Raw genomic sequence first — 214,179 nt, 5'->3', positions numbered from 1 at the left:
AAATCCCAGGATTCCATAGCATTGAACCATAGCAGTTTAAGTGATCTCAAACCACATTAATTATACAGTACAGAATATAATAAATAATAATAAAACTTTATATCTATACTGCTCTTATCTTCCCAAGGAGACTCAGGGCAGTTAAGCACTCAAGGAGGAAGCAAAGCTGGATTGCTGCTATAAGACTTTGTAAAATAAGTTTTATTTTGTCAGAGGCTTTATTAATAAGCACGTCTGTATTGCATTCCTAGATGATGAGTTATTTTGGGGAACTTTTAATGATGAAAATATCATCTCTACTGATCATGTTTGACACATCAGATTGCATTGACCTGTGAAATTGCTACCAATTTGCTCTTTTAATGGTGATGTGTATCTCTCTTTACCTATCTCTTTTGAACCATCATCGTAAATGTCACCTGCATAGCACCTTGGCTCAAAGGCAACTGGAGACAAGCCAAAATGCCATCATGCATTTGGCTTAATTTTTAAATATTGGCAGTGACTGCATGAAGGTACATTGCATGTCATTTTATTCACAGTGGCTATGACACAGCTTCTACAGACATTCTTTCATGAAAAAAATATATCAAGGTTTCCTTCTCTTTTAGAAACTACTGTAGCTTTATATGGATCAAGATAAATGATGACATTGTGCAAGACTAGTAGGATAGTAGAATCTCTGCATGGTGAAAAGGCTGCTTATTTTATTTATTAGTTTTAGGCAAAACATTTTTGCATGAAATCCAAATGTTAGTTTCGCTTAGAGTAAATTTGCTGAGTCAATAGGAATTATATATGTGCTGACTAACCAGAATTTCCATTGCTTTTGTGAGTTGGATTTCATTAGGATTAAAAACTGGATTAGCATTTGTATAGTTCACAAATTAATTTTTATAATCCTACAAGGACCTCTAGTGGACAAAATCCAAACAGCAGTATTTGGAGCTGTGCTCTGACATTAGCTGTGAGGTTAGCACTGCAAGGGCACTAAAACTTAGAAGAGAAAAATAATGCTTCTTTTTATTATGTTGCAGATTCTGAAATAGAAGAATACACACTTTATTTGTTAAGGTTTGTCCCCTTTCTAAAAATTGCAGAACATGCACCTTTTCTACTGTGGAACTCAATACTCCATAACAATTCATAGATTTAAAAAAAAAAAAGGAAAACACAGGGCCAAAAAACCTCAGAATGTGATTAAGATGATTATTAGTGAGGAAAAATGAACAAGCTCTTCATCCCTTCTAAATATGAACTGACAATTGTAATGAACCATTTGTTCACAGTAAATTTATAACTTATTTATTGGGTTATTGTGAGTTTCCCAGGCTGTATGGCCATGTTCCAGAAGCAATCTCTCCTGATGTTTCAATTTATTTATTGTTTTGAACTTAAAAGTTCTCCCACTTTCCCCCATCTGCTGAAAATTGAGTTAAAGATGCAAAAGACATTTGTATTCACTTAGCAGGGTGGAGAGGAGGGATAAGATCTTGTCCTTCCCAGAAGGTTCAAGCAAAAGAAATTGTTGAACCCTCATGTAAATTGTCTATTCTGCCCCATTAATATATTTTTTTTTCTATCCAGGCCACACAATTATCTATCCACCCATCATCAGTTTATCACTTCATTTATATCAGGCATGGGCAAACTTCAGCCCTCCAGGTGTTTTGGACTTCAACTCACACAATTCCTAAACATGCAAGGAAAATAGTCCAGAATTAAGACTTGACATTAGGTTATATTCAAAAGGCTATTTAAGGGGAAATCAAGAGACTCTTCATTAGCAATCTCTTCATCATTATAAATAAGAAGAAATACAAGGAAATAAGAACCTTTTATTTAACATTGGCAATATGCTTTGATTAATGGAATATTCTTGGTGTCATGGGCAGCTTGGAAAGCATGGCTGAAGAGATGCTGGTGGAAAGTTCAACAGCAGAGCTAGAGCCCAGCAGCTCCCTCAGTCGGCTGTTAGGAATTGTGGGAGTTGAAGTCCAACACATCTGGAGTGCCAAAGTTTTCCCATGCCTGCTTTATGTTCTTCCATTCTCCTGGTTGGGGGATGGTTTACAAAAGGGAGACAATTATAATAAAAGTAGAACTAGCCAAAACATATCATACAGTATTGAGCTAACAACGGAATTAAAACCATTTAAAATATTAACTGAAAACCAAGACAGTACGGTACTACAAACATTCCTTTTCTTTACTTTCTAAAGGCTTTCTGGAATAGAAAGGTTCAAATTTGCTGTTGGAAAGACAGCAAAGAAAGAGGCATCCTAATTTCCCTAGAGAGGAAGTTTCAAAGTGTGGGAACAACTACAGAAAAGGTGCTTTCCTATGTTTCCATAGTTCACTTGAACTATGCCCAGAAACAGACTGTCAGCCAGTGGAGTTATTGCAATGTGGGAGTTGTGTCCTCCCTATAACCGGCACCTGTTAACAATCTGGCTGTAGTTATTTCCAAAAACACTTCAAAGGCTGCCCCACATACAGTTCACGATAGTAATCCAATTGGGATGTAACAGAGCCAAGTTTAACATCTGAAGGAATGGATATAGCTGGTGCACTACTTTACCTGTGCAAATGCACTCCTGCCTACTGCAAGAACCTGAACATCCAGGTTTGGAACTGAATCAAGAAATAGACCCAATTTGTGAACCTGTGAATCACAGAATTAAAAGAGACCACAAGGACCATCCAGTCCAGTCCACACAACCAAAACTCTCCTGGCAGACGGCCATCTAGCCTCTGTTTAAAAACCTCCACAAAAGGATTCCCTATCCCCTGATCTGTCTTATTACTGATCAGGAGCACCTTTGTCTTGTCTGGACTGAGTTTCAAATTTTTCTCCCTCATGTCAGTCATCATTGTTGGCAAGCACCAATTTACAACAAGGGCAATTTCCTTGGATTGAGGTGGAAAGGAGAGATAGTTATTACCAGCATTCTGTACTTCACATGGATGTTTGCCACAGTATTTGCAACTGTTTCTTATGTTTTCAGTCATTGCCTATTCCATGATGCATGCTCTGTTTTGTGTGCATTTTGTCTGGATGCGTATGGAAACTGACCTCAAAGCTAAGTTTTCCAATCTTTCCTTTTTTCCTAATCATGCATGCATGGTGTCACATTTTAAATATGATGGTTCTTCCATGTTTTTTTCCCATCTGCATCCCATTACCTGTGCCTCTGACGTGGTCATGTGGGCATGTTTGAGAGAGTGATTTGCTGTTGGCAGGATTTTGCTGACTGTAGGATTCCTCAATTTTTTCTCCTTTCACTCCACTTCCAGTGCCTCCTGGGGAAGAACTGTAGATCCTGAAGTCCTGACCTGCTTTGAGTTATATCTTTTATATTTTTCCATTATTTTAGACAGAATTTGCACAATTTTGCTGATTCAATGTACCGATTAAAAAATCCTGACTCACTATGTTAGTGTGTCTTTCTACTGATATAACTACTCAGTTGAAAACCCCAAACTTTGTGTTATTTCTCTCACTTTACAGCCCTTCATTGATGCTTTCTTCTAATGTATGAAAAAAGGCAGGGTTTTTGTCCACAATAAAAACCATTGACCATCTTGCTTTGTTCTGAATGCCTCAGCCCAAATCTCCCAGGACATACATTTGCAAAACAAAACTGTCCACCAGGATATTATTCACTCTTTCCTATATGGCTTTCAAGCTATAAAGCTGTGATCAGGGACCTTTGGTACTGCAGAAGTGTGATCCTTCAAAATCCTGTGAGGACGCCTTTTTGAGACTTCAAAACTCTATAGCTGTGCAAAATTTGAAAATAATACTAATAAAAAGGGGGGAAGTCAGGGGGAGTGACATGGTGGGGGAGAGGAGAGAGAGAATGGATTGAGAGGAGCAAACCAGTATGCCGTGTGGTGGGTCAAAGTGCAATATTTCTAAAAGGTATGGGGAGGGTATGACAGGCCTCCTGCATATGTCCTGTATACAATCAGAAGTCATAAACTATGTTTTGCATACAGAACTACTGTTTCCTGTCTTGAGTGTGATTAGGTCCATGATCTCAAACCTGTTCACAGCTTTTTCCAATGGCTTCATGTAAGATAGCATGGGAAATAAAACAGAGCCCTATGGGGCTATACAGGTCAAGAGAAAAGAAGTCAAACAGAAATCTCTCAGCATCATTTTCTAGATTTGCCCCTCCAGGAAGGAATGGAGCCACTGAAGAACAGTGCCTCAAAGTCCTATCCCCAAGAGGCCACTCTGAAGAATACTATGATAGATGTTATTGAATGCTAGTGAAAGGTCCAAATGACTGGTGGTCCATGGACCACCAGTCATCCCCAAGAACTAAAATATGGTCTGTGGCATCACCGTTACTACACCGTTGCAACGAGAGCAACTGGTCTCATTAAACCCTCTTATAGTGCCAAGGCAATGGGGATGTCGGGAGGGGAGAGGCTGACTACCCACAAAAGGCACCACAACATGCCTCCTGACTGCTGCTTCTTCTCCTCTTCCTCGTCCCTCCTCCGTAGCGGGGCCATTTCATGTGGCACCTGGAAGCGGGGGTGCCTTGGTTTTTAGGCCTGTTTTTGGGGTTATTTGGGGTGCTGATTCAGAAAAATTGGATAGACCACATCAGCTCTAGATTATTAAATATGATTTTCTGTAGGTAGCAGATGGAGACTACTGGATGACATATGTTCTGTATCCGAATCTAGAGCTGATGTGGTTTATACAATGCATTTTTCTGAATCAGCACCCCAAATAACCAAAGTTAATCTAAAATTGCCCAAAAACTTTTAACCCTTTTGGTACTTAGGTCCCTGGTCAAAGTGGTCCCTGGTCAAAAAAAAGTATGGGAACCACTGGTCCAGCAGAACCAACAGGACTACACAGGTTCCTAGCAAAGGTAATATCATGTGGTGACCAAAGCTTATTCTGTCCTTTAACCAGGCCTTAAGCCAAACTGAAATGGATTTTGACAATCAGTGGGAAGCCACCACATACTCCAGCACCATGCCCCACGAAGTATTGGAGACTAGCAAATAATTATCCATTATCTGATGTTGTTTGGTTACTGAGTTTTCATCTGTGAGATGCTGGAGGATTTGGCATTTCAGTCTTGGGAACAGTGATTCTTTTTCTAATGTGCCAGGGATGGTATCCTATTTATACCTAGGATTACAACTTTCTAGAAACTTGCTGCAGACTGGCAGGCTAATGGCCCACCCGCCAGCACTTTTCTATACAGTACCACACAAACTGCACTATTCGGAAACATTTAAATTGCCACACACACTGTGGTGTAATTGTAGAAATTCTATACAGTTCTCCTCAGGGAAAAAACTCCAAAGAATTACCTGGATAATAGTAATGGGGTTGCAGTCCACTTATTTCAAGGTAAATGTTCATTATGTTCTGTCATCTATATTGGAAAGGACTTCTCCAAAAATAAAATCCGAAAAAAGGAAGGGAGGAGGAGAAAGAGAAGGAAGCCCAACTTTTATGAAATAATGCTTATTTGCCATTTTTTAAAAACAAGCTTTTTCATTAGAATGATATTGTTATTCTTATATGATTATATTAATATGAAATATTTAATGTTCTTTTGCTGAATTTTGTCTTTGCAATCTTAATGTAACAGTTGTTCTAGTTTGCCTGTAATCTGTGCAGTTGGCTCAGAGTAGTGGCACTATAGCCCTTTAAAAAAAGGAGGAGAAAAAGAGAGGAAGGAAGGGGGAGCTAGAGCGTTTGCTGCATTGAACTACGGTATTTTAGATGGGCTCAGACTGCAGCAGTGATCACGCATGGCTGTTCAGAAACAGCTGATCTTACAAAAGGCACACACGCCCCTCAAGTTGCAGATGTGACCAAATCCAAACAGCCAATGGAAGAAGTGATATGACACTCTGGCCAGTACGTGGACACTCTTTTTAGAGAGTCAGATACAGGGACTGGCCCGTGCTGGTGCAGACTATTCATCTGCTGATGTAAGTACTAGTTTGATCCAATCTGCTCAGTCTCACAGTTGCAAGGGTGAGATTGTTTTGCTTTCATTGTCCTTAATGCACATGAAATTACTGATTAATTTCAGCAGGTTAGCTATAATATCTGTACATCTGGTCCTGTCCTCCCCCTAAAATGTGTGGTTCTTTTGGAGATTGATTTTTAAAGTAGAGCTTTCTATTATTTGTATTGCATTCTGAAGTTGTTACAAATGCGTGAACAAGCTTTTCTGTGGGAGTGTGACTTAACCATTAGTGCACTGGTCCTGTGTGGGCTTTTAAGTGCAGTAGGCATCTTTAGCAGATTGATTACTTGAGCATGGATTTCATGAAGCAGCCTTTGTTTGAAACAACCAAGCATTGACATCACCAGCTACTAAACCTATTCATTACACAGCTGGAGGTAACAGCGGACACTCCTGTTTTCAGTATCAAGTTTTTTTTTTTAAATGTACAGACATTGGGAATGATTAATCCTTATCCTTGCAGATTTTCTTAAGACCTCACAAAGCAGATGTCAAGTGTGACAGATATAGCAAAAGGTCCTGAGGTTTCGTGTCTTTGTAAAACAATGATTTTAGAATTTTTCTCACATGAGAACATTATACAGCATATTTTGGCAGCTGTTTTTCAGTTAATGCCTTCTCTCTGCCTGGAGATAGGCATGACATGTGTGTATTATTATAACAGGTGAAAAAGGATAGTCTTTCAGATGCATATGGAGAGAGTTGCTCAGTAATGAACATTTTAATTGCTGCTGACCTGCTTGGTCTCATCCTGTACTATGTCAAATTGATTGCTGTCAGTCCATCTCTATTCTGTAGGCAATAAATCAGAGAGCAGCATCTCTCGTTTCTCTGCAAGACTTTGTTTTTAAAGTAATCTCATTTAATCCTGGAGCCCCACTGAAAATGACTAGTACTAACGCAAGAGAGAGCAAGCTGAGGTTACTCCAATACAACCTTATTTGACATATGTCCTGAAATTTGTCTGCATAAAATAAAATTGAGAAGGGTCTGATGTTGTGCTAGGAAAAAAGGGCTAATGCTTTTTTTGTGATACAAGAGCCAGGATAAATTTAATTTCTACATCTCCAAAGAGCACTGCTAGACGTCAGATTCTTGCTAGTTATTTATTGTTTGAATGTGCTATAATGCAAGTTTCTTCAAGGACATTGAGTGAACAATATCTGCAGAGGAAATTTGATTCCAGAGAAACATGATTGGTTACAGGCTGAGTTTCTATAAAGATTTTTCCCCCTCCTGGTGTGTGTGAATGCATCACTGCCTAACTCTAGCCCAAAGCACAGTAAAATTACTTTTTTGAGCTTTTGACTTTGCAAATTGGACAGCCAGGAGAGCTACTGCTCTTTAAGTCCATTCTTAATGAGGAATCCAAAATGGTGTTGTGGCAATGTGTTTGGTCTTTTATCAGGGAGACCTGGGTTCAAATTTCTACCCAACCATAAAACTTACTGGGTTGCCTTAAGTCAGTCACTTTGTCTCAACACTGACTGTTGTGAGAATAAAGGCCTCATCACACTAGAGCTTGGATCCACTTTAAATTCACTTTAGGGAGGGGGCTTTAAACAGCTCAGCCAGACAGGTCCTGGGCCTCACCACACGTTAAACCCCAGAATTCTGCAGGAGGCAGAAACCAGGTTTAAAGCGGGTTCATGCTCTAGTGTGATAAGGCAGTAAGCATTGTATTGTTATGTGCTTTGAAGTCAACTTTGACTTAATGGCAACGCCCTTGTAAGGATTGCTTGGAAGATTGATTTGATATTGCCTTTCTCTTGGGTCCAAGGTCACCCACTAAGTTTTCATGGCAGAGCAGAGATTTGAACGCTCTCTCCCAGAGTACTGGTCCAACACTCAAACCACTGTTATGCTAGTTTCAATGGATCTATTCTCCAGTCTTTAATCCCAGAGGTTTCAGAGCAACTGAAATACTAAAATGATATTAAATGCAATTTAAAAGCTGCAGTTACTTAATCTTCGATAATAAAACATACAAAAATAGAAAAATCAGAAGTCTGCAATAAATAGTTTTTGTACATCTTCTCTTTGAAAAAATACTGTATTACAGTAAAAAGGTCCAAGTATGACATGATACGAAAGTATAATTAAATATATTCTATATATAGAAGAAAGAATGTTGGGAGCTTTTGTTCAGTTTGAAGACTATATATAAAATCTGAAAAAATGGGATGGGTGGAGATTACAAACCTTTTTATAGAATACCAGAAACCCATCATAGTTTGCAGTAGACAAGCTGTCTTTATCGCAATAAATCTATTTGTTTTGTTTTTTAAATACTCTCCTTTCTGTTTCTTATAACTGACAATATATCTGCCATGCCCAAAGTTTAGAAAAAGGTAAATAAGCACAACACAGGTGAGGAGTAGCAAAGTGTTGTGCAAAATAAAAAATGTATCTTATCTTGAAAACAATCAAACAGAAGAGAGAAAGTAGTCAAAAGAGGGGGGATCCAAAATATTAGGACAGTATCTTTATCAGACTAAGCCAGAAGTCACAATTCTGCACAAGTATTGCAATTCTCTAGAACGTTTCATCAGAATCAAGAAAAAAGAAAGCAAAAACGGTTAGGCAGGAAAAATTATGGCTGAAGTTGATACCTGAAGTGTGTAAATCTTCATTTAGTCATAATGTGAGGGACTGTCAGGAGCTTCCACACTGTTTCTCCACATTACAACTACCACAAACGGGAGAGCTACCACCAAATAGTCACTATATCTGTGGCCCAGATTTCAGTATGCTCTTGGTTGAACGTATTATCCAGAGGACTGGGATGACATAAAGTAACAAAAGAAAGACATGAGTAGAATGGGAAAAGGCGACATGGGGAACTTAAGATGTGACAGACCCATAGAAGGAGACACTGGGGCTTCAAGGACCACTATTGGTTAGTTCTGGATCTCAGCAAGAAAGGTCTTCATCCTGCCTGCTCCACTTCCCTGCCATGGTTTAACCCTGAAAAACATGCCTCTCTCCAGGTTCAGGTAAGATGGAATCTGATCATGAAAAGTGTTATTGAATCATGGATGGTGATATTAAAACACAGAGAATGTCTTGGTGCATCCCAAGTCAAGAAGAGCTCAGGCCACGTGAAATAGGCTATGCTTGATAAAACAATTAAATGACACTAAAGCAAATGCTCCTGTGAGTCTGCCATTCTTGAAAGATGGAAACATGTGGGTATGATATGCTTCTTTCCTCTCCCAGTCAGTGCAACCTGCAGCCTAAACATGTAATGTGGAAGGAACTGCAAGGTTCATCCAAGTCAGTGGTTCTCAACCTGGGGTCCCCAGATGTTTTTTTGGCCTTCAACTCTCAAAAACCCTAATAACTTGTAAACTGGCTGGGATTTCTGGGAGTTGTAGGCCAAAAACATCTGGAACCACTGTTCTAAGTGCTGTGATAGTGCCCAGTTGTGATGCATGGAACTGAAGAAGAATGGCTCCCCATTTTTGAAAGTCTAAAATCCAGCTTTTCACTGTGAGGTCCAAGGAGTCAAAAGCAATAGGAATCATAGAATAGTAGAGTTGGAAGAGACCTCATGGGTCATCCAGTCCAACCCCCTGCTAAGAAGCAGGAAATCGCATTCAAAGCACCCCCGACAGATGGCCATCCAGCCTCTGCTTAAAAGCTTCCAATGAAGGAGTCTCCACCACAGTCCGGGGGAGAGAGTTCCACTGCCGAACAGCCCTCACAGTGAGGAAGTTCTTCCTGATGTTCAGGTGGAATCTCCTTTCCTGTAGTTTGAAGCCATTGTTCCGCGTCCTAGTCTCCAGGGCAGAAAAAAACAAGCTTGTTCCCTCCTCCCTATGACTTCCCCTCACGTATTTGTACATGGCTATCATGTCTCCTCTCAGCCTTCTCTTCTGCAGGCTAAACATGCCCAGTTCTTTAAGCCTCTCCTCATAGGGCTTGTTCTCCAGACCTTTGATCATTTTAGTTGCCCTCCTCTGGACACATTCCAACTTGTCAACATCTCCCTTCAACTGCGGTGCCCAGAATTGGACACAGTATTTCAGGTGTGGTCTGACCAAAGCAGAATAGAGGGGTAGTATGACTTCCCTGGATCTAGACTCTATACCCCTATTGATGCAGGCCAAAATCCCGTTGGCTTTTTTAGCTGCCGCATCACATTGTTGGCTCATGTTTAACTTGTTGTCCATAGGACTCCAAGATCTTTTTCACACGTACTGCTGTCCAGCCAGGTGTCCTCCATTCTATATCTTTGCATTCCATTTTTTCTGCCGAAGTGAAGTATCTTGCATTTGTCCCTGTTGAACTTCATTTTGTTTGTTTCGGCCCATCTCTCTAGTCTATCAAGATCATTTTGAATTCTGCTCCTGTCTTCTTGAGTGTTAGCTTTCCCTCCCAGTTTGGTGTCATCTGCAAACTTGATGATTGTGCCTTCTAATCCTTCTTCTAAGTCGTTAATAAAGATATTGAACAGAACCGGGCCCAGGACGGAACCCTGTGGCACTCCACTCGTGACTTCTTTCCAAGATGAAGAAGTTTGGTGAGCACCCTTTGGGTTCGTTCGCTTAGCCAATTACAGATCCACTTAACCATAGTTTTGTCTAGCCCACATTTTACTAGTTTGTCTGCCAGAAGGTCGTGGGGGACTTTGCCGAAGGCCTTACTGAAATCCAGGTATGCTACATCCACAGAGTTCCCTGTATCGACCCAACTCATAACTCTATCGAAAAAAAGAGTTCAGATTAGTCTGGCATGACTTGTTTTTGGTAAATCCGTGTTGACTATTAGCAATGACTGCATTTGTTTCTAAATGTTCGCAGACCACTTCCTTAATGATCTTTTCCAGAATCTTGCCTGGTATCGACGTGAGGCTGGCCGGACGGTAATTGTTTGGGTCTTTTTTCCCTTCTTGAAGATAGGGACCACATTTGCCCTCCTCCAATCTTCTGGGACTTCTCCCGTTTTCCAAGAACTCTCGAAGATAATTGCCAGTGGTTCGGAAATAACCTCAGCTAGTTCCTTCAATACTCTTGGATGTAGCTGATCTGGCCCTGGGGACTTGAATTCGTTTAGAGCGGCCAGGTGTTCCTGGACAACTTGTTTCCCTATTTTGGATTGGATTTCCCCTAATCATTTATCCATTTCATTTTCCTGAGTTTGAAGACGGCTTTCTTTTTGTGAGAAGACTGAGGCAAAGAAGGCATTAAGTAGTTCTAGAACATAAAACTGATCTGATGTAATCTAAATCTCAAATTTCATGAAATTGTTTTTATTTGAGGAATAAGAGCCAGCATGATGTAGTGGTTTGAGCATTGGACTATGCTTCTAGAAACCAAGGCTTGAACACGTGATTAGCCATCATAACAGCCACTGGGTGACCTTGGGGAATTCTTCTGGAATGCTTCTGGAACATGGCCATACAGCCCAGAAAACACACAACAACCCGGTGATTCCAGCCATGAAAGCCTTCAACAGCACATCCATGGAAGGAGCTACTCCGCCTCAGCCTGCTGAACAAGTGCAAGTTCAGTTTCTCTGAGAAGGCTGAGGAAGAGTTAAAGTGTGCCAGATTTCACAGACCTGCAAAAAGAGATTTCTCAGCTGTGCAGGTCATTGAGATTAGCTGAGAAGAGAGCCAGCAACAGGTAACACCTGTGAATTTAAGACTTGAAATGAAGACTGGTACCTGGTTGCTGGCTACAATGTCAGTTCTAGAAGTTACATCCCTGGACTCTTCATTCCTGGTGTTTCCTTTACCTTGGACTTACCTTAGACCAGAGCCTATGGACTCTGATTCAACCTTGTACTCTGAACATTCAGGCTCACAATCCTGGAACGGACATTTGGATTCTATCTTGTGTCATTCTATTAAAGTTTGCATCTCTGTTGGACTATTGGCTTGATGTTGGATTGTTAATGTATGCTTTGTTGGTATTTGGGGGTAGAGACTTTGACAGTTTGGAAGAAGACGCTATGAGAAAAGTCATTATATATCAGAGTACTGTTCTATAGGAACTATTCTGTTGCTTTTAATGTCTATTTTAGTTCCTGTCCTTGGAAAAAGCAATACTCTGTCTCAGCTAAAAGGTTCTAGTCTACAAGTAACCCCGGAAAATGCTATTTTTTTCTTAATTGCCATAACATGCACATTGTCATTTCAGTTGCTGTCGTTAAATTTGATTTCTGCTGCATTAACTAGCTATGAAAAATTAATGCTGCTGACTGCTTTGGACTTCATGATGCATTTACGTTCATATGCCAGGTCAGCATGAAGTATGTATATACCCAATGGCATCGTTAGGAGAGTGTGGGAGGTGCAAACCACTCTGACAGCATCAAAATAACTGGCCATAACTTATTCCTGCAGTTTTGATGTAGCAGAAAGGCACTTTTTATAATCAATATCATCACTATACCTACAAGGCTAAACATCTATGCTGATGTATACACACACACACACACACATATATAACCATCTAACACACATGAGTTCTGGTCAGATCTGTCATTGTTACTCAATTACAATAATGTGTTGAATTACATGGTTTTGTCTGCATGTGCTACAACCACATGCTGTTGTTTTCATTGCTGCTGTCTTTTCATAGTTGCTGCTTTACAAGTAATGATTTATTAATAAAATTAGTACAAAAGCATTACTAAGGGTTCTGTGTGGTCTGGTACAGGTGGTACATGGAGGTGATACCACAAGTTACCACTCTGAGTAATACCAACCATAGTGATGTCACTGTATATATTTACAGAGTCAAAACATCCTTTCATTGTGAAATGTGCTGAGTGATGGTTACCTACCTAGCAAATACTTCTGAGACTGTGTCAGTTTAAACAATTAGATCTTTTCTCCACTAACCCCATGTCCCACTAAAGATCAGGCAAAGAAGACCTCTGCATCATCTAACAGAACTGCTATACTACTTCAACTGTAATGTTGCCTTTTGTGCTTCAGTTTTGATGAGTATAATTATCATTTGCTTTATTGTTTTTTCACATACAGGTATGTGTGTGTGTGGGGGGGGGGAGGGGGGTTGAGTTTTGGACTGCTATCCAGCACCTCCACACATACATTTTTTCTGCTCCTCATCTCTATAGGGCTGTTTCTTTGGAAGCTTATTGACACTTTTTCCCACCCAACATGTCTTGATTTTTAATCCCTCCACGCCTTGACGTAATTATGCTGGTATGGCATTTCTTCAATATATTCCAAAAATGAGCTGTTGCTGTTTCAGTAAAGTGCCAAAGATTTAAAAATCAAACCAAACCAAAGAATCAAGGAGATCATGGTAACCTTCAGGGAAGACTTCACCCATGTTGCACCCAGTCCTTCCTTCTACCTCCCTCTTGGAGGTGAAAGGAAGATGGGGGTAGACCTTGGGTAGTTATGTGCCTGAACACAACCATCTTATTCACAAATTAAGATGTTGGCAAAAGGGATTATTCACAAATTCAGAGAACTGGGCTGATTATTTTTATGGTGAAAACTCTGGCATTACACCAGGAAGAAATGGAACAGCACCAGTTGCCACTGTCATACAAAAGGCTAATAAACCTCTACTCCACTATAAAAACCATGGGTATAAAGGTCCCCAGTAGTGTCAAGTTATCTTTCACTAGTTCTCTCTCTCCAGAAGCTGGAATGATAGCCTTGAGTTTATGTATGTGCATGAATAGTAGTAGTAGTAGTAGTAGTAATAATAATAATAATAATAATAATAATAATAATAATAATAATCTTTATTTATATACCGCCCTATCTCCCGGATAAGACTCAGGGCGGTTTACAGTCATAAAAGCAAACACAAACATTACATAGTAGTGTCTGTTGGCACTAAAAAGTGGAGAGTGATGCACTGAAAACCTTGGGAAGAAGCAGCTGGAATGTGCCTCACTAATAACAAGGAACTAGAGGACATGGGAGGCATTGGCCCAATTGCATTGGCCTAATTCCAAAGCTACAGTAGCAGCCACCTGCTCACCTAAAATTAGCGCTGGAGGGTCTTTCAGACCACTGAAACAGATTCTAAGGACACAAAAGGGAGCCTTATACAGGAAAATTGAGAATTTGCTATTCTGTCAGCAGGGGGAAAAAATCACACTGAATTGTGGCTTTTCTTTGCCCAGAATGGCAACTGGAGACAATGAAGTGTTTGAGGACAAATTTCTGTCTAAGCTACCTTGACTGTATTGCTTTATTCAGGCTGATTTTTTCCAGATGTGTGAACTACAACTCTCATTATTCCCAAGCTAGGAATCAGAATGGGATTTACTATGGTGCTAAAGCATTTGTAACCACCTAACGCGATTCTGGCAAAGGTTTCAAAAAGAAGAAAAAGAAATGGATGTGCAGCCATGTATGCATTCATGCATGTGGGTGTTTGAGGAACTCGGTGTCGCAAACGGGAGTTTTGATCCATCACAATTTCCCACTCCTGGACTAAAATCCCAGAATGAGTATGGGCTCATTACATGCCCATTTTTAGGATGTGATCAGAAACCCAGAAAGCTACACGTTTGCTAGCATTGGTATGTACCAATGGTGAAGGAGGTGAAGAAATGGTGGTTGTGTTTAGGGTCTTCGTAATAGTTTCCACTTATTGTGACCCTGCCATAGTTTTCTTGGAAAGATGTATTAAGACATAGTTTACCACTGTCTCCCTCTTAGTCTGAAATAGTACACTTTGCCCAAGGTAATCCAGTGAATTTCAACATATCCTCTTGTCCAGCACACAAAGTACTACTACCACACTGACTCATGAAGAATTGGCACAATACTGAATATATCCAAACTAGCCGGATTTTGAAAGCTCAGACATTCTCAAGGTGTTGCCAATGTTATATTGCATTTTGTCCATTTCTACTGTGAAATTACCTTCCCCATTTCGGCCCATTCTGCACTTTGCCTGGGTTCAATGAATTAGTCTCCTGTGTTAATATTGTGTGTTTTATGTTGATTTTAACGATTGTTTTTACTGTAATTGATGTTTTTATTGGATAATTGTTTTATTACTGTGTTTTGATATTTGATTGTTTTATCGGACAAGGCCCCATGTAAGCCGCCCCGAGTCCCTTCGGGGAGATGGGGCGGGGTATAAAAATAAAGTTGTTGTTGTTGTTATTGTTATTATTATTATTGGGCCTGGTTCGTATTTGATGAAACCACCAGGGAAGACCAAAGATCTCCAGCTAGGAATCTGGTCTAAAGTTTTCCACCAGTGTCAGCTGATATAATGGGCCAGATAAACCAATATCTAAATTCATATAAGACAGCTGCCTAAGTAATTGTATTGCATGCTTAATGCTATAATATAGTCTCATGCCAGCCTGCCCCGCTGAAGCCACAAAATACGTGTTTTCTGGAGGAAAAATATCCCCCCTGGTGAGGATTTAAATACTATATTGTGTTGCTTTCCTTGTTGCTAACCCACAAACTATATACACATATGTACAAGTTTGCTTTCTAGTACAAAATGACAGCTTCAAATGAAATCATTGTCTAGACTACTCACCAGCACTCTGCGACTCTGTACAGAACTTTTCTACATGGGATGGGTAGCTTCACTCAAAGAGACATATTATTTGCTTTGAATTACCTGTTTTAAATGTGAGTGTCTCACAATCAGCCCCATGAAAAATCCTGAGCTAGATTCCATTCAATGTGAAAAATTGTGAAAGTATTAAAAAAGGGTTTTAATAGGATGAAATATGGTTAGTTTAATGTCATTACAGCAGAAATAATATATTTTGAATAAAATTATTAATTATGTGTTCATTATACTTTGTAAAAATGGATGTGGTTACTAATGACCAACAAAACGGATCTCATTTTTCTACAAGAATCTATATTGTGCAGGGATGGAAAGGACATTTGAAAAATGATCAAAAATATATTTCTCAAGTGAAGAGGCTCCCAAACTGTTAAGAATTATCACAGTTTATGATTCATTCAGAACAAAATTTGTACCTTTTTGTGCTGGATACAATATTTTCTGTGTAGAAATGGCATTCTCATTGCAGAAATAATATAATATAAAAATAGAGAGTCAGCATGGTGTAGTGATTCGAACATTTAACTATGTCTCTAGAGACTAAGGTCTGAACCCCTGCTTTGTCATGGAAACCCACTGATTAACCTTGGGCAAGTCACACATTCTCAGCCTCGGAGAGAGGCAAAGACACCCCCCTGAGCAAATCTTGCCAAGAAAACCATGTGATAGAATCTCCTTAGGTTGCCATAAATTAGAAATTATTCAAAGGGATACAGCAACTACAATGTAGAAAATGTTTTCTAATTTTTTTTTAAAAAAATGAAAATTTGGCAGAGAATAAGTTCTCATTTTCTGGGTAGAAAGCAGTAATTTCTGCACATAAAATAATAATAATAGTAATAATAATAATAAATAATAATATACACTACCTCCCCATGAATTTTGCACAGAAAGAGACCCAAAACACAAAAAGATTTCAGAAAATGTACAATTTTCAAAGAGTTCCTAGCAATAAAAAAGTTGTTAAAATTAATCATTGCTCTTTTTGAGAACAAAATCAGCAAAAAATTAAATCCCTAATCTTGTAGATCAGAGTAATCAAATTTACTTATATCCTTGGTAGATTTTTACATGCCTCAGCACAAATCTTTGAAAGGCCTTACAATTAATTTAATAAACCAGTAACAACATAAATGAAGTATGCAATCAATGAATGAAAACTGCAGGATTAGCAACCTTTACCAGATGATAAGTCAAAAAGACAATTGACGTTAGGGATACCTGGACAGATAATGTGTTTTCCTGAATCTGAAAGGATATTCACCAGTATGTTAAATCAGTATTTTTGGGAAAGGACATTCCAAAGGCAAAGTGACATGAATGAGAGATATTTCAGATCATGGAAGGGGAACTTGGATTAGTTTCTTCAAAGGTGGCTATTAAGATGGAGAAAGACAGAAGGCATTCAAAAAACTAAGTCCCTATCCTCATGGCCGGAACTTCCCCAAACTTTTGAGTTTGAGCTCTGTTTCCAACTTGCACCTAGAAGTCTAGTAACGACTGAATTTTATCTTTGATTATATCATATCCACAATATGACTTTTGAAAATAAAAATACTTGGAGAGGTGAGCACCTATTGTACATCCAGAAACTCCACCCAAATTCAGTTGTTGTCATTAATACCATCTGTTACACATCCAGCCTGCTATTCTTGAGAAAGTGTATAAGAAAAACAAGAAGCAAATGCAACAATCTCATGGTAGGGTGGTTTCTTATGAAAAATGTTTCTCAACTGTGCACCAAAGTTAATAACAATAATTTTCATTCTTCTGCAATACTCCTAGAGAATGAGATACAGTTTCAGTGTGGTATCAATTTCAGAGGGTACATGGCATTGGAACATCAAAAGGAGAGAGGCACTCAGCTAAATTTGGTGGCTAAATATGAACACACTCCCATCACGTGTTTAGTGAATGCCATACCTCTTATGTCGGCAAATGGTACACAGCTGAGAATCTGCTGGGCCCCATACGGCTAAGGATTATCTGTGATTTATTAACAATGAATATTTGAGCAGCTTTAGTCTCCTGAGTATTGAGGTACTTCCTTTAGAAGCAAATACATTACTCCAGTTTTGCAGTCACACAAATTCTAAACTATTATGTGATTTTGTGTCTTCACCGCTGTTTGAATGAAGTTTGCAAAAGTTCTCTTTTTTGGATTGCAGTTCTTACAATCTGCAGTTGCTTCTGGACTCTGGGAGTTGTAATCCAAGCAAGGAACCTTTTCCAATATCTAAATGTTTAAAATAATTTATATTATAAAATATTTTATCAGACAATTGAAAACACCCTCAGAGTTGTACACAAAGGAGCAAGTGCAGTAAATGGAAAATATGTGTATGTGCCCCCAAGTTGCCTGTTGATTTCTGGTTATACCATGGATTTCATAGTTTTCTTAGGCAGGGAACATTCAAAAGTAATTTTGCCGGTTCCTTCTTCTGAAATATAGCCCACAGCATCTGGTATTCATTGGCAATCCCCCATCCAAGTACTAGTCAGAGCTGACTCTGCTTAGCTTCCAGGATCAGACAGATCTTTATAGTATTTTGAAAGACGATGAGGTTTGTTTAAATTGCAAGAGACTGGCTTGGGAGAAATAGAGGAAATAAGGTTTACTGAAGGAATTTATTCTGAAAATAGAGAATACCCAAAATAATACACAAGCTACAGTTTTGTGAATTGGAACTGACAGGAAGGAAATGAAATAAGAGTTTGGCTCAGATCCAACATTGTGTTTATGTAATGTAAATCGCATGTAGTTCTGTTAGTTTTGCTATACCACTCTTCTGTTGAACACTAACACTGTACAACCAGCTGATTGTGTATCTACCAGTGTGCCTGCCTATTATCCCACTGTGCAATGGGAGAAGCATAAACTGAATAAATTGCTCCATCGAAGTATCTGAAAAATGCATATATACTGTCCCAGAATGCGGATCTTCCTGGGCAGAATCCTGTTAGTCCCAACTACAAAAGATTTATTGGATCAACTATGAATCAACAGCTGAGTCAAAATGTAAATGAATCTAAAGAGTCAATGGCTGTACGATAAGGATTTAGGATCATGTGAAATAGTTACAATTGTTAAATTCCAGTTATGTAATGAACTAACTAACTAAGTCCAGACATGACTGGACTTAACGTCAGGGGAAACCTTTACCTTTACCTAATGAACTAAACACAGCCATTGCACAATGGCCAAAAAAGGTGAAACTGCATGTATAAAGGAGCTTGCCAGTATAGGATATCAACAATTATTTGCTATCAGTTCACATGACTGTGAACAAAGAGTGAAAAACTCAGACCACCTTTGCTGTCTTACACTACTGCCCCACTTAGGCATTCCTTATACTCTGTGCCACTGCACTTCTATTAAGATAAAATATTTTCCTTTCAACAGTAAATGCATTATAACCTGGCTCAACAAAGTCTGGACAACAGTTTGTTAGAAAAACAAAGTAGCAGAAGAAGTTACATGACCTTAATATTAAAGGTGCCATGAAACTCTGTTGTTCTGCTTCAACAGACTGACACGGCTGCCCTTTTGAACTTTGTTATACAGCATTTTCCCTTTTACTATCAATGGAAGCTTTCTTGGGAATCAATTGCTGGAAACCATCCCACTTTGGAATCTTAATACAGTTTTTATTCCAAACCAAAGCCTAGAGAACAGATGGCATACTTCTTTTTTTCTGTGGAGGGAAAGCTTCAGTCCCATGGCTAAACCTCTCTAGCCTATTTGTGCCTCTTGTTTTTAACCATAGGTCTTTCTTGATTGCTTATATTTGTTTAAAAGAATTCTTCTGTAAATTGTTCCAAACAAATATAGTAATCATCTTCAGCATAATGCTAATTTTTAATCTTCTCACTATTGGGTTATCTCCCTTTGATGCACACAGTAATGAGAGATGGGTTTTCGGTGGGACTAAAACTTGCTAAAAGCTGGTTGGCTGGTGGCCAGGTTATTATGAGAGAGACATTGAGAGGTGATTCACCAATCCATGAATGAATGGTATACTCATTACTGCTGGCAACAATGTCAGTCTGATGTTACTTTGCTCTGACCCAGGGGCTCTGGCAATATTTTTAATGAGCAGTGTCGTTTCATCCAAAGTCCCATAATATGGACAAGTTCCTAGACTATTAATGTCCAAGATAACTCTCTTTTAAACTTTTTAAAGCATAAAGACCTAAGTCTAATGTTTGCGACAGATGAAATAGATTCACTGAAATCAATGGGACTTACATAAGCCTCCCCAATAGTATTTTGAGGGTAGTGTGGAGCTTACCAATTTTTTAAACACAACTTTCTCCAGGCTAAGGGTCTTCCAAATAGTTCAGTTAATCTTTAGTACTCCTGGGCAAGGTGAATTACATTTATCTATTTATTATTGTGTCAGAACTGCATTGGGAATATATTTGTAATGTATAAAAATCACAAACAAAGTAGGTGAAGTACATGTTAAAATTTTGTAGGAGCTTGGCATGGAATTCCCATTCTCCTCTTCCTTCCTAAATCTTTAGGCAGGTTAAGTTGAGAGATAAAGTTTCTCCCTGGGAATTTTAGATACATTTCAAGAACAAGGCAGATATGGCTGACTTGAGGTCCATTTAGTACCTTCCTGTTATCTCTCCAAAGGCTTCCAACTAAGAGAAAAAGTGAAAGAGACAGAAAGAGAAATATAAATGATAAACCATAAAATGTTAGAAATGAGGTGCTTTAAAGGTGGAAATGAATTCACTGAATAGTAGTTTGGACGATAAAAGAACATGGCTTGTCTGTTGTACACTGTTGCTAACCACATCTTAAGGTTTATTTGTATCAAATATGCTGTAATTTTTTTTTAATTGGGTCAAATTTTTGATGGGAAACATGCAGTCTGCTGAGTGCCATTAGATTACAATTTCCAGCAGCTCCTGTCAGCAGCTCAATAGTGAGAGTGAGGAATGTTAGGAATGACAGTCTAACAATATCTGGAGTTTTCAGGCTAGATTCATTAATTAGGACCAACTTAAGCAGATCTATTAACTCAATGGCAACACTTAAGTTAAGTCTAAATTATTTAATGGATCTACTCAAGGTTGTACCGATAATTGAATTTAGCCCATTTTCTGCTCTTTTGATCATTATTGAATTTTAAACTACTTTGTGTGCATCTTGCAATGGATTACTATATGCCAAAAATCAGTATGTAGAATGTATGCATGTATACATGGTAATAATGAAATATCATTATAGTTAGAATTCATAATAATATATCAGGTTTTGGTTGTCTCTAGGCTATTATAGAAGAAATGTCTGAAATTAATGTTTAACAAGTGTTTATAATACACATATATTTTAATGCAAGGAGGTTAAACAGATTACATTTCCCATCATTGAGTCATATCCAACTGAAATCACTGCATCATGTTGGTAGTTGCCACAAAAGTCAGTGGGATGTACTTCTATGTAAGCAAAATTAGATCAGGCTGGAAGTCTTTACATTTTCATATATATTCTCTCTTGAAAATTATTTTATCTCAAGAATGTTCCATTGGATCGCAGAATTTCAGAAAGTGCACTGGAGGCTATCAAATAGAAGGATGTGACAATAAGTAAATAGAAACCTGACTTTAGCGGAATATAGATGTATTTCTACAGCAAGCAGATAGTCTCTCTGGAAATGACTTCAAAAGAAGAAAAGGAAAGTGCTTAACTCTTTTCTCGCTAGGCTTCCTGGGCTTTTGAGCATGACAACCATACAGAGGAATGTATACTTAGTAACATGACTCATAACAGTCAGGAACTGCAGCTCTGTCTTCAGAGGAAATGACTTTTCCATACCCTTCAGTGTAGTTTCCCCCTGTATTCATGTCAGTCTCTTGCTCATTTTCTTTTTCACTTTTTAGGAGCCCAGATGTGATGATACGACATGGCCAGTCCCAGATTCAAGGATGAAAGTAAAGAAGCTCAAGTTCACTCACTGCATTTTGTATCCCAGGAAATAACCACTTCTACATTCCCACTTGTTTTCCATGAGGAGCATTTTTTAAAAACAAGAAAATTATGCAATTTTTCCTTGAAGTTGTGGTACTAGCTGCTAATAGGCTCACTCTGTTTAATCTGAATCCAACAAAACCAAGCCCTTGAAGAGCTGCCTGAAGGAAAAAGATTTAATGGAAAGAAGATAAGGAGGAGTGAGAAATATGGTATTCTTTTGGAGATAAGGGATCAAGAAATGAGTGAACCATCCAAAGTGGTCAGTAAGAGCAGCTTCCTTTTTTAAGATGAGAAGCTGATGAATATTTTCAGAAACTGCCCCCTTTTCCATTTTGGGTACCCAGAAGGAAGAAATCATGGACACAGAAAGGATAAAGACTGGAACCAATAGCCTCAGGTAAATTAGTTAACCAATATAAATTATCAAGATAAAAGTAGACTCATGTAAGTGATCTAATTTTGCTTGTTTTCTCCAGCTTTTAGTGGAAAAGATATGAAAAGCAGAAATGTTGGTTTTACATCACATCAAACTACTGTATTATTGGGTATAGAACTTGGAAAATTTCATCTATAGACCACAAGTCTCACATTTTCCCCACTGAGAGATGGGAGAATTCAGAGACATCTGAAATGCCACAGTTGCATTCCCTTGTATATTTGCCAGTCTTATGTTTTATATTGACTTTTGCTGGTTATGATTTCCTTGTTTGTTTTGCTTGCCAAAATTATATGTTAAAAATGTGTGGAAAGCCTTGGCTGCATAACACATTGGGCGCATAAATGATGAGAGGGAAATAATACCATCTGTGGCTATGCTTTACTGACTCAGTATAGTATTTATTTATTGTGTCAGAAGCAAATTGAGAATATATTTATAATGTATAAAAAACACAAAGTTAAAAAACTTGGCATTATACTAGATGACCCGAAGCTGGCCACTTTGAGTGCCTCAGGTGTCGCTGTAAGAAGGTCCTCCATTGTGCATGTGGTAGGACTCAGACTGCATTGTAAGTAGTCTGTGGTTTGCTCTTCTCCACACTTCTATGTCGTGGACTCCACATTATGGCCCCATTTCTCAAGATTGGCTCTGCATCTTATGGTACCAGAGTCGGTCTGTTCAGCACCTTTCATTTCATCCAGTCTTCTGTGTGCCCAGGAGGGAGTTTCTCATTGGTATCAGCTACTGATGAGTAGTACTATAGTACAATCTATGTGTTCTCTCTCTCTCTCTCTCTCCCCCCCCCCCCCCCCCAATATATATATACTATCTGTGCCCGGCCACGCGTTGCTGTGGCTTATGGGAATCATTTGTTGGCCAAGTAGAATAGCAATTAATAGCCTTGCAGCCTCAAAAGCTTGGCCATTTTCTACTTATGGGAATTTTTGTTTGGTGAGCTGGAATACAATGGAATAGGCTTGCTGCTTGGAAGCCTGGGTACTTGCATTCTAGGGGAATGGTTTTTTGGCCTGCTAGAACTGCAATGAATAGCCTCGCTGCTTCAAAGCCTGGCTGCTTCCTAACTAGTGGAATCTTTAGTTGGCCAGCTTCAATAGTAGAGAGTAGTACCACTGCTTCGAAGCCTGGCCGCCATCTACCAAGGCTAATCCTTTGTTGGTCTGGTTGAATTGCACTGAATAGCCTTGCAGCTTCAATGCCTGGCTGTGTTATGCCTAGGGGAATCCGTGTTTGGCGAGCTGCAGTAGCACCCTCAATCAAAGAGCCACTTTGAAGCTTGGCTACTTCCTTTGTAGGGGAATCAATGTTTGGCCAGCTGAATAGTCTTGTAGCTTAAAAGCCTGGTCGCTTTCTACATAGGGCATCCTTGCCAGGCCAGGCTGAATGGGACGGAGTAGCCTCGTGGCTTCAAAGCCTGGGGGTTATCTACCTAGGGGAAATCTTGGTTGACCAAGATGAACAGCAGTGAATAGCATTGTGGAATCCTTGGTTGGCCAGGTTGAATAGCAATTAATAGTCTCGGTGCTGCAGGTATGAATGGTGCAATTAGCCACCTTGATTAGCATTTAATGGCCTTGCACCTTCAAAGCCTGGCTGCTTCCTGCCTGGGGGAATCGTTTGTTGGGAGGTGTTAGCTGGCACTAATTGTTTCCTTTCTGGAATTCCCCTATTTTCAGAGTGTCGCTCTTTATTTACCATGCTGATTTTAGAGATTATATTGTTCTGTATTATTATACCACAGTAATTATTATATATTATATGTATAATCTTATATTATCTGCTTAGAACTGGATTATATGAGGCCCCTTCTACACAGCTGTATAAAATCCACACTGAACTGGATTATATGGCAGTGTGGACTCAAGATAATCCAGTTCAAAGCAGATACTGTGGATTTTGTGCCTTGGTATTCTGGGTTATAAAGCTGTGTGGAAGGGCCTTGAGTCTACACTGCTATATAATCCAGTTCAAATCAGATAATCTGTATTTTATAGGCAGTGTGGAAGAGGCCTAACTGAACTCTGGCTGTCCCCCGGTGCCATTGTGGCCAAGGGGGTTGCTAGGAGATGAGGTGGGCAGAGCCTAAAGGGGGCAGGACCTACCCGTCTGACCGGCAACCAGGGTTGAAAAAGGCTCTTCCTCGTCCTCTAATTTTGACTTTTTGGTGTGATTTAGTTCAGTGGTTTTGTTGTTTACTCCATGGGAAAAACGCACATTACATTTTAATATCTATAGATATATATACTGTATATGTATATATATACATACACACATGTGTGTGTGTGTATGTATGTGTGTGTATATATATATATATATATATATATATATATATATATATAGAGAGAGAGAGAGAGAGAGAGAGAGAGAGAGAGAGAGAGAGAGAGAGGGAGAGAGAGAGAGAGTGAGTATAATACTATCTATAAAGAAAGGTTTCCCTGCTCCTTCCTTTGAAGTGAAGAATGGCAAATGACTGAGTATATCCAAAATAGATTATTTCATAAGAAAAAATAGACAGCGTGCACTGATACAACATACTTTGAACATCGTACATATGCATCAGGCCTAGCCAACTATCCCTAACTACTACCACCAATTTAATCCCAACATGGACTGGGATATTTTCAAGGATGGAATGAAACAATACACATAGACTTCCAGTCAAAACAGCATGCATTGAAGCAAAGGCAAATAAACCAGAATAGAACCTCCCTAAGCAGATGATTCCTATCTATAGGTGCCTCTACACAGTGGAATTAATGCAGTTTGGCACCACTTTAACAGCTCAATGCTATCGATTTTCCTTCTTAGCCAGTGGGTGACCTTGCACGAATCATCTTTCCTTAGCATTAGAAGACAAATGGAAACTCCCTCTGAACAAATTCTGCCCAGAAAAGTTCATGATAAGTTTACCTTAAGATCACCTCAAGCCAGAAGTCCCTTGAAGGCACACAACAAGAACAACAACGATGTGCCCTAAAGTTGTCTCCAATGTCTGGTAAATCCATTGTAGGGATTTCTGGGCATTATTAATCCAGATGAGATTTGTCATTGCCTTCCTCTATGGTTGAGAAAGCATGACTTTCCCAATGAGCAGGGCTTTGAACCCTGGCCTTTCAGGGTTCTAGTCCAATATTCAAATCACTACAGCACAGCCCAGCCCAGCCCATCAAACTATTTTTGAGGGTTTATCCTGAAATGTCAGCAGATATGACAAAAGGCCAGGCTTTGCCTACAGAAAATATGCTTCCAGGAAGGTTGGCTGACCAGTTTATTCAGAAAGAGAGTAACCCAGGAGTACTGCCAGGCCAGGCCACCTGTCTTGTCTCTACTCAGTTGTACAGTTGCTTTTCCCTATATGTGGGTTTTGCTTTCTCAAGTAATCATGGCTTGAAAATATTCAGGGGAAAAATCCAAAAAGCAAATCTTCATTTTTGCCATGCATCAAGCCCTAGTGAATGTGTAGGCATACCTTGCTTTTGGCTTGGTCAGTCCTCTTCCTTGAATAATTTTTTCTGAGTGGGTTTTTAGCCAGGTCAAAAGAAGGGAGAGAGACATAATTTAAAATTATTATCTTTTTTCTGGATAATGCAACAGTATCCACAGACTCTGCATCTATGGATTCAACCACACAGCTTGAAAATTTGGGGGGACGGACACCCAAAACAAGCCTTTGATATTCTCCCAGGTTAAAAAAAACTGTGTGTTTTCATTCACGATTTCCCTAACTCCCATAAAAGTGAAGAGTCTACGGTATTTGTAAATATTAATTTCTATGGTTTCTTAACTTGTGAAACTGGAGGATTGTGTTAAAGTTTTGATTGTTGGTGTACCAAGTACATATTGCACTGAAGTTCCATAGTCCTTTGATGATTCAATGTAGTCTTGGGAGACCGCCAGTTTGGTTAAAATCGTGTTCTTGAAACCCATTTTTCTCCCCATGTGGGGGAGAAAAATATCAGTGGGGAGAGGCTGTTCATAGAACTGGAATACTACATTAAGAAATCAATAAGGAAGAAGAATGTGCTCATATTTTGTTCCTCAACAATACAAACTGTTTGTCCTTTGTCATGTGTTTTGTATTCTTAACCTCCCACCCCAGTCCCATAAGCGGAAGAGAAAGAAATGAGACAATCAGAATTCCATTACACTCTCTAAGTCAGAAATTTATAACTAGCAAAATGTGATAATAGGTTTCGACAGCTGTGCACATACTGCACCACTGCAGAAAAGTGAACGATAGGATGCTTCAGAACTGAGATATCGTTTTGGAAATGGAACCAACACCTGATTCGAAATATCATATAGCCCTATACTGATCACCCTTAAAGCATGTAAGCTACTGACAAAGTGTTTGAGAATGGAATGCTAGTTATGACTTCTTACTTTTATTTGGAGAACTCAGGGTGTCATTTCAAAATCTGCTGAAAGTTCCTAAAACTACAGGGATTGTACCTCACTGGTAGAGGTACATGATTTTCACGTAGACGGCTCAGGTTCAGTTCTGGACATTCATAGCTAACTGGGTCAGGTAGTAAAGGATTGAAAAGATCTCTTACTGCAACTCGTCTGGCCATCCACCCTCGTATTTTTTCTAACAAACAGTCAGATCAACTGTAAAATAACTTCTCAAGCAAAATAAATTGCTGCAAGATCCCTTTGCATGCTGATCCTCCAGGCTAACACAATGACGTATTTGAATTCTAGGGTAGTCTAGTGATGAGCATACATTCAGCAAGAATAATTTATTTACCAATGGATCTGAAGTATCTTAATCCCATTCTTCAGACAAAGATGGGTGGTTTATATAATCTCAATAAAAAACAAAGCAGGTCTTAACTACATGCTCACATTAAAAAAGCAAAGGAAAAGATGATAATGATGGAAAATTCAGACATTAATTTTTAAACTTGTAAAATTCTTAACAACTGAATGGACAGGAGCCTGATGGAGAAGAGTCTCTCAGAAGCCCTTACAGAATGGTGCCCTACTTCCTCTCATTTGATGGGTTGCAATATGATGGAAAAATTGCTGTCACGTGGGTTTCTATTCTGAGTACATAATGATCTATAAAATGAGAAAGTATTGATGCCATAATGATCACCGTAAAGTTTCTAAAAGACATACAGCAGGAATGCAGTCCTTTGGGGGGGGGGGGGGGTCTACCACTAACCTCTCCCAGAAGTCCTGTTCTTCCCAACTTTTGGGTTGAGGGCTGAACAATATTCACTTCCCGTAATCCCATCAGAAATGTGCAAATCCTTTTGTGGAGCTATGGTATGCTGTTCTGGGGAACTTCCTACCCTGAAACAAACTCTTGATCAAATAGCCAGAGAGGTGACCAAGATGGCTGCCATGAAAGCACAGCTGTGGCCTACCTGAAAGTCCAAGGGAGCCAAAATTCAGCAGCATGGCCCTGTAGGCTTCGCATTGTACCTACTCCTGGTATGTACAAATACTCATCAAACAGACCATTGTAGCATAAAGCAGCAGCAGTATTGGCAAAGAATGTGTGTGTGAACAAAACATGCCATGTTATTTGAACTAAAAATATTTGGCACATTTGTTTGTGCCTATTGATAGATGTTGTTGTTGTGTCTTATAGTCATTTCTGAGTTATGACAACCCTAAGGGAAATTTACCATGAGTATTTTTAACAAGATTTATTCAGAGGGTGATTGCCTTCATCTGAGCCTGAGAGACCATGACTTGCCCAAGGTCATTCAATGGGCTCTCCATGCTTCAGCAGGCTTTCCATGCCCAGAGGGCTCCCATACCCAAACCTTTGTCTCCCAGTGTGTTAGTGCAACATTCAAACCGTTACACCATACTGGTTTCACTTTCAGGAAATGAGCTCCCCTTAGATTTAAATCTATCTCTACATATGATATGTACATGTTATTTATAATTCAAACATTAAACAAAGGCTAGATTAACATTAAACAGCACCGCCGGAAGGAGCAGAGAACGATGAAACACTGGATGAATGCGCATAGAGCGCGGAAGTTGGAGTTTGAAAGTCACGGGGTTAAGTTGCGCCACCACTGGGTAGGGCCCAATGAAACGGGCATCTAATTTCCGGCAAGGGCGATGGGAGGGCAAAAAGCGAGTGGACAGAAGAACCCGGTCTCCTACCTTGATTTCGGGGCCCGGCTGGCGATGTTTGTCAGCGTGGCGTTTATAGTCCTCCTTGGCTTGGTCCAGTTGCTGGAGCAAAAGTTGTTGCACCGCTGTGAGTTCCTGCAGCCAGTCCTCTGCTGCGGGAACTTCTGAGGTTTCAATGACAGGAGGAAAGAAACGTGGATGGAAGCCGTAGTTTGCAAAGAATGGGGTTTCTTTAGTAGAAGCCTGGACCCCATTGTTGTAGGCAAACTCTGACAGCGGTAACAGGGAAACCCAATTGTCCTGCTGGTAGTTCACATAACAGCGAAGGTATTGTTCCAAAGTGGCATTGGTGCGCTCAGTTTGCCCATCCGTTTGGGGATGGTGAGCCGAAGATAAACGAGAGTCTATGCCCAATAGTTTTTGTAGTGCTTTCCAGAAACGAGAGGTGAATTGGGACCCACGGTCTGTGACCAAACTCTTGGGCAATCCATGTAATCTGAAAACATGTTGAAGGAATAGATCTGCAGTCTCTTTGGCCGTGGGAAGGCCATCACAGGGAATGAAATGGGCTAACTTGGTAAAAAGGTCCACCACCACTAGGATCGTGGTGAATCCACAGGAAGGTGGTAGATCAGTGATAAAATCCGCAGAGATTATTTCCCATGGGTGGGATGGGGTAGGGAGGGGATGTAGAAGCCCTGAGGGTCTTTCCCTTCTTGTCTTGGAGCGCTGGCATACTGGGCAGGTGTTGACATATTTCTCCACATCCTTGCGGATCTTGGGCCACCAGAAGTCTCTTAGGATCAAATGCATGGTTTTGAATAGTCCGAAATGCCCTGCTGGCTTGCAGTCATGACACAGACGGAGTGCTTTTTCCCTGCCCGGTCCTGGGGGGATGTAAACATGATTTCTATAGCAAAGTAGCCCATCCTTGAGCGAAAAGGGAAAACGTAGCCCTTGGCGAAGTTGGTCTTGTGCCCAAGCATCTGCTTGCTGACTAGCCCTGATTTCCTGAGCACAAAGGGGCCCTGGAGTAGAGGGAGTTGATTCAATCGGAGTGGATTTGGTGTTTCCCACTGTGAGCGTGGCAAAGTTCTCGGGTTGTAGCAGCTGGGACTCAGAGGTCTCCTTGCGCCCTGCAGCGTATTCCGGTTTCCGTGACAGGGCATCTGCTTGCTTGGTCTGGGCTGGGGTTACATAATGAATTTGGAAGTTAAAACGTTCAAAGAATAAAGCCCAGCGTTGTTGCCTCTGATTTAGCTTGCGGGCAGTTCTTAGATGCTCTAGATTCCGATGATCAGTATGTACTTCAATGGGAAACTTGGCCCCTTCTAACCAATGTCTCCAAGTTTCAAAGGCTGCCTTTATGGCCAAAAGTTCCTTTTCCCAAATAGTATAATTTCTCTCTGGTGCGGTCAATTGACGGGAATAAAAGGCACAAGGATGGAGATGATCTCCCACTGGTTGTAGGAGTACAGCCCCAATCGCCACATCGGAGGCGTCCGCCTGCACGACGAAAGGGGTTTCAGGGTCTGGATGCTGAAGGATTGGCTGGGACGTGAATAATTTCTTTAGTTGCCGGAACCCTTTCTCTGCTTGATCTGTCCAGCGGAAAGGCTGTTTCCCACGGATGCAGCTGGTGATTGGGTCAGACCAGTGGGCAAAGTCTGGAATGAACTTGCGGTAGTAGTTCGCGAACCCCAAGAATCGTTGCACCTCTTTCTTGTTGGTTGGCGCCCGCCATTCCAATACTGCTGTGACCTTTGCCGGGTCCATGGTGAGCCCTAGTGGCGAGACACGATATCCCAGGAAATCTACCTCTTGCAGATCAAAAGCGCATTTTTCCAACTTGGCATAAAGTCCGTGGTCCCGCAATCGTTGTAACACCATTCTGACGTGATTCTCATGTTCTGATTGTGATCTAGAAAACACCAAAAAATCGTCCAGGTAGATAATCAGGAACCGATCTAGATAATCCTGAAAGATATCGTTGACAAAATGCTGGAACGTTGCGGGAGCTCCACATAAACCGAAATTCATAACCAGGGTTTCGAATAAACCGAATTTTGTCTGGAAGGCAGTCTTCCACTCGTCCCCTTCCCTGATGCGAACTAGATTATAAGCTCCTCGAAGATCCAGTTTGGTGTAAACTTTAGCCCCTCGAAGCCGGTCTAAGAGGTCTGAGATCAAAGGCAGGGGATACCGGTTTCGTTTAGTGATATTGTTCAATGCTCTATAGTCCACCACCAAGCGTAGGTCCCCTGACTTCTTTTTCACAAACATCACTGGGGAAGCGGCTGGGGATTGAGAGGGTCTGATAAACCCCTTGCGGAGGTTTGTCTCTAAGAACTCCCTGAGAGCTTCTTGCTCTGGTTCAGTCAGGGAGTAGAGGTGTCCTCGCGGAATCGGGGCCCCCTCCACCAAGTCAATGGCACAGTCATAAGGTCTATGTGGGGGTAGTCTCTCGGCTTCTTTTTCATTGAATACATCCCAAAATTCCGAGTACTTCTTGGGCAAGGTGATGATGGGTTCAGCATCTGTGGCATGGCATACCTTGGCTACAAGGCAATGGTTTTGGCAATATTTTGAAGCAAACTGCAGTTCTCTGTTGGACCAGGAGATGCTTGGGTCGTGGAGTGTCAGCCATGGAATTCCCAAAATCACAGGGAAGTGGGGAACCTCGGTAACAAAGAAGGAAATCTCTTCCATGTGTTCCCTTATCCACATTCTGGTGGGTTCCGACCACTGGCTTACTGGACCTGTCTTGAGGGGGCGGCCATCGATGGCTTGCACCACACGGGCGTTCTTGAAGTCGTGATATTGTAATCCCAGAGAGTCGGCATACTCTCTGTCAATGAAGTTGTTTGTGGCTCCTGAGTCTATCATGGCATGGACCATGACGGGTCCTTTTTTTACTGACCACAAGGTGACCACTAGAAGAAATAGGACCCCGGTTGGCGGCTCTTGAGTGGGTTTTTTGACCGGGTTGGCGAGCCTCTCTACGCCCGGTCGCTGGCTTCCCCCGCCGGCTGTGCGCCAGCCGCCTCAGACGTCTTCGTCTCCGTGGAGGACGCCGCCGCCAGACGAGCGGCGGGCTTCCCTTTGGCTGGACACTCTCTGGCAAAGTGGCCCCCGTTTCCGCAGTACCAGCAGAGATTTAGGCGTTGGCGACGGGCCTTCTCGGCGGCATCTAATCTGGGGCGCACATTGCCCAACTGCATCGGCACCTCCTCGCTTCCTCTGGGGTATGGGGCTGGTGGCGGGGGTCTCCACACTGGGCGCGGCTGGACGCCGGTGGGAGCGGGAGGTCTCGCTCCGGTCCTACCGCTCTGGCCTCGGATCCATTGTCTTCTGTTGGCAATCATGACTTCAGCTCGTAAACATTGATCAATGAGTGCTTCAAGAGAGTGTGGAGGATCCACCTTGGAGATTTCCTCCAGCATCTCGATGTTGAGACCCTCCCGAAATTGTCCTCTGAGGGCTATATCGTTCCATCCGGTGTTATGGGCCAACACTCGGAACTCGGCTATGTACTGGGACATGGGTCTGTCCCCTTGGGAGAGGCGCCGGAGTTTGTGGCTGGCTGCCTCCAAATTGTCCTCAATCCCCCAAGTCGCCTTAATGTGACCCAAGAATTGTTGCGCTGATCTTAGATGTGGGGAGTCTTGGTCGAACAGTGCCGTCGCCCAGTTGGCCGCTGGCCCGTCTAGGAGACTGTAGATCCACGCCACCTTGATGTCTTCTTGGGGAAACTCGGCATTACGGGCCTCTAGATAAGCCTGGCATTGGCGACGGAAAACATGAACCTTAGAAGCTTCTCCAGTAAACTTGGTTGGCAGCGCCAGGGCCGGGAGACGGATTCCGCGTTCCTTCAATCCCCTTATTTCTCCCTCCTGCGCATTGAGCTTATCACAGATGCGGTCCACTTCATCCTTGTCGATGGTGTAACTGAGTGGTTGGGCCCCCGGTCCGGCTCCGGTAGACATTCTGGCCTAGGTTAATTGGTGCTTAGGGTGGCGGAGTCAAACTGTCACGACCCAGGCTGCAGAGCACCAATAACCATACACAGAGGCCAGATTCTATCTAATATCTTTATTAAGGAAATATATAAAGTTAATAAAAACAAGTATAGGAAATAGTCCAGAAGTAGACCTTTCAGGAAAGGTCAAAATTAGTCCAAAAAAGCAATGTCCAATATGAAATATTAAGGTCCAAAGTTGTAATCCAATAACCGAAACTCTCACTTGCCAAGCAAGTGAGGGGAGATGACAAGGTCCTTTAGTCCATGAACTTGAGCAAGGCTAGGAAATAACTTGATTCTTGGCACACAAAGCTTGATTCAAGGCAACAAGGAAACGAGGAGCAAGAACAAGATCCGTGGTAATTACTTGGCGAGGTCCTGGAAACAAGACAAGATCCGGGGAGAAAACAAGGCTGAGAACGAAGGCTTGGAACAGGAACAAAGGCTTGAAAGCAGGAGTAGCTGTCCACACACGCTGCTCCGGTAGCTGACGAATTGACTCCGCAAGATCCCTCCGTGGGCAAAACACCTAAATAGGGTCTAGTTTTCCCGCCAAAGAGCAGTTCTCTGGAGAACCAGAAACGAAAGCTATTCTCTGAGTCCAGATGCATGACTCCTTAAAGTTTCCCATGGAAAGCAGGCTTAATCAGCTGAATGCTTAGCAGCTATCCTAGCACTCCTGCGAGACACCTGTTGAACTCCCCTCTGTTGTTTACAAAAATCATGGCGAGAAAACAGGGGAGATTTTGGCTCGGGGCTTGTTTGACAGACTTCTGGAAGACAAATCTCTTGCAGGTGCAAAGGCTGAATTTCTGGCTGGGATAGTTCCTTTTCTGGCTGAAATGGTGGAAAACCCAAGTTTTCCTCTTCATCATTCACAACAGTACTAGGAACGGGACTACATGGCCCATGAGTCATCACACCGGCCACCTTGGAGGTGTCTACGGACAATGCCGGCTCTTTGGTTTAGAAATGGAAATGAGCCCCAACCCCCAGAGTCAGACACAACTAGACTTAAAGTCAGGGGAAAACCTTTACTTTAGATGGCCATCTGTTGGGGGAGTTTTGTGTGAATGGCAGGTGGTCTCTTCCAACTTTATGATTCTATATCTAGTTCTCTTGTGAGAGTACAAATATTTTGACAGGTGTCATCTTGCTGCTATTGTTGCTTACGGACAGCTCATCACTATCCCCAGGAGCTTTATTACTAAGCCTGTACTGCTGCTGCCAGGGCTTATGCAGCAAGAAGGCTCATGAGTCATGAAGCTGACTTGCTACAAACAATAGAATGAGTCCAAGTGCATGCATGCACTGGCTGTGTCCCCCCACTCCTAGTTTTTCCTGTGTTGACATTGCACAAGTACAAACACCCATACAAACACAGAGGCAGTGGAGAATAGGTTCATAAGTTTTAAAGCCACCTCACATAATACAATCAGACTTCATCTTCTTCCAGCATTGCTTACCCTGAGATTTAGCTCTCTCTCTCTGTAGATACAAGGAAGCACAATTCTGAGGCCTACATTCAATTGTTATTCCCATCCACAGGAGACCTACTGAATCAATAAGAATGTATGTGAGTGTGAACCTACCAAGTTCACATGATTTCAAGCAGCCTCCTCTAGTTGGGATTGAGGGATTTATCACACGAGGCAGGCAAACTGAAGTGGTTCAGTGACACTGTGAGCATCCCACCATGGGGCTGACTTCCCCCTCCCTGGTGATTCTCCTGTTTTTAGCTATTAATAGGGAAACCCGTTGAGTAGCTCCCAGTCTGTGATATTCCTATTACCAACCTTGGTATGATTGATTCCTCCCCCCCCCCATCCTCTATCCCTTCTCTTCCTAAAATGGCTGTTTTCATTTTATTTTATACATATATTTGCATTTTAATGCTAAAATTGTGCAACCATGGTGTTACTGGAACTAGTCATGCAGGAAACCAGGGTTATCAGAATGTGTGGAAGTATAATCATGGTGACATGGAATGGTGAATTAGCGCAATTGCGCTATTGGAGAGGTGCAAAATTTAAGCTGCTCAAATCCAATACATCTCCATTATCTATAGATATAGAAGAGAAGATTGGTATGATGAGCTCCTGACATATCTAATTGAGGACAAACATGCTAACTATAGACCAGGCAAACTTCAGTTGCTGGAAAAGCAAAACATAGGTTTTATATCCTGCATATGGGGTTCCTACAGGCAATTTCTTGGCTACTGTGTGAACCAAATGCTAGATTAGATAGGCCTTCAGTCTGATCCACTGTCTCTTTTTATGTTCTCTAAATCTAGGGGCTACAACAATCTTTGTTGCTTGACAGGATATTAACCAGCCTGTATGTAATTGTAAGAAATGTTCTCTGTAATGTAAAACTTTCCACTCCTATGACATTAAAAATCCATTAGGATACACCAAAAATATATGCATTACTTACTGTAGTACAAAAAGTTCTATAATAGCAGTGGATTGTCTCATGGTTAAATGTGGTTGCTGAGTCACTGGCATTTTCCTGCCAGCACTGCAGAATCTTAGCAGCTGCAATTGTAGGTCTCTTACTGCAGTAGATGTTGTCTTGCATTACTAAGCCCTAAATATTTGTTCAGACTGCTCACATTTATTCAACCCTGCCCTGTTTATTGGTAGGTATGTTCAGCAACATTTAAAATGAGTCTGTTACACACAGTTGTCTTCGAGTACATGCAAAAAGCCCTAGTCATTCAGCATCAAAGTTATTACTAACTTCAACAAAAGGTCATTGGTCTTTTGATTTTAGGATAAAAACCACAAAATTGCAGAGTACTCAGTTCCTGCAATTCTTGGTGATAATTCAAGATCATGATTCAGATGGGTTTTTCCAGAACAGTGGCCAAACAGATTTTAATTCAAACCATGTCTTAAGGAAGCAACTCTCCAAATGATTATTTGATTGAAAGACATTGTTATTTTTAAAGGGGTTTTTAAAGAAACCTCTACAAAATTCATGGCATTTCCAATAAATTGAAAGACGACTTGAAAGCACTTATTATCATTATCGTTATTATTATGATGTTTATTGATATCTCGCTTTTTCTCTCCATACAGAGACTCAAAGCGGCTCACAACTAAAAGCACTGCACTACAACTGAAAATATACAAATGTGCAAGTATTACAACAGTATTAAACATTAGAACCATATAAAATCACAGCAGCCCCTTATGATCTTAAAAACCTTATTCTTTAAAAGCCTGCCTGAATAAAAACGTTTCAACCTGCTACTGGAAGGACAAGCTTGTTTTTAAATCAGAATAGAGATTCAAATGCAAGGAAAAGGGATTCCAGCTAAATAAACATTTGGAAGAACTTCCTGACCAGTAAGAGCTACTTAACAGTGGAACAGACTGTCTGGGGCCCTTTCCACACAGCTGAATAAAATCTGCTTTGAACTAGGATATATACAGTGTGAACTCCGATAATCCAGTTGAAAGCAGATATTGTGGGATTTTCTGCTTTGATATTCTGAGTTATATGACTGTGTGGAAAGGCCTGGCCCTGGGAGTGTGGTGTGGTGGAAGCACATTCTTAGGAGGCTTTTAAACAGAGGCTGGATGGCCATCTGTTGGGGGTGCTTTGACTGGGCTTTTCCTGCATGGAAGAAAGGGGCTTGAGCTTAAAATAACATTAAGTGATGTGGAAGGAGAAATCTTGGTGGGAGCTATTTATGTAGAAAGAGATTTCTCTCCGTATGTTCTAGTTGTGCAAAATTACCACTGTAAAGCAGGAGCCGTGGTGGCACAATAGGTTAAACCTGTGCTGGCTGGACTACTGACTTGAAGGCTAGGTTGCTGACCTGGAGGTTGCTGGTGAGACGGGGTGAGCTCTAGCTTGCGGAACTGACGTGCCACTACTGTGAACACTGACCATATTTATTCTGACAGGTATTCAAGACTCCTGCGGTAACTTCTAATTTAGAAACTGTCCAACTAGGATCCACATCCTGAGCGGTTCAGGACTCAGTCATCACTGGTTGGTCCTTAGTAGTGGCAGGAAATTTGATAAACTGTCACTGGAGTATTTGAAGTGTCAGTCTGTTTGTTGACCCACTGAGAGGGGTACAATCGAGATAGAATGTGGTATATCTGGTGATAATAGGTTGGGATAGGTCCCCATATCTTCGGCTATGGTGTGGTCATAGAAAGCAATAGGGTGGAATTTCCAGAGAATATCATGGAAAGGTTACTGTAGAGCAGTGGTTCCCAACCTGTGGTCTGTGGACCACCAGTGGTCCCCAAAAACTAAAATATGGTCCACGGCATCACCATTACTACACCATTGCAACAAGAGCGACTGGTCTCATGAAACACTCTTATAGTACCGAGGCAATGAGGATGTTGGGAGGGGAGAGGCTGACTACCCACGAAAGGCACAACAAGCCTCCTGACTGCTGCTTCTCCTCCTCCTTCCTTCCCCTGAGCGGAGCTGTTTCATGTGGCGCCTGGAAGCGGGGGTGCCTTGGTGTCTTCGTTTTTAGGCCTATTTCTGGGGTTATTTGGGGTGTTGATTCAGAAAATTGCATTGGATAGATCACATCAGCTCTAGATTATTAAATATTTTTTTCTGTGGGCAAGCAGATGGCGACTACTGGATGGCATATGTTCTGTATCAGAAACTAGAGCTGATGTGGTCTATACAATGCAATTTTCTGAATCAGCACCCCCAAATAATCAAACCGAATCTAAAGCTGATCAAAAACTGATTCGTAACCCTTTTGGTACTAATGTTGGAAAGTGGTCCCTGGTCAAAGTGGTCCTGGGACAAAAAAAAGTTGGGAACCACTGTTGTAGAGCAATCAGAAATAACAAAGTGGCTAGCTAAATTTCCCAATGGAGCCACGTCTCATAATTCACAATTTTGGGGTCTAATTTTTGAAACATTCCTCTGAGTCTTAGAGAGTTTGACTTGGCCAAGGATCCCCAGTGGGTTTCTATGGTGGAGCAGGGATTTGAACCCTGGTCTCCAGTGTTGTAGTCCAGGATTGAAACCACTACAATCCACTGACACTCTCAATTTGTCTGCCTGAAGGTACCAATTTTTCCATTATTAAATTCCCTGTGCTTTTAACAGTTGTACTGACAGGGAAATTCTGGCACACATCTCACATCATGCAACATGAATTTTGGCTGAAAGGCTGTGACCCAGCTATTAAATACTGGGGAGCTCTAAAATTGGTCATCCTTGCAACAGTGTTTCAGATAGTTTCTAAACATTAAGAAAAATAGTAGCAAAAGGTAGCCATTTTTTCAATTAGAAAAACAACCATATTCCAGGATAACTTTACGAGGACCAAGTAAAATACCAAAAAAGTATACAAGCTTTAAAATTTGTATTTGGGTTGTGAGATGCAAAAAAAAAAAAAAAAAGGTATGCGTGGGGAAGTCTGAAAGTAAAACAATTAAATATTTTAATTTTAGGGTAAAGTTTTTCCCTTGAAATTAAGTCTAGTCGTGTACAACTCTGGGGGCTAGTGCTCACCTCCATTTCTAAGCCAAAGAGCCAGCATTGTCCATAGTCATGTGGCTGGCATGACTGCATAGAGCGCCATTACCTTCCCGCCGGAGTGGTATCTATTGATCTACGTACATTTGCTGGGGCTAACAGCAGGAGCTCACCCCGCTCCTCAGATTTGAACTACTGACCTTTTGGTCAGCAAGTTCAGCAGCTCAGTGGTTTAACCCACTGTGCCAACGAGGGCTTATTTTTTTAAGCACACCCAAATTATAATTACAGTAGAGTCTCACTTATCCAACACTCGCTTATCCAACGCATTTTTGTAGTTTTGTTTTCAATATATCATGATATTTTGGTGCTAAATTCATAAATACAGTAATTACTACATAGCATTACTGCGTATTGAACTACCTTTTCTGCCAAATTTGTTGTCTAACATGATGTTTTGGTGCTTCATTTGTAAAATCATAACCTAATTTGATGTTTAATAGGCTTTTCCTTAATGCCTCCTGTCACGACCCAGGCTGCAGAGCACCAATAACCATACACAGAGGCCAGAATCTATCTAATATCTTTATTGAGGAAATATATAAAGTTAAATAAAGCAAGTGTAGGAAATAGTTCAGAAGTAGACCTTTCAGGAAAGGTCAAAATTAGTCCAGAGAAACAATGTCCAATATGAGATATTAAGGTCCAAAGTTGTAATCCAATAACCGAAACACTCACTTTGCCAAGCAAAGTGAGGGGAGAAGACAAGGTCCTTTAGTCCATGAAACTTAGGCAAGGCAAGGAAATAACTTGATTCTTGGATACAAGGCTTAATTCAAGGCAACAAAGAACAAGGAGCAAAAACAGGATCCGTGGTAAATTCGTGGCGAGGTCCGGAAGGCAAGGCTGGGTCCGTGAAGCAAAACAAGGTCCTGGGAAGCAAAGCAAGGCTGGAAACGGGAGCGTAGTCCACACACAACCTACTCCCGAAGTTGACGAATTGACTCCGCAAGATTCCTACGAGGGCAAAACACCTAAGTAGGGTCTCGTTTTCCCGCCAGAGAACAATTCTCTGGGGAACCAGAACCGAAAGCCATTCTCTGAGTCCAGATGCATGACTCCCTAAAGATTCCCATGGGAAGCAGGTTTAATCAACCATTTGTTTGGCCGCGATTCTCAGGCTTCTGCGATTAGCCTGTTGAGCTCCTCTCTGTTGTTGACAATAATCACGGCGAGAAAAAGGGGGAGATTTTGGCTCAGGGCTTGTTTGGGAAACTTCTGGGAGGGAAATCTCCTGCAGGTGCAGGGGCTCCATCTCTGGCTGTGAAAGTTCCAATTCTGGCTGAAACGGTGGGAAACCTAAGTTTTCCTCTTCATCTGTCACAACAGCGCTAGGAACGGGACTACATGGCCCATGAGTCATCACACCTCCTTATTATCCAACATATTCGCTTATCCAACATTCTGCCGGCCCGTTTATGTTGGATAAGTGAGACTCTACTGTACCTTTTAAACCTAGGATTAAAAACCAGACTGTACTGGCCAGTCCAGGGAGCCAAGGTGATATAGTATTTTTATGTGCTGGACTTCTGCATATCCCCATAGCCTTGCCTTCTCGCACTACTGCAATTCCTTTTTTTAAAAAAAAATTAAATTGTCCAGTTTCAGTATCAAAAACAAAACAAACAAAAGGCAAAGATTTATATAAAATAAAAAGGAACCAGCCAATTTACAAGGTGGAAAGAAGGAGAACCCTGTCACCTGACCTCACCTCACTGTTGGCATGCTGGCACAGAGCAGAAGTGAACCATCACACAATGGTAGGTGGCAGGAATATAATGGGATTGAAAGCTATGGACAGGTTTTATGGCTAAGGATAAGAGAATCACCAAATGAGGTGGCTAGTGGGATGTACATAACATTGTTTGATAGGGACCTGCAATGCCATTTTGTCTGGCTCATATGATAAAATTCCAAGTTACTTCAAATGCATCTCCTTCACTTTGTCCTCAATGATCAACCTATAAAAGCTAGTAACATCTTAGATGGGAGTAAGCTCTGCATGAATTTACAGGCAACTTTTCAGTCCATGGCTGCAAAAGATTCTTGCTTTAATCAGGGACTTTGCACAGGAAGTGATAACATTTTTTAGATTGGCACCAGAAATTACTGGCTGAGTTAAGTCGAGAATTTATGGTCACCAACTCATTTAGTCCTCACTAGGTAGGTTTGCCTGAAAGAAGAACCCAAAGCTACATTACATTTAGCAGTTTTGTTAGGTCACCTAACTCCCTTATACTCTTTGAAAGACCATTTATGATTAACTGAAAAATGAGTTGATACTTCTTCTATAAAGAATAATAAAAAATAAAAATAGCTTTACAACTACTTTAATCACTGCCTAATCACTTGTAATCCCATGGCAATTTTTGTGAATGAACTTGTTTGTTATATTCAGTAGTTTGGAAAAAATCTACTTGAAGAGATTTTACCTTCACATTTTACCTTCTTAATTACTCTTCTAGATTCACTTAAAGAGTATACTTTAAAACAATTTTATATTTTTGTGTGAAGGCACTTCATGGTAAAAAAAACCCTACAGTTTGTTTCACTTATTAAACTGGTTTATACATTTTGGCTATAATTGTTGATGAGGAACCTATTCTGATTTGTAATTTAAAATCTTTTAGTTATTTCATAGATAGTTTTAGACTTCAGTTTAGAAACATATTATACAAGCAGTACTACTTTAATATTGTATTCTGTTTGAGATTTTAACCTAACTATTTTATCAGGAACCCTGAAATTATAAGAGCTTCCTTTAATATAGTAATAATCCACTATGGAGTCGCAGACACAAACAAAAAATATCAGTGCAAAATTCTTAACACTATTTCTTTTTGGAAATAATGTAGAGGTGAGAGTTAACAGAAATTAACTCATAAATTATATATGTAAGGAAAAAGTGTTGCTACCTGAAGAGTGATGTTATAGATTTCCTCCAGCCCTCTGCTATCTCTTCCATTATTTTTTTCTGCTTTGCTAAAGACACAAGTTGATTCTATACTGTTGCACACACTGCAATTTCTCTAGTAGAGGTCTGTTAATCTGAAACCATGAATGTTTCCATTGCAAGTATGTTCCATTGAAGACAGTGGGATTTATTTTCTAGATAAACACATACAGATTTATGCAGTAAATTTATATTCTACTACACGTTAACACAATACAGGCTGAGTAATCCTTATCTGAAATGCATGGGACCATAAGTGTTTGGGATTTCAAATATTTTCGGATTTTGGAATATCACATAATAAATATGAGCACCAGTGTTATATATGGGTTTGAACATTGAACTACCAGGCTTTGAAACCACTGGGTGAGCTTGGACAGATCATACATTCTCAACATTCATACAATTCTGGATAAGGGATGCTCAATGTGCACTAAATTCTATCTGGAACTAACTAGGGAAGAAAAAAATCTTTTTTCATAAGAGGTATTGAACAAGAAATCCTGCTTTTTTTGTCTTTCAAGCGTAAGACAAATTGAAACTTTTTCCCAAGAAGAATGGCCTGGTTCCATGTGCGCAGAACATTTTTTATGTACAATATTTGCTTCAATGCAGCAGTCCACTGTGTTGTGTGGCTCCTTTGACTCACAAAACACAGCTAGTCCTCTCCTAAGAGGAATTTGGGAAAGTGTTCACAAAAATTTGTATATTCCTATCCAGAAAGGCCCTGATGAACACATTTCCTATTCAGGAATTATTACAATGAATTGGTATATAAGACGATAATCTCACATACTGATTTTCAAATGGGCAGTCTATTATTCTGTTGTTTCATGCACAAAATTAAAAATATCATGTATACAGTTAGTTTCAGGCTATTTGTGCAAGGTGTCTGTGAAACAGAAGTGAATGTTGCATCGTCAAGACTGCCTCTGAGCATAGGTAGAGTGACTATAGGCAATGTACATAGCCAGACTGCTACTGAGAATAGTAATGGTCTCTGAGAGCTGGCATTTTTTCTGAGCATAGGTATAATGAGCTGGCAGAATTAAAAACACGACTAAAGACCCATCTGTACCGCCAGGCCTACCTAGTCAATTTTAAACCATTAATTTTAAATTTACGTTCTATTTCCGCATTTCAATCTTTGTGACATGTGTTTTAATATATGTGTTTTATTGTATGTATTTTATGTTGATATGTTTCGGCTGATATGTTGCACCCTGACTCGAATTGTGAGGTGAGTAGCAATTATTATTAGGCAGAGTGCCTCTGAGCATAGGAAGAGGGTTCATAGCAAGACTGTTACTGAGAATACCTGAGCAGAAGTAGTGCGCATAGGCAGAGTGCCTCTGAGCATAGGCAGAGTGAACATAAGCAGAGTGGACATGGCCAGACGGTTTCTGAGCATAGGCAGAGTGCCTCTGAGCACAGGCAGAGTGACCACAGGCAGAGTGTGCACAGCCAAGCTGTTTCTGAGAACAGCAATGGCCTCTGAGCATAGGCAGAGTGACCACAAGCAGAGTGGACATGGCCAAATGGTTTCTGAGCACAGGCAGAGTGCTTCTGAACCCAGACAGTGTGACCATAGGAAGGGTGTGCATTGCCAGACTGAGAACAGCAATGGTCTCTGAGAATAGGCAGAGTGACCCTAATCATAGCGGACATGGCCAGACTGTTTCTGAGAAGAGCAATGGTCTCTGCACAGAGTGACAATAAGCAGAGTGGACATGGCCAGATTGTTTCTGAGCATAGGCAGAGTGACTACAAGCAGAGTGGACATGGCCAAACTGTTTCTGAGCACAGGCAGAGTGACCATAGGAAGGGTGTGCATTGCCAGACTGAGAACAGGCAATGGTCTCTGAGCATAGGCAGAGTGACCCTAATCAGCGTGGACATGGCCAGACTGTTTCTGAGAATGGCAATGGTATCTGAGCATAGGCAGAGTGACCATAAGCAGCAGGGACATGGACAGACTGTTTCTGAGCACAGGCAGGGTGGGCACAGCTGTCTTTCAAAATACTCAAATATACGAAATCACCTTTTGATCCCAAGCCTTTCTGAGGCAACTCCCTGCAGCTTGGGAGGGCTGACTGGCAGCTTCCTTCAGGTCTTGAGGCACAGATGTGATGATGAGGACGATGTTAATGAGACCGCTAGAAAGTCATGTCGCTGTGTTCCTGGGAGGCCCAGCCCTCAGGCAGGAGGACCGCCTGGCCTGGCCTTCTCGCTTCTCTGGCGCTTTTGCCGCAGTCCGGAAAACACACGCCCCTCTCTCTCCTCTGCCGCCGCTGGAGCCGCGCTTCGAAGGGCCTTCCCCTTCCCTTCGCTTCCTCGGCCTCAGGCCGGAGCCCGCCCCCTTCTCTCCCTCTGCTCCTCCTCCCTCATGTGCGGAGCCGGCGGCGGCGTTTCGGTGGCGACCTGGCGGGCGCCTAACGGTCTCCATTTATTGAAAGGCCCTCAGAGGGAACAAGAAGCTGGGCCCGAGGCCTTCTCGGTCAGAAGAGGCATGTGAGTACGAGGCTGCTGTATAAACCTCACCCTCGTTTCCAACACTTTGAGAGGAAACCCAGCGCTGCTTATGGCGTTCCTTTCCACGCGGGTAGAAAGCGAGCTGTTGAATGGGCTGTTCTTTGAAGGGGAGTTTCTTTTCCTGTGGCGCCTTGATACATCTCTCTTAGGGCACCAGGGAGAGGCATCTGGGAGCCATAAAGAGGCGGGGAAGGTGAGGTGGTGCATCCCTCTCCCAGAGAGAGCATCTTCACTGCCCACGCAATGCGCTTCATCAGCCTCTGGCAGTCCATAGCAGTATTTGTAAAGCTTTGAGGTTTGTTTTTACGCCTTCCCTCAGTGTTGTGTGTCTGTGGGCGCCTAGCACAACAGTGCTGGTATAGTTGTGAGATTTGTTGTTGCTCCTTCCCTCTCTTTGTCTGTGAACTCTAGCCCAATAATACCCTGTTTCCCTGAAAATAAGACATCCCCAGAAAATAAGACCTAGTAGAGGTTTTTCTGAATTGCTAAATATAAGGCCTCCCCTGAAAGTAAGACCTAGTAAAATTTTTGTTTGGAAGCATGCAGGATCGGTAAATGTACATACCATAGATTGTTGTACATGGAAATAAAGGTAGTAACAAGAAATAATAATAATATAATAATAACTTTATTCTTGTATCCCACCTCCATCTCCCAGGAGGGACTCAGGGCAGCTTACACAGGGACAAGCCCAACAATAACATAAATATACATACAAACAGAAAATTAAAACACTAATTAAAAAACAGTATAGCAGTAAAATATAATATAGAAATTCTTGAAATGATTCACAGTTTGGTTATGCTGGTTTGTGATGACAACTACTGTACAGTAGATAATAAATTTTCATTTTTTAAAAATTCAACCATAAATGTGAATTCTTCTTTGTGGAAAAACAAGACAGCCCCTGAAAATAAGACCTAGCGCATCTTTGGGAGCAAAAATTAATATAAGACACTGTCTTATTTTTGGGGAAACAGGGTACTTGCATCAATGTGCTCTCAAAGGAAGGCTTTCATGGCCGGAATCATTGGGTGGTTGTGTATTTTCCGGGCCATGAAAGCCTTCGAGAACACATCTATGGCAGGCATCCTCAGAGGCAAGGTGATTAATTACAATATTCACACTGGCCTCCAACAGATAAGAGTTCTTTCTCCCACCCTGGACCTTCCACAAATAAACTTCCCTTGCTTAGTTTTCCAAAATAGCTCACAACCTCTGAGGATGTCTGGGTGAAACGTCAGGAGAGAATGCCTCTAGAATATGGCCATACAGCCTGCAAAATGCACAACAACCCAATACTTGTATAGTTTTGAGATTTGTTATTCTTCCTTTCACCTATGGCTGGATCTACACTGCCATATATAATGCAGTTTCAGGCCCCTTCCACACAGCTGTATACAATTCACATTGAACTGGCTTATATGACAGTGTGGACTCAGGTAATCTAGCTCAAAGCAGATATTGTGAATTATCTCCCATTATCTGGGTTATATGGCTATGTGGATGGGCCCTCAGAATGCAGATTAGCTGCATATGGTAGTGTGGACTCATATAATCCAGTTCAATGCCCTTAATGCGCATTCTGAAACTGCATTACAACAGTCTCCAAATTACGAACAAGATAGGTTCTGTAGGTTCGTTCTTAAGTCAAATGTGTAACTAAGGGCCCTTCCACACAGCCATATAACCCAGAATATATTCTGTATCCCAGAATATCAAGGCAGAAAATCCCACATTTTCTGAGTGTGAACTCAGATAACCCAGATCAAAGCAGATATTGTGCAAATTTCTGCTGTGATATTCTGGGATATGCAGCTGTGTGGAAGGGCCCTATGTTAGAACAGGTACATTTTAAAATATAACTCCATAAATATTCTTCAATCATAAACAACCAGTCTTTACCCACAGTTATGATTGTGTTTTGTACATTTTATTTTTATTTTGTGATAATATATGTGCAGATTATTGTGTGGACAATTATATGTGTAGGCGATTGTAATTTCATGTTTTTATTGTTTTCAGTTCTATGTATTGTTTATTTTATGTGCAGCACTTCGGCGTGCTTGTAAGCCGTCCCGAGTTCCTTCGGGGAGAAGTGGTGGGGTACAAATAAAGATTATTATTATTATTATTATTATTATTATTATTATTATTATTATTATTGTATTTGAGGGTGGGTCAAAAGGTTTTGCCTCCTGTGTCAAAAATGTTATGAATAAACATATAACAGCAGCAGTTGCAGATCATAGCCTGAACTATCCTCTACACAAAACTACTGTTCAACATAGTCACCATTAATATGTACACATTTGCACCAACGTTTAACCCAGGCATCAAAAACATTTTGGAAAAATATAGGGTCTTGCCTCGCGACCATGATTTTAAAGCTGTTTTAATGTCATTCAAGTCATTGAATCTGAAACCATGTAGATTGTCTTTTTGGACCTCTGAAAATAACCTGTGTGATTTCAGATTCAGTGACTTGGCTCAGTGACACACACACATCCACACTTTGGATTGCATAGGAAGGGTTAAAACCTGTGTGGTGTTTGTTTTTCTGTCTGTGCCCCTGTTCAGACGTTTTCACCTCACTTTTCGCCCCTGTAATAATTGGATTTTGAAAAAAATCGCTTGTTGTGGAAACAAGGATTGGTGATAAAGCTTCAATGAAGACACCTTTTTCCCATGATAACTCTTCCAGGAGTGAATTTCCCTTCTGAGGGATAGATTTCTCTCACTTCCTGTGGTCTCATTCCCGTTCTTAACTATGAATTGTTTGTAAATCTGATGTTTGTTAACTCAGGGACCGTAGTAGATCCAGTCTGTGTGTGTATGTGAACTCTATCCAGCCCAATAATAATTGTATAGTTTAGATATTTGTAATTGCTCCTTCCCTCTTTGTGGGTATGTAGACCATCACAATACAAAATGTATAATTTTGTGATTTAATATTGCTCCTCCTCTTTGTGTGCGTAGGCTCTACCAAAATGATAATTGCAGAGCTTTGAGATACTGCTTCTTCCCTCTGCGTTTATAATGAGGGCTGTACCACAACTAGTATAGTTCTGTTATTTGTTTTTGCTTCTCCTCTTGCTGTGTGTATGTGGCTCTAGCAGAATTATAAATATGTTGTTGTGTAATTTGTTATTTCTTCTTCCCTCTGTGCACGCACATATATTTTGGATTGTCGGCCTTTGACGACCTATTGTTTTTGCTTATTTTATTGTACACTTGATGGCACTATATAAATCATAAATAACAACAACAGTATATGTATACATATAAAGAGTGTTTAGGAGAGAGTGTATATATACAGTGGTCTCACTTATCCAAGCTAAACGGGCCGGCAAAAGCTTGGATAAGCGAATATCTTGGATAATAAGGACGGATTAAGGAAAAGCCTATTAAACATCAATTTAAGATATGATTTTACAAATTAAACACCAAAACATTATGTTTTACAACAAATTTGACACAAAAAGCAGTTCAATACGCAGTAATGTTATGCTGTAATTACTGTATTTACGATATATCACGATATATTGAAAACACTGACTACAAAAATTGCTTGGATAATCCAGAACCTTGGATAAGCGAGGCTTGGATAAGTGAGACTCTGCTGTATATACTTTCCAGTTACTTGTCCTAGTTATGGTGACCCCATGAATTTTGTAATTTTCTTAGGCAAGGAATACTCTAAGATGGTTTTGACAGTTTCTTCCTCTGAAATTGCTGGCAGCATCTGGTATTCATTGTTGGTCTACTATCCAAGTTTGACCCTGCTTAGTTTATAAGATCAAATACTGTCTTTGAGATAAGATCGTTTCTTTGCACTGAAGAGTCCAGATAGGCAGCATGAGATTTAATAATGTGCATATGTATGTGTGCCTTCAAGTCACTTATTGACTTATGGCTATGCTGTGATTTTCTTAGAGTTTTCTTTTAGACAAGGAATATTCAGAGATAGATTTGCTATGTTAGGTTGTTGTATGTCTTTCGGGCTGTGTGGCCATGTTCCAGAAGTATTCTCTCCTGACGTTTCACCCACATCTATGGCAGGCATCCTCAGAGGCTGTGTGACATGGAGCCACACAGCCTCTGAGGATGCCTGCCATAGATGTGGGCGAAACGTCAGGAGAGAATACTTCTGGAACATGGCCACACAGCCTGAAAGACATACAACAACCCTGTGATCCTGGCCATGAAAGCCTTCGACAACACATTTGCTATGTTCTTCCTCTGAAATATAACCAACAGCACCCGGTGTTTGTTGGGCTCCCCTCCAAGTACTAACCATGTCTCACACTGTCTAGCTTCCAAGGCCAGATAGGATGCAGAATGCTTTTTCGGGGAAGAAAGGATACCCAAATACCCGTGTCTTGTAAAATGAATGTGAATTATTGATGGTGGATGGGAACATGTCACAAGGGCTTCCTACATGATCCACACCACTTTCTGATTTTTCCCAGTCACCTGAGTGGTGTGGCACACACTCCATGGACATTTCTGTACAAATTAGGAAGAACAATAAGAGGTGGGATAGAATGCTTTACTCACCTCTGTCATCCTGCTACATTTGTTTTTACGTATGCTGCATAAATAGTACATTCCATTAGTGTGTGTGTGAAACTCAATCATAGAGCAAGTGATCTATAGAAGATCTGTATTGCTACTCAGTTTTGGTCATATTGAGCTCCGTGCACCCATTTGGTATATAGCAGTTTCCTTTGTGATCTAAATTCCTAGAGGCACCAGATTCTGTCTGGTCTTGCAAACCAAGCAGAGATAGTACCTGGATTGGTGACTGCCAGTGAGCACCTGATACTTTAGGGCTATATTTCTGAGAAGGGGCTGACAAAAATCACCTCTAAATATTCTTTGCCCAGGAAAACCCTATTAAGTTCATCGGGTTGCTTTAAGTTGACAGGCAATTTGAAGGCATACAGACACATAGACACATCCGAGTTTCTTTTGACTTTTGTACCAGCTAAGGAGATCTTGATGTTATATATCAGAATTCATTTAATGTATCAACATTACGTACTGTATCATTGAAAAGGGTAAATTCATTTTTTTCAAATTCCAAGGTAAGATCCATATCTTCTTCTTTCTAAGCTATTTTCCTGATAGAGGCGTTAGCATTGTGACTGTCGTTTCCACAGGGCTTTGTTTTGAGCTTTCTTCAGTCTCTGGTTGGCAGCACACATTTCGTTGATGATGTCCATCCATCTTTTCTTTGGCCATCCATGTGGTAGTCATCCTGCAATCTCCAAATGTAGTACTGTTTGTGCTACTGATGTTGGTTCTCTTCCCATGACATGACCGTACCATTGTAGTCTTGCTTCCTGTATTTTCTTGCAGATCGCTTTAATTCCTAATATTTATTATTATTATTATTATTATTATTATTATTATTTATTACATGCATTTATACCCCGCCCTTCTCCCCGAGGAGACTCAGAGCAGCTTACATTCTGCCACAAGGGCCAGCAACAAATATACTATAAAACAACCAATTAAAACATGATAAAAAGTATACAATATTTGACGGATGTCATCATTTGGCACATGGTCAAGAAATGTCAAACCAAGTGTTCATCTCAGCATTTTCATTTCCATTGTGTTAAGGGCTTGCTTATAGCTGGCCAGTACTAAGGGCTTGTTGTTGGCCAGTACTCTGCCCCATAGAGGGCTACTGAGCGAACAGCTGTAATGTAGATCTTAACCTTGAGGTGTTCAGGGATTTTTGAGAATGCCACACAGAATGCCAGTAGTTTGCCGCCATTTCAACCAGGCTGTATTTATTTGTGACAGTAAACCTGGCATTGTGTCACCATCTGTGAAGTCCAGAGTCCCTAGATATTTTAATTGGGTGGCCTTCTTTAGTGCTTGTGCATTAATTTGAATTGTTTTTCCATTTTGAAGATCACATTCCAGATAATCTGTTTTGGGAATGTTCAATTGAAGATCCATATAAAGAAAATAAAAGCATTTAGTAAAAATAAAACTTACCACAGTTGACCCTTTGTATCCATGAATTCTGAATCTACGCTTTCAGCTGTCTACTGCTTGAAAATATTTCCCCCTACCTCCAAAAATTTCAAATAACAAAATTGATTATGCCATTTTATGTACAAGATGCCATTGTGTATAATGAGACTTTATCATCCATGGATTTGGGTATCCACAAGGGTTTCTGGAACTAAAACCCTAGCAGATACCAAGGGCCCACTCTCTTCTACTTGTCTTAGATGATCTGTTATCTTTTTGCTGTTCGTTCTAATAAGACTTTCTTTGTTTGTTGTTGGTGTAGGTCAGCCACGGTGACAGTTCTTCATGACTATATGGGCTGCAGGACATTTGAGGTGCCTTCTTCAGTGTCTGTGGGAGCCATAAAAGAGTTAATTTATCCAGAGACAGGTTTTCCTGTGGCTGAACAGCGCCTATGCTATCAAGGGAGAGAGGTGAGCCTTCTGGGTTCTTGGCAGTTTTGTTTCTGTTGAGGGAGGTTTATTTATGTATTTGTTCCTGCATCCAAGAATGAATAATTTCAGTTTAGAAAAATACACAAATGTAAGAAAAATGTATTTACCTTTGTTTGTTTGTAGATTTGTTGGTTTGTTTTCTGGAATAAAAATTAATATTAAAAAAGGATAATTTCCACATTTCCTTGCTTCATAAGAATACTTTATCAATTAAAATATTTAGAGTTTGCTTATATCAAAAAATCTCAGGACAACTTACAAATAGCATTGAAGCAAGTTAAACAGTTTAAAAACTAGGGTTTCTGTTCAGTTTTTAAGGAGTTTCAGAACTCTACCAGGGAAAATTTATTTGTGTTAATGACTTACGCCCAACATTACTTTTTCCTTGTGTACCATATACAGATCATGTTTTAACTGACTGTAGAATGCTACCTTTTCGATCTGTGCTATTGGGCATAAAGGTAATAAGCATTCTGTCAGGACCCAGGCTGCAGAGCACCAATAACCATACACAGAGGCCAGAATCTATCTAATATCTTTATTGAGGAAATATATAAAGTTAATAAAAGCAAGTGTAGAAAATAGTTCAGAAGTAGACCTTTCAGGAAAGGTCAAAATTAGTCCAAGAAAACTATGTCCAATATGAAATATTAAGGTCCAAAGTTGTAATCCAATAACCGAAACACACACTTTGCCAAGCAAAGTGAGGGGAGATGACAAGGTCCTTTAGTCCATGGAGCTTAATGCAAGGCTAGGAAGCAAACTAGATTCTTGGCAAACGAGGCTTGATTCAAGGCAACAAGACGCGAGGAGCAAGAACAGGGTCCGTGGCGAAATCCGTGGCGAGGTCCGGGGAACAAGGCAGGGCTGGAACGAGAGCAAGGTCCTGGAAACTGGAGTAGCGTAGTCCACACACAATCTACTCCCGAAGCTAACGAATTGACTCCGCAAGGAATCCTTTGTGGCCAAACATCTATATAGGATCTTGTTTTCCCGCCAAAGCACACTTTCTCTGGGGAACAAGAACCGAAACCTATACTGTCCAGATGCGAGACTCCTTAAACTTTCCCAAGGGAAATAGACTTAATCATCTAATTGTCTGGCAGCTATCCGGGCGCTTCGGCGAGTCGCCTCCCGAGCGTGTCTATCTTGATTATAATAAAGGCGGCGAGAAAATGGGGGAGATTTTTCCACAAGGCTTGTTTGGCTGACTTCTTGTGGACAAACATCCTGCAGCTGCAAGGGCTCCAAATCTGGCAGAAACGGTGGGAAACCCAAGTTTTCCTCTTCATCTGTCACAACAGTACTAGGAACGGGACTACATGGCCCATGAGTCATCACACATTCACAGCAGTGAGTTTTCGTTCTTTTTCTGCATATCATTCCCTGTGTGTATCCTTAATTTGTTCCTGCAAATCAGTAAAGCATTCATTTAGGATGTAGGAAAGAGAGGGAAGAGGAGCAGAAATTACCATTACTAGTAGGAATCTACTCATGTAGCGTTGAGTTTGTTTGCTACGGCCTTGTTGTTCTGCAAGGTCTTTTTAGTTGTAATAAAGATTTCACAGTGAGAAGAAAAATAAGTGTCATCAGGGACAAGGGTAAAGGTCTTCAGATCTTAGGGTATAGTTGGTGAGGAACAGAACTTCTACAACTAATGCAGGAGTTCTTTATAGCAACAATGTATTTATTTGGGTTAAATAAAAAGTGTGGTTTACAGTAGAGTCTGAATATGCCAAATGCTGTGGCACATTCAGGATTGCCAAACATAACAATATAAAATCTCTTTTCCTTTCAGTTATCAGACAGTGTTAAGGTGGAGGACCTTCAAACTTCTCAGAATCATGTATTTCTACATCTTTTGTCAAAGGGACTAAAAGGAGGAGGTATAGCAAACAATTTCTAATCTTTTTTTTTAGTCTGTACTTTTCTCTTAAATCTTAGATCTTCATCTTAAGTTATCATCAGACCACAAGACTCAATATTAAAATTTCAAATCCAGAAAAGCCTGTACATATTTCTTTTCATACTTAAATTCCAACTTGTGTTTCCTGTAAAATCTTTGCAAATGCTCAGATTAAACATCTATCTTTAAATTACAAAATTACATGATTTGTATTGTTTCTGAAGCCCGCATCTTGGATCTACAGTAGAGTCTCACTTATCCAAGCTAAACGGGCCAGCAGAAGCTTGGATAAGCGAATATCTTGGATAATAAGGAGGGATTAAGGAAAAGCCTATTAAACATCAAATTAGGTTATGATTTTACAAATTAAGCACCAAAACTTCATGTTGTACAACAAATTTGACAGAAAAAGTAGTTCAATACGCAGTAATGTTATGTTGTAATTACTGTATTTACGAATTTAGCACCAAAATATCACGATATATTGAAAACATTGACTATAGAAATGGCTTGGATTATCCAGAGGCTTGGATAAGCGAGGCTTGGATAAGTGAGACTCTGCTACTTTGAAATGTGGATATTCAGACAAAAGCCTAAATCCAATTGTGAATCCTAACAAGAGCAGATCCTTTGAAGCAATTATTGGAAAAAAAAACATGTCAGTCCCATTAATTCATTTAATCTTCTTAAAGTCTAATTAGCATTTCAATTTAGTCTTAACATTGCAGTACCTCTGTTATAATTCCACTGAATTTATAGAAACTTATTTATTTTATTTATTTACAGCATTTATATTCCGCCCTTCTCACCCCGAAGGGGACTCAGGGCAGATCACATTACACATATAGGCAAATATTCAATGCCTTTTAACATAGAACAAAGACAAACAAACATAGGCTCCGAGCGGGGCTCGAACTCATGACCTCCTGGTCAGAGTGATTCATTGCAGTTAATTGCAGCTGGCTTGCTCTCCCGCCTGCGCCACAGCCCGTTTCAGGGGGAAATGCATATATGAAATTAGTATCTATAATTATAGATCTATATCTAGCTCTGCATTGTTTATATAAGCATTAAATGTTTGCCTGTTACTATGTTGGCAGCTGGCCTGAATCCTCATGGGGAGGTAGGGTGGAATCCAAATGAAATTTATTATTATTATTATTATTATTATTATTAAACTTGCTTTAATGTAACAAACAGAATTGCAACCTAAATTATAATCAGGTCCCACTGATCCATTTCAAAAAGTAGTACTGTCCAACTTACGTAAGGTTGACGACTTTAGTCATAATATGACCCTGGATTTCTGTATAATTCTTCATCTTATTTCTTCTTGTATAAATAATCTCTAAGCCACTCTGAGTCCCCTTCGGGTGAGAAGAGTGGGGTTAGAAGTACAGTAGAATCTCACTTATCCAACATAAACGGGCCAGCAGAACGTTGGATAAGTGAATATGTTGGATAATAAGGAGAGATTAAGAAAAAGCCTATTAAACATCAAAATAGGTTATGATTTTACAAATTAAGCACCAAAACATCATGTTATACAACAAATTTGACAGAAAAAGTAGTTCAATACTCAATAATGCTATGTAGTAATTACTGTATTTACGAATTTAGCACCAAAATATCACGATATATTGAAAACATTGACTACAAAAATGTGTTGGATAATCCAGAACGTTGGATAAGTGAGCGTTGGATAAGTGAGACTCTACTGTATAAGAAACAAACAAATAAATAAATAATTCAATTAGCAAATAAATAAATAATTCAATTATCGCCAGCCATGTAACATGTACAAACTATACACAAGTTTGATATTTTTTAATTTCCTTTTATGTGTGAAATGCTCTGCTATCAAAGAGTTTCACACAATTAAGGCTTTCCAGAACTTTCCAAAATTAATTATTTCAAGTCTCTTTTATAAACTGTTATTAAAATATACTTAATATGTTCCACAACCTGTTCCCAAAATAGGATAAAATCAGTCTTGACCTCATTACACATTCTTTATGGCATTACATCTAAGAGTTAAATTTTAAGTAGAACAATCCTGTTCATCTTTGCTCAAAAATAACATTTGCTGGATTCAGAGGAATACACTCTTATTGTGTGTATGATTTCAGACTTAGCTTGTAACCTGCAAATTTTAAATTTGCAGAAACAATCTAAAACCATAATATGATGCAATGTTATAAAAGATAACAAATACGTTTGGGTCTTCTGTAAAAATGGATACGTCTTTCTTTCTTCTACGTATCTAGGTCGTTTTGGACAAACAACTCCACCACTTGTTGATTTCCTTAAAGACATTTTAAGAAGATATCCTGAAGGAGGGCAAATTCTTAAGGTAAAACATACAATATTAGCATGTGTGTTATAGTGTTACAGTGGTACATGTAAAATGTGTGGAAATGTTGAGGCTACATAAGAGATTTGTTTTTTCATGCTCCTTTTTTCTTCTGGAGAAAATAAATATTCAGAACAATTGGCAAATGCTGTTTTAGTTGTTTAGCTCGAATTTGCTAAAATGTCAAAGAAGAGGGATGAAGGCAGCTTGTTTATTGAAGGATAAAAGCCACAACATTGAAGATGTACTTATCTATTCCCATATTACTGAATTATCTTGTTAAGACAGGTTGAGAAAACGATGGTAAACAAGACACGGAAAGATTGTGCTTATCTTCTTTTCACTGTCTTCTCCTTTTTAACATCTGAAAAGATAGGAACTTTGGTTCCTATGTTTAATTTTAGCTTGCCAGTTTCAACTGAACTGTTCATGTGATTAATTTTATCTAATTTTATCTCTGATTTCCCAATATAACTATGAATTTTACCTTGAATAATTAAGCATTTGAAGGGTTACAAAGTAGAAAGAAAATCAGAATATGTTAGGAATTTGTATGAATATATGTTTATGATTCTATTTGCACATAGTACTTTGTTCACTAATTAATGGAATTCTGTTACTTAATAGTGTTATGGGTTTTACTTCAATATTATGGCCTGTGTCGTTTTTAATTTTGTGAATTTTGTTTTAGACTTTTGTTTTAGAATTTTAAATTTTTTTATTTGTGGATTTTAACAATCAAATTTCCCAAATTTTTCAAATATACAGAACTGTGATTTGTACAAATTGTATTTTTGAAATTAGAGTATTAGACTAGAATTGGTCTTCTCTCAGGTATAGAGACTATAGACCTGAGACTTGTTGTGTTTTAGAATCATAGACTAGTAGAGTTGGAAGAGACCTCATGGGCCATCCAGTCCAACCCCCTGCCAAGAAGCAGGAAATCGCATTCAAAGCACCCTCAACAGATGGCCATCCAGCCTCTGCTTAAAAGCCTCCAAAGAAGTAGCCTCCACCACAGTCCAGGGGAGAATGTTCCACTGCCGAACAGCTCTCACAGTGAGGAAGTTCTTCCTGATGTTCAGGTGGAATCTCCTTTCCTGTAGTTTGAAGCCATAGGAAAGGAGATTCCTTTTGTGTATATATAATGACAATGGTTCGTTGTGTCTTAGCTGGGCATAAAACATGGTTGATGAACTTGATATTTCCTAGAAATAAAAAATCTGGAAATTTCTAATTCATGAAACAAATGGTGCTGTCCTAAATTGCATCTTAGGCTTTTCAAATAATCACCCCAGTACATCTGCTATAAATATAGTAATATAGATTAGTTGTGATGTGATTCAACCACTTCAATAATACATTTATTTTGTTTTCAGGAATTGATTCAGAATGCAGAAGATGCTGGTGCCACAGAAGTTAGGTTTCTATATGATGAAACTCAATATGGAAATGAGTCTCTCTGGTCTAAAGACATGGCTCAGTACCAAGGTAAAATATCTCTTATGTATCTTTTTTCACAAAGATTCATTCATGGTCCTTCAGGTTAGGTGCCATGCTTTCAACATGCACTGTAATCTAAACTATTTGTCTTTTTGCTAGCAAAGATTTACAATGGAAAGTATGTTAATTACAAGACACTGGCTGTGTTATTGAAGCTCACATTCCTAAAACTCATTTAGAATTAGGAATCAACTGAGATCAAAGTCCACTTAACTTTAGCTTATCATTATTGTAATATTTAGTAGTTTTATTCTATGTAAAACCATTTAGCTATTCCTCCTAGTGATCTCATATTTTACAATTATTTTGCTTTCCCTGTTTAGGTTCTGCACTTTATGTATACAACAATGCTATTTTTACCCCTGAAGACTGGCATGGTATTCAGGAGATAGCAAGAAGCAGAAAGAAAGATGACCCTCTCAAAGTTGGAAGATTTGGAATTGGATTTAATTCGGTTTATCATATTACAGGTATTGTAGCAAAGCTGTTTTTATAAAAAAACATTGAAATGCCTTTTGAATAGATATATACACCATTTATGCATGCATCTTGATTTTAAAAAGTGTTTTTTTTTTTTTAAAAAAAAGCTATTTAATAGAATGTATATTGTTCATCAGAGGTAGTTTTGCTGTAAAACAATGACAGAATACTTTGTGAAATATGATCAACTAGGGAATTGAAAAGGAATATGTGTATGGTGGTGCTGGACTTTCCTGATGTTTTTTTTTAACAATTTCTTTATTTCAGTTTTGAAGTGTGTGTTAGTGTGTTATATTAGAGATATTCAAAATATTTTTAAGGATTTTTTTTTCTGTCAGTGCTATACATATTTTTGCTTTTATTTTATAGATGTCCCTAGTATATTCAGTGGTGACCAAATTGGAATGCTGGACCCACATCAGACACTTTTTGGACCCCATGAGTCAGGTCAATGCTGGAATCTCAAAGATGACTTCAAAGAAATGAATGAATTGACTGACCAGTTTGCACCTTTCATTGGTGTGTTTGGAAGCACTAAAGAAACCTTTCAGAATGGACACTTCCCTGGTACATTCTTCCGATTTCCTCTTCGTGAGCAGCCTTCCCAACTGAGTAGCAATATTTATAACAAGGAAAAAGTTCTAGAATTGTTTGACTCATTCAGAGCAGATGCAGACACTGTTCTTTTGTTTCTTAAAAGTGTGCAAGATGTTTCCTTACATGTCAGGGAAGCTGATGGGACAGAGCGACTGATTTTTAGAGTAACTGCCAGTGAGAACAAAGCTTTGAAGCATGAAAAACCCAACTCGATCAAGATTCTGGGAAGTTCAATAAACCAGTATTGTAAAGGCATTCCAAGTAATAGTGTAACATGTGTGACGTACCATATAAACATTGTTCTAGAAGATGAGAGTATTAAAGACGCACAAAAGACATCCTGGTTGGTATGCAACAGTGTTGGGGGAAGAGGAATGTGTAGTGATCTGGATTGTTTGGCTGATGACTTGAAGTATATCCCAACTATTGGTATAGCTATGTCTTTATCAAGTGATGGAGAAGGAAAAGGAGCTGCGGCAGAATTTTCAGGAAGAGCGTTTTGCTTTCTTCCTTTACCACCTGGGGAAGAAAGTAAGACAGGCCTCCCAGTTCATGTTAGTGGGTTTTTTGGCCTTACTGATAACAGAAGAAGCATCAAATGGAGAGAGCTTGATCAGTGGCGAGACCCAGCAGCCTTGTGGAATGAACTTCTTGTGACCAATATGGTTCCCAAAGCTTATGCAACTCTTATATTGGAAGCAATTAAACGAATGGAAACAGATGAGAATTCAGATTTCCCTCTGTCAGCTGACAGAATTTACAGACTGTGGCCACAAAAGAACAAAATAAAAGTTCACTGGGAGTCAATTATAGAACCCCTTTTGAAAGAGTTATTCCAGAATGAAGTGATTTATTCCATTAGTGGTAAATGGATAAAGGTGGAAGAAGTATACTTCTCAGAAATGGATGAAAGCTTGGAATACACCCAAGCTGTATTAAACTACCTCCAGGACTCAGGGAAAGAAGTTGCTAAAGTACCAGATAATATTGCTAAGGCAATTGACCTCATTGTTTATAGTACAAAGCCTGTGAAAAAAGTGACGCCTGGTACAGTACGCCAAGTGTTAAGAAAATCTGGACATAAGGGACCTGCTGATGCAAAGCTGCACATCTTAGACTTCGTGCTTAGTGATGGAAACTATAATGAACTTATTGGACTTGAACTTTTGCCCTTACAGAATGGAAGTTTTACTTTATTCTCTTCATCTGCATCAGATCAAGATGCAGTTTACATAACTTCAGAGAGTTACCCAAGGTATAACATAATACTCATACTTTATTTTACAGTTTATTTGTAAATAAAAATTTGTGTGCTTAAAATTTAAATCCTAAACTAGTCTTATCTTGCACATCAGGATCACACAGCTTTGCAGGCTTGTCTGTTTTCCTTCAGCTCTAGAACCCTGTAGCATAGGAAGAGGGGGATATGTAACTTGAAAGTTTATAGCTGGAAGAAAGACAAGTGACCCTTTTCCTTATAAACATCATTGGGGAATTACACTGTTTTTCTCAGGTGTAATAAAGTATAATAACTGCCTTCATGGCATCACCTGATGCTCTAATTCCTACTTGCTATCAGAACTGTTTGCAACTGACAGAACTTAAACTAAGGGGGATGAAAAATGTGTCATGTTGGAAATAAAGGGCCCAGAATACATGTGGATATACAGATAGGAGAACAGCATTATTGTTGTCTAAACAGGAACAGTGGTGAGATATTGACATGTTTTTATGCAAAATCGGACTCACCCATTTCTAGGAGCAGTGAAGGGTTTCAAGGAGCATGCACAAAAACAATGATGAAGGAAAAGAAATGACAAGTGGCAAAAGACTATGGGAAAGAAGTTGGGATTGACACTTACCTTCACACCCACTTTGAACCTTTATAATCACATTTCTGTACGTAGTTGTAACGTTTTGTTAGCATTTTGCTAATATATTTTCCCATTCACTCAGTACCAAACAATATAAAAAATAAGTGGATTACATGTATATGTCTATTCTTCTTCTCAGGACACAATGGTAGGTATGGGTGGGGCTGTTATAATTTTCCGCTGAACCATTTCCTCCTGTACAATTTTTACAATTAAAATCTTGCTCCTTTTCAAAGCAGCTGTTTTCCTTAAGGGTGAAGTAGCATTGGTATTCTACTTGGACAAATAACAGCTGGTGGAAAAGACAGCTTTCATTGAAACCATAGCTGGTTATATATGTGGGGAAAGGTAAAATTTAAACTCTTGTCCCAGCACATGACAATCCTGACCTTTATTTGGGTGTCAAATTGCTTTGTGATGCTTAAAATGTATCCATGCATATCTCATATTGGCTGTTTTCTTATTCTTCTATTTCTTCTTCACTGCTTCACTAGGGAAACTCAACCTTTGTGTACAACATCTAGACCAGGGGTCCCCAAACTACGGCCTGGGGGCCACATGCAGCCCATCAAAGCCATTTATCCGCCCCCCGCAGCGGCGGCTCCCTCCTCCTCCACCGAGGGAGGGAAAGGTGCGCACCTTTCCTGCCTCCTCCCTCGCCCGGTGCACTCAGTCCAAAGCTTTGCTTGTTTATATTTTAATTATCATTTAATTAATAATTAATTATTACGGGATACTTTGCTAGTGCTTTTGGTGCACAAAGGAAGAAGAGGGCTGGACTAAATGGCCCAAGGGGTCTCTTCCAACCATTATTATTATTATTATTATTATTATTATTATTATTATTATTGACACAAAGACGCAAATGAGATATATATGCAGGATTTCGTATCACAAAATCACAAGTCAAATACTTCCCAAGCGTTTAGGACTGTGTGATGTATATTATTATTATTATTTATTTATTTATTTATTTATTTGAAATACAACAAGATGAGTTGGACTAAATGGCCCAAGGGGTCTCTTCCAACCCTCTTTATTATTATTATTATTATTATTATTATTATTATTATTATTATTATTATTATTATTAACATTGAGGCTGTATTTGTTCCCATTTTGTTTTTTTACTTCAAAATAAGATATAGTGCAGTGTGCATAGGAATTTGTTCATAGTGTTTTTTAAACTATAGTTTGGCCCTCCCAATGGTCTGAGGGACCGTGAACTGGCTCCCCGTTTAAAAGGTTTGGGGACCCCTGATCTAGACAGTGTAGCTCATTCATCTGACAATATTCTAGCAATTGGGTTGGGTTATGTTAATGTACGATGTGATCCTACTTTATCTTCATTTATGTGATTGATGATAATGAAATAATTTAAGATCATGTACGTCTGACTGAGGAATTTCTGAATCAATTATTTAATGTTGGATCTCAGCTTCACAACATTCCTTAGTTGTGTTGGGTAATGTTGCTGTGCCTTTTCGATAAACAATTTGGAGGGCCATAGGATTCCAACTCTGGTTTAAGAAAGGTGTGAGCAAGGAGAAGAATAAAGCTTTTATTCCACTTTCTGTGAGAAGAAAGTCTAATATTACTATGTGTCCTATCTGTGGCTTTGAAAAATAATACAAATCGTTTTGTTAATTGATACTCTGTTTTTGATAAAATACTAGGTCCCTCTTTCCAGGTTTTGAAGGAAGATTACTTGCTGATGACGTAAAGCCTCACATTCTGGCTGCTTTGAAAGAAGCTGCTAAAAGCAGAGGTAAAAAGTGTACATATTACTCATTGAGATAAAGGGAACTGTATTAAACTGATGTCAATTGATCAGGGCATAAAACATTGCAAGAATAGATATAAATCAAAGAAAAAGGAATGAAATATTTATTCAAAAATCATATGACATATCCATGAGGCCACAGTATCTTCATACTTTGTCTGCATAGTAATATAAGTGAAAATACCTGCATATTTTATATGTAGAACAATAGCTTATTTTTTTTCAAAAATATCAAAAATAATATTTATATATTTTATTACATCCATGGACAGTGCAACGTTATTCTTGAATGTATATTCAGAGTAGGATGGAGATGTTATTATCAAAACTCCCTAAAACAAAGAAAAGGTGATATTATATTGTTAATTAAATCATGTTAAGTAGCAAAAGCAGCATTTGTCCTCCTCAAAATCCATTTTGTTATGTTTTAGCCCAACAACTACTCTGGGGATTTTCAGGTAGGATGGCTGTCTGAGTAACTGCTGAGTTGAAGTCCAGCATTTGTGTGCATTTGATTACTTTTATGTTCTGCTTGTCAAGATTTGTAATGGTTATTCCTTCGTCCATATGTGCTTTTGCAAATTTAATTTACATATACTAATACTACTTAAAGCATATTTGAAAAAAATGACCTTACTGACTTACATATGACTGTTTACAGAAATTTGATTAATAGTCTGAAAGATATGGTTTCTACTACTTTATATATACAGTGGTCCCTTGGTATCCATTAGGTTTTGGTTCCAGGGCCCACTGTGGATATCAAAATCCTTATATGCTAAAGTTCCATTGTATAAAATGCATAGTAAAACAGTGTCTCTTATATAACATGGCAAAACCAGTGTTTGCTTTTTGGAATGTTGTTTTTGGAATAGTTTGAATCCACTTTTCACTGTGGGTAAATTTGGAAACTGTGTTCATTAGTGAGAAATATATCCTTTTGGAAACTTGCTTGGATTTACATTTAGACCATCTCAAAATGTTGAAATCATCAGGAGGAAAACATACATCTCTGAATTTGATGTTGACCTGACATCATTGAAAAGCAAAGGTAGTCTGTCTGTCCATAAGATAATTTTGAAAATGTATAGCATTCTTAATTTGAAGTGTCACATCACTCTTTAGTAATAAAGATGAATAGGTTAAGTGCCATAATACAGAAAATCCAATAGAAATTGAAACTGTCTGTTCAACTTCAATCAATTTTAAGTTCTATGTGAACACATGCTAGTTTCAAGAGCTGTAAAGTTATCATGGAATCATATACTAGCATGTTAGAACTGGAATGTATGTGTACCTTTATGACCATATTTATTTATTTATTTATTTATTTATTTATTTATTTATTTATTTATTTATTTATTGCTTGCTTGCATTTATAGACTGCTTTTGTCACCCTTGGGCAGACTCAAAGTGGTTCACATCAAATAAATGGCAAAATGCAGTGCCTCACATACAATAAAGACAATATATCATGCATCTACAAACAATTTCATATTACTATAAACTAGACCATTAAAAACTATAAACCATCAAACATAAAGCATTTTAACATTGCACTGATCACAAGATTGTCATCCGTCTGCTCCATTATTATTTGAGCATTACACAATTTTAATGTAAGTTAAATGTTTCCATAGTGTCAAAAGTAGATGGTTAATTCTTTCTCAATTTATTGTATCAAGGTAAGAAAGTAAAATAGAGGTCAAGAAAAAAGTGAATAAAATATACCTCGAAAAGCCGAATCATTTCCATTTTAAATAAATCAAAACAAACTACCTGTGGTAATGTGTTTTCTCTTTTTATTCTTCTATTTGTTTATACCCTACTTTATCTCTCCCACAGGAAACTCAAAGCTGCTTAATATAAATATCAGCATAAAATTTAAAATATACAAATATTAAAACGGCATTCAACATAATTAGAATTAAGAACAATTCAGATTAACTCCACAAACACATATAAAATGACAGCAGCCTCTGTCATGATCTTAAAAACTTTATTAAAAAGCTTGCCTGAATAAAATAGATTTAGCTTGCTGCCAGAAGGACAGCAGGGAGGTGGCCATTCTGGCTTCCCTGAGCAGGCAGTTCTAAAGTCGAGGGGCAGCCACCAAGAAGGAAGGCTTGTTCTCTCGTTCCCAACCGAGCTTGTGATGAAGGTGGGACCGAGAGAAGGGCCTTTCCTAAAGATCTCAGGGCCTGGGCAGGTTCGTACAAGGGGATGCAGTCAGCCAAATAGCCTATGCTTTCTTAAGATTTTCCTCTCAGATTTCACAAGAAATATCAATGGCATGCAGGTTTGCAGTGCTATACTGAGTTAAAAGACTTGTTGGAAAAAGGATGAGTATGCCTTAGTGTATTTGCATGACTGGAATGATAGCTGCATGTAGGAGATAAAAATCAAGACATAAAATATGTGCCTGTAGACATAATGTGTAAAAATACAAAAAGAGATTCCGTTGTTATGCATAGTAGAAATTTTCTTCATACAATGAAGTTGTGGAATGTAATTTACATTACATTGATACTAAAACATTGATGGTAGAACACACTGGTAAATATCAGAGTCTTCAGCACATTGAAGGCTGACATGTTGCTCTTGGTTGGGAGTAAGCTTTCATTAACGTAATCTGGAATTTACTTCCATTTGCAAAAGAAAACTCTGAAAATGCTTTTTATTGTGGAAGAGGGAAGAGGAAGCTGTTTTCCTTTTGAGTGCCTAAAAATTATTTTCAAAGGATTAGAAAAATTTATGTAAGCGCGGGACCTTCCTTGATTCCTTTAAATCTACCATTCATGCTTTCCTACTGCCGGTACCTTCCACTTTACTAAACATTTTTAGTCAGGCATGTCATCTTACAATTTGTCCAAAGTTCAAGAACTTCAATTAAGTCACTGTAGCTTCTAGTGAGAAGTCAGACTTGATTTGCTCTTGAACTCATTCATTTTTTTTGGCAGTCGGCAGTACTTGTAAGTTTCCTCCATGACCCCCCATTTCAAATGAGTTGATTTTCTTCCTGTCAGTTTCCTTCATTTTCCAGATTGTGCTATGCTATAATCTTCATTGCCGTATCCATTTCAATAGATACTTGAACCAAGGTATAAAAGACCTTCCTCCAATTATCTTCACTTTGGATTTGGTTGACTGTTCTTCTGATTGATGGTGTAAGGCTTGATAGTTCATATCTATCCTTCACATGCTCTTTAAATTCTTTGTTGATGTTCCTTGGACTATATCTTTGTGTTATGATTAATTTAATTGTCTTCTTTAGCTTTACTGTGATTTTCAGTATTAGTCTGTGACAATTTTATTAGCAATTGATGGTCTGTGATCTTATTTTATATGGAAATACAGTAGAGTCTCACTTATCCAAGCTCGTTTATCCAAGCCTCTGGATAATCCAAGCCATTTTTGTAGTCAATGTTTTCAATATATCGTGATATTTTGGTGCTAAATTCATAAATACAGTAATAACATTACTGCGTATTGAACTATCTCTGTCAAATTTGTTGTATAACATGAAGTATAACAGTTCTACATCTTTTGCTTCCAATTATATAGTCTATTTAATTTCCACTTTGGAACTTTATAAGTTTGTGTCTCTTATAGTCATCTCTTTAGTTGCTTAATGTATTTACAATGAAGAAACTGTTTGATTTGTAAAATAAAGTAAGTTGCTCTCCTGCTTCATGTATTGTTCCTAGATTAAATACTGTAACAGTGTTTGGTTCTACTGTGCTTCCTACATCTATTTTCCAGTCAGCTGTGATTATCAATATGTCTTTTTTATTTGTGATCATTTTTTCATGGACACTAACATGGAATCTTTTGATTTCTTTTTCTTCCGCCTCTTAAGTTGAAGTATAAACATGGAAGTTTCAATTAGTCCAATGGATGGCAGCCGGATTTCGAATTTTCTGTTACATCAGGCCTCACTGTTAATGTCACTCTTAATGCCATTCTTTTATTTTCAAAGTGTCATTTTTAGATGAAACTATTATCTGCTTGAAAGTATTCTTTTCCAATCCACTTTAGCTCACTTGCTTAAAGTATTGCAATGTTTAAATGTTCTATTTCTTTTTCTGCAGTTTCTAGCCTGCCCCAATTGACTCCTCTCACATTCCATGTTCACATTATATATATTCAGATTCTTGATTTCCTTTCACATCTGAGCATAACAGCAGCGAAACATATTTTTGGCTTAAGGTCCATTTGTGTCATTAGACACAGTGTGGTTCATACTCCTTCTTTGCTCTTCCTCAGTAGGTGGTTGAATGGGTTCCAACCTGGGGCTCTCATCTTCCAGCAGTATCTCTTTATTTATTTTGGATTATAAATAATCATAACAAGTATCAGCTTATAGTGCAACTCCCAAAGTTAGTAAGAGATCCTCTGCCAGTGTTCTGACACCATTCTCTGACACTGATGTTCTACAGAGTTGTTTCTAAAGTTTTTCTGCCACCCTTATCATTACAACTATTGTTTATCTTTTGTTGTTGCTATTCCCCAAAGAAGATGAATGTGTCATATCCCACTTCAGCATTGCGTCTTTCTAGGAGTCTAGATTCTTGATAGGGACTTATGACCTGTTCTTATTACTCCTATCCTTCCTCAGTACACTCACATGCTCATAATAATAATAATAATTTTAAAAAACTTTTATTTCTAGACCGCCCTCTCTCCCCAAAGGAACTCAAGGCGGTTAACATACATATAAACGGCAAACATTCAATGCCACAGTTTCTTCATAATATCAAAAGTATAAAATGACAATAACTTACACATTATAATAAAAATTCCACATTAAAAAACATCTGGATATCTGAGAGAGAAATATAGCTTTTCCTTCAAACATTACCCCATGTTGCTTTATGAACTATGGTAGTCATTTGCTTCTAATAAATGCAAGTGTGGGTTTTCCTAAATTGCAAGATAGAACAAGATGGTTTTCTTCTGGTTTACAGGAAAACGATTGAAAGTTGTCCAAAACCAATGGCTAGTTCTGACTAGATTAAACTGTTGACTCAGTTACTGAATGATGAATTAACAATTTGTGTAAATCCCATTGTTTCAAGTCTAGTTGTGACTAGTAATAGGATTTAGGTCTTTGCTACTACAGCAAAAATCGTCCACATTGATCAGGTTTCCCAAATATATTTCATTCCTTGTCTTTTGGTAAAATGAATTAGATAATTGTAATATCAAACTTCTTCCCCGAGAAACACTTAAAATAGCTGTGTGTCTGTTTCTCTTTGGATTGTGCTTTATTATTCCCAATTATACTTCACTTTTGATAAATTTTATTTTTATTTCAGGAAGACCATGCACTCAACTGCAGCTTCTGAATCCTGAACGATTTGCACGACTCATCAAAGAAGTGATGAATGCTTTATGGCCTAGAAGAGAGATCGTGGTGCAGTGGTTTCCACTTTCTGAAGATAAAAGCCAGCCACCTGTTTCATGGCTTAAAATGGTGTGGAAGAATCTCTATCTACATTTCTCTGGAGATTTGTCCATGTTTGATGACATGCCACTTCTTCCAAAAACATTACTGGATGAAGGTGAAGAAATAGTAGAACTTATTAGGTTAAGGACACCATCGCCAATTATTCTAGATGATGGATTAGAAACGCAGCTTCCAGAATTTTTACCTGATATCATTGAGCAACTTGGTGGAATTGTGATTAAGAAACTAGACCCTGCTATACAACATCCACTTCTGAAAAAATACATACATGCTCCATTGCCGAGTGTAGTTTTGCAAATTGTGGAAAAGCTTTCCTTACAGAAACTGACAAGTCAGATTACATCATTTTCCACATCATACAAAAATGCTCTTAGGAGTTACCTTGCTAGTTTAACGGACATTACTGAAAAAGAGAAGAAGGTCATTCATGAGCTAGTAATATTTAGGAGAATTTCACAGTCACTTGATGATGACATTGCTTTTACCTCCTTGAAAAGTTGTAAAGTACTGCATCACACTGCCAAAATTCCACCTGATATAAAATTGTCTATTTCACTAGTAGACAGCAGTGATGAAGCTACCATTCGTTTAGTAAAAATACTAAAAGCTGAACAGCTAAGGAGCACAGACTGCATAAAGTTTATTTTAAATGATATTCAGAGTGACTTTTATTGTAATGAAGAAGCAACAAAAATTATGCTATGGATTCTGGAAAATCTGACTTTCTTGAAAAATGAAAATGCTGAAGTGCTAGATTGGCTGGCACCACTAAAATTTATTCAAATTTCAGAAGGAAAATTGGTATCAGCCAGTGAACTTTTTGATCCTGAAGTAGAAGTATTACAGAATCTATTCTATGGTGAAGAAGAACACTGCTTTCCTCCTCTTACTTTTAGAGCCTCTTCAGATATTCTTCATTCCTTGAGATTAATAGGCCTAAAAAGCGAGGGCAGCTTGGAAGAAAAAGACATTTTGCATCTTGCTCATAAAATTGAGAACTTGAGGGACTGTACAGGTACAAATCATGATGCACTTAAAAGAAAAGCCAGAACTTTGTTAATGATTTTGAACAAAAGTTGTTCATTATTACGTTCACCTGAAACAAAAGCATCATTGAAAAAAATTAAATGGATTCCAGCATGCAAGGAAAGACCTCCTAATTATCCAAATTCATTAACTTGGAAAGGCGATCATTGCAATCTGTGTTCACCACCAGAAATGTGTGATTTATCTCAAGCAACCTTGGTGGGTTCTTCTGTTCCCCTTGTGGAAGGTGTCCAACCAAGTGTTGAAAAGGCACTAGGAATCTCAATCAAACCTAGCATAAAATCAGTGTTAAAACACTTCAAAGTAGTAGTAGACTGGCACAGTTCAAAAAAATTTAGTGATGAAGACTACTATCAGTTTCAGCACATCTTGCTTGAGATATATGGTTTCATGCATGATCACTTAGATGAAGGGAAAGAAGCTTTTAAAACCTTGAAATTCCCCTGGGTCTGGACTGGTAAAACCTTTTGTTCACTTTCTCAAGCAGTGATAAAATCAGTACATGATCTTGATCTCCAACCATATCTGCATAATGTGCCAAAAACCATGGCTAAATTCCACCAGTTGTTCAAATGTTGTGGATCAATTGAACAGCTGACCCCAGACCATGTTTCCATGGTAATTCAGAAAATATACCTCAGAAGTGAACAACCTCTTACTGAAGATGAGAGTAAGCAAAATCTTCATATTATGTTGAATATTATAAGGTGGCTTTACAGATGCCAGATCCCAGCCAATCTAAATACACCTGTTCCAATACATTGTAGCAAAAAACCTTACAGATTCACCATGAAACCAATCCATGACTGCTGCTACTGTGATATCAAAGTTGATGATCTAAATGATTTGCTTGAAGATTCTGTGGAGCCAATAATTTTAGTTCATGAAGACATACCCATGAAAACTGCAGAGTGGTTGAATGTGCCATGCCTCAGTACAAGATTAATTAATCCAGAAAACATGGGTTTTGAGCAGTCGGGTCAGAGAGAACCTCTCACAGTACGAATTAAAAATATTTTGGAGGAATACCCTTCTGTATCTGATATCTTCAAAGAACTTCTTCAAAATGCTGATGATGCTAATGCAACAGATTGCAATTTTTTGATTGACATGAGAAGAAATAATGACATAAGAGAAAACCTTTTAGATCCAGGCATGGCAGCTTCTCATGGACCAGCTCTGTGGTCTTTCAACAATTCTGAATTTTCTGATAATGACTTCCTGAATATAACTCGATTAGGCGAGTCTCTAAAAAGAGCAGAAGTTGACAAAGTTGGAAAATTTGGCTTGGGATTTAACTCAGTGTATCACATCACTGATATTCCCATCATTATGAGTAGAGAGTTCATGATCATGTTTGATCCAAACATCAATCATCTCAGTAAACACATAAGAGATAAATCTAATCCTGGGATCAAAATTAATTGGAGCAAACAGCAGAAAAGACTTAGAAAGTTTCCTAACCAGTTCAAACCATTTATTGGTGTGTTTGGTTGTCAGCTCCCATTGACTATGGAAGCACCTTACAGTTATAAAGGGACACTTTTTAGACTTTCATTTAGAACGCAACAGGAAGCTAAAGTGAGTGAAGTAAGCAGTACTTCCTACAATACTGCAGACATCTATTCTCTTGTGGATGAGTTTAGCATTTGCGGTCATAGACTGATAATCTTTACACAGTGTGTAAACTCAATGGTTTTGAGTTACTTGAAAACAGAGGAAACCAACCCTGATGCAGCTCAAGAGACAGTAACTATTAAAAAAAATCTCTGTGTGTCAAAAGCAATAACAACTCCTGTTACAAGTATATTAAAGGAAGCTGCTAAAGTTATGAAAACCTGCAGTAGCAGCACCAAAAAACTTCCTGCTGAATCACCAAAGTCATCATGCATATTACAGATAACAATAGAAGAATTTCATCATGTATTCCGGCGAATTGCTGATTTGCATTCTCCAGTTTTTAGAGGACCAGAAGATGACACAGTTTCTTTCTTTGAAATGGCAAAATCTGGACAGACAAAAAGACCTGATGAATTACCACAAAAAACTGTAGATACTACAACATGGCTTATATGTTCTTGCATGGATACAGGAGAGGCCTTAAAATTCTCATTACAGGAAAGTGGTCGAAGACTAGGACTTGTTCCATGTGGTTCTGTAGGGGTTATTTTGTCTGAGAAACAGGATGGAAAATGGACAGTTAAACCCAATTGTAGCAACTTAGGAGAAGTGTTCTGCTATTTACCTCTTCGAATCAAGACAGGTCTTCCTGTTCACATAAATGGTTCTTTTGCTGTTACATCAAATAGAAAGGAAATATGGAAAACAGACACAAAAGGAAGGTGGAATACAGTATTCATGCGACATGTTATAGTAAAAGCCTATTTAGAAGCTCTTGTGGTTTTACGTGACATGGCAGTTTGTGGTGAGCTAGAGGACTACTGTTACTGTGCAGTGTGGCCTGATCCTGACTTGGTACATGATGATTTTTCAGTGATATGTCAAGGCTTTTATGAGGAAATAGCTCATATGAAAGGTAAAGAAGGGATCAGAGTGTTTTCTGATGGTTTGTCTTGGGTATCCATGAAGAATGTGAGATTCCTAGATGATTCACTCTTGAAACGTCCAGACATAGGAACTTCAGCCTTTCAGATTTTTCTGAAATATCTTAAAAAAACAGGCTCAAAAAATCTCTGTGCTGTAGACCTCCCCTCTTGGGTGAAAGAAGGTTTTGAAGAAGCAGGGTGTAAGCAAGTGTTAATAGAGAATACTTTTTCAGAAAGACAATTCTTCTTTGAAGTGTTTTTTCCAAATATTCAAGAGATTGAAGCAGAACTCCGTGATCCTTTAATGCATTATGTACTAAGTGAAAAGGTTGATGAGTTCTCAGAAATTCTTTGTATTACACCATGTATCCCTTGTTCTTTGACTGATCATCCCCTAGTTGAACCTTCCAGATTGATCCATCCTGAAGGCCGAGTTGCGAAATTGTATGATAAAGAAGATGGAAGATTTCCCCATGGCACTAGTCATGATTACCTTAATCCAGTAATTTTGGTTAAATTAGTTCAGTTAGGCATGGCTAAAGATGATATTTTATGGGAAGATTTGGTTGAACGTGCAGAATCTGTAGAAGAAATCAACACGACTGATCATGCTGCAGCTTGTCTCCGAAGTAGTATACTATTAAATCTCATAGATGAAAAGCTTAAGTGCAGAGATCCTAAAGCTAAGGAATTTTCTGCAAAGTTTCAAACTATACCTTTCCTTCCATTTCTAACAAAACCGGCTGGTTTCTCCTTACACTGGAAGGGTAATGATTTTGAATCTGAAACAATGTTTTCAGCAGTGGATCTGTTTACTGCTGATTATCAGGATATAGTTTGTCTGTTGAAACCAATTCTTAATGAAAATTCCCATTCTTTCAAAGGATGTGGGAATATTTCACTGGCAGTCAAAGATTTTTTGGGCTTGCTTAAGAAACCAACTGTCATTATGGTAATAAACCAGTTGAAAGTAGTTGCAAAACATTTTGATGGTATTACTTTGTATCAGGAAAACATTACTAATGCTTGCTATAAGTACCTCCATGAAGCATTGCTCCAAAACGGAGCAACAAAAATTGTCATTGTAGAGGAATTGAAAAACTATAGTTTCATTCTGGTTGAAGATGGCTATGTTGATCCCACAAGGGTTTCATTTCATTTAAACTTTGAAGCAGCACCCTATCTCCATCAGCTGCCAAATAAATACAGAAATAGTTTTCGTGAACTGTTTGAAAGTGTAGGTGTACATCAGGCTTTTACAGTGGAAGATTTTGCTCAAGTTCTTGGGTCAGTCAATCAGGAAACAGAAAACAAATCATTGACAGAAGAAAATTTTCAGCTTTGTCGGAGAATAATCAGTGAGGGAATATGGAGTCTCATTAGGGAAAAGAAACAAGAACTTTGTGAAAAAAAGTATGGTGAAATTTTGCTACCAGATACTTGCCTTGCCCTTCTACCTGCTAATTCTCTGTGTTACAACGACTGCCCTTGGATAAAAGTTAAAGATACAAGTGTAAAATACTGTCATCCTGACATTCCAAGAGAAGTAGCAGTAAAGCTTGGGGCTATACCCAAACGACATAAAGCTTTAGAACGATATGCATCTAATATCTGTTTCACTACACTTGGGACTGAGTTTGGACAGAAAGAAAAACTGACAGGCAGAATTAAAAGTATTCTTAATGCATACCCTTCAGAAAAAGAAATGCTGAAAGAACTTCTTCAGAATGCAGATGATGCAAAAGCTACAGAAATCTGCTTTGTGTTTGATCCTCGACAACATTCAACAGATAGAATATTTGATGATAAATGGGCACCACTTCAGGGGCCTGCACTGTGTGTTTACAATAATCAGCCATTTACTGAAGATGACATTAGAGGAATTCAGAACCTTGGAAAAGGTACTAAAGAAGGCAATCCATGTAAAACTGGTCAGTACGGTATAGGATTCAATTCTGTGTATCACTTAACGGACTGTCCCTCCTTTGTTTCTGGCAATGATATACTTTGTATCTTTGATCCTCATGCTAGATACGCACCAGGTGCAACATCTATTAGTCCTGGACGCATGTTTAGAGACTTGGATGCTGATTTCCGAACACAATTCTCTGATGTATTGGATCTCTATTTAGGAGATCACTTTAAACTAGAAAACTGCACTATGTTTAGATTTCCACTTCGAAATGGAGAAATGGCGAAAGTTTCAGAAATCTCCCCTGTGCCATGTTCTGACAGAATGGTGCAAAATCTTCTTGATAAGTTACGTTCAGATGGAGCAGAACTTTTGATGTTTTTGAACCACATGGAAAAAATTTCTATTTGTGAAATAGAAAAAGCCACAGGAACACTCAATGTGTTGTATTCTGTCACTGGCAAGATTACGGATGGAGACCGACAAAAACGAAAGCAATTCCATGCTTCTGTAATTGACAGTGTAACTAAGAAAAAGCAGCTCAATGAAATACCTGTGCAACAAATCACTTACACTATGGATATTGAAGACTCTGAAGGTAATCTCACTTCTTGGTTAATTTGTAACAGGTCAGGTTTTTCATCCATTGACAAAGTATCTAAGAGTGTAATATCCGCACACAAGAACAAAGACATCACTCTCTTTCCTCGAGGAGGAGTTGCTGCATGCATTACTCACAATTATAAAAAACCTCATCGGGCATTTTGCTTCTTACCTCTATCTTTGGAAACTGGGTTGCCATTTCATGTGAATGGACACTTTGCCCTAGATTCTGCCAGACGAAATCTGTGGCGTGATGATAATGGAGTAGGAGTGCGAAGTGACTGGAATAACAGTTTAATGACAGCATTGATAGCACCAGCTTATGTTGAACTTCTGATTCAGTTGAAAAAGCGCTACTTTCAAGGGACTGATCCAACTGTGTCGGTACTACAGAACACATCTATGCATGCTGTGAAAGACACTTTGAAAAAGTTTCTATCATTTTTCCCCGTTAACAGACTTGATCTACAACCTGATTGGTATTGTTTAGTGAAAGCTGTTTATAGCTGCATTCATGAGGAGTCAAAACGTCTTCTACCTGTTGTACGAGCACCAAATGTGGATGGCTCTGATTTGCATTCTGCAGTTATCATTACTTGGATTAATATGTCTACTACAAACAAAACTAGACCATTCTTCGACAATCTATTACAAGATGAGTTGCATCAACTCAAAAATGTAGAATACAACATCACAACACGCAAAACAGTAGCAGAAAATGTGTACAGATTAAAGCATCTCCTTTTAGAAATTGGCTTTAACTTGATTTACAGCTGTGATGAAACTGCAAATCTTTATCACTGTCTTGTGGATGCAGACATTCCTGTGAGTTATGTGACTCCTGCTGATGTTCGATCATTTTTGTTGACGTTTTCCTCTCCGGATTCTAATTGTCACATTGGGAAATTGCCTTGCCGCCTTCAGCAAACAAATTTGAAACTTTTCCACAGTCTAAAACTTCTTGTTGACTATTGTTTCAAAGATGCAGAAGAAAATGAAATCCACATTGAAGGATTACCTTTGCTTATTACACTTGATAGTGTGCTGCAGGTTTTTGATTCAAAACGTCCAAAGTTCTTAACAACCTATCATGATCTGATTCCATCTCGCAAAGATCTGTTTATGAACACACTGTATTTGCGATACAGCAGTATTTTACTTAAATGCAGTGTAGCAAAAGTATTTGATATCAGCAGCTTTGCTGATCTGTTGTCATCTGTGTTACCAAGAGAATACAAAGCAAGAGGTTGTATAAGATGGAAGGAGAACTTTGCCAGTGAGTCTTGGCTTAAAAACGCATGGCATTTTATTAGTGAATCCCTACATGCCAAGGACGATCAGGATGATGTAAAACCTACATTTGAGGATGTTGTTGATACATTGAAAGATTGGGCACTGATTCCAGGTGCAAAATTTACAGTCTCCTCTAATCAGCTTGTTGTCCCAGACTGTGATGTCTTGCTTCCTCTCAGTCTTATGCATATAGCTCTCTTCCCAAATTCTCAGACTGATAAAGTTTTCCATGCTTTAATGAAAACTGGCTGCATTCAACTTGCATTGAACAAAATTTGTTCCAAAGACAATGCTCTAGTGCCTTTGATGTCTGCTCATACAGCAAATATAGATAATCCTTCAAGCATTTTGAGAGCGATTCATTACATGGTACAGACATCAACATTTAAGACAGAAAAATTAGCTGAGAATGATTTTGAAGCCCTCTTGATGTATTTCAATTGTAATCTAAACCATTTAACATCTGAGGATGACATTAAAATTTTGCGGTCCCTTCCGTGTTACAAATCTATAAGTGGACGATACATGAGCATTTCAAAATGTGGATCGTGTTATGTACTTACAAGAAGTATTCCCTCTGTTGAAGTGGATAGATGGACACAATCAGCTTCAGCTGCCTTTCTTGAAGAGAAAATACATCTAAAAGATTTGTACACTTTGCTAGGTTGTGTCCCAGTAGATGACCTTGAAGTTTACTTGAAGCACCTTTTACCAAAGATTGAAAGTCTGTCTTATGATGCAAAACTAGAACACCTGATTTACTTAAAGAATAGGCTCTGTAGTATTGAAGAATCATCAGAAATAAAGGAGCAGTTGTTTGAAAAGTTAGAAAGCTTCTTGATCATTCATGATTCATGTAATAGATTAAAACCTGCAAAGCATTTTTATGATAGGACTGTACGAGTCTTTGAAGTTATGCTCCCTGAAAAACTCTTCATACCTCAAGATTTCTTTAAGAAACTGGAACAACTCACAAAACCTAAAAATCGTGCCGCATTCCTCACATCGTGGGTAGCTTTTCTCCGAAATATGGGACTAAAATATATAATTTCCCAGCAGCAGCTACTACAGTTTGCTAAAGAAATCAGCATGAGAGCCAACACTGAAAATTGGACTAAGGATACCTTGCAAAATACAGTGGATGTCCTCCTTCATCACATTTTTCAAGAAAGAACCGATTTATTTTCTGGAAACTTTCTTAAAGAACTATCTTCAATTGCATTCTTATGTCCTGAACGGGCTCCTGCAGAAATTGTAAGATTCCATCCACAGTATCAAGAGGTTAATGGAACATTACCTCTTATAAAGTTCAGTGGAGCCCAAGTCAACCCTAAATTCAAACAAACTGATGTTTTGCAGCTTCTGTGGACTTCATGCCCTATTCTTCCAGAGAAAGCAACACCTTTAAGTATCAAAGAACAAGAAGGAAGCAGTCTTGGACCCCAAGAACAACTTGAACACGTTTTGACTATGCTTAGTGTCAACTTGGATCCTCCTTTAGACAAAGTTATAAATAATTGCAGAAATATATGTAACATAACAACTTTAGATGAGGATATGGTGAAAACGAGAGTTAAGGTTTTAAGGAGCATTTATGAATTTCTTAGTGCAGAGAAAAGAGAATTCCGGTTTCAGCTTCGCGGGGTTGCTTTTGTGATGGTTGAGGAAGGCTGGAAGCTCTTGAAGCCAGAAGAAGTGGTAATAAATCTTGAATATGAATCTGACTTTAAACCTTATTTGTACAAGCTTCCATTAGAACTTGGTACATTCCACCAGTTATTTAAACACTTGGGCACTGAAGATGTGATTTCAACAAAACAATATGTTGAGGTTCTGAGTCGTATATTCAAGAACTCTGAGGGAAAACAACTCGACCCCAATGAAATGCGTACTGTCAAACGAGTTGTTTCTGGTCTATTTAAAAGCCTTCAAAATGATTCTGTAAAGGTGAGAAGTGAACTTGAAAATGTGAGAGATCTGGCTCTTTATCTTCCAAGTCAAAATGGAAGATTAGTAAAATCAAGCATTTTAGTTTTTGATGATGCACCTCATTACAAAAGTAGAATACAAGGAAACATAGGTGTCCAAATGTTGGTCGATCTTAGCCAATGTTACTTAGGAAAAGACCATGGCTTTCACACTAAATTGATAATGCTGTTTCCTCAGAAGCTTAGACCTCGTCTACTCAGCAGTATTCTGGAAGAGCAGTTGGATGAAGAGTCACCAAAAATTTGTCAATTTGGAGCACTTTGTTCTCTTCAAGGGAGACTCCAATTATTGCTGTCTTCTGAACAGTTCATCACAGGACTTATTAGAATTATGAAGCATGAAAACGACAATGCTTTTTTAGCCAATGAAGAAAAAGCCATAAAACTTTGCAAGACTTTGAGAGAAGGTTTGAAAGTTTCTTGTTTTGAGAAGCTACAGACAACATTGAGAGTTAAAGGGTTTGCTCCTATACCTCATAGCAAAAGTGAAACTTTTGCCTTTTTAAAGAGATATGGAAATGCTGTAATATTGCTCTATATACAACACTCAGACAGCAAAGATATAAATTTTCTTCTGGCATTAGCAATGACTCTGAAATCTGCAACTGATAATCTAATTTCTGATACTTCCTATTTAATTGCCATGCTGGGCTGCAATGATATTTATAGGATCAGTGAGAAGCTTGACAGTTTAGGTGTGAAGTATGATTCTTCAGAACCCTCAAAACTTGAATTACCCAATCCAGGAACGCCTATACCCCCAGAAATCCATTATACCCTTCTTATGGATCCAATGAATGTTTTTTATCCAGGTGAATATGTTGGTTATCTTGTTGATGCTGAAGGAAGCGATATCTATGGATCATATCATCCAACCTATACGTATGCTATCATAGTACAGGAAGTAGAAAGGGAAGATGAGGAAAATTCTAGTTTCTTAGGCAAAATTTATCAGATTGACATAGGATACAGTGAATACAAGATAGTAAGCTCCCTTGACTTATACAAATTCTCAAGACCTGATGAAAGTTCTCAGAGCAGAGATAGTGCACCATCTACTCCAACGAGTCCTACGGAGTTTCCAGCCCATGGAACACGCACAGTTCCTCCTATTTTTCCTGGAAGGGAAAGTCACAAATCATCGTCACCATCATTGCCATCATCATCATCCAAACATCATTCTCCCAAAAAGATTAAAGCTAATTCTCTGATAGAAATTTTACGGGAAGTTACATCAGTGCTGGAGCAAGCTTGGAAACTTCCAGAATCTGAAAGGAAAAAAATTATAAGAAGACTATATCTTAAGTGGCATCCAGACAAGAATGCAGAGAACCTTGATCTTGCTAATGAAGTTTTCAAGCATTTACAAAATGAGATCAATAGGTTAGAAAAACAGTCTTTTATAGACCAAAATGTAGATAGAGCATCCAGGCGAACATTTTCAACCTCATCTTCTCGATTTCAATCAGACAAATTTTCATTTCAGAGATTTTACACTTCATGGAATCAGGAAGCGACAAGTCACAAATCTGAAAGACAGCAGTCTAAAGAAAAATGCCCATCTTCAACAGGTCCCTCATATTCTCAGCGTTTTTTTGTGCCACCTACATTCAAGTCTGTTGGAAATCCTGTTGAAGCACGAAGGTGGTTGAGGCAAGCTAGATCCAACTTTTCAGCTGCGAGAAATGATCTTCATAAGAATGCCAATGAATGGGTGTGCTTTAAATGTTACTTATCTACCAAGTTAGCATTGATTGCTGCTGATTATGCTGTAAGGGGCAAGTCAGATAAGGATGTAAAACCAGCTGCTCTAGCACAAAAAATTGAGGAGTACAGCCAACAACTTGAAGGTCTTACAAATGATGTCCACACGTTGGAGGCCTATGGAGTAGATAGCTTAAAAACCCGTTATCCAGACCTCCTCCCTTTTCCACAGATTCCAAATGACAGGTTCACTTCTGAGGTTGCTATGAGAGTGATGGAGTGTACAGCATGTATTATAATAAAACTTGAAAACTTTATACAGCAAAAAGTATGAGGAAGAGATTAAAGGCATGGTGAATTCATACACACACACGTATGCTATATGTGCTATATTTCCAGCCACAGTTTTTCTCTAAGCTACTTATTGGTAGCATTTTACTGTTGATGTGTCATGCAATCAGAATATGCCTTTGTGTGATATAGTAGTGGAAGTCATTCCTTTATGCCCCAAGAAGATAACCACAGGTGTGGTAAGAGTATGCCTGAATTCAATTTTTGCTAGCAAGAATAATATAAGAATGTTATGGGATAAAATGTGATTTACTTGTGCAGCTACTGTAGTTTGGAGGCTATTTCCAGCAGCTTATAAATGCAATATATGTATTTTAGTCATGATCTGGGCCAAATTAGATGACCTACGATAGACCTGAGTCTGAGAATCTGCATCAATGCTGAACAAGCTTTGCTGAATAGAACTATTGCAGTGGAGAGAGGCACAGTTTCCAATAGAACAGTGCTGAGCAAGAGATATTTTGATTGTCCAATGATCCATCTCTTATTTCTTGTAATCTCCCATCACCTAAACCATTCCCATTGACACACTAAATGAGCATCAAGGTCTTGAGTCTGGAAGAAAGTAATTTGAGGAGAGGAGTTTGAGGGAGGGTGGAGCGGATAGCAAGTAAATGTCAAGGGAAAGATTAAGACAAATCCTGCTGTCCTAACACATTTCCAATACATATTGTGTCCTTTGTGGGCTTTGCAAAGTTCAGTGAGAACTCTCAATCTATTGAGAGCCTCAACTATGTAAGACAATTTTATTTACATATCATTGAAAAATATTGAGCCTTTTATTAGCGAAACTGTAAGAACTATTTAAAAATTGGAAACTGAGCTGTAAACATGGTATACGATATAGTGATAGAATTCATAGGGAGAAACTGCACTTTATATAACCAAAGCTTAGAACTGTGGTTGGTAAAATTTGTGTATGTGTGTGTCTGTATACACATATATGTTTGGATTGCATCCATTCAATTTTATGTTTGCAATTGATGGCATTTTTCAGTGTACTAATATAAAACTGGGTATATCAGTCTAAAAGATTCAATGTCTTTTGAAGACAAGTTGCTCAAGAGTACTTGGCAGTGGCATGCACTTGTCTTGCCATGGACATTTATTTCTATCAGGGTTAATACTTGTTTGTCAAATCTTGTTACAGATATAATGCGGTTTTACATCACAGGTTATTGAAAGTTACCAAGAGCCTTTGACACAGCACAGTATTGTAATCCTAACCATTAAATGGCTGCAAAAGAAAACTTTCATTATAACCCACTTTATATTTTCTTGACATTTTATGTCTTTCATGGAGACTTGCATGTACTTTACCTAGCAAAATACTTCACTTGCAGTGTTTAAAACTGACACCAAAACTCATATTTGCAGAAGTTACCTTGTTTTGGCTTTTTGTTTTGTTATTTTTTTTCATGAGCCATTATTGAAACCAGTAGAACTTGGTAAATATTTTGGTATACAGTGGAATTTTTTTTAAATTCCATATTAAATGGTGCTGCAATGTTAAGCTTTTTTTGTCTCACACTGTAGCACATGAGATGTCTGATTTTTAGTTCATACTTTCTTTTGTAAATTGTAATACTTTTGATAATGCCATGTAAATTATTTAATATTTGTAAAAAAAATCATGAGAACTTGTACAATAAATCTGCTATAGGTAGGATTATGTTCCATTATTTTCTGTTGTAATTATTTATCTGATTAGTACGCTGAAACTATAATTTCACTGAAAGAATGTAAAAATAAAAAGAGGAATTTGAATTTAAAGAGGTTGACACCAAAATTACTGCAATACAAAAATAAAAAAAATGTTGATAAAAGTTCTTCAGTTAAGTATAAATAATAAAGGGCTTTCAAAGTGGAAAGTATCTCAACTGAATCTAGGCTTTGAAATCTTGTTTCTTCTGATTGCAAAGCCATGTTATTATTTCTGCTGCTAAAGTGCCATAAAGCAATTTAAATAATAAACTCAAAACATTCTTCAGAATGACGTGTTAATCACTGGCAATGTTAAGTGTATATTTGTGGGGGGTATTTTGCTGTCATGGCATCTGCCCCATTGCTCTCCTCTAGATTTTCAGTAGCAAAATCTGGTGTAAAACATTACCTTCATGTTTTGCTTTCTTCTTGGAAAGAACCAAATTGTTCCTGTCTCATGGAGCCTCTTTCACATTGGAATGAAACAAATTGTTCAAAACATAACTTGTACACATCAGAGACATCTGAAAAAAAATGCAATCTAGATTATTGTCTATTTAAGCTTATGATGTAATACTATATATTCCCTGTATCTGCGGGAGTGGTATCTCTGACTTCATTGGTCCACCTCCAACAAAATATCCCCTCTTGGCATTTTTTAGTATAATATGACACATCCTTTTTTAAAAAAAATGCACACCATGTTTTTATAGAATTCAATAAAACTAATAGTAAACCCCAAGGCTTTGCTATGTTAAAAGGGAGCCATACTGTGTGTCAATGATCAGCATATACTGCTACTTTCTTTTTCATTTTCATCAGAACTGGAATCTGCAAAGCATGAAATTCTCTGAACAGAACTGTGGGACGGATGTGGCAACACAAGTTGAAAGAATCCAAGGTAATACTGTAATGGTAGGGCCGTTACAGCATAAAGTGCGGTGGCTTAACCTTTTCTAGATGGGATATACTTCATGAAGAGCATCTTCACAATGTTGGATCCAATTATCTTGATTTAGAATTGACATCAGTTGATGGTGAAGCCTCTGAGCTTTGAACTTTTGTATTAGCATCTAGTATCATCCATAGTTGGATCACCTCCTGATTTAATGAATTGCTCTTGTCCTGGAAATAGATGTAAAAGTGTCTAGTGGAAGACACTGAATCATATGTATTAAGCAGAAAACGCACAATGCTAAGTAATCCATCTGCACTGACCTATCTCCTCTTGAAAGGACTAGTGCTTTTAAAAAAAAATATCCTAAGAACACTATTCTTGTTGGTTAGAGATGGATAATTCCTTTTGTATAGTTCCTGAAGCCACCTGAAGCTGTGATTAGTGTATTATTTCCTCACTGCCATAGAAACTGAGCATGAATATCCTGCAAATGTGGTCATAAGAAGAAACATGGTAGCTGCATCCACATGTAGGACCTTATGTATTGCATACCTGACAGTTACAGAGCTAGGAAAATCCATTCTACTCTTGAGCTGCAAGGGAGGACAAGAGATACTGTAAATGAATGAATAAATAAATAAATTTAAGATAGATTACAGCACTTTTATCATGTAAAAATGGAAACTTCAAGTTGCATGCCTTTGGGAGGGCTTTTTGTTATTCTGTGAAGTTCTGTATATACAGATGATACTAAAGAACCCTATTAAGTATGTACAGTGGAACATTAGTATTCTCTGGGGTTTGATTCCAGGACCCCTTGTGAATGCCATTTTATACAAAGATGTAGCAAAATGGTCTCCCTTATATGAGTTGTTTTTTTTAAATAATAATAATAATAGGTAAAGGTAAAAATTTCCCCTGACGTTAAGTCCAGTCATATCTGACTCTGGGGGTTGGTGCTCATCTCCATTTCTAAGCTGAAGAGCCAGCGTTGTCCGTAGACACCTCCAAGGTCATGTGGCCGGCATGACTGCATGGAGCGCCGTTACCTTCCCACCGGAGCGGTACCTATTGATCTACTCACATTGGCATGTTTTCGAACTGCTAGGTTGGCAGAAGCTGGAGCTAACAGCGGGCGCTCACTCTGCTCCCGGGATTTGAACCTGTGACCTTTCGGTCTGGTAGTTCAGCAGCTCAGTGCTTTAACACACCTCACCACCGGGGCTCCAATAATAATAATAATAATAGGAATACAGTATTCCCTCACTTATCGTGGGGGTTACGTTCCAGGACCACCCGCTATAAGTGAAAATCCGTGAAGTAGGGATACTATATTTATTTTAATATTTCTACCTTATATTTAGTAGTTAGGTGGCCTTTCTCTCCTTCGCAAGCCCGCTTTGCACTGTAGTTGTTTTAGTTTGGTGAGGCGGGCAGCAATTTGGCAGAAAAGGCTGTAAACCTGCAACTTTCAGGCCAGTGAAGCCTTCTTGGAAGAGGGGGCGAGGCAAGAGAGTTTGTGCGAAAGGCAGGCGCCGCCGTAGCCTAGTCCTCCGTGAGTTGCTTTGTGTTGTTTAATTGGTTAGTTTGATAGATACCACTTTTGATTGGATAGCATTAAGATCCAAGGCATTCTGAGAGTGCCTTGGACCACAAAAAACCCTTGTGAAACAGCGAGGGAGCAAAAAGTGAACCACGAAGTAGCAAGGGAACACTGTATATTCAAGCCATATGCAGAGCCAACTTTATTCCTCTCTCTATACATGGGATACATCATGGAGGCAGTCAACCTTATGTCAGAGTCCTTGTCTTGTTGGCACAAGCACATTAATTCAGAAACAGGAGCAAATTTTGTTGGTACCTGGATGTTTTAGTGTCTCAAACATACAAATGGAAATCACTCGGCTGTATGATGGAGAATATTGGTGCAACATATGGAAAACGGTTTACTACTTTCATAAGTACGCAGATGAATTCTTTATACATGAAAATCATGTACTATTGTATTCAGTATTGCTGCAATAATTTAAATCAAATGCTTTCCAGGCTGAATTAGGATAAAAGGTAAAGCTAAAGGTTTTCCCCTGATGTAAAGTCCAGTCGTGACCGACTCTGAGGGTTGGTGCTCATCTCCATTTCTAAGCCGAAGAGCCGGCGTTGTCCATAGACATCTCCAGGTCATGTGGCTGAATACATAGGCCAAATTACAAATATTTGATGCTGATCTTCACTGAATATTTTTATCTTTTAAAAAACTGAAGAGCAGTAAATAAAATATATCCAAGGCCACACTAACAATAGTGGTTATATGTGTGATAGCTGCTTAAATATATATTTATTGGTGACAGAATGATTTACTGTATTTTAAATATACGGTAAATTTACCCTTTCTTTGTCAGTGCTCTACTGCTGCTGCATAGAATTTCAAAATTCTTGCCACCAGTAATGTTTAGTGCTACAAACACAGATCATAAAAATGCCACAGAAAGTATCTTGTTTAGTGTTTTTATTGACAAACCTGACTAAAGGCTAAGCAATTAGAAACATCATCAGCCAGCGCTAGGTACAGCCGCCCATCATGGCAAACACAAACTTCATAGAGTTCTTCATCTGTGTCAGATTCCCCACTTGTTCCTTGAGGCAATTTGGGAAGGCGTAAAGTCTCTGTATCAAACATAAGCTACATAGAAGAAAGGAACAGACTTAATAGTTTATGCAGGAATCAGTCAGTGCAAGAGCAGTTCAACTGTTCAGTGTTTGTCAGGTATGTCACTTTGTACAATTTCTTTCTATTTGAGAGATTTTTAGTTAAGAGAAAATATTTTAGGTCGCTTGTTAACATTTTAAAAGTAGATGGAGATATAACAGATTCCTTATAGAATGGGCACCTTATATATCTGATCCCCCCCCCCCCCCGGTACCAATTTTAGAAATTATAGTTTGAAGATTTATATTCTTCTCCAACATACCTCATTCACCAGTAAAATACTACATATAGTCTGGAAAAGACATATTGAAAATAACCTTACTATGCAGAAATTTCATAGAGCTTGAATTTGCTAAACTAGAATAGACTCTCATTTAGTGCCTTAACCCTTCTTACAGGCATGGAATTATATCCAAAACAAAAAAAACTACAAGCTGCTTCTGCTACCCTTTTTATTTTTATATTTAAGTCCTTCTTTTTCTCTAAGGAGCTGAAGGTGATGAGTGATTTTTCATTTGGTTGTTGTGTGTTTTCCGGGCAGTATGGCCATGTTCCAGAAGTATTCTCTCCTGATGTTTTGCCCATATCTATGGCAGGCATCCTCAGAGGTTGTGAGGTATCATACCTCACAACTTCTGAGGATGCCTGCCATAGATGTGGGCAAAATGTCAGAGAATACTTCTGGAACATGGCCATACTGCCCGGAAAGCACACAACAACCCTGTGATCCCAGCCATGAAAGCCTTCGACAACATGATGTTTCATTTCATTTTAACTACACAACAAGTCTGTGAGTCAACTAGATTGAAAAGTAGTGTACTTGACTGAAGTTCATGATAGGTGATTAATCGATGTAGTAATCACTATAACGCTACACAGGTATTCAGGAAAGGATGACCATAAACACATGTTTCTGTACCCATCACCAGAAAATTCCACTTCCCTCGATATTTTAACCCAGTCCTACAATGGTTTGTATCTGTGCATACAAATCCCCACCAAGTGGAATGTCCTTGAAATGATCAAGCCACCTTCAACTTGTTTTCAAGCAAAATTCAAAGTACAGTAGAGTCTCACTAATCCAAGCTAAACGGGCCGGCAGAAGCTTGGATAAGCGAATAACTTGGGATAATAAGGAGGGATTAAGGAAAAGCCTATTAAACATCAAATTAGGTTACGATTTCACAAATTAAGCACCAAAACATCATGTTATACAACAAATTTGACAGAAAAAGTAGTTCAATACGCAGTAATGTTATGTTGTAATTACTGTATTTACGAATTTAGCACCAAAATATCACGATATATTGAAAACATTGACTACAAAAATGGCTTGGATTATCCAGAGGCTTGGATTAGTGAGACTCTACTGTACTAGTGTTGGTGGATAAAGCTCTAAATGTCTTCGGGACTGCTTGTCCAAAAAGACCACCTCTTGTTGTATAAATCTGCCTGGAATTTGAAATCCTTAGTGGAGGAACCTTTGTTTATCTCAACCTAGAGAGATTGGATGGTGAGTAGATGAAACAGGACTTTCTTTCTGACATGTTTTTCTGTATGGCCTCTGGTATTTAAACTCTTTTCAATTGTTGCAAATCTGTTTTTAAATAAAGCACCATATTTATAGTCAGTGCTCCACTTTTTCAGCGGTCAAAAGTGCAGAATTCCCACAAAAGTGGAAGAATCATGAATTAAATGCTCACAAATTGTTTTTATTTGTGAACACCTCTCTATGAATCTCTGGATCCTCTAGCCCGACTCTAATTAACTTTTTGCAGAAGTAGACCACAGAATCACACTTAACCTAGTGAATCCTAGAGAGGTGTTTTCTCTATGTATCTCTAAGTCCTCTACCAGAGGTTGACCATACTCATGCTGAATGACCTAGAGCAGTGGTTCTCAACTTGTGGGTCCCCAGGTGTTTTGGCCTACAACTCCCAGAAATCTCAGCCAGTTTACCAGCTGTTAGGATTTCTGGGAGTTGACGGCCAAAACATCTAGGGACCTATAGGTTGAGAACCACTGACCTCGAGATTCTTAGAAAGAACATTTTAATCAAATTCTCAAGCAAATCTACAAATGCAGAGGGCCAACTGAAGTGTGTTACTTCAGTGTCTTTAGTGGGGAGAAAAGCAATTACTGAAGCCTTTAAATAAATAATAAATATGTGCCTGGCTATGGACTGTAGCCCAATTATTTATAATTTAACAATTTAGTCACATTAAAGGTTTAACAAAATACCTGGCTGAAAGAGTGAGAGATTCCTCAAATTTGGTATTACTCTTTTTTGCTTTGATGCAAATGAACAAACAGTCAAGACATGCAGTGTGAATTAGATGCAAAACAATTCCTCAAACAATCATAAAGCACCAGTATTATCAACAGTTTCAAGCTGCTCCAGCCAATGTAGGAAATGCAAGCTAACGGAATGCAAAATGCCCAGTGATTACAGAGGCAAGAAATACATGAAAATGTAATGATTTCAGGTGAGAATTTAGTATTACTAGGTGAACGCTTTTTAAATCTTAACATGCCTTTCAAAAGCCAAGTGCCAAAACTTCTGTGTCATTCATTCTTATAGTCTAATTCCCAATTTCATAATCAAGATACTGAATATATATTTATGGAATCATAAATATGTATTCAGGATTCTTGTAGCAACCCCAAAGCATTTGTGCCAGAAAAAAAATTCTTTAGATAGTAAAAGATTTCATCTGAAAGTAAAATAAAGTCCAGGATCCTACTGGTGCACTACACTAGCAAGCTGTGGCAAGAGAGTGAGAAAAATACCTCAATATCTTAGTACAGCATAACATTTCCACATGAAGAACTATGCTACGGTATGGTGAGGCATATATCACCTCGCAACACACTTACTATAAAATCCCAAAGCCATCTTCTATGGCTTTTTTGTGCTTCACAGGATCAGAGACTGGATCAGAGAAGGTCTGGTTGTTCCTGCCGTAGCCAGATGATAATAGGTACTGAGAAATCAGAGTGGGAGAATCTCAGCCCTTCTATAATCATGTGTTTGGATATGGGGGGCTTCCCCAATCCCGTCTGCTCACCTTGAAGTATAGAATGTCTGTATGAGACTTTTTTGGGATGCCATGGTGTACTTGTAGGAAGGTTTGGAGCACTGTATGAAGAGGATAAGGATACCAACCTCAACACTTTAAAAAAGCACATCTGCATATGTAAGAGACATGTGCCTCTATGTGAAATCTGACCCAAATGCCTTGCTTCCTATATGGCCATTACACCATAACTTTTTTCTTCATGTTGCATGCATTCTGATGACATGCACCAATGGGACTCCAGCATAGATCAGCATGATCTAAAATTGGCAAGGACACAACCCAAATGAAAGCAAATGGCAACATCATTGTGGCAGCAACTGCAGTCAGACTGTATGTTAATAAACAATTGCAATCTCACCGTGCCATCACTACTGTGGAGCTTGATATCCAAATGGGAAAGACCCTTAATCGTTCCAGTTGGTGCATTTATTTCAATTCCTCGTGGAGCATTCATTCTTAGCGCCCGAGTTGGTGACTCAAGTCTGAAAGAAACCAGAAGACGGGAAATGAGACTATCTCAAGAAAGGGAATTTTTAAACTTACTTCAGTGTGCATTATTCTGATTTTCCTGGAGTGGGAATTTCCAGTGTCATGGATGCCATCACAATACAGCTGCCCATCACTATGGTTGCCCATCAAGACTAAAAGACAGTGTGTTCAAAAATCTAAATATATGGTGAAGGCAAGGTCTAAGTATCAAAACAACCTTTTGATCTACAGTTTTCATTCCAATAGACTGCCTGTTTTACAGAAAAGCTAGATATTTATTTCCCCAAATCATGTTTAAAATTGTTCTACCAAATGGAAAAAAACAGTCCTAATCATTTGCAAGAAAGGCATACAACCACACATACAAGAACACTCCCTTTCACAAACACATGTCATGTCTGAAAATTACTATTATACTTTTGTGTCATACATATATACATATATACCATCGTGACCCAAACATTCATAGACATGTTGCCCATTCATCCATTACAAAAGTAAACACACATAATCCTTTTTTCTCCACCTCAAAAAATGGCCCAGGTACTCAAGCTAAAGAATATTATTTTAAAAATTGGATTCAGGCTGTTTTCGTGGCTGCTTTTACAAAAGTGCAAGCTGTCTACTTAAGAGATGGTGGTTTGAGCCATAATCTTTGTAATAGCTATAATGTGGTCTGGCCCAATAGCACTAGGATCTCAAAGTCTGTACATCCCTTTTTAGAAACTAAGCACTAAGAATATAATTGGCAACAGTATGAAATGCGATACAAACTCAAGAGTATTTCCAACCTCTGAAAGCCCACTTTTAGCACACAGCTCCAAACAGAATGTGCTAAGAAGGTAATAGGAGCAGCAAACCTAAAACCAACCTTCAGGTCAAGACTAGGTGCGACTCTTTCAATGCTATTGTACTGCAGTCCTCTTCTTGCTTTAACACAGGTTATCCTGGGTGTGGCTTATGAGAGCTACAGTGCAATAACATCTGAAGGACTAACATAAATCTGATCCTTGCTTTAAGTTACACAAGTATGCTAAAATTAGAAGCAAAAGAAAAAGTATTGCATAGTAATACTAAAGGCAATCCAATATATAAAAATAATAAAAATGCAGTTACTAAATGCAATCCAACATACAACAGTAGTATAACGCAACCAAAATATATAAAAGTATAATGCCAGAAGGTGAGTGGAAGCTATCAGTGTCCTATCTATCACTTTTGCCTAATGAGAAAGTGTAAGGATGTATATTTTATGCAGTCAGTTCAAAAAATAAGCTCTACTGAGACCATGGTAGTTAATTGGAGAAACAAGAAATGCATATAGGGCAGAACCTCAGGGACTTTATAGAGAAGTCAGAGAACAAAAGTCTTGGAGTAGTAAGGCATAATGCTGTAATAACAATATTTGAGAGTGCATCAACACTGTAGAATTAATACAGTTTAACACTGCTTTAACTGAGATAACCCGATGCTATGGGATTATCAGAGTTGGTGAGGTACCAGTATTATTTAACAATGAAGGCTAAAAATCTTGTAAAATACAATTTTCAGAAATGCTATTCCAGGTATAAAATCAATTAATTAGATGGCAAAGCAGGAAGATCTGTGTATATGCGTGATTCCTAATGCGTGAATCACTGGGAAGAAGTGTTTGTTTTCCTGTGTAGTGAGATCTATTTAGGAACAAGCTGAACTTGTACAAAATAGCCAGCATCTACCTGAATGAAAATGGAACAACACTGCTGGCATTTAACATTAGAAAGGTCATAGCATAATTTTTAAATTGAGATAATCCAACAAAATCCTAGAAGCATCTAATTTAGTATAACTAATTCTTAAAGGAAGGTTATCTAACTCTTTAATAAATAAATGTTCTTGTGTTCTAAATTCTTCTGTTGTGTCCTAAATATCCCATGCTAAGAGCATGCCTAAGAAGGAAAATGCAATTCTCATCAAAAAAGTTGGCCAAATGTGGATCATAAGCAACACTTTTTCAAACAATTTAAATATATCAAATTCACTAAAACATTTCCTAGATGTTATATATGCCTTAAGAATTAAGGTTAATAGCTTTGAAAGTATAATGACAAATCTAATTCACAATTTGTAAGCCTTAAGATCAAGTAAAGTGATTGTCTGCTATAGGAAAAATATTCGTTCATAGAAGCGCCTGCAGTGCCACAAGGTGGCAGAAGAGTACTGCAGACTTTTCATTTTGAGAATAAAATAGAAAGTGCAGCAGTATCTATCTTCACAGTTCAGCCAGAGTTAGATATCTCTGCCATAGACATCTCTTGTGTTTGTTTGGAGCATATTAACCCCCGATTCTGATCTGAATTCAGAAAATAATGCAAGAGTACGAGTTGATTTTGAGGACCTTCTTGAGTTTTTGAGTGCTGCTGATGCTTGGAGATGCAAACGGCAAGTTGTACCAGAAGAGTAAAGACTCTTGAATGTTGTATAAAACCCTTGGGTATAATTCTGGTGGTGGATCGCATCTATGCCATCCAAGGATAAATCCATCATCAGAAAGTTGGCCAGCCAGTGGTTTTGCCACAGCAACAATGAGCACAACAATATTGTGAAATCAATGTAAAATACATTAGTAATCTGTCAATGAAATCAAAAGATTTGAAGGCAAGTTATTGTTTGTATGTGTATGCGCGCATGCATTTGTCTAGCAAGAAAAACAGATTTTGGCATGTTAACTGCAGGAGTGAAGCTACTAAGTTGAAATTTATGTGCACAAACCACCATGACAATATGAAAGAAATTCGGCATATTTCTTTCTAACTTTGGATTTGGAAAAGATCCGGAGTAAATATACAGCAGCAGCCTACATCTTGCATTCTTGGAAGCATTTGCACCATGGCCTCTTTCCTTATAAATCAGTCTTTCATGAAACCCAACACTCGGGGCTCAATGCCAAGGGCTTTTGGAAACAGAAAAGGTCTTTGTATGCGCCTTATGTTCCTGTTTCTCAGTCAGAATGACTCACATATGGTCAGCAATTAATATCATAGAGCACATCATACAGATAAACGAGCTACCCCAGTGCATGAGACTGCAGTATTGTACAGTTGCTTCTTTCTTGAGACTAATAACCTTGAAAATAGTATAATCTGGAGCACCAGTTGTAGAGCTGTCTTCGAAAAACAGTTTCTTGTTTCTTAATCTAATAAAAATGCTGTCCTTCCCTTTTAACAAGGAAGAATAGCCTAATATTCCCTATAATTATACAAAGAGCATAGAAAAGGAACTCAGGAAGGTCTTTTTGTTGTTTATTTGTTCAGTTGCTTCCAACTCTTCGTGACCTTATGGAACAGCCTAGGAAGGTCTTACCATGTTTTATTATTAAGGCTTGGCTTCCCATCATGTCTAATTCAGCCTTATTAGAATCATAAGAGTTGGAAGAGACCCAATGGGCCATCCAGTTCAACCCCTTGCCATGCAAGAAAAGCACAATCAAAGCACCCCAGACATATGGCCATCCAGCCTCTGTATATTGCCTCCAAAGAAGGAACTTCCACCATACTCTGAGTCAGAGACTTCCACTGTTGAACAGCTCTAACGATCAGGTACTTCTTCCTAATGTTCAGGTGGAATCTCCTTTCCTCTAATTTGAACACATTGCTCTGAGTCCTAGTTTTCCAGGGCAGCAGAAAACAAGTCTGCTCTGTCTTCCTTATTGAAAGGAATAAGTCTTAAAAATAACTTTAATACATGACCCAACCTATAAGTATATAAGTCATGGTATATATACACCATGATTCACCAACATAACAGAAAACGTTTTTAAAGAAAGAACTTGCAGGTTCTGAATGTGTGACAAACTTATATACTAATGTATAAGTCTAGACATTTCAGCCAAAAAATCAACCCGCAAAGCTGGTTTGACTTACACGTGCACTGTACCTTAACTCTTACCATAAAAGGAACCATTCCCTTCTCTGACTTGAGTGGCAAAATTCAAGAGCTTTGTCAGTTCTGGAAAAACCTAAAAGAAGTACCACCACCATCCCTCCTGGCTCCAGTCTTCTGCCCTTTTGAATGCCTGGGCAAAGAATTGGTCACTGACCAGGGAAGGTTGATCACCTAAGGCAGCATTAGTAATTTTCCCTCTCTGTAGAATGTCCCTTGACTTATTCATGGGTTATAACAAAATCAATCATTTTGGCTTCAAAACCTGTCCTTGCTTATAAATTAGATTGACTTATACATGAGTATATGAGGTACTGTAGTTATCATAAGTAAATATTGATGATACAGTACAAGATTTTTTGTATTAATTCCCCAAGTCTTGGAAACTTCTTAGTAATGAGTTCTCAGCTTTTTGCCCAAGTGATCTCATTATATAATTTAATGAGTGTCTGCTCTTAGCCAAGAATTAATCCCAATTCCTTACAGTACTGCCTTTAATATATATTAGCAAATCATACATACTAATAGTTAATATTTTAATGTTGTGGATATATACTTATATGATTTGTCCTTGTGAAATGCTTCACATATTTCCGCATGTAACTTGATCATACAAAACACATGACAAAAGATACAAATATCATTATGAGAACTATGTCTTTGTTTTCCTCTCTACTTCTTTCTCCTTTTTTGCTGTGTATTTTTAGATGGTATGACTGCAAGTAGAAATGGTTTTATTATTAATATTTGCCATCTTCTGTGGAAACCTTTTGAGAGTCAATGTGGCATATTGGTTTGAGTGTTTGACTCTGGGAGGCCAGGGTTCGAATTCCCACTTGGCCATGGAAACCTACTGAGTGGCCTTGAGAAAGCCGTACTCTTTCAGCCTTGGAGGAAGGCAAAGCCAGACTACTTCTGAACTAATTTGGGCAAGGAAACCTCATGATAGGCTTCCCTTAGGATCACCATAGACTGGAAAAAAATTGAAACCATGCAACAACCATAATAGACAAACACATTTTAAACAAGTCCACATGCACATAAATAACTAAATAAATGCTACGGTACATGCTTACTTAAGCTCTTTAGCTTTGCTTGAACCATTACAAGCTTTGATAAGTGGTGTTTCTACAGAATGTTCACAAAGAGCTCCTTCTGGCCCTAGAATAGAGGAAACAGATAGTCACTCAGTGGCCGTTAGACATCAGACAATTCATCTTCCTACAAAACAAAGATCGGAGTGGGTAAAATCTCGAATACCATATTTCACCACATAATAGTCACACTTTTTATACCTTTTTTTAGGATGAACTAAGGGTGGTGTGACTATTACTCAGTGAAAAAAAAATTCCGGCTATGGGGTTTCACTTGGCTGCCAGTCAAGTAAAGCCCCGTAGCTGGAAAGGGGGTGGGCATGCAGGCAAGTGAAGCTTCGCTCCCCATATGCCTACTCCCTCTTCTTGATGTTACGGGACCTTACTCAGCTGGCAGCTGAGTGAAGCTCCATAGCACCAAAAGGGCAGTTGCACCTTTCATTCACTCATCTAGGTGAGTGAGGGTGCAACTTTTATGTGGGGAATATTAAAATTCAAATTTTACCACCCCAAAATGGGGATGCGACTATTATGCGATGGTGACTATTACATGATGAAATATGGTACTTAATGAACAACACTGTCTTGTGAAATAGATACTCAACTGTAAATGAAATACAATAGAAAGTTCTCGTACAATAGAAAGTTCTTGACTGATTCGGCACAATTGACAGCATCCTTTTACCTCTACCTATACCTATACCCATCCATTGCACTTTATTCTGGTCCCCCATTAGAGGTTGCAAGATATTGCACATATATAAATTCTGCCTTATTTCCATTCTTGAATACTCTCACTGCACCTGGCTATTGGTCAATTGTGAGTATGTTTTATTGTATTTTGTATGTCTTTTGATTTTATATGTTTATATGTTTTAAATGCATTTTGTTGTTGTATTTTATGTTGTATTCTGGGCTTAGTGGGCTTCTCCCCATGTGAGCCGCCCTGAGTCCCTTCGGGGAGTTGGGGCGGGATGTAACAATAAAGTTGTTGTTGTTGTTGTTGTTGTTATATTAAACCTATACTAATTAATATCAGCTACAGTGGGCCCTTCACTTTTGCAACATTTAGGAGTACAGAACTCCAAAAAAGTGAAAATAAACCACAAATAATGTTGCTATTTCTTTTTTTTTACTTCTCTTGGAATTTCAAGGTCCTCCAGTGTGACTCTATGATCAACTTCTGCCAGATGTTCACCATGGAGTCTCACTGGAACCTAGAGATTCCTAGAGAGACTATATTAATCAAATTGATGAATAATTAAATCTGCAAACGTTAAACCCACAAATGGGATTAACAATGTAATTAACAATGAAAGATATTAACCTAAAGAATTAAACTTGATTGCCAACCTGTGATCCGAAGTTTGTCTGTACCCACTGTAACTTTATCTTCATTCACTGTAAAAAGAGGTTTTCTGTCTAAGTTCATTGAGTTGATCTGAAAGTGCTGACCATCAAAATGTACCAATTTAGGGCCTATAAAGAACAGAAAAATGTCTTCAGATTTATACAAAACTATCAATAATATCATACCATACCATAATATGCATTTCTGCACAGTGTAACAGTGCTACTTAAAGTGGTCAATGGACTCAAACTGCTTCACAAGGCAGCAGCTGCCAGTCTGTGATAAGATAAAAAGGTAAAGGTAAAGGTTTCCCCTGACGTTAAGTCCAGTCGTGACTGACTCTGGGGGTTGATGCTCTTCTCCATTTCTAGGCTGAAGAGCCAGCGTTGTCCATAGACATCTCCAGGGTCATGTGGCTGGCATGACTGCATGGAGCACCGTTACCTTCTCACTGGAGCGGTACCTATTGATCTACTCACATTTGCATGTTTTCAAACTGCTAGGTTGGCAGGAGCTGGGGCTAACAGCAGGCACTCATTCCACTCCCGGGATTTGAACCTGGGACCTTTTGGTCCGCAAGTTCAGCAGCTCAGCGCTTTAATACACTGTGCCACCACCAGGGGCCCCCTGGTATAAATCCTATCAGAAGTACTTACAGCCAAACAGAAGTATGTAGGACTGTACCACAATTTAACATCTGATTATGTAATTGCTGGCTTTCAAAAACATGAAATCTAGTATTTTCAAAACCAAGGGATGATCCAGGCATGATTCATGTGCCATTTTCACAGGTATGAAATAGATTCATTTGAAAATGACGTAAAAGGGTACAATGAAGCAGGGGAATCAATCGTCCCCTAAATTTCTTATAGAATAGCAAAATTCATACAATTAACAATAAAATATTATCTTATGGTGAGCCCTATTGTGTTCACTAAGATAAGCATTGTTATTGTTGTCATCGGGCATGTATCCAGGGGGAGGGCTTGAGGGGCTTCAGCCTCCTCCCCCATGAAATTCTCAGGGTGGTCCGCGAGAAGGCCTTACATTTATTATTTAAACTATTATGTTTACTCATATCATGATCTGATCACCATGCTCAATATGCATTGGGATAACAATACAAAAGGTTTGCTAGGGTAGATCGTCACTCACTCACTCAGACTCAGCCCCCCCCCCCCCGAATCAAAATCCTGGCTACGGGCCTGGTTGTCATCATCACTATTTTAAACATTTATATCCTGTCTTTTTTCTAATATAGGGAGTGAGTAAGTATTCATAAATTTGCATGATTACTTGCTAAATAATCCATATCTAACCATATCAAGGGAACATATATGTTTCCTATCATATAAAAATGACTAAATAGAACATCAATAGTCTCCTGCGAATTGAAGTGTTCAAAGCACGTTTGTGAATGAGGACATAACGATCAAAGCAAATAGTACATTTCTAAAATTTCCAGTATGGAGATAAAATGCATGTTTTACTCTCTTTGGTTAATTTGAATATTTGTGGGCTATTTGTAAAATATCTTGGCAATCTTCAAGACCTTCGCCCAGGATGTATGTTCCTCTTTACAGTTTCAAAACATTTAAATTGCAAATTAAAAAAAAAATGTAAGATGAAACCTACCCACATGTAATCTGCCTGTGACATTCCCATCAGCATTGCGTGCATTTACAGTCACATTATAATCAGATTGCAAATGTAGCGATTCATCCTAAAATTTAGAAAAAAGAGATGAATATTCAGTGTGCCCCACTCATCTTTGCTCTTATATACCTTCAAGTTGGGTATATATCACAGTCCTTATCCTAGGATCTTTGTGGTCAGATTTTTTTCAAAGATGTCCACTGTCACTCAATGGTTTTCCATGACTAATCAGGATATGAGCAGAGATTCATATCCTGATCTCCTGGAGTCATAGATTACATCTACATGGGGCAGATTACTCTGGGATATTTCTGTACCTGCTGAATTTGGGATCATTGTACATACAATCCAGCCCACCCCCTTGTTCCTGTGCCACAAAAAGACGCTTTTCCCAAAAAGAACATTTATATATTCTGTCCTTATATTTGTCACTTTCATTAAGTTTTAAGGACTATTGGAAGTAAGTTCAAACAAATACAATCAATAATCATAACATTAGTGATTGAAAACTTTAATAATACTCTTAAGTACATAGTTTTCCTCTTCAAGTAACTATAGAACAAATACCGGTAGATATTAGTACAAATATATGTTACTAATATGTCTAAAACCCAACATCCTAATGTGCTGCAAAACAGGCTGTGAGAAAGCACATTCCCCTGCCGAACAGGTTTTATCATCAAGAAGTTCTTCCTAATGTTTAGGTGAAATCTCTTTTCCTGCAACTGGAATCAATTTGCTCCATGCTCTAGTCTCTAGAGCAGCAAAAAACAAGTCTGCTGCATCTTCAATGTGACATCTTTTCTAATATTTAAACTTAACTATCATGAACACTCTCATCCTTCTTTTCTCCCAGCTCTCTAAGCCACTCCTCATAAAACTTGGCTTCAAAACCCTTGATCATTTTGGATGCATTTCTCTGGACACGTTCAAGCTGGTCAATAACCTGCCTGAATGGTGGTGCCCAGAACTGGACACATCGCTTTGATGAAGTCACAACAAGTGCCCAGCCATAAGAGTAGCAGAAACAACATTGCCAGAAAGCCTAAATGAGGGAGTTGTTTCTGGCAGTGCTTTCACCTGTCTAGATACCAAAAGAATTCTCTGGGAATGTTTCTGAATTGCATCAGGACAGCTCTGGAGCAGTTTACTCCAATTATTTAAGTGTAGATCCAGACTTAAAGTCCTTTCCTGTATGTGTTTATCTTTCTGTAGTTCTTGCAGACCTGAATGAGACATCCAAAGTATCCCAGCCTTACTTACCTTTCTAGAATGGACTTCTTTGACATATAAAGGGCATAAAAATTCTGACTCCCCTTCTAGACGGACTCCTTCACTGTGAACTTGTAAGTATCCCATTCCATTCTGTAATGATATAAAACCATAACCTTCTTACTCAATTGATTTTCATAGTATGACACGCATCTGTCCCAAGTATTGGATGGACAGGAATCCAAATGACAACATTGGGGTGATGTCGGGGGTGGGGGGGTGGGGGGGGTGGGATTTCACAAGCAAAGGGAGTCCTAGCATTATTATGGGAGATCATTTCATCACTGAGAATATCTTACATAAGAATTAAAATTGCCAAAAAGAGGGCAGGTTTAAATGTCATTAATTAGGATGGTACATTTTAATCTCATTGAGTCACATTTTGTTCCATAATCTACAGTTGTGAATTGTCTTCATATCTCTGCCAAGAGAGAGTTGTGTATATTTGCATGTTTTAAAGTAAAACCTTTTAAACTAGCTGTCTAAGAAGAAGACTGTTAGCTGGGAAAGCCTGTCTTATTGTGCATCTACACAATAGAAAAAAATGCAGTTTGACACCACTTTAACTGCCATGCTTCAATGCTGTAGAATCATGGGTGTTGTCGTTTTACAAGGTCTACTACAGCAACATAGCCTGATGATTCTCTATCCTACCCTGTGCTTTCCACCATTCTTGGAATGGCTTTTCAAGGGAGCTGTCACAGCAAACCTATGAGCTTTGGGGGGACAAGGCAGCAACTGCTTTGATTGTTGTAAAAGTCAAAAAGAAGTATCAGCCTCCACAATGGCCAAAAATATAAGGCAGACTAGCACTTGTGGATATCAGTACCAGAAAGCTACCCAATTGTTGCCAGAAAGTTAGCACCATTGCATGGACTTAACTGGATTAAAAAAGTAGCGCATTAAAGTTTAGATAAGATACTTACTGAAGAAAACCACATCACTTTTAGGATCCAAATTGTCAAAGCAAGATTCACAACTAGGATAATGATGAGGAGGAGGACAAATAGGTAAAGGCAACGTTTTCTCCAGCCATAAATGCCAACATTGAAGACATACTGAGTTTCTGGCCTCTGTAGGTTTGTACCTTGTGTTGTTGTAGTATACTGTTCACGTACCATCTGCTGGAGAAAAATGGAGATTATGTCATTATGAACATTACTATGACATCAACATTTAATGAGGGTCACTGTTTGTTTCATGAACAAACTTATTGAATATTGTGTATAAAATTACCCACAGGCGATGTGAAAGATAAATGGATTTGGTGTTTAGCTTGGGTACTATCTCCAAACTATTTCATTATGTAAATGCAAATATTTTTTTAAAATCTTCAGGGAAAACTGAAATCCCAATAACTTCCAGTCCCAACTGTTTTGGATAAGGAATACTCAACCTTTAATTATAAACCTGGAGAAACAGCAGGCACAGAACTATTTTAGTTTCCACTAAAGCTAAAGAAAGAAAACAATCAACCAATAGACAATACTAGTAAAAAGTCTGCAAGTATTGCTCAACAGAAAATTAATCATTTTCCCTTCTATATGTAAATATTCATTCCTCTTTCATTCCTCCTGCAATTTCAGACTGTGGTGAAGGGACAGCTCATTGAGAAAAATTGAGTGTAGGTTGAATATGTGACTAGCCCCCTTTCTTCAATTGCAGAAGGTGGAGGAAGCAATTTTGGATTGCTGAAAAAAAAGATATTCACTTGCAGTTTGCTTCTCTCCTAAACTAGAATAAAATTAATTGCCTAAGGCTTGTAGCAAAAGTAAGCATACATTGCACACTGCACCCCTAATACTTAAACCTTAAGATCATTACTTCCATAATTATTTTTTGATTTTATTGGCTTTATTTTAATTTTATTTCATGTATAAATAAATGCCCATACAATTTTCATGTGTGGGTGTTAAGTGGAAGATTTATTTTTCTTTCCAATCATGCAAAGATATGTATAGTGGTAATCTTCTGAAGTAGCCCCATTGCAACAAACAGGAACTGTACAGGAGCTTGTTAGTACCTTACTTTCACTTTCATATGCAAAGATATACAGGGAACCAGATTAACGTAATCTGCTTCAAAATATCTGTATGAAGACAGCTTTAACTAATCAAACTTATGAGAATGTTTGGCTGTACTGTAGGAGTAAGGAATTGGCAAAACCAGTGCAACATGATTTATAACTGAGCTAGAGAAGCTATTGTTAGCTCATTGATTCACCTCTTGTGTATGAAATTTTGCTTTACAACCATGGCTTTATGACACCTGCAGTGAAATGTCAGTCTGTAGTCATGTACAAAGTATATTTGTAGGCATTAACAATCCATCATTAATTTACAACATCCATATATTTTAGAAACTTGGACTTTCTTTGATTTATTTGATATTCATCTGAAGTAGCGTTTTTATATCCATGAAAGCTCATGCCAAAATAAGGCCCTACCCCATTCCATTTTCTCCCCCTCCATTCTTCCTTTACATACTGGAAGAAACTAATACAGCTACTTCTTTGAAAACAAATAAAACAATGAAAGTTATACTTGCTTTAGCTTCAAACAAGGAAATTTAAAAATTCATGAATAAAAATTGTTCTCTAGCTGTTCAGAAGTTGGTGGATGACAGCATGGTTCTTTGATGACCCTCTCAGAAAACACCGAGACAACATTGCTAGTTAATAATAGCTGCAGCAGCTGTTAGGTATTTTGAATGAACAACGGTGGAGCTTCTCTTCTCTATTTAAAGCATGTTCTGATAAACTGTCAACATCACACTGCAAGCAGAACACAGAATAAAAGTGTTTTAAAACAAATGTTCAAAGGCTTTAGGAGGAAAGAGAGAGAGAGAGAGAGAGAGAAATGAACATCAAAGAGTTTAGTGGCAAATAAGGAAAAAATAATGCAAAGATTGTTTATATCTTTATCCAAATTTTTGTTCTTTACATTATTTATTCAGTATGTTCTCTCATACTGCAGCTGTCATGAACTGGTTTGTAAAGTCGTAAAATGAACTCTGTGTCATTCAGCCAACCAGACAAGAACTAGTCCTGCCTCACGTCTTGCTGAACTGAAAGCACCCTATACTTTGGCATGAGGAAAATGCAGTCCTCATGAAGCCTCCAAGACCATTTTGAGACACCCAGTCCCCCATTTTTTGTTGTTTTGAAAGAAAGTTTGCCTTCAAACACACTCCAGCCCCAATGAAAGCATGACAAAATTGCTTCTGGAACATGGCCATACAGCCCCAAAAACTCACAGTAACCCAGTGATTCTGGCCATGAAATCCTTTGACAACACAATGACGAGATTGCTTCCCACACCTTGTAGGGTGTCTTTTGTTACCCAAATTTTGTAAATTTCTATTGGTTACAGGAGCCCAATAAGTTCTGTTAGAGGTCTATTTCTTCCCTCAACTTTCAGAGCTGCCTAGTTCTGCTGTAAACATTCATGACAATGCTCTGGAATCAAATTAAGTAAGAAGTGAAGTACATTCTCTTCCTTGCAAAATATTTGAGGAACACACAGAGAAGGGCAAGGTAAAGAAGGGCAAATCAGCTGGACACTCCCCTGTAAGGAAAGCAAAGATATCCCAGCCCCCTCCCCCCCCCCAAGTACAACTGGCACAAAGTCTGAAATATCCTCTGCAGCTCCTCCCTAGCTTAGAATAAAACATCACGTACAACTACTTCTGAACAGAAACAGCCTTGTCACTTGCATCCATGCCCTAGTGATATCCACATGAGACCTTTTTTTTCCAACATTGCATTTTCAGCTGCCTTTAGAGACTATACAGAAATGTCAAATCAGTTCAGGATACAGCACCTCAATTGGTATCTGGAACCATAGGGATGATATGCACTTTGCCAGATTCAAACAGTTTTAAAAAAAATTAGATCTATATGCTTGGGAAAGAAAGACTATTTGCACTAGGAATCATCATAGGCTATCATTTCATGGGCCAAATAAAGTGGAATCACCTTTCAATTGTAGCAGGGAGTCAACATGATGTATGGCTGGTTTCACAGCAGAAACACTGCTTCTGGTCTGGCCATTACACCAGGAGAAGGGGAACTGAAATTTACCCTGACACTTCTAGGCAACTGCAAATAATCCTGTTGTCTATTGAGTTGGGGACAGCTGGACTGGGCTGGATCTAGCCAAATCCAGTGTCCAACATCAAACAACCACTGCTATTTTGCCAGCCAAAAGCAGATTCCTGGCAGAGCCAGGTGATGTCACTTTTGGCGATCACATGGTTGGGCGCCCTGTTATAATGTCACCAGAAGTGACATAGCAGCAAGGCTCTGCAAAAGAGCTGCTCAGAACAGTGGTAGAGGTGCCCCCCATGAAAGCAGGGTACTGGTGCTGATGTGCATTAGTTGCCCATAAAGGGCTTTGAGATACTTCTCGGTAAGTGCAGATTCCCCATGCTGTATCTGGAATAGTTTACTCCAAAGTATTTCAGTAAGTGTAGAGACAATCATAATTGCAAGAGGTTAAACCCCTTTTCATACTATTATGATCTAAATTTGTCCTTCTGCACCTGCTTTTAGGGCCATATATACAAAAACACCAGAAGATACATTCATAGATTTCTGGCATCATCTCTAATTTGCTCTTCAGGAACACAGGTTTGTTCTCAGTAACAAAGGAAAAAGAAACGTTTTCCAAAGAGTGATACCAGAAGAAGGGTTTGCTGGGAGCACTAGCAAATATATGGACCATTGCTCTGCTGCTGTCAGTTCTGATTCAAAATGTAGCAAGTTTTACTGAGTAAAAAAAAATGTGTTTATCCAGTTGATGGGCAGTGAAGACCTTCTCAGTCTACACATATTCAGTAAGAAGGATTCAGCATACAATATGCATGTTCAGGAACAAATCCCTTCTTTCCATTTCTTCTCCTGCTCAGCCAGAAGGGAAAATTTTGCTTTTGTTTTTTTCCAAAATGTTCTAAATGTTAACTACAGTTAATTTCAAACAAATGAAATTCAAACCATAGTTACTAAAGCTGGCTTTCTGGAATGAAGCATGGTAAAGATTAACTATAGTTCAAGGTGTGGATAACACAGTGCTGAGCAACAGCCAGGAGTTTCCTGGCCACCCAAACTGGTGTTGCCACTCTAGGCCAGCTTCACATTAAGTGGTCCACCTTAAGATCCAATCAGTCCATACTCCAGGAAATAATGCCTGGCTGCTCACTGGAGGGAAGAGTATTTGAGGCAAAGATGAAGTACTTAGGCCACATAATGAGAAGACAGGAAAGCTTGGAAAAGATCATGATGCTGGGGAAAATGGAAGGAAAAAGAAAGAGAGGCCGACCAAGGGCAAGATGGATGGATGGTATCCTTGAAGTGACTGGCTTGACCTTGAAGGAACTGGGGGTGGCAGTGACTGACAGGAAGCTCTATTGTAGGCTGGTCCATGAGGTCACAAAGAGTTGGAAGTGACTGAACAAATAAACAACGAGCAACAGCCAGGAGCTTCCTGGCCACGCAAACTGGTGTGCCACTCCAGGCCAGCTCCACTTTAAGTGGTCCATGTAGGTGGGCCCTTAGTCTATGAAAGCTTATGATACCAACTTTATTTTTTCAGTTAATCTCTAGGGTTCCACAAAATCCCTTTGTATACTGATATTCTTGAACAAACACAGTTATATCTTTGAATGCGATGTAAGTAGGCTTGTGCAATTTGGCCAGAGGGCAATCTGTTTTTGGAATCCGAATTTCGTTGGGTACCCAGATCTGTTTTCAGGAGCCTCCCAAATATTGGTTAATGGAAAAATCTGTTTTTGGCTAGGTAGCTGAAAGATCCGTCCCATTGGCGGCAACGGGGAACTTATAAGGCTCCCCTTTCTATTCCTGAGATCCTTTCCTTTCTTCCTTTCAAGGGGGCCTGGGGTTTGAGGAATGGGGTTAAGGAAGCACCTTTCCATCTCTAGGGCCAGGACACAATTGAGAGCAATGGAGGCACTCACCTCATTAAATAGACACAGCTTGCGTAAGATACATCACAGTGTTCTTCTATTCTGATTGGCCCAACAGGCAGTGCTCACAGGGAAACCCCATGAAAGCATGCGCCAGCCTCTTTGCGCACTGTGTGATGCCAAATAGGAGAGAAGGAGCCATGACTGACTGTCGCATGGCCCGATTTGGGCAAAATAAAAATGACGACTGAGCCCTTGCTGTTACAGCCAGCTGAACAAGCTGAAGAAGCCAGATTGGCCAAAGGGAACTGACCAAACTGAATCCATACACAAGCCTAATATACAATATGCCTGCCAGACAGATGTTAATTGATGGTCAAATTCAAGGCACTGAACCTTCCTTCTTAGAACATCTTGCCCCACACTAGAGAACTATTCCACTCTCCAGGAAGCTAGAGGAGACATTTAGACAAAGGCTCAACTGACGTTTGAATCTTAACAATGCAAACAGTTAATGGCTAAGGTCTGATAGACAAAACCCCCCAGTCAACATTACATTTAGATTTTTCCCTCTAACCTTTAGGCTAATTATGATGACAGAAAAACAGCAATTCAAAGTCTTTTGCCCTGTTGCGTGTCTATTGCTGTTTTTGATATTTAAAAATATTTTCTGGACTTTTCTATAGACAGATGGGGCAAAGTATTTTGTATGAATGAAAGAAAGAATATCAGCAGCATAATAAGTAAAGAATTTTCCATAAATGGAAAGGCAAAGCAAGAGCCTGTGACATGGCTCTGAATTGCCAGAGCCATGAAACAGGCAAAAAGAGAGCAGGGAAGAAGGCATTTTTCTGGGCAACTCCCACGGAAATTTATGGAGTCTAGATGCCCACTCCCACGCCATGCCAGTTATAATATACAGCAATCTCTCTTTCTTTGCTCCATTACTCCTTAAATTGCTGCATTATAGAAAAATATCCAGGGTTTTTATAAAGAAATCTCCTCTATTATACAAATGCAAAAGGCTTGGAATGAATGCAAACAGTTGCATCAGTGGAGCTCAAATTCATATATCACAGAAAATGCAGTAAATGTCTCTGATAAATGTATGTACTTTGTGTTAGAAATATATAATGTGCAGAAAAAATAGGCAAATGAAAACAGAAATCTTATAGAAAGTAGTAAAACTTTCATCTATAGAAAAATTGTCTAACCATTTTTGGAAGAATCAGAAAAGCCTGGCAAATAAAAGAAGCTAAGATTTTCTAACAGGACAAATACGGTTGGTAGTTCATACTAAGTCAATCAGATTGTCCCAAAGATAGTGTCTGCTCTTCAAGCAAGTCTTATTTTAATATTGCCAATTTTCTATGCAGCAGCACATGATTCAATGAAAGCAAAGTTAATTTTAACATATTATGATATTGATCTGTCATTATTTAAGACATTAAATTGTATACTTGGTACTTATAATTAAGATAGCAAGAATCTAATTGCTAAGTAACAGAACTAAAAGCAATGTCACAAGTATTTTTTTTTAAAGGCAATGTATTAGGTCAACTGTCCTAACATTTATTTAGCCAAGTATACCTAAACAACTTACCTTAGCAGTTTTTTTAAAAAAAATATTCAAAGTTCTGAACTAATTAGAATCAGACTCTTTCTGCCTGACAGAAGAACTGTCTCCACTTGTATCGAGAGTGGAAGATATTTTAGGCGTGGCTAAACTTGTTTACATGTTTGGCCAGATCTCACATTCCACTGCTTTTCACTGGCAACATAGGCAGGGCTAATTTTAATTTCTGACAAGCTAGCCGGTGCTGTACTCATTGGTGCTTTAAGTGTGGAAAAACTTAACATAACTCTTATTCCCAGGGAAATGCTACATTTAGTTAAATTTTGCTTATCTTGAATATCATTTGCATATTATATACATTTTTCTATCGCAGTGATGGTCTTTCCATGGTGGTGGGATTTTGTGCTCCTCTGAGGCAAGAAGCCATGCTGATGGTAGCAGCGGCATTGGTAAGGTCCTCCATGTCAGACAGACTAAATGTGGCAAAGTTACTGAACAGCAGAAGTAATTGAAGTGACCCTGGCAGGGGATCTCTCAGAGACAATGGTAGTGGCACCTTGACTAAGGCTTGTTAGCAGAGGAAGACACAGCAAACTTTTTTAAAAGATCTATTACCATGAAAACCCAATCCATAATGAAACAAAAGATTGTGCCAGAAGATAATACTGCCAGGTCAGAAGGCTGACAAACTACTGGGATACAGCAGAGGATTATGAGTAGTGCTGTGGCTAGTCATGCAACTGGGCTCAAGCTGAAAGGATGCCCAGAAGCGAAAGGAAAGCCCAAAGTTGTACAACACTTACAGGAACATGGATATGGGAAGCATGATTCCAGGGAAGATAGACATAGTAAAACCAGAAATGAAATGCATAAACACATTGCGACAAACTAAAGTTGACAGGAACAGGACATTTTAAGTTAGATCCTTCCTGTTTTATTCAGGAAATGAAAATCGAGGAAGAAATGAGGTGGTTCTGATGAGGAGACATGTACCTAAAGCAGTCAAAGGATATAGTACAATGCCTAGCCAATCACTACAAAAAGATACCAGGGAGAACCCATCATTATAACCTTAATTCAAGTTTATGCTCCTGTTACCAGCAACATAAGAAGAAGAAATAAAAAGATTCTATGCTGGCTCTAGAAGGAAAATTGATAATGCACCAAAACAGGAGTTCCTGCTAATCATGAGTAATTAAAATGAAAAAATAGAAAACAGTAGAATTAAAGATTCCATGAAAATATGGCCTAACATCAAGTAATGAAGCAGAAGACCAACAAATTGAGGTCATCTTTTTACTCATCACCAATCTATTCTTTAAGCAATCCAAGAAGCAACTATATACATAGATGTCATCTGATGGCCAATACAGAAAAGAAATAGACTACATAATAGGAAACAGAAGATGGAGAAGCATCATTCTGTCTTCAAAAACAAGATCAGGAGCAAATTGTGGCACAGACCATAAACTACTAATTTTTTTTAAAAAAAATTAAAGGTAACAAAGAACACTGAATCTGCCATCATGCCAAAATACAATCTGAAGATCATATTGGTAAACTTTAAAGATAATATAAAAATATATTTTCATAATTGAGCTTAATTGACCAGGAGCCAAAATGAGTTCTAGAGCAAATCAAGCCTGAACTGAACCTATACAATCCTGTAACATGAGCCAAATGAGTTGGGATGAGGGTGGGGGGGGGGAGGAGATGGACTCTATGGCATCCATATGACGCACGATGATCCTGTACCCTAAAGTCAGCTTCCCTGAAGCCTTGGAGCTCACTCGCACTTTGTAGTGGTGTGAACAGTTGCACTGCTTCCTATTTATAAGAAGCTACTTTTTCTGAGGTTGAAAACCCAGGCACCTTTTACTGTCATTCTGAGCTTAGTGGTGACCACCAGGCATGAAACTGGTAGTAGTTGTCACTTGTCACATTTATTGATGCCAGCTAGAGTGATGGGATGATCAGAGAAGGCAGGTAAGAAAGGAGGAAACAATTCCTTCTTTCCCCCTTCCCTTTTCCTGTATTGCTGTCACTCTAGTCCAGGGGTCCCCAAACTAAGGCCCGGGAGCTGGATGCGGCCCTCAAAGGTCATTTACCTGGCCTCTGTCCTAAACTTTAGAATTAGGGTTGACCTAAGTCTGAAACAACTTGAAGGCACACAACAACAACAATTCTAATTTTGGACTACTTCATCATAGTCCGGCCCCCCAACAGTCTGAGGGACCATGAACGGCCCTCCACTTTAAAAAGTTTGAGGACCTCTGCTCTAGCCAGTACCACTGGATGCGATGAAAAACTACCACTGCCAGTTTCATGCAAAGTAGGTGCTGCTAAGCCAAAAACAACAGAAGGAAGGTAAGTGTCATCCCCTGTTGATGATAGGATGAACTGGAGGTCTCTCATTCATAGGGTTGCCACAAGTCAAAGTTGACTTGATGGCAGTAAACAACAAATTTATGTTAAACACAGGCTAAGGTGTCATATGTACCTTACTTCACTCCTTATTATCCAGCACACAAACACTTAAGGTTTCTTATCTCCAACAAGCAGCCTGACAAATTGATATTTCTTTTCTCTTGTCCCAAGTTATTAAACTTTACCCAAATGTTTATAAATACTAGAAAGGAGAGAAAAAGGAGCTCTTTCAAAGTATAGTTTTAAAGTTAAAATTAGCTAACATTATCAATAAATGTATTTGATGGAAATAAAAAGTGATACAAATAAATGCAAACAACTGTTGTGCACCAGGAAAAAAGTCTGAATTTCTGAACTAGTTTACTGTTAAAAAGTTAAATGTTAAGCTTTTGCCTTGTAAGCTACAGTGACCTCTACTGGAACAAAAGTTTAACCCACTAGGTATGATTTTACTACTTTTAATTCTCAACCAACTGCTAGAATATTACGATAAAGCCATTATTATTTTTTAACATTCAGAAGATAAATCTCTCTCTCTCCCTCTCTCTCTCTCTCTCTCTCTCTCTCTATATATATATATATATATATATAATACTCAACCAACTGCTATAATATTACGATAAAGCCATTATTATTTTTTAACATTCAGAAGATGAAATCTCTCTCTCTCTCTCTCTCTCTCTCTCTCTGTATATATATATATATATAGAGAGAGAGAGAGAGAGAGAGAGAGAGAGATAATAAGAAAGCATTGTTAATATGATAATGATTTTTCTTTTCCCCACTACTGTACAAGCATGAAAAACTGTGACTATCATTATAAATGTAGCCCAAATTTTCAGCAGTTTTAGGAAATATTGTAATAAAATAGGTCATGAACAAAATAGAGAAAGTCACACATTTTTGCCTAACTTTAGTGATTTAGATCCTCCAGCAACGATTTTCATCTCTTAGACAAGAGTATGATGTTTGCCCTCAGAGAAGAAGATCTCACCTCATGAACACAATGCCTGCAATTATAGAGGAGCCCAAAGATGCACTTTGAAAGAGGCTTTCGATTCAGAAATGTCAGATGATCTTTTCTTTCCTTAAAAGATTCCAGGTTGAAAAAGGGGATCATTACTACATCAGCCCTGGATATTTTATTTGCTTCCTGCTGGAATCAATGGGTGGGAATTAATTTTAAAGAAGCCAATGTCTATAAAAGATCAAATAAAAACATGCAAAAGTATATCTGCTCTTTGAATGCCCTGCTGATATTTTGATTGTAGAGTATTTTTAGGGGGGGGGGAGGAGAAAGGCTTTTTCTACCTAGGTTCCTCCTTCCCCTGAGACTGCATCCACTCTTAAATTACACATTTAGACCTAAAACCATATCTAATAGAAAGAAGATCTTTGAATTAGAGAGGTCATCCCTCATCACGGCATATAAGCTTGGTGCATGCACAACCAAATCATGTATTTAAGTTAAACATTTAGTTTGTTTGTACATCTGAACCTGAGGAGGAATACAACTATTGTTTAGGAATTCAAAACGAGAGGCTGAAATCATTGTTTGAAATTAATTTATTAATCTCCGTTTGAATTGTTATCAAGGCTTAATCCTAATTGTCTATATGTCTCTGCTTCAATGTCTGCTTGGATATAGATCTGCAAGGGAAAATGGTATGAAAACAAAACAACTAACATAGTAAAGAGACTGGGTTGCTGTGAGCTTTTCAGGCTGTATGGCCATGTTCTGGAAGCATTCTCTCCTGACATTTCATCCACATTTGAGGCAGGCATCCTCAGAGGTTGTGAGGTATATTGGAAACTAAGCAAGGGAGATTTATATATGTGTGGAAGGTCTAGGGTGGGAGAAAGAACTCTTGTCTGTTGGAGGCAGGTGTAAATGTTGCAAATAATCACCTTTATTAGTATTTAATGGCCTTGCAGCTCAAGGCCTAGTGGATTCTTTCCTGGGGGAAATCCTTTGTTGGAAGGTTTTAGCTGTCCCTGATTGTTTCATGTCTGGAATTCCCGTTTTCAGCGTGTTGTGCTTTATTTACTGTCCTGATTTTAGATTCAACTACAGAAGTCAGCCATAGCAGAGCCCTTGATGACCCAACCTGGACACAGTATATTATTTGAGAACACAGAAATGTTGGACCGCTCTCACAACCACTACGTTAGATTACACAGAGAAGCCATTGAAATCCCCAAGCATGTGGACAATTTCAACAGAAAGGAGGAAACCATGAAAATGAATAAAATCTGGCTACCAGTAATTTTTTTAATTAAAAAAACCCTCTATAATCAGAACAATAAATAAAGAACATTTTGAAAACAGGGGAATTCCAGACATGAAACAATCAGGGCCAACTAACATCTCCCAACAAAAGATTCCCCCAGGTAGGAAGCAGCCAGGTCTTGAAGCTGCAAGGCCATAAAATGCTAATCAAAGTGATTAATTGCAACATTCACACTTCCTCCAGGAGACTAGAATTCTTTCTCCCACTCTTCTACAGATATATTAACTTCACTAGCGTAGTTTCCAATATTCCTCACAACCTCTGAGGATGCCTGCCACAGATGTAGATGAAACATCAGGAGAGAATGCTTCTGGAACATGGCCATACAGCCCAGAAAACTGACAGCAACCCAGTGATTCCAGCCATGAAAGCCATTGACAACACATATTCTCCAATCACCACCATCATTACTGATACTGAAAGTTAGTTGCCCCTCTCTACTTTTAGTGATGTGTGTGTGTGTTTGAGATTCTTACTTGGGAAATTTATTTTCTTTCTCTTTACTATCCAATGTTTAGATTTATCTAGTTTAAATACCTTAAAGGCACAAGATCTCATTTGATCTAGGAAGTGAAGAAGGATCGGCCCTGGCTAGTAATTGGGATAAGAGACAGCCTACAAATGCCAGCTAAATTACAGAGACAGGCTATATTTCAGAGGAAGGAATGGACAAAACCTCACCTAAGAAAACCCTATAAATATCATTGGGTCAGTGGATGATTTAAAGAGATATACACATACATAGGTACTGAAGGGCATGTCATTTTGGAAATGCTATTTTGATATCATCAACAGAAGTATGACAATGCTTGAAAAGCCTTTTTTCAATTCAAATTATTTGCAGCTAGTTATACCTAGTTTGTCCGAGACGATGCAAGAGTTGTTAGTCTATCGTAATCCATGAGTATTATGGTTGGACAATCAGATGGCATCTTGGGCCAGTCAAAGATCTGTTTGAAGACTGAGCTCTGAAATAGTAAAAAACATACTTATCAGGAAATGTGAAGTAGTTAACTCACTAAATAATATATTTAAAAAATGAAAGGTAGTACATGTGTATTAAAGGAACAATTCTTTGTTAACATCCATACTGGCAAATTTGAAAGCATAGATATTCTTGAGCTTGGTGGATATAACAGGATACTTTTTGAGATACCTTTGGGGCCATGTAGAGGGAGGGGGGATGTCCGCTAGCCGAGGAGCCCCCATTGAAGTTATTCAGGGGAGGAGGAGATGCGGGAAAAGGAGACCAAAATTAATTCGGCCTAGGGAGAGATTTCTTGTAGATTTAAAACGGTCTCCTGATATGGTAAATTTGGATAGCCGGGCTGGCGGTCCCTTCGGACTAAAGGTGGTGCTGTTGAACGCCAGGTCTGCAAATGGAAAAACCGCAATTATCCAGGATCTTATCCTGGATGAACGGGCAGACCTGGCGTGCATAACGGAGACCTGGCTGGATGAGGCGGGTGGGGTTAATCTCACCCAACTCTGTCCTCCTGGGTACTCCGTGCAGCACCAACCAAGATCCGGAGGGAGGGGAGGCGGAGTCGCAGTGGTCTACAAGGATTCCATCCCCCTGACCAGGTGCCCCATCCCGCAGTCAACCTTGTTTGAATGTGTCCACCTGAGGGTGGGTGACCGGGACAGATTAGGGATTCTGCTAGTGTACCGACCACCCCGCTGCACTACAGTCTCCCTGCCTGAGCTAGCGGGGATGGTCTCGGGCCTGGCGTTGGAGTCCCAGCGGCTTATTGTGCTGGGGGACTTCAATGTCCATGCGGAGGCCACCCTGACTGGCGCAGCTCAGGACTTCATGGCCACCATGGCAACCATGGGGCTGTCCCAATTGGTATCTGGTCCCACCCACAGAGCAGGGCACACACTTGACTTGGTTTTCTGCCAGGGATGGGAGGAAGGTGGTGGTGTGGAGGAGCTCACCATCACTCCTTTGCCATGGACCGACCATCACCTGATCAGGTTTAGACTCGCTGTGCCCCCCAACCTCCGCAGGGGTGGAGGACCTAATAAAATGGTCCGCCCCCGGAGGCTTATGGATCCGGATGGATTCCTGACGGCTCTTGGGGAGTTTCCCGCTGCCTCGGTTGGTGATCCTGTCGATGCTCTGGTTGCCCTCTGGAACAAGGAGGCGACTAGGGCAATAGACACGATTGCTCCGGAACGTCCCCTCTCGAGTACCCGAGCTAAACCATCTCCTTGGTTCACCGAGGAGTTGGCAGCGATGAAGCGAAAGAAGAGGGGTCTAGAGCGCGTGTGGCGTTTGAAGCAGAACGAACCAGACCGAGCACGGCTGTGCCTTTATTTAAAGGCATACGCCGCGGCAATAGATGCTGCTAAGAATGTTTTCTTTGCAGCTAATATTGCGTCCGCAAAGAACCGTCCGGCAGAGCTGTTCCGAGTTGTTAGAGGTTTGTTGAATCCCATCTCTCAAGATGGGATCCCTGACAACTCGGCAGCCCGCTGTGAAGCATTTGCTCAGTTCTTTGCGGACAAAGTCGCTCTGATCCGCTCTAGCTTTGACACCATATTAATGGCAGCTTCCGAGGATGTAACACGAGCTCCTGCTTGTCCTATTTTGATGGATTCATTTCAATTGGTTGAGCTCGAGGATGTGGACAAGGTGCTTGGAGAGGCAAAGGCTACCACATGCATCCTAGACCCCTGCCCATCCTGGCTGGTGAGAGAAGCCAGAGGGGGATTGGCCGAGTGGGTGAAGGTGGTGGTGAATGCCTCCCTTCGGGAAGGCATTGTTCCAGCGAGCCTTAAATTGGCTGTGATCAAACCGCTGTTGAAGAAGCCATCACTAGATCCCACTCAATTGGACAGCTATCGGCCTATTTCCAATCTCCCCTTTTTGGGCAAGGTCCTGGAACGTGTGGTGGCTGCGCAACTCCAGGCATTCTTGGTTGACACTGATTTTCTGGATCCGGCGCAGTCTGGCTTCAGGCCGGGGCATGGCACCGAGACAGCCTTGGTCGCCTTAGTCGATGATCTACGCCGGGAACTGGACAGGGGGAGTGTGTCCCTGCTGGTTCTGCTGGACCTCTCAGCGGCCTTCGATACCGTCGATCACGGTATCCTTCTGGGACGCCTCGCAGGAATGGGACTTGGAGGTACTGTTCTGCAGTGGCTCCACTCATTCCTGGAGGGTCGGTCCCAGATGGTGTCATTGGGGGACGCCTGCTCGGCCCCACAACCGTTGACTTGTGGGGTCCCGCAGGGGTCAGTACTGTCCCCCATGTTGTTTAACATCTACATGAAGCCGTTGGGAGAGATCATTCGGAGTTTCGGGGTCCGGTGTCATCTGTACGCAGATGATGTCCAGCTCTGTCACTCCTTCCCACCTGTCACTAAGGAGGCTGTCCAGGTCCTGAACCGGTGTCTGGCCGCTGTGTCGGACTGGATGAGGGCTAACAAATTGAAACTGAATCCAGACAAGACAGAGGTCCTTCTGGTCAGTCGCAGGGCTGAACGGGGAATAGGGTTACAGCCTGTGTTGGACGGGGTCGCACTCCCCCTGAAGACACAGGTTCGCAGTCTGGGGGTTCTCTTGGACTCATCGCTGAGCCTGGAGCCTCAGGTTTCAGCGGTGGCCGGGAGAGCCTTCGCACAACTCCGCCTTGTGCGCCAGCTGCGCCCGTTCCTTGGGAGGTCTGACTTGGCCACGGTGGTCCACGCTCTGGTTACAGCTCGTTTGGATTACTGCAACGCGCTCTACGTGGGGCTGCCTTTGAAGACGGCCCGGAAGCTCCAGCTAGTACAACGGGCGGCAGCCAGATTAATAACTGGGGCGGCTTACAGGGAGCGTACTACCCCCCTGCTAAGCCAGCTCCACTGGCTGCCAATATGCTACCGAGCCCAATTCAAAGTGCTGGTTTTGACCTACAAAGCCCTAAACGGTTCTGGTCCAATTTACCTGTCCGAACGCATCTCCTCCTATGAGCCCACGAGAACCTTAAGATCATCCGGGGAGGCCCTGCTCTCGATCCCACCGGCCTCACAAGCACGGCTGGTGGGGACGAGAGACAGGGCCTTCTCGGTGGCGGCCCCTCGGCTGTGGAACTCCCTCCCCAGTGACATCCGGCAGGCTCCATCCCTTTTGGGGTTCAGGAAGAAGCTGAAGACCTGGCTATGCGCGCAAGCGTTTAATGAATGAACTCAGTTAGCATTGACATGGATCGGATTAAGGCTTTTGCACAAGGTCTGATGGATGATTGGTATATATATTTGGTGTTGCATTGTTTTAAATCTTATATATTGTATTTTATTATGTTATTTAATTATTTTAACTGTTTTATTCTTATTTTATTGTATTATGATGTACTGGTAGTGATCCTACCAGTTGTGTAAGCCGCCCTGAGTCCCCTCGGGGAGAAGGGCGGGGTAGAAATATTGGAAATAAAATAAAAATAAAAATAAATGTCTTTGAAGATTCTTTTAATATGGACAAACCACAACCACTGTGTCAGTGAAAGAGATGTGATTTCCCCTTCCCCTGGCACCAGGAGTGCATTCACACTGGCACTTTCATCAAGGAAACAGCAATATCAAGTGATGACTTACATTTATCAAACTGCCTTCACCAAATAATATATGCATAACTTTCAATTCATCTCACTGTTTCTCTAACACGGTAAACCAATACATGCCCTTTTATAACATACACACACATAAAAAATAAAAATTCAGTATTTAGAGGCAATTCACATATCCAGATATTTAATGAGATATCAAACATGCATATATCAAGAGGAAAGAAACTCAAATCTGGTTGACTTGGAAATGGGACGAGGGGGAGGAATGAACCTCAAACTAACATGGTCCCGGTATAGCTACCCTTTTATACTTAGTAGGAAACTCCATTGTATTCAGTGAGATTTACTTCCAAGAAGGCATGTCAAGAGAATGATGCTGTAGGTTAGGCAATGAGACCATATTGGGAAATGAAAGCATATGAAGACATGCTGAAATGTATATGAAAATGATGCATGTAATAAACATGATCTAGAAATGATTACAGAAGAAAACTACCGTATATACTCGAGTATAAGCTGACCCGAATATAAGCCAAGGCACCTAATTTTACCACAAAAAACTGGGAAAAGTTATTGGCTCGAGTATAAGCCAAGGGTGGGAAATGCAGCAGCTACTGGTAAATTTCAAAAATAAAATTACATACCAATAAAATTACATTAATTGAGGCATCAGTGGGTTAAATGTTTTGAATATTTACTGTATTTCAAAGAAAAATAGTAAACTAACTCTATAAGTGGAAAAGCAACAATAACTTTATAATCATCATCATCATCATCAATAACAGCTTCATTTGTACCCTGCCCTATCTATCTCCCCCTGGGGACTCAGGCCAGCTTCCAACATAGTAACAGGCAAACATATAATGCCTACATAAATAATGCAGAGCTAGATATAGATCTATCATTATATATACTGTCAAGAGTCATAAACACAGAAAGTATCCTTGAAACACTTCACTTATCAGTGTTTCAAGAGTAGTTTGGACAAAAATAACTCAAAAACAAGCCACGCTATTTTCCCATGCTGGCATTCAATAAAAACTAAAAGACGCTTCAATTCAGCTTTGGAGAACAAATAGAGTTGACTGCAAGAAAATATGCAAAATAAACGAAGGCTTGAAACCTTCCAGAAGCTGCAGAGTATAACTGAAAGTGCAAAAGCCTCTTTTGGCTTCAAACCGTTTCTGAAAACAGACAGCCGGCTCTGCGGATTTAAAGAAAAACAGCAAACTGGCTTGAAAACAAACAAACTAGAAGAGCAGTAAACTGCTTCCACGGTGCAGATAAAGCCGAAAGCTTCAAAGGGATGATGAATAGCCGTTGTCAGGAGAATCCAAGGTCAGGTCAGGAGGCAGCAGCAAATTCCGAAAGGCAAACCAGTAGTCAGAAGCCGGGAGTAGTCGTCAGTCAGAGGGCGTAGACAAAAGCCAGGTCAAATTCAATCCAAAGTCCGAAGAGGGTGCAGTCATCCAAACCAGGTCCACGATAAGACAGAGCGAGAGCCAAGCCAGATGGTATCAGCAGATCCGAATCACAGTCCAAGTCCAGTCTTCACGGAAACACAGAGATCCCAATGGCGCCTCAGCAACACCTTGCCACACGCAAAGTGCAGTGGCCAAACATTCCCATTTTATTCCCCTTCCTCCTGGGTGACCAAACACTCACACCCAAACACCAGGTGTCCCAAATCTACTCAGAGTCCGAACTCCACACAGCTAGAGCTCGTGGATCCAGAGTACCTAGCAATTCGTCGGAGTCCCAATCATCCTGCCCACACTTAGCCCCATGAACACTTAAAGAACCATCCTCCCTTCTCCAAGCATCCCAAGTGGGATCAGCTCCTGCAGAAACCCCAGGTTCAGTAGTATCCATAGGCCCCAAATCCCCAGACATCTCCGGTGGCTGTGCCCATTCAGTGCCCACTTCCCCAGCCACCACCTGTTCCTCAGCATCCATTTCCCCAAACTCCCCATCTGAATCTTCCTCAGAAGATCCCCCATATAGCTCTCTAAGTCGCTTCCTGCGCAACTCCTCCAGTGAACCCTCATCGCAAGGGTTTTTTCTTCCTCTTCGAATCCCATCACCATCAACCATAATCCCCGTTGGCGCAGTCACAACATATACTAATTTCACATTTGTATTTCCCCCTGAAACCTTTGCAAATCCTCTCTCTATGTGCATTTTCCTCCTGCAATATTCCCCTAAAAACAACTTTGTCCTCTTTTCTCCTGCCCTTTTCCACCTCTTTTCTTTCTCCCTTTTTCAAACTCTAAAAGTAGCCAGAAAGGGCTTTTTAAAACTTCTCTCCCCCTCCCAAAAAAAATCACCTCATTTTTGTTTCCTTAGGAATAAAAAGAAATACACACCTTCTGTTGTTCTCTTTTCCCTCCTTCCCTCCCTTTGGACTCAAATGTTCTTGCAATAGTAGTAGTAGTAGTAGTAGTAATGAATCATGCAAATGTGCAAGAATATCTTTTTTTTTCTTCCCCTTCTGCCCATGCAATCTGGCTTGCAAGGGTTTCTCTCACACGCTCCTTTCGTTTTTGGAAAACATTCACTTCTTGTCTCTGTCTCTCTCTCTCTCTCAAAAAAAAAAAAAAATAACCAGCTTGGGAGGAGAAGCAGAGGAGGGAGGTTTTGGAAAAGAAAACATACTGTGGCCTCCAGGCTCTGCTGCTGGCTTGACCTTGACCCGAATATACGCTGTGGGAGGCTTTTTCAGCTCATAAATAAAGGCTGAAAAACTCAGCATATCTTTGAGTATATACGGTATATGGGTGAATAAGTCAGAAGCACATGAAATAAGCCAAGGAGGAACGAAAATAATGACTTTTAAGATGGATCTACACTCTGAGGATGCCTGCCATAGATGTGGGCGAAACGTCAAGAGAGAATACTACTGGAACATGGCTATACAGCCCAGAAAACACACAACAACCCTGCGTTGTCGATGGCTTTCATGGTTGGAATTACTGGGATGTTGTGAATTTTCCAGGCTGTATGGCTATGCTACAGAAGCATTCTCTCCTGATGTTTCGCCCACATCTATGGCAGGCATCCTCGGAGGTTGTGAGATCTTTTGGGAACTAGGCTGGTGGGGTTTATATATCTGTGGAAGGTCCAGGGTGGGAGAAAGAACTCTAGTTAGTTTGAGGCAAGTGTGAATGTTGCAATTGGCCCCCTTGATTAGCATTGAATAGCCTTGCAGTTTCAAAGCATGGCTGCCTCCTGCCTGGGGGATTTTTTTTGTTGGGAGGCGTTAGCTGGCCCTGATTGTTTCTTGTCTGGAATTCCCCCTTTTTTTGTAATATTGTTCTTTATTTTTCTGTTGAAATTGTCCACATGCTTGTGGATTTCAATGGCTTCTCTGTGTAGTCTGACATGGTGGTTGTTAGAGTGGTCAAGGCTGATGAACAAACTGATGAAGAAACACAACCTATAAACCACTAAGAAACTCCAACAAATGCTACGTTCAGCAAAGTCTAAGAGGGATCCTCTCACCTCTGCAGGAGTCTACCGTATACCATGCAGCTGTGGAAGAGTGTACATAGGGATCTCCAAATGCAGCATTGCCCATTCACAAATCAAGGAACATGAAAGTCACTGCAGACTGATTCAACTAGAGAAGTCAGTCAGCAGAGCACTGGATGAACCAATCTGGACACAGCATATTATTTGAGAACACAGAAATGCTGGAACATTCTAAAATCAGGACAGTAAATAAGGAACAAAACTCAGAAAATGGGAATTCTAGACAGGAAACAATCAGGGCCAGCTAACATTTCCCAATAAAGGATTCCCCCAGGCAGGTAGCAGCCAGGCTTTGAAGCTGCAAGATCATTCAATGCTAATCAAGCTGGCCAATTGCAACATTCTTGCTTCAAAAAAGAGAAGAGCTCTTTCTCCCACCCTGGACATTCTACAGATATCTAAACCCTACTTGTCTAGTTTCCAACAGACCTCCCAACCTCTGAGGATGCCTGCCAGAGATGTGAGCAAAATGTCAGGAGAGAAGTCTTCTGGAACATGGCCATACAGCCTAGAAAAGTCACAGTAAACCACTGTAGAATTATTTCAGTTTGACAGTACAGTGGAGTCTCACTTATCCAACATAAACAGGCCGGCAGAACGCTGGATAAGCGAATATCTTGGATAATAAGGAGGGATTAAGGAAAAGCCTATTAAACATCAAATTAGATTATGATTTTACAAATTAAGCACCAAAACATCATGTTATACCATAAATTTGACAGAAAAACTAGTTCAATACGCAGTAATTCTATGTAGTAATTACTGTATTTATGAATTTAGCACCAAAATATCACAATGTATTGAAAACATTGACTACAAAAATGCGTTGGATAATCCAGAACGTTGGATAAGTGAGACTCTACTGTACTTTAACTGCTATGGTTCAGTGCTATAGAATCTGAGAGTTGTTTTGTGCGGCACCCACACTCTTTGGCAGCGAAGGGGGAAGACCTAGTGAAACTACAACTCCTATGTTACTAGAGCATTCTTTGGCAGTTGAAGTGGTGTCAAACTGCATGGAATCTACAGTATTGATGCAACTTGGACCCTTCAGGTGTTTTGGACTTCAACTCCCACAATTCCTAATAGCTTACCGGCTGTTGAAGTCCAAAACATCTGGAGGGCCCAAGTTTGCCCATGCCTGGGCTAGAGAGAACAACTTCTGGGAGTTGAAGTCCAGATGTTTTGGACTTCAACTCCTAGAAGCCGCAGATGCCTTTTCCAATGATGAGCGATTGTGGAAAATGAAATCAAAAACACCTACAAGACCAGAGTTTGGGAAACAGCGCTGTAGATGGGGAGGCTTTTGACACAACACCAACGGAACACATGCAAGACAGTTCACTGAAATAACACCCGGACAGAAACGGGATGTGAGTTTGCTGAAAAGTTGCATGCAATACGAGTAAGACCCTGAAAGAAAAGACACAGGGAAAGAGTCGCGTCTGAGAGCCCACCTTGAAGGAGAGGAGCCGGCGAGGCATTGATTTCCTTAGCCTTTCTAAAAAAGGGACCAAAAAAAAAAACATCAGATAGTGCCCTTCTTGAAGAGCCGGGAGGGAACAGAGAGAATCTATTTATTGCAATATATATAGCTCCTTTCTCATGAAAGGAGAGCAGCACTCAATATTCCCTCTCACCAAGGAGTGTCTGCCTGAGTGCGGGTGCAATCCTTAGGGTTTTTACTTATAGATATACCCCAAAAGAAGCTCAGCCGCTCTTGCTCTCTGGTCAGGATAGCAAAAGGGAGTCGGAAGGCAAGAAGCATCGGCGCAAGTGGGGTTTACCTGTGGCGGCTGCTTCAGCTCCCCTCCTTCTTGGGAGCCTTTGCCTTCCCCTTCCTTGGCGAGGCAGCCCAGCCCTTCTCCGTTTCCCCTTTGGACGGAAGGCGAGGACTGTGCGGAGCTGGGAAGACTCTCCTTGGGTTCTTCCCTCGCCCCTTGGGAGAAAAAGAGGGTTGGAGGACAGCAAGCCCTTTCTCAGCTCCCGCCCGCCTTCTTTTGTCTCTTCGCCAGCCTTCCTCGCTCTTTCTCCAGCCTCCTCCTTCCCCGCACAAGGCAGGCGGTCTGGGCTGGAAGGAATGGGATGCCTGGCCTCAGCTCCCTCTTCTCATTGGCAGGGGGACGGGGAGAGGAACATAACTGGTTTCTCCATAGCTCACAACCTCTGAGGATGCCTGCCACAGATGTGGGAGAAACGTCAGGAGAGAATACTTCTAGAACATGGCCATACAGCCCGGAAAACATACAACAACCCTGTGATCCCGACCATGAAAGCCTTCCACAACACATTGCCATCAGAAAACTGCCCAGTTAGAAGGCACCCCAAGGGCCACCCGACCTCGTTGCTATTTCATTACAATGGGCCAAAGTTCCCCTTCATCTATATATATAAAAGAGTGATGGCATCACGGCAGCGAACAAAACAAGAAAAGTAAACACCCCACAACCTCGAAAATTGACATTACAACCCCTCATCCATGCCTCTAGGTTGATACAACAAAAAGAAAAGAAAAATAAAGTCCTAATTAGAGGGAGAGGAATAATTGTTTTTATCCAATTGCTGCCAGTTAGAAGGCTAAGCTCCGCTCACTTGGTCTCCTAGCAACCCACTCAGCCCAGGGGACCCTTTACCTTAACTACCCTGTTTCCCCGAAAATAAGACAGGGTCTTATATTAATTTTTGCTCCCAAAGATGCACTAGGTCTTATTTTCAGGGGATGTCTTATTTTTCCATGAAGAAGAGCTCACATTTATTGTTGAACAACAAAATGAACATTTATTATATACTGTAAAGTAGTTGTCATCACAAACCAGCATAACAGACAAACTATGAATCCTATCAAGAATTTCTTGTTACTACCATTATTTACATGTACAACAATTTATGGTACCTCTTGCAATTTAGGTTTCACAAGGTTTCCACGCTGATTTCTCTCTATTCTAGTTTCAATGTAGTCATGAATGATGAATAATATAATATACTATAATAATAATATGATAATATAATAATAATATAATGATATACAATATATTAATGAGATATTATAATATAGGATATAATAATAACAGAAAATGATAATAATATGGTATTAATAGGATAATATAAAATGGAATATAATAATAATAACAGAATATGCTAATAAAAATAAAATAATAATATGATAATATAATAGAATAATAGTATAGAATATAATGATATAAAATATATTAATAGGGTAATATAAAATGGAATTTAATAATAACAGAATAATAATATAATAATATGAAAATATAATAGAATAATAATATAATAATAATATAATGATATAATGATAATAGAAAAATATAATATAATGATTTAAAATATATTAATAGGATAATATAATAATGGGATATAATAATAGTAACAGAATATGATGATAATAATATGGTAATAGAATAATAGTATAAAATAATCAGTTTCATGGCATAGGATAGGAAGATGAGAGGAGAATCCCAATGCGTCCTGTACCTTTAAGGAGCGAAGCCTTGGGGACGAGTGGAAAGCCCTCTTCCTTCCTTCCCTCCCACCCTCCCTTGCCCGGGCTCCAGGAGCCAATCAGAAGCCTCTGGGAAGCAAGGCAGCATGGCCAGGAGAGAGACGGAAGGAAGGAAGAAACGGCAGCAGCCACGGAAGGTTTTTCAAGCCTCGGCTGGGGGACAGGCAAGGAAAGGCCAGCCAGGGAGGCACAGAAAGCAAGCACTTTCCCTCCCTCCGGTGTATGAACGAGTGCTGCTTCTGCCCTGCAGCCATGCTTCCCAATGGAACTCTGCTGCAGCCTTAGTTGCTAGGTCTTACTTTCAGGGGAGGCCTTATATTTGGCAATCCCCCCAAACCCCTGCTAGGTCTTATTCTTTGGGGAGGTCTTATTTTCGGGGAAACACGGTACCACCAATTCCTCAATACTTTATTTCCCATACCACCATACTTCGCCACAGCAACGCGTGGCTGGGCACAGCTAGTAATTCATATTGGAAAAGATGCTGCACTGAAGATGGTGTTGGAAGAGACCATAAGGGGCATTCAACCTCCTATGTTATTACATTACAGTGCCACAAAGATCACAAGGGACATTCAACTTCCTATGCCGTTTCATTACAATACCACCAAAGCAAGGCTTTCCTAAGTGAACCTATCACACAGCGAAGCCCGTAGCCAAGGGGGTGGTTTAGGGGTTCAAACCACCCCCAATTTTTTTTTTTTATAAAAGGTAAAAGTTTTCCCTTGAATCATAGAATCGTAGAGTTGGAAGAGACCTCTCGGGCCATCCAGTCCAACCCCCTGCAAGAAGCAGGAAAATTGCATTTAAAGCACCCCCGACAGATGGCCATCCAGCCTCTGCTTAAACGACATTAAGTCTAGTCATGTCCAACTCTGGGGGTCGGTGCTCATCTCCATTTCTAAGCTGAAGAGCCGGCATTGTCCATATTTATTTATTTACAGTATTTATATTCCATCCTTTTTACCCCGAAGGAAACTCAGGATGGATCACAATTTAGATATACAGTAGAGTCTCACTTATCCAACATTTGCTTATCCAACGTTCTGGATTATCCAATGCATTTTTGTACTCAATGTTTTCAATACATCATGATATTTTGGTGCTAAATTCGTAATTACTATATAGCATTACTGCGTATTGAACTACTTTTTCTGTCAAATTTGTTGTATAACATGATGTTTTGGTGCTTAATTTGTAAAATCATAACCTAATTTGATGTTTAATAGACTTTTCCTTGATCCCTCCTTATTATCCAACATATTCGCTTATCCAATGTTCTGCCGGCCCGTTTATATTGGATAAGTGAGACTCTACTGTATATGGCAAACATTCAATGCCATTAGACATACAACATACAGACAGAGACAGAGACACAGAGGCAATTTAACATTTTCCAGCTTCCGGCTTTATGAGGGTATGCTCGATTCTGGCCACAGGAAGAGCTACTGCTTCATCATCCATTTGTGACACTGAGTCCTTGATGGAGTACTTCCTCATTCTTCCGCACGCTGCTGGACTTTTTATGGTGTCGTAAATTAGTTAAATTAGCCTCCCCGCATAAAACAGTACTTATGTTTCCTACTCGACAGATGCAACTGTCTTTCGGGTTGCTTAGGTCAACAATGAGCTAGGTTATTTAATGGTCGGGCACTTAATCCAACCTGGGCTGGCTTCAAACTCATGACCTCTCAGTCATTAGTGATTTATTGCAGTTGGCTATTAACCATTTATGCCACAGCCCGGCCCGTAGACACCTCCAAAGGTATGTGGCCAGCATGACTGCATGCCAAGTATATGAGAAGGAAAAATTAGTGTCCCCCCAGAACTGCAAGCACTATCTCAACCACATTTTGATTGTTTACATTGTAATTATTACTTACCTTTCTACCAATTTACATTGAAATAGCAGTAATAGAGGACATAGTGGAAGCGATCATAGTGGAAGCCCTGCCAAAATGTGATAAACAGCAGGCAAAACCTAAGGAGAGAGAGGGGGGGGGGGGCGGCGGATTTGATCTGGATAGCAGGTGAAAACTGAAGAAAATGTGGAAACGGAGGTGTCTCCCACTGGTTCCAATGTTTCTCAACCTGGGGGTCGGGACCCCTGGGGGGTTGCAAAGGGGGTCCAATGGGGTCACCAAATACCATTATTTTCTGTTGCTCATGGGAGTTCTATGTGGGAAGTCTGGCCCAATTTGATCATTGGTGGGGTTCCTTGATTGTAGTTGAACTATAAATCCCAGCAACTACAACTCCCAAATGTCAAGGTCTATTTTCCCCAAACTCCACCAGTGTTCACATTTGGGCATATTGAGTATTTGTACCAAGTTTGGTCCAGATCTATCATTGTTTGAGTCCACAGTGCTCTCTGGATGTAGATGAACTACAACTCCCAAACTTCCACCAAACCCTTCCAGTATTTCCTGTTGGTCATGGGAGTTCTGTCTGCCACGTTTGGTTCAATTCCATTGTTGGTGGAGTTCTGAATGCTCTTTGATGGTAGGTGAACTATAAATCCCAGCAACTACAACTCCCAAATGGCAAAATCACTCCCCCACAACCTCACTTGTATTCAAATTTGGGTCTATCGGGTATTTGTGCCAAATTTGGCCCAGTGAACGAAAATACATCCTGCTTATCAGATATTTACATTACAATTCATAACACTAGCAGAATGACAGTTATGAAGTAGCAACAAAAATAATTTTATGGTTGAGGGTCACCACAACATGAGGAACTGAATTAAGGGGTTACATCATTAGGAAGGTTGAGAACCACTGCTCTAATCCAAGTCTTGCCAAAGAAACAATGAAACAAGAGCAAAGAGAAGAAGCTGTGTCAATGTTAGACCTTGGACTTTATATGAACAAGACTGCTTCTCATGACCAAGTGAAAGCTCAGCTAATGCAAAATTGCCAGGATATGTATTTCCTTTAGATAAGAAGAGGCAACTAAGATTTCAACCCAAATGGTTCAGCAGATTCCCTTGGCTAGTCTACTCATTTCATGTACAGGGTGCACTCTGTAAGCACTGTGTGGTGTTTGGAGAAGTAGGTGGTAAAGATGGTCATTGGAAGCTTGGTGCACTGGTTGCTGAACCATTTGTGCAATGAAAAAATGCAATAGAAGTCTATAGTAGACACTAGGCTTGCTCAAATAATTCGATTTCCCCGTTACCCGTTATTAATTCGTTATTTTCGTTAGTTTTGAAGCAATATACGGCCTTGATTGTCCACACGTCTGGATATCGCGGTTTCGAATCGCGAGAGGCCATTTTTTCTTATTTCGTCGTTTTTTTCGTTAGGAAAAAAAAGCTTTTGCAAATCACCCAAACTCCCACCATTCAGGCCCTTTCCTTTTGCCCCTCAGCAAAAGGGGCGTCACGGGCTCAGCCAATGGGAGGGGGCGAGGGGGAAGGAGGCCGAGGAGGAGGAGGAAGACGGAGGGGGGAAATGGCCGCCGCCGCCGCCTCGCCTCAGCTCAGGCCTGGAGAGACCGAGAGAGACAGAGAGGGGCCCGGCGGTGAGGAGGAAGAGGCCCGGGATGCGAGGGGGTGTGGGCCAGGCCCGTCCTCGGCTGCTCCCGGGGAGGGAGGGAGGGAGGACTACGACTCCCAGGGGCCCAGATTCGCACCCTCCCTCCCCCCAATACAGGTCTCCATACCACGCTACATGAACTTGAATGGATACTGTGGTTGTGTTGTCGAAAGCTTTCATGGCCGGGATCACACTGTTGTGGTATGTATTCTATGGCCATGTGCCAGAAGCATTCTCTCCTGACGTTTCACCCACATCTGTGGCAGACATACTCAGAGGTTTTGACGTCTGTGCGAAGCTAGGCAAATGGGGTTTATATATCTGTGGAAGGTCCAGGGTGGGAGAAAGAACTCTTGTCTGTGGGAGGCAAGTGTGAATGTTGCAATTGGTCACCTTGATTAGCATTGAATAGCCTTGCAGCTTCAAAGCCTGGCTGCTTCCTACCTGGGGGAATCCTTTGTTGGGAGGTATTAGCTGGCCCTGATTGTTTCCTGTCTGGAATTCCCATTTTCTGGGTGTTGTTCTTTTACTGTCCTGATTTTAGCTTTTCTGTAGCTAAAAATGCATATAAAATTTATTCTATAGGGAGGATAAATGATTGGATTTCAACTCCTACAGCTTGGCTTTCTCTGCCAATAATGGTACCATACCAAACGAAAGCTCCCAAGATTCTGTAGCAGTGAGCCATCTTGGATATTGTAAGGGATTTTTTATTATTATTATTATTATTATTATTATTATTATTATTATTATTATTATTAGACCTTGCTCCCAGGAAGGTGCCTTCGCTGTGGCTCCCAACTTATGTATCTACCTTTCCACATATTCTCCACATTGTGTGTATGTGTATGTATATTATATATATACATGAGCCCCGATGGCGAAGTGTGTTAAAGCACTGAGCTGCTGAACTTGCAGACCGAAAGGTCCCAGGTTCAAATCCCGGGAGCAGAGTGAGTGCCCGCTGTTAGCTCCAGCTTCTGCCAACCTAGCAGCTTGAAAACATGCCAATGTGAGTGTCAGCTCACCACAGCTGCTCCTGAATGAACACACGAGACTCTCTGTGATATCACCAGAAACTTTTACTGTAGGAAACATGAACATCAAAAAAGCCAAGAATGGGAGGCTCCGGCCAACCATCCTTTATATACCCTCCCCCTCATTTGAAAAGTCTCTTCCCGCTCAGCAAAACCCCGCGCAAATTCCCCGCCAAGTCCAGCAGCCGTTTCTTCTCCGAGTCCTGAGCCGCAGGTGTCTTATCAATGTCAGTGACCCTGAAACTCAGAGCCACATCCAGGCTCTAGTAGCAGGGTTCTGACATGGCGTCCTCCTCCCCTTCGTCCTGGAAGGAAAAGATTAAACACAACTATTGTTCTCCGCTGTCCAGAGTTCCTTTATACTTTTTTAACAGGCTGCAATGGAATACCGGGTGTACCTTTCCTAGGTCCTTGGGTAGCCTCAGCTCATAGGTCACTTCGTTTATTCTTTTTGCTACCCTGAACGGCCCTATATAGCGTGGAGCCAATTTTTTAGATGGGAACCCCAATTTCAGGTTTTTTGTGCTCAGCCAAACCAGATCCCCTTCGCCCAATTTGTCCCCCTCTCGGCGCCTACGATCTGCAAAGAGCTTGTACTTCTTTTGTGTTTCCCGCAATGCCTCCACCACGGTCTGCCACCCTTGCTTAATTTTGGCCGGCCATTCCTTGTCGGTCTGGGCCTCTCCTTCCTTCCACTCGGGTAGCCTGGGGAAAGGTGCCACCTCCTGTCCGTATACTATTTCGAATGGGGCACGACCTGTGGCCGAATGTACGGCCCCGTTAAAAGCCATCTCAGCAAACGGTAGAAGGTCCGCCCAATCATCCTGTCTATAATTGGTGTACATCCTCAAGAATTGGCACAGTGTTTGTTGGGTGCGTTCGACTCCCCCGTTGGTTGCGGGATGAAAAGCCGAGCTCAGGTTCCTTTCTGCTCCTAACAGCTGTAAGAATTTTCCCCAAAATTTTGCAGTAAATTGGACTCCCCGGTCGCTAATTATTTTGTCGGGACACCCATGTAGGCGATATACATGCTTCACATACAAATCAGCAAGTTTTTCAGCTGAGGGGAGTTTTGGCAGGGCCACAAAGTGTGCCTGTTTTGAGAATAGGTCCAATATTGTCCAAATGTATCTGTGGCCTCTGCTGGGGGGTAGTTCGCCTACAAAATCCATGGCCACGCATTCCCATGGCCTCATGGGCTCCACCACCTTCTGCAATAGCCCCTGGGGCTTCCCCGGTGGTGTTTTTCCCTCTGCACATACTTCACACTGCGTGACGTACCCCCTGGCGTCTTTCCTCATTCCGGGCCACCAGCATTGTTTGGCCAACAGTTTAATAGTCCTGGTGGGGCCTAGATGACCCGCACCCTTGTTATCGTGGCACTTCCTTAACATTTCTCGTCTTAAACATTCAGGAATATACAATTTCTTATTTACAAACACCAAATCCCCACACAATTCTCCCTTTTCTTTGTTAGTTTGTAACCATTTGTCCATTCCATACGCTCGCTTCAACTCTTCCTCCCATATTTCTCCTCCCCCCGTGGAAATGGCAGTACGTTTGTTTTCTTTGGCCGCTTGTGCTCGAGTTAGTACTGCCAGGCCCCACTGCTTATCTAGGAACAGGCTCCCTTCAGATTCCTGAATTCCTCCCCCGTGCTGAGGCATCCGAGAGAGAGCGTCAGCGAGTATGTTATGTTTCCCCTGGAAGAATCTGAGTCTGAAATCAAAACGGCTGAAATATTGGGCCCATCTAATTTGCTTCGCTGATAGTTTACGAGGGGATCTTAGATACTGTAAATTTCTATGATCAGTCCACACCTCAAACGGTGTTCCACTTCCTTCCAGAAAGTGTCTCCAGCACTCTAGTGCTTTTAGGATCGCTAAGGCTTCTCTCTCCCAAATCGGCCAGTTTTTTTCTGTATCGCTAAACTTTTTTGACAGATAGCCACATGGCTTCAGGTTCCCCCCCTCGTCTTTCTGCAGCAGAACTGCCCCATATGCCCGGTCTGACGCATCGCAATGTAGTACAAAGGCCTTAGACATATCAGGGTGCTGTAGGACAGGTTCCTCAGTAAAACGCTTTTTAAGGGCTTCGAAAGCTTCCTGGCATTCTATTGTCCATGTCAGTTTGGCCCCTGGGGCCTTCACTTTGGCTGTCTCTCCCCTGCCTTTAGTTTTTAACAAATCCGTTAATGGCAAAGTGAGGCGCGCAAAGTCCTTGATAAATGTTCTATAGAAGTTTGCGAACCCTAGGAAGGATTGCAGCTGCTTCCGTGTTTTGGGGGCTCCCCACCCCCTCACGTCTTCCACCTTCGCAGGGTCCATCGCCACTCCCTGGGAGGAAATCCTATACCCCAGAAAGTCTATCTGGTCTTTATTGAACTCGCACTTGGCAAGCTTCGCATACAGTTTCGCTTCCCTCAACTTTTGTAGGACTTCCCTGACTAGTTCTACGTGTTGCTCCTTAGTTCGAGACACTATCAATATGTCATCTAAAAAAGTAAAGACTCCCTTGTACAACAATGGATGCAATACTTCGTTGATCAATTGCATGAACGCGGCCCCTCCCCCGCACAAACCGAAGGGGAGCACACGATAATTGAATAATCCGAATGCGCAGGAAAAGGCCGTCTTCCACCTGTCCTCTGGTTTGATCTGCAATTTATGGTAGGCCTCAATTAAGTCCAATTTAGTGAATATCTGTCCTTCCGATAATTGGGCGATCAAGTCCTTCACTAAGGGTAGGGGGTATTTATTTACAGTACTGATTGCATTTAGGCCCCTGTAGTCAATGCAGAGCCTCAGCGTTTGGTCCTTTTTCCGCCTGAACAACACAGGCGCCCCTAGAGGGGAATTTGAAGGCTCTATGAAACCCCTCGCTAGGTTTTTATCAATGTATTTTCTCAGTTCCTCCTTTTCCCTAGCTGACATCGGGTATATTTTTGCCTTGGGAAGCTCTGCTCCTGGGACTAGCTCTATTTTCACTTCAACTCTCCGCTTCGGTGGGAAATTGTCTGCTTCCTTCTCATCAAACACGTCCACAAAATCCCGATACTCTGGGGGTAATTTATCTGCCAGTTCTGCTATTCTGATAGAGTCTTCCTCCCCCCTTTTCCCTGGCTCCCTCTCAACTTCCTGGCTCCCTTCTTCCAAATCCATCCTGAAGATCATGCTCTTATCCTCCCAGTTGATTTGCGGGTTGGCCTGCCCCAGCCACGGCATGCCTAGTATAACATTATAGCTGGCTATTTGTGATATCACAAATGACACCTTTCCTTCCCAACTCCCTATCTTACACTTTACATCTTCGGCACTGTACTTAGCTAACGATCCCGATGCTGTGGATCCGTCCAACTGCGAAAAAGCTATTGGGGATTCTAGGTTCGTTCTTTCGCATCCCAATCCCTCGGCTAATTCAGGGGAGATGATGTTCCTGGAACATCCACAATCCACAAATGCTTTGCAGGTTGCTTGTTTGCTGCCATTTTCAAGCTGAATGGGGACCACTATCATAGCTTTGTCCTGACTTACCAACCCCCCCGAGTGGTGCCTCATCGGTGGTTCTTCCTCGGCGCGTTTTCCTGCCACGGCTCTGGGTTTGGGCTGGCCTCCGCCTTCCCCTTTTCTCTGCCAGCACTCGGCAGCCCTGTGGCCCAACCGGCCGCACACGAAGCAGCCACTCCTGCTGGCGCTCACGTTCCCTGTCGGCTCCGCTCTCCTCCCGGCTGGGGCTGATCCCTCCTTCCGGCTCCCCTCTTTCATCTGCGGCCGCTGCTGTAGCCCTCCTCGGTGCCTCCTCGCCTGGGCCAGCGATGTCTCGACGCGCCCCGCCAGCTGAATCCATCCGCGCAGTGTGTCAGGCTCATCACGATGCACCGCCCAGGAGAGGATCTCCCGCCTGAGACCCTCTTTGAAGAGTTCCATCTTTGTCACTGCAGACCATTCCGGCACCTTTTCGGCGAGGCATTGGAATTCCTCCGCATACTCAGATACCGACCTCTGCCCCTGGGAGACGGTCTTCAACTTCTCCCTCGCCCGGATCTGCTCCAGTGGATCTCGGAAACGGGTCTCCAGGGCCCCCATAAAGCGTCGGAGTGACCCCAGACATGGGTCGCGCCGCGCGTGCAGCTGAACGTACCAGCTGGCCGCTCCCCTCTTCAACACTGCACCAATGGCCCGTATCCGGCTGGATTCCGTTCTAAAAGTGTGAGCATTGTCCTCCATATAGCCCCTCACCGTGGTCAGGAAAAAATCCAGTTCAGAGGACTCTCCCCCAAACTCGATCCTTAGTTCCTCTCGTCTCGGTAGGGGTCCCTGTGGTGGCAATCCCCAATTCTCCGCCCGTCGCAAGCCCCCTTGCGGACCAGTGGGCCCCGCTGCTGCTTCTCTTGGCCCTGTGCCACGCCCGGCATTCGCCAGGGGCACCAGGGTCTCAGCTGGGAGCGTAGCTGGGATTCTCGGAGGTTTTTCCCCTTCGTCGTCACTCTCCTCCACCCGCGTCAGGCTTGTTTGGGTCTTGGGCCGGGCGCCGGGCTCCTTTCGCATTTCCCTTCCCTTCGGTGCTGGGAGGTCTGCAAAGCCCTGGCTGCTTCCCACGCTCACGTCCCACATTGAGCCAGCCCGAAGTTCCCTTCCTCTCTCTGGCTCCGCCAAAAACGCCAGGCGCTCCATCGCCCTCGACATCACTGCCAGGGTGGTCTCCATCGCCGACATCCTCTCCTCCAGAAACACCATCCTTTGTGGGCCTGGGGAAGGTGAACCTTCCTCTCCTCCGGTGCTGTCTCCCCGCACCACTCCACGCCTCTGGGTTACCCCATTTGGCTGGGCATAAGCGGTGGATGACGCCAGGGCCGCCAGCTGGTGGAACTCAGCGTCCGGCTCGGGAGTGGCCCTTTCCGACCTTCCTCCTCCTGCGCCCAAGAGCTCTTCATCCTCCACTTGCATGTTACACCTCACCGCTACAGCGGGATGGTGTCCGTCTTCTTGGCTTAGTGTCAGCTCACCACAGCTGCTCCTGAATGAACACACGAGACTCTCTGTGATATCACCAGAAACTTTTACTGTAGGAAACATGAACATCAAAAAAGCCAAGAATGGGAGGCTCCGGCCAACCATCCTTTATATACCCTCCCCCTCATTTGAAAAGTCTCTTCCCGCTCAGCAAAACCCCGCGCAAATTCCCCGCCAAGTCCAGCAGCCGTTTCTTCTCCGAGTCCTGAGCCGCAGGTGTCTTATCAATGTCAGTGACCCTGAAACTCAGAGCCACATCCAGGCTCTAGTAGCAGGGTTCTGACAGTGAGTAGATCAATAGGTACCGCTCTGGCGGGAAGGTAATGGCACTCCATGTAGTCATGCCGGCCACATGACCTTGGAGGTGTCTATGGACAACACTGGCTCTTGGGCTTAGAAATGGAGATGAGCACCAACCCCCAGAGTCAGACATGACTGAACTTAACGTCAAGGGATACCTTTACCTTTACCTATACACACACACACACACACACACACACACATATGCAGGGACTATATATATATACACAGTATATATCACACACACACCAATTTAACAAAGTTTCAGCCACAAAAACAAAGTTTCTGAAGTAGAACAATGACTTTCACAGTAAAGACAACCCAATTTAACAGGAAATAAGACTTTCAAACCAGGAACAGATTTCTGCAATTATTAAAAAATGGTTTATTATAAAAGCTATGAAAATTCTCCAAAAATCAGAGGATAAGGGAAACGTTCCAAATTTTGGTGAGCTATCAGTGTTAAATGTGTTCTACCACTGTACCAAGTTTGAAGAAGATCACTCAAAAAATGAGGGTGGGAGAGTCCTGTAAAGTCCTCTCCCTCTGTGCTGTTTTTGGGAATTGCGCATGCGCGTCCGCCATTAACGAATTAATTTTGAAAATAACGAATTTTCGTTAATTTCGAATTTTTTGGGGGCAAAATTCGGAAATACCTTCAGAAACAAAACGCTGCCCCCCTCTAGTTTTGAAACGAGTTTAGAATCAAATTTTTTGTGGATCGATCAAGCCTAGTAGACACCAAAAAACAAAATGTCATCAAAACAACTTGTGCTTGGCTGAAAATTATTATTATTATTATTATTATTATTATTATTATTATTAATAATAATATAAAAACTTTATTTCTACACTGTCCTCTCTTCTTGAAGGGACTCAGGGTCATTTCTTGTTAATTCACAGTGGAAAACATCTTGATAAAACCCCTCATCATGATAAAGGTAATAAGAAGAAAGAAGAAGAAATCAGAAAGAAATTTCTGCCAGTTGTGGAAACAATTCTTTGTCAAGAGACACTGACCTGAAAAGTCATCTTGGGGGGTGGGGGGGGGGGATTTTCAACCTCTCCTGATTTTTTTTTCTGTCTATGGGCCTGCGCACAGCCACCCACCCTCCTGGATCATATTAGATGGGGTGTCATACTGATAACCACGAAATTCTCCCTAATATTTAGGTGGAATTTCTTTTCCTGTAATTTGAATCCATTGGCTTGTGTCCTAATCCCTACAGATGCAGAACATAAATTCTGCATAACATCCCTTTAGGTTTGCTAGATTGAAAAGGAGAGGGGCTACTGTACTTCTAATAGTTGTGCAGAAATGCTGCATTTCCATCTTCTACACAGCCATTATATATAGGAACCTCTCTAGTTTTCACTTTGTCAACCATAAAATCATAGACTTGAAAGTCCTGGTCTAATCCTTATCATACAGGACATTATGAAGAGATGGCCATCCAGCCTCTTGTTAAAAATCTGCAAAGATGGAAGCTCGATCACATTTTGAGGCAGCATTTTTCACTATTGAACAGCTCTTACCATCAGGAAGTTCTTTCTAAAGTTTAGGGGGTTTTTTCTTTTCTTTCGTGTCAGGAGCAACCGGAGTTGCTTCTGGAGTGACAGAACTGGCCATCTGCAAGGACGTTGCCCAGGGGACGCCCAGAAGTTTTGATGTTTTACCATCCTTGTGGGAGGCTTCTCTCATGTCCCCGCATGGAGCTGGAGCTGATAGAGGGAACTCATCCGCGCTCTCCCCGGGTGGGATTCGAACCTGGCAGCCTTCAGGTCAGCAACCCAACCTTCAAGTCACAAGGTTTTTTATCCCCTAGGCCACCAGAGGCTCCTAATGTTTAGGTGGAATCTCTTTTCCTACAGTGAATCCGTTGCTCTGTGTCCCAGTTTCTAGAGCAGCAGCAAACAAGGTGGCTTCTTTAATATAACATTCTTTCAAATGCTCAAACATAGCTATGATGTCCCTTCTTTATCTTCTTTTCTCCAAGCTAAACATACCCATCTCAAAAGAGTCACTTTTCATAGGGCATGCTTTTCAGGTCTTTTGCCATTTAGGTGGCACACTGGTTGTCAATATCCTTCATAATTGGGCACAGTATTTCTGGTGAGATTTGACCAAATCAGAATCCAGTGGCACTGTTATTTCTGTTGATTTAACCAGTGGTTCTCAACCCCAGGTGTTTTGGCCTGCAATTCCCAGAAATCCCAGCCAGTTTACCAGTGGTTAGGATTTCTGAGAGTTGAAGGCCAAAACATCTGGGGACCCACAGGTTGAGAACCACTGATCCAAACACTATATTCTCATTGGCTTTTTATCTGTGGCATCATAATGTTCGCAAAATAGGTTGTTTCAGAGCCCATCTAAGAGCCTGATATGAGGCAGCAAATGCTAATTCTCACTAGCCTCAACCACATAATAATAAATAAGCAAACAAACAATATACTTGTTCCCCTCCCTGGCAGAAAAAAACAAACTAGGCTATAGTTCCCAAAAGTCTGATGTTACCAGTAGTCCATGAAAGCTCATGCTGAAATAAATTGATTTAGGTGTCACAAGACTGTTTTTCTCTTCCTATTGAAAATAACAATCATCATCAATTTGCTGCACGTTCATGATATTGAAATCTATTGTTTGAGGAAGCTTCCTCATTGGCTAACGTTGAGCTCCAAATGACTGTGAAACCTTTCATACTCCACAATTATAAGCAGAATAAAATGTGTTTAGCTAATATCTGGATGGGAGACCACCAGAGAATACCAGCTGTTGTTGGCTATGTTTCAGAAGAAGGAATTAGCAAAAACCTTTCTGAGTATTTCTTGCCTATGAAAATCCAATGAAATGTATGGAGTTGCCATAAATCAACAGGCAACTTGAAGGCACACACCCACACAAATGCGTGTGACAAAGATAGACATTCTTCTTTCCCTTTCCTATGTGATGCTGGGGGAAAAGGGGTTGCTTATTAATTATTAATGTATTATATCCCACTTTCCTTCAGTAAGTCAGATCTGTGTACAATTAGATTTACCGGAATGAAAACTGTAGACAGCTCCTGTTCATTTAATGGTGGTGTAGAAAAGAGAATCCAGGAAATGTTGTTTGTCAGGCAACCATATAATAAGCATCGCCTGCTGAAACCACCTCTTCTAGACATCCTTTAAAAGTATAGGAGACATCTTCAGTTTCACCCTGGGAACCCTTGTGTACAACATGATTTCAACATCACTCTGAGGTAGAAAATAATCCAAACTGACCTTTAAAAGAGAATTAGAATAATAGAATCATAGAATCATAGAGATGGAAAAGACCTTGTGAGCTATTCAGTCCAACCCCCTACCAAGAAGCAGGAAAATCACATTCAAAGCACCCCCGACAGATCATCTAGCCTCTGCTTAAAAGCTTCCAAAGAAGGAGCCTCCATCACACTCTAAGGCGGAGAGTTTCACTGCTGAACAGCTCTGACAGTGAGGAAGTTTTTCCTAATTGGTGAAGCGTTGAATGGAAAGCACGTCTTGAGTAATAACTGCATAAAAGCATCATTTAAGAAAAAAAGTGTGATGTGGTGGCTTGAGCATTGGACTACAACTCTGAAGACTGGGATTTGGATCCTGCCCAGCCATTGAAATCTATTGGGCGACTTTGGGCAAGTCATACTCTCATAACCTCAGAGGAAGGCAAAGGCAATTCTCCTCTGAGCAAATCTTGTTAAGAAACCCTGTGATGGGTTTGCCTTAGGGTCACTATTTATTTATTTATTTATTTATTTATTTATTTATTACATCACTTCTACCCCGCCCTTCTCACCCATCAGGGGACTCAGGGCGGCTTACAATATAAACAATAATATAACAATATAAACACTATGAGTCAGAATTGACCTGAAGGCATAGCAAATAGTTGAGAAGGGTGTGGATAAGATATCAACAAGAAAGAAAACAGTAAGAAAATAACAGCAAATGTGATGCAAGGAATGTGATCTGGATTTGGGATATTAGTTTGCTTTCCACAAGAGATGTTTCCATAACCACCCATAAGGAAATGTGGGTGGATGTCTGGCTCCTCCTCCTCCCCTTTCCAGAGGTTTTCCTGTGTACGTATTCCCCAGGGAGGAGGAGTGGAAGGGTGGCCATTTTTAGAAGGGAGAAATCATTCTCCCTCTTAATATATTCAGATCACAACACATTCAGCAGAGATGGAGAACAGAGGCTCTATTTAAGTTTAAATTGAGGGATATGAGTTCAGAATAGTTACCAACATAACGGTCTGTTTGCAAGTGAAACCAAACACACATTAGGAAAAAAATGTTCTTGCTAGATTGAGTTTCATTCTAACAGGTAACTGAAAAAAATACTGCCATCCTCCATTTGTGGGATTGATTTTTGTGGACTTGATTATTCCCAGATTTGCTTAAAATGTTCTCTTAAATCATCTGCACACCACTATGGTCTCGTCAATGTCCACCAAAAGCTGACCATTCATGCTGGAGGATGTATTGTTTGGATTCCTAAAGAGATTATCAGTTTTTTTATTCATGGTCTTTCACTTTGTGGGTGTTTCTATCTCTGCCCTTGCATGAAATTTTTTTTCACTACACCTGTTTTCCCTTGTAATTTTTCAAACTGTTTCCAAGATACTGGAGTTCGTGCACTGGTCTGATCTGTAATTCCCCAAATCTTTCCTTTACTTGAAAAAATACAGCATGATAATTATTTCTGAGTCATTGGGGATTTATACTCTCCTCTGCTGATTTTCAAATACAGTTGCTAATGGTTCAGACATGAACGACTACTGGCTACTTCAGCACCCTGAGGTGTGAATCATCAACCCCTGCTGTCTTGAAATCATTCAAATTGATCCAATATTTTTGCCTTCCATGGGATCTATTGCAAACTGTACTTTATTCCCTCCAGTTATCATGACAAGAATTTTCAAAAAGTTAAGAAGTTTGCCTTACTACCACCCTCACTCTCTGCTGCATGATGTTTAGATCACTATATATTCTATTCAGCAGCACAGCTTTAAGATTGATTTTGTTCTTCACAAAATATTAGTACTTCACAGTAGAAATCAGCAGTAAGGAACAGGAATATGGAAAATGTAGATTTCTGTCCCCTGATATCAATGGTCTATGATTGAACACAATAATTTCAGTTTTGATTTCTGGCAGTAACTGGGTTCCTCTTGAGTGCACTCTTTTGACATTTTCTGCTTTATTCAGTTATAATTCATGGAAACGAATAACCTTGCCTGTCCTCTTTCCTCAGAGATCCAGTCAACATGAACACACAATTCATGTCATCCAAATATTCCGAATTCTCATTTGCAGACATGCAAGTGGAATACAAACAGAACCAATAAATATATACATAATGTATCTTTGCTCTGTGAAATTTGAGTGTGCGAGGGCACTCAGAACAGGACTGAAACTGTTTTAACAGGACAGATGAACCATCCACTAATACTACCTCAATTTTGTCTTATCTAAATGTCAATTTTATCGGCTCTCATACTATTAATAATTGGTGCCAAGCACCAGTTTACCACTTCCATCTACTAAAGAAGAGAGAACCATGTATCATTAGCATACTATTAACATGTGCTCTCAGCCACCACATGCCTTCCTCAAGTTGTCATTCCAGCATAAGGATGGGGCTGCTTGCACTGTCCTTATGCCGGGAGGGGAATGAGGTTGAGACAAAGGGTGGCTGAGAACTCTCCCAAGGGTGTGCATTCCTCCCTTATCTTTTTGGCATAAGAATGCCGTGGGCCAAGAGGAAAGGGAAAAAGAGGAGGCCCTGAAGGAAGCACCCAGGGGGCCACATCCAGCCCCCATGCCTTAGTTTGCCCATGCCTGATCTAAACACAACATATAGCTATGAATTAAAACCATTAAGACCATTAAAACATGAAACATAAACAACATTTAAACATTAAGACATAGAATTACAACATCCTGGTATAAACATGAAAATCACATAATCCAAAATTGTAAACTGAAGCCATTCCAGTTGTATAGTGCACATATTCCCCAATACTAATAACATTATTGTCCCATGACCATTTAATGCAAGATGACTCGGAACTGTGGTGACCACAAAACATATGCTACTAATTTGTGCTGCAACATGGATTAAAGGTCTACAGTGCATGAAAGAAAGTTGTAGGAAAGCCTTTTAATGCACTGCAGCAGACAGGGCCGTAGCCAGAAAAAAAATTCGGGAGGGGTTTTGAAAATTTGGGGGGGGGGGGTTGAACCCCTGACCCACCCACCCCCCAGGTTCAGACTTGTCAATATCTGCTTGAGATAGTGCCTGGAGGGACTCTTAATGTTTTACGTCTCATAGACTTAGCATGGGGATTTGGTTAACCAGTTAAAATTCATGAGTAAACCAGGTTTTTTTTTTAACCTGAAAAATTTCGGGGGGGGGGTTGAACCCCTAACCCCCCTCCCCCTTGCTACAGGCCTGGCAGCAGATCCCGGTGTATCCCAGATCCTAGGGAGAAACTGGCTTCCCAGAATGTGGGTTGCATTGTAGAATTTAGAAAGAGAAGGTGAGTGGACTGCCAAAAATGTGAAAAGGACATGGCTGGCAGTGGCTATCAATGGGCTGATTGACACCTTAGGCTAGGTAATTGGCTACCTCCATTCCTACTTATAAGAGTCTCACTTATCCAAGCTAAATGGGCCGGCAGAAGCTTGGATAAGCGAATATCTTGGATAATAAGGAGGGATTAAGGAAAAGTCTCTGTCACAGACAGAACGCCAGCGAGTAAAACAAAACTCAGTTTATTGAGGTTACAGAACTAAAAACGCCCGTAGGAAACAAAGAACAGGGCAAACACTTGACTTCAGTGTGATAAGTAACAAAAAACAGCTCAGTTTGAGCTTAAACGGTTCAAAGGGATAAACCGGGTTAAACAGAAGTATAATCCGGATTAAATCAAAAGTGCTTACTTCAGCCTGGCAAACAATGCAAACAAAAGAGGATCAACAGGAGTCAGAATGTAAACAACAGACTGGTAGCAGATTCCTCTCTGCTACTCAGAAACAGCAGGAGAATAAACCAGACTTGTTTATTCCTTCCTGCAGCAAACAAAAAGCGTGGTCGTAGTCAGGATTCAGTTTAAGGTTCAGCGGCCAACGATATCCAGGTCCAGGCACAGCAGTCAGGGTAACGGCAGTCAGCAGGGTCCCAATCCGGTCCAGAGGTCAATAGCCAAGCGTAGTCGTCTAGAAATCCAAAGGTCTCACCGATAGCCAGCAGAAGGGATAATCCGGAATCGAAGTCAGTCAGTCCAGCGTCAATCCAGTGCGAGTAGATATTGCCCGTCAAAAAGACGACGGAGGTCCAAGCTATCGAGATTAAACACAAGTTGCACAGAGAAAAACCCCGCACAGTTCCTCCCGCCGTCGATGCCCAGTGTCCTTGGTAAACTTACGTATCCAGTAACGAATCACACCCGTCTTCAGGAAGTTCCCCAACAAAAGCCCAAGCGTCCGTCCAGATTACCTTGCCCAACGCAATTAGACATTGGTTCCAAACCCCAATTTATCCCAGTTCAAGCTCATCATCGCTGTCAGCTGCCATCCCAATTCCAGATGCCCCAACATCATCATCCTCATCAGAGCTTAAGCACCTTTGACTACGCCCTACAGCATCCCCAGCTGTGGATCCCGCTCCATCCCTCCAGCCAGTCCATGGGTCTGATCCTGCAACCCGCCAATCACCTCCCATGCTTTCATTGCCTGTTTCCCCAACACCCAAATCCTCCCTCACACGAGTCCATTCCATGTCGTCCTCCTCCAAGCTGGCCATCTCTTCCTCCAAACCCTCAGAAAAACCCTCAAATGAGTCCTCATCTGTCGGGTCTGTAAACAAATCCCGGAGCCGTTTTCTTTCACGCTCCTCGAAAGAGTCTGACTCTCGAGGAGTCTTATGACCCCTTCTTCTATTACCGGAGCCCGAAGGCTCAACCATAACAGTCTATTAAACATCAAATTAGGTTATGATTTTACAAATTAAGCACCGAAACATCATGTTATACAACAAATTTGACAGAAAAAGTAGTTCAATACGCAGTAATGTTAGGTTGTAATTACTGTATTTACGAATTTAGCACCAAAATATCACAATATATTGAAAACATTTACTACAAAAATGCATTGGATAATCCAGAACCTTGGATAAGCGAGGCTTGGATAAGTGAGACTCTACTGTACCTTCTTTTTCCCCTCTACCTTCAATGCCTCTGGTGCACTGATACATGTCTCTCTTGGAAATGAAGGGAGGGGGGAATCCGTAGAACAGTTTGAGATTAGGGTCCATGGTTAATGTAGTCACCTTCTTGGCCTCAAATCAATCCCAAATCTGTTATCTAATTACCTGCGCAGCAAAACCAGTTCCTCCCAAAATGGTTCCAAGTTGCATTATAGTGTCAGTGTAGAAGAGCAGTCAATTTTATGTTTCTTTTCTCAAAATAATATCACAATTGTTAAATAGTAGAGGGAACAAGATAGCATTCTGAGGATCCTGCAAGCATAAATCTTATGTGGTTTCTGCATGATTTTCTCCAAACATCTACCAGGTATAATCTGATTAAAAGCTGTACTGCCATACTTGGAAGCTTTACAGTGGTGTTCAGCAATCTTTGTTAACATGCTTTTGTGTATCCATTAAGGAATAGCATTAACTTGAAGTCAGTGAAATTAATGAAATCTATAATTAATGGACAAGTAATTCAAATCATTACTGTGTAACTGAGTTAATAGCAAAATAGTCACTGAGCCTCAACATATTTAAGATTCTAATTTAACATCTTCAAGACACACAAAGTTGCCCAGATAATGACATCAGAATAAATCTACAATACCAAGTTAAGTAAATATTTGTCATAGTACTGGATGGATTGTATACATAATGCAAACAGTTTTCAACATTATTATAAGAAATCAACATTTTAAAAAACATGATAGGGTCACCATAAGTTGGAAATGATTTGAAGTCACACAACAACCATTTGAGATCTTGACGTTTGCAGCTGGTATTAGCAACTGAATATAGGCAAAAATCTTGTTGAGAAATTGTGGTTTTGCCTAAGAGTTGACATAAGCTGGAAACAAGCTGAATGCACACAACAGCAACAAAAAGATGAAGGAATGACAGTATGTGAACATGAAACATGCTACAAATGTCTTTATTTGACATATATGCATCCAGCAGACATTAGAAAATAACAGAAACTGCTGTTTTGGCAATCAATGATAAAAGTGAATCAGTGTGGTCAGCTTACCCACTGCTGTTATCTGAAATTGCAGCGATTTCCCCTGCTGCTGCCATGTGTCAGTACATATTTTCTTTTCTAATGTATGCAGCAAACCCATCCCTAGGGCACATTACTATCTGGATGTTGAATGAAGGAACCAGATGGCTTTTAAGGAGAGAGAGAAAGAGAACTCATAGTGAAATGATGTTGCAGTGCTTGATTCGGTAATTAACATCTATGTCAATAAGTTGGTTTCCTTTACTTCACTGTCATTAGTCAATGAATAGTGTGAACATATTGAAGGAGTGGGTTTATTTACCTCCCCTCACTCAACCTTCTTTATAGTTATTCTTTGTTAACTGCATTTTCTGACACAAATATGTTTGCAGCTCTGTTGGAGCAGACAGCAGTTGTAGTACTCATTGTTCTGTGCCTTCAAGTCATTTCTGATTTATGGCAACCCTAAGGTGAACCTATGGCAGGGGCTGAGAGTGTGTGACTTGTTGGAAATAGCAACCTCCCAAGCCTCTCACTATTTACTGTACTTGTATATATTTGCTAATCTGTATTCTATGTGTATGATGATTTGCCAGTTTGACTTACCTCTTTGGTGTGGGAGGGACTATAGACAAGTGATTGTACAGAGCATGTTCAGACTCAGGACTCCATTTTGTATTCAGTATGTGTTTGGTCTTCAATGAAATCAAATGTATCTTTTGCATCAGACCTCAGTGGAGGTGGATGTATGTATGTTGCTGCATGAACTTCAGTAAGAAATATGCCTATATGGTGAATTAATACAAGATGTTTGTGAGTAAACAAGATATATTATTTTTCAAAGAAGACTCTGCTTTTTTTTTTTATCTCTGAGTGCATATTTTAAACTAAAAGGTTTTAAAGTGAGTGTATATGTTTTGGGCAAATGCAATTACAATTTCAATTTCAAAGAAACAACTAACCAATAGTAGCATGTCTTTGTCCTTGGCAGTTCAGAGATATGGTTCTTCAGTTTAACAGCTGAGTTGTGATGCCTCATGGGCCTTGTAGTCCTGTTCCTAGTACTATCGTGGCAGATGAAGATGAAAACATGGGGTTTTTGCCGGTTCAACAAGAGCCGGAGTCCTTTCACCTGCCGGATGTTGATGTTTGTCCTCAAGAATTCAGTAAAACAGGCCTTGGGCATTCCTCCCCTCCGTTTCCCAGGAGGGAATCTTACTCTAGAGACAGAGGAGTCAGAGAAGCAAATTGGAGGAGTTTACGGATTGCTGCCAAACAACAGGCTGATTAGGCCTGCTTCCCTTGGGAAATTCTAAGGAGTCATGCATCTGGACAGAGTTGGGTTTCGCTTCTCGTCCTCTAGGGAAAGAGATTGTTGGCGGGAAAACGAGACCCAATATAGGTGTTTGGCGCGGGAGATTCTTTGCGGAGTCAACAGATCAGCTTCAGGAGTGAGATCGTGTGTGGACTTCGTAACCCCAGTTTCTTGCCACCCGGATCAAGTATTCAAGTTTTTGCATCGCTTTGCTTTCAACCACGGACCTTGTCCCAGGATTCACGGGTTACCTTGTACCTAGTCACGGACCTTGTTAAAGAACCAAGTTATATCCAGCCTTGTTGCAGCCTTGTTGTCAAGCTACCTTGAACTCTTAAGACTCTGACTTTCCCCACGCTATTGCTTGGCAATAGTGTGTGTTTCGGTATTGGATAAAGAACTTTGAACTCTAATATCATTTATTGGACTATACATTTTTGGACTATATTTGACCTCATTTGAAAGGTCTGCTTCTGAACTATATTCTTCACTTGTTTTCATTGCTTTTATATATTTCCTTAATAAAGATATTAGATAGAGACTGGCCTCCGTGTATGGTTCTTGGTGCCCAGCTGCCAGAGGTCTGACAGTTTGACTCCGCCAACCACAGCACCAAGCAACCTAAGGCCAGTATGTCTGTCACACCAGGAGCCGGAGTGGGCGCCCCTGCCCCACCACCCAGTTACACCATTTCCCAGGACGAATTCAACCGGATCCGGGATGTACTCCGAGAGCAGGAGGGAGAAATACGGGGCTTGAAGGAACGTGGAGCCCGTCTCCCTGCCCTAGCGCTACCAACCAAGTTTTCCGGAGAAGCCTCCAAGGTTCATGTCTTCCGTCGCCAGTGCCAGGCGTACTTAGAAGCCCGCCACGCCGAGTTTGCCCAAGAAGATGTCAAGGTGGCGTGGATTTTCAGTCTCCTAGATGGGCCTGCGGCCACTTGGGCGACGGCGTTGTACGATGCGGGTTCCACGCACCTAAACACCACACAGCAATTTCTGAACCATCTTCGAAAAACCTGGGGGATCGAGGACGACGAGGAGGCGGCCGGCCACAAACTCCGGCGCCTCTTCCATGGGGACAGACCGTTGTCCTGGTACATAGCCGAGTTCTGGGTGCTGGCTCAAAACACCGGCTGGAACGATGTAGCCCTCAGGGGACAGTTTCGCAAGGGCCTCAACCTCGTGATGCAGGAAGAAATCTCTAAGGTGGATCCCCCTGGGACTCTTGAAAGACTCATCGCCCAATGTTTACGGGCTGAAATCCTGCTTGCCAATAAGAAACAGTGGCTCCGAGGCCAGAGTGGAAGAGCCGGAGTAAGGCCCTTCACTTCTACCAGTGTCCAGCCTCGTCCAGTATGGAGACCCCCACCGCCAGCCCCTGGTCCCATGGGAAGCGAGGAGGAGCCGATGCAGTTGGGCAATGTGCGCCCCAGGCTGGATGTTGCTGAAAAGGCCCGCCGCCAACATTTGAATCTGTGCTGGTACTGTGGAAATGGGGGCCACTTCGCCAGGGAGTGCCTAGCCAAGAAGAAGCCCCCCACCCGTCTGGCGGCGGCGGCCTCCGCGGAGGCGGAGGCAGCCGAGGCGGCTGGAACAAAGCCGGCGGGGGAAGCCAGCGACCGGGCTTAGAAGGGCTCACCAACCCGGTCAGAAACTCCACTCAAGAGCCGCAAACGGGGGTCCTATTTCTCCTGGTGGTCACACTGTGGTCAGTAAAAAAGGGACCCGTCATGATCCATGCCATGATAGACTCTGGGGCAACAAACAATTTCATCGATAGAGACTATGCTAACTCTCTGGGACTACAATATCATGATTTCAAGAACGTCCGGGTGGTGCAAGCCATAGACGGCCGACCCCTGAAGACAGGTCCAGTAAGCCAATGGACCGAGCCCACCAGAATATGGATAAGGGAACACATGGAAGAAATCTCCTTCTTTGTTACCGAGGTTCCTCATTTCCCCATGATCTTGGGTATCCCGTGGCTGACACTCCATGACCCAAACATCTCCTGGTCCAACAGAGAACTGCAGTTCGCCTCAAGGTATTGCCAAAATCATTGTCTAGTAGCCAAAGGTTGCCATGCCACAGATGCAGAACCCATCATCACCTTGCCCAAGAAATATTCGGACTTTTGGGAAGTCTTCAATGAAAAAGAAGCTGAGAAACTACCCCCACATAGACCCTATGACTGTGCCATTGACCTGGTGGAGGGGGCCCCAATTCCACGAGGACACCTCTACTCCCTGACTGAACCAGAGCAGGAAGCTCTCAGGGAGTTTATAGAGTCAAACCTCCGCAAGGGGTTTATCAGACCCTCTTAATCCCCAGCCGCTTCCCCAGTGATGTTTGTGAAAAAAAAGGCAGGGGACCTACGCTTGGTTGTGGACTATCGAGCACTGAACAACATCACGAAGTGGAACCGCTACCCATTGCCACTGATCTCGGACCTATTGGACCGACTCCGAGGGGCCAAGGTTTACACCAAACTGGATCTCCGCGGGGCTTACAATCTGGTTCGCATAAGAGAGGGGGACGAATGGAAAACCGCCTTCCAGACCAAATTCGGATTATACGAGTCCCTAGTCATGAATTTCGGATTATCTGGAGCCCCCGCAACATTCCAGCATTTTGTCAACGATATTTTCCAAGACTATCTAGATCGGTTCTTGATCATATACTTGGACGACTTTTTGGTGTATTCGAAATCAGAGACGGAACACGATCAGCACGTCAGAATGGTGCTACAACGATTGCGGGATCATGGACTATATGCCAAGTTAGAAAAATGCGCCTTTGATTTGCAAGAGGTAGACTTCCTGGGATACCGCGTCTCGCCACTAGGACTATCCATGGACCTGGCAAAGGTTTCGGCCGTATTGGAATGGCGGGCGCCAACTAACAAAAAGGAAGTACAGCGCTTCTTGGGGTTTGCAAACTACTACCGCAAATTCATCCCAGACTTCGCTCGCTGGTCTGACCCAATCACCAGCTGCATCCGAGGGAAACAGCCTTTCCGTTGGACAGAACAAGCTGAAAAAGGGTTCCATCAGCTAAAGCAATTATTCACGACCCAGCCAATTCTACAGCACCCTGATCCTAGAACCCCTTTCGTTGTGCAGGCTGATGCCTCTGATGTGGCAATAGGGGCTGTACTGATGCAACCAGTGGGAGAACATCTCCATCCTTGTGCCTATTACTCACGACAACTAACGGCCCCAGAGAGGAACTACACCATTTGGGAAAAGGAACTCTTAGCCATAAAGGCAACCTTTGAAAATTGGAGACATTGGTTAGAAGGGGCCAAATTCCCCATCGAAGTTCATACTGACCATCGGAATTTGGAGCATCTAAGAACCGCACGAAAGCTAAACCAAAGGCAACAACGCTGGGCTTTGTTCTTTGAACGTTTTGACTTCCGGATCCATTATGTGACTCCGGCTCAGACCAAGCAAGCAGATGCCCTGTCACGGAAACCAGAGTATGCAGCAGGGCGCAGAGACACCTCAGAATCTCGATTGCTGCAACCCGAGAACTTTGCCACGCTCACAGTGGGTAACACCAAATCCACTTCAATTGAGCCAGCTCCTCCTAACCCAGAATCCCCTTTCACTCAAGAGATTAGAGCCAGTCAACAGACAGATGCCTGGGCTCAAGAACAGATTCGCCAAGGACTACGTTTCCCTTTCTCACTCAAGAACGATCTATCATGCTACAGGAACCATGTTTACATCCCTCCAGGCCCCGGCAGAGAAAAGGCACTTCGTTTGTGTCATGACAGCAAGCCTGCCGGACATTTTGGGCTATTCAAAACCATACACTTAATTCTGCGAGACTTCTGGTGGCCCAAGATTCGCAAAGATGTGGAGAATTATGTTAACACCTGCCCTGTATGCCAGCGTTCCAAGACGCGAAGGGAGAAGCCGTCAGGGCTACTACATCCCCTTCCCACTCCTTCTCACCCATGGGAGATAATTTCTGCGGATTTTATCACTGATCTACCACCCTCCCTTGGATTCACCACGATTCTAGTAGTGGTAGACCTTTTTACCAAGTTGGCCCATTTCATCCCCTGCGATGGCCTTCCCACGGCCAAAGAGACTGCAGACTTATTTCTTCAGCATATATTCCGACTACATGGATTGCCCAAGAGTTTGGTCACTGACCGTGGATCCCAATTCACCTCTCGTTTTTGGAAAGCCCTACAAAAACTATTGGGCATAGACTCTCGTTTATCCTCAGCTCACCATCCCCAAACAGATGGACAAACTGAGCGCACCAATGCCACTTTGGAACAATATCTTCGCTGTTATGTAAACTACCAACAGGACAATTGGGCTTCCCTATTACCTCTGTCAGAGTTTGCTTACAACAACGGTGTCCAGAATTCAACTAAAGAAACCCCATTTTTTGCGAATTATGGTTTTCATCCTCGTTTCTTTCCTCCCATCATGGAGACCTCAGAAGTCCCTGCGGCAGATGATTGGCTACAGGAACTCACAGCGGTGCAAGAACTCTTGCACCAGCAACTTGATCAAGCCAAGGAGGACTACAAACGCCACGCTGACAGCCATCGCCAGCCTGGTCCCGAGATCAAGGTAGGAGATCGGGTTCTATTGTCCACTCGCTTTTTGCCCTCGTACCGTCCCTGCCGGAAGTTAGATGCCAGTTTCATTGGTCCCTACCCAGTCGTGGCGCAACTTAACCCCGTGACTTTCAAACTCCAACTTCCGCGCTCCATGCGCATTCATCCAGTGTTCCACCGTTCCCTGCTCCTTCTGGCGGATGGTGTACGCCCCGACGCGAGCCGCCCGCCCCCCGCCCCTGTTTTAGTGGACGGAGAGGAGGAATTCGAGGTTCAGGACATTTTGGATTCTCGCTTCCATCGCCGCCGCCTTCAGTATCTCATTGACTGGGTGGGGTTTGGCCCAGAAGAACGCTCCTGGGAAGACGCTTCCACAGTCCACGCCCCTGATTTGGTCCGCCGCTTCCATTAGGCCTACCCTACCAAGCCGCGGCCCCGCGATTCTCGGGGACGGGCCCTGAATGAGGGGGGCCTTGGGAGAGGGGATAGTGTGATGCCTCATGGGCCTTGTAGTCCTGTTCCTAGTACTATCGTGGCAGATGAAGATGAAAACATGGGGTTTTCGCCGGTTCAACAAGAGCCGGAGTCCTTTCACCTGCCGGATGTTGATGTTTGTCCTCAAGAATTCAGTAAAACAGGCCTTGGGCATTCCTCCCCTCCGTTTCCCAGGAGGGAATCTTACTCTAGAGACAGAGGAGTCAGAGAAGCAAATCGGAGGAGTTTACAGATCGCTGCCAAACAACAGTCTGATTAGGCCTGCTTCCCTTGGGAAATTCTAAGGAGTCATGCATCTGGACAGAGTTGGGTTTTGCTTCTCGTTCTCTAGGGAAAGAGATTGTTGGCGGGAAAACGAGACCCAATATAGGTGTTTGGCGCGGGAGATTCTTTGCGGAGTCAACAGATCAGCTTCAGGAGTGAGATCGTGTGTGGACTTCGTAACCCCAGTTCCTTGCCTCCCGGATCAAGTATTCAAGTTTTTGCATCGCTTTGCTTTCAACCACGGACCTTGTCCCAGGATTCACGGGTTACCTTGTACCTAGTCACAGACCTTGTTAAAGAACCAAGTTATATCCAGCCATGTTCCAGCCTTGTTGTCAAGCTACCTTGAACTCTTAAGACTCTGACTTTCCCCACGCTATTGCTTGGCAATAGTGTGTGTTTCGGTATTGGATAAAGAACTTTGAACTCTAATATCATTTATTGGACTATACATTTTTGGACTATATTTGACCTCATTTGAAAGGTCTGCTTCTGAACTATATTCTTCACTTGTTTTTCTTGCTTTTATATATTTCCTTAATAAAGATATTAGATAGAGACTGGCCTCCGTGTATGGTTCTTGGTGCCCAGCTGCCAGAGGTCTGACATGAGTTACCGGTGTGCCATTTCATGAATGCTTATGAATATCACTTGTTCAAAGAGTTGACTTCTAACAAGGTTATGCTTTTCTTGACTAGTGGTTTCCAAATATGGTCTCCACATATTTATGGAGAGAGATTCACATTTGCCAAAAGAATATGTGCCCAGAGACAGGGTGCAGTTATTTTCCAATAGGTTATGTCCAATATGACTTGCCCAGGGTCACTCAGTGGATTTTCATAGCCGAGCAGGGATTCAAAACCTGGTCTCCAGAGTTATAGTTCAATTCTCAAATCACTATGCCATGCCGTCTCTCCCCTTTTAAACATTCTGAACAGTAATACTTGTCAGATTTTGTTAAATGCTTCTCCTCATTTTTATTATTTTCTTCTCAATACAGCAATGCTGATAGTAAGTGACCTTGCCTCACGTTAGCAGCTGAAGTCACTGAGAATTGTGATGCTTTTCTGGGTAACTATCTTAGTATGAATAGAGGAGGAGAGATAACTGGAGGAGAAAGCTTGAATTTCTTAGATGAAATTGCCGTAAAGCGTGGCACCCATCTTAACCCTTTCCTAATTGATGCCCTGAGTTTCTGCAATATCAATACATCAAAAAGCATGGGGAGAGAGTCCTCTCTCTTCTACAGTCTATCTTTTGCTCAGCTCCCCCCTCCTGCAGTTCCATTGTTTTCTCCTTCTGATTGTTTTATGTTTCTTTCCCCTCACCTAATCCCTGTTGTGCCCATTAATCCACTTTCTCTGCTGACTTTCTCCCATGCAGAAAGCAGCACGAACATTTTGTGCTTCTCTGGATTTTTGAAAAGGTCTGCACCCTGCAGAGGCTGGCAGCATATCGAATGGTCTAGAAGCCTTGATCCTCTTAGAATTCCCTCCCTTCACTACAGTGAAGATTAGAAATGCCTAGGGAGATAGGAACAAAATCAACTTATTTGAGAAGTGGTGCTAGAAAGGAGTTCTGTGGATATTGTGGACTGCTAAAAAGACAAACAAATCGGGCCTGAACTTTCCCTAGAAGCCAAGATGACTAAACTGAAGCTACTGTTGTTTGGTAATATCATGCGAAGGGATTACTTGCTAGAGAGGACAATAATGCTTGAAGTGTAGGGCTCTGTGAAAAGAAGAAAACCACATTTCAGATGGATAGACTCAGCCAATACTGCAAGTCACTTCTGGTGTGAGAGAATCAGCCATCAACAAAGATGTTGCCCAGGGGATGCCCAAAGGTGTTACGATCCTGCAAGGCTTCTCTCATGTCCCAACGAGATACAGTGAAGACATCTGCCCTTGCGCTTTGCTACTCTGCTGCTAAATACACATGCCCAGTGTGGAATACATCTCACCATATTAAAACAGTGGATGTGGCTCTTAATGAGACATGCCACTTTTTCACAGGATGTCTACGCCCTACACCAGTGGAGAAATTATATTGTTTAGCCAGTATTGCACCACCTGACATCCGTTGGGAAGTAGCAGCCAATAATGAAAGAACCAAGGCATTGACATCTCCGGACCATTCTCTGTTTGGATATCAGCCAGTATGCCAATGCCTTAAATCAAGAAACAGCTTTCTAAGATATATAAACCTCTCTTGCTTAGTTTCTATGGATACCTGCAATAGATGTGGGTGAAACATCAGGAGAGAATGCTTCTGGAACATGGCCATACAGCCTGGAAAACTCACAGGAGCCCAGCTTTCTAAGATCTTGCAGGAACATCTCAAGAAACGAGAGTCCAAAAGTTAAAACCTGGAATCTCAACCCATGGCTGATACCAGATGAGAAACTCCCTCCTGGGCACACAGAAGACTGGGAAACTTGGAAGATGCTGAACAGACTGCGCTCTGGCACCACAAGATTCAGAGCTAATCTTAAGAAATGGGGACACAAAGTGGAGTATACGATATGTAAAAGTCTAGAGGAGCAAACCACAGACTACTTACTACAATGCAGCCTGAGCCCTGCCACATGCACAATGGAGGGCCTTCTCACAGTGACACCAGAGGCACTCCAAGTGGCCAGCTTCTGGTCAAAGGAAATCTAGTACAATGTCAAGTTTTTAACTTTGATTGTGTTTTTTAAAATACATTATAACTGTACCATCAAGTTGCTTCTGACATGATAAATAAATAAATAGCCAATGTAACTGTGGCCTGAAACCTGAGCAGGGCTGTTGAAAGTAGAATTCATTGGAGGCCAGTTGGTCAGCAGCAAGAATAAAGTGTCTGTGGAAGTTTACATATTAGACAAAACAAGTAAAACAAGACCTCATTAGTATTCAAGTTAAATTTCAGGTGGAGCTATGGTGGAGAGAGACAAGCAAACCTTCTACTTGGATATTGGAATTAGGTGTAGGTATTTATTTATTTCCTATGAAAAACATTGCACAAATTAGTATAAAACTGAGAAAAATAGAAGGAGCACAAGTGGCTAAATATCTTTTGACCAAAATGGGCAACAGCGACTGCAATGTCTGTAGCCTCAAACAATTCTTCTTCTGTACATGAGGCAGGACATTATAGACAAGCATACAGGTGCGGAGTTGTCTGTTCTGCTCCACAGTCACATAAGGTCGGGGTTTGTTTGATGGAAACAAACTGGCAGAACTACATGGAAATGCCATATTACCTTAACCATTACGGTGAAATTCCATTTTTTTTTCTTTTTTTCTTTTTTACAAAATACTCCTTTATGGATGGATGAATAATAAAGATCTTGAATGTCTAATATAGAAAGATGGATCGTAAAGATTTTAAATTAGCAATAAACAGAAAATAGTTTCCATCAGCTATATTTCAGCTAGTTGATAACAGAACACGGAAAATTCTCCAAGTAACATTCCTTGGAGATTTGGTTGTTTCCAGCACAGTGAAGATCTTTTTGCACATCACAACTGGTTTCTTAAATGCATTCATTATAAAACCAATAATACTGCATGGAAGATTACTGACACTTCTAGCTTCGGTTCTCATCTGTCTTAGACAGCAGGACTGACGGATTTTCACACACTCATTCAAGCAGTAATTCTCTTAATGGGTTTTCAGGAAGATACTTCATTAGCTGATTGACTGTAGCATGATGATTACCATTAGAGATTTCTCAGAGGTACGCTCATTTTTTCTTGAAGGAAAAGAACACACCACCATACAGATTTATGATTTAAATTCTTACTGTGTAGGGAAACATTCATTATATCACATAACAGAGTTTCTAGTGGAAAAGCAATGAACAACTATTTCCAGAGCCAAACTAATGAGAGAAGGATGGCGAACAGCAAAAAGTCTAAGAGGAAAAATACTGCCAGATTGTCAAATTAAGTGGCAAAACTATAGCTGACCCAATACTCCAAGCAAGATGCTGCTTGCCCTGCAGTACTAAATGCCATTAAAGCAGAAAGGTCTTTCACAGTTTGACATCTGCCTCCTGATGATTGCAGAAGAGGCAGAGAAAGTCAAGTAAGGTCATAAGGTAAATGATACTCTTCCATTGACCCACAGCATTCGAACTTTTGAAATCTATAAAAAGAAAAAGACAGCAAAATGGAACTGTGGCAGAAATGTTCTATCTATTTATCATCTATCTATCATCTATCTATCTATCTATCTATCTATCTATCTATCTATCTATCATCTATCTATATCAATATATTCACACACACACACACACACACACACACACACACACACACACACACACACACACACAGTATCCCTTACCCAGAATTCTGAAATCTGACATACACCAATATCCAAAATGGTCCTCATGGGTGGCTGAGGAAGTGACACCATTATTTTCTGATAATTCAGTGCACCAGTGTGGTTGCTTTAAGAGGCATGGAGTCCTTTCCTACTACACAGTGATAGCACTTGCAGAGGTTCTACACAGATACTAAAGTTGAGTTAGGAAATCGATTAAACTAAACTGCCTCTGCTGCGGAGTGCGTACACAGTCTGAGTCTGGTGTGGTGACCACGGTTTCCACTGATTGTGGATCAGACCCCAAACCAGTATTTTTTTTTTTTTTGGCTTACCCAGTCCACTGAGATGCGCTGATGTGCATCTCTGTGTCCATTTGGGATCAGCACTGGACCATGGCAGGACACAGAAAATGAGAACAAAAGGGCAGAAAGGAGAGTTTCCATGAAAATGATGTTTTCCTCCTGAGGGTGTACTTATTTATCCTCCAGCCAGCTGTGTTTCTGTGTGTGTGTGTGTGTGTGTGTGTGTTTTAAGTTTTTCAATATGAGTAGTATCATGAAAAAGTGCTCCTCCATATTTTTGCTCTTGGTTTTGAGACCTGCACGGGATATTCTCCAAATTTTCTGACTTATTCTGGATTTCTGGGTGAGCTTTTTTTAACATACTGTTTTTGGCTAAATGTGTAGTGCAGCATGCATTGGAGGTATATGTTTTGTGGACATCCCACTCTCGAGCCAGCTTCGAAACTGCATTATACTGTCTGCGGAGAGTCGTCCTTGGGTTCTATTTTATCTGCCACGGCTACATCCAGTGGATTCCTGGGTTTGTAGTTGCATCTACAGTTGAGAGTGAAAATCCTTTTCAGTTTTGGGCTGATATCACAGTGCCCTTCAGTGTTTCATTACAGAACAGCACATTTAATGATATTGCTCTTGGGAAACAGCATAATGAACAGAATTTGAACTGTATAATTTCTTCACAAGTTTGCAGAGAAATCATAGTGCACTGGACTTTTCAGCAGGTCATTAAAGTAGCACGACCTGCACATTATGGTAGCACGACCTTTGCAGTATGCCTTTAATTTATAGTCTGTTATTTAATTGAGCAATTATTTTGCATATAAAAAATCTTTTTGGGAAGTTTCACAATATACTTTTTAATGGAAAATGCATTCATTGCAGATTATTTTTGTCATTACATCTTTAATATCCCTTATCTGGACACTAAGAATGCTCCAAAATCATGGCTCCATAGTATTAAAAATAACTGAAGGATAACAGACCTATACCTATGAGCATTTCCCCCAATAAATCTTATAACTTTATAGTGACCAATGCCCTAACCTTTCTGGTCTCACTTCACACTTGTGTACTAGAACCTCTCTGGCTGAGAATACTAAATATTATCTCTCCCTGAACTGCAAATCTCAGGATTCCATGGGATGGAATCATAGCAGTTGAAGTGGAATCATGGTTTCTCTAAACAGACAATCTGAAAGAGCCTTAGGGTGAGCGTTACAGGAGGCTCTGTTGTATCTGTTCCTATTTTGTATGGGACCCCTGGGAAGGTGTGTGTAGCATGGGAAGATTTATGATTTGCATGTTGTAATTCTCAGATGGACACAGAGAAGAACATCTTGAAGCACGCTAAACCTCTGCAGTATATCTGATACCATGTCATGCATAATGTGTCCAAATTCCAATCTCTGGGATGCGGTAATTCTACACGTCTGACTAAAGCAGAAGAGTGCAATGTACCAAAGGGACCATTACTTTTCAGAAAAATATTTTTATATTTTTTCAGTTTTTCATTTTCATTTACTATCCTGTGTTGAATAAAATATTGTACTGGCTCTTTGAGCTCTGTGCCAATTTGACCCCATTAGTCTAATAGTCAGGGTTAAATTCACAAACAATCCTGTAATTAACTATGTAAGATAAACACATCCGTTCATATTCAGTCATTCGAAGGGGGAAAACTTCATGGGTAGAACTGGCACATGTTAGCCAAAGGAAATTTAGCAGTATAAGTGTTGTCCTGTTATTTATTACAGTAAGAGCTATGGTAAATCTGTCAATTTTTCTGGTTGCTCAAGTACCCTCCAACCTGGGAGCTTCAACTTCTGGCACTTGTTTCATTTCAGATGGTCTCACCATAGGGTTGTGGGTATTTTGGTCAAAAAGATATTCAAAAGGAGGTTGACCATGTCTCTTTCTACACACTACAAGTGTTAACTATGGAGCCACCGTTCGTGTCTCTGAGACACTCTCTGCCAGTATTAGACACTGCTACTGTTGCTCCCCAGTAGCTGTTTGGTACATTCAGTCTGGCTCTCAGCAAAAACCTATATGATATAAGAGACCCTACCAACAATCCCACTACCATTAATACTGTTAGAATTCAACAATGCTTGGCACAAGAAATAGCACCTCATAGTAGATGGAAAGATCAGTAGAGATAGGGATTAAGGAAGCCGGAAGAGCAACTTGACCCCTGTTTCCCTTCTCAACTTATCTATCCTGTCCCCACTATGACACAGACTGATATTCTCAGGCTCCCCGCCTCTTCTCTTAGAACTGTTTTATCTCCTTGTTTTTAACATGTGATGTATGTATTGATTGTATGACTGCTTTTCATGTTTGATTTTACAATGTGTAATTTGTCACTGTTTTTATTATTGTTGTGAGCCGCCCCGAGTCCCCTCGGGGAGATGGGGCGGGATATAAGAATAAATTTATTATTATTATTATTATTATTATTATTATTATTATTATTATTCTCTAATTTCCAGCCCATCCCTGGAATTTTCTGCTCTTTGTTCTCTTAGAATGAAGTCGGGATAGCTAGAGTTAGGAACCCTTTTCTCTACTCTATCAGTAATCTAGATTAGTTTTTAACTTTAATTAATGGTGTTGCTCCTTGAGCAGTATCTCACAATTCTTCTATAATGATTTTTCTCTGCTAACCAATATGGTTTCTTGCAACCTACCAACATATATGGATACAGTTGTGGTGAGGCATACATTACAGAGATGCATAATGCACACCGAAAAGGAAGGGGGCCTAGGAAAAGAAAAGATAGAAAAGATAATCAATGGTTTAAATAAAATAAAAATAGAAAAATATAAGGAATTAGAACTGAAAATAATTACGAAATGGTACACAACACCAATTCAGCTGGCACACATGATTCAGGGATTAAATCCCAAATGTTGGCATTGTGGGAGTCGGGAGGCATGGTACTCACATCTATGATGGGAATGTGAAGAGATAAAAAAAATATTTGGAACCAAATTCTAACCCAGGTTGAATTACATACATTACATTGCTGGGAAAGGCAAGATCCCACTGCTCACTTCCTCTCCCATTTCTGGATTGAGTATAAATTATATTTTCATCATACTTAGTTTGCAGCAAATGAAGTAAAATTAAGACAAAGGGGGAAAGTGGGAAGAGGAGAGAGAAACTGGAACATTTTAAACCCATCTTAAAAAGTGGGATGACAGAGGATTAATCAGCACTGTTTGGGGGTGCATCTATACTGTAAAATTAATGCTGTTTGACACCATTTTAACTACCATTGCTCAATGTTATGGGATTATGGCAGTTTTAGTTTTCTGAGGAACCAGCACACTTTGGCAGAGAATGCTACAATTCTCATTATTCCATAGCACTCAGTCATAGCATTTAAAGTGGTGTTAAACTGCATTAATTCTACATTGTAGATACACACCCTTTCAAATCAGGACAGCTAAAGGGTATAAACTGGTACTCAGGTATTCTGAGCTACAACCCCCATCATTCCTCAGCATTAGTCATGGCAGTTAAGGCTAATGGGTGTAAATGGGACTTCGAAACATCTCAAGGGATCAACATTGCAGAAAACTGGTGTAAGCTCTCTGGAATGTGTGGGGAAATCAGTGTAGTGTCAGTATGGTTTTGTATGTGTAACACATATTACCAAGTTCTTTCAGAGGATAGCATAATTTTGGAGGAGCGATTATCATCAGCTTGCAACAAATTGTAAGGACAAAATCATAACCCCTTGAAATTGAGAATTCATAATAAGCAAGGTCTTTCGCTAGAGTTCATCATAAGTAAACTGTTCACTAGATTTGTAGAAAGGGGGTTTGTTGTTACCAGTCTTTGCTGTAGGGAGGTTACAAATGAAAAATGAAGGGTCTGTCTTTTATAAATACTTCATTGCCCTTGAGGTCAAATAATGTTGTGGATGACAGAAATAGGATAACTTATAATGAAGGCAATCAGGGAAAAAGTCTTTACTACTAAGATGAATAACAGTGCTTTAAATTTGAGGGTGAGAGTTACAAAATGGTTTGATGTGGCATAATCACTGTCTTTTTCTAGAAGAAACTGTTTTTTTCCTTGAGTTTGGTCAGAAGATTTCTGCTTGCAGCTCATAGTTGAAACTTAAGAATATAAAATGCAAAGAATTATGGTGCATCAGACCATAAGGGCTAGTAAAACAGACAGTATTAGTGATGTCACATGGCTTTCCCAAACATGTAGGGACTCATGCTCCATTGAGTTTCTCTTGAATGTATGTGTTTAGATATCTTTTGATTGTCCTTACCGTAGTTAATTCAGCAGTTTGCCAGTACCTGTTATGCCCACTTGTCACCCAGTGTCATAACCACTGTCAACATTTAGGTCTAGTGTGGTGGAGGGTGTGTGAACAGCTAGAAATCCAGATTAAGGAGAAAAAGCACTAATAGATCAAGAAGCAAAAGGAAGAGTTTATTGTGGGAACATAGTTCTCAACTAAGATAAACTGGTTTCACTTTAGAAAGAAACCTTATAGAGAAGAAATGGGAAGTGTTGGAGAAGTCCCTAAGAGTTGGGATATGTGGATGTGAAAATTTTGGTCTCAGAGACATGTTAAATTCTTTAGTGTTAAGCACTGATGCATTTCCAATATTATAAACACATAGGGTTGCCAGAAGCCAACAGGTGACTTGAAGGCACACAAACATCATCAAACAGTCCCTTCCTATTGCAGTAACTTACCATATTTCTGCCTCCCACCCCATATTAGCAAGTTGTCAAGGCATGAATGCAGACATTAATCTCACTTAGCTTACCTTCATATCTTTGTGCATGTTTGGATCCAGCACTCGTCAAGGCCTTGAGCATTTATGAAGCTTCAGTTTAGAACAATTATTTTAGGATTAGTAGTACATTCTTCATTCAGATTCTGCAGAGGGATGAAATGCAAAGAAACCTCTGCAGATGTTCTTATCCTCAGTAGGAAAAAATATCATAACACACTGATATGCTGTTGAAAAATGGCCAATCACAATGTCTGAGTCACCAGGATGATGCCTTGTCCCCTTTCATAGGACAAGGCATCTGCTGGTAATTGAGCTTAAAAGAGGCAGAAAGTGCTCTCCTGGCAAGAAGAGACTGTGGATTGTGTGCTTCTGTCCCAAAAACTGGAGATAGTGCTTTGGGAACTGTGGAAGCAACAACTTAATAGAAACAGGACAGAGGGAACCAAGATTACCATATTGCTTTGTCAAGCCTCTGCCTCCAAGCTTCTGACATAGAAAATATAATGGAAGAGTTTCTCTAAGGCAGTGGTTCTCAATCTGTGGGTCCTAAGATGTTTTGGCCTTCAACTTCCAGAAATCCGAACAGCTGTTAAACTGGCTGGGATTTCTGGGAGTTGTAGGCCAAAACATCTGAAGACCCATAGGTTGAGAACCAATGCTCCAAGGGACAAGTATTATAATATCAAAGAAGATTTCAAAAGCCAATAGTTCTCCTAGTCCCATTGAGAAAATGTGAGTAAATCTATGCTCATTTGGCTGTACTAAACTGATTTGATTTTTTTTTTGCCAAGAAAACCATAGGTTCACCTTAAGATCATCATAAGTCAGAAGTCACACAATTTAAGGCATATCCCGCCTGTCTTCCAACATTGGGAGCTAAGATCATTCTCCTCAGTAGCATACATGTTAAACAAAGGAATTGTAGGGATAAAATAGGCACAGTGTTTTGCTTGAGACGTAAAAGGGGGTAGTACATTTTGTGATATAAGAGCTGCTCACTAGAGAAAGTTGGAGCATATGTATCATATCTCTTGGTCCTAATGTCTTCATAGTCTGTGCTTTGAGAGGGCGTTCCTTTCATTTGACTGGTCAGAAAAATTACTACATTTAAAATCCTGCCCACGCGTTTCAGCCTCTGCAACAATTTTAATTGCCAGCACAAGAGGAGGCAAAAGCACATTCATCAGCCTGAAAAATGTTGTGGATAACTTATTGAAATGCTGGTGTCTATCAGTATATTGCAAATGACAATTGGGATCATCTTCTTCATCATCTTCAATTTTAAAAATGTTTGACCTGCCCTTTTATTTGTCTGGGAGTGACTCTATTTGCCTGAAACAGCAAGTCAGGACTACAGGGAAACCCAGATTAATGTCAATGACAGGCATTTTTGCAAGTTGACCAATTCCTGTGCTCTACATAGAAGTTGTCCAAGGTTCTGAACTATAGTTCCACTAGCAGGTTCAGCACCTTTGAAGTTCTTGAAGACTACAACCAATAATGGATTTACTTCCCAATTAACATGGAAGGAACTACCTGTGACTGATTTCTGTGAAAAAGTTGCATGTTAATACAAAGGGCTTGTTTATTCCCCCCTGGTTTAATGTTATGTTCAAACCAGGACAATAAATGGACAAACTTGCAGATATGCTTTAGGATCAAACTATAGCTGCTCTGCCCAGCCATGAGTGATCACTGATCTAAATTTACAGCTGCTGTGGGTGACAGATTCACATGCCTTTTTCAATACAAAGCACATCTGGAATGTAGTACTATGTAGCACACAGGGTATGTATTTGTACTTGAATCTTCTAACTTGAATCTTGATTTTCTCCTAAGGTTTTTTTCCTACCACATTTCTGTCTCTGTGCATTTACTTTAGAAATATAGTTCTGGAAGATAGGATGAACAAAAAATGTCCAGAGGTATGTATTCTTTAATAATGAAGATTCTTCCACATTTAGAGCTTGTTGTTGTTGCAGGCCTTCAAGTTGTTTCTGACCCTAAGGGCAAGACTATCATGAAGGGAAGTGGTTCTTGGCAAAGTTTTATCAGATGGAGTTTGCTTCTGCCTTCCTGTGAAACTGAGAAAATCTAACTTGCCCAAGGACACCCAATGGGTTTTCACTGCCAAGCAGGGATTCAAACCCTATTCTCCATAGTTGTAGTTGAACCACTACAAACCTAGCTACTAGGATGGATTTAAATGTATTTCATTATAATTTTGAATTATAGTCTATCAATGAAAATACATTATGTTGTATTTATCTATGCATGGAAAATGTTTGGACACTAAAAAATAGAGCGTCAGTGCTCTCTGGTGGTGATAAAATCAATTTCTCCCCTTAAAAATTAGACTGCGGGACAATAATTGCACTCTGTTCTCTATGGGTGGAAGAGTGGTATAAAGGTGCAAAATGAGAAGCACTTTTACACATATTTTATTTTTCAATTGAACAAAATATTAGTCTCGATCAGCAAAGAACACTTTGTCTCACAACATCCACACTTGTCACAAACAGACAAGAGTTTTTTCTCCTACCCTGGGCATTCCACAGATACATACATAAACTCCAACAGACCTCACAACCTCTGAGGATGCCTGCCATAGATATGGGCGAAACATCAGAAGAGAATGCTTCCAGAACATGGCCATACAGCAGAAAACGCACAACAGATGTTTTCACTCAGAATCCTACATCTAATTTATTTTTTCTACTCATAGTGGGGGCATGTTTCCAATCCCAATGTTTCCATGTAGAGCAACCTGATAACACTGCATGATGATATCATTGAAGGCAATCTGATTTATTGAATAATGACATCACCTTCCCACACAACATACAAAAAGGCTGAGAAAAAGAGACGTGTGAAGGGAGGTCAGGATGGACAGTTATTAAAATGTTTTTTTTAAAAAAAAAATAGTCCTTTTGAACTCATTGCTGGTTTGTTTGTTTGTTTGTTTTTGTGTTGGAATTTGCATTTAGGTTTCTAGATCTCAGAATGCTTTTGCACATTTGGCATTCAGAGCAAATTAAAGTAACAGTGTTGGTACTATCTGTCTTGCTGCCTGTCTTGTGGTGGCAAAGAAGTCACCTTGGCATCATGGCATGTCCCCTCAAGGGATGGGAAAGAATTTCATTGGATCTGAGTTGAGGATATCTGCATGTCTCTTGGGGTGTGTTATCTATTTCAGAGAGGGAAAACTAACTACCATCCACATTTGTTAAAATATGAGTGGCTAAAAATGAATGCTGTTGAAAAAATGGCAAAAATCATGCTTTAAAAAATAGAGAAATGTGCACAAAATTTATACAATAGAAGAAAATGTATATAGAAAATACAGAAGAACAGTCAAAGTCTTGCAGCCAGATACAAACAAAAGATAAGATTGAAATATGGATAGCATTTGAAGAAATGCAATGAAATTAACATTAGGAAGAACATCTCTATTGTAAGAGCTCTTCAACGGTGCAATAGACTGCCTTGGAGGGTGGAAGAGTTTTCTTTTTTGGGATGTACTTTAATAGTGTGCTCCAGCATGGCAGGGGTGAGGTTGGATGGTCCTTATGGTCCGTTCCAACGCTATGATTCTGTGAGGTGGTAGCATTTTAGGATTAAGGAGGCTTTGCTTGCTACAATGATACCATCTCACAACTAAATGGAAATAACCATATATTATAACGTAAGAGTGGCATAATCACAATTGCTATATTATCGGTGACTAACTAGAGAATGACATAACTCACAAGAAGTAGAAATTTTCCTTTGGAAACATTGCTAGAGAATATGAAGAAGTGACACAAGTGGATTTTTCAGGGACCAATCAGTGCGCTTAAAGATGTTCTTTCCCGCCAACAGTATCTTCACTTGAAAATATTTAGTGCATCTCCATTTGTTTTTGTCTGTCATATAAAATAGCCATTCAAGTTGCTGGGTCATGTCTTGGTGAATTCCCACTGGATTGGAAGGTTGGAGGTGTGCCAAGCAGTTCTGGATGGGGTTACAACCCCCCTAAAAGACTGTGTTCTCAGCTTAGGAATGATCCTGGATTCGCTTCTTCAAATATCAGCCCAAGTAGATGTGACAATCAGGAGTGCTTACTCCCAGCTTCAGCTGATATGCCAGCTGCACTGCTTCCTAGAACTGGAGGATCAAAAGATAGTAGTACCTGCACTGATAGCCTCAAGGTTGGACTTCTGCAGTGCACTTTAGATTGGCCTACCTCTGTACCAAGTTCAGAAACTCCAGTTAGTTCAAAACATGGCAGCCAGACTAGTTACAGGAACATCTAGGAGTGAGCATAGTACACCCATATTAAAATCACTCCACTCGTTGCCAATTAGTTACTGGGCAAAGTACAGAGTGTTAGTTTTGACCTCTAAATCCCTACATGTTTTGGGTCCAGGTTACCTACAGAATTGCCTTCTCCCTCACAATCCACCTGTTAGGATACTGAGGCCTCTGGGAGACACTTACTCCAACCAGCTAGAACCCGACTAGCAACCATCATCCAGAGGACCTTTCCATTGACTGCTCCAAGACTGTTGAATGACCTGCTGAAAGAGATTTCATAGCTAAATCAGCTGTCAGAATTCAAGACGCAACTGAAGACCTATCTCTTCCAGCAGACCTTCCCAATCAATTTTGACTTGTGAATTTTAACCTGTATTTTATTGGTATGGTCTTGTGTGTATTTTGTTATATGTATTTTAATAGTGTTGCCTGTTTAAACCCTGTTGTACCCTGTCTTGAGTTGCAAGGAGAAGTGAGAAATACATTGATGATGATGATGATGATGATGATGATGATGATGATGATGATGACGACGATGACTATATTACCATATTAGTTTGCATTAATCTTCATTCTCTAATCAAGACTGGGAGACATGCAACCTTCCAGGTGTTGGTACTGCAAATCCCAGAAGCCCTTGCTAGCATTGACAAGGGTGAGAAATGTAGAGTTTGAGTTAACAATATATGGAGAGTCACGGGATTCTTACACCTACTCTAAACTCATGCATCCACTTCTCACTACTTATTTATTGGGTTCATCTTAGTTTGGAACTGCCTTTCCAAGGAGCAGCAAGATATAGTATCTATTTCAGTTTCTCTGCCTTGTACGTGCTTGTTTTATACACACTTCAGCAATGTTTCCATTAAAAAAGGGAGAGTGGAAACCAGACAAAACATCTTTTCAATCCATGATGCATTAGTCAAACCTTCAAAGGGATTTTCATAAAGTCACTTCAACTAAAGGGGATACTTTCGCCACAACAGCCCTCTCTCTGCATGTGCATGTGTGGTCTGTTTGACACAAAGCAACTTTCAGACATACTATGGAAATCAATAAGTAGGGATTGCATTATTACAAAATTTACAGCAGTGTCCTGTAGAATCTTTTGTGCATGAAAGAGGGATATATCTAAAGGTCTAATCTATGTTTTGTCTGCATACATTCTTTGCAGCTTTAGTTGACATTCAGGGCCTAAAGAGCTCCATAAAGGGAGGCCCGAGTTAGTTCAATAATGTTCAGCTATAAAGAAGTATGCTTGCCACATTTTTGCAAACCACAAGTATTCTGGGAAAAGAGTCCATAGGGGCTGGTATCTCATCCAATATCTCAGGCAGCAATTGTACTTTACAAGTTTTGCTGTGACATGGTATGAAACTCTATATGCTATATTATACTGGCCAAAGGAGGATTTGTTGCTAAAAATGGTTTAAAAAGTTATAACACCATGTCTATCCAGAGATCTAAATTAGAGGCTATTAGCAGCCATTGAAAATGGCAGGCTTACATCATATTTGCTTTCTTAACGAAAACGTTTAATAATACAAAAAAAAAAAGACCTTGGAGTCCTTGTGGACAACAAGTTAAACATGAGCCAACAATGTGATGTGGCTGCTAAAAAAGCCAATGGGATTTTGGCCTGCATCAATAGGGGAATAGCATCTAGATCCAGGGAAGTTATGCTCCCCCTCTATTCTGCCTTGGTCAGACCACACCTGGAATACTGTGTCCAATTTTGGGCACCACAGTTGAAGGGAGATGTTGACAAGCTGGAAAGCGTCCAGAGGAGGGCGACTAAAATGATTAAGGGTCTGGAGAACAAGCCCTATGAGGAGCGGCTTAAAGAGCTGGGCATGTTTAGCCTGCAGAAGAGAAGGCTGAGAGGAGACATGATAGCCATGTACAAATACGTGAAGGGAAGTCATAGGGAGGAGGGAGCAAGCTTGTTTTCTGCTGCCCTGCAGACTAGGACACGGAACAATGGCTTCAAACTACAGGAAAGGAGATTCCACCTGAACATCAGGAAGAACTTCCTCACTGTGAGAGCTGTTCGACAGTGGAACTCTCTCCCCGGGGCCGTGGTAGAGGCTCCTTCTTTGGAGGCTTTTAAGCAGAGGCTGGATGGCCATCTGTCGGGGGTGCTTTGAATGAGATTTCCTGCTTCTTAGCAGGGGGTTGGACTGGATGGCCCATGTGGTCTCTTCCAACTTTACTATTCTACAAGATTTCTGATGTGATATCATTTTAAGCAATTGTCTACCCTAGCATCCAAATTAAAATGCATTTTTGGCCTTTAGCAATTCAAGAAATGCCCCAACACTAGTTTTGGCAGGTCAAAACCACATATTTGATGACAATCCATATATAGTCAGCCTTTCATATTCCCAAATTCATAAAATCATAAAGCTAACAACAGGTATTTCCAATAAATAGCATTAGAAAATGCATACCCAGCCAATGCTGGGTATATATGCTAGTATGAAATAAATGTGTATGTTAAACGATCACAACATGTCATTTAAAACATCATTCTTTTTATTTAAGCAATTTCTGATGTTGCCCGATGTTCATCAGAAGAACTGTTTTGGATTTTACAAAGCACATGTGATGATGTAAATAAATACCAATTTATCATTAAATCTCCGATTACAGAATAGGTATTCTTGATTTGTTGCCCTGTTTCACATGGTTAGGAAGGGGGTACAGGTGGTAAACACCCTCAAAAGTTGCCCTTAGGTGCCAGGTGTAAACTTAGTAGATTATATATCCAGATATATTGAACTATAATAAGTATGGTGGGGTGATGTAGGCCAATACTTCTGGAGGTCATCCTCTTCGACACAACATGTTTCTTGTTTGCTTGGGAAAATTTTGTATCTGTGTACAAATATGGAACTGAATGACCTAAATGAGTTTACATAAATCAGCTCTCTCTCTTTCTCTCTTTCAAAGTAAAAGCCAACTTGTTTTTGAACTGAAGAGCAACTATTTCCCATCTCCTCTTCTCAAAATCCTGCCTTATTTTACCAGATATACAGAATGTTTTTCCCTAAAGGACTAAAACTGTAGAGAGGCACTCAGGATGAAAAGCCAGTCTTCCTCAGGGACCATGTAGCTGTGCAGAGTATTTGAATTACTGGGCAGCTGATCCAGAGGGTCTTACTTCAACTATTAAATGGCTTTAGCATGAACTTTCATTCCAAGGGGTCTAACATGCAAATAAAAATGCCATTTGTATTTGGAGTGCTGGTTGTAATTTTGTTTCATGATGCAGTATAACCTCCATATCTGTGGAACCATTACCTATAATTTTACCTATCCACAGAAAACAAATATTTTCTCTGTAGGCATGTTCTAGGTCCTTCAGGCAATTCTATGGTATGCTTCAAATTCCTAAAGAGAATACCTCTCTAAGATTTTTTCTAGGTCCTTGAGGGCACCTATATGGTAACCTCTGGTGGGTTTGTTATTATCTACACTTTCCTGTTTCCACATTATGTTAAGGAACGTATCTCCAATGGATATGGGGGTTGTACTGTAAAGTGTATGCCGGGTTCCTTTTTTGATGCGAAAGACTCAAAATAATAGAATAGTTTTATTGTCATTGTGCTAAAGCACAATGGAATTAAATGCCTTCCCCAGCACACATCACAAAAGCAACACACCCATCCCTCCACACCTCAACGACCACCACAGAGCCCCCAGTATCACATCAATGCAAAACCATGGAGTCCAACATAACCACAGCTCTAAGATAAAAACTATCTCTAAGTTTGTCCTTTTCTTTGTCACCCTGCCTGTACCATCTGCCAGATGACAATAATAATAAAAAAGAATATGCCGGGTGAGATGGATCCCCAAGAATGTTCTGAGCTTTCTTAAGGCTGCAGGATCTATAAAATTCTTCCAAAGAGGGGAGAATGCAACCAATGATTTGCTGTGCAGAAGTGGTTACCCTTTGGAGCGCCTTCCTGTCTGTCACGGTGAGTTACCAAACCATGCGCAGATACAGTAGGTTAGGACACTCTCTATAGCACAGAGTTGGAAAGTCACCAGCAGTTTTTCATTCCTTAGGAGTTTCGCTTAGTACAGTCTGTGATGGGCCCTCTTAATCAGTGCTGTTGTATGGGTGAACCAGGTCAGACCCTCCTTCACAGTGACACCCAGGAACTTAAAACTGGCCACCTGTTCCACTTGGTCTCCATTTATGACCAAGGGATGAATTATTGATCTGTTCATTCTGTAGTCCCCTATGAGCTCCTTGGTTTTATTGATGTTAAGAACCAGATTATTGTCCCTGCACCACAAGAGCAGCCGATCCACTCCATCCTGATAGGCAGACTCATCCTCTTCAGAGATAAGCCCCACCACCACAGTTGTATCATCTGTGAATTTGGTAATGATATTGCTATGGTGGATGAGGGTACAATCATATGGGTACAAAGTGTAAAGCAGAGGACTCAACACACAGCCCTGTGGCACCCCAATGTTGAGAGTGAGAGCTGACAAGGTATGATTACCTAATCTAACCCTCTGGGAACATCCAGACAAGAAGTCTATAATCCATGAACAGATTGATAATGACAATCCAAGATCCATGAGTTTAGACACTAGTCTATGTGAGAGCATTGTGTTAAAAGCGGAACAAAAGTTTGCAAAAAGCATCCTCATATAGTTCCCTTGTTGTTCCAGGTGGGTCAGAGCAGTGTGGAGCATTATGGCTAAGGTGTCCTCTCTCATTCTGTTAGCTCTGTATGCAAACTGATGTTTACCAATGTATGTGGAAAGTGAGAAATGATATTCCTTCAGACCAGTTTTTCAAGGGACGTCATGATGATGGAAGTGAATGCCACTGGTGTTTAGTCCTGAAAATTACCAATAGGGAACTTCTTTGGTTCTGAAACAATGATAGAGGCCTTCAAACAAGATAAAAAGAAAATCAAAAGGAGCTGAAAAAGTAGATGCACCAATGTTTCTTAATCTGTGTTCTGTGATTGTCAAAAGCTAGATAGTCACCTGCTGTTTCTATGAATTTTAGAGCCATGGAAGATACTAATAAAACAGCATAGGAGTAGCTACTATAACAGCAGTACAATCATATCAACTCAGGGAGCCCAACTAGGGACAATATGTCTAAGATTAGACATTCATTTATGTGTTTACATCACTAGCAGAAGCCCCTGCCATACTGAAGTAGCATGATAAAATGCCACATTCTGAGCATGTATTGCCTTCTGAAGTAAACCACACAGATTAATCTTTGTTTTCCAAATTTTTCCACAGTGGTGAATACCTAATGCACAACAGGATGTGGACACAATTTAAAATTAGGAGATGCTGTCATTTCTGTAATAATAGGTTGCATTGCCAAGGAAAACAAATGACAAATCAGCATGCGTGAGTTTCAGCAAAAGCAGAGGACAATGACGCTGGGGCAAAAATAAAACAAAAAGACTAACTTTTCAGGGTCATAGCTGGCAAAGAGTCCCTAACCAGATGTCTGTCTGGGACAGTGAAAATACAGCATATATAAATATTGTTTAATTGCAGTAACTGCTAGAAAATTCAGATTGGTTGTGATGGTACCCGTCCCACAAATAACACACACAGTTTCTCTTTAGATTGAAATGAACAAAGAGCATAGCTATTTTATGTTAAAGGTCCTTTTCCCATGTACCATGGACCATGGCAAAGGAATCTTTAATATAAAATAGCCAAACATGAGCAGGTAAGAAATTAAAAACCTTGTACAGATTTGTGGATTCATATGGATGGCAGTATATAGCCAGTTATAACATATCTAAATCATAATTTCAAATATTTTTACCATTAGCAGAATATATAATTACGAAATTTGGTTATTTCAATCAGATTTTAGTTAAGGTAGAGATTTTGGTCTTACCTGAACTATTTATTTATTGTGTCAAAAGCGAACAGAGGATACAAGTTGTAATGTATTTGAAAACACAAAGTTTAAAAACTTGGCATTATACTAAATGTCCTTTGACCAGTTGCTGGCCACTTGGAGTGCCCCTGGTGTTGCAATAAGAAGGTCCTCCAGTGTGCATGTGGCAGGGCTCAGGCTGCATTGTAATGGATGGTCTGTGGTTTGCTCTTCTCCACACTGGCATGTCGTGGACTCCACTTTGTAGTCCCATTTCTTAAGGTTGGCTCTGCATCTCGTGGTGCCAGAGCACAGTTTGTTCAGTGCCTTCCAAGTTGCCCAGTCTTCTGTGTGCTCAGGAGGGAGTCTTTCATCCAATATCAGCCACTGATCGAGGTTCCGCTTACCTGAACTGTAAACCCATTACTTTCTGCCTGAATTGTGGCTAAGTTGCTCATTTTAGAAAACACAGAAAGGATCAGAACATAAATAGCTGCATCCTATTTGGCTGAGAAAAAGGATTTGGACTAAAGTGTGGATGTATGAAGTTCTCATTGTCATTCTACTGTATGAGACTGTACAAGCAATATTTCTTTATTGCTTATCAAGTGCAGAAGGGATGTAGGTATGCTACAACTTAACTGCCCTGCACTCATAATAATAATAACTTTATTCGTATAACCTGCCTCCATCTCCCCGAAGGGACTCAGGGCAGCTTACATGAAGACCAAGCCCAGCAGACAAGTATACAAGATATAAAAATAAAATGCATAACAACAAAATGACTAAAAACAATTAAACCACAGAATAAAAGCATCAAAGTGCATCAATAAGCACCAAGGAACCAAAAAGTGGGACAAATAAAACTGCAAGGAAAAGGGCAGGGCTTGCGCAAAATGCAAACAATAGGACCAGGAATAGGAATAAAGTGCTGAATGGCAGGACAGTAAACAATCCTACAGAATCATGGGACTGCTAGTTTGTGGCATTTAGAATTTTGTAGTGGACTCTCCTGAAGCGTTATTGCTCTTTGACAAAATTTTTAAGTTCCCTGTGAAATGAGAAGTCCGAAGAGTAATGGCATTTAAAATACAGTAGAGTCTCACTTATCCAAGCTAAACGGGCCAGCAGAACCTTGGATAAGCGAATATCTTGGATAATAAGGAGGGATTAAGGAAAAGCCTATTAAACATTAAATTAGGTTATGATTTTACAAATTAAGCACCAAAACATCATGTTATACAACAAATTTGACAGAAAAAGCAGTTCAATATGCAGTAATGTTATGTTGTAATTACTGTATTTACGAATTTAGCACCAAAATATCACTATATATTGAAAACATTGACTACAAAAAAGGCTTGGATAATCCAGAAACTTGGATAAGCGAGGCTTGGATAAGTGAGACTCTACTGTAGTATCAAAATGTTAGAGTGATGTAGTGTGGATAAATTCAAGTAAACATTAAGTTGAAATGTTCAGATCCATATTGACTTCACTTCATGCATCTGATAAAATGTACAGGAATCTACAAAAGCTTATGAAAATTTCTTTTTCAAATAACTTTATTACACCAACTTGCCATTCCCCTAGTCATATTGAGGTTAAGAAGCTGGTGAGCAAATCATTGAAGGATGATGTGTCAAGCTCCTTAACATTAGTGAGCCTTAGTGTAGTTTCTTGCTTCGACCTATCACATAGTGGTTTGTTGGAGGCACAGGCTGGAAACATCTTCCTCCAATGCCCTGCTCATGAAAACCACAGAAGTATTTCACCTAGTGTGGTTGCCTGGTTTTTAAGGTGACATTTAGGACGTCAGATCAGGAGATACAGCTATATAGCTCCAATCCCCATGCAGGATCTCAGTCAGTATTTGTTTGTGTGCATGCATAAAGTGATATGTATCTCCAGTTTTCATCTAGAAAAGATAAAAACAGTTCCAACAAAAAGTAATTGGGGAAATACAACCTTACATCTTGCTTCCTTCTTCAGTAACTGTGAGCATTATATATGCAGCATCCTGCCCAGGAAACTCAGATTCTAGAATTTTTGCTGCATCTGTTCCGGGTTCCATTGCAAATCTGCAATGACCATGAATACTGGAGCCTGTGGGTCTGGATGTGTTACTCTCATCATTGCATGTGTGGGTCTTCTCTGTGTAAGGGAGACATTCATCTCAAGGCATGGAAAGCTCTTTCAGTTCATGGATCATGCCAACAAGGTTGGGTGCTAGGCTTTTCATTATTTCAAATGAAACACTAGACTGACTCTCATTTTGCTTCTTTGTATACACCCAGTGCAATTATTGTGACTAGAAAGGGATATGGCTTACTCTTTAAAGAGCTGGAAAGAAAAGCTCAGGTTATTTGAGCTTAGCCTACAGGAGAACTCCTGTTACACAGTTTGAGGGAACAATAGAAGTCTGCACCTGAATAGATTTCTGCCAAAGGTGATCTCACTCCACAGTAGATCTTGATTAAATCCATTAAGTAGAGAGAGATGGATTTCTATACATCTCATTACAATTGCTTTATAGGTAATGCTCATGGGTGAAATAAGACTTTTTTTCACACAAGAGACAGTAGGAAAATCACATTAAGCCCCAGACTTGCTTTTGGATCCAGCCAATTCAGCAGGAAAATTTTGGCGAGGACGTCAGTAAAACTCTCATTATGGGAGTTTCTGTAAGTTTAAAGGAATTGTCTGAGAATTTGTGTATACTGTAAATCCCATTTAGCCTACAGTGGTGAAGCACCAACATTTTTTTTAGTAAATCTAGCTTAAGTCATAAAGTTCTGTCTTGGAGCAATGAAATCAGAAAAGTATTGTACAAATGCAGAACATGAGCCACATCTTTACATAATCCTTTCTCTTTTTCCCCCTTCTTAAAAAAGTAAGGGAAAGTCTCCCCCCTTCCACAGCTGCAAAGTACATATTGGTTGCATCTGTTAAATTTGGAAAATACATCACAGGTTTGATCTCAGATTTTAGAACAGAAGGAAAATGAAGGAGTCCACAATGACATGCAAAACCTTGACATCCTAACCATATGCCTAAAGAGGATTAGCAGATAGCCCTAAATATTTAAACACAAATCATACAAGAATTTATTCATAAACCATTCCATTTCCATTATTGATTCATTAATTTCTCCCCTGCCACTCAATACAATATTTTCAAAGTGGCTTAAAATTGACTGTACAATACCAATAAAAATAATAAAACAGGAGGATTTTAGTAGAACTAGATCAAATTGATAATCAGTAAAAAAATACATTAAAATTACACTCTAGGGGGAAAATAAGAGTTTTCCAGAGTATTTAAAAGGCAGTTGTGCAGAGACAGAACTGAGATGGGAACAGTGTGGTTGTCATAGTTTGAATATTGGACTAAGGGTGCATCTACATGTATCCTAAAATCTGAGGCCAGCCTAGAGTAGCAGCCTCAGTCTGTTTTGTTTTGTTCTCATTTCCTGGAGTATCATTTTAATATCTTTTGCTGACCATCAATTTGATATGGTTCTGTTAAAAATTCTGCTGGATAGGTCCCAAGGGTGGCTATACTATCCACCTCCGTCCTCTGTGGATGTCTTGGACATTGCTGCTGGACGGCCATGGAAACCTGGGAGAGTTCCTGCCTATGAGTGGGTGCCTTTCTTGACATCAGCAAAGATGTCCTGAAGACCAGGGAGAAAGAGTAGATGGTGGTGCTAGCCCATGTGGTCAGTGGACTGGTTCAGATGAGATCCTGATTAGAACCTGCTGTCCATACCCAACCCAAGTATGGGAATGCTCCCAAGCATTCCCTGACTTTGCATAGCAGTGGGAGAACCCATTTTACCCTGCATTATAGGCCAGAATTTCTTGCATACTTTTTGGACATCCAGGATCGACATCTGGTCCAATTTGTGGTTCTGGGGCACTATAGACAAGCTCCAAGACTCTGGAGATCTTGGTTCAAATCTCTGCTCAGTCATGGAAACCCACTGGATGAACTTGAGCAAGTCGTACTTTCTCAGTCTCAAAGGACAGCATTTGCAAATCTCTGAAGAAATCCTCAACAAGAAAACCTCATTATATATTCTCCTTCTGGTCACCATAAGTCAAAAATGACTCGAAGGCACATAGAAGCAGACAAAGAAAGCAGGGAGATTCCAGAACTTAAGGTTATTTAATTATTTTTTATCAAAAGCATTGAATAAATTAGTATAAAACTGATAAAAAAAATAGAAGGAGCACAAGTGGCTAAATATCTCTTGACCAAAAACGGGCAACAGCAACCGCATTGTCTATAGCCTCAAACAATTATTCCTCTGTAAATGAGGCAGGACGTTGTGGAAAAGCATACAGATGTGGAGTTGTCTGTTCTGGTCTGCAGTCGCACAAGGTGGAGGATTCTTTTAGGCAGTGCCATTTTGCCAGTTTGTCCGTTGATCTGCCCACTCCATTACTGAATCTGTTCAGGAACTTCCAAGTTGCCCATTTTTGGTTTTCCCCTGGAGGAGGGCCATCGTGTGGGGCCATCCAGTTGGGATTCCCAGGTTTAGTTGCCCAGAGGGATACTCTTGATGTTGCTGGGGGAACCTTAAGAGGAGTAGTGGTTCTCATAAAGCTTTTCCTTGATTTGAGTCTACTGGGAGGAGGCTGATAGCCATGCAGTGGGTGGCTTTCAGTGTTCAATTTTCTTTCTTTCACAGTTAGCAGCAACCGCCTGTCACATATCAGGGGGAGGGGGGGAAATGCCAGCTAGCTTGTAGAGTTTATCAACTGGTATTAAAAGCATTGTTTTAAAACATTTTTTATACTTAAGGTGCCCTAGTTAAAAGATGGCTCCATCCAAGGTAGCCCTCTACCTCAGATAGGGAATTTGGATTATCATGTTACATTGTTAAGTAAATTGATCTAATTCCCACTTCTCACACAAATGAACAGATCAGAATGAAGTAATCTTTCATCCTGATGTCTCTATTTTGGTGATGAAGTTGTTGGCTCCAAAATGCACTGGAAATGGATGTGTTAGATGGAAATGCCCTGGTGGCCCTCCCAATTTGTCATATTATTTTACCAGGAGCTCAGACTCCTACGCCTGTCTTGGATAGATTATTTGCCCAAGGTTATTTGCTAACCCTACGTTCTTCAAAGTCATCCACGTACCAATATAGTCACCTGGTTTCATTTACTTCTCCAACTTCTGTCACATTGTCTAATTGGCAATGTTCCCTCAGTAGTTTTATTTAAGGTGAATTGATGACTCCTCCACTCACAACTGTCACCAAGACAGATTACTCATGTTTGTAATGGCAAATGGGATGCAAACAAAATCTATCATGCACTAGCCTTATCTTCCCTTGTTAAAAAGCTTTTATCATTTTATCATTCCTGCTTTGCCTCTTCAGATATCTGAATATGCAGTTTGCTTGTCAGCAAGAGGTGGGAACACATTTGAAATAGTTTTGTCTGCTTGAAGAATGTCAAAGGTTATGGCAATGCTTGGGATAGCTACCTTGGTTGGTGGTTATGCCTGCTGAAAAATTCGGGGACACAAGTTCCTTCAAAATAACTTTTCCAACCTCTGGTTTTGGATTGACATACTGAACAACAGTATTTACAATACTGTAGTAGGCAAGTGAATTGTAGATTTCTAGTAAAGCCACATGGTGGAGCTAGAGTACAACCCTTCCTTATTTTTTTTTTAGTAATTCAACGATTTTAAAAAAGGGCTTGCTTGCTCATGTTGGCTCACCAGTTTATAGTGCTGACCAGCCCCAAGGAAACTTATTTTATTAGTAAAGCTGTTTATTGCTTTCATTGATTTGATTGTTACTAAATAATGGGAGGCTATTGGAAATTGGATAATATCCAGCACATCGGTGGATTTTGTATGGATATGATTTTTTATAAAAACCCTCAAGGTTTGGTTTCAGAACCCTCTCAGCCAACATGGCAAGTATTTGGAAGAGTCTTGTAACTCTTCTAAACTCTGAAAGAATAACCTAGTTTCAATAGGGAGAAGAGTAAATTTATTTTACCCCTAATAGGCAAGAGTTTGCATTCATGCCATCTCCAATTTAAAAACCATCAGGGAATAAATAATATGAAATACCTCTGACAGAGGGTGTAGAATGAATGTAGTTTGGCACCACTTTGACTGCCATTGCTCAATGCTATGGAATCCTGGGATTTGTCTTTTGATTTGTTTGGCAGAGGAGCCTAAAGACCTTGTAAAACTATGATTCCATAATATTGAGGTATAGCAGTTAAAGTCCTGTCAAATTTCATTAATTCTCCAGTGTAGATGCAACCAGAGACTGTTGAGACCCACTACAAAACAGAAGTTAGAAATGTTACTTTTGGGAACTGCAACTGTAGTCCCCAAATACAACACTTCCAATCTCTAACCTGATATAAGACAATTGAAAAAATTCTGATCCAAATTATGTAGAGGCAAACCCCCCAAAATTTAGTATTGTCTACATTTTCCCAAAGGCGCTAAGAACTTAGATGGGAGGCTACCAGAGCCAGTCCAACAATGAGGCGAATTAAGCGGTCGCTTGGGGTGCAAAACATACGGGGGCGCAGTCGAGATTGCCTTTTCTGTTGATTTGTTGTAAAACATGATGTTTGGGTGCTTAATTTGTAAAATCTTAATGTAATTTGATGTTTAATAGGTTTTCCTTAATCCCTCCTTATTATCCAACATTTTCACTTATCCAACGCTTTTATTTTTCAGTGATTGGTTTAGGTGGGCGCTAAAATTCTGTTTGCCTACACTTGAAAAATACCTAGGGCCGGCTCTGGAGGCTACCAATGAATACCAGGTGATGTAGACTATATTTCAGAGGAAATAATGGATGAACCACCTCTGAATATCCCTTGCCTAAGATACCCCTAGAAAATTAATGGAATTATATACATCAACAGACAGCTTGAAGGCACTAATTTCACCAGTGAGGAGTAAAGTCAGTTGAATCAAGCACACATATAGGTTCAATGTGTTTAGGGTAAATTACAATGTGTTTGACTTACACTATTCAAATTTACTATGGGCAGCTGCATATAGTTTCTTAAAGGTGGCAAGCACTGAAGACATTGCTTCTCTTGTTTGCCTCATGTCAGGACAAATGCATTTATGATCAGTCAAAAAGAAAGTATTCTTTGGGCCTCAGTAAGAACTGGACCAGAAAATGAACATGATACTTTGGCTCTACTAATGTGGATTTATGACTTGGTTTGAATTTGTGTTCAGTCAGGGAAACCCACTGGAGGATGTTGGGCAAGTCACATTCTCTCAGTCTCCGAGGATGGCAAAGGATCAAGCATTGCCCCTCTGAACAAACCTTGCCAAGAGAAACTATGATAGGTTCACTTTAGGATTGGCATAAGTCAGATATGACTTGAAGGTACACAATAAAAACAGTGTGCATCGGGTGTTAATATTGATATTATTTGATACTGTATTTTCAGGAATCCTCTAGAAGCAGTTTGATTTAGAAGACAAAGAAAAAGACAAAGAAATTGAAGAGAATCTCCTTTATGCAATTACAACCAGGAGGATGTTCTATATGTAGAAGGGCTGGAGAAACCTGGTGATGCAACGGGTAAAACCCTTGTGCCAGCAGGACTGCTGACTTGAAGGTTGGGTTGCTGACCTCAAGGTTACAGGTTCGAATCCAGCCCGAGGAGAGTGCAAATGAGCTCCATCTATCAGCTCCACCTCATGCGGGGACATGAGAGAAGCCTCCCACAATGATTAAAAACATCAAAACATCTGGGTGTCCCCTGGGCAACGTCCTTGCAGATGGCCAATTTTCTCATACCTGAAGTAACTAGCAGTTTCTCAAGTCGCTCCTGACATGAAAAAAAATGTAGAAGGGCTGGCGCCATCCACAAAGTCTATTACTAATAGGGATGTGAAAATATTCAAAAATATACAAATCCCAGTTGGAAAGGGAAATCCGCCAAGACCAAAGCTGACATCAGAGCTCTTCAGACATTGTGGACCCATTGAACTGCACTATCTGAGCCCATACTGACCATGTAATGTGGTTTCAAACTATATGACAATGTAAACGGGGCCTATAGATTTTAATTGTATAGGCTACAGATGTATTTTGTTCAGAGTTTGGAAAAGTTTCATTTTGAACTCTCATTCCCAGAATTGATCAACTAACATGCTGTGTCTGCTGAGGGAGTCTGGGAGCTCTTATTTTCTGATTTCAGCTGAAACACTGAATATATGAAGAAAAAAATCATTGTGGCCTCACGGTCAATCTGGGAATTTCCACTGTATGACAGAAAGCCTCCAGGCATATCCTTTATTGCATAAAAATAGTCACAAGCCAATGATTTCTCTCTCCTTTTGTCATTTGCCTGAATGGTTTGCTTCTAAAATGACCTAGAAAGGTATGAGGGGAGCATTCTTGTTTTTCTTTATATTTACTTTGCAACATATTTTTGTCTAGGACATGCTGTTCACTTGATCTGAAATGTCTTTTTACAAGGATGTTTTGGAATGTGTTGGAATAAAACTCAACAGTTATAATTCTTTGGAAAAAATAGTTCAACATTTGCGAAGGGTGCATGCCAAGCAGAAAATGAGCCCCCAAAGCTTTTACAGCTAAAGAACCCAAACTAACCCAAACAGCTCCTGTATTCCGACGTGATCATTAATGTTTTATATTTTTTTTCATTATCTTGTTTGATAAGATTTTTTTTCTTTTTTCAAGATACTGACGTTTGGTATTGTGATGTTGCATGTTTGTATGTGTACACACACACACACACACAATTTCTGACTAAAATGAACTCATGGGAGTGAATTAATTTTCTTTGAAATTATAATAACATGTTCTTCTATTCCCTGTTATCTTCTACATCAGAGTAGGTGAATGGGGAGTTTAACCCTTCTGTAGGTTAACCCTTCTCCAATGGCCACACCAGCATGTTATGGCACACTAGAAACCTCTAATGTGCATCGGTGCTCTGTGGTTTGTGTCACTACTATCTGGGCCTCGAACCAGTTCTAAAATACTTATGTAATCATCTGCACAGGTTGGGTTGCTGACCTGAAAGCTGCCAGGTTCGAATCCCACCCGGGGAGAGCGTGGATGAGCTCCCTCTATCAGCTCCAGCTCCATGCGGGGACATGAGAGAAGCCTCTCACAAGCATGGTAAAACATCAAAAAAACAAAAACAAAAAAAAACATCCAGGCATCCCCTGAGCAATGTCCTTGCAGACGGCCAATTCTCTCACTCCAGAAGCAACTCCAGTTGCTCCTGACACGAAAAAAAAAAAATCTGCACAGCAAAGCCACTTTCTTCAATGCTATTTTGAAACACTTTTAAATGGTCAGCATAGATAGGGCCTTGGCTTTTATTTATTTATTTATTTATTTATTTACAGTATTTATATTCCGCCCTTCTCACCCCGAAGGGGACTCAGGGCGGATCACATTATGTACATATAGGGCAAACATTCAATGCCCATAAACACATCGAACTGAGACAGAGACAACAGATAGACAGACACAGAGGCAATTTAACCTTCTCCTGAGGGGATGTTCAATTCTGGCCACAGGGGGGAGCAGCTGCTTCATCATCCACTCTGATGGCACTTCCTCACTTCCTCATTCCAACGTTGTAAATTAGTTAAACTTGCCTCCCCACTTTTTATAAGTGGTACCTTATTTCCTACTTGATAGATGCAACTATCTTTCGGGTTGCTAGGTCAGCAACGAGCAGGGGCTATATTTTATTTTTAATTGACGGGTGCTCACCCCGCCACGGGCTGGCCTCGAACTCATGACCTCATGGTCAGAGTGATTTATTGCAGCAGCTGTTTACCAGCCTGACCCACAGCCCGGCTTCCTTCCATTTCACTTCTTTGCAATTGAGGCCTTTGCTATGGCTCAAGGAACACTGACAAATAAGCTTGGGTTTCAAAAGAGGGCACAATGAAAGGAGGGAAGCTGGCGAAAGTACAGGTGGGCTCTCTGCTTGAGCTACCTGTCCTGCTCTAGCGCTGCAAGTTCCCATGCCTTTCATTCCAGCAGGAAAAAATGACTAATATTATCATTTTTCACTTTGCTCCAAACAAGCATTCAAAAACTGCAGTTTCAAATATTTTTTGCAGTGTTCTGTACAAAAACCACCAAAATACTATGCACATTTTAAAACAGAAAATTATATTTTTAATGCAGAAAGCAAGTTTATTGCACTGGAACTATGGTTTTCTATATTAAAAATAACTTTTATACACAGAAAATATTGTTTTCAGTACAAGAAACTGACAATGCTATTTTTTCTGCCAAAAACAACAACACACCGCAGCAATGTTCTATGATTTTATAATTTTGTACATGTAAAACAAGTCCCAGGTTGCAAAGATTCTTGACTGTCTATGGTTCTTCTCATCAAAATTTCCAACCACTTGGAATACTAATTTTAAGGTAAAGGTTTCCCCTGACGTTATGTCCAGTCGTGACCGACTCTGGGGGTTGGTGCTCATCTTCATTTCTAAGCTGAAGAGCCGGCGTTGTCCGTAGGTCATGTGGCTGGCATGACTGCATGAAACGCCATTATCTTCCCACCGGAGCAGTACCTATTGATCTACTCACGTTGGCATGTTTTTGAACTGCTAGGTTAGCAGAAGCTGGTGCTAACAGTGGGGGCTCACTCTGCTCCCCAGGTTTGAACCTGGGACCTTTCGGTCTGCAAGTTCAGCAGCTCAGCGCTTTAACACACTGAGGCAGTAATTTAAGGCCTATTTTTAAAAAACCCAATTGTATGTCTGCCAAGATCTCTTAACCCATATTCTGATCTGGATTGATTCAAGAGGATTTTTAATACTTTTTTTATTTCCTGGCAGAAACAAACAACTTCCCCAAGCAGAGGATGTAAACTGCTGAACAGTATTTTAATTACCAGGGGAAGTGGGAGCACTGCTTTTCTACTTGACTGGTCCAGGGTCAGCGTTGTAAACTGGAGCTTACATGGGAGAGGGGACGTAATCAAGAAACCTTCCATATTAATCCATTTCAAAATGGATTATAGTGCCTGTGTGGATAGGAACATAGTGTGCTGACTGACTCAACTATCAAGTTTTAGCTAACATGAAAGAGCATCATAGTTATTTACTTTGTTGCTATTGCATTTTCATACCAGGAAAAAGAAATGTGGTAAAATGGAATGGGCTATAATTGCAGGTCTATCCAAGACTGCTTGATACCAAAAATTGACACCCACAAATGCTGTAAGATATGTTTTATTGGTGGTAAATCAACACTGTAGTTTGTCTACAGAAGAGGAAAGCATCATGTGTAGAGGAATGCTTTCCATCAGCAAGTGGTAGAATTGGACCCTTAAGAAAATAATTCTGCCAAGGATATGACAAACACTAAACTCAGCTTTGTTCTGTTACCAACCAATGCTGTGCTTATATTTAAAAGAAATTTCTAAAATTACAGATAGCAAGTAAGCTTATCTTTGCACTGAATTTTTTACAGGAGAAAATGAGGGTATATCAACCGTATCACTAGCTATGCTTAGAAGCTAGGATAGTTACAGCCCTATTTTGGAAAGACCATAATGTTCTCCCAGTTTTAGATTGCTTCAATACATTTTAGGGTATAGTTCACATAGAAAAATTGATGGTATATATTCAAGAATCTTGAAATAAGCCAATAAACAATTATGTTTATGAAACCTGGCATGTTATATTGTATGAAAACACAGTTGCTTACACAAACTTTCCCTACTTTGAAAAATGTTTAGGACTCTGATTTGTTCTACTGTTTTATTAACACATAGCATTATTCTAAAGCCTTTGACTGTGTGGTTCATAATAAATTCTGGCAAGTTCTTGATGGTATGGGGATATCAAGTCACTTTGTCTGTCTCCTGAGGAATCTGTATAACGACCAAGTAACAATTGTAAGAACAGACCACGGAACAACAGATTGGTTCAAGATTGGGGAAGGAGCACAGCAGGGCGGTATACACTCATCCTACCTATTCAACTTGTATGCAGAACACATCATGCGACATACAGGGCTTGATGAATCATAGAATAGTAGAGTTGGAAGAGACCTCATGGGCCATCCAGTCCAACCTCCTGCCAAGAAGCAGGAAATCGCATTCAAAGCTCCCGACAGATGGCCATCCAGCCTCTCCTTAAAAGCCTCCAAAGAAGGAGCCTCCACACAGTCATAACCTAAAAGCTATGATGAAAGATATGTCCTTAATGTTAGTATATGTATATTAATAATGGATATTCCTGGGTCCAGGACCATTTTCTGGAGCGAAGGGCCTCAAAGATCTATAATCATCATCATCATCATCATCATCATCATCACCATCACCACCACCACCATCATCATCATCATCATCATCATCATCCCTGGGCAGGTGGCTGCCTCATCTTTGCAACATCCTTCCCACACTGGTTCATACTGGCTATCAATAGTATATAGCCACCAGGTTGAAACATTGATAGTGTTCACATTGTTTTAATTGCATTATGCTGTTTCCTGGCTGTTTCCCAAGTATGTCCCGTTATTAATATGTGATTGCTGATCATTTTGAATGAACTTGTTTTAATATTTCTCTGATTAATTTTTATATGTATGATGCTTTGGATTTAAGTTATAGATCCTCTAAATCAGTAAATAAAGGGAGGAAAACCTCTTTCCTCTAATGCATGATTATGCTTTTCCAAATGTCACCACCTGCCGCCATTCTTAGCCCAAGTCTCTGATTCATATTCTGGCCTTTGAAAAATAATACAAGAACACCCAGACTCTGGTTCAGGAGAGAGAAAACCCAGCTGCTTAGCTAGGCCTAAGGAATGTCTCCATTCCTCCTGTGCCAGAGCTTAGCTGGGAGAAGGCTTCCTCAGGCCAAGCGACTGGGTGGTCCATGGAACAGGACCTGTTCTCCAGGAAGGCGGTTGGAGGTGGTGATTGAACTCTCACTTGTCAGGGAGTAAGCCCCACCGAATGCAATGGGACTTACATCTGAACAGGGGGGCACTGCACGTGACTGCAATTTAGAGTTAGGCAGAATGAGGAAGCTCTCTTCAAATGGTCGATTTGGTGTGTCGGGAAAAGGAAGAAAAACAATATTTAATATCTTTTATTTTTACCATGCAAAAAGGAGGAAAGACTTGTGAGGTATTTTTCTTTGTCTTTGTAAGAATACTTTGACTTCTTCCTTATGGGAAAGATAAAGAAGGGGTATGGTGGGAAAGGGGTTGTGCAGTGTGATTCAGAACTTGGATGGGACAAATATGGTGAAATTTTGGAACTTGCAATGAAAACATCCCAAGAAATATTTTGCAATAAGTTTACCAGCATTCCACATTCACAGTTGATTTTCTATTTGTCATTTGTTTTAATAATGACCTCATGTGCTGCTGGTGAGCTTCCATTTTTAGAAAACACTCTCCAGCCAGCATGGCCTTCCACATATGCAGGTTTATTTATTGCATGTGAAACATGAATTAATTTTGTGTTTAAACTTGGGCGCCATCTCCAAGATATCCCTTTATGCAAATACAGGTACAGTAGAGTCTCACTTATCCAACGTTCTGGATTATCCAACGCATTTTTGTAGTCAATGTTTTCAATACATCACGATATTTTGGTGCTAAATTCGTAAATACAGTAATTACTACATAGCATTACTGCGTATTGAACTACTTTATCTGTCAAATTTGCTGTATAACATGATGTTTTGGTGCTTAATTTGTAAAATCATAACCTAATTTGATGTTTAATAGGTTTTCCTTAATCCCTCCTTATTATCCAACATATTTGCTTATTCAACATTCTGCCAGCCTGTTTATGTTGGATAAGTGAGACTCTACTGTATTCCAAAATTTGAAATGCTTCTGTTCCCAAGCATGTTGGACAAAGGATACTCAATTTGTATTTACATAATTCATGGCAAGGAAGAACATTTTAAATGACAGATATAATCCTAATCCATTTGAAAGAAAGTATGAAATCATTTTAATCACGTGTTTAGTGCGCTTCTGGTGTTACAGGCTGGTACATGTCCTATCCAGACCACAGCAGAAAAGCATTTGAGGATATGCTCATTTCCTGAAGATGTTCAAACCTGTTTACCCACAATTTAATATCACATACTGATGATTGTATTCTCTCAAAGGTAGAAAAACCCTAACTTCTTTGATGGCAGTTAGTATGGCATGGATGTTCCCATGACACAGATAGAAGTTCTGGGTGTGCATGAAAATGAGGGATATCGTTTATTTGGAAGCCAGGAAACGCACCCCCTTTAGGGCTTGCACACATCTCTTTTTTGGTGGTTGGAAGGGTTTTGCAGGTTCAGGGCTGAGTCCACTAAACATAAACTAACTCACTAACTCACTAACTCACTAAACATAAACTAACTCACTAACACACAATCTAGATGGAAGAGGTAGGACACAGCTTTTGTTGTTGACAGTTATAGTAGGGTTGGCATATGCATGGATTCAGATCCAGGCATTGATCAAACCTCTGTTGATTGATGAATTCAATATTTTAGCCAATTCTCAAAACCTTTAGGCTCATAGGAGGGGATCCTCCCTGCAGCATAATGCCTCCTTGCAGCATTATCTCTTGCTACCAGGAGGTGTAGAAACTACCTCTATCTCTGAGATGGGTAATATTAATATTGCCTAACATCCCCTGAGTCTAAGGAGAGAACCCTCATATGTTACTGATATCTAAGAGAGACTCATAATAGATGCCTAGGATCCAGGACTCATGGTAACTACCTCCCAATATGACAAGTTGTGACAAAGAAAATGAAAACATAGTTGACAGTGTGCCCATCCATTGCAGAACTCAAACAAAAGGGGTGGGCAGTGAGACAATATCTATGGAGCAAGTGCTAGCATCCTTGTGAGCAGAAACCTATACCCCCTCCCCATACACACATATACATAACTGGAGTGAAACCTGCATCCAGGTCATATCAGCCAAGCTAATCAACCAATGGGTTCAAACCCATTGTACAATTATGTAGGGTTTTTCAGTTTATTGATAAGATCCAGAGTTAGCCGCTCCTAGGGATTTGCGCATAGAGCAGAGTATTCTATTGAACTGAGACATCAACATTATTTCCCACTGTGTTCACCGGAGTCTTTTTTTGTATTAACTGGACTGAGCAATTAATCCCAACATTGATTGTTTTCCATATTGCCACACCACATTCCGGAGGTCTGCACCTCACCCTGGGGTGGATTTTTAACGGACTCAAACCTTCAAACCAACAAATGACAGCTGATTATTTTTCCCGCCACGGAGGAACACCAACCAGCAATGACATCATAGGGAAGCCCAATGAAAGCCCAGATCCTAGCTGTATGAATTTTCAGCCAATTAATTGGCACAGGTGTTCTGAACAGTGGGGGATATGAATTTTAAAGGCCATTTTAGTGCATTTACTGTATTTGAATTCTTTTTTTTTTTTACCACACTGTTACTATTTGTTTTTTTTAACTTTTGTATTGCTCTTTTTAAACTTGTCTAGTATGGCTTGTTAGCTGCCTTGAGTCCTCAGAGGGAAAAAGGCAAAGTGTAAATAAAGACGATGATGATGATGATGATGATGATGATGATGATGATGATGATGATGATGATTTCTGTATTTTGCATTGGGTTATGTTAGATCTTTGAGAGTGCAGACTCTATTCTGACATCCTTCCTGGCAGGAAAGAATATTTTTTTCTTCTTGTTGCTTTCAAATGCAGTTTGCGTTTTAATCTAACCTTTCAAGTAGAAAAGTGCACTGGGCTTCGAATCCCAACCTGTAGTCTTAGCAGATAGCGTTGAGATTGCTGCAGTGACTTGGCAATAAATTTCTCTCTCATTCGGCATGACTCCATCATCCTGCTTTGTCCAGAGTTTGAGGAAAGTCTTTTTAACAAATACATCTCTCCTGCCGGTATGGTCAGTAGTACATGAGATTTTGGAAACTTTAGTCCAGAAATTATTTATTTATATTTCTTATTTATGGACTGTATAGTTGGCCGTCTACATTTGCAGCTTTGACTACTGTGGATTTTATCATTTGTGGATTTTATTAAAATGTTTTCTGTAGGAATCTCAAGGTACTACAGTGCAACTCTGTGGTCAACTTCTGCTGGATGTTGAGCATAAAGCCATGCCGGAAGACCTAGATCCATTAGTGTGATGCTATGGTCAACTTCCAGTGGAAATTGACCACAAAATCTAGAGATTCTTAGAGATAATGCTCTCATAGGTTAAAAATTGCATTTTAAAAATTTGGGTTTTCCACTTTTGTGGCGTCCTATGCCTCTAATTCCAGTGAATGTGGAAGGCTGGTTGTACATTCTGTTTTTCTCCCAATATGGGAAAAGATCTTTTCCTAATTAAAATGGATACTTACAATTCTGGAGCCTAAATAGCTTGATTCTCACAATTGTAATCATTGTCTAATCTGAATCAAGAAACTTTTTTGCTTCATCTTGAGAATTAGTACCATTTATCTATTCGGTTTATATTAATTTGAAGGCTGGGAAAAAGAGAATTGGATGGATTTAGCAAAGCAATTCTGCTTTTGGTCCTGTTTGCTCTCAAGGTATTTTCTGTTCGGTGTGCTTTCCATCTTTCTCTTTCTCTCTCTCCCGTGATTCAGAGGTTTTCAGGCTGGCACAAAAATCTTGTTAAGCTCAAAGGAGATCTTTTGACTATCTGTGTGCTAATTTATAACTGCTTGGAGGAATTTCCACCCCCCTTGCTTGCCTCCCAAGCCATGAGTGCCCTCTAAATTGAAGTAGAAAGACTGATCTCAGAAGGTAAACTGGTGATGAAAAACTTCATTAGTACCTCATTTGTAATTTATGTCCACTGAAGTAGCTGACAAAGCCTCACAATGCAAGTCACCAATTTCTCAGAAGAGCCGCCTCTGAGGTCATTGAACTGGATCAATTATAACCTCGGGTAAAGCATAGCCTGTCTCTGTGTCAATTACCAGCATTTGATAACCAAAATTATGTGCAGCTCTGTTCTTCTTCAAGATGTGGTACATTTAAGAAAAGAAAGCATTGCAAATATACTCACAGAAAAGAATAGGTGGAGCTAATTAGCTGAGCTCATTTATTAAACCTCCATTTGACATAGCAGATAGAAGCTCAGATCCATAAAGGCTAAGCTGTGGAAAGTGGAGTCTAGCTTTGCAAAATTAATCTTATCTGCTTATCTCTTCATTCCCCTCCTTTCAATCATTTGGAAGGTGAAAATAGCAGCTTTGCTCGCCAAGGAATTATTTAACAGTGCAGCAGCTCTGGTCATGCTTGTTAGTCCATTGCTATTAAATGTGACCTGATTATAATAGATGTGAAAGCTGCTAATTGTTAACTAAAGCCAGGGGACTTAGCAGATGAACCTGTTGTTCAAATTAATCAAATCTTCATATCTAAGTGAAGGCTTCTGCCCTCTCTCTGGATATTTCAAAGTTTGGGGCATTACAAGAAATAGAAATTCAGTTTCATAACACATTAGTAGAAAAGAACTAATGGGATCAGTCTGCTTAATTAGCACTGTGTTAAGGCATGACAACCCATAGGAACCAGTGCAGGACAGATATGGAAATCTATCATCCAGTTCACCATTTAGCTCAGCCAATAGACCTGCAAGAATAAGAGCACCCCCAACCTTTTACTATATCCAGATGCACATTAATTTTGTTTATAGACTGTTTTGAGGCATAGGAAACAAAGGAACATATACTAGTCTATTTAGACCCATATTTGGTAACTACAGTAACCCCAGAATTACCCAACCAACATGGGCACTGCTGTCTAAAACATGTATAGTTGGCCTTTGATCCCTCCAGTGTGATCCTATATATCAGCTTCCAGTACATGTTGACCATACAGTCATGCTGAAGTAGAATCATAGAGTTGGAAGAGACCTCGTGGGCCATCCAGTCCAATGCCCTGCCAAGAAGTAGGAAAATCGCATTCAAAGCACCCTCAACAGATGGCCATCCAGCCTCTATTTAAAGGCCTCCAAAGAAGGAGCCTCCACCACACTCCCGGGCAAAGAGTTTCACTTCTGAGCAGCTCTGCTAATGTTCAGGTGGAATCTCCTTTCCTGAAGTTTGAAGCCGTTGTTCCGCGTCCTAGTCTCCAGGGCAGCAGAAAACAAGTTTGCTCCCTCCTCCCTATGACTTCCTCCCACATATTTATACATGGCGATCATGTCTCCTCTCAGCCTTCTCTTCTGCAGGCTAAACATGCCCAGCTCTTTAAGCCTGTCCTCATAGGGCTTGTTCACCAGACCCTTGATCATTTTAGTCGCCCTCCTGTAGACACCTTCCAGCTTGTCAACATCTCCCTTAAATTGTTTAACTTGTTGTTCACGAGGACTCCAAGATTTTTTTCACACTTACTGCTGTCGAGTACCTAGACATTTTCAGAGAGGTGTTCTTTTATATTAAAAACTAGTATTTTTAATTCACTGATTTTCACTTTCATAAGGGTCCTGTGCCCCTAATTCCACCGATTGTGGAGAGTTGATTGTATTTTTTTTCAAGCTGTGTGTCTACTCTTACAGTAATCCATGATCTTAGACTTTAGACTAAAGTCTTCCATACAATGTGATGCCTGACTTCAATACACATAAAGACTGTGATATGTCAGGACTGAGAATGACTCATCATTATAGTGGCTAACATGCCAGCTGAAGGAGATGCATGTTATTTAGACTTAAAACTGTCTCAGGTATATCAAGACACCCGCCATTTATGCCTCCTTAGAAGCTGTCTACTTAAATGAAATGTTGACACTATAATACAGATAATATTTCCCAGTGATATATGGTATGTTCCATGGCTACTCCTTTCTTGCTGGATATTAATTTTGCATTACACAAAACCTTTGGCGTTTGTAGATATACATATTCTTTTAAATGATATCCCTGTGATGTGGAAGTTAATGGATGGTCAACATAGTTGAAACATATATGCTTTTACTGTTGCTGAAAGACATTCCAAGACCAGAAAGAAAAACATTCACTATGTATTGTTCTAACTGCTTTAGCTCTTCGTAAACGTTTATTTTATGGATACCAACTTTAAGAAAGTTTATCTTTTAGAAATATGATCATGTTATGTTAATGTATCAAGAGCAGGTATGTTGTAATGGTTTCAGAACTACAACTCGGGAGTCCAGGGTTTGAATCCTGATCAGCCATGGAAACTGACTGTGTGGTCCTGGGCAAATCACATTCTCTCAGCCTCAAAGGAAGGCACCCTCTGCACCCCCTTGGAACAAATTTTTCCATGAAATCCCTGTGATGGAGTCACTTTAGAGCTGCCCTATTTTTGTATGGTAATTAACCTTTAAATATAATATTTTTTTCAAAAAAGGGATTCATGAGAGATTTTGACTGCATGAAATATTATAGAGGGAGTGGCAATGAAAATGATGATTAAAAGGGGGTGGGAAGTAGCATGATCGGCTGAAACAAAATGAATTTTCAGTGTCTGGAAACTTATGGAAAGCCTGAGCATGCTGTACAAGAATAGACTGGTTAGAGAGAACTGGAAGGGTGTTAGCAGAAGCCTTTTGTACACTGGCTGGTTTTAAGGTTATTTTTATGAGGGGTAGTTGCAATAAGGTGACTTTGCTGGGTAATCATGTGTTATTTAATGGATGAAGTAATTTTAAAAAATTATAAATACACATATTTAATTATCTATATTATATAAATAGTGAAGTGTTACTGCAGTAGGAAGTAAGATGGACTCTCTGATTAAAAACATTACATTTTAAGTTAAATTTCAATCTTTCAATTTAGTTGTGGGTGTTTTTTTTTTGTGAGGGGGGACTACTTCTACTTCGTGATAAAGACATATTTACTAAGTTGATGAACTGACTGATTATCTGAAAATTGCTGAGCATGAACAGTCCTTTTCCAGGCTGAAGAATGTTGTTTTGACCTCTTCAAAGCTCTATTCCTGAAATTGCCTTAAATAGGAATACTGCATTGCTTTGGGGGATTCTTGGAGGTGTGTGATTCTCCATTTAGAGGCCGATTTTATGCAAGTGAATGAGATTCATCCAGTCCCCAGGCTCTTAATGGGATTCATTATGCTCACACACTTACCATACCCACCAAGCAGTATGTATTCAGCATGTAGCAGGGTAGTGGTTCTGGAAATATTGACTTCACCTTTTCCAGAATTCTAATTTGCATCACCTCCATACAGACCATGTCCTGTGAGGAGTGGCTTAGAGAGCTGGATGTGTTTAGTTTGGAGAAGAGATTCGAACATGATTCAATGCTTAAACATTTGAAGTGATGGCATATGAGGATTGAGTAGATGTGTTTTCTGCTGCTCCAGAGACTAGGATGTGGAACAATAGATTCATACAACAGGAAAAATGATCCCACCTAAACCTTAGAAAGAACGTCCTAATGATAAGAGCTGTCTGACAGTGAAATATGTGCCTTGGAGTGTGGTGGAGTCTTCTTTGGAGGTTTTTAAACAGAGATTGGAGTAAATGGTCACTTGTGGGATTTGTTTTGACTATGTATTGCTGGTTGGATTGTCCTTATAGTCTGTTTCATGATTCTACAATGCTATCCTTAGTTTTCATGTTCCTTGCCATTCCCATTTCATTTAAAAGCAATTGTTTTCTTTCATCATACAGCCTGCTGTGGTGATATTTCTAACGTCACTGTCTCTGTTCTGTGTTGCATTCTTCATTGTAATCTCCTTTGCCACCTGCTTCATGGAATGGGCTATTAAAAGTTCAACATGTATGGCAAAGATAAGGGATGCAAAGAGTTTTTGCCAGATGGTAATTATAAAGCTCTCAGATACTAATGGCACTGTCTGTCTTATTCAAACCAAGGCAATCTCCTGCTTACAGGTAGAGATAATGGATTCTGTTTGTGCACTCAGGCTGTCGTGGGGGAAAAGAATTCATAACTGTTTTGCTAATCAGAAAGGGTGATGTCAAACAAAGCTATGTCGAAGTGAATTCCCATCTAGTTAAACACACACATAAGAGACAGTTCAAAAGTCATTACCCGTTCCAGATTCACACTTGGGCTCTTGCAAAAATTCAAGCTGCACTCACACATTATTTCCCCCAAAATGACAGCCATATCATGCATGATTAAGTCATTAATTTAGCCGTCTCACAGCTGAAAAGTTTCAAAACAATGAACAGTTTAAAATGTTCAAAATATAATATATGCGTTAAAATGCACAACAAGTCAATTTAAATTTCAGCATAAAACACATGCCAATCCAATACATCCCATGTCAAGGTCCTAAGAACAGAAGTACAATATGACCCATGTATATGTGGGACCAGTAACCATGGCTTTACCTACCAGCATCTGACAAAATATATTGTCTCTAGGAATTTTCTAGGTCCTCCATGTTGCAAGTTACCCTGGAGGACCCAACATATTTCTAGAGAGGATATTTTTCTAGGGAGTTTCTAGATCGTCCAGGGTGAGTTTGTAGTAAGCTTCAATGGAGACAGCACACTTCAGCGGCGCCACTCAGATGGAGGCTAGCAAAACAGCATGGGGGGGGGGGGCATCTGTGTGATGACATCATAATTGGAAAAGCAGTCATGAAGGAACTAGAAAAATTATTAAAGTATCAAGGACAGAATCATACAGGGCATGATATTTCTGATTTCCGTTGGGAGAGATCATCTGGAGTTTTGAAGTGCTATATCATTTATATGCAGAGGATGTCCAACTCTGTCATTCCTTCCCACCTATTACTAAGGAGGCAGTACAGTTCCTGAACTGGTGCTTGGTGGCTCTGACAGTCTGGATGAGGGTGAACAAATTGAAACTGAATCCAGACAAGACAGAGGTACTCCTGGTCAGTCGCAAGGCTGAACAGGATATAGGGTTACAGCCTGTGCTGGATGGGCTTATACTCCCCCTGATGACACAGGTTCGCAGCTTAGAATCATAGAATAGTAGAGTTGGAAGAGACCTCATGGGCCATACAGTCCAACCCCCTGCCAAGTAGCAGGAAATCATGTTCAAAGCACCCCCGACAGATGGCCATCCAGCCTCTGCTTAAAAGCCTCCAAAGAAGGAGCCTCCACCACAGTCTGGGGGAGATAGTTCCACTGCCGAACAGCCCTCAGAGTGAGGAAGTTCTTCCTGATGTTCAGGTGGAATCTCCTTTCCTGTAGTTTAAAGCCATTGTTCATGGCTATCATGTCTCCTCTCAGCCTTCTCTTCTGCAGGCTAAACATGCCTAGTTCTTTAAGCTGCTCCTCATAGGGCTTGTTCTCCAGACCCTTGATTATTTTAGTTGCCCTCCTCTGGACGCTTTCCAACTCGTCAATATCTCTCTTCATCGCTTAGGAGTGATCCTGATCCTGGAGCCCCAGGTCTCAGCGGTAGGGGAGCTTTTGCAGAATTACAACTTGTGCGCCAGTTGCACCCATACCCTCGGAAGTCTGACTTGGCCATGGTGGTCCACCCACTTGTTACATCCTGAATAGATTACTGCAACAAACTCTACGTAGGGTTGCCTTTGAAGACTGTTTGGAAGCTTCAAATAGTCAAATAGGCAGCAGCCAGATTGCTCACTGGAGCGGCGTACAGGGAGCAGACCACCCTCCTGTTACGTCAGCTCCACTGGCTGCCAGTCTGCTACCAGGCACAATCCAAAGGGCTGGCTTTAGCCTATAAAGCTCTAAACGGTTCCATCCCAGCTCCCCCTATGATCTACCTCAGAGGTTAAGATCATCAAGTGAGGCCTCGCAAGCGCGACTGGTGGGGACGAGAGACAGGGCCTTCTCAGTGGTGGCCTCTCGTCTGTGGAACTCCCTCCCCAATGAAATCAGAACAGCCCCCTCCATTCTGTCTTTCACGAAAAAACTTAAGACATGGTTATGGGACCAAGCATTCATGCAGTAACTGTAGCAGCACAATAACGAGAATTATTTAAAGTGATTTGAATAATGAACTGACCCTAGGCTATGATTTTGAACTTGCATGATTTTAATTGATGTTTTAATAACTGATGTTTTCATAATTGGTTTTAACTATAATTGTTATTTTTGAATTGTCTGTTTGGCATGGAATTGCTGCCTGTTCTGAGACCACCCTGAGTCCCTATTGGGGTGAGAAGGGTGAAGTACAAGTGCGGGAAATGAATGAATGAATGGATAGGGTTGTGAAAACTGGACAGGGAAGACAACTGACAGGAAGAATATCAACTGGATTATATGGCAGTGTAGACTCATATTATTTAATTTTAAGGCAGTTAAACTACATTCTAATACTGGATTATATAGCAGTGTAGATGGGGCCCTAGAGCAAATCAAGTCTGAACTCTCATTAGAAGTTAAAATGACTAAACTGAAGTTTTCATACCTTTGACATATTATGAGACATCATGACTCATTGAAAAAGATTATAATGCTTGGTAAAGTGGAAGACAGTTGGAAAAGAAAGGGGCTACACGACAGGGAAGTTGATTCAATCAAAGAAGCCACAGCCTGGAGTTTGCAACACCTGAGTAGGGCAGTTGATGACCAAGGATCTTGGAGAACTCTAATTCATAGGGTCACCATAACTCAAAGTGATTCAATGATAAACAACAACAATGACAATGAAGTCAGGAGAGTGGAGAGTGAAGAGGAGAAGAAGAAAGGACCCAATAAAAGGTTTCATTTTGAGTCTATAGCCACACGCATGTCTACTTGAATTTAAGTGCCACAGAATTCTGAGGCTTATTTCTTGAAAACATGCCTTTGAGCTGGTTTCGCAATGTCAGAGAGCAATTCGGGAGGAGTGCTACTTTGTAGAAACCTCTTGCTCTAATCTCTTTTGTCCATAGACTTTGTTCTCACCTCGTTTTCTCAAGATGATATCTAGGGCTTTAGAGTAAGACCTTTGAGATGAGCTAAAACAATCTACAATTCATTTCGGCAGCTAAAGACAAGATTTTATACTTTAGAAATTGGAGTAATTCAGGGATCGTACAATTTTTTGTACCCTTGATGATATAATTTTGTAGAAAAATGGAAAAGCATGTTGATTTACCTCTCCAACAGCCTCTAAATGAGGTTTTGCAAAACTGGAAGTAAATGCTCATGATGGACTCAGAGCACAGCTTGGAATGCCTAGCTCTGAAAACACAGGGCTGCAATGGAAACACTTTTTTCAATATTGTAGTGGGTTTTTTTAAATGTATTTTGAGGTGCTGAATTAAAAAAATATAATTTTTAAACACACATTGGGTTTTTTTGAATTTATTTGTTATCCAGTTTTGAGTAACATCAGACATTGATGTTCCATTACGACATCTTATAATACTTTTGAGCAAATGTTTATGCTTTATATCAGAAAATTGAAGTTCTTTTGAAAGTCAATTAGCAGACATAACCCCCTTTTAAGGGTCTACTCTTTATTACCCCAAAAAACTTAATCATATTTTACAAAATAAAAATATCAGAGCGAGTTTTGAAAAAAACTGAACATGATATAGCACTCCAAATGCACCCACTCTATAGAATTAATGCATTTTGGCACCATCTTTACTGCCAGTTTTACAAGATCTTAAGCCTTCTTTGCCAAAGAGTGCTGGTGCCTCACCAAATTACAAACCCGTGATTCCATAGCATTGAGCCATGGAAGTCAAAGTGATGTCGAATTGAATTAATTAATTCGACAAGGTAGATATATCATATGAGCTGATTTTTAGATTTACAACAACAAGTATCTATACACTACAGTCAAAATGGGCAGTGGCTTCAAAGATAGATTGTTGAATCAAGAGTGGAGAATCCTTAATCAGGTGCATGTTGAGTGCCTCTTAGCCTATGTAGAGCATTCCCCTGCACACAAAGTAATAACATCCTCTGCCTGCCATTCACTTAGAATCCTTGCATACAGGAGCCAGGTATCCTAATTTCAATCCCTGCCATCTCTCATAAATTTAATGCTTGCCAAATCTTCTCCTATTGAGAAATGAATAATGTTGCATAATATCTTATTCATTGAACCTTAGGAATAGTGCTATTAACTGAATTTACTTGTTGAATCTAATAGGGAAAGAAGAAGTGGAATGACAAATTAATTAAATTTAATGTGTTTTCTCTCTCTGAGCTTGATAATGTCTTTTCAAACAACACATTAATGTATTAATTTATTTATTGAACTAACTTTTATTTATTTCGTGTCAAAAGCAATGCATAATAAAGAATTGTTTTTAAACTTTTAACATTGGACTGACACGTATCTAGTTAAGTTTAACTCAGTACAGTATGACCCCTGTATCCGCAGGGAATACATTCTTGAACCCACAATGCAGAAAGGAAACCATGGATTGTAGTGAATCCTATTGCAAAAAGGAATCTCTCTAGACATTTCCTAGGTCCTGCAACCTGACTCTATGACAAAGAATAGCCATCTGAACCTCAATGCTTGCCTGATATACATAATGGCATTCAAGAACGCAGAATACTTCAAGCCAGTGGGTCTCAACCTGTGGGTACCCAGATGTTTTGGCCTTCAACTTCCAGAAATCCTAATACCTGGTAAACTGGCTGGGATTTCTGGGAGTTGTAGGCCAAAAACACCTGGGAACTTACAGGTTGAGAACCATTGCTTTAAGACATGACTAAATTAAATATTTTCATAATCCAAAGTTGTCATGTTTTCAGTTTATGGCATTCATAGACCTTTTCTGTTATAACCTCAGTGTATGTATGCTCCCAAGTCACCTGCCAATTTATGGTAACCCTTTCAATTTCATGGAGTTTTCTTAGGCAAAGACCATTCAGAGATGGCATTCCATTGCCTTCCTCTGCAGTAGAAGCCACAGCATCAGTACAGTAGAGTCTCACTTATCCAAGAATCGCTTATCCAAGCTTCTGGATAATCCAAACCATTTTTGTAGTCAATGTTTTCAATATATCGTGATATTTTGGTGCTAAATTCATAAATACAGTAATTACAACATAACATTACTGTGTATTGAACTACTTTTTATGTCAAATTTGTTGTATAACATGCTGTTTTGGTGCTTAATTTGTAAAATCATAACCTAATTTGATGTTTAATAGGCTTTTCCTTAATCCCTCCTTATTATCCAAGATATTCGCTTATCCAAGCTTCTGCCGGCCCGTTTAGCTTGGATAAGTGAGACTCTACTGTAATTCTTTTGGGGTCTCTGATCTAAGTATTAACCAGGTCCAATGCTGTTTAGCTTCCAGGATCAAATGGAATCTGATGCCTTCATGATGTCTTGGCACCCATCAAGAGTTTATACATGAAATGGAGTTTTAAGAACATAAGGCTTGTTAAGAACCTGGCCAAAGATGTGTCTGGTCTGTGGAATTCTGTTTTCCTGCAGCATCCAACTAAATATTTCTAGAACCTTATTTGGGGAAGGTGAGACTTTCAGCTCAGTTCTGATAAGAATTTACCTCCCCCCCAAAAAAATCTCAATTATGAATCAAAGTAATTTTCATTTAGTTGCCCATTTTCTGAGTGGGGTGTCGGAAGGATGAGAAAATTAGAAGCATTCTTTATTTGCTAACCCTTCTGGAGGGCACCATGTTGAGGAAGACTGTTTCAGATTCATTATTCCACATTCAGCTGAGTCATAGTCATATCTCTGGAATGACATCTGATTTGAGGCAGCCAGGCATTAAAATACCAGACAAAGCCCGGCTCCTTGTACCTGACTGAACTACAGCAGTACGCATTTCTGGTCAGCTGCCATGCTGGGATGATTCTGATGCGGCTGCTGCTGCATGAAAAGGCAAAAGGTTCAAGAAGGTTCATCTCTTGCTCTGAGACATTCTTGCCTTCGGAAAGTTAACACAGTGTTCTGACTAAACTCACTCTTGCAGCCTCCTGCTTTCACTCGTTTGTGAACTCTTGCAGAAAGTTCAGCAAATGTAACTATGAAGACATTTTTCAGATTGTGTTAAATGGGGCTTTTGGGAGAAATATGAAAAACATTCTTCCTTTTTAAAAGTAATGATTATTCAAGAAAAAAGAAATTCAAATGCACAGATGATTTTTAAAACATATAAAACTAAAAACTACACAACTACATACTATGTACTACTACCAAGACTACAGCTAAGTGACTATAACTATTAAAAATAACAAAATAGAAAGATTAGAACAAAATACACACATACAAATAAAAAAATCTACAAACTTCCCACTCTCTATTTGATGGTTATTGTCCCTTGTGAGACTACTCCAGGCAAAGGCAAACTTCGTCCCTCCATATGTTTTAGACTTCAACTCCTACAATTCCTAACAGCCGGTAGGCTGTTAGGAATTGTGGGAGTTGAAGTCCAAACATCTGGAGGGCTGAAGTTTGCCCATGCCTAGTCTACTCCCTTTAAATTCTTGTGTGTATATGTGTGTGTGTGTGTGTGTGTGTGTCAGGAGTGACTTGGGAAACTCCCTTTAAATGATATTATATAGTCACATCTTTATTTTAGGCAACACTCTACTAATTCATGAATTCTGTATTTGATAAATGTGCTTATTGTTGTTGCGAAAAAGATAATGAAAAATTCCCAACCTTTTTTCAAGCTAGTCAAAATCAATCCTTAATCAGCATAGTCAATATGTCCATCTTGGCTAATTCACAGATCTTCATCAGACACTCTGGTTCCTTACATCACCGATCATAGGCAATTCTTGCAGCAGTTAAATATGAAAACTATTCTGTCCTGAGCCAGGAAGTTTTTGCACAAAATCTTCCAGGCTGGCACCAGTTTGCCTTGCTTGGATTTGTTACTAAGCGCCATGAAGTTGACTTTGATTTATGGCAACCCTATAAACGAGAGACTTCCAAGCCATCCTAACTTCAACAGCCATGCACAGGTCTTTCAGACTCAGAGCCATGGCTTTCCTCATTGAGCCTAATGGGCAACAGCCATAGTGCAAGGAGAAACTGGCAGCGTGCCTCTAAGAGACAACAGCAGTGGCATCACAACACTTGTCAGTATTACACAGGAGGAGGCCATGGTAAACCCAATCTGAATGTATTTTACTATGAAAAACCTATGATGACACAATCCTAATTGGCTTATTTATTTTGTATTAAAAGCATTGCATAAATTAGTATAAAACTGATAAAACTAGAAGGGGCGCAAGCGGCTAAATGTCTTTTGACTAAAATCGGACAACAGAAACCACATTGTCTGTAGTCTCACACTGTTCTTCCTCTGTGCACAAGGTAGGACATTGCAGACAAGCATACAGATGCGGAGTTGTCTGTTCTGCTCCATAGTCGCACAAGGTGGAGGATTCTTTTAGATAGTGCCATTTTGCCAGGTTGTCTTTTGATCTGCCCACTCCACTTCTGAATCTGTTCAGGGACTTCTAAGTTGCCCATTTGTGATTTGTTCCTGGAGGCAGACCCTCGTGGGGGGCCATCCAATTCAGATTTCCTGGTTTAGCTGCCCAGAGCTAAACTCTTGCTGTTGCTGGGGGAACGTTAGGCGGAGTGGTGGTTCTCACAAAGCCTTTCCTTGATTTGAGTCTAATGGAAGGATACTAATAGTCATGCAGGGGATGGCTTTCACAGTGTTTAATCTTCTTTCTCTCATAGTTAGCAGCAACTTCCCATCGGACATTGGGGGGGGGGGGCAATGCCAGCTAGCTTGTAGAGTTTATCAACAGGTGTAGGTTTGAGACATGCTGTGATTATTCTTCATATTTCATTCAATGCTATGTCCACCTGCTTTGCATGGGCAGACTTGTGCCAAACAGGGCAGGCATACTCAGCAGTTGAATAAGACAAGGCCAGAGCTGATGTTCTTATTAATTTTGGGTCTGCACCCCATGCACTGCAGGTAAGTTTCCGCAGGATGTTATTGCATGCAGCTACTTTGTGCTTGGTGTTCATGCAGTGTTTCCTATATGCTATTGTTCAATCTGAGGTGACACCAAGATATTTAGGACAGAAACAATGTTCAAACTCTTGCCCTTCCCAATCCTAAATGGTATTGGATAGGTGCAGTTAAAATCTCTAACAAAGGCTTTAAAATATTTTTAAAATAAAATTGGTGTCTTAAGTTGATAGTTGAAATCTCAAAATACATTTCCCCAAGAAACATTTTAAGAGCATTCTCTTTTTCATCCCAAGAGAACACTGCTCGCTCAAAGCTATCATTGAGGAAGCAAAATGGTGGGCAGCCACCAACACAGTTGTTACTTTCGTCACTTGCAGAGCAAGAAAAAGAGAAATGGAGAAGGAAAGGACAGGAAATGAGCTCCACTTCTGTATCTGGTAATGATAATGACCTGTTAATAGTCTGCTAATGATGTCACCCCCTCCCCAAAACTATTTGAAAATTTCTTCTTCCCCTGGAGCAATTTTATGAAGCAGTCCCCACCCCACCTCTAAATTATTCTGCCTTAAATGGGGTGGAGAATATCAAGAGGCCAGATTTTCAAGAAATAGAAACAGATCATAGGCACACATGGCATATCGTTGTTTTAAAAGCTCTTGTGCCAAATCCCAAAACTAATCTTATAACTAGAGCATTTTTGAAGGGCAAATTTCTGACTTCTGTCTTTCTAAGGCAGATTAGTTCTGTATCACTATAACAAGTTAATACAATCATAGATTGATTTCAAAGAAATATAATACTGACCTAGTTTTAAAAAAATCAAGTCTACAACAAAAGCATGAGATATAACAAAAAGTGGGAATATACAATACAAAAAATTAGAAATCCCCAAAGGTAAAGGTAAAGGTAAAAGTTTTCCCCTGACATGAAGTCTAGTCGTGCCCGACTCTGGGGGTTGGTACTCATCTCCATTTCTAAGCTGAAGAGCCGGCGTTGTCCAAAGACACCTCCAAGGTCATGTGGCCGGCATGACTGCATGGAACGCCGTTACCTTCCCACCAAAGTACTATCTATTGATCTACTCATATTTGCATGTTTTTGAACTGCTAGGTTGGCAGAAGCTGGGACTAACAGTGGGAGCTCACCCCGCTCCCCGGATTTGAACTGCCGACCTTTCTGTCAGCAAGCTCAGCAGCTCAGTGGCTTAACCTGCTGCACCCCCAGGGAGCTCCACTTTACTCAAAGCACATGTTATTTCAAAAACCTTTACAAATACAAAGTTAGTTATTGCTTTTGTCTTATTTACTCACTTACAAAGCAATGTGATTCAATTTCAGTAAGATTACATCTTCTTCACACGAGGGATTCATCCCGTGCTGTTTTGCCAGCCTCTGTGGTGAAATGGCAGGGGTAACGGGCGACTCTGTCACCCCACATACTGCTTCATGGTGCTAAACATGCCCAGCTCCCTAAGCTGCTTTGCACAGGGCATGATTCCCAGGCCTTTGAACATTTTGTTCGTACACCTATGAATATGTTCCAGGTTTTCAACATCCTTCTTGAATTCTTATGCATAGACACAGTATTCCAGGTTAGCAGAATAGAGTAATACTATGACTTCTCTCGATCTAGACATAGTCATGTTGATGCAGCCTATCATTGCATTGGAGTAGCTCATTCTGGAGTTCATACAGTAATTTAATGTGTACATTACTGAGGCTAGGTCCCCATTGGATCTTCAGTCTTATTTATTTATGCATTTATTTACTCTATTTATACCCAACCCTTCTCTACCCCGTGGAGGACTCAAGGCAGCTTACCCATGACTGAAAACATATACAATTAAAAAAATTAAAAATAAATTAGATTAAAATCAGACATATTAAACATTTAAAAACATTACAATACATAATGCCATCCATAGTCGTAGACCAGGCCTCAAAAAGACTTCTGTGTAGCTAACAATAATAAATTACACCTCAGTAAATACACACTAAAACACAGGAAGTAGCTCTATGAGTAAGAATATAATAATTGCCATCAACATCTAAACCAACATGGTCCTTATTTCAGGAGCTCATTTCTCAGGTGCACCACAGCCAAATTGTCAATTGAAAGAGATGCAATGTCAATTCTGGCTGCCTGAAGGCACATCCAGACAGACGTAAAATGTGCGCCCTCTCAGATATTCGTGGGGGGGGGGGCATCAAGATGATGCCCCACGAAATTGCGGATGCTTTCACCACAAAGCAGGAAAACCTTGCTTTGGAGCAAATTAATTTGTTAGTGGGTTTATTTCACACCTCCTAGGAAGACACAGGGCAAACCTACTATGGTCACTGTCTGGCCTGGCCAATCAGACTTCCTGGGACATTTGAAGGGGCCATCCGCACAGCTGTCTCATGTTTAACCGGCTGAATCAGACCTGGGAAATGCAAGAGGGCTTTAACCCCTCCCCAAACCTCCCAAAAACTCATTTTAAAAAAATAAAAGAACTTACCTGGCCTCCATTAGATTGGTGCTGGAGCTCTCCTGGTGCATAAGAATGATGTGGCAGGAGAAAGGGGGGAGGAAAATTGCCCCTGCCCCCTCCCCTTCTCCTGGGGCATCTTCTTACGTGTCAGAAGAGCTCCGGCACCACTCTAATGGAGGCCAGGTAAGTTATTTTATTTTTAAAAGTAGGTTGGGGGAGGGATGGGGGCTTTCTCCCTGTTCTCCCAGTAGGTACCGGAAGGACATGCAAACAGTGCCTGCAGAAAGTGTGGTCTTCTTTGTCAGTGTGCACACTATAGACTTCCCTGACTCGGGTCTTTAAGACCTGGGTCAAAGCATACTTTACTGCCATCTGGAACCGACCTGTGAAAATGCTGAGGAGGAAAGAGCAGGGCTTTGTGGGTGCTCTTAAAACAGTGCAGGAGAATTGGGTAAACAGGACCCTTACTTCCATGCAATTGTCCACCCAAGACTTACATCCAAGGAATTTTCTACAAGGATAAAATGGGGCTTTGCCATAGATAAATTACCGCCCCAATAACAGTAAAGTTATGTATGTAAATGAATTCTTTTTGTTATCCTTTCTTAACTAGTCTTCAACAGGTGTCAGGATTCCTTTGCCTAATCTGAAATATAGTGGGACACCTGAAGAAGATGAAACTTTATTGTTCCTAGAATCCCTTATGCCTTTCCTCATGTCCAGGTGCTTTGGGTTTTCCCCCTACATTTGGAGGTTTCAGCAATAAAAGGTCTGTAAATTGTGTCATAGAACCATGTGAGTGACAAAAAGTTTCCTTCTTAATGCGGCATTTAGCCACCTGCATTATTATAAGAGTAGCTGATTGATCATTTTTCCATGTGCATTTTTAAAAGAACAAGTTATGACCGATGTAACCAAAAGTAACCTTCCCTACCAAAATTCCACACGTAAAAAAAAAATCGGAAGCTATCAGGTGTCTGACAACTTGTCCTTTGTTTGAACTAGAAAATACTTTCATAATAGAATCTGAAGAAGGAATGCAGGAGGTATTCAGTTCAGTGTTGGTGAACTCCAAGTAGTTGAACCTGCTGTTTTCATTACTAGGGTTAATTTATCCAAGTTATCACAGCATTGTGCACTTTATTTTTTACCTACATTAATTTCCAATTGTTGGCTATTATTGCCAGTGAACTAAAGCTTATGAATGCTTTTGTCCCACTAAGTTTAATTTGTCTGCAGTAGCTGGAACTGCATGTTTTGTGAAAAACAGTGGATATACTTATTCAGTTGTGTTCTTTGAAATGGAGGGGATCTTGCTCAGTGGAACACCACATGCACTATAATAGATTCCCCACTTTCACAAAGGTCAGGTTGGATCTACACTGCCCTATATCTCAGGATCTGATTCCAGATTATCTTCTTATCCCAGATTATCTGTCAGTGTAGACATATAATCCAGTTCAAAGCAGATAATCTGGGATCAGATCCTGGGATATAGGGCAGTGTAGATTCAGCCTCAGTCAGTGAAAAACTGTGAATTAAAAATGCTTTAAAGGGGAAAAAAACCCTGATAAAACAGTTCTATAGGAATCTCTAGATGGTCCAAGGTGACTCTACGATCAACTATTAGTGAAATGTATCTATGAAGAGAGGAGAAATGAGATCTGGCCAGAATAGTTTTAATGATGAATTTTAAACTTGCGTCTTATGTTTATATATTTTAATATGTATTTTGTGGAAATATGTTTTAAAATGTGTATTTAAAAGGAATGTTTTTAGGTGAATGTGTGTTTTGCAATGTTGTAACCTGCCTTGAGACATGAGGAGAGGCAGGCAAGAAATAAAAAAAAATATTTGATACATAACAAGATTAGTACATAGCAAACAAGATTGCTATGCTAGCTTTTGTATTGGATCACACGGTGGACACTTCCCAAGTGTCTAGGACTATGTGATGTATTGGCAAATAATGTGTACAGTTCTGAGTAGGGTGGCCTTTTGCAGCTGACAGATGGTAATTTTGTCAGTGCCTATTGTTTTTAAGTGCTGGCCATGGTCTTTAGGCACTGCACCCATTCTACCGATCACCACTGGGAACACCTTTACTGGCTTGTAGCAGAGTCTTTGCCGTTTGATCTTTAAATCCTTCTATCGTGTCAGCTTTTCCAGTTGCTTCTCATCAATCCTGCTGCCGCCTGGGATTGCAACATCCACAATCCATACTTTGTTTTTTCCACAAGTGTGAGGTCAGTATTGTGCTCCAAAACTTGTCATTTTGAATTTGGAAGTTTGAATTATTATTATTATTATTATTATTATTATTATTATTATTATTATTATTGGCCTTCTCATTAGGCACAGGCAAAAGCAAACTGGTACAGCTTGTGTGTTCTCCCTCAGTTTCGAACTGCCTTATATAGCAGTATAGATGGGGCGTAAGAAGCCAAGATTTGAATCCTGACTTGGCTATGCAAACGCAGTGAGAGATCTTGGGCAAATCACAATCTCTCAGCCTATGTTTTACTTACTTACTCAGGTGATCCCTTGTAGGCCAAGGATGATGGTCCTCCAGTTATAGGGTGTTGGGGGTGTGTCCACAGGTGGCTGAAGAGACCTATTCTTGATCCATCCGCATGTTCTCCCGCAATGAGGACATCGGTTTCCAGGTGGAAGGCAGTTCCAGTCAGGGTTGGCTTGACGCTCCTTCCTCTTGGCACGTTTCTCCTTTAAGCCCTCCATTCGTGCCTCTTCGAACTCCGCGGCACTGCTGGTCACAGCTGACCTCCAATTAGAGCGCTCGAGGGCCAGGGCTTCCCAGTTCTCAGTGTCTATGCCACAGTTTTTAAGGTTGGCTTTAAGCCTATGAGGAAGACAGTGACAATAAATCCATTACCTTTGTAGCTCTCCATATATTATTTTGCTGGTGGAAAATAGGTAAAGGTAAAGGTTTTCCCCTGACATGAAGTCCAGTCGTGTCCGACTCTGGGGGTTGGTGCTCATCTCCACCTCCAAGGTCATGTGGCCGGCATGACTGCATGGAGCGCAGTTACCTTCCCACCAGAGAGGTACCTATTGATCTACGCACACTTGCATGTTTTCGAACTGCTAGATTGGCAGAAGCTGGGGCTAACAGCGGGCGCTCACTCTGCTTCCCGGATTTGAATCATCGACATTTTGGTCAGCAGGTTCCGCAGCTCAGTCGTTTAACCTGCAGTGGCTTAACCTGCGGATTCGAACCTGCGACTTTTTGGTCCGCAAATTGAGCAGCTCAGCGCTTTAACACGCTATGCCACCGGTGATTGTTGGCGTAAAATACATACATACAAATACATTCATCTGTATGAACACATATGCACACACATTTCTGCATCTGAGGTTCTCTGATATGGATTTGTAGTTTATGGTTCCCAAAGATATGCATGCCATGTGCACATAACACATTAGCAAGTGATAATTTTTCTCTTGCTAATTCATTTCTGCCATGGAGATCAGATTATGAAAGGCTAGACCATTAGACAAATGCTAATGCAGCCTTATGCCTGGAGCTTGTCCAACAGAACCTGCAGCAGCTGTCAGCCTAATTAAGCCAGATGTGTGTTAAGTGTAAATGGACCTCCCAAGAGGAACAATAACAGACTTCAGATCCTTAGAGGGCTTAAACTACCAGAGGGTATAATGTTTCTGAAGAGAATATCACTCCACCCTTGCATCACTCCACCCTTTTCCACTCATTAGTCCCATCTTGGTTATTTTCTATTGATACCCGATTTCAGAAGGTGGAGGGCAGAAACGGGATTTCCCCCTTCCTGTCAGTCCAGAAAAACATGCATTTTCAGATGATCTATTCAGTCATGACATTTGATCATTGCTCTCTCCCTTTGTGTCATGCTTCACTTCATCTATGTAGCTCATTGGAGACAAGAAATGACATTTAAGTGATGCCAACTTTGCCACCACCAAAGCTTTAAAGAACTGGTTTAAGTCATAAATCTAGTAAAAGGAATCTTAACAAGCATTTCTTTAAAAAAATAATATTAACAACCCAGTAAAATCCACAAAACAGGGAAATGTTGAGCATTTTGAGCATATTCAATAAGGCGAAATTATGCTACTACTGCTAGCAATAAAAGCATTATACCATTAGACGAAATGGTGACTGGAAACACATATGTTTATATTTCTATAATGGTTCCCATCCCCTTGATCTGGTCATGTAAGTGTTATTTATTCTTATAATTGTATTATTTTACTTTGTTTAATAATGTGTTATTACGTTATTATGTAATGTTTGTGTTGTTTTTATGACTGGAAACCGCCCTGAGTCCCATCCGGGAGATAGGGCGGTATATAAATAAAGTGTCAAGGACAGAACGCCACAAGGTTCAAGATAACAGAGTTTATTGGATTACAGAACTCAAAAATGCCCGTAAAATACAAGGGCCAGGCAGTATTAGCCTTTAGGAGCAAAAAGGGGCAAGGAAAAACGTTCAAAAGATAAACCGGATTAAACCGGAGTTTAATCCGGGTAAAAACAAACTGCTTGCTTCAGCCTGGGGATAAACAAAACAAAAGCCGAGGAACAAAAGATACAAAAGAATGCAACTAATTGGCAGCAGATTCCTCTCTGCTGCCAACACTGTGCTTAGAGTAACTTGCGTCGCTCCCACGCACACAGCAGACAGGATTTCCAACACGAACAGATCAGCCAAGGATTGTAGCAGTAGAGTAGACCCAGTTCCTTTCCGTAGATCAAAGCCAGAAGCAGACGTTTGTAGATTCCAAGTCCAAGAAGGGGGGAAGACAAGCCGTGGTCAGTTCAGTCCGAGTTTTCAAAACAGGAGATGGCGTCCGTCAAGAAGACGACGGAAGGTCAAGGTCTCAGCACAGGAAAACACACCAGTCTTCAGGAAAGCGTTCCACACAGATCCCAAGCGTTCGTCCAGATTACCTTGCCCAACGCAATTTGCAATTGCTCCCAAGCCCCATTTTATGCCAGTTACAAATCCTCATCACTGTCAGCTGTCCTCCTTAACCCGGGCGTTTCCTCATCACTTTCCTCATCAGAGCTGGAACACCTCTGACTACGCCCCACAGCATCTCCAGCTGTGGATCCCGTCCCATCCCTCCAGCTAAGCCATGGGTCTAATCCTGAAGGTCCCCATTCATCTTCTATCCCATCATGACCAGTGGCACCCAATTCCTCCCTTACCCGAGTCCAATCCATCTCATCCTCCTCCGAGCTAACCAGCCCCTCCTCCATTCTCTCCGTAAACCCCTCAAAAGACTCTTCGTCAGATGGTGCTGCAAAAATGTCTCGCAGTCTTTTTCTTTCTCGCTCCTCGAGAGTATCTGACTCTCGAGGAGTCTTACGCCCACGTCTGTCAGTAACAGAGCCATGAGGCTCAATCATAACATAAAGTATTATTATTATTATTATTATTATTATTATTATTATTATTATTATGTCACTTGGTATTCCTTAGAACAAGGGTGGTGAAGGGGACACTCCCAAGACCAGTGGGCCCAGGGCATCCTTACCACATTTTGCTCCTTGTTCTATTTTTGCCCGGCATATATCCCTTTCTTCCTTACAGGAAATTATCTAGAAATAGATATTCTAGATCCCATCCTGTTTGAAAAATATTTCTTTAGGCCCAGAATAGCCAGATAATGGCACAATTTATCGACAGGAGTGCTCACAGAATTATAGAATTGGCAGAGACCAAAGGGTCGTCCAGTCTAACCAGCTGATTTAAAAACTGCATGAGATACAGAAATCAGTGTAGAAAATATATAATCAACAGGCATAATGTTAAGTAATTTTGATGTCATACATTTGCCTTATACCATTAGAATGAAACTTCATTGTCATTGTATGCACAGCAACCAAAAGTTTCTCCAAAACCTGCTTTTTAAGCAGTGCAGAACCTCACCACAGCCATTTCCATGTTGAAAATGTTTAAGAGACTGGGGCAACAGTCCTAGAAGGAAATGATACAACATTTAGAATTATTCAGAATAGAAAAAAAGACAAGTAAAAGGGGCATTATTTGTATATGTTTATACTGGTACATTAAAAATATGTGTTCCATGCCTTCAATAGCTTCAAAATTTGTTAAATAGAGCTTCCAGATCCAATGGACTATGTGCCAATAGTTGGAGGGGGGGGGGGGGGGGCTCTCCTGTGGACTGCTGTTAGGAACAAGGAATGAACTCAATTATGTAGCCATGAAGATCAGTGGTTCTCAACTTGTGGATCCCTAGGTGTTTTGGCCTGCAACTCCCAGAAATCCCAGCCAGTTTACCAGCTGTTAGGATTTCTAGGAGTTGAAGGCCAAAACATCTGGGGACCCACAGGTTGAGAACCACTGATGTAGATGTTTGGGGTCTTTAACGCCTTTTAATTCTTATTAGCATACTAGGGCTACTAGAAATTACAGTCCAACAACACCTGGATGACTACGGTTGGTCCTCTTGGTCTACCCAGACCTTAGATATCTGATTTTTAAAAGGTTTATCTTGTCATAAATCCACCATTAGTCTCAATGAGGAAGCCTCGGTGCAATTCACACTATACAATTATAGTACTGAGAGCTGTACTGTAATCTTGGAGGAAGCATGTTTGTTCAATTAGAATAATAGTGCTATAATTGTGTTGTGAGAATGGATCCTATCTTGTGGCCTTTTCACACAGCATACAGTAGTTATAGTACTATGTTTCCACTTTAACTACCACATGGGATCCTGAAACTTCTGGGATTTTCATTTTAGGAAGGGGATGGGGCATTCTCAGCCTGCAAGCTCTAGTGCCTCTCATAACTATAGTTTCCTAAGTACTATGGCAATTAAAGTAGAACCATAGTGCTATAAATGTATAGCACCATGATTCAGGGTGAGAGAGAGAGCAGTATAGAAATACAATAAATAAATAAATAGTATGTCAATGGAACACTGATACAAATTTATTTATCAGGTTCCCATTGATTCAGTGGCTCTACTCTGTCTAATAAATGAATTTAGGTCATAATATGCTTTTGACAAGTTGAATTTCTTATAGTCATTACTGTGTAGGCAACAAAAGACTCTCTTAGAGTTCGGTTAATTCCTCTGGACAGATTTACCTCCTGGAAAATGGGGACTGGGATCCAGGATTATCCTTGTCTTTGCCTTCTCCTGCTGCCATGGTGCCTGCAACTTTAACAGAAATATGATAGGTGCCCAGTTTTCCCTGGCGCTAGGATACAGTGATGGGTAAATCTACAGCTGTTGGTTTTTGTCTACTGTGGAGCCATTAAAACCTTGTTCATATTTCATTTAATGATTTTCTTAATATTTCATACTTATGGCAACTCTAATGACACCCACACCAATTTGGAGAGTGTCAACTCTTCCTTGGGATACGTGTTCCATGGTATGAAAAGCTGTCCAAAGTAAATTTTGGAGAGAATAACTGAAAAGCAACTCTTTCTCTTCAAATCTGGAGAGTGCCTTCTATTTTTTTTTAGCACCCCTAACTATTCCAGATGGAAGGTATTAATTCTGAGCCTTTGTCACAACATGAACTTTGATGAATGTCTATTGGGGCAGGTCAATGTTCCAAAATTTGTAAGAATTCTTTGGCATCCTGAGAATTAGTAGTCTGTGGTCTGCTTTCCCCCCTCCATTATTATTTGTAACTTTGCTAATAATTATCTGCTAAGCACAATTTTCTGAGTTATTGTGGAACATTGTTAAAATATAGACGCAAGACTGGGTTGTCAAACCAGTGGCTGTCCACTTTCCAGCATCGCCAACTAGGCTAGACAATAATAAGAGGATAACAGGAAGCATTGCTCATCAGTAACCAGAAGACTTCAGATTTCCTGTCCAGGGACTGTGGGCAACTCTACATAGACCTCTTATTCCAGGGCAGCAAACTCTGGATCAACCTCGAGATGGTTTAGACTGCTACCCAGCCACTGCAGAGGCGGGATGGAGTCATAACTGCTCAGATGCCACCCTTACCATCACCTCCCATTGTCCTTGTAACAGCAGAAGTGCAAGATGTGAAAATACAATCATAAACCTGCAAATTGTCAAATTGGTGCAATTATTACCAATGTCAAAGTGCTCAACCCAATATATATCTGCTATCAATCAGTGATACTACAACTGCAGTGAAAGCACGAGTTCGTGTAATAAAGTCCTATTACACGATCTTCTGTGTAGTGTGAAGTAGTCTCTATTGTAGTGTCACAGTTTTCATAATGTTGATGGTTTAAAGTTTTGTAGCATTTACCAATCACTTCGCTCCTTTAAGAACACGTATGAACAGAAGATGAGACAGATATGGGCTTAGCATCATGGATGAGTCAAACAGATCTCATAAGCCATTTTGAATTTCCAAAGAGCCCACAATACCCCCTTTTATGGAGCTGTAGGGGAATTTTACAGTGTTTTTACCAGTTAGTTGATTTGTAAGGGATAAGTTTTTTTTAAAAAAATGAGTTAAAATAAATCACACCTGGAAGATGTAATGGCAAAGGTAGTCATGGTAATATGACTCTACAACTTTTGGGAGTTCCCTCAATAGAAGACAGTACATATTTTAGGGTGGAAAGTGTGTTAGATACATAGTTCAGCTATCAGAAATAATGATCCTGCACACAGACATTCCAATTTATTGATTAAAGAGCATGTAAGAGAAAGAAATGTGTAGAGATAATTTTATTGCTTTATGGATTTTTTAAAATGTGACGCTGATCATATTTCTGAATCACAATGAATGAACAATGCTTCCCCTCTTCCTCCTTCTCCACAAAATGAAGTGCAGGCAATAGGTTACAACCTAAAATGTCTGTAGCTGCTTTATGGCGTGCAGCTGTTTCTGCAGCACAAAGGCAACAGCTAACCACAAAAGCCTCTCTATCAGCAGAAATAGCAGCAGCAGTAATGTAGTGGTAAATTTTGAGGTGCAGGTGTTCAATCTGACATGCCACACCATAGCCCACCCCAAAGAAGAATCTGAAACTGTACCTCTGAACAATCCTCTGAGGATGCCTGCCATAGCTGCAGGTGAAACATCAGGAAAGAATGCTACTGGAACATGGCCATACAGCTCAAAAAACAGCCTTCAACAACACACAGACTCTGAAACTTTAGGCTGTTGTATTGTTCCGTATCAACTAATACATTCTAGCAAGTTTCATCTCCATTGTGTCTTGTTTTGCGAAAAGAATGGATCCTAAGTATTAAGTCTAAGCCACTTTGAAATATTAGCGAAAGTTATCAATGAGGAAAGACACGGGATAAGAAGGGATGCAGCAGTTTACTTTTGTCTGCGCCTATTGGGAAGGATACAATTTTATCTCCTCTTCTCCTCTCCCCCACTGATATAACTGAATGCGACCACTTTTGCAATTTGAACTTAGCAGCAAAACTGAGTCCAAATCACAAACAAAGGGGGGCAGTGAAAGAAACAGAATGAAAATAGGTCATTTGAGAAGAAACCACAAAAATGTGATGATGTGTGAGAAATTGGCATTTAATGTTTGCCATTTTTATTATTTTTTTGGAAACCACCCTGAGTCCCTTTGGGGAGAGAGGGTGGGTTATAAATAAAGTGATATGATGATGATGATGATGATGATGATGATGATGATGATGATGATGATGATGATGATTATTATTGTGTTCCATTGAAGTTTTTAGCAAGAAACCCTAGGACTCAAGCTTGGCAGTTGAAAATACATACATTTGCAAGCTTGCTGTGCATTTCATAGTGGGAAACGAATGTGTACATAGTCTTTGTAAAATATTTGAACATCTAAAATTCACAAATCTAAAATATGTACACATTTTAGTCAATATGTATACAAAAACTGCAGAAAAATACACAAATATATTTTGAATATACATACAAAATTGTATATAAGCAAGGCAAGTTTTTTCTGGTAGCTTCTTTTTTCTTTTTGCATTTTCATGTAGATTTCTAGTCCTACTGATTTGCTCCCATCTTGACATGTCAGTGTTTGATCCACAACTGTCTAGAATGCTTCATCTTCAGCATTTACTTATTTCCTTCCACTTCCTGCTGTTTCCCCCAGTTGCTTACAACTAACTATCTTTCTTCTCCTGTCATGGCTAATTTTACTAACACACAGCATGCTTTCAGCTATTAATTGGGTGCTATAAAACAAGCAATTCCATTATTGAAAATGTCAAGTATTTTCGTTATGAAAGCAAACTAAAAATCTCAGCATATAAATAACTGGCTTGGCGATGAAGAAGAATAAAATCCACATTCTCAGCTGTAGCAGTGAATTTCCCATTGAGCTGCTTGTGTAATTGAAGGCAAAACCGGGCCCAGTGAGTTGATATTAGAATAATGCTTGGATAAATAAACCAAACTTCTGGGTGCTTTGTAATCAAAACTAAGCCTTGCGCTATAGGAAAACAGTGTCTCAAAAGGTTCTTGAAGGCCGAAGACAGACGTGGCTTGCTTTCCTGGTATGTAATCTAATATCCTTTTCCAAAGCTCAACAATAACTATGTGTTTGTTTAACCATTTCACCAAGGCCCCTGTTTCCTTAATGCTGGGGATGTCCCAGCCGTGGCAACCTGCAGGAATTTTGAGGAAACATGGTACATGCCCCTTAAACCCACCATCAAAGTGGCTTGGTGGATTATCCTTTGTTCAAATAATAAAGGGTATTTATTTGCAGAAACAAGCTGCTCAAGAGCACTTTACTTTGAGACATGTCATTCATTTTAGCCCCATAGCTGACTTCAGTCTGTATGAATATTTCCATTCCTTGCCTTTGATTGTGGAATTTTGATGTCATCAGAAGAATTTCTTTAAAAGTGGTGGGAGAGGTCTAGAAAACAAGCCCTAGGAGAACCAATTTAAAAGACCCTAATGAAGATAAACCTGAAGGAGAGATGATGGAAGGAAGAGTTGGCAATGTGTTTAGATATCTGAGAGGCTGTGGAAAATGGAGCAAACCTTAGAAATGGACAGTTGAAGAACTGAGGAATGAGCGTTTACTACAACTAGAAGGGGAAGGTATGAAAATTGGGATTCATGCCTATCTCTGGTATGATAAAATAAAGGAGGATTTTAATTCTAATAACCCCTACATAAGGAGATCGTTATTAAATGTGTGGAATAAGTATAAGATATTACAGCAGAAAATCACTGTTGTGTTTTCCACATGAAGCTCTATTTAGAAGGGAAATTGAATGAGAAATGGTTGACTTATAAAGACTTGTTGATGTTAGATAATGATCAGTATAGAATGAAGGCAAGGGAGAAACTACTGTCCAAAAACTTCCCAATACAATGGTTTCCGTACAATTAATAGAATGATTCAAAATGAATAAAAGCTTATTTAGATTTGTTATTGATAAATGTAAACTGGAAACTGATTTGAACTCTGGAGATGACCACTTAATTGCTAGGCATGTTAAGTCTGGGCACATATCCCCATATGAGCCATCCTGCATTAAGGAATAAAGGGACATTGAAGAAAGGAACTGTGCGCACACTCAGAAACCCTTCCCACTATTGACTCTGTGGAACGGTTCTCCCTTGTTGAAAGAGTTCAAGATATTAATGGTCCAAAGAGGGGAGTGCCTCATTCTGTCACTGTTTGATGAAATATTGCCATTGTGGACTACCAGTGCTACAAGAAGAGACTGGAAAGTAGGGATGTGTGTGATATATGTTTCCTTCGTTTCCTTCGTGCATTCATTTCATGTCAACCATTCATCTACACAAAACAAATGATGACATTTTCGTACGAAACGAGAGGTGACACGAAAATGAAAGCTGCACAGTCATCGTGCTTGCTTTCGTTTTCAGGCCACATGGCCTCCATGCCTGCAATCACTTCCTAATGCATCATAGAAGGAGGTGGGGAGGAGCTGATCCTTGGCCAATCAGAGGCCAAGAAATCACCAAAGTGGGCTGGGCAGGGAGGGCAGGGAGGGCATATAAAGGGGGGACTTCCCCTAAAGCAGTTGTTGCTGCTGCTGCTAGGTGTTGGGGCTGGCTGGGTTGCAGTTGCTGTGTTTCTGCTTGGCTTGCCTTGCCTTTTTCCTTTTGTGCCTTGCCTAGCTGCTGCTGGAGAGGGCATTGGTGGGGACTGGGATTTTGGGTTTGGGGTTTTGCCTAGATGCTTACCTTATTTTAAAACTTTTTCCTTTCCTTCTTCTCCTTCCTTCCTTTCCTTTCCTTCTTCTCCGTTTATCTCACTGGTTCTTTCTATACTCTGCCATGATCCTCCGTCTCCTTTGGGCTATGATAAGGATAGTCTTATTATTTTTATAGTTAATATATATATTTTTGGGAAGACCCAAATGTTTTAAAAGTTGGCAGGCTAAAAGGGGTCAATATGCCTTCTGTGTGTGGCAATTTTCACCCCTCTAGCCCTAAATCTGAGCTGGGGGCAAGCATCGGAAGCCTTCCCATTGCTGCCAATTGCATGGAAATTTTCGTTTTTCATAAGCGAGATGAAAATTCTATTTGTATATGTGTCCCGTTTTCAGAAATGGGAACAAATATGATAATGAGACAAAACAAATAAAACTACACAAAACAAACAGCACTTCCATACAAATGCATAGCACTACTGGAAAGCCATATGTTGTTCTTCCTTTGTTTTTCCTTCAGCTAGAACTAGATAGCCTGCACTGTCCCTCACTGCCACCCTTCTTTTATTTTATGGTTCTAATTTTTCAAGTGAATACATCTGTCCAGACATATATGCCTCCTAGCTGGATCAATCCCGGTTAAGTCCACTTCACATCAATATGCAAGCTTCCTTTAAGGTAGGAACTGCTTTTACAGTTGCAATAATTCCCCCCCCCCCCCCCGAAAAGTTATCAATTTATTTGCTTTTTACAATATGGTTTTTGGGTGGGAATTTTCCAAAGAACTAAAATCCCATTCTATTTGCTGCTAAGTGACTGTACTGGCATTGCTCTCATTTGTTTTCACATGTTAAGTATTCAGTTTTGCCTGACACCTCATTACTTTGGAGGGAAAGGCACACCATTAATTTAAAAGGGCATTTTCTTATAGCTGCCCTCTATTGACCTCTTCCTGCAAGACATTTGCAAGAAATGATACATATTGCAGGCAGTGGTCATGGACCAGTATACATGTTTTTTTGCTACGTTAATACTGCCTGGCAGCTTCCCAAGAATTTTGCATAGGAATGCAGTTGAGTTAGAGTTCCTGTGCTAATAAATTTCAGCAAACACACTCAAGCATCCTATTTTATTACCATGTCTGATCCCACCCTCACACACTTTTAATCTTGATCATGCTAACAGGGAGTTTTTTTCAAAGCTTTTTTCTTGGGGACATGATCTCAAGCTAGCATTTAGCCAACACAATTCAACTATAAACTCAATATGACCTTTAAGCCCCAAATATGTAGTCTACATTGTAGAGCCAGTGGTAAGTACTGGGATTCTATGGCCAGAATTCTGTTCGTGCCTGACGTGTAAATAGAAAGTATTCAGTACCTCTTTGTGTAATTCTTTTTCCCTGGATGAGCAAGGCTATCTGGAAGCTCTTGAGCACAGCTCTTCCTGTACATTGATTGGCCTGCATCTTGAGTCTTTCCTTGTGCTCCTAAGCAAGAAGCAGTAGCTTTCTCCCTTTCTCATAGGTGATGTTGATGACGACCTTTCCAGATGTGCAAGAGGAGTTTAATTTTCTAGGTGCACCCTGGCAATCATTGGATTGGGAAAGCTGTGCCTGGAAGTCTCCATCCACCCTCATGCTTCTGGAGGAGATGCTAATACTGCTCCCTAAGCATCACTGTTAAGTATGTTGAGCCCATGAGTGGGCTAACAGCATTCATGCCAAACATTCCTACCTTTCCCTTATCTGCCTAAGCTTTTAGTGGCTGCTGCAACAGTTGTATTAGATTCACATAACTGGCACAGATGAACATCTACATTGACTTCTGTATCACAAGGCAACACAAAGGATTCACAACTTCATTAGCCAATATTGTTGTTGTGTGCCTTCAATCCATTTCCAAATTATGTTGACCCAAGGTGATCCTATCATGGGGTTTTCTGGGGCTCTGAGTATGTGACTCACTCAAGTTCAGACATGTCCAAGCAGAAAATAGAAACCTGGTCTCCTGAGTCATAGCCCAGCACTCAAAGCACTACACCATGCTGTCTCTCAGTAGCTACTAAATTTGGAAGTAGTATAGGCTGACTTGAAGCAAGGCATTGCATTTGTTTATTACCAGTGTATAAAGTTTTAATCAGAGTTTAGAAAAAATAATTTTGCCCCAAAGAGAAAGAAGAACAGTACATGGTGGTCATGTGACGAGTTGCAGCCAATCATGACTGAGCATAGAGGAAGGCAGAGGAGGAGTGGCTCAAAGAGGTTTAGCCTATTTTAATATTGGCCTCTTACCAACCAGGTTTTGTAGGCCTGAGCTATAGGAACAGAACAGAGAGTTGCTCCAAACACACACACACACCCTTGTTCACTGTCCATGAATTGCCCACATTTGGATGGCTACAGCAGCAAAAAAAGTGTTTGGGGCTAATATGGAAATGTATTGTAGTTCTGCCTGTTTGGAACTTTACAATCCAGGATCCAGGTTCTCAGACCATATTTCTACACTTGCATATATCATTGATATTTGAAAAGTTGTTTTTTGGTCACTACAGCCCCTAGGATAATCTCTTACCTGGCATGATGGCAGAGCCTTAGTTAAAATGGTAACTTTTCCAAGCTTGTCTAACACTACACTGAATGGAAATTAAATGTGAGATTAAGGTTCTTTCAAGTGAAGCACACTTTTAACCTTCTAGCTAGTTTGACTGAGTTGCCAGGCTTGAACTACATTGAGCCAGAGGTAATGATAAATATTCAGTAGTAGATGGCAATGGAAAATCAGCTCCTTCTCATGTTTTGCTTGGTCTAAGACTCTGGAAAGCTAATTTTGTAATTCATTCCAGGTACTAATGTTCCTAATCTACCTTTGGCTTTCCAACTTCTTGAGACAGCCATTTGATTCAGATCATAGACACTCCAAGAAGAAATCGGATCCCAGATCCCAGAGTTTCCAAACTATTGCTGAAATCTAATGTAAGCTTTAAATCTTCTTGATTTTCAACAGACTAATGTATATAACTGTATGCACTGGCACAGACCATGGATATGTGTATATTCTTGAGATGCTGACTTAATGAGGCAAAAAACATGTTCAGGGGTAGCCATGTTGACCATACCACAAATAAAACATAATCTGCTAAAGAGTGATACCCTTATTGGTCAAGAAAGGTATCACTTTTTTGTGGATGTTGTTTATTTTTAATCGTCCAAGTGGCCAATCTTGTTCTACTGCGCTCTACAGTTAAATGACTAAACCACATACCTGCTACTTTGGAAACTATACCCACACGGATGACCAAGCTGAATCCCTTCCTTCCTTCCTTCCTTCCTTCCTTCCTTCCTTCCTTCCTTCCTTCCTTCCTTCCTTCCTTCCTTCCTTTTTGAGGCTTTACTCTCTTATTCATGAACTTGGGATATACCCTTCCAGGTTTCTTCACACGTTTTTCAGCATACACAAGAATATAAATTATCTATATGATATTTGTAAACCCTTATAAGCTACTTCCAAAGAATCTGGCAAAGTCTATAGATCTTGTCTCCTACTTTTTATTTATTTATTCAACACATTTAACACAAGATAGCTCACAATGCAGACTAAAACAAAATACAGCTAAAAACCAGTCACAATAGTTAAACTATTTATTGTTGTTGTTGTTTAGTTATATTCTGCTCACAATTTAAAGCTTTACAATACAACTTAAACTATACAAATATACAGATGGTGAAACAGGATTAAACATCATTAATACTAAAAACACTTCAAGTTAAAACCATAAAAACACTTTAAATCACAGCACCCCCTTACTAGATTTTAAACACCTTCATCTTTAAACACCTGCCTGAATAAGAAGGTTTTAGCCTGCTGCCGGAAGGACAGCAGGAAGGGGGCCATTCTGGCTTCTCTGGGCAGGGAGTTCCAAAGTTCTGGAGCAGACACCAAGATAGAAGGCCCACTCTCTCATTCCCACCAACTGAGCTTGAGATGGAGATGGAACTGAGAGAAGGGCCTCTCCTGAAGATCTCAGGACCCGGGCAAGTTCGTACAAGGGAATGCAGTCAGCCCAATAGCCTGGACCTGAACCGTCTAGGACTTTAAAGGTCATAACCATCACTTTGAATTGTGCCCAGAAATAGACTGGCAGCCAGTGGAGATGCTACAACAGGGGGGTTGTTCACTTCCTGTAGCCAGCCCCAGTTAGCAACCTGACTGCAGTTCTTTGGACCAGCTGAAGTTTCTGAGCACTCTTCAAAGGCAGCTCCATGTAGAGTGTGATACAGTAGTCCACAGAGTATGTAACTAAGGCGAGTACCACCATGGCCAGATCTAGCTTCGCAAGAAATGGGCGCAGCTGGCGCACAAGTTTTAATTGTGCAAAGGCCCTACTGGCCATCTTCAACACCTGGGCTTCCAGGCTCAATGCCGAGTCAAGGAGGACTCCCACATTGCAAACCAATGTCTTCAGAGGGAGTGTGACCCCATCCATTTAAATAAACTATTGTATAAAACTATTGTATTTAAACATGAGGCCATTAAAATAGAATAAAAAATAAATAGAATATAAAACATAATAGTCACACTATAACAGGATAGAATTACTACACCCCACATTAAAAGATAATTTCACAGCAATCAGTTAATAACCAATAGCCTGTTTTAAAAAGGCGAGTTTCCTCTTTATTCTTATTCACAAAACTGTGTTTGTTGTTCTGCATGGATATGTGGATGTTCCATCCGTATATATACAACCTCTTGATTTCTGTCTATGTGGATACTATATAGCTGAAAAGCATAGTTTCCATTAAAAAGTGAAACCAACTAATTTATTTCAGATATTATTTAAAGTATCTATATCAACCCTCTGCTTAAAAATCTCAGGCTGAAATCAATTTGAGCAATTTGAAGCCATGTAAACAATAGAATGATTTGAAAAGGCTTTACATGCCTTTTCAGAATTTAAAAGAAAACAGATTGAAAGTGGTAAAAATAGTTTCAAACACTTAAAAGAACACACACCCAGAGACAAGATGTTTTATTTGGCATGGACCTTTGTGGACTACAGCCCATTTCATCACATGCATGCAGTGTATCCTAAGGTGAGATATTTTATATGCATGCAAGGATTGTAGTAATTGTAGGTTTGAAGCTGCAAAAAGTTCCAGCAAATGACTGTCTTTTACAGTGGCCATTTGGCCATAACAAACATTGGGATTTGATGGCAATATAATCCTTGCATAGACAAGCAAATTAGCTTACGTGTGGTTGCAAGCCAGCATAGTTCAACAGTGGAATGTGCTGCATTGGAATAGACAGTCTTCTTCTCTGAAAGTATTTAAGGAAAGGCTGGTTGACTATCTGTTAGAAGTGCTTTGATTGTGTGTTCCTGCATGGCAAGGGTTTAGACCGAATGGCCCATGTGATCTCTTCCCACTCTATGATTCGAACAACCTCATCACACTCACCAAATTCATCATCCTAGGATGCTTCCAACCTGTTTTGGGGACAAAGACCCATGCTGGCAATCACACAGAGTGGAAGCATCCTTGGACGTATCCCTCATAACACAGGAGGCTTCCTATAATGTCCCACAGATCCTCCCCAGAAGGGTGAGGCTTTCCACATGTAATGGAAAAAGCATTGCCAAAAGGGAGCTGCGCCTGGGGCAACAGATTCACCCCATTACTCCTCTCTTTCTCCTGGAAGCCAGGTGAAGTGGGACACTTCACCTGGCCTTTGTGATGAGAGTTGTGCTTTATCCATCTCTATTAGTTCTTTAAATCTGAGGTAGATGCTTCTGTAAAGCATGATCAAGCTATGTGCTGTTGCCTAAGCAAACATTCTATGCAGGCCTGGGTACATTAAATGCACATGCCATGAGTATTAATACGTTGTTTGGAGAGGCATGGTGTTACATTGCATGGGGGAAAAAAACAATGCATGTGGTAAGGGCACTGAATGTGATCGAAAATAGGCGGATACCAAGGGCTCACAATGCTGTCATCTGAACCTGTGGTTTTATGAAAGCAAAGACTGCACTCTGCTTTGAAGCTAAGAGCCCTTCCCAATATTTTATTGCCCTAAGAGAATCTCTTGGGATTGCTTCAATGATTCATTGTCAAAATTGAAGTAAATTCTATGGAATTATGCCAGTTGGTGTAATTTGGGGAGGAGCCTTAATTATTAAAGAAGAACATGAGAATTTTCATGTGTCGTATTTTATGACTTTGTGTAAACTTTACCTACCACAGTTTCTGCATCATGTTGCAGATGTTAATGTCTGTT

The 214,179-nt window shown here is 40.3% G+C and overlaps 2 protein-coding genes across 15 annotated transcripts; one reads left to right on the top strand and one right to left on the bottom strand.

Moving 5' to 3' along the window:
* Positions 1–5,757: 5,757 nt before the first annotated feature.
* Positions 5,758–95,287, top strand: sacs (sacsin molecular chaperone). 5 transcript variants are annotated; one of them, XM_062974636.1, is made up of 12 exons: positions 42,473–43,130; positions 49,468–49,618; positions 51,438–51,525; positions 53,813–53,898; positions 55,278–55,389; positions 55,725–55,871; positions 56,251–57,733; positions 60,029–60,120; positions 60,567–60,593; positions 65,454–65,699; positions 79,576–79,654; positions 95,165–95,287. In XM_062974636.1, exons 1-11 carry the CDS (start codon positions 42,517–42,519, stop codon positions 79,605–79,607), a joined length of 3,078 nt encoding a protein of 1,025 aa, XP_062830706.1. In that variant the 5' UTR covers positions 42,473–42,516; the 3' UTR covers positions 79,608–79,654; positions 95,165–95,287. The 5 variants fall into 5 exon arrangements, with proteins under 5 accessions (XP_008106211.1, XP_062830706.1, XP_062830705.1 ...); XM_008108004.3 differs by lacking the exons at positions 42,473–43,130; positions 79,576–79,654; positions 95,165–95,287 and adding exons at positions 5,758–5,976; positions 21,458–21,945 and having other exon boundaries at positions 65,454–78,731; XM_062974635.1 differs by lacking the exon at positions 95,165–95,287 and having other exon boundaries at positions 79,576–80,888.
* Positions 76,968–117,993, bottom strand: sgcg (sarcoglycan gamma). 10 transcript variants are annotated; one of them, XM_062974642.1, is made up of 11 exons: positions 117,309–117,615; positions 116,979–117,022; positions 108,292–108,405; positions 96,148–96,342; positions 95,213–95,314; positions 93,929–94,016; positions 92,296–92,421; positions 90,925–91,009; positions 85,797–85,920; positions 82,170–82,331; positions 76,968–79,277 (listed from the first exon to the last, which is right to left on the bottom strand). In XM_062974642.1, the coding sequence occupies exons 4-11, from the start codon at positions 96,340–96,342 to the stop codon at positions 79,209–79,211; spliced, it is 951 nt and encodes a 316-aa protein (XP_062830712.1). In that variant the 5' UTR covers positions 108,292–108,405; positions 116,979–117,022; positions 117,309–117,615; the 3' UTR covers positions 76,968–79,208. The 10 variants fall into 10 exon arrangements, with proteins under 10 accessions (XP_062830712.1, XP_062830710.1, XP_062830711.1 ...); XM_062974640.1 differs by having other exon boundaries at positions 96,148–96,345; positions 117,309–117,614; XM_062974641.1 differs by lacking the exon at positions 116,979–117,022.
* Positions 117,994–214,179: the final 96,186 nt, after the last annotated feature.

This window comes from Anolis carolinensis, chromosome 3 (assembly GCF_035594765.1).
Source record: "Anolis carolinensis isolate JA03-04 chromosome 3, rAnoCar3.1.pri, whole genome shotgun sequence".
Taxonomy (NCBI): domain Eukaryota; kingdom Metazoa; phylum Chordata; class Lepidosauria; order Squamata; family Dactyloidae; genus Anolis; species Anolis carolinensis.
The sequence above is the reverse complement of the archived record's forward strand: the minus strand, read 5'-3'. Positions and strand labels throughout refer to the sequence as shown.

Bases quoted from the DNA above. Each gene is read 5' to 3' on its own strand.
- sacs (XM_008108002.3), top strand. From the start codon at position 43,006: ATGTGCGGAGCCGGCGGCGGCGTTTCGGTGGCGACCTGGCGGGCGCCT. The intron at 49,619-51,437 runs GTGAGCCTTCTG...TTTTCCTTTCAG, and splicing joins TATGCTATCAAGGGAGAGAG to TTATCAGACAGTGTTAAGGT. The intron at 60,594-65,453 runs GTAGGATGGCTG...TTTTTATTTCAG, and splicing joins ACTACTCTGGGGATTTTCAG to GAAGACCATGCACTCAACTG.
- sgcg (XM_062974642.1), bottom strand. From the start codon at position 96,342: ATGGTACGTGAACAGTATACTACAACAACACAAGGTACAAACCTACAG. The intron at 95,315-96,147 runs GTAAGTATCTTA...ATATCATTACAG, and splicing joins AAGTGATGTGGTTTTCTTCA to AATGGAATGGGATACTTACA. The intron at 79,278-82,169 runs GTTTGTCAATAA...ATTTTTTTTCAG, and splicing joins ATTGCTTAGCCTTTAGTCAG to ATGTCTCTGATGTGTACAAG.